The 283,325-nt window shown below is 38.8% G+C and overlaps 17 protein-coding genes, 1 long non-coding RNA gene and 1 pseudogene across 39 annotated transcripts; 11 read left to right on the forward strand and 8 right to left on the reverse strand.

Annotated features, from left to right (window-relative positions):
* Positions 1 to 11,443: 11,443 nt before the first annotated feature.
* Positions 11,444 to 15,867, reverse strand: LOC143850812 (GTP binding Elongation factor Tu family protein). The gene is made up of 3 exons (XM_077360077.1): positions 15,712 to 15,867; positions 14,215 to 14,704; positions 11,444 to 12,680 (listed from the first exon to the last, which is right to left on the reverse strand). Exons 2-3 carry the CDS (start codon positions 14,674 to 14,676, stop codon positions 11,799 to 11,801), a joined length of 1,344 nt encoding a protein of 447 aa, XP_077216192.1. The 5' UTR covers positions 14,677 to 14,704; positions 15,712 to 15,867; the 3' UTR covers positions 11,444 to 11,798.
* A 9,920-nt stretch (positions 15,868 to 25,787) lies between these two features.
* RPL9 (ribosomal protein L9) lies at positions 25,788 to 35,004 on the forward strand. Its single transcript, XM_077361235.1, has 6 exons — positions 25,788 to 26,024; positions 26,192 to 26,319; positions 29,270 to 29,315; positions 34,328 to 34,425; positions 34,508 to 34,555; positions 34,648 to 35,004. Exons 1-6 carry the CDS (start codon positions 25,887 to 25,889, stop codon positions 34,766 to 34,768), a joined length of 579 nt encoding a protein of 192 aa, XP_077217350.1. The 5' UTR covers positions 25,788 to 25,886; the 3' UTR covers positions 34,769 to 35,004.
* Positions 35,005 to 39,175: 4,171 nt separating this feature from the next.
* Positions 39,176 to 68,132, forward strand: LOC143851508 (uncharacterized). Of its 3 annotated transcripts, XM_077360966.1 has the most exons (17): positions 39,176 to 39,276; positions 39,705 to 39,930; positions 45,705 to 46,126; positions 46,242 to 46,467; positions 47,065 to 47,316; positions 47,560 to 47,675; positions 47,787 to 47,882; positions 47,980 to 48,067; positions 48,828 to 49,057; positions 51,250 to 51,434; positions 51,688 to 51,887; positions 56,312 to 56,644; positions 56,775 to 56,876; positions 61,776 to 62,073; positions 66,158 to 66,306; positions 66,384 to 66,668; positions 67,816 to 68,132. In XM_077360966.1, exons 3-17 carry the CDS (start codon positions 45,825 to 45,827, stop codon positions 68,017 to 68,019), a joined length of 3,066 nt encoding a protein of 1,021 aa, XP_077217081.1. In that variant the 5' UTR covers positions 39,176 to 39,276; positions 39,705 to 39,930; positions 45,705 to 45,824; the 3' UTR covers positions 68,020 to 68,132. The 3 variants fall into 3 exon arrangements, with proteins under 3 accessions (XP_077217081.1, XP_077217082.1, XP_077217083.1); XM_077360967.1 differs by lacking the exons at positions 39,176 to 39,276; positions 39,705 to 39,930 and adding an exon at positions 40,017 to 40,142; XM_077360968.1 differs by lacking the exons at positions 39,176 to 39,276; positions 39,705 to 39,930 and adding an exon at positions 40,133 to 40,241.
* A 1,781-nt stretch (positions 68,133 to 69,913) lies between these two features.
* Positions 69,914 to 78,378, forward strand: LOC143851509 (uncharacterized). Its single transcript, XM_077360969.1, has 3 exons — positions 69,914 to 70,157; positions 71,789 to 72,131; positions 78,139 to 78,378. Exons 1-3 carry the CDS (start codon positions 70,012 to 70,014, stop codon positions 78,202 to 78,204), a joined length of 555 nt encoding a protein of 184 aa, XP_077217084.1. The 5' UTR covers positions 69,914 to 70,011; the 3' UTR covers positions 78,205 to 78,378.
* A 6,437-nt stretch (positions 78,379 to 84,815) lies between these two features.
* Positions 84,816 to 102,134, forward strand: LOC143849728 (uncharacterized). 2 transcript variants are annotated; one of them, XM_077358891.1, is made up of 10 exons: positions 84,816 to 85,027; positions 90,398 to 90,814; positions 94,911 to 94,975; positions 98,298 to 98,346; positions 98,675 to 98,769; positions 98,867 to 98,952; positions 99,061 to 99,120; positions 99,200 to 99,281; positions 100,963 to 101,076; positions 101,690 to 102,134. In XM_077358891.1, exons 2-10 carry the CDS (start codon positions 90,628 to 90,630, stop codon positions 101,858 to 101,860), a joined length of 909 nt encoding a protein of 302 aa, XP_077215006.1. In that variant the 5' UTR covers positions 84,816 to 85,027; positions 90,398 to 90,627; the 3' UTR covers positions 101,861 to 102,134. The 2 variants fall into 2 exon arrangements, with proteins under 2 accessions (XP_077215006.1, XP_077215007.1); XM_077358892.1 differs by having other exon boundaries at positions 90,401 to 90,814.
* A 2,895-nt stretch (positions 102,135 to 105,029) lies between these two features.
* Positions 105,030 to 123,297, forward strand: LOC143851894 (dynamin-2A-like). Its single transcript, XM_077361388.1, has 22 exons — positions 105,030 to 105,616; positions 106,050 to 106,100; positions 106,217 to 106,337; positions 106,491 to 106,586; positions 106,864 to 106,925; positions 107,121 to 107,238; positions 107,398 to 107,740; positions 109,068 to 109,215; positions 110,711 to 110,812; positions 110,909 to 111,028; positions 111,643 to 111,726; positions 111,921 to 112,048; positions 114,626 to 114,710; positions 114,908 to 115,046; positions 116,113 to 116,189; positions 116,305 to 116,361; positions 120,538 to 120,682; positions 120,802 to 120,965; positions 121,136 to 121,249; positions 121,343 to 121,410; positions 121,534 to 121,706; positions 122,690 to 123,297. Exons 1-22 carry the CDS (start codon positions 105,479 to 105,481, stop codon positions 122,938 to 122,940), a joined length of 2,784 nt encoding a protein of 927 aa, XP_077217503.1. The 5' UTR covers positions 105,030 to 105,478; the 3' UTR covers positions 122,941 to 123,297.
* Positions 123,298 to 125,094: 1,797 nt separating this feature from the next.
* Positions 125,095 to 138,509, forward strand: LOC143849669 (uncharacterized). 10 transcript variants are annotated; one of them, XM_077358792.1, is made up of 17 exons: positions 125,095 to 125,592; positions 125,701 to 125,836; positions 126,117 to 126,187; positions 126,504 to 126,740; positions 127,906 to 128,013; positions 128,118 to 128,173; positions 128,439 to 128,550; positions 130,800 to 130,970; positions 131,180 to 131,446; positions 133,511 to 133,732; positions 133,824 to 134,027; positions 134,394 to 134,519; positions 134,624 to 134,947; positions 135,212 to 135,310; positions 135,402 to 135,826; positions 135,963 to 135,994; positions 138,204 to 138,509. In XM_077358792.1, the coding sequence occupies exons 2-16, from the start codon at positions 125,791 to 125,793 to the stop codon at positions 135,979 to 135,981; spliced, it is 2,487 nt and encodes an 828-aa protein (XP_077214907.1). In that variant the 5' UTR covers positions 125,095 to 125,592; positions 125,701 to 125,790; the 3' UTR covers positions 135,982 to 135,994; positions 138,204 to 138,509. The 10 variants fall into 10 exon arrangements, with proteins under 10 accessions (XP_077214907.1, XP_077214906.1, XP_077214908.1 ...); XM_077358786.1 differs by having other exon boundaries at positions 125,096 to 125,592; positions 126,137 to 126,187; XM_077358791.1 differs by having other exon boundaries at positions 125,095 to 125,836.
* Positions 138,510 to 140,511: 2,002 nt separating this feature from the next.
* On the reverse strand, positions 140,512 to 154,971 carry LOC143849357 (uncharacterized). 2 transcript variants are annotated; one of them, XM_077358364.1, is made up of 15 exons: positions 154,841 to 154,971; positions 153,869 to 153,968; positions 153,334 to 153,461; positions 153,100 to 153,253; positions 152,898 to 153,007; positions 151,162 to 151,245; positions 150,992 to 151,040; positions 150,777 to 150,868; positions 147,781 to 147,916; positions 147,473 to 147,552; positions 145,860 to 147,394; positions 144,030 to 144,143; positions 143,083 to 143,921; positions 141,661 to 141,823; positions 140,512 to 141,089 (listed from the first exon to the last, which is right to left on the reverse strand). In XM_077358364.1, coding segments are annotated over exons 1-13 (3,156 nt in total). In that variant the 5' UTR covers positions 154,843 to 154,971; the 3' UTR covers positions 140,512 to 141,089; positions 141,661 to 141,823; positions 143,083 to 143,349. The 2 variants fall into 2 exon arrangements, with proteins under 2 accessions (XP_077214479.1, XP_077214478.1); XM_077358363.1 differs by lacking the exon at positions 141,661 to 141,823.
* Positions 154,972 to 159,836: 4,865 nt separating this feature from the next.
* Positions 159,837 to 165,790, forward strand: LOC143849539 (L-ascorbate peroxidase, cytosolic). Its single transcript, XM_077358594.1, has 10 exons — positions 159,837 to 159,989; positions 160,106 to 160,241; positions 161,345 to 161,519; positions 161,935 to 162,000; positions 162,468 to 162,516; positions 163,111 to 163,196; positions 163,316 to 163,395; positions 163,898 to 164,000; positions 164,092 to 164,150; positions 165,444 to 165,790. Exons 2-10 carry the CDS (start codon positions 160,123 to 160,125, stop codon positions 165,457 to 165,459), a joined length of 753 nt encoding a protein of 250 aa, XP_077214709.1. The 5' UTR covers positions 159,837 to 159,989; positions 160,106 to 160,122; the 3' UTR covers positions 165,460 to 165,790.
* A 7,266-nt stretch (positions 165,791 to 173,056) lies between these two features.
* LOC143850705 (mitogen-activated protein kinase 3-like) lies at positions 173,057 to 181,102 on the forward strand. The gene is made up of 6 exons (XM_077359929.1): positions 173,057 to 173,417; positions 173,595 to 173,724; positions 177,411 to 177,548; positions 177,653 to 177,985; positions 179,626 to 179,809; positions 180,687 to 181,102. Exons 1-6 carry the CDS (start codon positions 173,242 to 173,244, stop codon positions 180,863 to 180,865), a joined length of 1,140 nt encoding a protein of 379 aa, XP_077216044.1. The 5' UTR covers positions 173,057 to 173,241; the 3' UTR covers positions 180,866 to 181,102.
* A 1,127-nt stretch (positions 181,103 to 182,229) lies between these two features.
* Positions 182,230 to 192,698, forward strand: MCM8 (minichromosome maintenance 8). Of its 4 annotated transcripts, none has more exons than XM_077360058.1 (18): positions 182,230 to 182,643; positions 183,851 to 183,991; positions 184,086 to 184,203; positions 184,318 to 184,540; positions 184,628 to 184,791; positions 185,603 to 185,866; positions 186,358 to 186,453; positions 186,633 to 186,785; positions 188,685 to 188,755; positions 188,864 to 188,982; positions 189,177 to 189,306; positions 189,439 to 189,490; positions 189,579 to 189,735; positions 189,824 to 189,998; positions 190,288 to 190,458; positions 190,630 to 190,743; positions 192,075 to 192,145; positions 192,330 to 192,697. In XM_077360058.1, the coding sequence occupies exons 1-17, from the start codon at positions 182,464 to 182,466 to the stop codon at positions 192,117 to 192,119; spliced, it is 2,373 nt and encodes a 790-aa protein (XP_077216173.1). In that variant the 5' UTR covers positions 182,230 to 182,463; the 3' UTR covers positions 192,120 to 192,145; positions 192,330 to 192,697. The 4 variants fall into 4 exon arrangements, with proteins under 4 accessions (XP_077216173.1, XP_077216174.1, XP_077216175.1 ...); XM_077360060.1 differs by having other exon boundaries at positions 182,508 to 182,643; positions 184,066 to 184,203; positions 192,330 to 192,698; XM_077360059.1 differs by lacking the exon at positions 185,603 to 185,866 and having other exon boundaries at positions 182,231 to 182,643.
* A 1,942-nt stretch (positions 192,699 to 194,640) lies between these two features.
* Positions 194,641 to 201,005, reverse strand: LOC143851331 (nuclear transcription factor Y subunit B-10-like). Of its 4 annotated transcripts, XM_077360720.1 has the most exons (7): positions 200,734 to 201,000; positions 200,313 to 200,543; positions 200,096 to 200,225; positions 199,936 to 199,941; positions 199,763 to 199,846; positions 199,013 to 199,063; positions 194,641 to 194,976 (listed from the first exon to the last, which is right to left on the reverse strand). In XM_077360720.1, the coding sequence occupies exons 2-7, from the start codon at positions 200,528 to 200,530 to the stop codon at positions 194,932 to 194,934; spliced, it is 534 nt and encodes a 177-aa protein (XP_077216835.1). In that variant the 5' UTR covers positions 200,531 to 200,543; positions 200,734 to 201,000; the 3' UTR covers positions 194,641 to 194,931. The 4 variants fall into 4 exon arrangements, with proteins under 4 accessions (XP_077216835.1, XP_077216834.1, XP_077216832.1 ...); XM_077360719.1 differs by lacking the exons at positions 194,641 to 194,976; positions 199,013 to 199,063; positions 199,763 to 199,846; positions 199,936 to 199,941 and having other exon boundaries at positions 200,063 to 200,225; positions 200,313 to 200,549; positions 200,734 to 201,005; XM_077360717.1 differs by lacking the exons at positions 194,641 to 194,976; positions 199,013 to 199,063; positions 199,763 to 199,846; positions 199,936 to 199,941 and having other exon boundaries at positions 200,063 to 200,225; positions 200,313 to 200,555; positions 200,734 to 201,004.
* A 1,972-nt stretch (positions 201,006 to 202,977) lies between these two features.
* LOC143849888 (UDP-URONIC ACID TRANSPORTER 1-like) lies at positions 202,978 to 207,722 on the reverse strand. 3 transcript variants are annotated; one of them, XR_013235895.1, is made up of 5 exons: positions 207,046 to 207,722; positions 206,824 to 206,956; positions 205,561 to 205,773; positions 203,902 to 204,000; positions 202,978 to 203,820 (listed from the first exon to the last, which is right to left on the reverse strand). XR_013235895.1 is itself a non-coding variant. In XM_077359176.1 (4 exons), exons 1-4 carry the CDS (start codon positions 207,096 to 207,098, stop codon positions 203,785 to 203,787), a joined length of 321 nt encoding a protein of 106 aa, XP_077215291.1. In that variant the 5' UTR covers positions 207,099 to 207,718; the 3' UTR covers positions 202,978 to 203,784. The 3 variants fall into 3 exon arrangements, 1 of the variants encoding a protein (XP_077215291.1); XR_013235896.1 differs by lacking the exon at positions 205,561 to 205,773 and having other exon boundaries at positions 207,058 to 207,719; XM_077359176.1 differs by lacking the exon at positions 205,561 to 205,773 and having other exon boundaries at positions 207,046 to 207,718.
* A 2,231-nt stretch (positions 207,723 to 209,953) lies between these two features.
* Positions 209,954 to 224,215, reverse strand: LOC143849380 (putative sugar phosphate/phosphate translocator At3g11320). Its single transcript, XM_077358390.1, has 4 exons — positions 223,273 to 224,215; positions 222,027 to 222,130; positions 221,566 to 221,794; positions 209,954 to 210,465 (listed from the first exon to the last, which is right to left on the reverse strand). Exons 1-4 carry the CDS (start codon positions 223,714 to 223,716, stop codon positions 210,319 to 210,321), a joined length of 924 nt encoding a protein of 307 aa, XP_077214505.1. The 5' UTR covers positions 223,717 to 224,215; the 3' UTR covers positions 209,954 to 210,318.
* LOC143852122 (small nucleolar RNA snoR2/U65) lies at positions 220,336 to 220,471 on the reverse strand (annotated as a pseudogene).
* A 2,999-nt stretch (positions 224,216 to 227,214) lies between the features above and the next one.
* Positions 227,215 to 228,318, reverse strand: LOC143850066 (uncharacterized). The gene has a single exon (XM_077359381.1). It carries the CDS (start codon positions 228,316 to 228,318, stop codon positions 227,215 to 227,217), a length of 1,104 nt encoding a protein of 367 aa, XP_077215496.1.
* Positions 228,319 to 231,970: 3,652 nt separating this feature from the next.
* LOC143850067 (uncharacterized) lies at positions 231,971 to 264,985 on the reverse strand. The gene is made up of 6 exons (XM_077359383.1): positions 264,539 to 264,985; positions 250,449 to 250,674; positions 249,959 to 250,363; positions 249,339 to 249,652; positions 232,825 to 232,899; positions 231,971 to 232,741 (listed from the first exon to the last, which is right to left on the reverse strand). Exons 1-6 carry the CDS (start codon positions 264,983 to 264,985, stop codon positions 232,136 to 232,138), a joined length of 2,073 nt encoding a protein of 690 aa, XP_077215498.1. The 3' UTR covers positions 231,971 to 232,135.
* Positions 264,986 to 269,015: 4,030 nt separating this feature from the next.
* LOC143849630 (uncharacterized) lies at positions 269,016 to 271,082 on the forward strand. The gene is made up of 3 exons (XR_013235737.1): positions 269,016 to 269,115; positions 270,376 to 270,907; positions 271,042 to 271,082. It is a non-coding gene; the product is annotated as an uncharacterized LOC143849630 (long non-coding RNA).
* Positions 271,083 to 271,396: 314 nt separating this feature from the next.
* On the forward strand, positions 271,397 to 281,575 carry LOC143851439 (Transducin/WD40 repeat-like superfamily protein). The gene is made up of 5 exons (XM_077360874.1): positions 271,397 to 271,765; positions 274,218 to 274,469; positions 279,960 to 280,103; positions 280,200 to 280,886; positions 280,971 to 281,575. Exons 1-5 carry the CDS (start codon positions 271,658 to 271,660, stop codon positions 281,217 to 281,219), a joined length of 1,440 nt encoding a protein of 479 aa, XP_077216989.1. The 5' UTR covers positions 271,397 to 271,657; the 3' UTR covers positions 281,220 to 281,575.
* Positions 281,576 to 283,325: the final 1,750 nt, after the last annotated feature.

Below are 283,325 nucleotides of genomic sequence, written 5' to 3' on the forward strand. Positions count from 1 at the left end.
GCTTCCCTTTAACCATTTATCACGTTTGAGGAATCAGGAATCACCTTCCAATACGACCTTATCATGATGTTGTGATCCATCAACAACCTCAATCATAGATGCACCCCTCTAATTTCCAGTTCGTTGGAGTCCGTGATACCAATTGGTTCTGAGTACGCCCATAATGTATCTCCATTTTCATTTCTTAGAAGACCTCCAATCCCAGCCGGCACGGGATTTTCCAAGCTATAACCATCAAAATTTAGCTTAAGATACCCACTGTTACGGGGCAGGGCGGGGTGGGGGTTCCAAATTTAAGAGGTCACCGGCCTCAACTCCCTGCTATTGCACACCTCCGACCATCCTTGCCATAGGTCGTGCACAGAGACAAAGCGAAAGCCAGGCAATGCTCGAGCCCAAGCCATAGTTAGAGCAAGAATCTTAATGTATAGGAAGTGAGGAGATTTCACTTGTCCTCTAAACACACTATCTCCTTCCACAGAACCCATATTGTAGCCAATAGGATTCCAAGAACCTTGAAACTTTTAATGAATCCAATTAGTATAATCCAATGTAGATTGACATTACCCACCTTATAATAATAATTAAGAGATCTTCTTGGCAATTTCGGAAAAAGCAATTTCGCCGCTTATTTTTGTAGGAGAGAACAACCGCAAAAGTTCACTTTTTAATAGATTTTGTCTTATTCATTAATTTTTTGAGGTGGTTGTTCTCTCTTGCGAAAGTAAGGCACGAAATGGATTTCCATGAAATTGCCTAGCAAATCCCATAATTAAAATAATAATAACAATTATTGGCATTCCAAATATATTTACCGATGATCATATAAAACCTCCAAATATATTTACCGATGATCATATAAAACCGCCGGTGATCGTCGATAACTACTTATATAGGTAACTTTTTATTATCATATGGTATTAGTAGTATGGTATTAGTAGCGAAACAAAGATGTTTCCTTGTATAGGTTTACGGCGGAACGAGCTCTAATCCAAGCTGGCTTTCTATTACAATCGGCATTAAGCATGCATATCTCTCCTTAGCTGTCTCGACATATGTCGTATCCTCTTAGATGTGAACGAAATCTCCTAAGATTCCAGACTTTAAACAAAACAAATAAATTCATTACTCGCCTTAAAAACTCATCCACATTTCCTTCTCTATCAATATTCTCCTTTCCGATTCCACCCTTCATTTATTCACTGTGCAAAACCATGGATCTTCTGGCTCGAGCTTAGGTTCAAACCGACCTTACTGCTTTGGACGGAACCACTTCATTCCTGAGATCCATCCAGATAGGTGGTTAACAGTAGGAACCAGACATCAACAAAGGGAAGAGTGTCTATGCATGCTCGTATTGCCCCAAAACCTTCTTAAGTTGGCAGGCCTTAGGAGGTCACCAAAATGCACTTCAATTTGAAAGAGAAGATCTAAGAAATGAATATGGAGTAGATCAACACACAGGTATAAATTTCTCCACTTTTGCTCTTTCAAATGGCCCAGATACTGTCCGAAAAAAGGTCACAACTGGGTCACGACCCATGCTTTCTTTCGACAATGGACCTGATCTTGAGCTGGGCCTTCGAGTCACCAAAATGTGCATCGATTTGAAAAATAAGATCTAAGAAATGAATATGGAGTAGATCAAAACATAGGTATAAATTTTCCCAATTTTGCTCCTTCAAATGGCCCAGATACTGTCCGAAAAAAGGTCACAACTGGATCAAGACCCATGCTTTCTTTCGACAATGGACTTGATCTTGAGCTGAGCCTTCGAGTCAGACACAACAGAGGAGAAGATAGTGTCAAAAACTCTCCTTCCAAGAACAAATCAAAGAATGGAGAGAAAATAGGTCCATTAATTATAAAAACTCTAGGAGAATCTTCATGTTCGTCTTCACAATTAGGCGACGCAATAGATCCTATTGCGTCGGAGCATGGCCCAAAAGGGTTTGATCTGAATGAACTCCCATTGTAAATCCTCCTCTCTTGTCTCCCTTTCGTATGAGCTCAAAAGGCCATCAAAAGTTAAGGAGCCATGAAAAAGAAACCATACAGTCTTCTATTAGTTTTCCGTGAAGAGGGGAAATCATTGAACCTTTTGTCATTCGAAAAAAAATATGACAAAAAGGAGAGACGTAACAAAGGAGAAGAGAGTGACAAAAAAATTTCTTCCATGATAAAATTAGAGGAGAAGAGAGAGAAGTTGGCTCCCACTCCAATAAAAGCTCTAAGGTAATCTCCCCGCTCATCTCTACAATTGGACGAATCACTGTAGATCTAAATGTGGTGCTGGAGCATGGCTAGAAAGGGTTTGATCTTAAAAAACTCCTGCCGAAGTCTGATGAGAAGCCCTAGAACTAGAATGGTTTCAGTTCTTTGGTATGTTTTGGTCTAGTCCATTTATTTTGCTGGGTTTCATGGGTTTTGTGATGTTTCTTATAGTAAAAAGTACTTCGGTTCTTTATTATAAAGTTTATGTCGAGAGGATGTTCATCTGAGCAAATTATGATCTTCTGTATTGTGTCTTGGGTTTTTGGTCTAAATCATGAGTTTGGTGTGAGCAAAATATATGCTCTGAAACCATGGTGTTGTGAAATATTGTTAAACAAATTAGATGTTGTCCAGTAGGGTCTGATATATGGCTTGATTGAATCCAGAAATTAGAAATGTAAATAAATCAGTACTTAGCTTTTGTAGAAAACGTTTCTGTAAAACAGATCGAGAAAAAGAAGGCCGAGTCGTGCCACTGGTCACTCTCCTTAAGAATCGTATCCGCCCCCTACCGGTGCAAACCGGGATCCGCGAACCGATGCTCCAAGATAAAACAGCCAAAGTTGGCTCCAGTTCACGTGCACTCGCTGACTGGTCCACCCAGAATCACAGTAGAATTGTGCTCAGATCAGAACGGAGGAAAGGAAGAAGACAAGCAGAAACTTTGATGTTTTTTTCTGTAAAAAACTATATTCTCCAATGGTGCTGTTCTCTTCTTTTTATAGATGAGAATATGACTGTTGGAGGATAATTAATCACCATTAAAAGACCAAAACGTTTCTCTTTTAATCACCATTAAAAGACAAAAAACGTTTCTCTCTTAATCACCATTAAAAGACAAAAAACGTTTCTCTTTTAATCACCATTAAAAGACAAAAAAACGTTTCTCTCTTAATCACCATTAAAAGACAAAAAACGTTTCTCTTTTAATCACCATTAAAAGACAAAAACGTTTCTCTCTTAATTACCATTAAAAGACAAAAACGTTTTTCTCTTAATTACCATTAAAAGACATAAACGTTTCTCTCTTAATTACCATTAAAAGACAAAAACGGTTTTGGTTTTGAAAACACACCACAAGCACACTCACCAAGGTCTTGGGTTCAAGTCCCCACATATGCAAGTCTTTTGCTTTAAAACAAGAGAGGGAAACATAATTTGAATCTTCCCTCCAAAATTTTTTTAAACAGAAAGAAAAAGCATCTTTGACTTTTCAAATCTTTTTATTATTTTGTTTAAAAATTCTAACAATCCCCCACAAGATTCAAAATACAGTTGAAAATTGAAAACGGAAGTATCTGAGCACATTAGAAAATAGAGTGGATTCATACCGGTGTCTTTTGGACTTCAACCGATATTTAGGATAAACAGATTACGTTACTGAGTACGGGTAGAGTTAGACTCCTTCAACCTTTCCTCGTGGGTGTAACTGACTAACCTGTTATCCACACTCTACATTCGATTCCTTGGTGATTCATTCACAGTTTTGGAACATTTTGGCCTTGTTCCCCTCTTGGTTCTCATGAATGTTCTAGAGAATTACTCGTTAAATTCTCATAGGAAGCGGCCTTACCTCCACATTCACTTAGGTCAGTCATCAAGTATGCACTGCAAGTAACATACCACTCAATACAGGTTATGATCTGATTAAGAGTCTATAACTCATCATCTCTCATTTGCAGTGAACACTATCTTTCATCATTTTGCATCTAGGAGTAGGGGGTGATAGTGTTAACAAACCATCCGGTGACTTGTTAGTACCCATTGAACCAAATTACAGGGATCTCCTTTCACATTGGTTGGGTGTCCATCACTAATGATTCATGCCACGAGCTTTAACCACATTCCTTGCGATGTCTCATAAACCACCTTGTTTATCTGTGGTTTTGTCAGAGGATCTGCCAGATTCCTCTCCGACCTTACAAAGTCGAGTGCTATTGTTCCCTCACTCAAGTATTGCTTTACCAAATTATGCCTCAGGCGTATATGCCTTCTTTTGCCATTATAGGTCTTACTTTTAGCCTTGGCTAAAGCAGCTTGACTATCACAGTGTAAAGACACTGAGGGAACCGGCCTTGGCCATAAAGGCACATCTGCCATAAAATTCCTGAGCCATTCGGCTTCAGCTCCTGCTAGGGCTAAGGCTATAAATTCTGCTTTCATAGTGGAACTTGTACTACAAGTTTGTTTAACCGATTTTTAAGAAATCGCACCACCACCAAGGGTGAATACATATCTACTGGTAGACACTGAATCTCTTGAATCAGAGATCCAATTCGCATCACTATAACCTTCTAAGACAGCAGGAAACCCCCTAAAATGCAGTCCAAAATTTATTGTACCTTTTAAGTACCTCAACAACCTAGTCAAAGCCCGCCAGTGTTCATGTCCTGGTCTATGTGTGTGTTGACTGAGTTTTCCAACTGCTAGTGCAATGTCAGGTCTAGTACAGTTCATTAAATATGACAGTGAACCTATAATACTTGAGTATTCCTTTTGGGATACCAACTCACCTTTGTTTTTCTTTAGGTGTACCTGACAATCTAAAGGTGTCTTTGCAGGTGAACTATCATATTGTCCAAATTTCCTTAGAATGCTCTTTACATAATGAGACAGACAATATTATTTCATTTTCTTTTCTGATGATCTTCATCCCTAAGATTACATCAGCTTCACCCATATCTTTGGTTTCAAAATTTGACATTAAAAATCTCTTAGTAGATTTTACTATGTCCAAATTAGTACCAATAATTAGTATATCATCTACATATACACAAAGTATTACACCTTTATCCCCATTAAACTTACTATAAACACATTTGTCGGATTCATTTATCTTATACCCATTTGTAATTAAGACACTATCAAATTTGTCATTCCACTGTTTAGGTGCTTGTTTCAAACCATACAGTGACTTAATTAGTTTACAAACTTTGTTTTCATGACCAGACACAATGAATCCTTCAGGTTGTTTAATGTAAATTTCTTCTTCTAAATCCATTTAAGAAAGCTGTTTTTAAATCCATTTGATGTATTACCAATTTATGAATAGAAGCTATAACTAATAATATCTTAATGGTGGACAACCTAGCAACAAGAGAATAGGTATCAAAATAATCTATCTCCTTTTTCTGTCTAAAGCCTTTAGCTACTAGTCTTGCTTTAAACTTGTCAATTGTCCCATCAGGTCTTAGCTTCTTTTTAAATATCCACTTGCTATCTAGTGCTTTTGTTCCAGGTGGAAGGTCCACTAGTTCCCAAGTGTGATTTTCTATTATGGAATATAATTCACTTTTAATAGCTTATTTCCAAAATACAGCATCTGGAGATGTTACAGCTTCAGAGTAAGTTACAGGATCTTTATCTATTAGATAGGTGAACATCCCATCTCCTAGATTTGTTTCTTTTCTTTGTCTTTTACTTCTTCTGAGTTCTTGAAACTCAGAATCCAATTCCTTTTCAGTTTCAGGTTGATTTCTTGAATCATTACTAGGTTCTTTAGGAATTTCTTTCTTCATAGGGAAGTGATGTTCAAATAACTCAACATCCCTAGATTCAATTATAGTGTTATATTCAAGGATATTTTCAACTGATTTCAAAACTAGAAATCTATAGGCTGTACTATTTTGAGCATATCCTATGAATACACAATCACATATTTTAGGTCCTAGTTTTCTTTTCTTAGGTTCTGGTATTCCAACCTTAGCCAAACAACCCCAAACTTTCAAATGAGATAAACTAGGCATTTTGTTATGCCATAGATCATATGGTATTTGACCATTTTTCTTTGGAGGTATCCTGTTATATATATAACAAGCTGAAAGAAGTGCTTCCCCCCACAAGTTCAAGGGTAAACCAGAACTTATCAACATAGCATTAAACATATCCTTTAATGTTCTGTTCATTCGTTCTGCTATACCATTTGATTCAGGTTGGTACGGGGCTGTGGTTTCATGGATAATACCATTATCATCACAGAACTTAGTTATAGAGTATTCTGTACCTCTATCTGTTCTAAGTCTTTTAATTCTTCTATCTAACTCTTCTATCTAACTGATTTTCCACTTCGTTTTTATATTTGATAAAGGCTTGTTCAGCCTCATCTTTAGTTCTAGAAAGATATACTTTAGTGTATCTAGAGTAATCATCCATAAAGGTCACATAGTACCTTTTACCTCCTCTAGATTCAAGATTTCTAAAATCAGCTAGATCACTATGAATTAACTCTAATAAGTCAGATTTTCTTTCAACACTAAAGTGAGGTTTCTTTGTGAATTTTGCTTCAACACATATTTCACATTTTTCTTTACTAGGTTCAATTTTTTCATTTATTAAACCTAAATTACAAAGTCTTTTAATGTAAGGTGCACTTCTATGTCCTAATCTACCATGCCAAATATCAAAGGACTCAACAATGTAAGCAGAAGAAGATGATACTTTTTCATTCAGGATTTCAAGTACATTAAGAACAAATAAACCATTTGCATTGTAGCCCTTCCCTACAAACACATTATTTTTGCTAATGATTGCCTTGTCTGCTTCAAAAGTGAGCTTTAGTCCATTCTTGTTCAAGAGCGCACCAGACACCAAGTTACGCCGTATATCAGGCACATGCAGCACCTCCTGAAGTGCAAGTACTTTCCCTGAAGTTAACTTCAGCAAGACCTTGCCCTTACCAACGACTTTTGAGGTCTGTGAGTTCCCCATGAAAACTTGATCCCCTTCCTTAACTAAGGTGTAGTTGTAGAAGGAGTTTCGGTTTCCACAAATGTGCTTGGTAGCACCAGTATCCAGAACCCACTCCTTTGGATTTTCCACCAGATTTACCTCAGTCACAACCGCTGCAATCACATCTGCCTCGGTTAAATTAACCTTGACACTGGACGAACCAGTCTTTCGGTGTCGGCAGTCCTGCTTGTAGTGTCCGGGTTTTCCACATTCAAAACAGACTCCTTTCTTTTTGGGTCCAAATTTCTTAAAGTTCTTTTCCTTCTTCGGTTTCAGATTCTTAGACCCATCATTCTTAGTCTCAACAATGTTTGCCTTAGAGGTATACTCTTTGGCATTTTGTTGCTTATCTTTTAGTTTGTTTTTCTCTTCGATTTTAATCCGAACAACTACTTGGTCTAAGGTCCATTCTTTTGTCTTGTGTTTCATTCCGATTTTAAAATCTTTCCAAGACAAATGCAGTTTCTCAATAAGAGAACCAGCCACGAATGTGTCAGGTAACTTCATACCTTAGCCAATTCTCCAATTAGGAACTGATACTCATCTATTTGAGCAGATATAGGTTTCCCATCTTCCATAGCAAAGTCTAAAAAATTCCCTATCACATATTTCCTATTTCCAGCATCCTCTAAATCATATTTAGTTACCAATGCATTCCAAAGATCAGCAGCATGTTCAAATGAATAGTATACGTTATAAAGGTCATTTGACAAATCATTCAAGAGATGGTTCTTGCAAATATAATCAGCATTATTCCAGTTTTCAAAATCAGCAGAATCTTCAGATGGTTTTGATTGTGTAAGAACAAAAGCGGCACCAATTTGTTGTAGAGCAAACAAGATCTGTTGTTTCCATCTTTTATAGTTCAATCCAGTAAGGCGTTCGATCTTGAAAAAATCTGGAATGGTGTTGAGAATTCTATTCACAACAGAGGTGCGAACAACCGTTGGATTGGAATTCTCAACAGAGATGGTATCAACAGAAGTTGGGTTCGGATTATCAGAAGCCATATGATCAGATTTGAAGGATACGATTCTTAAGATTGTTGGAAAAATTAGATGTTGTCCAGTAGGGTCTGATATATGGCTTGATTGAATCCAGAAATTAGAAATGTAAATAAATCAGTACTTAGCTTTTGTAGAAAACGTTTCTGTAAAACAGATCGAGAAAAAGAAGGCTGAGTCATGCCACTGGTCACTCTCCTTAAGAATCGTATTCGCCCCCTACCGGTGCAAACCGGGATCCGCGAACCGATGCTCCAAGATAAAACAGCCAAAGTTGGCTCCAGTTCACTCGCTGACTGGTCCACCCAGAATCACCGTAGAACTGTGCTCAGATCAGAACGGAGGAAAGGAAGAAGACAAGCAGAAACTTTGATGTTTTTTTTCTGTAAAAACTATATTCTCCAATGGTGCTGTTCTCTTCTTTTTATAGATGAGAATATGACTGTTGGAGGATAATTAATCACCATTAAAAGACCAAAACGTTTCTCTTTTAATCACCGTTAAAAGACAAAAAACGTTTCTCTCTTAATCACCATTAAAAGACAAAAAACGTTTCTCTTTTAATCACCATTAAAAGACAAAAAAAAACGTTTCTCTCTTAATCACCATTAAAAGACAAAAAACGTTTCTCTTTTAATCACCATTAAAAGACAAAAATGTTTCTCTCTTAATTACCATTAAAAGACAAAAATGTTTCTCTTTTAATCACCATTAAAAAACAAAAACGTTTCTCTTAATTACCATTAAAAGATATAAACGTTTCTCTCTTAATTACAATTAAAAGACAAAAACGGTTTTGATTTTGAAAACACACCACAAGCACACTCACCAAGGTCTTGGGTTCAAGTCCCCACATATGCAAAAGTCTTTTGCTTTAAAACAAGAGAGGGAAACATAATTTGAATCTTCCCTCCAAATTTTTTTTAAACAAAAAGAAAAAGCATCTTTGACTTTTCAAATCTTTTTATTATTTTGTTTAAAAATTCTAACAAATATTCATAAGATTTTAGAAAAATATAGCAATATTTTCATTTTTATCATTTACCACGAAAATATCATGATATTTTTATTTTAAATTTTTCTTAAATTATATATTTTAAAATAATAAATAGGGCAATGATTTTTTTTGCTCCCGGGAGGATAATGAGCCCCGCGTTTAATGTGATTTGACATCAAAAAGCGTTAGTCTGCCCACAATTCATGTTAAAGGTGGGGCGCATTATCCTGGGGTGGGCGAAAAAATCATCTCACAATAAATATTATGATTGTACAAACTAAAAAAAAAAAAAAAAAAAATGTACACTGAGATTTTCCCTCACCGAGATTGGATGCCAAAAATAGTCTGGTTGTAATTTCTTAGGTGTGTTTGTCTGCACAAAATACAAAATAGTTTTGGGGTTTTGCTTTGTTTTGGGGTTTTGCTTTGCATTTGGGTGCCACGTTAGCAAACAAAATCTCATGTTTTGTTGCAAAGGTTGCAATCGAAATCCCTGGAGACTACCAAACAAGTTTTATAGGTAATTATTTTCTGTCTGGTGATATGGCGTCCATGTCCCCTTGTACTTTCCATGCTAAATTTCTCAAAAAAAAGGTGAAATTTGGCTTGGAGAATGAGGCTCTCTCTCTCTCTCTCTCTCTCTCTCTCTCTCTCTCTCTCTCTCTCTCTCTCTCCTTTTCTATATTGGTAATGACACTCCCTCCCACTAGCCTACGAGGTCAGCAACCAAACACTACTTATCACTATTCCACAAGGTAAATCAAATATTTATCCCCTCCCTATTGAATACTTATACTACTAATCTACGAGGTAACAACTACCTGCAGCCGAGGAAATTCTTGTGGACTCTCCTCCTATGGAGTTGTATCAGCCAGTCATCATGATCAAATTAATTAAATTTAATTGTGATATATTTGATACACAGTCAGAATATATAAATAATTAAAAATTATACTGTTTTAGATAATAGTGTTCCTGCGCAGCTGCTCAGATAGCTTATCTGAGCTGCTTCAAAAACTCATGTGGCCCACATTTTTTGGGTTATCCAAAGCATTCATTTGAAAGGCCCTTCCATGGATAGGGTGTACCAAAAAACAGCCTTATAGGAACATCCTAACCCAATCAAAAGTAGAAAGAAAAATGAACAGACAGTGACCATATTTTCCCTCCACAAATGGCAGGGTTAGGATGATCCTAAAGAGCTCAATTTTTACACACCCAATCCATAAAAGGGCCTTCCAAATGAATATGATGCAGACGCCATAAGTTCATGAAAAATATGATGCGGACGCCATAAGTTCCAGCTGAGGGTATTGGGGTATCCGCTATCTAGTGTATTTATAACTACTTTTACACTAGAAGAGTGGCCTAGAAAAGGGTGCTAATGTATCATTTCCCTTAAAAATAAACCCAATGGGTTTTTTCCAGTTACGTAAGATGGGGTTGAACCTCCGACTCAAGGTTGAGGAACAAGATGGCTTATGTTTCTAGGGAGAGCTTTGCTCTCGCTGATGATCGACTGTTTCTTCGATTCTAGCATCAGTAATATAGGTAGAAAGTAAATGGGTGGGAAGTGGTATCATATTTTATTTTCTAAATTATTAAATCTCCTTTTTTCCCTTTTTAGTAAATAGACGTGAGAAAGGGTCCATGGTATAATTTAGATATATTTAATAATTAAAGTCTAATAAATAGTAGAGAAAAGTGTTCAGCTCAAGTAGCTTATCTTACCTGAGCAGCTGCTTCAAAAACTCATGTGGCCCCATATTTTTGAAGTGATCCAAAGCATTCATTTGGAAGGCCCTTTCATGGATAGGGTGTGTATAACAAATGAGCCATTTAGGATCATCCTAATCCTAACCCTGCCATTTGTGAGGGAAAATATGGTGAAAAAGACAATTATCAATGAAACTGCTTCGATAAGATGAGATGTTCTCTCAATCTGAAGACAGAACTGCAGGCCACAAATTGATGGCTTGACCAATTTGCAAGATTCATTCAAATGTGATGAGTGATGACTGTTTGCATATTATCAACTAGAAGGCTTACATAAACCCCCCGGTGGTTTGCTATCATTTGCTATCAATCGAAGAACATCCCAATCAGGTTCCTGATAATATGTTTGATCCCTGCACAGTCTGGATTCAAATATTCTATCGGTAATTGATAACAGCAGCCCCTTGTCGCTATTGTAGCATTTTCCTAACGAAAAGAACAGATGATGTTCTCTTCTGAATGCTATTCAGATTCCATTGAAGTAAAAGACTTTACCATCCAATGCCATCTTTAGAAAGAAAAACTGGAGAAGAGATTTTACCTGAGAGAAGGATGGATTAGAATCCACGTAGTGAAAGCTTGTCTCTCTTCTTGCTGTGGAAAAGAAAAGCATCCCTTGGGAAGCAAAAGGGTGCAAAATGAAATGCATAGCAGAAACTATATATAACACATTTAAATCCAACATGTAATAAATAAAACCTCAATGTGAAATTAAACATCATTACCAAGTAAACAGAGTTTCTGCACCTCAAAACTCAAACTGAAAAACATACAAATAAAGAAGAATTGTCCAAACTAAAATATAGATTTGAAAAAAAGGCACATTTTCACCATTAAACAAAACTCACCTCCACATACCAGAACTCGCCCACCGGCATTGGCCATCGTCTGTCGAGCACCCAAATCTGCGTCCGATGGCTGAGCACCATCACAGAGACCATAGCCCGAAAACTACAACAAAACCAACGACCAATACTAACAAAGAACTCTGGTACTGTGAAGCTCCTCAACTCCATGTCTCACTTCTTCTTGGCTGCAGACTTGGTGACCTTAGCACCAGAGGGATCCTTCTTCTCAACACTCTTGATAACTCCAACAGCAACAGTCTGGCGCATGTCCCTAACAGCAAATCGTCCCAGTGGGGGGTATTCGGAGAAGGTCTCCACCACCATGGGCTTGGTGGGAATCATCTTCACGAAACCCGCATCACCATTCTTCAAAAACTTGGGCTCCTTCTCAAGCTCCTTGCCAGATCGCCTGTCAATCTTGGTGAGGATCTCGGCGAACTTAACCGCAATGTGGCAGGTGTGACAGTCAAGGACTGGGGCATATCCGTTGCCGATTTGGCCAGGGTGGTTCATGATAATGACCTGAGATGTGAAGTTAGCAGCCTCCTTGGCGGGATCATCCTTTGAGTTGGAGGCAACATACCCACGCTTGAGATCCTTAACAGCAACATTCTTTACGTTGAATCCCACATTGTCACCGGGCAAAGCCTCTAAAAGGGCCTCGTGGTGCATCTCCACGGACTTAACTTCAGTGGTCAATCCAGAGGGGGCGAAGGTTACAACCATGCCGGGTTTGATCACACCAGTCTCAACACGTCCAACGGGGACAGTTCCAATGCCGCCGATCTTGTACACATCCTGAAGGGGGAGTCGCAGTGGCTTGTCTGAGGGCCTTTTAGGCTCCGAGATCAAGTCAAGAGCTTCAAGGAGGGTTGGGCCCTTGTACCACTCCAGGTTGGTGGACCTCTCAATCATGTTGTCACCTTCAAAACCAGAGATGGGGACGAAGGGGATTTTCTCAGGGTTGTAACCCACCTTCTTCAGGTAGGAAGCGACTTCCTTGATAATTTCATCGTACCTTGCCTTGGAGTACTTTGGGGTGGTGGCATCCATCTGCCAAGACAGAATGGCAAGTGACACAAAAGTAATCAGGAAAAAGAAAACCAAAGACAGACAAATAGACTCAAAAATAAAATTATAGAACAAGTTTAATAGATAAAATGATAAAATTTGAGGGCAGATAATCCACCCACCCGGAGAAACAATTCATTTTATAAAATCAGTCATTTAGTCTCCCCAACCCCTTTTTTCCCAAAACCCCAATTCGGTGCTGTGGTTTGGAGCATTAGAGGACTGATGTTCCCCCGAGAGAGAGAGAGAGAGAGAGAGAGAGAGAGAGAGAGAGAGAGAGAGTTCTTATGCCCGCAATAAATGTAAGACCAATGAGATGCCCCATGTTATACATTCAAAATGCACGCCTTGTACTGTGAGTCCCCAAGGATGGCATGGGGATGGTATAACAGAATCTACAATGAGACTTCACTGGTTGTGAGACCACTTAAGCAATTCTAATTAACATATACACACACAACCCACTAAAAGTGAGTAACTTTATTGACAGGACAGGGACAATAAAAACAAACTTCAGCAAATTAACACATCTGGTACATAATAATTAAGTTATTTTCCAAATTCCACACCTAAAAGATGGGCCATTAAATTATAAAGTTAATAGATAACACTACCACAAAAAAGAATGCCAAGAAATCTTTAGCAAATTGAAAAATCTGGGTGGGTCCAGATTAAATCAGCACCATCAAACAAGTTGTGAAACAAAGGCAGAATCAGCTAAAGGGCAGAGGCAGCTGAAAGGGAGGATCGGCTGTGAAGGGTGCCAAACTTATGACAATAGATTTCTAGATCTCATAAGCATTCGATCCTCCCTTGCAATACAAGCAAAGTTCTTCATGTACTATATAAAATGAGATCAAAATTAGAGAGCGGGGGGTCCCATCTCAAAGACCAAACTTAATCTAAATGATAAGAGGCAAAAAAAAACATTGAAAAAGATGACCAAAATAATTGGAACACTTACGGGCAGTTTGGATATGCGGATATTTGAATCTAGGTTTTTAGTTTGAAAACAGTGTAAAAGTCAACTCAACTCAACAAAGCCTTTGTCCCAAACTAGTTGGGGGTCAGCTAAAACAGTGTAAAAGTCATGATTTCTAAAACCTGGTTTTCTTACTTAAAATCCAAGAAACGCTGCCAGGAAAGCATGCAGCAGCTTGATCATGAACCATCTTTTACACTGTTTTCAAACTAAAAAACTGGATTCAAAAATCCGCGTATCCAAACGGTCCCTAAACATAAAGGATATAGCCTTAGATTAGCAGCCTATAATAGCAAAATTGTGTGTGGTACAGTGTAAAATACGGTTCATGATCAACTAAAGATGTGCAATTAAAGATGTGCAATTTATATATTAGAGATTCCACTACTAGGAAAAACAACTAAGATGTGCAAGAACAACACGAGAACTAAGTAAGAAACAAATGGGTTAACATCAAAACTGATAAGAGAAAGCAAGGATCACAGTAGTAAACTTGGCCAAAGAAACGAGTAATATAGAGAAACTAAACATTACCTTGTTGCAGCAGCAAATCATCTGCTTGACACCAAGGGTGAAAGCAAGCAAGGCATGCTCACGGGTCTGACCATCCTTTGAGATACCAGCTTCAAACCCACCAGTGGTGGAATCAATGATAAGGACGGCACAGTCGGCCTGAGAAGTTCCCGTAATCATGTTCTTGATGAAATCACGATGGCCAGGAGCATCAATAACAGTGCAGTAATACTTTGTTGTCTCAAATTTCCAGAGAGCAATATCAATTGTGATACCACGCTCACGTTCAGCCTTTAGCTTATCCAAAACCCAAGCGTACTTGAATGACCGTTTGTTCATTTCAGCAGCCTCCTTCTCAAACCTCTCAATCACACGCTTGTCGATACCACCAAGCTTGTAAATAAGATGCCCGGTGGTGGTTGACTTGCCGGAGTCGACATGGCCAATGACCACAATGTTGATATGGAACTTTTCCTTACCCATGGCTGAAAATTAAACTAGATAGCAAAATCTGCAGGAAGACAGATAATTAAATTAGAATTCTTATATAAAAAAATCACACTGATTCAGGTAGTGACGCAAGTTTCAAGGCATGTTCAGCAGCCATGAAAAATAATTCCATAGAATTGGTGGGGCCAATCGTACAAGATGGGTAGACAGAGAAATAAAATAAGACCCTAGAAAACAAGGGAAAAAAACAAGTTGAAATAGCGTATTTTATTTCACAGTTTTTAGGGATTTTTCATGCTCTCTACATTTACCGGCCTGCCAAATATTTCCACCTCACTCCTCAGCTCCTTCTCTCACAATTGGGCAGACAATTATATCATGGAATAATTTTTCATGGTTGCAAAACATCCCCTCAATCGTCTACAGAACAACGATTCAGATCCGGTATGATGGAATCCTTACTTTCTTATTAACCATGCATCTAACGACCATCAATAGAATAATTCAAATCCATGGTCATATATGTATTTTTTTTACCATGGACAATCCATGGTAGCTCCTATCAGATGGATGTGTGGATCATCAGATCTTACAGATTTATGGACAGTACTAATGTGAAGTCGAAAAGGGTCCATCGAGAACTACAAACGATCTTATCTATGAGCTTAGGCAGAGACAAAAAATAAACAGGAAATTCAGTGAGAACCACTTAGCTATGCAACAATAGTGATCTATAATCAAAACTAGAACCCTACGTTCATCAAAAACCTAGAAAATAGTATAGAGAAAAGATCATTTCCGAAAAAACTGATAGATCTACATAAGAACCACAAGAACGGAAATCCAGGTAAAAAGTTCCAGATCTGATGCAAATATCAAAAATCGTAAATTAAAACAATATTAAGCCACATCAACAACAAATTTCAGGCTAGGGTTTCAATAGAAAATCATTATACAAATTTCCATTGAAGCATCTAAGTAATAGTAGAAGTAACGTGCTCGGAATAAACGAAGAACAAAGAGGAAAAATTAAACTAAAAACCCCAGAAGAAGAGAGAGAGATCTGACCTTGGGTTGCAGAAAACCCTAGAAGGAGATCGCTCTCAGATGGAGAGCGGAGCAAATGAAATTGCGAAGAGGATTGTAAAAAGAGGACGCCTCTAGCTTTATAGGCCCAATTCTGCATTTCCAATTAGGGTTTCTCTCTCCACCGTTAGATTTTAGATCCAATGGTGGGAATCAAACACTGCCGTCCAGCCGTCTATGTTTATTATACGGTGAGGATTTCTCAAAGGCGGATTTAGCGGTCGAGATTAAGTCAGTGACATTGAAAATATCTAGAATGACGTATTTGACTCTTTTATACTATGAAACCCTAGAATGATAAATTAGGGTTTCTGTCTTTGCCATGTTGAATGCTGACCGTTCGATGGGCAATCGAAGGGTCGGGTCTTGAGTGCCTTTTAATGGATTTTTTTTAGCTAGAGTGAGAACTTGAGGTGACTCTTCCTACCTTTTTCGGTTGGTGGAGAGCTTTGGGCGGCAGGCTGTAGTTGCTAGCTACTATTTTCCTCGGTGGAAAGTGACAAAGGACATGTTTTTGCATTTTTTACCACAACACTACGCCTTTGACGAATTATTTACACTAGTAAAAATTAGGGATAATTATATTTACACCCCCTCTACTTCCTGACACATCCACTTCCACCCCTATAGTTTAAAAAGTGACAAATACACCCCTGTAGTTTCAATTTGTTTAAGGTTTGCCCCCTCAACTGAAGGTTCATCCATAGATTGAAGGGTTGGGATGATCCGATGGAGCTGATTTTTTGGGCACACCCTATCTATGTCAGGACCCATCCAATGAACGCTTTAGATCATCCAAATAATGTGGGCCCATATCCGAATCCAAACACTACCAAACGCTTTGGATTCGGGTATGGGCCTACATTATTTGGATGATCAAAAGCGTTCATTGGATGGGTCCTGACATAGACAGGGTGTGCCCAAAAAATCAGCTCCATCGGATCATCCTAACCCTTCAATCTATGGATGAACCTTCAACTGAGGGGGCAAACCTTAAACAAATTGAAACTACAGAGGTGTATTTGTCACTTTTTAAATTATAGGGGTGGAAGTGGACGTGTCAGAAACTAGAGGGGGTGTAAATGTAATTACCCCTAAAAATTATTCATATGTTTTTTGTTTTTTATATCAACACAAAGAATAAGTTGCAATTTGTAATGCTTATATCATGATTGTTTATGAAAATGTCATATATTCTTTCATTTTGTTTCAAAGGTGATCATTGATCATCTATATTAGTTAGTGAGCTTTCTTGAATATTATTGTAAATCATTCAAGTACATAAATTATCTGTTTTATTCTACAAAAATGTGGTATGGTTCACATCAATGTATGAACTTTAAGTATGCCTCTATATAGAGAGACGTATAGTAATCATGACCGTCTCCAATGGCACAAATGGCAGTGTATGCAGTCTGCATTCATTAGCAGCTCATAAAGCTCTTTTCCTCACTCAGTAACATGACCATACATACCTGATCATTGTCAAATTGTGTAAGTCCTACCTATTTGCAGAAAATCCAAACAACGAACCATGCGGGAATTTAGATTAAACAAGATTTAAACTTTAACTTCGTGAAAAAAGAGAACTTGATTAAAAAAACTCAATCCCTAGATAATTGCATGGTTATCAAACAAATTGTTATGGAACTTTAATATGCAGGATATTGTTCTCATCGATGAAACCAGAAATAAAAGATTAACATGACTCTTTAAATAGGCTTCAACTCATAATATTCCTCTTACTAAATCATGAAATACAAAATCAAAGAAGGAAATGACATCAGCACAACCATGTTTTGATAATTGCACTAACACATCTTGTCTTTTACTATTTAAGGAGCTTTTAAGGTTTGTTACAGTTCCCAAAAAGCTCTTACAAGCCAAAAATTACAAAGAAAATAGAAGCGACATTTAGTTGTGTTTTTTAAATTATTAACGCATGATTGTACTGATATCATATCAATTTTAATCATTAGCAAAACCCTGCAGATAAATTTGTGATTTAAGGTGAAGTTTTGTACAAGAGACAACGTTTATGAAGAAGAATAAGGAGATGAATGAACTAAAATTTGGTTTATGGATTGGATATAAAATTGTAGAGTACGAAATCCATAACAAAAAACAAGGAACTCGGCAAAGGCAAGCCAATCAAGGCTCTATCTGAAAGAATTTTAATTCCCCAATTATGCAGGTGGCTATATGGAAACAAAGTCGCAGTCAGCATGATTCCTATAATACCATGAAAAAATAGGTTACCTAAGGCCCATCACTTAGGCTACTGGAGCCACCTCATTAGAACTCATGTTAGGTTGATACTCAGGCTATAAAGAAGTCAAAAGAATTTGAGTCCAAAACTGATTATTGGATAAAAATTAGGCTCAATTTTAAGTCTAGTAATCAGTTTTGGACTCAAAATCGATTCTCAAATTCAAAACAAATAGGGGCTAAGCATTTATCATCAATGAAGATTAGACAGTAAAAATTATTATTATAAGTCTTTTAAAACTTAATACCCACTTAGACTAAAAAAAGTATTGAGATATTCCTCATATTATTCGATTGCAAGAAAACTTGTTTCGCACTCAATTCATGTTTGGGTCCAAAATATAAAAAAATTGTGGAAAATGAAATCCCTTCACTTTTGGTCCAAATATTGCAGGATTTTTTTGACAAATGTTTGGAAATGAAAACGTTTCCCAGAATTTCCTATTTTTATGTTGTTTGATTACTCGTGAAAAAAATCAATCAGGCCACAGCATAAAAGTTATGTTTAGAGGGCCTTGACTTTATAATGATGATACATCTCCCTAAAATTAAGCAATTATTATTGCCCAGTTCGTTTGAGATTGTGACAACCGATTGTGTGCCCCCAGCCTTCAATAGTCGGTTGGAGAGCTCACAATCAGTGGTCACAAATTCAAACCAAAAAAATTCATGGAAAAATAATCCAATGTGTAGCATGTTTGCAAAATTCCTTTAAAAAAAAGAGCTCAGTTTCTTGAGATGTCTAATGGGTATAAAACAAATTTTATTGCTATTTTTAACAGTAAAAGTGGTTCAAAATTATTCTTCACCTATTTTACGTCTAGCAATGTAGCCTGTAGCCTATAGAAAATTTTCAATTTTGACAAGAAAATGAAAAATAAGTTTTCCATACTTCCAAATAGCCTAAGAAATGCAAATATTCATAGGCAAAAAGTAGTGCCGACTTCTTGGAATTATCCAAACCGTATCTGTTGCAACCCACTAGAGGGTGCTTGAATGTGGATCGTTGCATTTTTACCCTTCTTAGAATCATCCAATGTTGGAGATTTTGTGCCATAGCCGCCTTTGTTGAGTGATAAAACATGAACGGCTGGGATTATCGAAATTGATGGGCCCACATGTACAATTTTCTACTGTTCACTGTCAAAATTTTCAATAAAAGTCAAATCTTCAAAGTTCAAAGAGTCCAAATATGGTGAATTTTAATAAGATACCCATGAAACATTTTCGGATATTTATCATAAAAGAAGTGCAAACCACTTTATGATAAACCATTAATTTGGGAAGCTTGATCTGGGCCCACCACATGACACTGAGATGATGCACTACATTCATTTTATAGGGTATTTTCACAGAGATGAGATGAGATGATCTGTTCAATCAATCTAGACGGTTGATCTTGTAAAACATCATGATCCAGTGCACACACTCTTTCTCCCTTGCCGGACAATCATCCCATTCATAAAAAAATCAACAATGATTTTGTTTTTTGGCAGAACCCTAAACTTACCTTGATAGATCAAGAGAATGTGATCATCCGATCAAAGTAATCTTAACGGCATTTTGCCCGATATGAGGCCATGAGTCAAATCAACGGATCAGATTACATGTGTGTGGCACAAGCGGGCTCCAAAATTTAGTTGTTAACAACCACTAACCTTTTAGCATCTTTCAAATTAATAAAGTAAGTCCTCATTCCCCTCTTTATAGACATTTTTTTAACTCAATTGTTAAATTTAAATGATCTGAACCGTTAACAAAGGGAAATGTTATCCGCACTACTATATTTTGATGATCACACTACTCACTTTATTAAAGTATGGTATGGCCCGCACCATAGGATTATCCAAACCGTCCATTGTGGACTGTGGAGACTATTTCAATGTAGAAAAAGAAAAACACATATACAGAACTTCTTCAGATGGAACCCAAATCGGGTTTCGGGTCGGGTCGGGCGAGACTATTTCAATGTTGAAAAAGAAAAACACATATACAGAACTTCTTCAGATGGAACCCAAATCGGGTTTCGGGTCGGGTCGGGTTGCCCGACCCGACCCGATTTCCAATTCGGGCTGATTTTCCCAACCCAACCCAACCCGATTGACGAAAAAGCTTAACCCGACCGAACCCAAATTCGGGTTGAACCCGACCCGCGTGAGAACATCTAAGTAACAACGATGGTTTGAAATTATATATAGTGCTAATGTTCTCACTACCATATTTTATGATCGCACTCCTCACTTTATTAAACTGTACGGTATGGCCCATACCATAGGATAATCCAAACCGTCCATTAGATGGGCCACTGTCTACATAGGTTGTGCCCAAAAAATAATTTTCATAGGATTATAGGTTGATCCAAGCCGTCCATGTGATGGAACACAACATCAATCGGTTGTGCCCGTAAAATCATTTCCATAGGTTGATCCTAGCCCTCCAATCGATATTGGCTGATCATAGCCCTCCAATCGATAGAGGTTTCCATAATTGTTGTTCCTCTTCAGGTGCCCGGAATCTGTCAATATTTTGCAAGTCTCCTGCATGAGTAATGTAAAGTAGTTCTTTCGTCATTATCATATGTCTTTACCTCTTCTTGGTAGTTTTTTCCGTAATTGTCAGAGACAGATACCCTGTGTCGGTACTGTTCGTATGTAGATTACGATTTTACCCTCAAATAATTTCTCATAGAGAAATATGTTAGATATCATCAAAGGGGTTAATGGTAAAAGAGTAATGCTGACGTTTGGAGTTATCTTTGAGGGCAAAATAGGGAATTACTAGGGTATTTATTGCCCACCGTGAATGCCGAGATTACCCTTAAGGAAAATCAGAAATGTCAATGCAAAAGTTATTGTGCTCGGCTGTGGGACATGAATGGAAATAACGCAAAAGTGAGGATGACTTTAACCCCTGATTCACGCTTTATATAAGTATAAGGATTTTGAGGTTGAATTTCTGGTTGGTAGTTTATCTGTTCACTAGGTTTGTTTGCCTTCAGCTAGTTATGTTACCATGTAGATTAGGGGTACAAGTAGTGAATAGGGAGGAGACAAACATTTGATTTACCTAGAATTTACTATGTAGAATAGTGATTAGTAGTGTTTGGTTGGTAACCATGTAGAGTAGTGGGAGGGGGTGTCATTGCCACTGTAGAAAGAGATGAGAGGGAGGGAGGGAGGAGATAGAAAGAGGGAGCGGGAAAAAAAACATCATTCTTCGAGCCAAATTCCACGTTTTGGGAGAAATTTGGCTTAGAGGTATGAGGAGGGGACTTGAATGCCATGTCACTAGGTATGCAATAATCACCTATGAAACTTGTATGGAAGTCTCTTAAGGATTTTCGATGCTTTGCAATCGAGCAATAGATCTTGCTCACGTGGCATCGTAATGCAAAGCAAAAACCCTAAACTATCCTAGCTTTTCTGCAAACAAACACACTTAGGGTGCTTTACAATCCAAAAGAACATTTTACCCGACGACAATGTAAAAAAAAAACATTTTACCTTGCAAAGTTTTCTAAGCGTCGTTGTTGCTGCCACTCAAAAGAGAAAATAAGAGGGAAAAAAAGAAGAGGAGGAGATGGAGAAAGAAGAAGGAAAATGAAGAGTTGGTGCCATATAAAAAAATAGAAAGAATCCGAAAAAATAGAAAGAATCAGACGTTGTTGCTGCTGCCACTCAAGAGAGGAAATAAGAGGGAAAAAATAAGAGGAGATGGAGGAAGAAGGAAAATGAAGAATTGGCGCCATATAAAAAAATAGAAAGAATCGGAAACAATGGAAATGAAGAGGAAGGAGGAGGAAGAGAGAATGATATGTCCCAGAAAGTGAAAAAAAGAAAGAAAGAATAATCAGCGTTTGATCTTTTTGGATGTCGACCCAATCTTTTTGCAAGTCAACTCGATCATTTTACAAGTCGACCAAATCTTTTTTGAAGTTCACCGTATCTTTTTTGATCGACCTAATCTTTTTGCAAGTCAACCCAAAGTTTTTAGAAGTCAACCCGATTTTTTAGCAAGTTGACATGATCTTTTTGCAAGTGGGCAAGTCTTTTATAAGTTGACCTGTTTTCGACATCAATTCTCCTTTTTTTTTCTTTTGTCGATTCCTCTTCCTCCTCTTCTTCAATTTTCGACTTGCAACAACAAACGATGATGTAGCAAATAAGTTGGAGCTGAAAAGCAGAAATTAGAGAGGCAAAAGAAGAGGAGAAATGGTCTTTTGGAATGCACAAAGCCCTTCCTTGGTGAAAAGAGTTGAAACTACCAACCATCCATAATATCAGACTTAAAATACAATTACTTCTTCTTTTCCTTCCTTTTCGCCAATCATTTTATCCTCTCACAAATCCTTATATTCTGCCTGTTTCTCTTTAACTTCTTCCATAGCTGCTGAAATTTAGGCTCATAAACTCCATGAAATTTCAATATTGAATTCTTGTAGGAACTTATTGATTGCAACTAGGTTTACAAGATTAATATCCTATCAGATTGATCCATCGAGTGATATAAAACTCATTTAGTTGCTAGATGTGATACACAAACTGAGGGAACTGATTATCATGGAGAAATTTGCTTCATTTGCCAAAGTTGTTTCCATCTGTTGTTTTTTTGTTATTCCCGCCATTAAACAATGGCTCTTGTACCACCTTGATGTCAGCAATGCATTGTGGTCAGACTCAAAATTTTCAACTGTCGTGGTATCTCTGGCAAGTTTTTTCACAATTATAATCACTTAACACTAATAGTTTTATAATAAAGGGTGTTTCAAAAAGATTATGGGGATGAATATATCAGCTCCCTAAAATATATTATAAAGCTTAGTTTTTCTCTATTTATCTAGCATATTACGTACATGGATTGAAAAACTGACATACGTTTGATTACAATAAAATTATCCAATATGAATTTTTCCAATGGAATTCTGCATAAGACAATAGAATCATTTGATTTGAAGCACACTATCAAAATTTGATGATGAATATCCCCCGATGTCGTTCTCGAATATCAGCTGATGATAGATGATACTGATTGCAGAAGAAGATGCCGCTTGCTAATGTGCCGCAAAGAGGGCTTCTAAAGCCAGTAGATCATAACATATCATAGCCTCTATCAAAGCCTACCTCCCACAGTACGGTATGACAGCGAGGACTCTGGGCCTCGAGGGGGTGGATTGTAAGATCACACATATGAAAGGGAGAGAAAGTTTCTGGGCTATATATGTGAACTCTCCTTCTTCCCTTGTAGATGCGTTTTCAGCATCCTCGCGGGTACGTTGAAACTTGGGTTGGGTTTTACCCGACCAACATCAACCCGACCTCAGATTAGCTTGGGTTAGGTTTAGAAATAAAGGTTCTTTGGTTGGGCCGGGTTTCATGTTGGAAAACCCAACCCAATCTCAGGTTGGGTAGGGTTTAAAGAAAAAAACCCAAAACCTGACCTGACTCTTATATTCATATTATAAAATTATGAAATATCTCTTGAAAATCATAACAGATTATTTTTCAAAATATTGATATAACCTTTTCATTAAGGTGGTTAAGTTTGTTATGACAAAATGTAGTTTCCTTCTTAAATTTACGCACTTAATGACCTAAAATTGAGTCATTTTTAAGCATCTTGTGTGTGAAGATTTGTTGTGTTTTACAATCTTGAAAATTAGTGAACACCCTAAGCTAAACATAAAAAACCTGACCAAACCAGGCCCAACCCAATAAACTATCTCGCGTAGGGTCGGCTTTATGAATCTTTAGTTTTCCTACACAAAAACTTGACCCGACCCGAAATAATTTTCCGATCTAGCAAACCCGAACCGACCCGCCCAATCCGAGCTGCAACCTCAGAGGGCCAAATGATACTCGAGCCTCGATGGCAAGTTTTCATAGACCAACTTTGGATATCGATCATTCTGAAAATGGGTCACCTATGGATTAATGCTACAATAGACAAGAATGTGCCTCGATAGGCAAGACATCATAGGCTGGCTTTCACTACCGATCTTCAAGGAATTGGAAACTAATATGTTAGGCACGCACCTCACGAAGACGAGGCACCTTGGTCGAGTAGAGCAACCATTTCAAGAAAAAGGGGGGCAAATGTCTTTACGTTAATTGTATACCCTTTTTGGTCCAAAAGTCATTTGTGGCTTTTTTTCCTTCCCAAAACGCAAGATTTTAGGGATTTGTTTCCAATATTTTAGCAATTCTCTCACGATTTTGGGTCTCTCTCTCTCTCTCTCTCTCTCTCTCTCCAAACCGAGGAACAAAAAGATACTAAAGGCTTGGGACACACAATCAGTTCTCAAAATCCAGAACAAACAGCCCCTCTCTTTCTCTCCACCCCAAGTCTCAGGCAAATTGCATACAAATTACTAAATCGGAATCTTAAGTTGTTTATGAGTTTTGATTTCTCTTCTTTTAAGTCTTAAGCAAGTCAACTCTCAAGGTATGTAACGCTCGTGTATTCCAGATGAACTGATAGATAGTAGACTAATTTTGCTAGTTTGCTAAATCTAATTATTTGGTGGGTTGTAATGACGCAACATTAATTCAATAACTATGGACTAAATTGGTTAGCTGAATCTATTTTGTTTAAGGTGAGGAGGTATAAGCTCTTAATAGAATCGAACCAATTAGCCATTATTTTAGTGAGTTGTTATATGATGCTTGTAAAGATTTTTCCATGGGCATGATCGAGTTTGATGATCAGATTGGCGAACACAAGTTTCTCTATTTGTTTGGCCCTACTTACTTGGATGATTGGCTCTTGATGGATTTTAAGCATTGATCAAGGGAAAAGATTAAATCTCTTAGAGCATATCAGTCGTAAAATTAGCACGATACTTGTGAATTATCAATGTAAAATAGCATTCCTTTTAGATCATGAATTTGTTCTCATGAGATTTTTTTGTGATCAATTGTTTATTTGTAAAATTTTTTTTGCACCCCCTTCCCCCCCCCCCCCCCCCGCGCCAGCTAATTCCTGGCTCCGCCCTTGGTGGTGGTCACCGGAGGTCAAAGAAGGTAATGAAGAAAATGAACATCAGATGCAGTGCCGAGCGGATGGCTACGTTGGCCGCCTGTCGGTGGTCGGCGTTACGTTGTGTTCAATGCGTGGTCCGTTCGGCATTGTCTGATACCGTGCGAAATTAGGAATTTTCTACTAATTCTATGTTGAATTACAACGAGTCTAATGAGAGTTTAAAAAGAACACTCAAAAGATAAATATATAAAGACAAGCCCTAGTTAAGGAATGAGATAAAGATAGAAAGATCATAATCTAATATAATTTCCTAATCTACCACCACAACGATCCTACACTGATATCTCAACTTAATCCAACAGTGAGATCTCTCATATTCTAACATATTCTTTTCCAAAATATATGAAGTGCTAAGGATATAATATTTCCACCTCCCTTTTAAGCATTTCCACTAGTTGTGTTTCCTTTATCTGCCAAATTCTTTTCCAAAATATATGAAGTATCATAATATCACCTCAGGGAAACAAATTCAAACAATTTCCATCTATTCTGCCCAGGGGCGCAACTTGGGCCGGATTGGGCTGAGCTTTTGAAAGAAAAAAGAAAAGAAGAGAAAAGAAAAAGCTCTACCCGATTCTGCCGCCTCATGCAAGTTTTTTATTTGAACCAAACACTGGAATCAGGCGGAATCGGAATAAGATGCCTATTCCAGCTTTGATTCCGGCAATGCTGTGTAGTATAGTACACATCCGTATAGTAAAGTGATAAATGCACTAGAAGGGGGCTGTCCCCGGTAATGAAAGGGGGAGAAAATATCATTTCCCCCGTCCTTCCACCGCTATCCATATCTTCTTAGTTCTCAGCTTAACTTAGTCGGTGAGAGAGAGAGAGAGAGAGAAAGAGAGAGTAAAATGGCAACATCCTTCTCATGGAGCCGTTGCTCGTCGTTACAGAGCATGTGTACGGACAGGAATGAAAGAGTAAAGAACTCAAATAATCGGGCGACAATGATGGTGGTAGCTGAAAAGAAAGCAAAGAAAACTCGAAAGGTGATAGAGAAATTTTATTCTTTTTTTATAATTCTTTTGTGGGTTCTCCAAATCTAGCAATTTGGGGTTTTCCCCCTTTCAAAACAGGCAATTTGGGTGTTTGGATGTTTAATGCTCAATGTATTTTGATTATTATTATTTTTTGTTTGGGTCTTTCCATTTTTCAGATAATTTTAAAGGAGGATATTTCACGACTCGGAAAGAAAGGGCAAGTGATTGATGTCAAGGCTGGGTTCTACCGAAATTTTCTTCTTCCATTGGGCAAAGCCCAAATCGTCACTCCCCTTTTACTCAAGTATGTAACTTACTCTCAATTTGTTTCTTCATTTATTTACTTTGATTACATCTTCATATTGAAAATGAGATGAAATGCTTAAAGCATTCGTGAATTCTTTGTTTGTCCAATTGGTTATTGTTTTCTTCTTTTTTTCGGTAATGTATGTAAATATTGGCAGTTTCATTGGATTTGGGTTCAAAATCATCCCCTACTATAAGCATGTCAGAGTTCATATTATTTTTGACAATTTTTTTTTTTTTGAATAATAATATTTGTGACAATTTCTTGTTTATTTCTTTTCATTGGATTTGGATTTAAAATCATCTCCTTCTTAGCCATTAAAAAAAAAAAAAACTCCTTCTCTAACAATGTCAGCATTCACAATATTACACAAAGAAAAGATACAAAACATACCAAGAATTCAGAGGGGGGGGGGGAATCAAACCATTCCAACCCCACCCTAACCACACCATCCCTAACTAGAGAGTCTGCTTCAGAATTAGCAGATCTCATTACATGCTTAAATACAATAGAGGATCCGTGAGTTAAGTCAGCAATTTCTTCAAAAAAAGAGGAAAATGTCTTGTTTACTTCTTGTTGGGAAAGTTGCTTTGTTTCCCACTCACTCGCGGTGGGAAAGCAAAATAGAAAAGTGGTTTTTTTGTAGGTTTATTGGAAAACCTAGGTATAAAGACCCCTACATACCCACGTACAGAATGTGGAGGCTAGGGCTTTTGGCCGAGAGAGATGGCGCCGGGTTGGGGGGCGGGGGGGGGAAGGGTGGGTTCTACTTCTCGGGCTATCTTTTTGGGTTAGTTCCACTCCATGTTATCACCTGAGAAGGTTTTACCCTCAATCCACATTTTTAAGGTGAGACCATCCTAAGAAGCTTAATTCAACTCCATATTGCTAAGATTTTAGCCTCCATTGTGTGAGGAATCTCACAAAAGAAATAAGAAAAAACTTCCTCTTAGAGAGAAATACTCTGAAAAATATCAATCTTCTCTTATTTCCGTAGAACCGTCCACAACAACTAAATAATCCGACTCAAACTAGAGTGGACTCAGACCCTTCTAAACATAAATGATAACATTAACTACCAATAGAACTCTACCAACTCAATAAAAGATACCCATAAAAAAATCTCAATAAAAGATAAAATAAAATAAAGAGATAAAGCAACGAAACCTAACATTCCCCCTTGCTTGAAAAGCACCTTGTCCTCAAAGAGACGAGGAAGGTCAACGTCTATTGTATGCTTTCCTTCCTTGTCGTCATCTCCATCCACTATATAAATCTGCAAACTCTTACAACGATGGCTTGGCTAAACTGTTCATCACAATATTAGCATAGGCCCTTGTCTCTGCGCTCCTTTATCTTAGCATAAGAGATACGTCATATCGGGGGCATCGATGAATCATCCACAAGTTTGAGCCCTGCACCATCTTTCCCATAAGTTGTGCTTGGTGTTGGTGGTGTAGGACTGGTTCCACTAGGCTTGTCAACTCGTTTTTGACGTGCAAGCTTTTCCTCCTGGCATCGTGCGAGTCAGGTAGCCTCCATGACAGTCACATGCTTGAACATCATAACCTCTTACCCAATTTCATCTCGCGGACCCATGATGAAACTTCCGAGCAGTGCTTATTTAGTCCACCATTCAACTCTATTAGCAAGACGCTCAAATTCCTGGTGGTAATTTGCAACGGATCCTTGCTGTCGTATTTTTGCTAGAGCCCTATTGAAGCTATAGTATTCAAGTGGTCCAAATCTGGTGCATAAGGCTTCCACAAACTCGTGCCATGAAGGGATTTTATTAGTTTGTTGGTACCATTAGAACCACTGTGACGCAGCACCATCCATGTGGGAATGAGGCCAATGGGATCCGTAGATCTTCTGGTATTTTTTTATACGAGAAAAATTGCTCCACCTTATAAACCTACTCAATAAGATCCCTTCTGCCAAAATGAAGAAAGTTGATCTTAGCAAAATGAGGTAGAAATCTGTGATCTCCATCATGCATCAATGTTCTTCCTCCATGGTTTTCCATCTCAACTCGACCCGATGTTCTACTCATTCCCTCTCTAAACACAGTAGAATGTGCGGCCAAACAATTAATGGTATGGGAGAGAGCATTGAGCGTGTCTTTGCAACCTTGAAGAAGATTACCGTGCTGCTTCAACTGTCCTCCCAATCGATCCATTCTCTCGGCCGGGTCCTTGGGTACAAATTTTTTTTCATCCTTGTTCTTCAGCTGCTTCCTAGGCTTGCCTTGGAACTGCTCTGATACCAATTGTGAGGAATCTCACAAAAGAAATCAGAAAAAGCTTCATTTTAGAGAGGAAATACTTTGAAAAAGATCAATCTTCTCTTATTTCTGCAGAACCATCCACAACAACTAAATAATCTGACTCAAACTAGAGTCCTAGAGGACTCAGACCCTTCTAAACATATCTGATAACATCAACTACCAATAGAACTCTACCAACTCAATAAAATATAAAATAGAATAAAGAGATAAACCAACAAAACCTAACCCATTGCTTGAGCATCTCTGATGGAATAGTGGGGTGCCATAAGAACATCTCCTAAAGGAGCAATCGTGATGCCAACAAAACCAGCAAGACGGGCAATATCTCCTGGCTAGAAGCTACTATATTTTTCCTTAAGTTTAAGCCAGACTTTGTAGACAAATCACAAGCCTACTGTTCTTCTTTTACTTTGGTGAAGTGAATCCATATGTCCAATGTGATCTTTATTGTTATTTTCTCAATGTTGACCGTGTTTTTTACAGTTAAAGTTGTTAGGAAATAAAAATGAGATTGTAGATCAGAATCCCTGAAGCTATATTAACATGAATAACAGGTTTACTGACAAGATTTCTCAGATGGCTGAGACAATATCTTGTGCATATAAATTCTTACCGCCCCACATTTGGACCTAAGGGTGTTATTGTGGTTCCATTTTCTAGGGAAATGCGGGTGGAGGAGGAGAGAATTGAAGCCGAGAAAAAGAGGGTATGGAAGTACTTATTTGCTTGTTCTTTCTCTTTTTAACTTCTGAATTAGTTTGGACTTGTTGATGCATCTTTTCATGATTGAAACATATAATATTGGATACCTATTATTATTAAACCAGCTTTCTTAATCAAATTAGATATAGCAGTGATTATAATAATTTGTATAGCTTGGGCCTTTGTTACTGACAATAGCCAGTCATCTTCTAGACTTCTAGTACTAAAGAATTTGTGGTATTTATGGCCTTTGCATTTCATTGTGCTGAGCCATTCCGTGTGGATGGGCCATTGTTACCGACAATAGGCAGTCATCTTCTAGTACTAAAAATATCGTGCTGAGCCATCCTCGTGCTGAGCCATTACTCGACCGTGTGAAGATAATTCATCCAAGTGTTAGGTTACAAACAAGGTTTTAAATTCTGGTTTCGTTTTTGGTTTCGGTCACCACAGAAACGGAAATGTTTCCGTTTCGGTTAGAAATTTTGGTGGAAATCCTGTAAAATCGAGGAAACATCTGGAAACATATGCAAATGATAGAATTTGGAGATGAACTTCAGGAAATGTCTGCTGTCGGCAATCCTTTTTTCTCAGAATGCCCCGTTAATTAACTATATGTTTTTCATTTTGCATGCAACTTGATTTAAGTATAAAAAAAACAGCTGGTTTTGCCCGAGTTGTTAAGGGGGAAGACCTAAGATCTTCTGCACATTAGTGCGCATGGGTTCGAAGCCCACAACCAGCATTTCGATGGCATATGATTTTTCATAGATTTATAATTTTAAGGGGATTGAACATCTAGTCGATTAGTTAAGGCTTTGGTTTTCAACCTCGAGGTCAGAGGCTCAATCCCAACTTACCAATCAAAAAAAGAAAAAAAGAAAAAAACTTCAGGAAATGCTAGAGTAAGCACACACATACTTAAAAACCATGAGATAAGCGAGACTACCATCCTTAGAAGCACGAAGCGGAGGTGGGAGCGGGAGCGGGAGCGGGGGAGCGTGGGGGTCTAGAAGAATCTAAGGTTAGGAGCGCCATGGGAGCTTGTGTAGTATTTTCTTTGTCATTCAAAATTCAAGTACATCAAAAACAGTAATTTGTAACCATATTCATAAATATGTTTCAAAGTTTAAGTACATCAAAAAGTAGCAATTTCCAAGTTTCCAACCATCATCATATATATTTTAAAATTTAAATACATCAAAAAGACAAAAAATAGTAATTTGTAACCATTGAAGATCTAAACCATTCATTTATCGGGTCCAAATGTAAATACATATTTGCCCAAAAATAATCTCCATAAGATGATCCTAACCCTTCAATTTGTAAAGGTTTAGAATGGCTGTGATAAGAAAATTGGTTTTTAAGTTAGACTAATCTCAGTCATTGACACAAAAGTGGATGGCTGAGATTATAATAATAGATGTGATTCATTTACTTTAGTAAGTCTCAATTGCCTATAATACATTATTATTAGGCATGTTTAAGAAAATAATGAGTGCCCTTATCAAATTAACGGAGTGCCAAATATCATTCTTAAAGAGGAAAGATATTGGGAAATCAAGAAGGGAAGTGACATATTCGCCCCCTTTTTTTACTAGGGACATCCCCCTCTAGTGTAAAACTGTAGTCATAAATACACTGTAGGTGGCTGTTCCAAATAAAAAAGGGGCTAATATATCATTTCCCAATCAAAGAATTAAAGAATAGTCTTTCCGTTCCAAACTTTTCCATAGATATTCCTGCATCCCAAACTTGGCGGTGTTGAATTATTTCCCTTAAATAAATTCTTTACATTTAATATTCACAACATTTATATTGATCACAACTGGCAAGTGGACGGTTCAGATCATATTTCAATGCTCTCATGCTTTGCATTTAATGTAAGGAAAGTGGTATATTCACTCCATTTTCTTACTTGGACAGCCCTCTCTAGTGTATTTATGACTGCTCTTTGACACTAGAGGGGGCTTTCCCAAGTACAACAAAAGCCTTAAGTGTGTTCATGACTACTCTTTTACACTAAAGGAGCTGTCCCAAGTACAACAAATGGGTGCCTTCCACGGGTTTCAAGCTGCTTTTCACAGTTTTCAAGCCGCCATTCGCGCATGCCAAAAAAGCCTGCCTTTCAAGTCACGCATGCAAGAAATTTTTAATAAAAAGCCAGCAATGGATGATATCCAATCACAAGGTTTAGTTCCCTCTTCGAGGAGTGCCTATATCAAATAAAAGATAGTATTTTAATATTCATTAACAAGTGGGGGTGTCTTTATCATTTAACAGTAGTGGATTTCCAGAGTACCATTTATTAGGGCTTTCACTTTGGACTAAAAGCAAAGAACGATGGAGTATTCAGTCCTTCAAGATTATACTCATCTCTTCGATCTTATCATCTCCTTTAGGGATTATGACAAGGGGTGTGTGAACTTCATCTCCTTCAATATCGTCATTTCCTAAACGCTCCAGATAAGATTCATTGCTTTTCTTTTCTTTTCTTTTTTATCATTTCTGTGTTTTTTTTTTATGAGACTTTGGGGGCACGATCCTTAGCCGATCCTTGGGGAGGAGCGCGGAATCGCGGTTCTCACATGGGAGCGGCACCCATGTGCACGATTCCTGCTTCTAAGCTACCATCCATAATGGTTTAAAAACATCGAACACTTAGTCACATGCACTATAATGCATGTCTGATAACTTAGTACATACCCGATTTCACATGCAATTCATATAAATTTTTATACATAATACATGCACTACATTTTGCATGCAATTCATATAAATATACTCATGTAACACGTACTAATATAATATGCTACTATTATACTTACGATTTTGGTTTATGCATTTCAGTCGTTTCGGTGTCTGTTTCGGTGGGGATGGAAACAAAAACATTTCGATCGTTTCATGTCGGTTTCGGTGGAAATTTAAACCCATGGTTATAGAAAGCCTTGGTGATATATTATAGCTTATCAAACTGTGAGAAGCTGATTGGAGTGATGGGAAGCTATCTTGTCGTTGCATTTTGGTTCATAAAAAGGTAATTTACCCCGAACATTTCAGGTATTGGGGAGGCTTCTCAATAACTCCTCTTGTTGTTATTTTAAGTTAATTCACTCAGTTGGATGGAGATGAGAAGCCTTCCATGGAGGTCCATCGATTATGGGGGCAGAATTTGGACAATAGTGATCACCATGGATTGGTGTTGGACACTCGAATCTGCTAAAATGGGGCCACATCCATAGGGGCTGTCACGGTATAACTTATGATGGCTATAAAGATTAATCACCATTAGGGGGTGATTGATAATTTATCCATGTAGTCATAGATTAGGATGATGAGTCAACTGATACTTAGGCCCCTCGAGGATCCAGCTAAAAGTATTTATCCATGCGATGATGATCCCAACGCCTTCAACTTTAGGCAGTTTTTCCATTGCTACCCTGGTATGTAGATCCATAAGGTGATGGTAGTGTACCTACTTCAAGTTCTGAATTTACTTGGAGATCTGATTGGTCGCTATGATTTGGGTACCACACGGCGCACATGAGACAAACCATAGCCATTTTAGATGATCCAAAGTCCTTGAATTCCTCATAAAATCCAACATGTAAAGAACAGGGGTTATCTTGATTTGAACCAATGTGAGCCATATGTTGACGACAACTAGTGATATGTTAGTGTCATGCTGACTTCAGATTTCAGAAATATGCCTCTACTTGGTCCTCTTATTTCCTTGTCTTTGTTTGTTCCTCTTCCGAAATAGGAATGAACTGATTTCGGTGGTCGCTGATGATTATTTTCTGCACCAGTATGCAACTAGCTTCACTGCTTCAGAAACAAACCTACAAAAGGGTATGTGCGTGGGTGCTGAATGATCTCACGAAGAGTCCATTGGAACTCAGTTGGGACTCTGCCAACTTGGTCACTCTTGGCTGTCTCTGTCTTTTATTTTCTCATGGCGAGGTTTGAATTGATTTTACTAAATGGTGTGACCCTTGGTCCGAGCATGTTTTGAACTATGATTGCAGCCATGAAAATATGGGGCCTTATGATATGTGGTGCAGATTTTCCATGGCAGTTCATTGATATTCTCACCCAGTTTGTCGCCAGAGGCGGAATCTGTCTCCCTTTCTAATAACTTGTTTTTACTAATGAAAGGCCTCTCTCCAAATTTTGTTAAATGTAATCCCCATGAAACTTATAATTTACGATGTTTAGGTAAAACCATAGGGTTGACTGTTCTTTTCCTGTATTTGAGGCACTCCAAAGTCCAAACAAAGAAAGCACTCACAATGTCTGTATTGTGAAACTACTATGAATTTTTCTCCTGTATATGTTTGTTTCTTCTGTCTTGGAAATTGTTTTCTGGCACATTTGCAGCTGGTGCCTTTCGCCAACTGCCATTGTCCAAAATCTGATGTGATAAAAGTTATGCTTCAATACTAGTACACATTCAACGGATATTCTTTGTTCTGAAGATTCTGTTCTTTTGAAAATTTCTAATTAACGGCATCCACCATTATCACATTTCATGAGAAGGCTTAATGGCCATTCTTCTTCTTTCTACTTCACATCGTCATTTGATTCATTCAGTATTGAGTCATCTTTTCATAAAATAATCACATAATGCTTATCTTCTCTACCTGTATACAACTCACCATCATGCTATTATGTCATGAGTTCCTTAGGAAATCCTGATTACCCTTTTTGTGGGACTCAAGACATATGCAATGTGATTGGATTTATCTGGTTTACAAGGCGTCTTTAACTTCTTTCAGTGTTTTGCGAGACTCAGAAGACCTGTTGCACCCTTCTTCGTTTCGCCTTTAAAATCAGAAATATGGCCTCCTTTGTCTTTCATTTTTCTCAAGTTGCAAACCATAGGCTTTTGATCTCATCTGCGAGAAGAAATATTCTTTCATTACTGTGCACTCTTTACATTTTTTCCTGCACTGGACTTCTATGGAATTGGTAAGCATAATTCTATTGTTTTCTTAAATCTTCTTGCTCCATCAGGTAAAAGAAGAGGCGCAACAACTTGCTTTAATTTTTGAAACAGTTGGAGCTTTCAAGGTGAAGCGCAAAGGTGGAAAAGGAAAACAAATTTTCGGATCGTGAGTGCTGGGGACACAATTTATAACCACTTTACTTGATAATCATTCACATACCGCATCTAACCCAAATTTTTTTTGACAGTGTTACTGCACAAGATCTTGTTGACATAATCAAAGCGCAAATTCAGAGGTATTTTTTCCTTGCTTATTAGAATTCAGAACATATTCTTCAATACTTATTTCGAAAAAACTTATGATCCTTCTATTTCTTTCATTCTGTAGGGATGTCGACAAACGGATTGTTTCTCTTACGGAGATCCGTGAGACCGGAGAATACATTGCAGAGCTGAAGCTTCACCCCGAAGTTACCGCTCGAGTGAGGTTGAACGTGTTCGCTAATTAGGACAATTTGCAAGCTATTTCCAAGATGGAGAAATGTAACCAAATTCTCTCTAAGGTATGTATGTATTCTTACTCCATGTACCTCAAATTATCTCCAATTTCCATACCCTTGATTTTGGGACTCCTTTCCGAAAAAATATTGGGGAAAAATAGAAGTTGTTTCTGAACTTTTAACCAAGCAAGTTTTTAACATGGTTTTCCACCACGCCAGTTAAAGGATGGGGGTGCTATTTCACAGGGGATTAGCATTCCTAGCAGGAGATGATTGTGTGTGCATGAAGATGGATTATTGCTGATCATATTTTCTTAATAGGAGAGGTGTCTGTAAAAGGATGCCATAGAAAAAGCTTGGTAGGTAGAGGTTATTTTAGATTAATATATTTAAAAACGTAAAATTCATAGATATAATATTTATAAGTTAGTTAATTTCGGGTAGGTTGAGATTATTTTAGTTAACTAAAAAGTACAGTGGATTTTCAAAAGGCAGAGCATGACTTGGGAGTGAGAGATTGTACTTCCAGCACTTCTCGAGCTACAAATCTGGTCCAATCCCATTTTCTTAAGGGGGTTTAGTTGAGGGGGATTTGTGCGACCTTTGGTGAACTTGAGACCTGCGTGAATTTTTTGGGGAACTCTAAAATACCCAGTTAGTCATGTCCCACATTTTTGGAGATTTTTGAAGTAATCCGTTAGCAGAGAGTTCTTCAAATGTCCGTACAGAGTCCCTAAGGCTCTGTTTGGTTGCAAAAAGTAGGGAAGACGGCTGAGCATTTCTAGGAATATGAAATACCAAATGTTGTTTGGTTGTCATTTTTTAGCTCAAATCCCATTGGATTTCTAGACATGGAAGAGACATAATTATTAGCTTTTGGCTTAGGTGGCGCCTATGTGGCGGGATTGTCCCCTCCCCTACTTTTCCAATGCCAAACCTTGTTTTTGGTAAATTTTAGAGGGGAGAAGAGTAGAATATGAAATGCCACGTGTAATCATTACTTTTCTCTCTCTTTCTTTCTCTTCTACTATTTATTTTGTTAATGACACCCCTCCATTCTCCCACATGCTTTGACATCTAACCAAACACACTATCAAAATTCCCCAAAATTCCCTCTAATCTTCTCAGACAAGTCTACACATATCCCACCCTTGTCACCTCCTTGTTGACTACTACTTCCACTAAAATCTCATCTAACCAAACAGAGCCTAAGAGACTTCATGTTTCACTGTTTAACTAAGAAATGGTTGTCTATAAGGATTTTATAGTTAGCCTAAAAGAGGTGGAAGTCTAAAAGCTCATATTATCTCATGAAAAATATCAAAAAAATACCCATATCTCATGGAAAATGACCAAGCACCCCTCTCACATGGAAATTGCCAAAATACCATTCTTCATAATTAATAACAAAAAAACCCACATTTAATGAAAAATGTTCTAAGTACCCCCACTCAAGAAAAATGACTAAAATACCCCTATGTCATGGAAGATGACCAAAATATTCAATTCCACGGAAATGAAAAAAAAAAAAATACATCCATCTCATGAAAAATGACACAGTACCCATCTCATGAAAAGTTCCCCTATTCTAAAAATGACCAAAATAACCCTTCTCATGGAAAATGATCAATATACTCATATATAATGAAAAATAACCAAAATACCCTTGTCTAATATAAAATGATAAAAGACTCCTATTTCATGTAGAAATGACCAAAATACTCTCATCTCATGGAAAAAACCAAAATACCTTATCCCATGGAAAATGATCAAACTCCTCGTCTAAAATGAAAAAAATATTCATATCTCATGGAAGATGACAAAGTATTTCTCTTGGAAAATTATTTAAAAAAACCCTCACAAAATGACAAAAATACCCCCCCTGCTCACAAAAAATGAGAAAAATACCCTTAATAGAAATATACCCGTAGCAGATAATGATAAAATATCGCTATATCATGGATTCATGGAAAATGACCAATTGCTCTCATCTCACGGAAAATAACCAAAATACCACGATCTCATAGAAAATAACTAACATACCGCCAAGGTTTTAAATTTCGGTTTCGGTACCTATTTCGGACGTCCAAAATTTGGTACCAAGCTTCAAAATTTGGGACTGAAATTTCAGTCCGAAATTTCGGATTTCGGTCGATATTTAAAACCATGCAGACTGAAACCTCATAGAAAATGACAAAATGCCCATAGGAAAAATGACCATAATACACTTATGAAATAATTAAATACCTCTATCTCACTGTAAATGACCAAAATAACCCTATTCTCATGGAAATGAACCTAATACGCTTATCTTATAAATAATAAAACACCCCTATCTCATATTAAATGACCAAACTAACCTTATAAAATGAAAATTCATGTAATACTCATATCTCTCAAGGAAATAACCAAATTATCCCTTCCTCATAGAAAATGATAAAATACTCATATCTCATGAAAAAATGATCAAGATACACATCCTGTTTTCCATGAGATACGAAGTATTTTGGCCATATTCTATGAGATGTGGTGCATTCAAAGTGCAAGTCTTCAAAGAGTCCACCAATGTCCACATATGCAAAGTACCTGTTCCCCAAGAGTTGTCATGAGTCTGTGTGGTCTTAAGATTACCGAGTGGCATGCATCAAGCAATCCTAATCATTTGATTAAAGAACTTTTAGGAATAGTTCATTAACTTTTTAGCTATCTATTATTTCAAGAGGAAATGCTAAACTTAAGGGAGCTCTTTCAAAAACCCAGTCGTTAGGGTGCCCCATTGTATCCAAGTCATCCAACCACATTCATCACTCCTTCAATTTTGCATCTCACTGCCAATATAAATGTGATTGGGTGTCGCTTGTCCAATGGGTTGCTAACGCAGGGCGATGTGGCGGACCTGCATCAGTTGCCCTTGTAGCTGGGTTTTTACATGCCCGTGGTTCGATTTTGCATTCCTCTGATTATGGGGGCAATTTGGGTTGAGTCGGATTGAACTTTAGCTAAAAAAATGAATTAGAATCAACCTGAATCTGACCCGATTTCTTTGTAAAAGCTCAACCAAAATTCCCAGAAATCGACCTGAGTTGCACCCTACCTCCGATTAGTATGAATTTTAAGCATTGCATCTCCACAATGGGGTCCACTATAGTCATAAATACACTAGACGGGGGAGGGGGGTGGCCCGGGGCCTGAAATAATTTCAACATGGAGTTGGGTCTATTCAAAGGTCTCATATAGGAGCATTGTGGCATTCAAGTACAATTTGTACAGGATTTCAAAGTTGCCTTTAGACAAGATGTGAAAGGATTTGCTTGTGAAAGTAGGAAAAGTCAGGCGGCCAACATATGCCTGGTCCCTACAAGAGAAGGCATACATATAAATCCCTCTAAGAGTCGTATGGGTTCCGTCCATGCTAAGGGTAATTGTGTACACACCTCCACCTTTTATTTTGCGCAACTGGGTCAAACTTAGAAAAGCCTTTTCTATTGCTTTTCTTTTGCCTACTCACAAAGCAATCTTTTTTTTGTGGAAACCAACTTTACGTATTAGGGCCTCTTCCAGTGGGGGGAACACAATGGGTAAAATATTCATTTGCCCCAAAGATTTTATTTACCATGTGCGCGTGAAATCCAGTATTTTTCAAAAAGTACAGTGGGGCCCACTTCATAGCATGATCCAAACCGTTCATTTGTTGAGCCACAACAGAGATAGGTTGTACGCCGAAAGTGTGCACACCTTATAAAATCGCCCCCAAGGAATGCTTCTTCCAGTGAGGGTAAAACCTCTGCCTTGGTAACCTCCCCAAACACTAGAAGTGACTTAATACCAAAACCAGAGTAAGTACAGAGGGGGTAGGTCACTGGCCGAACAATAAGGGGGTATTGTTGCACAAGGCATGGCCCAAAAGTTGCACCCATAAGACAATCTTAAGCGTCCATTCAAAGGGCGCGGTTCATTCTCAACCGTCCAACTTGTAGACTTTCAAAGATCACAAATGAATGGTTAGGGAATATGAATAGATGGTTCACATTCAACAAGCAAAATGTCCTCAAATAAGAAAGTTATGATTGACTAGTCAGTGTAATTCTAAACCTAAATCCCATCATGGTGACTCCCCAAAGGAATGGTCTAGATACTATACATGCCTACCACATGTGTGAGGTTTAATTCATTTTAAGGAGAAAGCATGAAGCTTTTCACAATCGAATTTTAATGAATTCACCAAAATTACTATAAATGAGAGCTATTTTGGCAATATTGCATACTTGCAATTTTGCGTTGTAGTGAGTTTGAGGGCAATTTGAGAAGAAGAAAGCCTAAGAAAATGATAAAGGTCATACTAGTAACAAATTTCATTAACGGCTCAAAAAACAGACTAAACAAAAGGGGGGAGGGAGGGAGTGGTGGCAAAGGGAGTGGAAATATCATTTTACTTCATTTAAGATATCTTACGAAGGGAGTCTTGGTCGTTTGAGATGTCACCAACGAAGAAGGGCAAGAAAAGTAGAAAACGTAAGGCTCTGTTCACTTGCGTTCCCGGGAAAGCAAATCCCTGGAAACAGACTCCTTTTTTCTTGACAAGACCTTGACAAGACATAATTCTGGTGTTCACTTGGTTTCCTGAGAAAATAACAAGCCTGGGTGGAATATGTCAAATAATGATATGGAATTGTCAAAAATGACGTGAAAATGTCTCTTTTCTCACTAGTGTGGGAAACCAAATCCCATTATTTTGGTCGGATTTGCTTTTCTGGGAAAACTAGTGATAAAAGGTGGGCAATCAGTTTCTCGGGAAACATTTTCCTGCATAGATCCTGCGCACGTGAACTGGCGCGGGAAACCTTTTCCTACACTGTTTCCCTGGATTTCTTTTCCTAATGCCACGTCAGAATCCTGGGAAACCTTTTCTTTTCCTTTCCCGGGAAAACAAGTGAACAGAGCCTAGGGAAGTAAACAAACCAATGACAGAAGAGAACATATAAATATACAAAAACCACACTGAAAAGGAGAAAAAGGTCGGGAATTTCTTATTTCCAAGCCATCTCTGTCTCGATCTCGACATGGGTTCTAAAGAAGATGCCCTTTTTGCTTCCTTCACAACATTTTCAGATGCTTAGAAAATCACATTTACTTCTTTACCTTCATTTCTCTTCTTTCCTCTGCCCCCCTTGGTAAGTCTCTCTCTCTCTCTCTCTCTCTCTCTCTCTCTCTCTCTCTCTCTAATGCTTGTATTTTCTTGTTAGTAAATTCCATTTCCTGTATTTCTTTATGTGGTTTGATACAAGTAGCCAAAAGGGTCTTTGGGTCTTTGGCTGATTTTTGCTGCATCATTGTGCAAATGAACTTTTGGGTTTTGAAATTTCACCAGGAAAATATCACTTAGGTATATTCAATACTTTGTTTCCTCAATCTGGGTCCGTGTCTGGGTCTGTCTTTGATTTTTTTAGTCCATTTCACATGGCGGAGAGATGTCATATGAGTGGTTAGATATGTTCTCTTGAACTTGTTTGTTTCATTGGACTTGGGGAATTTTGTTAATTTGTTGGGTCAATGAAACAGTGCTTGAAATAGTTTCCCACACCCATTGAGAAAATTTTCTTTTCAGAAAAATACTATTTATATCTTAGTTGTAAATTTCATTTCCAGTCCAGAATTTCGTTCCATTTCATCCCTGTTTCGGCCGAAACACCCATTTTTTTTACTGTTTTACCCTTATTTTTTTAGTCTTTTTGACCGTTTTATAGATATTTGAAGGGTATTTCCCATGTTTTCCCCCTTCCCAAACATGAAAAACCCTACCTAAACTCATCTAAACCCTATATAAACACATCTAAACCCTATTATTTTTCTTTCTTTTATTAATAAATTGCAATAAGTTTATTGTTTTGAGTTCTAAAATGTGTTTTTTGTTAATTTGGTCCATATAATGACTTCTTATTTTTTTTTAGTATTTTTTGATTCTTTGGATTTTTTTTTAAATTTTAATTACTAAACAAAATTTCTCCGGTTGTAGCGTCTTTTTCAAAACGAAACGCTGAAATGTTCTATTCCACCGACCAAAACAAAATGGCGAACGGAACGAAATATACAACTTAGATTTATATACATGAGAGGCTACGATTTGACGCTTGGATGTTGAATTTGGTTTCGACATGGTTTGATTTCCTGCTTGTTACACTTTCCATGAAATTAGATCAATTGAGAAAGTGGATGCATGGGATGTTGTTAATTTTCATTCATCTGATGATCCAGACGACCTTCTTGATTGACATTGAATTAGAAATTTAACCTTTTGTTGCAAAGATAATGACAGTGAAACCCTTGACTGATGTGTCCCAAGTATCTTGTATTTTGTTTTGTCTCCAGAATTACACATTTTGTCTAGTTTGATAAATATTTATCGGACGCCAACAACTTGTTTGGTTATGATTTCTTTTATCTGTTAAGTGTCTACTGATCTACATCATCAAAAAACCTAATCGTTTGTTCTGGAGTTCTCATGTACAATCTATAAGGAATATATCTGATGCTAAAGTATAAAGTTCACCTTTATAAAGGCAGACCTTTTATCAGATCATACTTACGTGTGTCAGCTAAACATTTGAAATTACAGAGACATACCATACATATCACATGTGTTACTAGCACATTATGATACATACATAGATCTCTTACAAGCAGGTACAATATCTAAATTGCTTGTTATTTGGCTGTCATTGCCCCGCAATCAGCTGAGATAAGGGGATTATTGCATGGATGTAAACAATGCTCGATAAATGATGCAAGTAAACAATTGGGAATCCACCAATAATAGAAAACTCGCTAGAGAATGGAACATTCAACAAACAATGCTAGAGGGAGATGAAAAAAATAATAGATATGATCATAACCTAATCATAGTCGTGTAAAACCTGAATAACAAAATGCAATCTCGTAGCTATTCAGGTTTTCTAAAGCTCAACCTCAATGGATCCAGACCATTCCAAAACAAAAAAAACTTCGATGGATCCAGCTTTGGAAACCCAGTCCCGGCAGGAATTGGATGTGTTCTAAGGGATTCAAAGGTAGAAGTCATGTGGCCTTTGCAAGGCCTATTGGGGTCTCTGATGCAAGCAAATGCGGAGGTTCGAGCTATTCATCATGGGATGAAATGCTAAGAAAAGATTGCTTGGACAGGGTGGTTGTGGAGGGAGACACCCTCAACGTCATCCGTTGGCTCTAAGGTTCTCATGTCCCCCCCCCCCCCCCCCCCCCCCCCCCCCCCCGCGCACACACATACAAAAAAAAAAGAAAAAAGAAAAAGAAAAAGAAAAAAAAATGGAGATTCCCTCACTTCTTTGACGAGATCTAGGACCTAGTGGAAGGGTTGTCAATTATTTATAAGCATATAAGAAGGTTCACTAATAGTGTGGCGGATAGACTTGTGCGGGAAGGTGTATCAAAGGCGGAGTTGGAGATGTTCGATTACCTACCCCATTGATTTGTTTTTCCTTTATTTTTTTTCCTATTTGCTTTTCGCTCTTGGATTCTCTATGTTTTATTTTAGGATTGACCATCTCGGTCTTACCTTGTTTTAATGAAATTTGGCACCATTCAAAAAAAAATAATCATAACTATTCAATTAAAACTACTAATATGTAGACCAAAAACACCTTAAAATCCTACTTTATTTCTAACCATTGGTATACAATCAATTTCATCCCTTAGATCAACCTAAATATATAGAAAGTGTTCTATATAGTCCTACCCAAGAAAACCTATAACACTAACTTTTAAAATGGTAATACTTCTAAAATTAGACTCTCTACTTGCTGTTACGAGTTACTTATCCTAGCCCAAACATACCACTTTCTCAACTTGAAAACTTTTTAAGTTACAAGGACTCCAGGTCCTGCGTCCTAATCTAAAAGTACCATTTAAGTGTTCCTTTCACAGGGGCCATCAAAGTCGACTTAAAATTTGCCCAATAATTAAATAAAAAATTATAAATCAAATGACCAAGATTTCCACTTTTTATGATGAATGGAGCTCTGTAGGGCTCCACTATCAACGTTATCATGATATCTTGCCGTTGGGCCTAGTTTTGGATCGTGGTCAATCATCTTCTTTACTCAAATTATCTTTATTGAATTATGGGCTTGTTCATGAACTTGGTTCGCATTAATTCTTCCTGGATTTGGGAAAACCTGCCCTTGAATTTGCTTCCAGTACCTATAACTCACAGTAGTCTAACTTTCACAAATTCTCTTTCAAAATTAGTGGACCTTTGATTCTAGGTGTAGTCATTCATTCATTTCCGTCTTTGAAAATTTTGAGCAATGACGTTTTTAGTTGATTTTATTTGTATTTTTTGGTTCATATTCTTTTCTATTTTCTTAATTTATGATATAGATTGTCTCTTTAATAATTTAGTTACGTGAAAGGCTGTTTAGTCATAATTTCCCAGGACGTGTGGTGGTGCTCAAATATCAAGGATGTAACTTCCAACGTACTAGGGCTGTATATTTACAGTTCCCAAAAAGCTATCATTCCGTACAAATCCCTACGGTATCTTTATCCCCTCATGCAAGAGGCGGTTTCAGAAAAGGACATGTCTCGTATAGAAGACATGTGGAGGTTATTTTTTGGACTTTTTTAGAGGCAGAGCACTGGTGCAAAAAGAGCAGTATTTACTGTTTACAAACAGAGCCCTTAATATTTGATCCAGCAGTTCGGTTGGGTCAAATATCAAGGGCGTTACCGCCATTTGCGCTAGTGCTCTGCCTCTAAATAAGTCCAAAAAATAACCTCCACCTGTCTTCTATACGAGACACGTCCTTTTTCGAAACCGCCTCTTGCATGATGGGATAAAGATACCGTAGGGATTTGTACGGAATGATAGCTTTTTGGGAACTGTAAATATACAGCAATAGTACGTTGGAAGTTACATCCTTGATATTTGAGCAACACCACACGTCCTGGGAAATTATGACTAGACGGCCTTTCACGTAACTAAATTATTAAAGAGACAAAATCTATATCATAAATTAAGAAGATAGAAAAGAATATGAACCAAAAAATACAAATAATATCAGAAAAAGATATATGTATTCATTCATTTCCGTCTCTCGATTTTCTTATATTTTGTGTTTATTTGAACCACATGTGGTTGTTTACAATTTTAGTTTAGAATGAACTTTACTGTAATTAGGTGTTTGCTCTTGTTAAACCATTATGAATGGTTTTCTTGCTTTTGTAATGATTTCTATGTGTACATTTGTGCTTATTTAGAGCATTTCTTGAAATTTCATCTTAATTTTCTATCATTTGCATGCATTTCCACTTCCATGATTTTATAATATTTGCACTAAAATCTATGACCGAAAACGACATGTTTTCATTTTTGTGGTGACTGACATGCATACCCAAACCGACATTTAAACCTTTCACATTTGGTCATTTTTTGCATGATGTAGAGTAAATATGACTGGACAGGAGGTACCTAAGAGGGATATCTTTCGCTATCTTGGTTCAACTCTACATAAGGAAGGAGAGATTGAAGAGGATGTTAACCATAGAATAAGAGCAGGTTGGTTGAAGTGGAACCTCAGGAGTTATGTGCGACCGTAAAATCCCTACCATGTTGAAGGGAAAATTTTATAAGATAGCTGTGAGGCCAGCCATGCTGTACGGCTCTTGGGGGTGGCACTAATTGAGGAGAAGATGAGAGAGCACCGCTTAATATGGTTTGGACATATCCAACGTAGGCCTTTGGATTCTCCGGTGAGAAGAGGCGACTCATGCCAAATTGATAGAGTAAAAAGAGGTAGGGGCAGACCGAAAACAACTTGGGTAGAAACCGTGAGTAAAGACTTGATAGCTAGGAACATAACAGAGAACATGACCTTGGATAGGATAGAATGGAAGAAAATGATCCACTTAGAAGAACCCAACTAGAGCCGGGATTAGAGCCGGATAGATTCCTTTCACCTTCTTCATGAAATTTTTCTAAAGGATTCATTTAGCCGACCCCAACTAGTTTGGGACAAAGGCTTTGCTGAGTTGAGTTGAGTTGAGACTAGATACCAGCTATCTGTTTTCCTGTTTGGAGGTCATGGGTATCACTCTTGTATTAACAAGAGGCGGTACAGTTACGCATACTTTAGATGGAAAGGAATATCTTTTTGTGTGAGAAGCAATCTATTTCACAGGTGATATGTTTATGGAGTATTGATGCCGTTTTACATGCAAAGGAAAATATACAGTGTGGGGTTTTTCTTTGAATTTTAATTTACAATAGAGGTTTCCAATGTGGATATTTACTTGTTTTCAAGTGTATGTGTAAGGTATGTAGTATTATCCATGAATCATTAGCCTATGTATGTCTTTTGGGCATGGAGTCAAGGTGTTGACACAGCAGACAGTCTAGTTGTTAATACATGTATCTTGGTAATATTTTCCAAAGTGCATAGTCCTAATTATTTTTTATGAGGACCGTTAATAATACCATTTGTCCAAGGGGTGAAGGAGCATCCTCCACCCCCTTCATTGATGCAAGGGGTGGGCTCTTTTCAGACTTGTTGGACTAAGCATAAATGTATATACTTTTTTTTTATTGGTATATAAAATTTACCAATAAAAGAAATGAATATCAACTCAGGATTTCTCTTGATTGCTAAAATGGCATAGATATTTCTGGAATGACAGTTTCTAAGAAATTAAGTGTCATTGTTACATATCATTCAAAAAAAAAAAAGTATCATTGTGACATGTATTACTTCTAAAGAACGACTATATCTCATACTAAATGGCCATTCAAAAAAACAAAAACACTCTCTCTCATACTAAATGCATTTTTTTTCCAAGTTGCCACTTTGTTACGAGGAATTGCAATCTCAATGGTTCTCTTTTCTATGGTGTAAACGTCTGTCTCCTAACGTTTGTAGCTTGCCATTGTTCCTTGCAGATTCTTTGTGTTCATTCAAATTCAAGGTTTTGAAGCCTAAATGTGGCGCTGCACCAATGAAATATATCTAGTGACCATTTGAGGCAAATTAAATGACATGAACTGCTAGGATATAGTTCAATGGGCTCCAGTAAACAGTCAATTAGTCCATTATTGGATACCCTCAGAATGGAGAGGGTCAGGACTATTTTGACTCACACATATCCGTACCCACATGAGCATTCACGACATGCCATGACTGCAGTAGTTGTTGGGTGTCTTTTCTTTATCTCGTCCGATAACATTCATACCCTCATTCAGAAATTGGACAACAATATCAAGTGGTGGTCCATGTACGCCTGCTTACTTGGTTTTTTCTACTTTTTTTCATCCCCATTCATTGGGAAGACTATAAAACCAAGCTATTCGAACTTCAGCCGTTGGTACGTAATTCATATCCCTGAAGTTTCTAGTAATCTTTTTTACTTTTTTATTGCTGAAAAATCAACATTTTATGGAACATTTATATCTTAGAATAGTGTTTTGATTGTTCTGCAGGTATGTTGCGTGGATCTTAATAGCAGCTTTATATCATCTTCCAAGTTTTCAATCAATGGGAGTGGATATGAGGATGAACCTTTCTCTATTTTTGACAATATATTTTTCATCAGTTCTATTTCTTCTTGTTTTCCATATTATCTTTCTCGGCCTTTGGTATATTGGACTTGTTGCTCGTGTAGCAGGAAAGCAGCCAGAAATCTTGACCATCATTCAAAATTGTGCTGTGAGTACAGATTACCCATCTTGGCTTCCAACATGATATTGAGCTTGGATTGCATGTTTTTCTCTATGATTTGTGGACATGGACACGAGTGTTGCATGTCGACACTTACACGGAGTGTTGGACACGGCAAACCTCCAAAATGTAGAAACGGGGACACGGCTAAACCAAAAAAGGGAACACTGAAAAACCGATAAGGATACAATGAATTTAATATTGGAATAAGAGTTCGTTTAGGGTTTTATGCTTAGGAGAGGAACAACAAATATTAATTAAAGAAGAGCTAAAAGAAGAGTTTATAATGTAAGAAGAATTAATAATAAAAGAGGTGAGCACAATATTCAATAATAAAGCAGAATGTCACACTTTACACCGTACAAAAAATGTATCGACACGCCTACATTAAGTCTGAGATTTCTATCAGTATATTTACAAGTGTTGAAAGAAGTATTGACATATGTGGACACGGGTGTTGTGTCGGACACGGCACAACATGTGTGTCAGCAATAAATTCAAAGTGTTGGCTAAATAGTAGGTTTTCCTTCATCTGTAAGCCATAATCCTTGTTTATCATTGTGTTATGTCTTTTCTTATATGCAGGTTTTAAGCATAGCATGCTGTGTCGTTTATAGTCACTGTGGTAACCGTGCTATTTTAAGAGAGAAATCTTTTGATCGAAGAAATTCTAGTTGGTTTTCTTTTTCATTTTGGAAGAAGGACGAGAGAAACACGTGTCTATCCAAGTTCCTTCGTTTGCATGAGTTGAAAGTTCAGGTCTGCTCATCTTGGTTTGCTCCAGTTGGGTCTGCCAGTGATTACCCCCTTTTGTCTAAGTGGGTCATCTATGGGGAGGTACTGATACCCTTTCTAAGGCCTTTTTCGTTTGAGATTGTGACAACCGATTGTTAGCCCCAAACCTATTGTTGGACTCAAGTTTAAATGTAATTTTGAGTCCAATAATAGGTTTTGGACTCACAATCGGTTTTCACAATCTGAAATGAACAGGTCCTAAGTTCAGTTTCATCCGACTTATTGTAACACAGTTCTGAGGATATATCAACCTGGTTTCTTTAGTTCTAATAAGTCATGTTTCAGATAGCTGGCAGTGGAGCACATGGTGGTCCATCAGATGAAATCTCTCCTATCTATTCGTTGTGGGCGACATTCATAGGTCTTTACATTGCCAATTATGTGGTGGAACGATCTACTGGGTATATGATAACTTTAGCTTAATTTTTTGTTATTGTTGTAGTTATTATAACTTTCTCTACTTTGAAATTTACAAACCAGATATTTGCCTTAGTTTCTCTAAACATCAACAGATGGGCTCTGACTCACCCCCAGTCCATATCGGAATATGAAAAATGGGAGAAGCAGATGAAACCTGATTTCTTGGATATGGTCCCTTGGTATTCAGGGTATGTTTTTAGTAATTAGTACTTATGTAACTTATAAAATTGTAACAAGGGCAAAACTTTGAGTATGGATCTCAATAATGATGACTTCGTGTTGCAGGACTTCAGCCGATTTATTTAAAACAGCCTTCGACCTTTTGGTATCTGTAACTCTATTTGTTGGTCGTTTTGATATGCGCATGATGCAGGTATACTTACGTTTGGTATCAGTTGTTAACATGTGTTACTTTCACTTATTATTCTTCATTTTTTAATAGAAAGCATAAAATCTTATCTAAATCTCCTAGGAAAAGCATTTCTAAGTCTTTAAATGTACACAGCAACTTTTTTAGTTGTTGTAGTGACTCTTCATTCTTTTCTTTACTTCATTCATTTTGTAATTGGAACGCTCATATTTTCTCTTCTGACATACATATTTGAGCTATGTTACCTTTATTCAAGGTTCTAAATTTTGGTTTCGGCCACCACCAAAAAGTTCGGTTTTGGTGGAAATTTTGGCTGAAATCATTTTAAAATATGATAATAATTTACTTAAAAAAAAAAAATTCCACTGAAATGTCTAAAATTTTGGTGGACATTTCGGCAATTCCAGTAAAAATTTCGGCTATTTCAGGCCAAAATCTTGTACAAAACGATTTCATGTAAATTCCATTTCCATGCATTTATTTATGAACCACTTATGCAATATTCGGACCATTCAGAAAAAAAAAAAAAACTTATGCAATATTTGGATCTTGTTTTATATATTTCTTCATACGTTGATTATTTTTCAACCTTTAGCCATTTCTACCATTAAAAAAAACTTTCAGCCATTTCTAGTTGGTATCAATAGTCTACATAGGGAAGCAAAGGAAAACTGTTTTTACTCTTCATGATTCGTCACTAGCTTTGTATTTTATCAGAATCCATCTTTTAAATTTTCTCTGTTCACCTTTCTTGTGCAACCAGGCTGCAATGAGCAAGGTACATGATGAAGCTAAAAAGGGAGATCTTTTGTACGACCATTTTAGTGAAAGGGAAGATCTGTGGTTTGATTTCATGGCAGATACTGGCGATGGGGGAAACTCGTCATATGCTGTGGCTCGATTACTCGCTCAGCCTTCCATTCGGATTAAAGATGGCAGGTCCACGCATGTCCTGCCACGTGGAGACTTACTTCTTATTGGAGGAGATCTTGCGTAAGCTGGATTTTCTTTCTCCTTCATGGTTCATAAAAAAGTTGAATAAAATCAAACTCCGTAATGTTTAACTGAGTACTGTGCACCTGATAACCCACTCATTTGATTTTCACTCTTTTAGGCTTAGTATTTGAACTTCCATTCTACTTCATCCTTCTTTGTTTTTGAATCATATCACTCATAAATACTAGTTAATGCAATTGAAGGCTAAATGAATTAAGACAGGTATGGCTTCCAGAGTTTTTGGCAACTTTAGCTATGTCTTACAGTTTTTTGTTTCTTTAATAGAGGGGCCTACAAAAGTGGCAATGGTGATGCTTACACATAATTTGAATGTAAGGTGGCACTGACATAGCATAGAGCACAACGACATAAAAAGAACAGAGATAATGTTTACTAAAAGGTGTCCTGTCCGTCTGGATTACTGCTCGGGTAGACCGTAGTTGTTATTGGAGTATGAAAGAACTTTGACATGTATGGATAACCTGTTATGATTTATTATTTAACAACTATTTTGTATGCCTATCTTATTGTTTTTGGTAGTATCCAGGTCTTTTCCCTCCCCTTAAAAAACTCATAAAAGTCCTCTTCAGAATAAGCTGATTCTCATAACCTATTATTAGCATGGGCCCTGTACTATTATTCATCTGTCGAGTTCATCTGACCCACACTGAGTCTCTCTTTTATGCAGTTCCTTCTCATGGTTATGGTTTCTTCAGATTCTCTCTCCATTGTAAGGCTCTTTTAGATTGGTAGTATGGTGCTAATATTCAACTATCATGTCTCTTTTGTGATCTATCTAATGATCTAGTGGCACTTGTTGTCATTGATCTTTTTTCTGTTTAGCATTCATATCTCTTACAGATGCACTATGATCCTTCCAATATCTTGTGAAAATGCCATATGGTCTGTGGGTGTTCCTTTTTTTTTTTTTCCTTTGAACAAGCGTTAAGTATGGACATTGTTTAAAAACTTCTTGAGTCAATCACTGACTCCCCGAGTCGACTCCTTTCTACCTTGGCCAAGTTCTCGTCTGATCCGTGTTTTGCCCTACCATGTCAATCAAAAACTCTTGTGACTCACCCGTTTCTGTTTCACGATTCGTTTCCCACCCTGGTAACTATGAGGGACAGTAGGTAATATTTATGGCAATTGTATGTTCAGTCACATATAATAATTTAATAGAGGTAACACCCTCTTGGCTCTGTTGTTTTTTTCTCTTTTATGATGATCTTTATTAAGAAAGTTAAATATAACATGAAGACGAAGCTGGTCTCAAAGAAGAACTCCACATGAGAAAGCCCAAATATCTATCAGCTCTGTTGTTCAGACTGCTGCATTTATCATTCATTTCCTAGGAACATATGGTTGACTGTGAGTCTTTGGTAGAACCCTTGAATTTGCGGAAGCTTTGATCCACTTCTAACTGCTAGAAGTCCCAGAAATTGAATAAACCTGCTTAGCATAGTCTGGAATATTTTTCTTTTTTTTTATGACATAGGGTATTCCCACTCCAATTTTTAGGGTGGGGCTATTCCCTACGGATGCGTGAACCCCCCCCATAAACCACGTGCATCGGGCTTACCCGATGCGCATGGAATTAGCTTGAAAACATAATTATCTAATCCTATGATTCCATAATCCCTCTTGCTCACTTGCAAACACACATATGGACACCTTCATCTACACATGGATAGGTAGGGATAACTGATTGGTATTGTAGGTATGCTAGATGGTGCCTTTTTGCCTATGCAAGTACGTCCATAGTTGTCAAAATCTTGCGATTTTATTTTTGGAAAGGTTATGATTCTTGCGATCTGAATCACCGGTTGACAACTATGAGTACGTCTATTCCTGCTTTAGTATATTTTCAAATCTACACTGATTGCTGTGTTTCTAGTCTTGGCACTCCTTTTTTTTAAGTTGACCATAGATTATGTATGCTATATTTGTTCAACAAAATGTATGCTATAAGGAAATTGGTTTTTCTGTGCATGCTACGATATATCTATGTTCCATATGTTTGTGTTTATGCTCGCATATTGATCTTTTAGTAGATATTTCCCATTCAAATGAAATTTAAACTGCAATTATTACCGTGCATATTTATTGTTAGGAAAACATGTAGGTGCTATTGTAATGGAGTTGATGCATGATCCATTTTTAAAAAAAAAGATCAAATGTTTATGCAGGTACCCTAATCCGTCATCATTTACGTATGAGAGGCGCTTTTTTTGCCCTTTTGAATATGCTCTCCCACCTCCACCTTGTTATAAGCCTGAGCACATTGCAGTAAACAAGCCAGAGGTTCCTTGTGGGGTGTTGGATTTGAAGCAATATGACGGACCTCAGTGCTTTGTTATTCCCGGCAACCATGGTTGGTGCTTATTCATATATCAAGATACTTCAAAAAAAATAAAATAAAAAATCATGATTGTAGAAAAAGAAAGATTCTTATCTGCATCTTGTTTAGATATAAATTTTTAATAGTTACTACAAATCATTGGTCATCCAATTTATGATAATATGTATTTTGATTAGTTGCGATTGCATGAACTAGGTAATTTTCTTCTTTGGTGTTGAATGTTGACATGAGCATTATTATAGAGCTGATATTTTATCTTTGACAGATTGGTTTGATGGCCTTCACACTTTCATAAGGTATATATGTCATAAAAGTTGGCTGGGTGGATGGTTTCTACCTCAGAAGAAGAGTTATTTTGCTCTGCAACTTCCCAAAGGATGGTGGGTATTTGGGCTTGATCAGGCTCTCCATGGTGACATTGATGTGTACCAATTCAAATTTTTTGCAGAATTAATACGGAATAAGGTATTTTTTCTGACTCTTCTTATGTATCTTCTTGTTCTGTTACGAAATGGATATGCTTTGTGTAGATCTTATATAGATTGAATTACTTTGAGCAGTAAATTTGACAATAGCTAGATGAGATTGATATGAGTCATTTTTATGCCTTGCTTACTAGAGTCTATTTAGGCTACTATGGAATATGGGTGCGTGGGTGGGTAGGTGTTAAGTAGGCAGGTATTAAAGAATGCTACAAGAGAGTTGGGAGGAGGGTGGTGTGCGAATGGGTTTATAGGAAAAAAAAAGGTTGAAAATATAATGGGATTGTGTCTTCCTTTGGATGTGATGAAGAGTTTGGATTTGGTATCTCAAGACTATCTCCATGGTTGAGTCCTTTTGGTTGTACCTTATGTCCTATGTAGGCCGCAATTCTCATGATGTGATTGTTGGGGTGTCCTTTTCCCTCATGTTTAGTTATTTTTTGGGATGGATGAGGTGGACATCTTAAACTAAGTGTTCATAAACTCAGACGCGGGCGAGAAGTCTCCCAAGGCAAAATCATGTCGACTCAGACAGGTCAATGATTGACGACCTGATCCCATTTATGCTACTATGTAATGGGGTGGTGGTGGTGGTTTAAGTAACAAAGTTTTAAAGAATGCTAGAAGAGAGTTGGCAGGAAGGTAGCGTGAGTGAGTTTTAAGAGAAATATTAAAATTTTGAAGAGATTATTTCTCTTTAGTTACTTCTTAGACCAATTGTGTCTCCCTTAATTGTGATAGGATTTTAGTATCTTAAGGTTTCATTGTGACCTGGTGGTCACAGGTTCGAGTCATGGAAACAGCCTCTCTGCAAAGCAGGGTAAGTCTGTGTACATCTAGCCCTCCCCAGCCCCCGCAATGGCGGGAGCCTCGTGCACTGCACCGCCCTTTTAAGGTTCCTTTATGCTTGAAGTTGTTTTTGTTGTACCTTATATCTTGTGTAGCCTCTCTTCTTGCTATTGTTTGGGTGCCCTTGTTTGTCCTCACAGTGAGGCATTTTATCAGAGGGCTGAAGTAGATAGCTTAAAGCAATGGTTACAAACTCAAACTTTGATGAGAACCTAGCCAAGGTAAAACCAAGTAGACTTGGGAAAAATGATTGATGCGGTCAAATTTTCATTAACTCGGGTGAGTTGAAAGAAGAGTTGCATTTTATTACTAAAACGATTTTCTTCTACGTGTTTATCAAATGATTCAAATCGCTCTCTATCAGGCTTAGTATCCCACCTCAAGAGCTTATAGTGATGTAACTCTTCCCACATGCTGTGAAGAGCGGAGAAGTAAGAAGATATTGTCTTCTCCCCTTGTCTAAGCTTCCCAATCTCCTGCTAATGTTAATCGTACGGCTCGATGACATCACTAATGTCCGTGATACAGTAAAAGCCGTTGATTCTCTTTGATAAATGTGAAAAATCCCTCACTCTGGTACCAAGTTAGAGTTGTTGGAGGCTAGAGTAGTAGAGGGAAAGAGGAGGGAAGCGGAAGACTTGGAGTCATAGTTGTAAATTCCGTTTCGGTCGCCATTTCGTTTTGGCCACCGAAACAAAATTTCGGTGGGATTTCGGTCATTTCGGTGCATTTCGGTCGAAACTTTTCGTTCACACAAAAAATATATTAAAAAATATGAGAAAAATTCAAAAAAATAAAAAATCAATAGAAAAAGATGAAAAACTAATAAATAGTCCAAAATATGTGTCAGGGTGCGGGTACGACACGACACGGGTACGTGGGTACGTGATTAAGTTCCATATTTCATAACATGAGGTATCAATACATCATTCATTAGAAAAAAAAGTCTGTTACCAATGTGTTGACCAGTGCCTGACAAGATGAATAATTTTTAGAGACCAAATAATGAGATTTTTTTACCGGACTTTTGGGATTTAATAATGTTTGGACAAAATAGATTTTATGAATTTTTAAAATTTGAAAAATACCCCACCGTTTGGAAGTTAAGAAAGTTAAAATTTTGACCGGACCATTTTTCTTTGAATTTTGTACTAGAACTGGAGAGTTGACTTTTTTTCCTTTTAGATTTGGGTGTTGAAACTATTTTTAATAAATCCAAAAGGGGGGTATTCTGTTATTTACATGTAAATCTTAAGTAAATGGACAATAAAATAGTAAAGACATTTACTTAAATGGTTTACATGTAAATACCGAGTACAGGAAAGTAGAGAAGTACAGGAGAGGAAAGAGAAGCAGCAGGAATCCAGTCAAACTAGCCCTTATGCACGATTCCGGCCGGAATGGAGAATTTCGTCAATTCCGGCCGGAATGGAGAATTTCGTCCATTCCGGACGAAATTCCGGATTTCGGAAAATTTCGTCCGGAATGGCCGGAATGGAACGAAATTTCCACCGGAATTTCGTTCCGGAATTGTAACGAAACCGGTTCGTTTCGTCCATTCCGGACGAAACGAAACCGGTTCGTTTCGTCCATTCCGGACGAAACGAAACGGAATTTACAACTATGGGTGGAGTGAATTTTATAGTTCCCACTATAAGCTATTCTTGTATATTAATGATAATATCATACATGACATGGAAAATATATAAACACTTTCCAAATACAATCTAATTCTCATACAAGAAATAGCCCTAATAAAAAAATGTTAATGAAATTTAAGGTAGCATGTCCGTCTCTTTGTCCTATTTCATCCTATCAGTAAAATTTAACCATTCAAAAAAAAATAAAAAAATCATATCAATAAAATTTAAGGTGCTAGCTTGGGTTCCTAGATAAGTTATAGGTTAAAAAAAGTGTAGTTGCTCATGAAATTCTTTAATTTCCATTCCTATGTTTGGTATGTCCGTCTCTTTGTACTATTTTATCATATCAATAAAATTTAAGGTGCCAGCTCGGGTTCCTAGATAAATTTTGGCTTAAAAAAGTGTAGTTCCTCATGAAATTCTTTGATTTCCGTTCCTATGGTTGGATCATTAATCATTATTCATAGATTTTCGTCTTCGAATTCTTAGATGGAGTTGTTGAATTCAAATCGTTTCTCGATACCGAGCACCATACTCTACTTATGTGCACTTTCATTATACTTGCAGCAGCGGTCTTATTATCTCATAAAAACATTCCTTTATTTTTTCAGTTGAGCTTTTATTTCTACTTTGGATATCCATGTATACTTTGTATGTCATTACATCTTTAGCAATGTCATGACTCACTTTGCTTATTCTCCTGTTGATCTCTTCTGGCATCTTTACATTATTCTCATTTTAATATGAAACTATATTTTATCTCTCAAATTCTTTTGAACCACCTAAGTCTTTTTAAATTTGTATGGTGTCATGGTTCTTCTTCTATCATAGGATGAGACTATACCCATGATGAGATTTCAAGATCCAATTATTATAGATTTGGCTTGTCATTAATCTTTCCTGCTACAATCAATATGCTTAAATAGCATATATCTCATTCTCCCATTCCTTCACCTATTGCTCTCTTTTTTTTTTGTCTTCATTGACAATCTCTTCCAGGGAATTGTCATCCCAATTGGGAATAACTATGTACAAGAAAATCCTTTTGATATTGTAAGCTGGGCACACCTGTGATTCTCGTTAATTTTTGCTGAAGCACGAGGGTTACTTGATGCGTATGGATTTTTACATTGAATACAAGGATACATGGCTCTGTTCAAAACTCAGTTACGACTTTATATTAACATTTCTCTTTCAAGAATCTTACTAATAAGATTTCTTTTTTAACCATTTCAAAAAAAAAAATTTCTTTTTTAACATAAACTTTTCCATATAAACTCATGATTTCTCTTACCCCATTCTTTATCTGCCAAGCTCTGACTTTATTTGGCTAATATATCTAACCAAACTATTTTACCCATACAAGGTAACTTACTTTGTTACAGGTAGAAGTTTCTAGGATGTTCTTCATAAATTGGATAAATTACTCCAGAGCTTTAAATTGCCATTTCACTTGCATGTGTTTGATTTTACCTACTGATTATTGTAATGATCTATGTCATTAATATCATTCTTGGGAGTTTCTCGGCAAGGGAAAATCTCGGGATATATTATTATTTTTTGCGTTTATATTGGGAAAAATCGATAAAATAAAATAACTTAAAATATATGTAAATATATAAAATGTAAGAAAAAATATAAAATAAAAATAGCATGAAAATATCGGAATCGTGATATTTTATGATAAAAATGAAAATATCACTATATTTTTAAGTTCTTGGGATTATTTTGGGATTTTGTCGTTTTACCAAAATGTCGTGATAAAACACTATAGTTTTAAAATATCAGAGATATTTGTGAAATCCTAATGAGTTGTGTATTGCCTGAAAATGTAACTTCAGAAATTTAAAGACAGTTGATTCTGATTGGATGGATTACTCCATAGCTCTGATACTATCATTGAAGAGTTTTGCAGGTCAGAGAGAATGATTCGGTGATTGTTATGACTCACGAACCAACTTGGCTTCTTGATTGGTACTGGAATGATGTGAGTGGAAAGAATGTATCTCACTTAATATGTGATTATCTTAAAGGAAGATGTAAGCTTCGGATGGCCGGAGACTTGCACCATTACATGCGCCATTCTGCTCTTCCGTCAGATAAGCCTGTTCCCGTGCAACATTTACTTGTCAATGGTTGTGGTGGGGCATTTTTGCACCCTACCCATGTTTTTGGCAACTTCAACAAATTCTGTGGTACTCCCTATGAATGCAAGGCTGCTTATCCCTCTTATGAAGATTCAGCTAGAGTAAGTTTGAAAACTTTTTCACATCTCCATCATATGGTTTTGAAACATTTTAACATTTGATACCGTTATTTTCATATCCCTTGGTCCATCTTGGAAATATTATATCTAAGGTGACAAAATTTGGTTCCAGATTGCGTTGGGGAACATATTGAAGTTCCGAAAGAAGAACTGGCAGTTTGACTTTATTGGTGGCATCATATACTTTCTTTTGGTTTTCTCCATGTTTCCCCAGGTGATATGTTATATGGAGTTATAAATGCTTTCTCTTGTTAGACTTGAGGCAATTTTTCTGACCTTTATTCTTTTCTAAGATGAATATTACACGCACACGCTACCTTCTCAAATAGGTTTTTTTTTTTTTGGGAGCAAGTATTTATTGGACTGGAAATATTTTTGGGGGATTGGGTGGACTAGTCATAAAACCTGCATGAAATTCATAGAAATCCAGCTCAAATGCAAGCAAAAAAAAAAAAAAAACCAATGGGCTACATGTGTACCAACGACTGATCTACTAGTAGAGCCCGCATGGAGAACACAATCACATGTATACAATGAGTGATCTGAAGTGGGTCCAAATGGGGTGTAGAATTGTCATCTTGACATCAGGAACAATCAACAACCTATGATACCCTGATATAGATATGAACATGAACATGGGAGAGGTAATGACTCAGTATTTTTCTAATTGTAGGACATGGATATGTGGGTATCCCTTGCCATTAGATAAGACACAATACATCTATAAATAGAATATCATAGGACTTAACTAGATTTAACTTAGATGATAGAATCTAACTACTATATATAAAGGCAAAATGATGGGTTAAGTTCTTCCACCCTTTGCCGTTATTTCTGCTTGTGTCCCACTGCCATAATTCCAATTGTATCCCATATGTAAGGGCATTTGTGTCATTTGCCGTTATTTCCGCTTGTGTCCCACCTTTTAATCCACACGTCAGCATTACTCTTTTACCATTAACCCCTTTGCTGATATCTAACATCTGTCTCTATGAGAAATTATTTGAGGGTAAAATCGTAATCTACATACTGCAAAAAACTACCAAGAAGAGGTAAAGACATATGACAATGACGAAAGAACTACTTTATATTACTCATGCAGGGCATTTGCAAAATATTGATGGATTCCGGGCACCTGAAGAGGAACAACAATTATGGAAACCCCTATCAATTGGAGGGCTAGGATCAGCCTATATCGATTGGAGGGCTAGGATCAACCTATGGAAATTGTTTTACGGGCACAACCGATTGATGTTGTGTTCTATCACATGGACGGTTTAGATCAACTTATAACCCTCTATAGATCGGAGGGTTCGGATCAACCTATGAAAATTATTTGTGGCACAACCTATGTAGGAAGTGGCCCATCCAAAAGAAATTTCTTTTCTTTTTGTCTGGGATTTACACATCATCATTATTGTTTTACCATTAACCCCTTTGCTGATATCTAACATCTATCTCTATGAGAAATTATTTCAGGGTAAAATCGTAATCTACATACGAAAAGTACCGACCAACCGTTGTTGTTAGTTGGATGTTCCCACGCAGGTCGGGTTCAACCCGAATTTGGGTCGGGTCGGGTTAAGCTTTTTCGCAAATCGGGTTGGGTTGGGTTGGGAAAAATCAACCCCAATTGGAAATCGGGTTGAGTCGGGTTGGGCTGTCGGGCAACCCCACCCGACCCGACCCGACCCGAAACCCGAATTTGGGTTCCATATGAAGAAGTTCTGTGTATGTGTGTTTCTCTTTTTCAACATTCAAATAGTCTCCACAGTCCACAATGGACGGTTTGGATAATCCTATAGTGCGGCCCCTACCGTACTTGAATAAAGTGAGGAGTGTGATCATCAAAATATAGTAGTGCAGATAATATTTCCCTTTGTTAATTGTTAGTCCTTGTTTGGTTTGGATTTTGAGAACTGATTGTGAGTTACAAACTGATTATTGGTGACTCACTATTGGTTCTCAAAATCCAAAACAACCCGGCTTGAGTTGAGGTAGGGGTGTTCATTCGGTTTTAACCGAACCGATTGAACCGAATCGAACAAACCGAACACATTTCGGTTACCTAAATCTATCAACCAAAACCGAACCGAATTGTATAAAAACCGAATTGAACCGAAACCAAATAAAGATTTCGGTTGTTCGGTTTTAACCGAGTAACGAACACCTTGAGCCAAAAAAAATCAAAAAATTCCACAAGAAACCCCCATCTTTGAAACCCCAACTGAAATTTGAGTTCTCTATTATTTCAACCAAATGAAACCCACGTAAATAGAAAACATCAAACAAGCGGTTGAAGATGAAAAATGGCGTAGATCACCTGTAGAGACAAGAAAATCCTCTTCTTCTTTCACAGAGATGTAGAAAACATAGGATTTGTAGAGAAGAGAGGCAAAGAGATCATGTAGAAGAGAGGCCCAACTCTTCATGGTCGCCGGAGATGGAGTCACGACCGCCGGAAATGGAGTGGTGGCCGTGGCCGTGACTTCTTCCTCTTCCCCCTTCGGCAAGCAAAACCTAGCTATCTTTGCCTGAATCTTTGCTTTTTAGAAAAGAAAAGAACCCTAGGTCTAGGTGGGTACTAGCTAGGGCACTATTTTGACTGAAGGGAAGTAATGAAAAGGAAGTAATGTATTCAACCATTTTTTTACTCGGGACAGCCCCCATGGCCATGGGTCTAACTACTCTTTAATCTAGTGGGGGCTGTCTCAAGTAAGAAAAAGGAGGAATATATCATTTCCCTTTAAAAAAGTAAAGTAGTTATTATAAGTCTTTTTTACTTGGAAAATAACAAAAGACTTTGCTTCTCTCATACGCAAGTGGCAACCTCGAGAGACGCGCCGTCATTGGGCAGGGTGTAGCCGCCTAGCCAAAGCTAACCACATCCTTTTCTTATTTTCTAATTTGTCTTTGACTTTATGTCTTGTCTACTTTTCTAATAGACTGAATGAGGGGTGCTCATTATTTGGTTTTTCGGTTTAAACCGAATTTTTTTTTATGATAACCGAACCGAAACCAAAAACCGAAATATGGTCAAATAGGTAACCGAAACCGAACCGAAACACTTCAGAACCGAACCGAATAATGAACAACCCTAAGTTAAGGTGGTCAACAATTGGTACCATATCAAATCGGGTCAGCCCGACCCAACCCAACCCGAATTGGGTCGGGTTGACACCCAAGTTGCACCCCTAACGATGACGAAAAAACTACTTTTCCTTATTCACTATGTGCGGGTCAAGTTACAGAAATGTTGATAGTACGAATGCAGGACACCTGTAAAAATATTGACGAATTCTGGGCACCTTAAGAGGAACAACAATCATGGAAACCTCTATAGATTGGAGGGCTAGGATCAGCCTATGGAAATGATTTTACGGGCACAACCTATTGATGTTGTGTTCCATCACATGGACGGTTTAGATCAACCTATGATGTGGTCTGTACAATTTTAAAAGAATAATTTAAATGGATAGCACGTGCATCGCAACAACCCACCTAATAAAAATGCACGTGGATAGCACGTGCATTTTTACTAGTTAATAATAAATTCAAAATATCATATGTAAGACCCACATAATCAAAGCTGTAATTGCAAATATAAGGCACTAACAAGCAAAAAAGCATGATAGTTAATTCGAATAGGGAGGCGTATATTGGGTCTTTAGAAGTCTCTAAGTATCATTGTCAACAACCCACTTAACATATCGAAACATGGTCATCTTGACATAAAAAGCGAGGAGCAATAAGAACACATTCAAACATAAAGTCATGATTGATCGATGGGTGGAAACATAAAAAGGAAACTAAGAAGAACTTATCCAAACACCATCCTATTAAAGCAATCACGTCATCACATTAAATAAAATTATTACATGTCCAGAAGCAAACTGTATTTACTATGTCAACATCCAAAGAGAATATTCAAATAAAAAAATGTCAACATCCAAAGAGAAAAGTGTGACATTTATAGTAGAGGAGGGAGCAGCCATGCCCCTCAAAGACCAAGTGCATCCTTCAATCAACTATTCATTGTATTGTCAGGGAAGTTCAAGAACTGCAATGGCATATTTTCATCTGCCATCAAGAACTTTCGAACTCTCTCACAGAATGTACAGTTGACAATTGGAATCTTCTTAACTCATGTACCATAATAATAGATTTACAATTTAAGACTGAAGTATCTTGTACAATTTTAAGACTAAAGTATCTGTACAATAAATAGTAGCATTGTTTTTCTTAAATAAAAAATTTGGACTGGAAACAAGAAGAGAACTCCTCACTAGTAAGTAATGATGGAGAGATCATGTGCAGTTGAACCAAAGGTGAGCACTGGGCACCCAAAAGTCACTGATAAAGAAACCATTTAGATATTAAATGACAACATGAAGAGACAGGTGCCCAGAAATCTTTGATAAAGAACCATATTAGATAGTAAATGACAGGACAAATGATACATGAGTATCATTTTCTCAATAAGGGAGGGTAGAAAGTCATCATGTATTAAATCTTGAATGAGTGAATTGCTAATAAATGCCCCATTAGTTACTCTATCAAAGTTACTCTCCGCTTTTCCTTTTTAGTCTGCCACTACATAAAAAAGGGGATTCTCATATCAAACGAAATGCCAAGTACTACTAGGTGTGGCAGGTAGCTAGTGTGTTTGCCTTGGATATAGATCCACAAGCCATTACCAGACTCCTGTACAATGTCAATAGATGCTAAATCAGTTGATTGATATACCATGCATATATTGCATTGAAAGCGTTAATTTATGACTAATCTAATTGTATTAGATGGTGTCCTTCCTTTCATTAAAGATAGACCCCCACCCAATTGCTCTGAGCCGCCCTATAGCAACTCTCTATCAACCGTATGGAACTGATATGTGGTTCAATTTCAACAATGCACATGGTTTGAATTATCAGATGATACGGAAGGGTCCGTTAGGATATAGACCCTTTGTAAAGGGATCACAAGAAATTGCAAGTGTACCTATCTTTCCTTCAAAACCATACTATTTAATATCATCTCTAAATTTTAAGTAGTATAGGGGCAATGCCTATGTTTATTGGAGATAACTGACTTTTCACATCTTTATTTTTTTCAGTGTAAGCTCGACCACATCTTGCAGGATAATTCATTCTCTGGTCACCTACAGAGTTTCTTTGGTACAATGTGGAGTGCATTTATGTACATGGTGGAACACTCGTATGTGTCTTTAACAACCACTCTGGTATTGCTAATGTCATCATTTTTGTTTGTTCCTTCGAAAGCATCACGAAAGAGGAGGGCTATAATTGGTGTTCTTCACGTTTCTGCCCATATGACTGCAGCACTTGTTCTCATGTTGCTGCTGGAACTGGGAATTGAGACTTGTATCCGCCATCGACTACTCGCAACTTCAGGTGTGTGTTTTTCTTCTTGTAAGCTGCATTTCTGTCCATCACTTGTTTCAATTCATCATGCAAGACTGATCTCACTCCTCTCATATGCGAGTTACCTGTGCTTCGGTAATAGTTTCCATTGCCTAAGCGTAGTGCTAGTATGACCGATGTGGTAGATCTTCTAAACCAGCATTAGGGACAAGTCAAGAGCACACAAATCACATTATTAATTCTAATCAATGGAAATTTGAGATCTCTCTTTTGAAAGAGCATACAAACTTAAAAAAAACGTAGTTCAGAAAATTTATCATCCAAATGCTAATATATGAAGATTAGTTATAAGCAAAGGCTGTCCTGATCAAGAGGCGCAATGGAGGCTAACAATGTGATTGGCAATGCAAATTTCTGAAGTTGTAACCTCTATTGGTTTGATGCTTGTTTCCAAACCCCTTTTAAATGAAAGTTAGAAGGGAAATTTGGTTGCCTCCTCAAATTGGATATGGATAGAGGGGTCTTGGAAGCATCTTTACCAGATTATTCAGTGGCAACCAGTAGTGTAGTCAAATTAGCAAGCAGGAATGCTTAGACCCTTGGTTTAGTCTAGGATTTGAGATGCAATTGTAAAGAACTTCAAATCCGATTGCATGTCAAAACAATGGGCTAATGAAGAAAGCTCTAACGTAAGGGCCACAACCGGATTTGAAGTCAAACCAATAGGCTAATGAAGAAAGCTCTTACTTAAGGGGCAACAGCCTATAAAAACGTGATCAGTACACCTTCAAAAGGGAAATGGATTTCTTTGGCAAAAGAGTATATGCACAAATATTAATGTTGTCTGGTACATTTTCCAACTTGAGTAAAACAAATGGCATGCTCATTCCAGTCCTAATCATTGAGCTTGGATCAGACCAAGTGATAATTACATTCTTGTTTTAGTTTCAACACATTCAAGAAGGAATAATGCAGCCACATAGATCTAATGTCAACACTCGAGAGATGCATGCAAGAGAAAAAAAAGCCAGAGACATAAAATTCACTAATCTTCATATGATTCAAGCATCAACTCCGTGAACTTTTCCAACCATCAAAGAGTTGATGAGCATTAGGAGTATATCACCGATTTCTGGAACGCTATTATCGTCTCTTGCTATAGTTTATCCACTGCATTGCATTTCGTAACATCCATCCGGCTTAAAAGCGAAGTAGCTGACAGTTCCAAAAACATGTAGAAGAAGACTCTAATGTGTATTGATGAAAAATTGTTTCTAATTGCAATCCCCATAGCAACCGTACATCACTTGAGAAGCCAATCGTCCACTAAAACAAAACTAAGTTAGCATGAGCTCTTAAAGACAACAACTGAGCACTCGATGAATCCTTTGAATCATAGGAAAACAAATATTATAAGAGGGTTCTAGGCTTTAAAAAATCGAGGATAAGCTTCCCGTGCCAATCAAAGCAGAAAGTCCTGCTAACCAAGGTTTAAAATTTCGGTTTCGGTACCAGTTCGGACCTTGAAATTTCGAAATTTCGGTCGAAATTTTCGGTGAAATATTAAATTAATATTAAAAAAAAACAGATTTTTTGGGGAAAATTTAGGAAAAACCGGAATTTTTGAAATAAATGACCGTTTCGGTTTTGGGTGATTTCGGTGTCGGTCTCCACCGAAATCCGTCGAAATTTAAAACCATGCTGCTAACTTTCTCAACTTGCTAACCAAACAACAGTTCCAAGAATTAAGCTCTGGTTTTAAATTTCAAAACCTAAGCATCATACCAATGATTAGTCTTTGACTAAGAACAAAAAGGGGAAACATTTTTTAAGCCATTTTACTTTGCGTTTCATTTCATTAATGTAGAGAATGATATTTGGTAGGCAGACTGCATCATTGAACTGCACAACAAAGTAACCGTATCTTATGTATGGAATGTTAAATCAGCATGGGACCAATAATACCTCATAACTCTGTGGTATCCACATAAAGTTGGGTTCATTGGAGGGGAGAATGATTATTGTACTTTCTTGTACTTCATTACATTGTACGTCTTTATTGACTTACTGTTCCAGACATCTGCTTGTCGCACATGTCATGTGGTATTCGATGTGATTAATCCATTATGGATGGCTTTTTTGCTTATGTGAGGGTTTCTAAGTATGCATTTGTACTTATTCTAGCATCTCCCAATGTGTCATCTTAAAATTTCATCATTTGCATATGTTCCATCATTCTCTTGATTTTACTAGATTTCTGCCAAAATTTCCAACCGAAACCGAAATTTTCGCTTCCGTACTAACTGAAACCCAAATTTAAAACCTGGATGAGAGAGAGAGAGAGATGACTGGAGTCCAGCTTCAAGCGATGAGTCGGCAAAGATGGCATGGCAAGGCAAGGGGTGACGACTAGGAAGCACGGGTACTCTCCCGGGGCTCCCGCACCCGCACCCGCACCCGACACGTATGGGGTGCAGGTACGCCCCGGGTACGTCCGGGGTACGTACCCCATTTTTTTTTAAAAAAAAAAACTAGTTTTGGTGGTTGGGTGCGTGTCGGGTGCGCACCACGCGTACCCGACACGTCCTGCTGTCTTTACTATTTTATTGTCCATTTACTTAAGATTTACATGTAAATAACGGAATACCCCCCTTTTGGATTTATTAAAAATAGTTTCAACACCTAAATCTAAAAGGAAAAAAAGTCAACTCTCCAGTTCTAGTACAAAATTCAAAGAAAAAGGGTCGGGTCAAAATTTTAACTTTCTTAACTTTTTACTATTTTATTTTCCATTTACTTAAGATTTACATGTAAATAACGGAATACCCCCCTTTTGGATTTATTAAAAATAGTTTCAACACCCAAATCTAAAAGGAAAAAAAGTCAACTCTCCAGTTCTAGGACAAAATTCAAAGAAAAATGGTCGGGTCAAAATTTTAACTTTCTTAACTTCCAAACGGTGGGGTATTTTTCAAATTTTAAAAATTCATAAAATCTATTTTGTCCAAACATTATTAAATCCCAAAAGTCCAGTAAAAAAAATCTCATAATTTGGTCTCTAAAAATTATTCATCTTGTCAGGCACTGGTCAACACACTAGTCAACACACTGGTGACAGACTTTTTTTTCTAATGAATGATGTATTGATGCCTCATGTTATGAAATATGGAACTTAATCACTTATGAAATGAAGAGTAATATTAGAATTTTTCATTTTGGTGATGTTATTGTTATTTGATTGCTCTACAATTATTTTTTTAAATTTTTATAAATATATAATAAAATATTAAAATATATTATTATATTCGGCGTACCCGAACGTACCCGCACCCAGTTTTTTTGGCAAATCACGTACCCACGTACCCGTGTCGTGTCGTACCAGCACCCCGTACCCGTACCCGTGCTTCATAGGGTGACGACAATGGCAATCAAGAACTGCTATAGGCATTGCAGGATCATTAACCCGCATCAGTTGGATGAATCCATCATTTTGTAAGCTGCATTTGCTGCACCAGTAGAGAACTTCGTCCCTTTGTCATTAGAGGAGATCGAGGCTCACCTGCAGGGTCAAATCAACATACTGTAGGTTCATCAGCCTATGAGCATCAAGAATTTGTTGAACCTGACAGAGGTACTCAATGCATACCAAATCTTCACGGATGACAAGTTGTTAGCTTCGTAGTAGGTAGGAAAAGAAGAGGCCAATCAAGGAGAAGAGTAAAAGAAGAGGCCAATCAAGGAGAAGAAGAAGATAATGCAAGCGATATTGTTTTGGCTAAGCTTCTTGTTGCCTTGCTCCTTGACTATATCTATGTAATAGTACTATATCTATGTAATAGTAGACATAATTGTATAACTCTGTCATGGGCCACCTCAGCACAGGCATCATCTTTCTTACTAATAAATCTATCATTTTACTAATGATAAAAAAAACCAACTTATGCTCAATTTTACTGCATGATTCTTTCTCCACTCATTTTTGTTTCCTTCTCTTTCAATCTGTTAAAATCTTGACATTTTTCATCTCTATCTCATTTTCCAGCTTTCAGTTGCATCTATCAAATTCTCTATCAATGAACTATTCTTGATATTGGCTAAAATTGAATTTATCCAGGCTATCACACTCTATATGAATGGTACCGATCGGTGGAAAGTGAGCATTTTCCGGATCCAACTGGACTCCGGGCTCGTATAGAACAATGGACATTGGGCCTTTACCCAGCATGTATAAAATATCTCATGTCTGCCTTTGATGTCCCAGAGGTGAGAAGCTGGTCTATAATCCTGAAAGATCTCCATATATATTTTCGTTCACAATAAAATCCGTTGAATGATTTCAGGTCATGGCAGTCACAAGAAACCACATTTGCAAGAAAGGGATGGCATCGCTTCCCCGTGGGGGTGCCATTATCTACTATGCATCTGTATTCCTTTATTTCTGGGTCTTCTCAACCCCTGTTGTCTCATTGGTGTTTGGAAGCTACTTGTACATCTGCATCAATTGGTTCCACATACATTTCGATGAAGCTTTCTCTTCTCTTCGCATTGCAAACTACAAAGCATTCACTCGCTTCCACATCACCCCTAATGGTGACCTTGAAGTGTTCACCCTTGCAGTTGATAAGGTACCACTCTACTTTCCCTCACTTTGTGGTAGAAATTGGAAGAAGGATTCAAAACTTCCAATGGTCAAATCTATATAAGAAAAATAAACTGAATTTTCACTTTGAAAGTTCATTTAAGACCGTGTTTAAAACTGGGTGATTCAAAACCAGGATTCACAGCGACACTTCTAGGTCTATTTTATTTGTTTTTTTTCTGAATACTAATACCATTATTTTGCAATTACAGCATATTTGGAGTTTTATCCATCTTAGTAGTAAGTTTTGTATATAGAAATAAAACATTATATTTACTGCAACTTATTAAAAGGGATTTGCTGAACCCGTACGGGTGTGGTTCTTTCATCTTTGTCTTAAAGTCCTTGGTATGCTCCCCATTGACACGAGTTCGAATCCCCCGGCTTCCCCGATGCACGTGGTTTATGGGTGATTGTGCGCATCCGTAGGGAATAGTCCCACCCTAAAAAATTGCTGTCAGGGATACCCTATGTTACAAAAAAAAAAATCAAGGAATTTGCTAGGGACCATTACAGAAGGCATTTTGCAGGCTGGCTGTTGCATGAGAGTGCAGCCACCTCAGATGAAATAAATGAATAAGACAAAATCTGTTGAAAAGTGAGCCTATGTGGCTGCTCTCTCATGCAACATCTATCCCGCGAAATGTTCTGCGATGGTCCCTAGCAAATCCCATTTTTCAATATATTACGTATTATAATTAAAATTTCAGAACTGATTAAAACATTTTGATAAATTTGAGAAGGGGAATGATATTAGCACAACCATGTTTTGATGATTGCACCGACCCATCTTGTCTTTTATTATTTAAAGAGCTGTCAAGGGTTATTACAGTTCCCAAAAAGCTCTTACAAACCAATTAAAAAGGAAAAGACAAGCTGCGTTTGTGGAATTATTAAAGCACGATTGTGCTGATATCATTTCCCTTTGAGAATTGATTAAAACATTTTAGCAAATCCATGAATCATTCTTTTTGAGGTTTGCCGAATCTGACACTTGAACCAGTGTGAATCTGAACTTAAAACCCGTGTCAGATTCGGACGCTCGTACCTATACTAATGTATCATAGCTTGATGGGTTGTCATGTGGATTCTGAGCCTTTGAAGTATATGTCTGAACTCATCTCTTTGAGCAGGTTCCGAAGGAATGGAAGTTGGACGCTGATTGGGAGGGCGAGCCGAAAGAGCAACATCAGCTTAGCCATCACAGGAAGTTCCCAAGCAAGTGGAGTGCCGCTTCTTTTCAGCAGGACCCGCTCAGTACCGTTCGAATTGTTGATCATTTTGTCATCCAGCAAAATCAAAATACCATAGAACCCGAATCCAAGTCAACCAATTGATGGGTTAGTTATTCATTAACCCAGCTGTTTCCATTAGTGTCTGTAAATGTTTATGTAACTCTTCATTATTTAGAAAAAAAAAGGGGTAATGGAGGAAGAAATTATTAAAAGAAGCCCAGTTTCTAGACTAGTGAATTAACCTCTGGAAATCTGTATTGTTAGTCACAGGCATTTCTTTGGCTATCTCCTTGGCTGCTATAATTCCCAACCAGCTATAAACAGCCAACAAAAGTTTTTGAGAAAGTGTCATAGTGCCAATATAAAAAACAAGGGTGTCAATGTCATCTCCCTTTATAATTGCATTCGGATTGCCGGAATCAGGAATTGGCATCGGCATCTCCATTCCGATTCCTCTAGAATCAGAATCAGACCTCTTGGGTGGGAATCAGATTAGGATGCCGATTCAATGTGGTAACACCAAAGTGGAAGTTGCGGCCTGTCACCCTCTGTAGGCACGTATACCTCTTTAAGATTGCACTTACAAACCATTGTTTTGATTTTCGAATTTCCAAAACCGATTGTGGGCCTAAAAGTGATTATTGGAGTAGTTTACATTTAATTTTGACTCCAACGATCAGCGGGTTTTCAAAGTCCAAAACAATCAGGGCCTTAAATTTGAGTCCAATAATCAATTTTCTATTCAATGAATTCTCAAAATTCAAAACGAACAGGAACTAAAGGGCAAAAAATGATATCTCATTCTCTATTGCTTGGTACCTCTTTTGGAAGTTATAACGGCCACAACAGCTAAAATGTGAAGTGACGAGTGGCGTTATCCAAACATGGGAGTAGGAGAATCAATTCTCTTCACAGATTTCAATATATAAATCTCTCCGTACACCAACAAATTGAGACTCCAATAATCAATTATGGACTCACATTCTTTTCTCATAATTAAAAACAAACAGGCCTAAGAGCAATTTTTTGTCCAATAATCAGTTTTGACTCAAAATTCAAAACAAGCAGGAAGGAACCAAGGCCCTGTTTGGATTGCAGGAATTTCCTAGAAAAGTTTGGAACGGAAAAACATTCCTAAAATTTCCTAAGATTTTACATATGTAGAAAATATAACTTGAACCAAGCCTGGACCGTCGAAGATCCCTCTAAATTAACCATAATCATATTATTTCCCTGTAAATATTGGAAAGGGATGAATTTTTTTTTCCATTAGAAATGTTTTTTTTTAAACAATCCAAACAGGTCAAAGGGGGAAATGATATCTCACTCTCCATCTCTTCTTCTTTTTCTTTTTCTTTTTTATGAAATGGTGCTTTCACTCTCTATTTCTCTTGGCTTTTGGTTGAAAAAAAAAATGAGAAGTGAGGAGTGGTGTTATCAATTGTCATCACAGAATAGGGAGTGCCCCCATTGCAAACAAACCCTTGTCCCTTTTATACTTAGGTTCCATTTCCTCTTAATCTAGACCGTCCATTTCTCCTTTTCTTTGATCTCACGGTTCGTTTGGATTGCTTCTCAATGAAGTAACACAAAATGCCTGGAGTGCCCTCCAAAAGAGATAAATCCCCTCTTTTATCTGAAAGCTGCCCTTTGTTGCGGGTTAGGAAATGCGGCCGATATCTACTCGAACAACAAAGAAAAGAAAAAAAAGAAATGCGGGTATCCACGGGTTCACCCGACCCAGCCCATGTTTTGGCGGGTTGGGTGACTCGCGGGTCAATTTTGATGGGTCATTCAAATGCCAACTCATACCTGCAAATTTGCGGGTGGGTTGGGTCGAGCGGGTCGATTTTGCCAGGTTTAACCCAAATATCCCGACCAACATTCCCTTTCCGCCAACCAAATGCTGGAATCCATGGAAAAAGAATCAGATGCCGATTCTGATTCCCTATTCTGGCATACCAAACGCAGTCCAAAATTCCCCACCTCAAAGTTGAAGCCTCCCAATCTGCATAAAACCCCTCCCCAACTTAGCAAGGAACAGCAACCTCATCTTCACTTCCTCTCTTTTCTCTGAAATATTTTAACAAATAGATGGCTCGTAAGATGGTGAAGCTCAAGACCATTGAAGCCACACCTGCAAGTTTCCAAGCATTCGGACAAGTGATCGAGGTCTCTCCAGACGGACAGCAATTCGGGCCTCACGATGCCCAATTAGAGCTCCATCGAGGAACTCCAAGGTGGGTTTTCAATCCCATCTCTCCTCTTCTTCTTATCTCCCAATTTGGGCATTGAATCAGATTGTTTCCTCACTTGAACCATTTTTTTCCTCTTTCTATGAAACAAACCATACCATTTAAAGCAACCCAAAAGCTATGGAGGGTTTTTTAACTAGAGAGTCTACTTGCTGAGAGGAGAAATTGACGAAATATATTAAGCTCTTTGCTCACTTCTTATCCCGTTTTCTTCTTCTAGCCAAGATTCTAATCCTTCCAAAATTGTGTTCTAGTCTATGTCATAAAGTGAACCAAACTTCGAACACAAGCACTAAATATATTGACAAAGATCCTTTCTCGCATCTTAAAGTCTGAAATATACCATTGGCATGAGTCTTTGATGTTTGTTTGTTGGTTCCCTCAATGAATACAATGAGAATTATGTTACACATTGTAAATAGGATCTCACCGGACTGCCATTAGCTACCCCAATCTCCCTATGGAGATTGCTTTCTAAAGGTGAGAAGACACAGTTGCTCTATCACTAGCATAGAGAGAAACATGAATAATGGGCCTGTTCCAAATCTATAGTGCTCCTACCATGTTTCACCATTTACATTTGTTGAGAAATATAAGGAAGATACAGACCAGAGTGCCCACTTCCTCTTTTTTTAGACCAGTGCCTACTTTTGTGTTTGTTCACCATATGATCAACCACTCAATCTGACCATATACCTTTACGGAATGCAACTTAATGATCATACCTTCTGCGCTGGACCTACTAATAAATCAATTAGTACATTAGCCGTTGGGCGCCTATCTAAAACTTGAAAGGCTGCAAATGAACTTGCTTTGATTCAGGGCGCTAGGAGGCTGCAATTACAAGTTTAATACAGAGAATCAGAACCTTTGACAAAATCTTGTACACCTCCCCAGTGAGTCTAGTCAGTCTGAATCACAAACGTCAGAGATGTTTCTTGATTTTGGTGTTAGAGAGATGCAGGAAGTATTGAGGATCTCAGCTGGCCATGTTAGTAATAGAATTTATCAATTACTTGCATAAATTGTCATTCCATAATTGAGACTCAAGCATAACCTAAGCTACTGCTTGATTGTACTGTTAAAGTATTAAAGATTAAATAACGCCATCTCCAATGGCATAAGCTTTTGGACCAACTGGTTGTTTCACATGGTATCATAGCCAATGGGTTGTGAGAAGATACCACACACCACCTTGAAAGTCATCTTCTCTCTCATCTCTTTCCTCTTCATCTCTTTTCTCTATTCTCTCTTACTCCTTTCTTTCTATCATTCATGGAGACAACATGTACTATTGATGCTATTCTATTTTGGTTGCAGTTTTGGTCAAATTTCATGGTAAAATGTGTTTACACTAAACATACGTACTTATTTTTTATATTTTTAGTCTTTTAGCTGAAGTCTATGTGAAGGTTTTTTGTGTGATCTCAAGGTCCAAGGGCATACGTGAAAACTTTTAGGGGAGACTTTCCCCTTCAATTCTCTGCAATTTTAATTGTGATTGCAACCTGCAGTTTTTTAACTTTCCTTACACGTGTTTCTTTTCTTATTTCACTTCAATTCCATAAGTACTGCCATAACTGCAGAACTAATAGTGCATATTTTCCTATTAATAGGTTTTATATCATGCATCTGGAAGATCGAGAACTTAAGTTCTCTAAGATTACTCATCATGCAAGTGTGACACAGTGCCTTGGCTCTGTTGGTTGCCATGAATGGTATCTTGGTGTTGCCAAGGCTTCTCTTGTGGATGAGAATAAGATTAGTGGAGACACAAGCAGGAAAACTGTACAGTCATCTTGTGGTCATTATTATGTGCCTCCTGATCCTGATGAGGTGTGCGTGTTTCGGATAGTTGGTCCGAAATTTCTGAAACTTAATATTGGCACATGGCATGCCGGCCCTCTGTTCAAAACAAAGACAATGGATTTCTACAATCTAGAACTGAACGATACAAATGTTTGCATTTCTCTCCCTTTTAAATATCTGTTACTCTTTCTCTTTCTCCCTTGCAAATTTCTGTTACTCTTGGGCATATGTATTTGCTTATCATGCTACTTTGGGTATATGTATTTCATTATCATGTTCATTTCTACCTTTCCTTTTAACTCTTGTAGGACTTAGTTACACTATAGTAGAAAGTATTAGATCAGATCTTTCATTGGATCTTTAGTGTGATAGATTAGGCTACTTAAGAGTTAGTTTTTAGTTATTATCATTTTGTGTAATTTGAAATTCGAAAGTCAAGTTGGTTCGACATCTATTATGTCCTCTTTAGGTTTATTTATTGTGCCTGTCTTTTATGTTCATTTACCTGGCATGAGTCAACAAAAGTTCTTTCCCAGGGCCATCATATTCTTCTTTGCTGGATATAATGATGAACACACTGGTTATAGATGTTACTTCTTGTCCTCTCCTAAGATACAAACCTCATGCCATGTTACTTTGGATGACCTTAATTTATATGACCCCCCACCCTCCTAACCGAGAGAGAGAGAGAGAAAGAGAGAGAGAGAGAGAGAGAGAGAGAGAGAGAGAGAGAGAGAGAGATTATGTGGGAGTCTAGCGCAGTCATATTTCTACAACTGTGCCTCCCACATCTGCAACTGCCTCTTCCAGGTTCACTTCCTCTCCGGGAGATGATTTGGATATGATGATTACTTCAGAAGATTTCTATGCATTCAAGGGGACATTCGAAGTTATATTGTGACAATCAAAGTGAAATAAGACTCAAAAATTCCTGTCTTTCATGCTAGAACGAAACACATAGGGATTGATTTTCACTTTATTAGAGAAAGACTGGAAAGATGTGAGATAGTTCTTGTCGTGCCAAGTAAAGATCAAGTAGTAGACATCTATATCAACAGTCTTATGAGTGATCATCATTCATTTTTTGACATACACGTTGGACAAGTTTAGAGAAACAGCTCATCTCGAGAGGGAGTGCTAGAATTAATAACAAATAGACATACATAGCGTTATGGTTTATATTTCATTAATGATAGCTTAGTAATTTGTTTTTTTTTTTTTTTTTGCCTTTATATAAGCCGTCGTATTAGGATTGTGCTCATTATCTTATTACAGTCAAATACCTTGAACTGTTTGTCTTCCTTCTTTTTCTTCTCTTTTTCTCAATCTATTTCCAATTCACACAGGTATTTACATTATTGACATGTGCATGTTTACACTCTAAACTGTAGGTCTTCTACATTTTTCAGGAAAACAAATGTCAAAAATTGAAAAATAAATTTGAATAAATTATTGGTTGTTAACTATTCCATTTACTTTTGATGCATGAAACATTGCGGACATCTCGATATTGTTTTCCTTGTTGCAACAATAGCTTTGTCTCACCTTCATGCAAATCTGATGAGGAATCATTAAATAGGAATAAATCCTAGTTGATATTGCAAACTATTTCAGTTCGTCACGCAATGATTTTAATGATATGAAACTTTTGGCCACCATACTGCCGATGGTAGTAATCTCTTGCACATGTTCACTGAAAACCTCAGCATTGGGAATAAATAGTGCTCAAATGTCTTGAAAGTATGAGTAGTTTCTTTACAGTTCACTTTTTGGTTTAAGAATGCCATAAACATACAGTATGGGAAAATAGAATGTGGTGTTAAGGATGACTGTTTCTCTAATTCTCTTTGTTGTGTAGAAGGGGAATATTAGTCATTTACTTCTATTTTATCTATCTAACTTAAGCATGTTTATATAAATTGTTAATGATATTAAAATATGCAGTGTCTGTCAACATCCCTCATTCGCGAATTTTCTAGAAACTCGTTCATTCACAACGTATTATCTGATGCATCCATGATTTGAGTCAAAATGCCAAGAGGGGGTCTTTCATAAAGGTTTAAACCAATGTTATAAAAATCATTTCGTTTCGTCTGAAATGGACGAAATGTTTCGTTTTCGTTCCGAAAACGGAACGAAATCATCAAAATTTCGTTTCGTCCGAAATTTTCCTAAATTTTGGATTTCGTCCGAAATGGACAAAATTTGAATTTCGTCCGAAATAGCCTATGACGGCTTAGTTTGACTGTTTTTCGCAGAAATTACCTCAATGCCCCTGTAACGGTTATTTTGGGTTTTTGACCATTTTAGTCTCAAAATGTGACCGTTTATAGCTATTGGGAAGAATATTTTAGTCATTTTTACTTGCACAAACAATACAAAACTCTATAAATAGCCTTTCCCCTACCTTCTTCTCCTCCACCTTCACATAAGTGATTCTCCTTCTCTTTTCTACTTTCACTTTCACTATCTATTCTACTAAATTTCCTACAAGTCTACATTTTTCTTCATCTCAATCCAAGTCCATTTTGGAGCAAAGGGAAGGCCTACCTTCAACTTACAACTACAAAGAACTATTCCCAAAGGCTTGCAAATTACAAGTTACACTACAAATTTCAAGTGAAGGCTTACAAGTTACACTACAAATTTCAAGTGAGTGAAGGCTAATATTATCTTATTCTCTTCAACTCAAGTTCAATCTCAAGGTTCAAGGCTAAATAATCTACCACTAGTGACCCTTTGAGCATAGACCATCTGGATGTCATGATGGATTGGGTTGCGGAAGAAGAAGATGTTAGATTTTGATTTTCAAAATCTTATTTTTTGGTCAAAAGAAAGTGTTTGGAAAATGTTTTCTAAGTGTGTTTTGGAAAAGGAAAAACTTTTCTTTGGAAAGATTTGCTTTTTGCAAGAGAAAGAGAAGAGTGCAAAAGTAGTGTGAAAAAGATAGTCCCATACTGACTCATAAGAAAAAAAAAGTTGGGCTTATAAAGCCTTACTCTTTTCTCTTCTTTATTATGGTGCACAATGGGTCTTAGCCTTGGGTTAAACAGAGGGACGGCGCATCGCACACGCGTGCGCGCTCGGCGTGGACAATGGGCTATAGGGCGCATAGTGGCGCTTTATTAGCGCTTTTTTAGGCACACTTCGTACGCCGCATCGTAGCGAGGAGCGATTGGAGCCTTTCTTTTTTTTCCGATTTGATCCGGACCGTTGGATCAAGATCGACTTGGATCGGTCAAGTCGATAGACCGAATGGTTTGGTCGGGTTGGGCCTGAGTTCGGGCCCAACGGTTGGCCCAGCATGCCTAAAGGCTCCAATAAATAGTGCATGAGCGGGTGCGATCCGAACCGTCGGATCGTGGTGTAACAACTAGTGGATGCCATTGGATTGTGTCTCTTGTATACAACAGTCAAGTTCACCAAGAGTGCGATCTGCACCGTAGATGAGAGATCTAGCGGTTACGGAGTTGGAAGGGTTCTTTCATAAGCCAACGGTCACTCCAGGATTAATCTGAACCGTAGAGTCGCGATTAGACGCGATCTAACGGTTAGAATTTAAACCCGCTGAAAGGATGCCCAGAAAAGGTGTTTTCCAACCGGAAAAGCCACCAGAAGCTCTATAAAAACAGTAGAAATTGTCCATTCTAAAATAATTCGGATTTCTACTTGGGTATACCTAAAATTGCTATTTCCAGCACAATTCGCTCTCTCTAATCCCCTGCAAAGTTTCTGTTTTACTGTTTTAGAAGTTTTGTTCAAGTGTTCTGTTTTCTGCAGAAACACACTTGTGTCTCAAATACTTGCAAAATTCAAAAGTGATTCAGGGCTTGATTCCGTTCAGTGCAGAACGTCGTCAAGCAATCGGTTTGGAACCGGGCTTCATTGTATCTTGGGGGCGAGTTCGTGGTCCCCTTTGCACACTACTGGTGGGGGCGAATATCGTCTTAAGGAGAGTGTTTACGCGCCTTGAAGCATCTTCCTATCTTTTCTTAGATGGAACCAGTACACAAATTCCTCCAACAGAAGATGTCATTTTCACGCCGGAAGACATTGGGTGAGAAAATCTTGAAGCACCTACTACTGTGGTTAGGGCCAGGGACGACGACGACGACTTTGTCATGCTTCTTGAAGAAGATGTCCCTACTGGTGATTCAGGTGGTGATGGTGGTGGCGGCGGCGGCGGCGACGGCATTGAGTATGATCATCCGGGTTATGATGACTGAGAGTTGTTGCTACTAGCTATTGTCTATGTTTCGCTTTCATGTATCTCTTTTTTTTATGTTCTTCTATGTATCAGACTATCAGTTGGACTTGTGCAAGACTTTAAGTGTTTAAGTAATGAATATGCCTTTTTGGACACATGTTTCGACCGAAATGCACCGAAATCCCACCGAAATTTTGTTTCGGTGGCCAAAACGAAATGGCCAACGAAACAAAATTTACACCTATGGTTTAAACATTCCCTAGATGTGGATTATGTGAATATAGCATGTTGTGTTAAGAGATGAGTATTTCTCTAATTCTTTTTGCCGGAGCATATTTGTGATTTTCTTTTATTTTTCTATCCAACCTAAGTGGGGTGCGTATATAATTTATTAATAATAGTAAAATTTAAGGATGTGAGTGTCAACACACTTATTCACAATTTCCGTTAAAACTGCCTTCTTGTTCATGAAAACTAGAGATGCTGTTGGTCTCTTATGACGATATCATTGTGACATCGCTATGATCTCTTATGACGAATCATTGTGACATCGCTATGTTCTCTTATGACGATATCATTGTGACATCGCTATGACATTATATATCATTCAGAAAAAAATCGATATGACATTATAATATCATGATGGTGTCTGCAAACAGTCCCACATGCATTTGCTTGACTATAAAATTTGAAAGTGCGTTGCTTTAGGCAGAGTTAAATTAAGAAGATCTGTCTGGAATGTTTACTAGTGGTTAAATTTTAAAGTTTTCCAACATTTAAATTGAATATTATGAGGAAAAGATGATATTAGAAGTTGGAAGGGTGATCTTATGTGGTTCCTTTGTTTTTCTTTTATGGATTGTTTTCGGCCATGCCACGACAGTTATTGAATTTTAAACTTTTGGTGCCGTTCCACAGTTCTGAAAGTAGTAGTTTGATTTGTTACATTTCTGTTGTATGACTTGGGCAAATCAGTATAAAGATTAAGCGCCCCTTATAGTTGTTCCTGAATCTAACTCATGGATGAGTGTGAGGGGAGAGATTGAAGATCAAACCATCTTTGTTCATTTAGATAATTTATTCCAGGGAAGAAAATTTTGATGTGGATGAAAATAGCTCTATGATAATTGGTTACTTGCAAAGTGCAGGTACAAGTGTTGAAATCCAACAGACAGTGTTGAACTCAGCAAATGTTAGTCAGTTTTAAAAATTTAGTAGTCTCTATGATAATTGGTTTGCAATGGGTTGTACAATTAGAACTTTTTTGAACTTAATGACTTAAAAATTAATGTAGTGTTCTATCCTCCAATTAAAATCTTTCTATTGGGACATTAACACCCAAAATGCAAACTTATGAGAAACGAATATCTAGAAATGTCACACTCGTATCCATGGGGATTTCAGAATCAGGCACATGTCCAATATGGGTACGTCCCCTGTCTTGAGGAATCATACCACACATATTACCACCCTATAGGGGCTGTTTGGCATGGGATTAGGTATCCCTAGAGGGGTAGGGGATCCCCTTTTTATTGGCTGTGTCAAATCATTGATTCACCCAGTTCAACTTAGTTCTGCCTTATCTGAGTTCTCGTCTACGTCCGAGTTTTTAAACACTTGTTGAGACTTAGACTTGGGATGTTACGCTCCGATTAAAACAAAAGGACTATTCTCATTTTTCAGATTTTGCTTTACAAGAAAATGGGTTCTCTTGTTTGAATGCTCATCAATTTTTCTTCTTACAGGTTGCTTACTTTCTGTCTGACAATTTTTCATGTTTCTATTGTGGGTTTGTAAAATAAGGATATATTTTGCTTGTAATTTTTGAGTATCTGTTCTCTGTTAATCTGGATAGTGATCTTACAAGCAAAGAATAAGGCCATTTTCTTCCAGTTTTATTTTGTGTGTGTTTCAACTATTGTTTATGATAATCACTTTTCATGTATGCAGGTGGTGGATCACACAACCCATAATTTTGTCAAAGAAGATGGGGTAGTTTTTATAGTTGATGACTAATACTTTTTGCTAGTTTTATTTTGTGAGCACTGCTAGGAACAAATGCCTGTATATTTCAATGGAATAAAACGATTACAGAATACCATTTTCTCTATCAAAATTGCAGCTCTAATATGGTTTTGTACTGAAAAATCAGTGATCTTGTGTGCCAAGTAGAACTTGCTTTCTCTGGTTCATCCTGTTCATGTGATTACTGTATAGCTCTTACAAGTAGTGTTTTCTTAATCATCAAAAAAAAAAAATAGTGTTTTCTTATGCTGCTCATTTGACCTTCAGATCTGATCATGATCTTAATGTGCGGCCAAGATGGCATCATAGCAGAGCAATTGACAAGAGTTTGCTGGTGGTGAAAATATAAGCCCTACCCAGTTTGGAATTTGGATTGCAAGAAAAACATTTTTGACTCTAGGAAATTTTTTTCCTGTTCATGATTTGGAGGGAAATGATATGATTATGTTTAATTTAGAGGCATATCATCATACAATGAAGGTCCCTCTAAATAAAAATTGAATAGGGTGTGTTCAACTTAACTTTTTTTTGTGTAAAAAGTAGAAAAATTTAGGAATAATTCCTTTTAACAACTTTTCCAATGAAATTCCTGCAATCCAAACAGGGGCTAAATTTTGGGTTTTTATTTTATGGATGTGCATGTTTTTCCAAGGAATAATGAGTGGGTAGAAGTACAAGTGGGGCCCATTTGCTCAATGATTCAAACCATTTATCTGATAGGCCTTGCTGAGGATGGTCATGTTTCAAAAATCCACTACCATTGGACAATTCTTACCGTCCAAATTGTGACCGTGAATACAGACCTCGATTCTAACCGTCCAAATTGTGAGCGAGAATACGTACCGTTGGATGATAATTGGACTGTTAGAATGGTCTGATGGGAGTGGATTTTGATGTGACCCGTCCTTAGCCAAGCCTATTAGATAAATGTTCTGAAACTTTGAACAATGTCCCACGTGTACTTCTACACACCCATCTTATAAGAATTCCTAAATTTATACCCTTGGGCGTTTGTCAACCATGAAATTTTTTTTCTTGGTATAAGAGTTTATCAAGTGGTGAGAGAGGGGTAAGGATGATGGGAGAAGGGGAGAATTAAGAGAGAATGAGTGAGAAAAGTTGAGAACCAAATGAAAAATACGGGAAAATAAGATTACTTTTTTTAGTAACTAGTAAAAAAGGCACGTGCAAGCGACAAAAAGTCTTAGCAAACAAGATAATACTGCGTATGAATTTTAATTCATACTATGCTAACATAACAATCATTTTGGAGCCCACTTGGCAACTTCTGAAAAGCATGAAAGAAAGAAAAGCAAGATGAAGATGCTCCGAGCATGAGGTACCACAAATGCGTAGTTACATATCAATTGATTGATGAAGTGGTAGAAGAGCAATGACTAATAGCTAGGCTCCCTAAAATGGGCATAAAAATAAAATGAGCATAAAATTTGGTTTACAAACCTTAAAAATGGACATAAAATTTGTTTTACGTACAATTTTGCGTGGAAAGAAAAGGTAAAAAGATACAAGTTTTTTTATGATCAGTTTGGTTAAAAAAAGCACGATGAATAAGGAAAAGTAATTTAACCTTTTCATAAAAAAAAGTGTCTTTCGTTGTTTATTTCAATGTATTAACAAGAAGTTTGTACAAAGACTTTGGAATCCATTTTCTATTCGACGAGCACTTTGGCAATTCATTTTTTTTAAAATGGTAGTCAACTTTATTGCAAAAAAAAAGGGGACGAGATGGTCCGAATACAGAAAACAAATCACAAGGTGGAGAGCCGCATAGTCTTCAAAGCTTTCAACTATAGGGGATTGAATCTACTTGTCCAGAATAGCAGAGATGGTTGTGAATTTTAAGGTAAAACAAGAAGTTTGTACAAAAACTTCGGAATCCATTTTCTATTCGACGGGCACTTTGGCAATTCATTTTTTTGTCCTTCTAACTCCTCCATGAAAAGTAATGGAATAGAGTAGGTCATCCCTTATGAAATGTCAAGTGGTGAGTAATAATTATTTTTTTTTGGTATCGTATGCATGTGGGATTATAAATGGTTTCAGACGTTGCCTAACGTGATTGATCTTCTTAGAGGGAAGATCAATCCTCTTGGTTCCTAAGTGTCTTTCGTTGTTTCGTAAGGGCTGACTTACTCTATTCCATTACTTTTATGACCAGTTTTTTTCGTTGTTTGGAAAAAAAAAGTGTCTTTCGTAATATCAAACTTTTTTGTAATTTGACCATCACATGGTGAATAAGGAAAAGTAGTTTTTTCGTCATCGTTAGGGGTGTAACTCGGGTCGGGTTGAGGCCAACCCGACCCAACCCGAGGAACCCATTTTTCCAACCCAACCCGACCCAACCCGATGTCCAACTCGGTTGGCTTCAACCCAACCCAACCCGATTTGCAATTTCCTCAACCCGAACCAACCCGATTTCCAATTCGGACTGGGTCGGGTCGGGTTGACCCGATTTGATATGGTACCAATTGTTGACCACCTCAACTCAAGTCGAGTTGTTTTGGATTTTGGGAACCAATAGTGAGTCACCAATAATCAGTTTTTAACTCACAATCGGTTCTCAAAAATCCAAAACAAACAGGGACTAATAATTAACAAAGGAAAATGTTATTCGCACTACTATATTTTGATGATCATAGTCCTCACTTGATTAAAGTACGGTATAGCCCGCACCATAGGATTATCCAAACCGTCCATTGTGGATTGTGGAGACTATTTCAGTGTTGAAAAAGAAAAATACATATACAAAACTTCTTCAGATGGAACCCAAATTCGGGTTTCGGGTCGGGTCGGGTTGCCCGACACCCCAACCCTACCCAACCCGATTTCCAATTCGGGTTGATTTTTCCCAACCCAAATTCGGGTTGAACCCGACCCGCGTGGGAACATCCAAGTAACAGCAATGGTTTCAAATTATATATAGTGCTAATGTCCTCACTGCCATATTTTATAATGGCACTACTCACCATATTTTGATGATCGCACTCCTCACTTTATTAAAATGTACGGTATGGCCCGTACCATAGGATGATCCAAACCGTCCATTAGATGTGTCACTGCCTAAATAAGTTTTGCCCTAAAAATAATTTTCATAGGTTGATCCTAACCCTCCGATCTATAGAGGGTTATAGGTCGATCCAAATCGTCCATGCGATGGAACACAACATCAATCGGTTGTGCTTGTAAAATCATTTCCATAGGCTAATCGTAGCCCTCCAATCGATAGAGGTTTCCATAATTGTTGTTCCTCTTCAGGTGCTCGGCATCCGTCAATATTTTGTAACTTGTCTCGAATGCGTCATATAACGTAGTTTTTTCGTCATTATCATATGTCTATACCTCTTTTTCGTAGTTTTTTCCGTAATTGTCATAGACAAGTATCATATGGCGGTACTTTTTGTATGCAATTGACGATTGTACCCTCAAATCATTTCTCATTCAGACAAACTTCTAGCATCAAAATGACATAAATGCCCCCAGCTAATAGGATACAGTAGGAAGTTTTTCTAAAAGAAGGGCATGGAATTATCATATGTACATTATTTTGTGGGAACAATCAATTTATATTGTGGCCCATTAAATGGACGGTTTGGATCATCCTATGATTCAGGGCGTACGATTCTTTTGAAAAATACTTGATTGTACGGACTTACACCATAGGTTGCATGCCAAAAATCATTTCCATAGGATGATCCCAACAGTTATGGGGTTTCCAAAATATGTCATTTATCTATAGATTGTAGGGATGCGATCCTTCTTTGGGAATGATCAAATGGATGGTTTGGATCATCCTATGGTGTAGGCTGTAAAATATTCACTCCAATTTTTGATAGGTAAGTTGACGTTTTGTGAGGACCCCTACCGTCTTATTAAAAAATAGTTCACTACATGGGCTTACACCATATGCTAACAAGAATTTTGTGACAAAGCTTGCAAACCAAAAACATATTTCTTACACTCCCTATTAAAAAAAAGAACTATTTAACTTACACCATAGGATGATCCAAACCGTCCAATTGATGGGCCACATCGTAAATAGGATGTTCCGAAAAAACACATTTCGATGCGATGATCCTAGCCCTGTGGTCTATAGAGGAATGACATATTTAGGAAACATTTATTGATTGGAGGGTTGTAATTATCCTATGGAAATGAATTTTGGCACTCAACCTACTTACATTGTGGCCCATCAAATGTACGATTTGGATCGTCCTACGATGTAAGCCATACAATACTTTTTGAAAAACAATACTCACTATAAGGACTTACACTATATATAAAAACTCTCATAATCACATCATTTCCCTCTGAAATCATGGGGAAATGGGTCAAGCGGGCATGGTCAAAGTGATGCAGAAAATGTTACGGGTCATTGGGCTTGGACCCGCCCCGTGAGGGCCGAGTCGGCCCGCGGGTCAAATGGATTTTTGACCTATGGCCATACCGTACTTTTAATAAAGTGAGGAGTGCCCTGATCAAAATACAGTAGTGCGAATAACGTTTCCCTTTTTTATGTATAGGGATTTGCTAGCCACCTTCGCTAAGCGTACTTTTCTGCTTGTCGCCCATCCTTTGCTGCAAAGATCGGTAGAAGTGCGATTTGTGCAAAGGTGGCTAGCAATACATAATAGCAATAAATAATAATCGTGTGCGGGTACTAAGTTTTAAATGAAAATTTACGGGAACATGGAAGCAAAGCAGAAAAATTACGAAGAAAATACCGAACGAAGGTACTAAAATATGACAATTACGGTCAAAACTGCAAATAAAATTGAAAAAATGATGACAATTACGGAACAAAAAAGGCATAAAAAGAGAGGATGGGTTTTTTTTTTTAACTCATGTGCAAGGGCATATGAGAAGGGGAAATGACGAAAAAGAAGTAGTGAAAAAGGACATAAGTGGGAGTTTTACGGAAATTAAGGTGGGACACATAAGGCAATAGCAGGAAAGAAGCAGACGATTTTTCAGGGATTTTCCCTTTTAGTAGTAAAGGATTTTTTGACTTTTCAGCCTTTTGTCAAACTCTCTTCATATGTCCTCCGTCTCTCCCTCTCCCTACCTCCGTCATCATTGGGCAAACTAATATTTCCACGGAAAAAGAATTCATGTTTGCCAAACGTGGCCTCAGGTGTTGATTGGATTCAAGTTCAGTATTATAGTGGGCCCACTTCAGATGATTATCCAAACTGTTCATTTATTGGGCCACAAGCCCCCCCCCCCCCCCCCCCCCCCCCCCCCCCGTTATTAGTTAAGTTTGAAAGGCAAAGACGACGTTAAAGGGGGTGGCTCTATCCTCGAGCAGTGAACCATTCTCACATAAACCGTTAAGAGAGAGAGAGAGAGAGAGAGAGGGGGGGGGGGGGGGGGGGGATTTTATCCATTTAAGGGGGGAAATAGACTATACCACAGATCATCTTAATATGATGATCCTAACTCTCCGATCGGTAGAGGTTTCTATAATGAAGTCCAGTAGTTTTCAAAAAGTACAGTCGGGTCCACTCCAAAGGATGATCCAGGCCATTAATTTATTATGCCACAATGTGAATAGGATGTACACCATAGATCATCTCCATAGAATGATCCTAACCGTCCGATCCATAGAGGTTTACATATGTGCAGCTTCTCTATAGATCGGAAGGTTAGGATCATTCTACGGAGATGATTTACGGTGTATGGCCAATATAAGTTGTGGCCCAATAAATGAACGGTTTGGATCATCCTTTGGACTGGGCCCACTGTACTTTTTAAAAAATACCGTACTTCATGAGCACTCACAAAATATAATCTCTATATAAGAAAGGAAATAAGAGCCAAATTGGTTGAGGGTGGTTGAGGGGTTTGGCCTGTAGCTAAATTGGTCGAGGCTCTGTATCTCAACCCTGAGGTAACAGGTTCAATCCCATCAAGTATTACTACTAATCCATGCAAATTATCCAATACTCTTGGAACAAAGTATCGAGGGTTGTTATATACTCACCAAACAGTCTCTTTTGTTTATCCATGAATAATGTTTGTAGTTAAGACCCGACATTGGAATCTCAGCCCGGCACCGAGATTTAATTATCTAGGGTTTTTTAATTTTTTAAGATATATGTGGCCTCAGAATTTATATGATGGGTGGCCGTGAAAACACGTGAAGTCTAGAAAAAGTAGGTACGGCCCACTTTTTTTTATGATCCAAACCGTTCATCTGTTTGGGCACAACGTAACGTGCCTCAAAAATCAGTTCCATAGGATGATCCTAACCCTCCGATCTGAACTGATCTGAATATAGAGATTTCCAAAAATCATTTATGGAATCTTCTACAGATCGGAGGGTTAGGATCATCCTATGGAACTGATTTTTGGGGCACAACCTACTTATGTTGTGTCCAAACAGATGAACGGTTTGGATCATAAAAAAAAGTGGGCCATACCTACTTTTTTTTTGGACTTCACGTGTTTTCACGGCCACCCATCATATAAATTCTCGATGTGGCCTATAGCCCTATAGTAGATATGCAGTTTTGCACATGCTATTCCTACTTTGGGGAGTAACAAAACAGGGATAAGAACCGTGTCCGTGTATAAAATTATCCGCCCCTTACTATTCTCGTTCTAAACAAGCTCAAATAGGGTACGAGTCCACTCTTCTCTCTCTAAACGCGCTCGGATCCATCTCTCTCCCGTTTTGGAATTGCTCGAAGGTCCCTCATTTTCTCATTCTAGTTCTAGAAGAAGAAGTTCAGATCTTAGAAATACGACCAGGGTTCAGATCTTTCGAAACCGAAGGGATTCCAGACCTGCTCGGGTTAGGGTTTATTTTATGCTAATTTTTTGGAATCTTATCGCTTTATTGCTACTTCAAGGATAGGGTTCTCTTTCTTGCTTTTTAGGGTAGAAAAATATCTTACGGATCGTGGTTTTATGATGTAAAGCACTGATCTGATTTTAATTCTGAATTCCATCTCTTTAAAAAGTCGTTTCTCTGAAGTTTTCGTGTTTATTTGGCACACGTGTAAAGATTAAACTCCAGTATTTAAGAGGTTTATGTCCAGATCTTTCAAGGTCTATTTCATGTGTTTATTGGGCGTACAGTTGGAGCTCTAATAGTTAATATTGTTGGTGGCTGCATTTTATATAAGGTATGTGTGAGTATTAATTTTCAGATAGGTGTTGTCCATCATCACCCCCTTAAGTCCCACTTCCAAGGGAACCTCCTTTGCATAGAACCAGAAAAAAGTGTAAATACTTCATCGATATACCCTTTATCCCTCCTTCATAGGAATGCGACCTCGAATATGCCCAATCACCAAGAATTTTCAAAATGAAAACGTCCCGTGTCCCACATCAAGGGGACCTCCTATGCACAGAACCAGAAAAAGTATAAATACTTTATTGATATACGCTTTAATCCCCCTTCATATGACTGCAACATCAAATACGCCCAAATGGCGTATTTGATAGATGTCTCACTCCACCACGAATATCCTAACATTTTTCCTCAGACCTCTTCAGTAGAAAGACTGAGAAATCTGATTGATTGTCTTATGTACACCCAAATGGCCTCCAATGACCCTATTGCGGAATTCATTTAAGATGGCCCCTCTCAACGGTGACGATGGAGCGATAACTATGAGTCCTTTGTATCGTAGTTCACCCTGCTCCCATTTATATTTCAGGTGAGTCGTAGGATCATGTGTAATGCTGCCAATAGGTTCCTTTAGGACCGAATCTTCTTCCCATCCTGTTTTGATGTCCTCCTACCAAACAAAGTGAGGAGAGAAGAGAGCGAAAAATGTGGATTCATCTGGTGTCTCTCTTTGGTGGGACAAGGCATCACCACTTTGCCATTCTCCCCTTTTCAATACACTATCTCGTAGTCGTAGCCGAGTAGATTGGTCAACCATTTCTGTTGAGCCAATGTAGTGACATTTTGTTCCAACAAATAAATGAGATTGTGGTGATCAGTTCGGATTTGGAATCGTCGTCTGAGGAGTTATGGCCGACATCTTGTTATGACGTGCCATCATATCTTTTTTATATGTCAACAACCCCAAATTTTGCTCAATGAATCCTTTGCTAGCGAACCCAAATTTCACCATCATAGCTTGTTATAAGGCTTTATACTCTCATGAGAGAGGAGAGCATCGTAGACCTGATGGATTCGACTCTGGCATGATTGATGACGTAGATCGAGACTTTTTAGAAAGGCCATTTGAATGAGATGAGATTAGGACCGGTCTCTTCGCTGTGTGTAAAGACCATGCCCTAGGGACCGGATGGTTTTTGCATGGCTTTCTTCCACTGCTATTGGGATATAGTAAACATGAAATTTTTTATTTCTTCAAGGCCTTCTAAGAGACTAGTTTTAGACAAAAGAACTGGTGCGGCCTTCATTGCTCCGATCCCTAAGGTTGAAGGGGCGATCAACATCACGGATTGGGATGCTTGGATAAGGAGATGCACCTGCATCACTTCCACCTGAAGTAGAGCATGATCACTGTATTCTGCTTCTACTGAGTAGACAGCCTATTAATGTTAGATCATATCATTACCCTTACATTAAAAATGAGAGATATTATCAAAAGAAATGCTACACGCTGGCATAATTCGACCCAGTGTTAGCCCCTTTTCTTCACCTATTCTATCAGTGAAGAAAAAAGATGCCACATGGTGCACGTGCATCAGTTACAGAGCTTTGAATAAGCTAATCGTAAAAGACATACCCTATACCTGCAATTGATGATACACGGGATGAACTCCGTAGGGACTGTTTTTTTCTCCAAGTTGCATCTTCGTTCAGGCTACCATTAGAAATGGGCCCATGCTGAAGACATTCCTAAGACTGGCTTTTACACACATGCGAGGTATTTCGAGTTTTGGTGATGCCTTTTGGCTTAACCAACGCCCCATCCTTGTTCCAAAGTAGGGCTGCACAAAAAACCTCTCAAACCGATAAACCGAACTGAACCGGGCCTTTCGGTTCGGTTCGGTTTTTATGCCTATCGGTTCGATCGCGGTTAGGAAATTTACAAAACCGATCTGATCGGTTCGGTTTACGGTTCAGCAAATATTAATCCCAAAAACCGAACCGAACCGTCAAGTGATACGAAAACCGAACCGAACCGGTTCAGATAAGTTAATATATTTTTTATTTTTTTGAATTTTGACATTCGCCCATTCTCGTCTCACCCAGACACCCACAGCGGTTTAACTTTAGACTTTGACCTAACCCTAACCCTAAGTCCCTAACTCTAGTCTCTAACCTTAACCCAATAATAACACAAAAAGAAGTAAAGAACCCAAACCGTCCTTCTCTTCTCCTCTTTGGGTCTTTCACCTCTCCAGCTCTCCTACACGGATTCAAGCCCCCCTAACTTCTCCCGTTCTTCGTCTCCTCAAATCGCTGCAACCTCAAGTGCAAGCCTCAAATCGTATCATCAAACGATTCAAACCCATTAACATCTTCATCTCCTCTGCTCTAATCAAACGATTCAAACCCTAACTTCTTCTGCAAGGTTCGGCATAGATTCAACCCTAACATCTTCGTCTCCATCTATTCCTTTTGTTTCTATTTAATTTTTTTGATTTGGGTCTTGGATTTGTAGAAAGTTGTCTTTCTAGTTTCTAGGGATTTTGCTTCTTTTTTTTCTTGTTTTTGCATTAGATCTGCAAGGATCTTTATCATTTGAGTTGCTGGAGCTTGGGTTTGCAGGGTATGATTTTCTTTTGTGTTCTTGTAATTGCTGAGATAGAAGATTTTCTGCAATTAAATGCTATTTATGCCATGCTGATTTGTGTTGCAATTTGAAACTTGGGATTTTTTTTTCTTTTCCTTTTCTTTTCTTGTAATCATCGGATTTTGTCATTGGATTATGTTGAATTTATATTTTTGTTGAATGATTAAGGTATCTGTTTCATTTTTTTTATTAAATTTCCATGGTGCATTTATGCTTTCTTGCTAGTACTGTATAATTTGATTGTTGCCTGTTAAAAATAAGATTTGCAGTTAATCATATTTGCAAATGGATGAGCAGTGGCTTCTTTTTTAGGATTTGCAGTTACAGGTCAAAAAATGGATAAACCGTGAACCGAACCAAACCGAACCGGTCAAAAACGGTTTGGTTCTGTTCGGTTAGACCCACCATCGGTTCAGTTACAGTTTGATTTTTTTCCAAACCGATGGACTCGGTTCGGTTCAAGGGTGGTTCGGTTCAAGAAACACCCTTGAGCCGAACCGGACCGAACCATGTGCAACCCTATTCCAAAGTTTTATGAATGAGATATTTAGACCTTATTGACATCATTTTGTCTCGGTATTTTTCGATGATATTTTGGTGTGTGATAAAAGTTGAATTGATCATTCGCTACATGTGAAGCAAACTTTAAGTATCCTACGGTGGCACCGTCTTTTTGTCAAGTGCTCTACGTGCTAATTCATTCAAAGAGGACACAATCTCTTATCTCGCCTTCCCTTAATCTTCTCTTGATAAAGGTTCTTCACAATAGGCAGCGTCGAAGTAGCAAGTGGTTTAAGAGGAGCACTGTAATTTGGAAAACTCCGTGGCACATTAGCATTATGTCGTCAACTCAGTACCTCAAAACATGTTCTTCCTATAGTCACTCAGTACCTCAAAACATGTTCTTCCTATAGTCGAGCCAACCCGATAGCATGTCATTTTTGTGGGCTAAAATATCTGCACCCCCATGCGCAGATCTTTTTTGTAATCCGCTGATGAAGCAGCTCACAACAAACTGCTTGGAGAGATTTTCCATGTGATTAGCTAGTTGTTCGAACCAATCTTGGTACTCACGGACAGTTGTGGTTTGTCGGAGTTTGGTCAAAGTCCCCGTAGTCTTCATAAGGGTTTGATCCAAAGCTAATGCATATGGCCTCCACGAACTCCCGCCAAGACACCATCCCTCGAGTCTTTTCCAACAATTTATGCCAATGCAACACCTTGCTCTCAAGGTATCTTTAAAAAAAAAAACATCTTGTTCTCAAGGTGAAAAGAAGCAATAGTAATGGCCATATGCAACACCTTGTTCTCAACACCTTCTGTGCCTCCTCAGTGTGCTTGTGATTAAAGACGCCTTGTTCTCAACACCTTCTGTGCCTTCTCAGTGTGCTTGTGGTTAAAAAATCGCTCAATGCGAAACACCCAACGCAATGGATCGTCTCCATCAAAATGAGAGAAATTGACCTTGGCAAAACATATAGGACTCGTGTCAGGAGGGTGTTGGATGTGTGCCAGCATTTGGTGGGATGATGCATCTTGCTGATGTTGCCATCTACGTCACAAATATCTCCGTTATTTTCAAAATATAGCGTTTTTGTTGCGAAATTTTGATAAAACGACAAAATCCCGAACTAATTCCGAGATTTTAAAAATATAGCGATATTTTCGTTCTTATCATAAAATATCCCGATAATATCGCGATATTATCCTGATATTTTTACTATATTTTTATTTTATATTTTTTCTTAAATTTAATATTTTTATATATTTTTTAAATAATTTAATTTTACAGTTTATTTCCCGATATCAACCCGAAAAAATTAATAAAAAATTAATATATCTCGAGATTTTCCCTTCCCGAGAACGACAGTTGTGACATAGGTTGCCATCCATTGAATGATGAGGAAAGCGCTTCATACTTGATATGGAGGGCTGATACAAGCTGATGGAGTTGCTGCAAAACCTCTGTGTGCCGCTCATTGTTCTCTTTGATCTGCTTGATCCCAGGCTATATATGTTTTGCCTTTTGATCTCTAGTTCCTGCTGCCATGGTGCCCAACATAGGTATTAGGTCAAGTCGTGGCTCTGATACCAAGTAATAGCTTGATAGGAGCTTGACTACTTGAGAGATAAGAGAGCACCAAAAAAAAAAACGAGTCTCATTTCCAAATTAATCAAATGCATGTATGCACATAACAAATCCATGAAGTTTTATGATAATTTTCTTACAATTCTTCTTTTATGTCAAACTTTATTTTTAAGGAATTCACACCAGAATTTTCTGGATTGGTTTGATGCATTTTTTTTTTTGTGTTATTGCCCTATTGAATCCATGTTTTAGTCTCTGTTCTTCAATTCTGAACTTCATTATGGTTCTGGTGGATTTTTTATTGTTTTCTCATGCTGAAACTAATTCACTTTGATGTTCATGTTTGCAGCAGAGGAAACAACATAGTTGGGTTGGACTACACATTCATCACCGGAGAGAGAGAGAGAGAGAGAGAGAGAGAGAGAGAGAGAGAGAGAGAGAGAGAGAGAGAGAGAGAGAGAATATTTGCCTTTTCTTCTAGTTTCCTCTCATTTACAGGGTGTGAGATCCTCAGAGATTTGTCTGCGATAAGGGAGGGTTCTTAAATATCTTGTCTAGAATTCTTTTATTTGCTCAAAGATGGTTGGGGCAGCAGAGGAAACCCAATTGAACAGGCTGGAGAGCCAAGTCGATAATGGTGGGGGAGGGGCATGGGAGTATCTCTGTCTCATTAGGAAGCTCAAAGTTCGACGATCGGACAAGGTCTTGAAATATGGATTGTCGATCTTGAGTGACTCTAAGAAGCGATCAAAACTTGGTGGAGAAGGTGAGTACCATTTGTTTTATTTTACTTTTTGTTGGGTTGTAGTATTTGGTGCTTTAGAATCATTCAAGAAATTTGAATTTTTCGATTATGGATCTGGGTGTCTTTCCTTTTCTCGTTTTTTTTTTTTTGAGAGTTGGAAAGGTTTTGTTTTTATCCTTTTTTTTCTGTTTAGCTAGATTTTGAAATTTGACTAGTTGAAAATTCTTGATAGAAACTGTAAATTTGAAATTTTGCATATTTATGCTGGAATTTGCATCTTTCATTGCTTTCTTCGTTTTGTATTTTGAGAGACTACATAATTTGATTTCACCTTGTTTTTTACAATTCTTGGGAGAAGTTGGGAGATAAACTTTTTGAAATTAGGTATCGTAACTGGGAAGACGGTAAGGTAAGGTTGCTCCATTGTGACCTGGTGGTCACGGGTTTGAGTCACAGAAACAGCCTGTCTGCAAAGCAGGGGTAAAGTTGCGTACATCTAGCCCTCCCTAGACCCCGCAATGGCGGGAGCCTCATGCACTGGGACACCCCCCCCCCCCCCCCGGGGGGACGGGGGACATTAAGGCAGTGTTTGGATCTGCATGGTAGGTTTCAACTGAATGTTTAGAACAATGAAAGGATTTCCTTTGGAATAGGTTTTACATTGTTTGGAGGAGATAACATATTTTCCTGGAAATTGAATGGGTACAGTTTGACTTATAATTTCACGAACATTATCAGTTAACAAACTGTGTTGGCAATTTAATGACTTCAATTCAGGTGGGGATGTAGAGAGGAGAGGGAGGGAGGGAGTTTTTGGGAGGCTTATTTGTGGTTAAGTTTCGTTATGCCATGCTTATCAGACCTATAGGTGGTCATGGTTAAAGTTTGCCGTGTAATAGTACCCACTTCCACCTACACTTCAAACTTTTTTTGGACGAATCTTCGAGAAAATCAGCAGGCTCGACAATTTGAAGAGAGATAGCCAATAGATGCACATTATGTGCAAAAGGCAGGTACTACAACCACATCTTCCTTCATTGTAGGGTGGCATGTAGGGTCTGGACTTTGGAAAGCGAAGCTACAGTGGTTCACCCTATTTTGGATCTTTCCAAGCTACACTACCGTTTTTTTTTCCTTGAACTGATAAAATATATTAAGCAAAAAGGCTATACAAAGGGGAATAAATGGAAAAGAAAAGAAAGAAAAGAAAAATGAAAAAAAGGACCCCTAGAAAGAATCAGCAAAACCAAAGTGATGCCATTCCATACTAAAACACTAGATCATACAAGTGATTCCAATATTCTCTATTTTGTCGGCTAACGAGATCCCTCAAAGACGAATTTGAGACTATGACTCAAAATCTGGGTAATATCCTCCACATCCCTGAACCAACTAGTAAATTGCCACAAGGGAGAAAGAAACCTTCCTAATCCAATTGATAGGGTTATGTGAATAACCTCCGATCCTAGTCTTTTATGCAGCCCAAATCTGCCAAACGGCTTCAGGCCTTTCCAAACCGCCTGATTACCATATCCTCACCCCCAATGCAAAGGCCATTAGGAGCCATATTATATCACCAAAGCCGACTATCAGCCTATTAACATAGGTATTATAGATGGATTTGCCACTACCATTGAAATTACATTTCAACCATCTGGAGGGTGAGAAGGCCAAACATCCGTGTTCCTTTTCTCAAGGTCAAATCCCTGCAAATGCTACCCCAATCACAATTAATGCACTAAGCGAAATACCAGAAAAACAAGTAATTCTGGAAACATGCTCAGAAACCTTGACAAGAATTTCATACACAATCCAGCCAGTAGTCTTTCTTTCGGAGAATCAGAGGAAAACAATCTAGAATTCTTCTCTGCCAGACGTGCCGAAAGGCAAAGGGAAGGAGGGAATTCCAATAACATTCTACTCAACTCAACTAAGCCTTTATCCCAAACTAGTTGGGGTCGGCAATTCCGATAACATTCAAAACACAAATTTCTGCAAGAGGTTTGTATGACTCTAACCATGACAAACAAGAGAAATCCAGCAAAATAAGGTTTGCATGGATCTTACGAATGGAGTAAAACACAAATTTCTGCAATAACACAAGAAAACTGAAGGGAGTCTCCCCAATTTCAAAAAAAGAAGCTTGCAGACTCTCTAACAGCCCTAAAACCCTGCTTTTACAAGCTTGATTCGATCTATTCCTGGTGCTTAAGATTTACCAAAACCAAACTTTCCTAAGGACTTGAGGACACCTAGAAGAACTCAATCAGAAACAAATACAAGTTTTTGACTACTCTTATCAGGACAATTGTTCTCAGGCTTAAATTAACCTTACATTCAAACAACATTCATCATAATTCCCCAAATATTGGAGTACAAAGTACCACCCAATTTTTGTAAGAAAAAGTCCCCCAGGGCCCACTGCTGATAAGATCGCCCATACAATTCAGAAAATGGTCGGTCTCTAATGTACGTTTTGCCTTGTTTGGCTCCAAGGTTCATATACATAATTAGTAGTTCGACAGGTCAAAAGCTTTATTAGCTTCTTGAGCCACATAGTCAAAAGCTTATAGCAATTCATTAAAGAAAAGGGAAAACCGAGACAGTCAAGCCCAAAATACAAGAACGGAAGAAACAGAAAGGAAAATACAAAGACAATATACAATCACAGAGGGAGGAAATCAAACAACTCCAAACCAAGCTTGCCCACCCACTACGAGCTAATCTATCTGCCTCCTGGTTTGCCGATCTTCTAATATGATTGAAGACTATGGAAGAATCACATATCCGATCTTCGATTTCGTCAAACAAAGATGCAAACCTCCAAGGCGGCACTCGCGCACCTCTTAGCCATCTAATGACATTCATTGAGTCACCTTCCACAATTGTCGAGTTCAAGAGTTCACTTGGAATACACTTTAACCTTGATGAGCGGCTTTTATATGTTGAATACTGATTGAAAAAGAAATCAGTATACTCTAGTTCTGCTTCTGATTCCTCTTGACAATACAAGCTCTGCCATTTTAATAACAATTGCTCACTCCAATTATTTTATTTTGGGGCCGTATACACATGAAGGGTTCTGTGGATTCTTCAATTGTAGGTCTTACTGGGAAATTGGTTCGTGATGAGAAAGCAATGTTTTTGGTATACAGGGCGTGATCCTCATTATTTTAAATTGGTTCTTGATTCAAAAGCAATATTTCTCTTGTTTTTGGTAGACTGGGCGTGATCCTCATTATTTTAAAGTGGTTCTTGATTTGAATGCAATAAATCTGGTAATTATTTCTTGGGTGCTGACTGCTGGCTGCAATGAACCTTCCATCTTATTAAGTCTTTTTTAGATCCCTGAGGCCAAATGTCTGTGCAATGATACCATTTAATTTGTGGAATTATACCATTTCCCTGTGTTTTATAGGCAATGTTGTGTAGACTATTATTTGCAGATGAGGTTGAAAATTGCAGGGAGATGAGAATAATCATATATTACATTAGAGAACTTCTCTGACTTTGTGTGGAACTTTCTCAGTATTGATCCCTTTGGGCTTCTCTTTTTGCAAGTTTTTAAGTTCTCAACTAGATGTCTTTACAAGAAATTCTAGATACTTCCCATTTGCACTATTTTCCTGTAACTATTCCAAGTACCATGCCCTTGTTCATTTGTCGGTAATAGGCTAAGAGAAAGATATTTCTCTTGCTCGGTAGTGGACTACCTCAGGAATGAATGGGTATCCTTTCGTATACTAGGATTGAAGAGCTGGATAGACCTTATTGTTAACTAAGGGTCAGTAAACTGGCATAGTCACACCTGTAAGGTATTCAAATAACTTCATTTTTAAAACTTCATTGGTCTTTCATATGTTCTCCATTCAAACATTTATCCTAGACTCTACATCTTGCTTTGTAAAAAATGATATTATATGTTTCTCTCATTATTTAAAGAGCAAATGGCTTTTTTTTTAATGGCTGTTGAAACTGGTTATTGATTTACTTAATCGAATCACTAATTTCTGCTTTCTGATATGTCCCTCATAGCTGTTCGGTTATGTTTTGAAGCTTAGTATTCTTCACCTTTGTTTAGCTTGACATCTTGCTCATGCTTGTGTTCTTGATGTAGAATGGACTCTTTACGAGCAGGTGGCTATTGCAGCTATGGACTGCCAGCACCTTGATGTGGCAAAGGTGGAATCCATTTTCTTTTGATTTTCCTTTGAAATGGCTGCTTTATTTCTTTTATACTATCTTCGAATTTCCTGTCAGTTTATTGGAAAGAGAGATTTTACTCTCTGATTCAAATTCAAATATGTGTGTTCCATGTTTGTGACCAAAGAGTAAGATCTACTCATTATTGTGGGGAAAGTGCTTTAAAAGTAAAACTGAAGAGAACCTAAATATTCTAGACTGCTAATAAAGTTAAGATACTAAATAACCTTTGTCTTCTAGACATAATAGAGTAAATAAAGTAATATAACCTATATCTTCTAGACTGTTCCTTATGCAGTGAATAAGTCCTACTCATGATTGTATGAAAATTGTGCCAAAGTGAAAGTGCAACTTAGACCTTCTTAACTGATCGTAACGACCAAGGTGGAGCCGAAATTGACAACCCCACCCACCCATCAAAGTCCCACCCCTGTCAGTTATGAAGAAGTTTTTGGTACATTTTATATGAAGTTGTTGATGTGGCACAGATATGGGAGATACAAGGTTCAACTCTTCTTTTGAAATGATTATATATGAGGGTTGTTACTTTGAAATAATAAAACTAAACACTGTAATGAACATAAAATAAAATAAAATAAAACACTGTTCATTTCACCTAAATTCTTTCTACTCTTCTTTTGAAATGATGATATCTTAGGGATGTTATGTTGAAATAATAAAACTAAACACAGTACACTAACATTTACAATTCACAACAATGTTATTGTTGTATGGTACAAACAAACTTGAAATCCTATGGACTAAAATGATGCCAGGAAATTCGATGTTTTTCAGAGATTGGAAAGGAAAGAGAAGAGGGAGGGGTTTATAATTGGATGCATAAAGAGACTATCCTGACCCCGATATCTTTAGCCCACACCAACTTAATAGAAAACGCATGCAGGATAAGTAGGTGCAATTCTTGCACCATTTAAGAGGTCCAAACCCAGGAGAAGGTAATCTTGCGTCATCATTTTTTTAGCAGCAACAGAAACAAGTGAGTTTCATTAATATAAGGTGAAAAAACAATACAAAATAAAGAGATGAGATATCTGATAAGAAAAAAAGATACAAATAAAAGATTCCCTTCTACCCAAAAGAAAGCTTAACATCATGCTGTGATATTACAATAGAAGTGTCTCCATTGTCAATAACCAAGGATTCTCTTTCCACACCTTCTCTTGCTAGACCATCCCCTCTTTCATTAATCAATCGTGAAATTTGCATAAAAGGCAATGGCATAACCTAGGTAATACCAAGCCTTTATGAAATAAACCTCGCAAGCCTTCATGGGCCAGGAGATGCTCTTTAGCCCAATTTATCACGTTCTTAGAATCATGGTTTTAAACTTCTGCCGGCATATGTCAATTTCGGCTGACATGTGAGTATTGACTTCCGCAGGGACCGAAGTCCAACGTTTGATTCCTTGCATGCAACCTCTAACCAAAATACCCCATATATCCAAGGTATTAAATTTCGGTTTCGGTCGGAATGGAAATATAAACGTTTCGATTTGGGTTAGAAATTTTGGTAGAAATCTTGTAAAATTGTGGAAATGTATGGAAATTTCCATGCAATTGATAGGCATTTAAGATGAAACTTCATGGCGTGCTAAAATAAGCACAAATGCGTACTCAAAAAATGATCACATCAAGCAAAAAAAAAATCTCCCGCGATTGTTTAACAACAAAATGCTAGTGGCATGTGTTGTTGCACATGTCTGATAATTCATGACGTACCACTTTCACATGTAATTCATATAAATATTTATACACAATACATACACCACATTTCACATAAAATTCATAAAAAAAAATGTGACAAATACTGGTATAGTATACCGCCAATACACTTACGATTTTGGTTTCACTATGCGCTTGCTTTCTGCATGTGTTTTGATGAGATGGAAACAGAAACATTCCGTTCATTTTGTATCAGTTTCAGTGGAAATGTAAAACTATGCATATATCTAGCAAATATCTATGTTTTGAATGAACCTTGCTATTTAAGACGTGCACGATAGTGTGTGTCACTAGTTGCTTGATCTTCTTAAACCATTATGGATGGTTTTCTTGCTTATGCGATGGATTCTAAGTATGTATTTGTGCTGATCTAGCATTTACTGAAGTTTCATTTTAAATTTTCTTCGTTTTCATGGACTTCAATAAACTTCCATGATTTTTACAAGATTTCTATGACGACCATAAACTTACACGAAGAACTCTTCCATGAGGACCATAGTCCTTACCAAAACCGATGTTCGAATCCTTGCTTAAAATGTCATTCCACAAGTAAAGGCATGGATAGTCTTTTAGCTCCAACAGTCAATAGATGCTCCACCAAAGCTCAATCTTTCTATCAATGATCTCGACAAAGCCTGTAAAGAAATCAAGAGATTGAGCTTTGGTGGAGCATCTATTGATTGTTTTAGCTTGATTATTCTGGCTTGTTGAGGCGGAAACAAGAGTGGCATCGTTAGTGATCGGGCGACTCAAGGAGTCACATCTGTTATGGAGATTGTCCTAACATTTCAGAGAAAGGGGTTCTGCCAAATTTTCATGTAGACATTTTGAGGTTATTTAGGCAATTTTTATTACTGATCTCTAGGTTCTTTTTTTGAAATGAATCTCTAGCTATTGGTATGTTTCGGATGCACTTATTTTTGGGCTTGTTTTCTGGTTCCTTTTTTTTTTTCGGTTCGTTTGATAAAAACACTCATTGCTAAAAATTATTAAATAAATTACCATTCAAAAAAGTTATTAAATAAATAAAATTATGAAAATAAAAATTTTACACTCTTCAATTGTAGCTCTTTTTAAGCCTTTTGACTCTTCAAATATTGGTCCATATGAAGCCATCAGAAGTTTGAACTCTGAACTGCAGTAGAGAAATTTGGCAAGGAACTCTCTTTATGACCTAAAACACTATATACCAGTTATTGTTGTGGCCCTTGCAACTGAAAATTATTAAGTTAGTTGTTTTTAAAAAAAATTGTATGACTGGTTTTTGGCCCTGCTCTTATCTTACCTATTAAAAATCCTTTAATCTAGCTTGGTCCCTTCTTGCCTTTTTGACTGGTAATGCCACTAAAAAAATGCCACTAAGACCCTTCAGCATTTTTGCTACGATGTACGGAGAAATAATTTCTTGGCATAGTAGGTGGCACTGTGGCAGCTCTCCCTTTGTCAGTCTGTTGTGCTTCATTCCTGTCATCTGTGTATAGTTTTACCACTGATATATATCAATATATGAGACTCTTAAAGCTGAAATTGATGATTTTACCTGAAAATCTTTGCTTCAGGATTGCATACAAACTCTTCAGAAGAAATTTCCAGCCAGTATAAGGGTTGGTGAGTTCATCTATAAACTAGGGTCTATTTCTCCACTTTGGCTCTATTTAGAAAAAATTGTATGACAGGAGCTTCCCTGCGCTTAAGTGGCTCAAAAGGCCTCCCATGGGTTCGTATAGCGGGTCCACCTTTGCAGGTCCACAAAAAGTGACCAATGGGAGGCCTGATAAGCCACGTAAGCGCAGGGAGCTGCCTGCGCAGGAACACTTTCCTCACACACACACACACACACATATATATATATATATATATATATATATATATCATGATTTCTCCCAGATTTCTTAGTTTGGCCTATTTGGTCCCTTCTTTTGGAAATATTCTTCAGCCAGGTTGGAGGGGATGTTGTTTGAAGCAAAGGGATCATGGGCAGATGCAGAAAAAGCATACTCACTCATTCTGGAGGACACACCACTTGATCAAGTAAAATTATCAGGGCTTCCTGAAATCAGTAGGATTTTTTGACATGCTTATTTCATGAAATTTGCTGAATGGAAGTTCTAAGGCCTTTCTGTCTCAGGTAATCCACAAGAGGAAGGTTGCGATGGCAAAGGCACAGGGCAATATTTCAGGTGCCATTGAATGGCTCAATAAATATCTTGAAATGTTAGTGAGTTGGATTCAGGTCTTATAATTTTAAAATAAATGTTTTGGTTTGCTTTTAGTGTGTTGTGTACTTTACAAACATTGCTGAAATGGTTGATTTTATTTCAGATTTATGGCGGATCATGATGCATGGAGAGAACTTGCAGAAATATATGTTTCTCTACAAATGTGAGACTTGTCTCCCTTCATGCTATATGAAAGGTCCTTCATTTCACTGAACTATTCTGTTGTTTCTTGTTGTAATCAGGTATAAGCAAGCAGCTTTTTGTTATGAGGAGCTAATATTATGTCAACCAACAGTACCCCTATATCACTTAGCTTATGCTGAGGCAAGTAGCTTTTTTATTGTTATTTATGTGTTCAATTCTTCTTCTTTTTCTTTTGTGATTTTTTCACTTCAATGGTGAATGACGGGGGTTGTCCATGATAAGGAGGATTTTATGATTCTGTCCGTTGTTCCTTTGGGTGTTCAGATGGCAGGGAAAGCCGATCTATGGGTTGGTTTCTAACATTAATGACATTTGAAATGCTGACCATATTGTACTAGGGTACAAACATGGCTACTGGTGATTCAAGGACAACCTTGGGAGGCAGACAAAGGTTACTAAGACTCAAACCAAACAATACAAATTAGGTTGTGCTAGAATAGAAAAATAAGCAAAGATCTAAAGTGGAATGAGAAATAATTGATTCTTGATCAAATTTCAAGATCAAAAAATCAATGATCACTGACAAGCAAAACTATATCATAGAATTCCGGAATGTCAAACAAACTAAGACGTTTCAATATTCCTAAATTATCCCTGACGTACTTTGGATTTCCGCCATCCATCCTAGGCTAATATCATTCCTTAAACAAGACCCTAGAAAACTTTCCGAACAATTTATGACTTCCAAAATAGATATAGATGAACTAAAACAACCAAAACTCCCGTTCAAAAAGAAAAAAACCCGTCTCAGGTTTATTTTTTCATTTTTTTCTTTTCAATGAAAATATAGAATTTTATGATAGGAATGAAAGGATACAGTAGAGCAGAGCTTGCTCTACTTACCCATAATTTCCAATGGGCATCCACCTTGTCGATATCTATCCTAGGGGCATGAAAAGAATAGCATCCACATTCTCTAACAAAATGAGCTTATGTCCGAGGACCACCATTATTCCTTGCAGCCCATCTGATACCATTTTCTGAATTCCCTTGCTCCCAACTCCTTTTTTGAATAATCTAACTCCCATTAATAGCTCTTTAGCCTCAGGCATGTTTGAGTGAATTATGTCATTCGGACCCAAGGATGCCCAAAGAATATCACCTCACTCATCTCTAAAGATTCCCCCAATACCTGCCCAACCTAAATTCCTAAATGAGTATACATCGAAGTTAGCTTTATCACTTGGGGATGCAGAGGGGCAGAGGGGTCCATACCTCCGCCTTCAATCTTCTTTCCTCTGTGACTTCTTTTCAACATCTAGAGAAGCCTTGAGTAGACGCACCCAAAAAAGGGCAGCCCAGTAGACACACCCAAAGAGTCCATACCTCCTCCTCCCATAAGATTATTGAGTAATTTATAATAATTTTGATACCTTTGTCACCTTTTTATTCTTGTTTTTGGTGTATTACTTGGTCAGCAACTTGCAAATTCAAAACTTGGTAACATTGCCATGACTTAAGACCATCACTTAGACCTGACCACTTATATGAAATTACTTGATGTATAATATAAGTGAGAAGAGGTATTACAATATAAATATGCATAAAGATAGTTGGGTGTGTAAGAAATATCTTTACGAACTTAAGTTATCCGGACCACACAACAGGTTATTAATTATTAATATTCAATGGACACTTTTGATTTGGAAGTTTTTATCTGAAAAATAAATACCCTTGTTATAGCCCTGGAAGAATTTTATGGTGTACCTTCAACTGTACTTGCTATTTTAGTGTATAAGAACACCTTATGCAAAGGTTTTGGATTGTAACTATTAAGTTTTGTTGTCCTTTGATTCAATAGGTACTCTATACAATGGGTGGCTTAGAAAATCTTCAAACAGCTAAAAAGTATTATGCATCCACCATTGACTTGAGTGGAGGCAAGAACACCAGAGCCCTTTATGGCATATGTTTGGTGAGATTCCCCTTACTCATCTATTCCTTCATTATCTTTCGCTGTGTCCTTGTTTTAGTCTTGTTTTATTTCCTTCCTTCAAGAATAATTGGAAGCTTGGAGTAATCTCCTACTTGTCTATGCATGATTAGATGGTCACACCGACATAGTGTACTTTCACCTTTTATACTTACTCATTCTTTTTAGAATGAAATTATGAAAGCTCCCATTCAATGCAATGATCTGGGACCATTTATTCAGTAGCGTCCAATATTGAGTTGCCATACCTCAAATTGGGTAATCTTAACTTCCAATTGGTGGCCTAAATGGGCAAGTGAAGGAAATTAGAGCAACAGCTCAAATTAAAATAGCAAAAGCCCTCCAATTGGACACTTAAGGCTGACAATCAGAATATTAATGAAAAATGGTCTAGATCATTGTAGTGTCCATGGGTGGACCCAATCTCACTGCATCTCATTGGAACTCGCCCTAAGTGCATCAAATTTATCATTCTCCCTACTTGTACAGATTGAAACAATATTCGTATTAGTTTTCATTATCTAATATGGATGTGTTGGTATTATTACGCAATGAGATGAGTAGATTACTAAGAAAAGCTTTATATTCTCTTCAGTGTAGTGTTGCTATCGGTCAGCTTTCGAAAGGGAGAAACAAGGAAGAGAAAGAGAGCTCAGAGCTCCCATCCCTCGCCGTGAAAGCCTTAGTGAAAGACTACCAGCAGAGAGCTCCCAACAAACTCTCTCTACTTACAACCACACTGAAGAACATGAAACTCCTCTCATAACTACATTTCCCCACTCACCAGCTTGTCGTTACTTTTTTCTCCTAGAACTTGAAAGGTTCATCTATTTGTGCAGTAACAGCTGCAAAATCTTGATATTTTTATGCTTTTTTATATGTCCAGTGGGTATTTCTTTCTAAATTCAGATGTGGTTTGTATTTCCCAATAAGTACATGGTGAATTAGAGAAAATGGGAAAGTGAATTTTCTTCAAGTTCTCATGGTAATATGATGCATGGAACTTCTTATTAAGACTATATATTTGCCCTTTTATTGAATTTAGATTGAGTAATAATGTAAGTTTAAGCATATTTTCTAGCACAAATGCATGGCCTTTACCTGCATATCCGGGTTTTGTTGGAGAAGATGGGTTTAGTTGTCTATGCCACCTCCAAAGCTTCTATGAAAATCAAAATCTCTCTCATTTTGTCTTCTTGTTTCCTTTGGTAAATTGAGAATGGAAGTGATGTTCCCACCCTCTGATGGGTAAGTTCTAGTGAGGGTAAGTTGGGGGTAAAACATTCTTTTACTCCTGTCCCCAAAATGTTGGTTTTTCTAGTGGGCTATTCCCTCCTACTTTAACTAATATAATATGTTTTCCATTTTTCTATCTGTTTTTAATTTTTTTCAAGTCAAAATGTTCCTCATCTGTTCACCCAAAATAATGATTTTGTGAAAATTTTGCCATTGATTTTTTCACAACAACATATCAAAAATGAAATTCCATTCTCTCATGACCAATCATCAAGCACAACTTTAATAATTATATTTAATTATTGTACATCCATTAAGCAGTTTAAATAAGTCTAAGTTAAATATAATGAAATCTAACAATAGTTGAAAATTCATAGGTAATTCCATCAACTTCAATTAGCACATCATTAGCATCCACCATTCTGTTTCTGTACCGAGAGTGTCGGATCTCTCACATAGAGTTCATTACATCATCTTTTATAAGCTAAAATCCAGATTTTATCTTTTTCAATCCTGGTAAAGTCCAGGATTTTACAGTTTTGGGTTATAAAATCCATGCATGCAAATGCCTCCCTAGTGTCAAAGGGATCTCTTAAGTATAAATAAAGTTGAGGGAATTATATAATAATTTTACAAATTAAACATATTTTAGAGCACCGCTTAAGATGGTTTGGACATATCCTACGTAGGCCTTTGAATGCTCCAGTGAGAAGAGACAACTCGTGCCAAGTTGATGAAGTAAAAAGAGGTAGGGGCAGACCAAAAACAACTTGGGTAAAAACAGTGGGGAAAGACTTGATAGCTAGGAACATAACAGAGAACATAACCTTGGTTATGATAGAATGGAAGAAAATAATCCATATAGAAGAACCCAACTAGAGCCGGGTAGATTACTTTCACCTTCTTCTTGAATTTTTTCTAAATGATTCATTTAGCCGACCCCGACTAGTTTGGGACAAAGGCTTTGTTGAGTTGAGTGATGTCTCTATAAAAAATAAAAATTTCAAGAAATATATTTTTTACAACTTATCCAATGTCCACAAAGGTTAAGATCAAACGATTTGCAGATAAAAGAAGATTGCCAAATTTTAAAATTAACTTTTAAACAATAAAATCAACAATTTTAGTTTTGGGAGATTCGGCCTTTTTACGATTGTAAAGATTTGTCCCGTGATTTTTCAAAAAAAAAAAAAAAAACAATTGTGCGAAAACTCAATCAGACATGATGATTTTGAAATTTTAGTTGTTTGGTTTAGTCCAGCATCAACTCATAACCATTTTTCCCAATTCTGGAAAAGTTTGGAAAGGAAGAATATTTCTTAAAGTTCCTACTATTTTAACACACCAAAAAGGTAACCAGAACCGGTTCTATTTAATTTTTACGAGAACTTCAATTTATGATATTATCTCTATGAATCAACCATAATGATATGATTTCCCTCTAAATTGTGAAAAGGACAAAATTTCCTAATAAAAAAAATTTGTAGGCCCGATGGTTCAACCCTTGCCTATCTACTAATCTTGTTTTGATGATTCCTAGTGAAGAAGACACTTGAGGAACATCGCCACAATGGCCACTTCCCACATTATGTAAGGAAGTATTTCAGTTTTCAAATGCTAGACTTAGTTCTCAAATCATGTAATTTATTTTTAAAATTAGAGAAATTTTCAAATCTCAAATTATACAAATCCAGGGATTCCAGCTAGTTTCTGTACTTTAATTCCTTAGATCTATATATTAGAATTAGAATCCCCCCCCCCCCCCCCCCCTTTTTTTTTTGAATGGCTAGAATTTGAATTGTTTTCTATAATATGCCGTCCCTCTACATATTCGAGGGTCAGGATAATCTGATGGAGATGATTTTCATGGCACAATAAATGAATGGCTTGGATCTTGAAACAAGTTACCCCCACTATATATTTTTTTAAAGGTAAGTGGCATTTCGCGCCGCTTGTTTTACTTGGAACAGCCCACTCTAATATACTTATAACTACTCCTTTACGCTAGAGCTATCTGTCCTGAGTAAAAAGGGGCGAATATATCATTTCCCTTTTTAAATACACTGTGCCATTTGGATTTTCAGATTTTTGAATCTTGGATTTTTTCAAAATCTTGGATGGGAGACGAGAGAAGACGGATACCGTCCGTCCGTTTTCTGGTTTCTCGCCCTTCTTTCAATTGAGCAAGAGAGTAGGAGATCGTCCCACGTTTCCAACTTTTAAAAATTTCAAAATGGTTAAAATCCAGGATTCTAAAGAGAAGTGAGGCTAAGAGTGCAGAGGACTGCCATGGCTTTCAAACTAAAACTTGGATCCAAATAGCCCCTTACATAGTTACATGTGAACGCCATATAAAACTCAAGAAATTACATGATGTGTGCCCAAAAATCATTTCCAAATCATCCTATGGAAATGATTTTTGGGACCCATCAAATGGATGGTTTGGATCATCCTACAGTGTGGGTCCTACCATTGCAATGTTAGTGGGCCCTGGTATTTGCTTTTAGTCTGAGGGCAACACAACTGCGTCTCATATTATGCCATCTGACTGAATAATTTGTGAGGTTGGAGGTGGGGGCCGACAAACAGTTGAAAAATCAAATCAATTGGGAGGGCAAGGACAAATTTTACAACCCCAAAAAACACTACCTCCACACCTCCCCAAATTTTAAAATCCGCAAACATCGCCATTATAGTGGAGAGCGTGCAACGACAGCTTTTCTCTCTCATTCGCCCCCTTCGATCCTCTTTCCCGGACTCTCTCTCAAACGAAAAGTAGACCAGGAAAAAAAGGAAAAATAAAAAGAGATAGATAGAGAGAGAGAGAGAGAGAGAGAGAGAGAGAGGGTTTTTTTTTTCTTTTCTCATCACCACACCCTCACAAAATCTCTATTTTCTTACGTAATTCATCTGCATCTAATCTGAATCTCTTTCGCATCTAGACCTTTTTTTTTTCTCTGTTTCTCCGATCGAAAAATTCTCGAATCTCCGGCGTTATGCCGGAATTTCCGATCCGGATCTCGCCTTCCCGATCTGGTTGTTGGATAAACCCTAGGCTGATTATCTCTCTTACGGCTAGGTTTTGAAAGAATCCGAAGAGAGGGAGCATCGTGTTTGGAATTCTCTAGGGTTTGTTCTATTAGGCACCATGGAGGCGATTGAGGAGCTGATTCAGCTCTCGGATTCGATGGTGCAGGCCTCTGCTCTTCTCGCGGATGAAGATACGGACGAGCCCTCGTCGAGAAGGGCATCCACTTTCCTCAACGTTGTTGCCCTTGGCAATGTGGTAATTCAATTTTTGGATCTAATTTTACCCTAATCCTTTCTAGACTTGTTGTTTTCTTTATCTGAATTGATCATTTTGTCTTTAATACTGACCTCTTTAGGGCAATTAGAATTTCAGCACCTGATCTTGGTGCTGCAAATTTTATTGATTTTCGTTTTGGTCATTGATTGTCTTTTTGGGTCTCTTTGTGAAAATTTTGATTCAATTTCAGATCTGTAGCTTCTGAGTTAAAATTTTTTTTTCTCATTCTTGTATTGTGATAAGAAGATTAATTATGTAATGTGCTCTGTCATTTTTATGGCGTTATCGATGTCCTAGATGGCATTTTTGTTTCTTCTTTTTGGTTTTATGGAATTTTTTTAAAAAAAAAAAACTTTCTGTCTCATATTTTCTAGGCTTTGTTTCTTACTTTGCTAAGTTACTTTGATTGTAGGGTGCTGGAAAATCAGCGGTGTTGAACAGTTTGATTGGTCATCCTGTTTTGGTGAGTTTCATTCACTCAAAATTTGGCATCTGGTTGTGTATTTTGTATTTATATGACGCGATTCCATTTGGGGTTTCATTCTCTCTTCATTTATCATTGTTTTTCTTGTTGCTCAGCCAACGGGAGAAAATGGTGCCACTCGGGCTCCCATCAGTATTGATTTACACAGGGACAGTTCGCTGAGTAGCAGATCAATAGTCTTACAAATAGACAATAAATCTCAGCAGGTTTCTGCAAGTGAGACCTCTTAACATGATGTGAAATGCTCTGACATCTGGGGCTGATTGTTTTGTTTTGCATCAAGTTCTTAATATTTTCCCTTGTTTTCTCATTGGTGAGATGTGATTCTTTGATATTGATGGTACTCACACTGTCTTGGCCATGTGGTAGGTGCCCTTCGGCATTCTCTCCAGGACCGGCTAAGCAAGGGTGGCGGGGGAAGGAGCCGCTCAGATGAGATACCTTTGAAGCTACGTACGAGTACAGGTCAGTCATCAATCTCTTCTGTTATGATCATATCATTTTCAGCTTTCCCAGAAATGGTTACATTTGTCTGTGTAAAGGAAGTTCTTGTTTCATTTTATAATCGAAGTCTTTTGGCTGTTACATGGCGGTTACATGGAACCGCTTGATTTATATTTTACATCTCCCATTTCACATGTATGAGATCATCTTCCTTTGGTTCTGTGTATGCTTTTCATTTTATTAGTTGTTCATCATAATAGTATTTGCTTTTCCAGCTAAACAGTTTTTCTTTTTCCAGCTCCACCATTAAAATTGATTGATTTGCCTGGATTGGACCAGCGGGGTATGGATGATTCAATGGTGAGTAGCTGGTAATACTTTTCTTTGAAGCGTTGGGTAGACTGTATGGGTTATTGTAATTCATTTTTCATATGACGATTGCTACTATTTGTGTTCATTCCTGAACGATTCTTCTGCTCATATTTTGTTTTATGCAAACTAACTAAATTCCCGCACTGACAATACTGCTGTTTTTGTAAATGATTGTTGTTCCAGATCAGTGACTATGTCGAGCACAATGATGCAATTTTGCTGGTCATAGTTCCTGCTGCCCAAGCACCGGAAATTTCTTCATCTCGAGCCCTTAAACTGGCAAAGGAATTCGATGCTGATGGTGTTTACTTTTAACCTTGTAACCTGATGTGTACTTTGTTAGAATATTGATTCATTGAACTATTTTATTTGGGATGCACACTTTGGTCAGAAGGTTTCCTTCTTTGATTTTTTTTTTTGCCTTAAATCAGCAATTTACTCTCTATTTTGTCAATTGTAGGTACCAGAACCATTGGTGTTATTAGTAAAATAGATCAAGCATCGGCAGATCAGAAAACCCTTGCTGCCGTTCAGGCACTTCTCTTAAATCAGGGACCCCGGAACACATCTGACATTCCATGGGTTGCTTTAATTGGTCAATCTGTCTCTCTTGCTTCAGCACAATCTGGATCTGTTGGGTCCGAAAGCTCATTAGAAACTGCTTGGCGAGCCGAGAGTGAAAGTTTAAAATCTATACTGACTGGAGCACCTCAGAGCAAGCTTGGCAGATTAGCTCTGGTGGAGACCCTTGCTTCCCAGATTCGTAAACGGATGAAAGTCAGGCTTCCAAACGTCCTTTCAGGGTAAATTGTTTTCAAATAATTTCCTAACCTTTTTATGCTTGCATTTTAATCGGATGTAAATTCAAAGCACCCTGAGATGTCATTTTCATCTACTCTGAATGTTTAATATAAGTGTGTGCGCGCGCACACACACATACATATATAGACACACACATATGGAGTTTATATGTACTGCATGTAGGTGCCCTTATTTTGGCCCAGATTGCTTGGGTGAGGTGTCGCAAGTGTTAAGGAGATAATTGGCTGGAGCAGGGCAAACCGGGTTGGAACCTGGTCTGGTGATCGGCCCACTGCACTCCCTAAACAGTGAATGAATCCCTCAAACAGTCAGTGCTGAACAGAAGAAGATTGATTCTCCATCTTCTTTCAAAAAGCCTTCTCCTCTTTCTTCGACATTTCATGTCTATCTGTCTTTCAAAAAACATAGTGGGCCTCACCATGTTAGAAGATCCATACCATTTATTTGTTCAGCCCCAATGTAAATAGGATGTGCCCTGAATATCATCTCCTTAGGATGATCCTAACCAAAAGCCTTCTCCTCTTTCTAGGACATTTTATGTCTATCTGCTTTTCAAAAAACATAGTGGGCCTCACCATGTTAGAATATCCATACCATTTATTTGTTTGGCCCCAATGTAAATAGGATATGTCCTGAATATCATCAACTTAGGATGAGCCTAACCCACAGATCTATAGAACTTTCTATATTGTGCTGTCCCTCAGACTCCCTATACAGATCGGAGGGTTAGGATCATACTATGAGGATAATATTCGGTGGCAGCTTATTTCCGTTGGGGCCCAACAAATGAATGGTTTGGATCTTAGAACAAGGTGTGCCCCATGGTAATTTTTTTTTTTTTTTGAAAAATGTGTGCACCTACGTGTGGGTCCAATTATCAAAACATGGCACTTGCCCAACAAATGAATGGTTTGGATCTTAGAACAAGGTGTGCCCGACGATAATTTTTTTTTTAAAAAATGCGTGCATCTGCGTGTGGGCCCAATTATCGAAACGGGTAGTGCCAATATCAGTAGCCACATACATATACACACACATATAGAGTGATCCACTTGATCTTTCTTTAAATATGCTACGTGTTTTGTTTTGCTAAACAGATCACTTACCTATTTGGAACGGATATAATATGTTGCTCTTCATAAACATAATAATGCATACATTATAGTTATGAAATTGTATTGACCTTTGTTAATTTTCCTGGTATTCACGGAATATTTGTTGACACATACAAACAGTCCCTGTTGTTATGCATGATATTTATTCTGTTGATTTGTATTTCATATCCCTTGTTCCTTTAAAATGTTGCAGTCTGCAGGGGAAGTCTCAAGTGGTTGAGGATGAGCTAGTAAGGCTTGGTGAACAAATGGTCAGTAGTGTAGAAGGAACTAGGGCTATTGCTTTGGAGCTTTGTCGTGAATTTGAGGATAAATTTCTCCAGCATATCGCCACCGGCGAGGCAAGTAACTGCTTCTAGTACGTGTAATTCCATTTAGGCATATTTATTAGATGTCTGCCTATTTTTTTTATTTTTTTTATCATAGTTACAAATATCTCGGATATTTTAAAAAATATCTCAATATTTTTTTTTTACTTTTTTAAAAACCGATACCATCTTTTTTTTATATATATATTTTTAATATGAAAAATATCACGGAAATATTGTGATAAATTCATGATATTATTTGTTCTGATTTTGTTTTTAAATTTATATTCTTATATATGTTTAAAAAAAATTCCAGTTTTTTCCTGATATAAACCTGAAATAACAAAAAAATAAAACCCCCAAGATACACCTTTTCCGAGAAATTCTTGAGGCAATTGCGACTATTTCTTTAGTTACCCCCACTTCTGTTCTCCGTTGAAGGTGAAACTTCTGCCCTCCCTAATCTGCGGGCAGGAGTTCTTCCTCCCTCAGAGGAAAGATCTTTCCCCCTTGTCACTGTTTTTTGACAATTTACTGAATCGATTCTTCTGGGATTGGATTTTAAAACTGGTCAAAAAATTGTTTCGTTTTACCAGCAGATTTGTTGCAACTTGTAACTCCTTTCTATTCTGAAACATCATTATTTTAATTCATGGCTAAGGGGCTTCTAGGCTATGCACTGGTAGCTTGAAAAGTTATGTTCCAGTAAGTTTTTATTTCCAGTTTTATGAAACTGGAAATAATACATATTCTTTTAGTCTGGTAGGTGATCATACTAGTTTTGACTCTTGACTTATGGTAGCAAGTTGATGAGAGGCACTTACTACCACTCCTTTCCCATTATGTTTTTACTTTTTCAAGAATCAGCTGTCAGATGTTTGCACTTTGCTATAGCTTTTTTGTCTTCATTTATCAAGCAGTATTTGGCTTGCAAACTTATGCGTATGAGGCTGTGATACCAATAATGCTTTACCAGATGTTTTTAAATCTGCCTGATGCACTAGGCTGGCATCATTCTTCACCCTGAACAAAAGCCTGGAGCTGTTAAGCTGTGAGTTGAGGGAGACTCCCTCAACACGATTAATTGGCATAGGAAGGAGAGCTCCTCTCCTTGGAAATTTAGAGCTCTGTTCAGAGAGATGTTTGACTTATTGAGGTGTACAGAGTGCTCCTAAAGAAGGAAACTTGGCCTCTGACTGCTTAGCAAACTATGGTGTTTCATGAGATGCCTAGCTTGTGGCTTTTTAATTTTTCTTTCTTTTTTCTCTTTTTCCTGTTTCCTTTGTATATTGCTGCATTTTGGCTTCCTTTTATATATAGCTTCATTTGCTCCCAAAAAAAAAAAAAACCTACCTGTATTTTTGTTTGGTGTTGATTTTGCCTCTCTCTGTTCTGAAACTCAGTGAGGACCCTGTTGTTAAGCATTTAGCAGTGCTTGGAGTTCTGATGAATGATTATATTCATTTTTCTATAGTTCTAGATGGGTTGTTCTTCTAGGGGTTTAATATTTTAATGGCTATTGTTTCAGGGTGGTGGCTGGAAAGTCGTTGCCAGCTTTGAGGGGAATTTTCCCAACAGGATCAAGCAGCTTCCTTTAGACAGACATTTTGATATCAACAATGTCAAAAGGGTATTTGGTCTTTCCTCTTTCTTTCTCTTTGTTGCTGCCATGCCTTTATTATTTCCAGTTTCTTATTGTTGTCTGTGGCCATATATTTTATGCTAGATTGTGCTGGAAGCTGATGGTTATCAACCTTATCTTATATCTCCTGAGAAAGGTCTGAGATCTCTAATAAAAGGAGTGCTGGACTTGGCAAAAGAACCGTCACGCATGTGTGTTGATGAGGTAATTCTACATGAGGTTGTTTGCACGTATTTCTTCTTTATTTATATGGGTGTCAGTCTATATTACCATGTGGAGCTTTACCAACACTACAAATATACAGTAGTAAGTTGCGTTTATTACGTGAAGAAACGCTGTATTATGTAAATAGAAAAGCAAATGTGCACACTTTTGCTTTCCCCCTTTCTGGTTGTTGAGAGCCAGCTATACAACTTGACAACTATAGCATCACTTTCTTTTTATTTTATTTCTTTTCACATCAAACGACCGAAAACCGTCCTGTTTTCTTATTGATTAACTCCATAAATTCTTCTCATCTTTCTAGAAAAAAAAAGGAAGTACAAAAACACATCATTCTCTAATTGATATCTGAATGGGCTTTCAGTCTCCTTAAAAAACCATCCTTCCTAAAATATAAAATGCGAAGTCCAAAACTCTTTCCAGGGTCATATAACCCTCCAATAGATGCACATGATACATGCTTTTCATACTCGTACATAAGTTCTTGATGTAAATGTGACACGCTTTTAGGAAGTTTTAAAAAGCGTCACATTTATTCCGCTTTTGATTGTTTCTCGGTTTCTCATTTATTTATTTATTTTGGAGTGGCTAAACAGGTACACCGTGTATTGATAGATATAGTTTCTGCTTCTGCAAATGCTACGCCAGGTCTTGGAAGATACCCTCCTTTTAAGCGAGAGGTAATTATATTATATTTGCTTCACTCCATAAGCATCCTGGAGCAGATGCTTCCTATTAATCTGCAAGGCCTGATACTTACGTGTTTAAAAAATATGATTGCTTTATTCTAAGGTTCTTAAATGATTACCATTAAAAAAAAAAGGTTCCTTCATTGATTTGTCAATATCTAATACTTATTTTTTTTGTTTCCAAGGTCGTTGCAATTGCAACTACTGCTTTGGATGGGTTTAGGAATGAGGCCAAGAAGATGGTTGTTGCATTAGTTGACATGGAACGTGCTTTTGTTCCTCCTCAACACTTCATCCGTTTGGTGCAGAGGAGGTATCCTTTGTTTTGGTCTTATGCTCATACAATTATTGATATTTGGATGTAAACTGCTTAATTAGATTTATTGATTGGTAGTGAGCTCATAAAAACTACTGTCAATATTATCATTTGCTGCTATTTAACATTTCTGTTTGATGTATGTTTTGCTTTTTGTACTCATCGCATCGGTTTTTTACTATGTGGTGTAAATTTACCAATCCACCTCTTCAAATCTCAAACAATTTCTTAAACCCAGGGACTTTGAGCCACATGTTCCCAAATTTGGATGGTCAAGAATTACTACTGATAAAGGATAGAAGCATGGCGATCTAGGAAGCGCTGATTGTCAGAACCCCCCAAAAATCCTCTACCACTCTTGAAATAAATCATCTCGGAGTTACGCCCCCCCCCCCCCCCCCCCCCCCAAATCCCAGAAGGACTGGGATTACCAGGACTAGAACCATCAAAGTTAAGCAACTTGATTCTCTGCCTCTCTGATGAATGGCTCGAACTTCCGCTTCATTTGCATCTGCTACACCAATCGGACCCGAGAATGCCCATTCTCTCTCTTATGTCTTTTTTTCTTCATTCTCATCTTTCCTCAGCAGTCTTCTTCCTCTTTGTCAAAACCTTAGTGCCGTTTTCATTAGTCATGGGACATGGATGACATGTAACTACGAGGCAGAGAGATGTGCACTGGACGAATGACATAGTGCATCTTGATTCTTGAGTCGGAGTATTGGTCAGCAGCAATAAGCCTGGTGGCGGAGACGCTGAGGTGGCTGACGTGCAGATCCAGACTAGTCTGAGCTCAGGCTCAGGTGATGGTTGGCAACAGTTTTGGGGTGATGGCTCGGTCGTTTGGTGTGGTGGGCCAGATGCTTGTAAAAAACTGTTTTGTGAGCTATTATAGATAATTTTTTATCCATTTTTTAATTGATTTATAGGCATTATACATGACAAACGTGGAAAGGCGGAACAACAACACAAAGGTTACTTCCTCAGTGAAGGGTGGGAGACGGTCAAGTTCTGCCACCAACGGCAACCAGGATGTTCTGTTTCATACGTCGAAGAGGAAAAAGTTGCACTATGGCAGTCTTTCATAGAGCTCACTGCTCTTTAATCGTGTTAAGAGATTCAAGCCAACAATGGATCCATTTGGAGCATGATGTTCGGCTTGGATGGTTGGCATCTTGCGACCACAGGGGAGAACCGTGCAATTCACATTTGGGGCAGGTCTTGGAATCTGTGGGGAACAGGAACTTGCTGACAAAGAAAAAGATGGAAACTAGAACTCTTTCTTTTCGGTCAATGGGTCACCAGAAGTAACATTTCTGTCATCAAACATGGACAATTATGTGGACTGAGAAAAGAGGGAAATCCTCTTTTAATAGGAAAATTATGAACTCGGACCATTTTGTGATACCGAAGTATGTTTACACTTATAGAGAAGCCCACTTGCTCTTTCCAAGGGAACCTGGCCGATGTGCTTGACCTCTCATAGTGCTGATCTCAGTATTTCATGTCATCTTCATTGGACAAAACAGCTAGGTTATTGCACATGTCTAGCAATTCATCCAATATTTTTGTTACATCTGCAGATTCACGAATATGTGTCGTTGATGGTGTTGATCTGGTTCACAAATTGAAAGGGTTTCTCGACACAAACAGCCAGATTTCTGCTCCATTCACTACGAATGGGACATATGTGGTCTGCGTTAGCGAATAGCGAGGACTCGTACTTATGGAGATATGATGGTGATTCCTGACCGAGAGCGACATTTAGGCTGAGGCTTGCAACTGCATAATCTTTATTTTTCTAGGTTAAGAAACAAGGATTCATGCAATAGATAGGGGTGTTCGGATTCTCATTTTTTTTTGTCCGGATTCTTATTAGAGTCCAGTCAAGCTGTGGTAGTTGGAAGCAAGGGTTGAGGTTTGGAACAATGGAGAGTTTTGCTCGACATTCAATAAAAAACAATGGAGAGTTTTGGATGACAAGTTTTGTGTGTCCGAGTTGGGTGCTGATGGGTTGGGATGGCTTCATTCTAGTGGGGGGTCTAGAATGGTGGTGGGTGTAAAAGGAGGGAAGCATGGGAAGAGGGGAAAAAGAAGAGAGAGAAGTAGGGGTGGTAATATACACTACACTGGCGGTGATATGCACAAAATGAGAAGCTTTTTTGGAAATGAGGAAAAAGGGGTTGGAATGGAGAAAAATGGTGGTGGAAATATCATTTATCTTATCTATGTTTATAATGCAACACGTCAATTAAACTGTTAATGTTTTGTTTCTTCTGTAATCTCGTGTTCCTTGAAAGAATTTAAAGATCTATTTTGATCATCTTCAAGCTTCGATTTCCCTCTGTAGTTCTACAGAGCAAATTTGTATGGTGATGTGCTTGTATTTTTAATCAGTTCTCGTACAATTTCTGAACGTCTTGTTGGTGGATTCCTTCTAGCAGTTTGAAATTGCCTGCAAGTTAGTTCTTTTGGTGGCTTTGTAGATTTATACCACCCTCCAATTGTCATCTTTACCATTTCCCACTTTGAAATATTCTATTATTATTTATCTCATTTACTTATTTTTCCCAGGATGGATAGACAACGTCGGGAGGAAGAGCTGAAGAACAGATCCTCAAAGAAAGGGCATGAGGCAGAGCAAACCATACTAAACAGAGTGAGGGTTTTTTCTCTGTATTCGAGATAAATGCTGCTGCAAAATTTTGAAATTAATTCAAATGCAATGTTTTAGAGAGTTTGTAACTCGTGTTTCCGACATGCCATCCACTTTTTTTTTTTTTTTTGAACAATGTGTTGCCCTCCATGGTTATTCTCTTTTTTGTGTTATCTCTCTGGTATTTTTTTCTCTTTTAGGCAACAAGCCCCCAAACTGGAGCCCAGCAAACTGGTGGAAGCTTGAAATCTATGAAAGAGAAATCCAGTCAACCCGAAAAGGATTCAAAAGAGGGATCAGCATTGCAAACTGCTGGGACCGAGGGAGAGATAACAGCAGGTTTGTCAGCTAACCTTTTAAATGTTGTTTTCATGTATTGTTAGTCACATTCATTAATCTTAGAGTGTATATCATGTTAAACATAGGTTGGCATTGGTTTTATGTCATGTTAATTTTGGATATTAGGCAACATATAGGCAACGGCCAAACCACTTAAGAATATTATTTTGTTCACTTCAAACTTTCCAAAAAATATTGTAGCTTTGGGAATCAACAACAATTTTTTTGCTTTACTTCCGATAATTTTTGGAACTTCTCTATAGCTTGACTGGTTCTGGCTTCTGACCTTTAAATTCATTTTAGTTGCTATTAGTTACCGAGTGTTTATATGTTGAACTTGCAGACATGCAAGTTGTGGCAAAAAGGATACATCAGAGCCCACATATTTGGGCGATCTGAACCATTCATTTGTTGGGCCCAGCATAGATAGGCCATACCCCACAAATCTTCTCTGTAAGATGATCCTAGCCTTCCAGTTTGAGGAGGTTTGAAATGGAAGGCATATATAGAAACCTTCACATATCGGAGGCGTAGTACCACCTTATGGAAATATTTTCAGGGCACAATCTTCTCCATAAGATGATCCTATGCCTCCAATATGTGGAGGTTTGAAATGGAAGGCACAGTATAGAAACCTTCACACATCGGCGGTTTGGGATCATCTTATGGAAAATATTTCCAGGGCACAGGGGCCCAACAAATGAATGCTTTAGATCACCCAAATATGTGGTCCCCACCCCTTTTATTTGCTGTTACATGCCATTTGTGTGTACTTGTGTTGCATTTTTTATTGAATAGTTGGGTTCTTTGTTTGAATTTTTTGGCATAAATGTGGAGCAGTTGGACATCTTCTCATGTGTGTCGCTGTCGACTCTTGGCACTTGAATTCCTGCCAACAGATCATAACTTTATGATACTATCACATGGAAAATTGATTATGGATACTTTCAGTTAGAATAAATCTGGGGCAGTTAGACATCTTCCCAAGTTCTACAATGAGCTTTAAGCCACATTGATGTATTTACTTGTAAGTTGTAATTGATTTTTAAGTCCCTTCTCCTTTCAGGATTTATACTGAAAAAAAGTGCAAAAACTAATGGATGGAGCAGACGATGGTTTGTTTTAAATGCGAAAACTGGGAAGGTCAGTAATATAATGTTGCGACCTATTTCACCAAACATTTACATCTTAGTATGCTACTGCTATTATTATGTTGACCTAAATGAAATCTACTTTCATTTTCACCTTTTTTTTCCAGCTTGGATACACAAAAAAGCAGGAGGAAAGACATTTTCGCGGTGTTGTCACTTTGGAGGTTTGATGCTGCTATCGATTTTTGTGATTTTGTCTTGCGTATTCTATTGCTTATCTTTTTGTAGTAACATTCGTTGTATAATTTTCCATACAAAGCTTGAAACCTCTGCATTTCTACTGAGAGTCCTTAGTGCCAGCATGTCAATCACCAAGGGACCCATGCTTGTTTATCTTTTCACTGTACTCGTTTTTTAAACATTTACTGGAAATATGTTCACTTACCCTTTGAAATGCTAGATTTCAAGTTTAATAAAACTTATTTACTTCACGTAAATATGATTGCTAGCGGTAGCAGCACATCTTTTATTAATTTCTGGTTCGTGCCATCCTTTCAAATTTTGTATGTCAAAGTACTCTACATTGCATCATTGTTTCTATCATGTCGTTGATGGTCTTCAAATCTATTGCCAACCTGTGTCAGTGTAGTGATTCTAGTGAAATTATTATCACGAGAGTGCAATTAGATTGTGTGTAATCCATTGTATACTGTCTACTATGTAGTCACTAACGTAAATTAATGGAAGAAAAAGAGAGAAAATTGATGCCCTCTGAAAGGAAATCTGCACAGAATGTTTACTGGTTATCATGTTGGAAGAGATGAGGAGGCATATCCAGTCATTTATAGAATCAACTGCAAATGGCCTCTGTGCAAATCCACTTAGGCCTACTAAGGATGTTTAGTTACCATTTAAGTATAAGGAAAAGTTATGCAACCTTTGTCAGAGGAATAATGATGGAGGGCCAAAAGGGATGAAACTAGAAAGAGAGTTCTTGAATCTTCTTATTGCTAAGGTTTGAGATAAAATTGATGGGTGCAATAGAATATGTAGGAACAGGGTTCATAATAACAGATCTAAATATAGGGTTACATATGTGGTTCAAATGCAATTAAAACAAGTGAATGGTTCAGCCCTAATCTAATCATGCCATCATGGGGTTGGAGATAGCTAAAATCCTAAACAAATCGATGTTAGAATTTTGGAAAGAGAATAGCTAGAACACTGATAGTAGAACTATCAAGAACCAAGTAGAAGAACAAGGAGAGAAAGAAATTGACTGGTGAGTAGAAAAACACAAAATTAAAGATCTGAAAGGTAGAAATATGAAGTGGAAGAACTTGACGATTGATAACAAGGACAAAAAAAACTAATTGGAAAAAGTAGATCTAAGCATGGTTTTAAATTTCGGTCTTGAAATCGAAATCGGTAATACCCAAAACCTTACATTATTTCGACCGAAATTTCGGTTGAAAATTCGTTTTCCCAAAATTTCGGTCCAAAATTTAAGGAATTTCACTAAAAAAATCTGGCTTTTATTCATTATTCAATATTTAAATTTCCGAATTTCAGTAATTTCGGCCAAAATTTTGTACGAGATAAAATATTAGTTTTTTTATTCCTTTGGATTTCGGCCCAAATTTCGAAATTTCGGTTTCGGTGAGGACCGAAACCGAAATTTGAACCATGGATCTAAGTACTCGTGAAAAGATAGATGAATAGGGATAGATTTGTTAGCACCACACCAGCGAGACCCAAGGCATCACTTCAAAGGATATCAAGGCATCACACTTGAACTTGTAGATATCACACCCACAAATTGCATATAGTTGCAAAAACTATATTTTTATTTTCCATATCATCATCAAGCCGATTGCCCTATATATCTTGTAATATGTGTGCCTTATGTGACTTGAAACAAATAAAAACCCAAATTTCTATTAGCAAAACTCACAAAAATAAACTAGTTACTTAATGGTCAACGAAAATAAAAACTAGCCACAAAAGCTGATATAGGCTAGGAAGAGAAGAAGTAGAAGAATACAAGAAAATGAGAGCGGAAGGAGAACTCAAAGGTTGTGCTCATAATTAATCAATTAATCATAAAAAAACTAATCAAGAAGTCATACATATAGGCAACTGACAATCATAAAAGACTAAAACTCCCTTAAAATCCCCAAAAGACCAAAATAACCCTAAGAATCCCAATTAAATCCCCATAATATCCCTACAAACAATAAAATACTAAAAAATATCCCTATGGCGGGCCCCTGAGTGTGGCCCCACGTAGAATAAGTCCACAACGGATGTCTATGATCCCCATCAACTCCCCCTGCTGAAAAGAACTCTCCTCCGAGGAGTGAAGAGTGTGATACTACTCCAAGATATCAGGGTCCAAACAACAAAGCTCCTTCTCTGCAAGACAAGTGGCGTCTGAATCTGGTTGATGACACCACTTGACAAGATAGCGCCGAAATCCACCTGGAGTGACGTAACGATGTCATCAACAAGTATAGCATTGAGTATGGCATTGATCTGCGTTAGAACTGGCAGAACCAGAGACACTAGGTCTAAAACAAGAGAACTGGCGGACTGTAGAAGCATCTGTCGGCATAATAGGTGGCTTGAAGGTTACCTCGATGTGGAATAAGATCTTCCACATTTAAGACGGGACTTATATGCATATCAGTAGGTAAGTCAATTAAATAAGTATTAGAGCCATACTTACAAATGAAACAGAAAGATCCAATGGCTCGGGCGTGCAACTTTTTAAAGAAATGATGGGGGTAAGGCTCAGTTGCACACGAACCATAACCTAGTTCCCTTCATTAAATTCAAGGTTTCTACGATGTACATTAGCGGCCAATTTATAGTCTATATTACTCGTGGTAATTTTACAACGTATATCAGCATGTAGGTCACGAATGTGCTGGGCGAAATTATCAGTAGACTTAGATGGACGAGCATTAGGTGGTAGTGGTATGAGGTCAATGGGCTGGCGAGGGATGACTCCATGAACACTTTCAAAGGGACTCTTACTAGTAGTCTTATTAACTGAACTATTGTAAGCAAACTCTGCATTGGGTGATAAGATATCCCATGTACCTTGACGTTCACCTACTAGACATCGCAACAAGGCACTTAGACTACTGTTAACGACCTCAGTCAAACCATCGGTCCGTGGATGAATGTTGAGGAAAACTTCAATTGGGTGCCAAGGAGTTTCCACAGTATCCAAAAATAACTGACAAATTTGACATATCCATCAGACATAATGGAAGTGGGTAACCCATGAAGTCTAACTACCTCCTTAAATAATAATTTAGCCACCTGTGAGGGGTCGGCTGTTTTAATGCAAGGAATGAAGTGAGCCATTGTGAGAATCTTTCTTTCTTTTTTTGAATGGTACCATGCGTGAGAATTTATCGACAACAACTAACTGGAAAAAAATATAACCTAACTAAACATTGATATTGAGATTGGATATTACGCTACCACTAGTTCTTATTGTTCTACTGTACTCGAGAAGAAGGTGTACATATCCGACAGCTACAAGCACTTTTACCAGGTTGCACATGGAACTGCATATAACTTTTTATGTATAATATGGGATTTGATAGCGTCCATCGCAGAAGGCATTTCGCATATGGCCTGTTGCATCTGACTGCAGCCACATCACAAATGAAGACAAAATCTGCTGAAAAGTGAGCTGGTGTGGCTGCGGTCAGATGCAACAGGCCATCTACGAAATGCCTTCTGCGATGGATGCTAGCAATTCCCGTATAATATTTATTGGGTATTGATATTGACACTACCATGTTTTAATAATGGCACAAACAGATTGTCTTTTCTTTTTTAAATGACTTCTGAGCATGGTTTTAAATTTCGACCGAAACCAAAATTTCCCGAAATCCCATTTTTCACCAAATACCAATCGGAAATTTCAGTTCGAAATTTCGTTTTTGGGACATTTAAAAAAAAAGAAAAATTTGTTACAAAATTTCGGTCCGAAATTTCGAAATTAATTAAATACTCTTTTTAATTTCTTACCAAATTTCAACCAAAATTTCAGTTTTCCCAGGGACCAAAACCTGTATTTTAAACCATGCTTCTGAGAGCTTTTTGGGAATTGTATTAACCTTTGACGGCTGTTTTAATAATAAAAAACAATATGGGTTAATACAATTATGACAACAGGTAGTGCCAATATCAGTAGCCTATTTATTTTATACCATTTTTGTGTAATATTTACTTCTGGCACTCATGGATTAGACTAGACACTGAACTCATGCATATCTGAGTGAAAAACTTGTGTAGTTATTGGTTTGGAGTATGGTTTCCTTTTCCATGTTCAAAAGGCAAAATGTTAGTTCCCCCCATTTAATATAGGAGGTGTGCAGGAATGTAACATAGAAGAGGTCTCTGATGAAGATGATCCTCCAGCAAAAAGTTCCAAGGATTCCAAAAAGGCAAATGGACCAGAGAAAGCTCCCAGTCTTGTGTTCAAGATAACTAGCAAAGTTCCATATAAAACTGTTTTGAAAGGTGAGTTCCTCACTTGTACTTTAATTTAGTATTTATTGTGTTTCTTTTTCTTTTTAATCTTATGAGCATCAATATTATCTGCACAATGGGGTAGTTGAACTTTTCTGTTGACCTTGCAGCCCACAGCGCTCTTGTTTTGAAGGCTGAGAATATGGCAGACAAGGTTGAGTGGGTGAACAAGATTAGAAATGTTATCCAACCTACTAAGGGAGCTTCTTCCAAGGGGGCGTCTACTTCTGAATCTGGTCTGCCCATTCGACAAAGCCTTTCAGATGGTTCTCTGGTAAGTTCAAAACCGATGTGTGTGTATGTGTGTAGGGTATATATATGTATGTGTGTGTGTGTGTGTGTGTGTGTGTGTGTGTGTGTATATATATGCATGTTACGCAGGGCATGCACCTGTTTGTGCTCTCATGTGCGTATGACTGTTACTAATCTGCATTTTCTTTTCAGGATACGATGGCTAGAAGACCCGCAGATCCTGAAGAAGAGCTCAGGTGGATGTCTCAAGAAGTACGCGGTTATGTAGAGGCGGTTTTGAACAGTCTCGCGGCTAATGTTCCCAAAGTAAGCGTCGAATTTCTAATTTTCATGCATTTTCATTCTTTATCTACTTTATAAGATCTCTATATCCTTTATGGCTGTGTTCTGGTTGAGCAGGCTGTCGTGCTCTGCCAAGTCGAGAAAGCAAAGGAGGACATGCTTAATCAGCTCTACAGCTCTGTCAGGTTAATACTGTGTGATATTGTTGTATGAATTATGATATAGTATAATCACTCATCATGCTTTTCAACAGTTTCACCAATTAAACAAAATTAGTAAGATTTTTTTTTCTGTTTGCCCATGGCTAGTGCCCAAAACAATGCAAGAATTGAGGAACTGCTCCAAGAAGACCAGAATGTCAAGCGGAGGCGAGAGCGTTTCCAGAAACAGTCATCTCTTCTCTCAAAGCTTACACGCCAACTAAGCATCCACGACAACCGAGCAGCTGCTGCCAGCTGGGCTAATGGTAGCAGTGGAGCTGGTATGTCCACTGCAAAGTACTAGTAGCCACACATTGTTAAAGACTAATAATATAAACGTTCCTTTTCAGCACTTGCTAATGCGTCTGTGCCCTTTGAAATGCTTATACTGTCCGTAAATTAAGCTTTTTTTTTTTAGAAGGGGCATATTATCATTCAACGATTTCTCATTCAGCTTTCAGGGGATCAGCCTCATCTAAAGGTGTCTTGAAAGGCTAGAAAATAGCAACATAATCTCATCTTCAACTTACAGAAAAATTAACTTCAGGGGGATCAGCCTCATTTTTACACTAAATTTTCAAGTTCCCAGATACCAGCTAGAGCCAACCATTTTACTAAAATATTGTTTAGTTTTCCGTTTTGTTTCTTAAATGGTTAAAATTCCCTTTGACACCTGACTATGACCTCACTATTGGATCATGCACACGCATTGCATCTTCTGCTCTGGAGTGCAATTTGAACATATGATTTATGTTTCAGGATTTGAAATATGCTCAAACTTTTACTGGTCCATTGCAGTATAATCTCTTTTTAGATTTTCTATGCTGGAAATGTGCAAGAATTGCCAATGATAAGCTTTTGCAATAAGGCTTTTCCATCTGTGCTGAGAAATTTGACTTGGATGTGTGAGTTCTATGCAAGGTTGCTGAGCTGCTGTCCTAGCCAGGGTCAAACTAAACCTAAAACTAAGGTCACTTAGAGTGTCCTCTTGCCGAAAGGGGCTCATCCACAATTTTACATTGAAAACACCAGGGGAAGAAGAGGAGGTGGAACCTCTGAATTCTTTCTTTGGTCTTTTCTGAGTCCATTTGCACTTATGATCCTTGTATTTCCATTCTGTCATTTGCATTAAAACTTTACATTCAATTCCAGAGTAGCTATGTTATTTCTAAATGCAGGTACATTTTTTATTGAATTCCTTTTTCCAGTAATAAATTCTCAAACTTAAGCTAACCTTAAAATTGAAATGTTGGGTGTTTTTCAGAGAGCAGTCCTAGAACCAGTGCACCGCCCGGCGATGATTGGAGATCTGCCTTTGATGCTGCGGCTAATGGACCAGTGGACCACTCCAACTCCTTTGGTGAGTCATCAAGGTACGGCTCGAATGGTCATAGCCGACGATACAGTGACCCCGCACAGAATGGCGATGCAGGCTCAGGTTCCAACTCTGGCAGCCGCCGCACCCCAAACCGTTTGCCACCTGCACCCCCCGGTTCGTCAGTATATAAATACTAGACTGCTAACTCTTTCAATTGGCAGTTGATCTTTCTTATATTCTTGTGGGGCGCTCATCCCCTTTGTGCTTGAGCATTTTGATGAGCAGATTCTGGTATGATATGGAAGCTGTAGAAGAAAGGGTAGTAGGGCCTGTATCTGTCTTTTTTCCCACTTTTTTCCCTTTTTTGTTCAAGGTGTACTTGAAACTGTGATAAGGGAGTTGTCAAGCCCTGGTTAGTATATTCCATGTTTTTCCTTTTCCTCTATATCTATCCCTTTTCGGGAGTCTTTCTCAGTATTCTTTTTTCCTTTGCTACAGATAACATTTGTTTGTATTTGAAATTTATTATTGGGAGTAGATTTTGTTGTTCCGGATTTTGGTTGCTTTGTAGTATCATCCTCGGAGCTGATATTCACTGTGGTTTCGAATAATACGTGCACTCGTTTATTGTTCGTTAGCTGTTGAACAGCTAGTTTGGAATTTGTATAGCCAACGAGAGTTTAAATATACAAGAGTAGGGTTATATCTCTCAAAACAATTGGGAGTGAATTTCAACTTCTTTTTTCTATTTTTATCTGGTCATTCTGAATATCATCTAATCTTCTTCAACTATCTAACCATTGGAGTGAGTATCATTTCCCTAGTAGAGTAATGGTGAATTTGTTGCATGTAGTTGCTTTGTAGAGTAGTGGTGAATTAGAACTGTAGTTAACAGGCGTAATAGCCATGTAGTAGTCTCCTCATAGAGTAGTGGTAAGTAGTTTTTGGTTGTCAACTGAAGTATTTCTTGGTGCGTGGTGTCATTAACAAAAGAAGGGATAGTAGGGGTGTCATTACCAATACAAAGAGTGCATGTCCTAAAGTCCAAGACTTTGCTAGCAAAAAAACGGCAAGTAGTCTCCTAGTATGAATCACAACATGCAACCAAACCCAACTATTAGAAGAAGTGGCACCCCAAAACGGTCAGAACACCTATTAAACCTCAGAAATTGTGCTGCCAAACAGACCAATATTAAGTGTCCTAGTTTGGTCAGTCAGACTCAGACCCTTGTGTGTGACCTAGCATGTGGTGCACAGGGAGTGGGGGTCTCGTCCAGGGTCCTGTGCTCTCCATGTACATCCTTTTATTAATGGCCTCCCCAGAGAAGTCTTCTTATTTATTTGTTTTGAATCTTATATTTTGGAAAGAATTTTTCTCCGTCTGCTTGTTTCTAGAGTTGCTTCTGTTGCTAGCGATATTCCACACTTTGGCATTGTTTCTTTCTTTCTCCGTAAAATGAGTGTAAAACAAAATTTATGCCCAGTTTTCAGTGGAAAAATGGGTGTAAATTTTACGTCACTCATTTTCCCTGGCCCTTTTTTTCTGGATGTCCGAGAAATTATATGATGAAGGGACACGTATAAACACGTACCCGTCATCCCATCTTGATAACTTGGTTTATGCATTTCGGTCGTTACGGTTTTAAGTTTGGGGTGGAAAGGGAAATATTTCAGCCATTTAGTGTTGGTTTCAATGGAAATTTAAAACCACGGTTAGAGTCATAATTCTCATAAAGTGCAAGATACGGCCGAATCTCTTGCCCGATTAGTGCATCCAATAAGTTCGTGATTAAATTCTAATGCTCTCCACTTAAACTATCATTTAGCTCCTCCTGATTTTTGTGGTCATGTAGCCTGCATGCATACTATCACTTACATCCCTACCATAAGTGATCACACAATCAACCTCTTCACTACGCACAAACACATGTGGACCCACTTAAAGAACATTCTCCATGGAAGAAGACACTAAGGCATGTCCAGCAAGTATATGGAATATTGTGTTTACCCACCCAACATATGAAGGAGTAAAGAGGACTAAAGAGGGAGAGACCTGTGAGAGCGAGACTGATAGGGGACGGATTTTCAAGAAAGAAAATACTTTCAAAGTAAGAATTCTTTTTTCCCCTGAAAATCAGCCCCCCGCGTTCACCCTACCTTCTCAAGTCTTCTCTCTCCCCTACCCTTCATGTTATCTAACATAAAATTCAATGTTTTTTTTTTCAAGGTTTCCGTACATACCCTAAGGACATGTTTGGCTACCATGAATTGTTTTTCCATCACTTCATTTGTCACGGTGTTGAATAAATCTCTACTCACATCTCAACCAAGCTCAAACTCCAACTTCCTAAATTTCCATCAACTATAGGGCAAATAAGAAAAGACCCATACCAAACCCCAACAACAAAGTAAGTCTTGTTGAGTCCCCTCTATAGCCATGGCTCGTATAATAACATCACGAGAGATGATAAATTCGCACCCCTGTAGGATAATTCACACCTCTGTAACGAGAATTATAACAGACTTTAACACTAAAAGGGGTGCGAATTATCCTACAGTGGGTGCAAATTTACCATCACCCTAACATCCCCGTCTTAACTCGTCTCCTCCTAGCCCTATAAATGGCGGGAGCCTTTTTGTTTTATCTTTTTACTCGGAACCCAAAATCTCTCTCTCTCTCTCTCTCTGGAATCCCCAAATCCCTAACCGAGAAGACGATAAAACCCTCTCAAAACCTTCGAATCCGCAATTTTTCACATCTAGAACTGAAATTAGGGTTCCTCATTCCTTGCATTTCCTAAATCGGTTCGGTTGAAAGCTGTTCGTAGATTGAATCTTCACCCTGCTGCGTATGTATCCTGCCTAGGGTTTTGTTTAAATTAGGGTTTTTGTTCCTTTTTCCCCCAGGGAGAATACCTACTTCCTCCTCTTGGATTTTTCTACATTTTCTGTTATAGGGTTTTGATTGTTCGAGAAAGCAGTGCGAGGGTTAGAGCCTTCGTTATGGAGGCTTCGGCCTTGTCAATGCCGATTCCGCCTAGAAAGGAATGGAGAGCCGTTTCCGAACATACTATTCGGAATGCCGGAATGGAGGTGATTTGGTTTTACTCTCGGTTGTATTGGTTTAGAGTCTACTGTTTGGAAACATAGATTTTATAATCTAGGGTTACAAAATCCTGGATTTTAAGAGTAAAAACCTATATTTTATAAGCTAAATTCTGGATTTCGCAATCCTGAAACTGTACAATCCAGGTTTTAGCTTATGAAATCTAGGTTTTAGCTTCTAAAATCTGGGTTTTCACAATCCTGGATCATAAAATCCATGTATCCAAATGGTTCATTAGGGTTTTTGATTTTTTTTCTTGGTGTTTAGGAAGATTGATTGTTGTGCAGGATTTGGAGCGTGTGAAATCAGGGCATTCTGATGAGAGAACAATATATGAGGTAATGATTATTGTCTAAGAATCGAGTTTCCTGTTTAGGAGCTTAGGATAATTAATGACCTAAGGCCTTGTTTGGACTGCAAGAATAACATTTCTAATGGAAAATCTTTCCTTTCCAAGATTTAGAGGGATATAGTATGGTTATGGTTAATTTAGTGGGGTACTAAGTAAAAATTGATTAGGTTTGGTTCGAGTTATCTTTTTTAGTAAGTAAAAAAAAGTAAGAAATTATAGAAATATTTTCCTTCCCAAACTTTTCCAGAAAATTCCTGCAATCCAAACAGAGTCTAAATGGGCAGTTATATATGTTATGCAAGGTGAAGCAGGGAATGGGATCGCTCAGTGTCGACTTCTGTTCGATCACCATTGACGGCGGCCTGAGCAATGAGCTACTGCAGCAGCGCCTTCACAGTGTTTCAAATCAGAGAGAGGAGTTGCAACATATGGAGATTGAACTCAGAGCTCAGGTCATTGCCAGTTCAGAGATATTGGAAATGCAGAAGAGCTTTGATTCACAGATCAAAGAACAAGTGAATGCTGCCACTAAGCTGAAGGTTTTGCTTCCTTTGTTTGTTTTCTACTCATTGTGGCATTTCTTAGGAATAGTAAATATCCTTTTATGCTGTAAATCCATCTTCTTCAAATAAGTTTTCTTTTAGTTTTGGCATGTATCGATTGTTGACTTGGGGAAACAACTATTTGGTTCTTTAATTTGCAAATGACTTTTTTGTATCAATGTACTATGGTTTAATGGAGTGGACCAGTTCAGTGAAGAGTTTTTGAGCTATTTTTGTGTCAGATAATCTTTTGGTATCCCGTGTTGGGAAAGATGGCAACATTCCCGTTACAGTGTACTTTAATATGTGGGGTCCATGTTTTGTGGGGCTTTGCCTATGTGCGAGCATCAGGGTTTGCCTTTTCATTAAAAAAAAGTTATGCAATCTGGTAGACATTGCGCCCATGGCAGCAATGATGTTGGATTGTGGTGGCACCTTGCACCCTTGCTAATATCCAGGACCCTTGGGCATAAAGAGTATTATACCATGGAGCAGTAAGGTGGGAAAAGACCACGGCCACAAGGCCATGTCAGAGAAAAGGCCATGGAATCACAGATGTTGGCTTGTGTTGGCACCTTGCACCGTATGGGCATGGATTGGTTCGGAGAGCACACCTTGCCTGTTCCAGCAGTTGTCCCCTACAGTCAGCTTTAGTACTGGCGGTTCTTGGTAGTGTTTTGTTTCTTTACTTGCGTTTGGAAGAAAGTTTAGGTCACATCTACCTTAACTATTGAAGAGGTCGATTTGTCTCATTTGAGTGCTAGTTTCACCCTGCTTGATTTGTACTAATGATTTTAGAGATATTTTACGCATTACCACACTGCATGAAATGGAAATATTGCTTGATTAAACTATCACTTCCACGAAACATAATCCACTAATTTATGGATTCTTGCTGCTCACTATTCCCGATCTTTGCTCATGGGAGACTAAGCTTGTTGGCTTATACACAACCATCAATACTTGATTCTACTAAATCTTTCATTTTCAATGTGTTAATATGCGTTCATACAGCAGTTGGGATGGTGTTTACTTCCATTTTCATTATTTTGTGTTTATGTTCCGCATAAGTAATCATCCATTCAAATCAAAAGAAGATTCAGGTTAAAACTGTTTTGCATGTTCAGTTTTTCATTCTGGTATGAAATCTTTGGTTGTGCAGGAGCAACTACAAGAAAGAGAACAATGCATACGCGAGCTGGAGATAAAGATGGAAGAGAAAGATATGGAGCTGCGTGCAATTAAAATTGATAGTGAAGCGGTTTGTTGGGTCTTATTACTTATCTTATTCCACTTCTCTCTTTACCTCCATTATACTCTTTGTCTGTTTTATATGATTTGTTGTTTTCTGCTTTTCATCTTTTTTTATGCCAGGCGTGGGCTAAAGAGGACCTTCTTAGGGAACAAAATAAAGAGTTGGCCACCTTTCGGTATGTGCGAGTGTTTGTTCTTAATCCCACAAGTGGTTACTTAGTATTAAGGACGTAAATCCAATAGGGCATTCAATAAACAAAAAGGAACTTCCTCCATTAGTAATATTGCCGGTAATGCTGTTTTCCCACTATCAGAGTCGGCTCAAGTGGGAAGTTTCTAATCAACCCGCATCTGTGTGGATGGCGTGACCATTAAATTAGATTCTAATTGCAGTATATTTTTTCTTCCTTCTTTCTTTTTTTTTTTTTTTTTTTTTTGCAGAAGAGAGCGTGATAACACTGAAGCTGAGAGATCCCAACATCTTAAACAAATACATGACCTCCAAGAACACATTCATGAGAAAGAGAGTCAATATCTTGAATTGGAGGAGCAGGTATTTTCTTTACATTTCTATGGTACATAATGATACTTCTGCTTTGCAAGTTAAACTAGAAATGTCTTAACCTCATTTATACTCAAGCTAAGATCACCAGACATCGCTTTCACCACTATTTTCTTGTAGCCATAGTTTGTCGTATGAGTATCGGAGTGTGATGCCATTAAAAACAAAAAGAAAAAAAAGAGGTATCGGAGGGTGATGCTTTATGTGAGTATAACGAAAATGCAGTGCTTGAAATTGGAACCAAAAAGGCCATTCAATCCTTCGGTTCAGGTCACTCGTGGGATGGAAGAGTTTTAACTTAGATGTAAGGTTTGTATTTGACGCGGGCGAAAGAGTCTGGTTTTGGGAGGATCCATGGTAGGGGACCATAGTTTTAAATTCCGTCTGAAATCCGAAAATGAAATGATTAAATAATTATTTTTTTACTGGATTTCAGTTGAAATTTCGGGATTTTGGCCGGGGCCAAAATTGGTACCGAAACCGAAATTTAAATCCATGGTGGTGACATCCCTTTTGATGTCTCTCAAAGTGCCTTGGATAGAGTGGCTAGGTGTAAAGGAGTGGGGTTGTTTTCAAACTACCATTTCATCGGGTTGGACCATGAATTAGTAGGTTTTTTGTGTTTGTAGAAGTGACTTGCATTGTGATAGTTAGGGTGATTTGGAAGAAAAGTTCTCAAATTAGTGCAAGTGATCTATAGGATAAACCATGGAGCAAAAGTTGTCAATTAACATAATAAATATTAAAAAATCCAATATTCTATTGAAAAGCCCCACATAGATCCTACTTTAGATCGTTTATTCATCTTAGTCTAATCTCAGCCCCTAATTGGAGCTAAATAACCCTATCAAATGACTCAATGAGAGTTAGAACAAAAGATAGAAACTAAGCTACACTTTGGAAGTTAATACTATTCACACTTTTTTTCACGTGTAAGGAAAAGGACAGAACCCGTTTTATCCTTTTTTTCTTTTTTGAATGACAAATAAGTTCTTAAAAACAAGAGAAATGTATTTCGAATAAAGCATCCACAATCGTATGGGAGGTTGGCTTGACATAGATTACACATTGCATCATGAAGTCTTTGAAAAGGGCTGATCCACCCTTTTTGTGGAAGTGAGAGGCTAGTATCACAAAAGTCCCAAAACCGAACATGAGGTGCCCTAGACCTTAATACATGAACAAACTTTTATTCCAATACTATATTCATTGTATCATATTGGTCTGTTATTGTAAATTCATTTTTTTATTACTCTTCTTTTAGCCTTCTTTAACTAATATTTGTTGTTATATCCCCTCCCCTAAACCTAAATGGCTAAATCCCTAAACAAACTCATTCCAATACTAAATGTGGTATTCATTTGACAAACTTATAAATCTTAGAATTAATCAACTATAATCTAAAAAAAGTATGAGATAATAAATAAATAAATAACAACACATTCATCAATTTAATCTAGCCGTGGCAGTAGCAGTAGCACGTGGACCCAAGAAGGGCAACCACATTTTGATGCCAGTTTTCAGCAAATTTTTTATGATGTCACCAGGACAAATCATCCTTTAATATTCTAAAACGTCATGTGCTACTGGATTGAGGTGTCCTTGCTGTGGCAATACAATGGTTTAAGTTGGTTGTTTGAGTCATGGATTCTATGTATCTGCCATTTTATGTTATCATTTTTCTTTTGCAGTTGGTTTTTGCTTGGTTTGATTACTTTGTCTTTTACCTTGTGAACTTACCATTCAATTTGTCAATTGAAAACATCGGTTGCCCAAATACCTCCTGGTTAACAGTAAGAATATTCATAAAGGACACAATGAAGTGACTAATCTAATCTTAGTAAGACATAATCAGGCTGCATCTCTCTGAGGCCCTGTTTGTTTAAGATTATGGCAACCGATTGTCGGTCCCAAACCAATTAGTGGACCCAAAACTATGTATATTTTTGGTCCAATAATCGGTTTGGGCCCCGATTAGCATAATCTTAAACGAACAGGGCTTGAATTTTGGGAATATTCATGGAATAACTTGTGTTGAAAGCATCAAATATTAGACTGTCCTTTTTTATCCTGTCCATATCATCATTCCATAATGTCTTTGCTCGGCTTGTATAGTTCTTCTGTTATAGAGCTTGTGCTGCCATTCTCTAGTGTTCAACAGTCAGCACGATAACTTTTTAGAAGTCAATTATTCGTGTACCTCAGCAAGGCAACATATCTAACAGTGACCTGCCTTTCAGCATAGGGTTGCACGGGAAACTGTTCTATACAGGGATGAACAATTAAGGGAGACACAAGCTTGGGCTGCACGTGTTCAGGAGATGCAATCCACTGCCTATCAGTCATTTGATGCTGAATTACGAGAACGTACTGAACACTTCAACCAAATTTGGCTTGGTTGGCAAAGACAGGTTGCTATAGTTTTTCCCCTTGCATTACTGGACTCTGTTTTTTGCGCCCCCCCCTCTCTTTTTTTGCCTGAATTCTTGGAATTTTGGTTTTTAATGTTTCCTTTGATATGTTTTTTCTGCTACATCAAATTGGACTTCTATAGTTTGCATTCTCCATTATAGACACATCGTTTCTTCTGAAATACTTCTTTTTATGTTGTTAATTTTAGTTTGCAGAAATGGAGAGGCATCATATGCAAGCTATACAACAACTGCAGCTAGAGTTGGCTGAGGCTAGAGAACGGAATGGGATGTATACCGACAATTCTCAGTCAGTCCATGCAAGTTCAAAGGATGTATCCCCGTATGTTGAGAACAAGGGAAACCAGTTCAATGGGAATGAGGGTGACGCCTTGAGTGGTAACTCTGGAATCCTGCCAAACGGTAACTTAGACAGGGTGCCAGTGTTTGTTTCGGATTGCAATGCATCAACCAAGGTCAGAACACAGGCCAAAGCCTTTTGAGGGATAGATTCCACTTGTTGTCCGTCTTTCTTCATTGCTAGTATTAGCATATGCCTTTTTTGAGAAAATTTCTGGACCACGATAGTCATACCTCTTATAGCTGTGCTCGATAGGCAAATTGAATACACTCCCTTTTTTGTCAGTTGGAGCAACCCAACCCGATTATTTGAAGACTTGGGTGTTCTTTTTTTGTTTGATGTGATTCAGATTCTTGTTACTTGGGTATTGTACTAGTGATTTTCCTTTATGATTTATGTGCAGAAAGCCCTAGGTGCAAACTTCCATGGTTTTGGCTTGCCAATTTGTTTGGAACTACATTTGTATTCCCTCTTGAGTTGCCATGACCCACATCATGATAATCTAGAAATTTTGGGGCTCTTAAATTGGACGTTGTTGACCTCCACCCATTATTGTTTCCATCAACTAAATTCTGCTGCTTGCCATTTTCTATTATTCATTGCCCCATACTTGACTGAGTTTACTTGAAAGCTAGGATACATAAACTTGGTACCCAAGAACTGCTACGGTAAGTTACAATTGTTTGGGAGTTTGCTGCAACCTCTAGGAAACTTGGACAATTTTTCCCTGTTGTGTCCATTTTGTTAGTATATCGTTTCTTCTATCTACAACACTATTGCAATGCCAAATGGTTTTATTAATTGAATCTAGACCTTGTCTTTATAAAACTTCCCACTGTAGGGTAGCTGCGAGGTATGCAGTTTTTGCTCATTGCGTCTCATTATTGGCCAGACTATGTTAGACAATTGAAGCATGTACTTAGTATTGGTCGAGATTTGAGACTTAGTTATATGTGAATCTAGCTATTATCTTTTTATCAGAGTTCTTAAAGTTACTGAAGAAAGAGGCAAAAAAAATTATAAGGTTGGATCCCAATTAATAATTCTGGGTAACTCACACCCTAATTAGGTTGTGAGGGAAATCGATACACGTCCGTTTCTAATGGAAAATTCGCTAGAAATCTTATTAAATCACAGAAACATATGGATACATATGCAAATGATGGACATTTAATATGAAACTTCAGAAGTGCCAGAATTAGTACAAATAGACACTAAAAATGATCACATGTGCAAAAAAAAAAAAACTACTCATACTGGATTAACATCAAACACCTAGCAACATGAGCTGTTGCGCATGTCTAATAATTCAGTACTGTTTAGCCTAACCTTTTCTTAATTCTTCTGAGAATAAATGTACATCATTTTGGTTCCATGGAGAGAACTGAAATGGTGTTGATCATCACTGTTGGGGAAAAATCTGTCATCATTTTTGCATGAGGAATTCCCTTGCGGTTTGCTTGCACAGGAAGGATCCACCGACTCCGTCAACTGGAAGTGATGTTGTCGAAAATATATTGGGGTGTGCAAGTGGGCGCTGTTCTATTTATTTCCTTTTAGTTGCTCTTAAAAAGCATTCATATTGATTTTATAATGAACCGATTTGCTGAAGAAACTCACAGTTACAAATACTGATCAATTTGTGTTCTTGGAGCTATCTTTGGCCCCTTCTCTCTTTTTTCTGCATCTTTGTTCGTTGGTGTTCTAAATTGGTTGCATTATTGTAAATGTGGGAATAGAGTTTTGTTGCTCGAAGCATGTTGGAGAGTATACTCGAAATGCCTCTTCATTCTTTGCTACTATGCATCCATTCCGTATTATGTTATTGTTGTTGGTCTCTCAATTTGATAACTTGACTTTGGATGCTTTAAACTGGAGCATCCATGCATATCCAAGTGGTTCCATATATGTGCTGAGATCGTTTTCTTCGGAATGGTGTTTTTCATATGGTTAACTAAATTACTGATTTGGTGCACAGTAAAGTTAGCCTATTCATGTATATTGGTGTGTTGTTGATTTGTAGTTTTTGTTTTTGAAATGTGATAGAATTTTTTATTTATACATCCCTTTGTCATGATTTGCTTTCAAAGCTTGCAGATATTCATTCTGCTCTAAATAGTGGCAATTGCTTAAAAATCAGGTCTTTTAGAATTCTGATCATTCAATTTTGTCCTTTTAGAATTCCGATCGTGTCCCTGGAGTTCAAGTTGGGCCGCCTTCCATCCTTGGTTTGCCCTTCATTCCACCTGGACAAGTGACTGCACTGCATCCTTTTGTTATGCACCCACAAGGTGTTCCACAATCCCTAACATCAGCAAATTTGCATGTTCCTCAAACTCATGTAGGCCATTTTCAGCCACTTCCTCCAATTTCATCCCATCAACATTGGCAGAACCAGCAGGTAATAATAGTAGCCATCTGAATTTCTACAGAGTTACTTTGTTGAGCACTGTGGCTTCTTACTACTAAGTCTATTTCTTTTCTTCCTTTAGGGAGTAACAGAGAGTTCCCAGATACCAAATCAGACCCAATATCAGCATTCCCAGATTGAGCAGAGCCTTCTTAAATTGGATGCTCCTTATGACTATGAGCTTTCTGCAGACGGACAAGTTGTCCATTCAGAATATCAAGAGAGCCACATTAGCCCCCAGCAGACATCTGTGCCTACAACCACCACATCCAGTGAGGAACTAGAGGTTATAACAGAAAATGATTTTGTTTCCACACCATGTCTTGATCAAGGTTTTAAATTTCGGTTTCGGTTTCGGGCATAGCTGAAACCAAAATTTCGGCCAGAAATCGAGTAATTTCGACCAAAATTTTGGAAATTTTTTTGAAAAAAAATTACAGTTTCCCGAAATTCCAGCCAAAATTACTGAAATTTCCGAAATTTCGGTATTCGGTTGGGAACATTTCCGAAATTTCGGTTTCCTGTGGTTTGTCCCCAACCGAATACTGAAATTTCGGTATTTCGGCCGAAATTTAAAGCCATGGCCTTGATGTCCTTCAGTTATGCTTTTGTTAGACAGTATCATCACGTTTTCACTAATTCTTTGACACAGGTACTTGAATCAAATGATAAGAGGCACTTACTATCTCGCGAATCACATCATAACTTACAAGAAAGTTCCTCCCAGTTTCACAATACATCAAGACTGGGTACACCTGAACAAAAGAGTGAGCCTAAGGTCTGTTTTAAAGTGGTGGTGATTTTCTTTGTTATTTCTACTTGAATTTTGGCTAATCGGCTGAAAAGTCTGGGAGACTTGATTTGCCTAATCTTTCATATCAGCAGGGAGATGATGAAAACATGGTGGGTATGGTTACCAAACTGCAAGAGGACCAGCTGATTTTGACAAGGGAAAAACAATTGTCAGATGCACGTGTGCCATCATCTACGGCTCAAAATCATCAAGCAAGTTCCACCGATGCCAGAGATTGCATTGGTTTTGCTTTGAATTTGCCTGAAGTGGCACTCTCTGCCGGACGGACATCAAGTTCAGTGACTCCCGCAAAAACTCAAGAGCTTACAGTTCTAGATGAAAGCTCATTATTGGCTTGCATTGTTCGTGCAATTCCGGCTGGGTCTGGTGGTCGAATCAGAATTAGCACAACTGTGAGTGTAGTCTGTAAAACTTCTGCTAGGCATGGTTTTAAATTTCGACCAAAACCGAAACTACCTGAAACCGATATTTCGGCCAGAGTACCAAATTTCGGCCGAAATTTCGGAACGGGAATATGTAATTTTTAAATATTTTTTCTGAAATTTACCTTGTTTTCCAAAATTTTGGTCGAAATTACCAAAATTTTGGCAAAATATTGAAATTTTCATTCTATAAATTAATCTAGTTAATATCTGCATTTATTCATTTACATACAGCTACCAAATAGACTTGGTAAAATGCTTGCACCTCTTCATTGGCATGATTACAAGAAACAATATGGAAAGCTTGATGACTTTGTGTCTCGTCATCCTGAAGTAAGTTTTGAGTTTTCGCATACCATCATTTTTTACCATTTGGTGATATGTATTTGTACTATTGTTCAAGGATCTCACTTTGCAAATCCAGTTATTTGTAATTGAAGGAGACTATATTCATCTTCGCGAAGGAGCGCAAGCAATTATATCGGCAACTACAGCTGTTGCAAAAGTTGCCGCTGCAGCCGCAGTTTCCGCTCCTTATTCATCATCGTTGCCTACTGTTGCTGTCACTCCCGTGGCCCACGCTCATCGCCCAAAGAAGATCCCACCCATTGATTCAAATGGTGTCTCTTTCAACATTGTTCAAGGTCTCTCAAATGTAAAAATTTTAAGCAAATCAAAAGATCACCAGGAGCAAAATGGGGTATCCAAAATGAGAACTGGTCAGTCATCTGTACATGTAACGTTTGGTAATGGAGTGAATCTTGTTAGAACAGGCTTGACCAGTCCTCAAAACAATGGATCAACTGATGGGAGACATGACATGAATTTAGGAGGGAAACCACAGGGAAGGTAGTGGATCTTTTGTACTTAAATTGCTTAAAATTGCTTTAGAATTTACATATATATACACACGCCCTGCAGTTTATAGTATTCATTTGTTTAACTTGAGTTGAAGCTTATTGAACTGTGTGTCTTCCTATCCCAGGGGCACGGGGCTGGGTTAACCGCCAGGAGATAGTATGTATACTTTACTGCCCATTTTATTTAATAGTAATTTCATCATATTCTGCTTATTTATACTGTTTCTATTGTACCCTTTGCTTGATCAATTTTCAGCATGTCATTACTCTATGCATGTACCGTATTTTGATATGCTGTTGTTTTTCATAATTGAATCATGCTTTTCATTTTGTTCAGTTTTATGTTTCCATGATGTATGACTTTATGCCATGTTTTGAAACCACAATTTTTTTTAATGGAATATTAGCTTGCAAGTGTTGAGATTGGCGTAGGTTGAGTGGGAGAGGGAGAGAATTGAGTGGGCACCGGTGAGGAGATTGTGTGAAGTGGCTGAAAAAAGGGGAAAACAAAACGTCTATTTTGAGTATAGTTTTTCTTTTCCCTGTTTTCAGCCACATCTCACCCTCTCCTCACTCATGCCCTCTCAGTTCTCTCCCTCACCTACCCTCCTTGCCCCTCTCCCACCACTGGATAAACTAATAATTTATGGGAAAAAAACATATGTTGCATCAGTACAGTTACCTGTGTTGGAATCTGAAACGGATATCGACCTATGATATGTGGACACGGACACGAGTGTCGCATGTCGTCACGGACACGGAGTGTCCGACATGGCAAACCCAAATAATTTAGAAACGGGGACACGGCTAAATCAGAAAATATATATAATGTAATAGCAAATATTAATTAAAGAATAGCTAAAAAAGAGTTTATAATAAAAGAGGTAAACACAAAATGAAATAATAAAACATTTTGTCACACTTGACACGTCACAAAAACATGTCCACATACCCACAGTTAGCAGTACATTTAAAAGTGTCCAAAGGAGTGCCGACACGGGTGGACACGTGTCGTCTGTTGTGTCGGACACAGCAGGACACGTGTGTCAGCAATAAATTCAAAGTGTCGGCTAAATTATAGATATCGACTATTGAGTGTCTGATTCAGCTAACCTCAAAAAGAAAGATTCATGGATTGGCCAAATATTTTAATCAGTTCTCAAATTTATGATAGCAGTATTCAGAAAGATCTAGAAGTGTTGTAAAGAATCATGAAGCATTGGAATTTGACACGAGCCCGACATGGGTACTTAGCCCATTCAAAAGAATGTGTAACATGGAAAAAAAAAACTTTATGGCTGGCGGACATGTCCTTATGAGAAGTTTGAAATTGTAAAATAGGATCGAGCATTCATCTGTTTTTTCTAGATTAAGCATAAGCAGGAATCTATATCCTGGGAATTTATTAACTTTGTTTTTGGTTATTCACACCCTGAGTTAAGCTTAAATTATCTCAGAATCATACTATGTAGCATGGAATTCTATGTACAACGACTGATTCACTCCTGGGAGATCCAGATTTAAATTAAACCCCCTTGCTTTTCTGTTAGACATAAATGAAAAACAGCTGCGTGGTTTTCAGAGAACCAAACTGATTGAGTGCCATGGTTAGAAACCATCTTTTGAGGGGATTTTTTATGTTGATAAACTTATGTAATTGATGGAATATCAATTGGGTTGAGCATTGCTCCCATTTTCTTCTCCTACTCTTTGATGTGAACTTGTGTTCTAATTTCTCTTCTTCTTCCCTCGTGAGCACCCGCATTACAAACCCTCCAAACTTCACCCGTGCATGAATAATATGCCAACATTCCCAATAAATGAAGTGTCACCCTTTCCTTTGCTTTTGCTGTTCTAAATGGTGCGGGCCACCTGCTGATTCCAGCATTACATCAAGATGACATGTCTGATATGACATATTTAACCCTTCTTCCTCTTTTCTTCTCTAGCTCCCATCCTGTTTTGGCCTTGAATTCTGTAGACACTGTGGGGACAAATTAAGTGGTGAATTTTGCATGGATTATGGGCCCATCCAACTTTGAGTCTACGACTTCACATCGGCTACATCATTAGCAGGAGCAAGTAATGTGATTCGTTTTGGAGGTTCCTAACTTAAATAAAATTCCATTCATTAATAAAATAAATAATCAAAGCAATTTTTGATATTGCATACAGTTTTTTTCTTATTGGTAAAAAAACAGGTTTTTTCATTTTGGTTTATAGATTTTGCTGTGATTCATTCTGTTTACAGGACCACTTGTTTTGCTTCCAACCCTCCATTATACTGTAACTCATTTTGTTATGGATCTTTCTCGTACCATCTTATTTTACTTTCGAGAATCTAATATCAATTTCTCAATCTGTAGGTATAGCCAGAATTGATTCACATTTTGGATGCAAATTTACCAAATATTTGCTGCAATGACTTGCCGGTTTTTTTTGGTCGGCATTAAACTGGTTGTTGCTCTGGGAGACGACAGGCTGAAGGGGGTAGGTTCTCAGGTCGGAATCTCCCATGATACCTTTTCCTTTTTTTTCTTGTTTCTTTTTTTTGCATTGAATCTTCAGCTTGAGCTTTCCATTTTGTTTGTGAGATGTTTCTGTTAAAACTCGGATTGTAGTTCGAGGGGTAAAAACATATTACTATCAATTGATTATCTTCAGTTCCTCAACGTAAATGCATTAGAAATCATTTTAGCTGGGGATTGAGCCCCTAGCTCACTGGTAAAGCCTCTGGCCTTCCACCCTGTCTTGATAGATACACCACCCCCCCCCCCCCCCCCCCCCTCCCCACTGAATTATTTCATTAGCTAGAAATGTCTTGTTAGAGATAAGGAGAATGTCACTCTGAGAAGGCTTTCCAGCGAGAAACGCACAAGAAGCCTAGATGATCTGGACCCTTCTTTTTGGGTTGCCACATGATTTTTTTGGTGAGCTCAGATTAATCTCATGCTGTTCACATGGAACCTCACTTCCAAGTTCTTCAAGGTTCTCCTGACGATCCAAACCCTTTGTTGTGTAGATGATAATCTTGTGATCAATTGAATAATCTTTTTAACCCCATTCGAATCAAGGACCATTAGTAATGTTTTGTTGATTCTTTATCTCAATGGTCAGGATTGTTCAGTTTGAGTGCATTTCAAGGAATATCATCTGATTGGTGGGTTCGCTCAGATGGACCTTCTTCTCTTGTGAATTTGTGATTAGGGGCGTCAATGGACCGGTGGATCCTAATGTTAATGGGCAGGCTTTGGGCAGACAATAGCTGGATCCAAATTGTCCAATTGATCTATATCCTAAATTATGAAATTGTTTCGGATCATGACCCAGACAGCCACAAAATCCAATGGAGGGTGTCGTTCATTTATGTCTGCTCATGATCGATATTTTCATAACATTTAGGGGCCGTTTGGATACATGGATTTTAGAATCCATGTTTTGGTTTGAAAATGTGTAAAAGAGGGTTCATGATCAATGTTGTATGCTGTCCTAACAGCATATCTTGGATTGTAATAAGAAATCCAGGTTTTAGAAATCTCTTCCCCATCCTGAGATTTCTATAACCTGGAAACATGGGAGGTCGGCTGCTCTAGCTGTTGGAAAGAAGGGCGAGAAATTAGAAAATGACGGCTGGTCTTTTTCTCTTCTCGTCTCCCACCTACAATTTTGAGGAAATCCATAATTCTAAAATCCGTGTTTCCAAATGGCTCCTTTTGGATTTCTTCAAAATTGTACATGGGAGACGAGAAGGAGACCGTCTGCTTTGCTTATCTCCAGAATCTTAGATTTAAAGTAAGAAAACCAGGTTTTAGAAATCTCTCCCCTTGAGATTTCTAAATCTGGATGCATTGGATGATCTCATCTGTGGCTGATGGAAGAAGGGCGAGAAATCAGAAGATGATGATGATGGCTTGTCTCCCATGTATAATTTTGAAGAAATCCAAGATTTTAAAATCCACGTATCCAAACGGCCACTTAAGAACCCTTCAAAATGACAAACATCATTTCATTTTCCCTCCTCTGTTTAGATGACGTGCTTAAATTTCTTCTCACTTGAGTACTGATCGGTCCAAATTGAAATCAATCATGAACCAGACTCAGGAAGTAGGATTTCAAAAAAAAAAAAAAAAGAAGGATTCGAGTGATAAGGGTTCTAAACGGATCGTGAGGACCCAATCCGTAATGGAACAGTTGACATCGTATTTGTGATGAAGGAAGCAAGATTTCAATTGATTACTATTGGGAGCTTCTCATGGTACCATTTCCTTCATATTTTTGACAGTCCTCAAATTATAATGGGGAATGATAGCAGAAGACCTTAACAGTCCACCCACATGATGTCACAACGATTTGGATCCTTTATTGACTACTCTTTTGTGAAGATGACATAGCTTGGGAGTATTAATCAATTCAGTTATTTCAACTGTTTGGGTATGGCATGCAGATGGATAGTTAAGAGAGAGAGAGAGAGAGAGAGAGAGAGAGAGAGAGAGAGAGTTTATGATGCAATGGTTGGGCATGCAGACCTCAATATAAAAAAGTACGGTGGTTGCATTCTTCAAAGTTTCTCTGCAGTGGGCTGGGTTGCCAACGCAATCCTTCACATTTTCTTGCTTTTTTCATTCTCTGAAGAGAGAAGAACTGCCCAGAAGTGCTCATAAAGTCATAAGAAGGTTTAAGGAAAATGCCCTAAACATCTATCACATCTTTTTTTTGAAATAGAACATCTATAACATCTTAACTTTGGAAATACTAATAAGCACAAAGGCTACATGTTTAGGCTTTCAGTGGACAACAATTTATCCTATGTTGCAGCAAGCTATGGCAAGCGGCATAATCTTCTAAAACCATCAAACAGTAGTATTTTAACCAAAACTTGCTCCCCATCATCCTGTGTAAAGTAACGAGGAGCTTTTATCGGACATGACAATGCATTGCATACACAAGCCTAATACAGTTTCGAGCGAGAAATGCCTCACGCATTCTTTCTGACTGCAAAATTAGCTAAGGCTGCAGTTTCTTTACCGAGAATCACATGCAATATTAACCCCATAACTCAAATAATGTCAGTCTCCCCAACATCAGCACTTCAAAACCTTGTAGAACTTTCAACGGCATGTTAACAGAGTTTGCACTCGCACTGGTAGTAGGGAATCAACAGCGTCACCATCAGCCCAGTCCTCAGCTCAAAAGCACCCTCGCCATGCCTTGTCCTTTAACCAAACATGGAGCGCAACATGGTTCATAGATTCCTGTCCACAAATGCAATAAAAATATAAGTTAAGGCCCTTGGTAGAGTGGCTACAAAATTTAGCTGCTTGGTCCTTGATCATCAGTTTGCCAACTAATAAGTTAGACTGACTAGAAAGTTATGAAGAATCAACACCTGGTAAGGTTTTAATTCTTCAGCTAGAATGATTAAAGAAGCCATGTAACTAAAATAAGGGATGTCAACCTCTAAGAATCCTAATCCGGACTAGGAATTTCACTTCTGGGAGACTCCACTGGTATTTCGTAAACCAGAATGTAAATACATGAATGATGCCTTCCATTAACAACAAAACTGACTCAATATTTCATGAAATCCAAGAACAAATAATCCAAGTGAACAAATAAAAATTCTAAGCCCCATTTTTTCCGACCCAGATTTCCCACGCCACATGAAAAAAAACAAGAAAATATAGAACGATTTTTTTTTAATCGTTCAGATAAAAACATGCAATAAAAACTACGAAGACACTTAAATATGCAAATGAGAAGAACTGACGTAAACTTGAAAAATTCAATTGAAATTCTTCACAATTGATCACAGGGACAGCCTACCTAGAAGAAATCAATTTAGTCACTGCACAGCCACCATCTTCATCTACAGTTGCAACTTGTATTTCTTTTAAACATTCAGTAAGGTCCTAAAACTTAAACAATGCACTCAAGCCATATGTTCACATATCCCCAATTTATGTCTGGGCAACATAATCGTGGGTCACTGGAAGGGGAAAAAAGCAAGAACAAATATCAAGGAACACTTAGTACAATATGTTTGAAATTCATCCACTCAAATCCAATAGTAATCCTAATTCTATACACATCAGAAAATCATAACTTCTTAAAACAATAGCAGCTAGTTATATTTTCCAGATACTTATCTTTTCCAAACTGAAAAATTGTAAAATTACGCTCCCGTATATATGCGTCTTAGCTAGCATGGTTTTGAGTTTCCCCGAACGACCGAAATGTACAAGATTTTCTTTCACGTTATTATTTCTCCGAAATTCAACCGAAATGGTCGGAACGACAAAAAAGTGAAAAGATGTCACGATTGCACTTCATTTCATTAATGTAGAGAATGATATTTGGTAGGCAACATCATGGAACTGCACAGCAAAATAACCGTATCTTATGCATGGTATGTCAGATTGGCATGGGACCAAAAATATCTTGCATGCCCATGTGGTATTGACATACAGTTGGGATCCTTAGAGGGGAAACTGGTCATTGTACTTTCTTATACTTCATTACATTGTACTTCTTTAATGACTTTACTGATCTAGACATGTGTGACATCGCATGTTACTAGGTGTTCGGTGTGTTTAAGCCATTATGGATTGTTTTGTTGCTTCTGAAATGGTTTCAAAGTATGTATTTGTGCTTATTCTAGCATTTCTCAAAGTTTGATCTTCAAATTTCATCATTCGCATAAGTTTTTTTTTTTTTAAGATTAAAAAATTTCATCATTTGCATATGTTTATGTACGTTTCCGTGATTTTACAAAATTTTCACCAAAAACAAAATGTTTCCATTTCCATGCCGACCGAAACCAAAACTTAAAACCTTGTTAGAGACAGAACCAAATTAGACAGCTTAACTACACAGATTAATTTCATTAAAAAAAAACTACATAGATTAAATAATGCCACAGTTCTGCAAGCAACTTCTAGTTTCGAGTGTCACTAAATAGCCAAGTTCCAAAGAAATGACAGAAATGCTTATGTTCGGTAAGGAAAATGATTTTGAAATTCTTCTTGAAGTGTGACAAAAAGGTTTGACGAAATCAACCAGTGCATGTTCTCAGCCAATTGGTAGCATTATCAAATTCTGAAAAAGATTTGGAAGCAAAATTCTTACATCGCAGATATTCACAATTTGTAAATTCGAATATACATATTCAATTCATATAACTGCAGAAATTTGTTATCCAGCAGACCTCACCAATTTTCTACCACTCAGACAGGGTTTATATCATACCTGTGTGAATGTAGTATTAGAAGTCCAAATGATGAAACCTTCCATCAGTCCAGCATACAGCTAGAGGAATACAAATTAGTCATGTGTGACATCTACCATATAGATCACCGGGTAGAGTAATATCCTCCTCCAGGGCAAAGGCAGTTAAGCATATGGCCACATCTTCTCAACTCAACTAAGCCTTTGTCCCAAACTAGTTGGGGTCGGCTATATGGCCACATTTGTGCTCCAAACAATAATTTCGGAGAAAACAGATTAGTTTTCAAATCACATCCCAAATGCTCTTTTATATAGATCACCTGAAGTGGGCATACCGTATTTTTGTTCATCATAACCAGGAAAATACTTATTGAATCCGAGGTTTTCATTTCTGACAAACTCTGCCACACCCAAGTCATTGCCACCAGGAACCTCATTCCAACCACCCCACTGGCCATTTGACAAGTATGAATTTCGAGACTGTTGGAGCGACATCTGAGCAAAAGGAGGGAAACTGCTGCCTTGGGTTTGATCTACGAGCCTAGAAGGAATGTACGCATCGTTTGAAGGGGGAAACCGATCTGCCACATGGTCAGGAAATCTGAAATTTTGATGCGTAGAGATGGTTTGCTGCATCAACAGCCGAAGTCTTGGGTCACTTTCAGAGGTGCAAAGATGTGGAGAAAGACTTGACATCAAATCCAAGCCTGAGTTGCTCAGTCCAAGCGGCAGTCTTCCTTTACCAACGGCCAAAATTGCAGGATCAATAAATTCCACATCACCAATGCTGCTGCCATTTCCGGTTAGAGGAACCTGATACTGTTTCCTCAGTACGGATGAACTTTCATGGAGTTGATTTGCTGAAAAGAAACAGAATAAGATCAAGTTTTCTTTTAAAAGGAAAAGGAAAAAGAAAGAAAGGCAGAACACATATAACTACAACATAGCAGATTAAGAAGTGAAGAGACCAGAATACGTAGGGTCAAAGGTTCGATCTGTCCTCTCTTGAGGGGAAAAGCCAGGCGGTGTTGCTCTGCTTGGAACCGAAAATCCAGGTGGGGCCGAAATTAGTGTCCTTGAAACTGTTTTGGAAAAGCAAGAAAGAGTTAATTGAGAGAGAGAGAGATTACAAAACTAACAAGTCGCATTCAGAAAAATTCAAACTAAGCACCCCAACCATAAAACGAACTTCAGATGTCCCAAAGGGTCACTAAGAGTCTAGATACAAAACTAACAAGTTGGATTCAGAAAATTTCAAACTAAGCACCCAACCATAATATGAACTTCAGATTTCACAAAGGGTCACTACTAAAAGTCTAGAAACAGACACAAACACGTTGATCTCAACTATAATTACATATCATAACAAAATTGAAAAGGAACATACATGCCAAAAACTCTATAAATAAAAACTGTCATCAAGTTTACAATACACTAAAGAGTTTCACATTTCCTACTAATCTTGGATTCATTTCATTAATCATAATGTGCTTATATAAGCACTTACAGATAATCACGATAGGGATAATGATAAGAAGATCATCCTAATCCTAATCAAGCTATCTAATCCAACTCAACTGCCTAATCTACCACCACACAATCCAACGATCAGATCTATATTCTCTAACTGCCCCCTCAAGCTATTCTGGAGCGCAATTTGGAGATAGTGCAAACTATTCTGAAATAAGTGCTGTATAAGCACATTAAACAGTAAGAAAACAACAAAAAACAAAGGGAAAGACGAAACGAGAAAGTAAAATATAAATATGAATTTAGCATGCAGATAAAAATTATAAAAAAGGGCGGCCCAGCGTACGAGGCTCCCGCCATTGCGGGGTCTAGGGAGGGCTAGATGCAACGCAGCCTTACCCCTGCTTTGCAGAGAGGCTGTTTCCGTGGCTCGCCCCTCTTATATAGATGAAAAAAGTAGGAAACAAGGGAGCAGAATCCACACTGTTTTTTTTTTTCCTGAATGGTTCTATATGTTTTCTTCATTCATGTAAAACCGGATTTACAGCTTAAGCATCCACACTTTTTTTGAGATTTGCCAAGGAATTTCGTGGCTGGCTATTGCCTGAGAGAGCAGCCACTTGGGATGAACAAAATGAATAAGGCAAAATCTGCTGAAAAATCAGCCAGTGTGGCTGCTCTCTCATGCAAGAGCCAGCCGCGAAATGCTTTTCTGTAAAAGTCCCTGGCAAATCTCCTTTTTTTATGTTCTTATTTTTTTTCAAAATAATAAAAAAGCAGATTCAAAGCGAAAAACCTGGCCATGTCTACACCTTCCACTTCAAGCCTAAATGCCTAACTACAACCAACTTCGATCAGTATACAGTTTTTTCACCCCTTTACCTTTTGTGCCCCTGGAGCCAAAATCCAGACTTTGTTTTCCTCCTTCCTCTTCAACATTATGCCCTTTTTAAAATGTGAGTAAGACAGGTTTTTCAACCCACATTGCAAAATATAGACAGAAAATGTACAGCAAAACAATGATTGACATCCAGGTTTGAAATACATGATGATGTAATTCAAGATAAAACATTCACTGTTATAAAACGAAAAGCGAGTGATATTTCAACAGTACATGTCTAGAAAGAAATATGAGGAGGGGACTGAAGTCATTACAAAGGAAAAAATGGACAACAAAAGAACAGTTAACATATATCTGAAATCATGAAACAAAACGTATGAGCGAAAAACTAAATACACGCAATATAATATGAGCATGCTGAATAATCATTACGGAAAATAGAAACCAAAATAAATAGAATACAAACTAAAACCCACTTTGTACTCACCAGACACCTTACTAGATGGAAGCACAAAATGGCCATTGACAGGAGTTTTAGAGTCTGTAAAACCATTCTGAAGTCCATCTCCATTAGAATCCCCCCAGTTTTCCATGGAGCCCTGCAGGTCAAAACATTTCTTTTCCACATACCCAGTTTCCCCAGTTTGGCAGGGAGAAGATTCCAAATGGGTTGCTTGATTCACAAAATCTTCCTGTCTTGCAAATGAGAACCTGGACTGATTACTGTTTTGTGGCTTCCTCGAATTTGATAATCTAAGTGAACCATTTTGTTTATCACTTTCACTAAACAATTTAGCTAAGCTGTGAGGAGAGGTCAATGAGTTACCCCATGCATCTGAGTCCATTGACAAGATATTTGAGATGATGATGCTCTCCCCCATATCGACAATAGCAGTTTTTTCAACTTCAGATGCATCACCATTTAACCTTTCTAAATATCTAACCTGCTCTACATTGGAGAACATTTCAGAACATTCAGAAACATTCCCCAATTCAGAAGTAGAACTACCGAATTTGTTTTCTTTGTACCCATTAGATAATACTGAACCGCCAGTTGTAAAAAGAGGCAAGGCTTCAACAACTTTTGTAGCCACAGTTCTAGAGTTTTCACTACTTTGATGACTTCTGCCACCAGTATCACCATGTGGTGAAGAATCGCCATGGGAACGATTTAATAATTTAAATGCACTGGACAAATACGGTAAATATGATGTATGAGTAACAACTTCTGACATCTTAAGCCGTCGATCATGACCAGATGATAAAGCCTCATCCATATCATTGCTTGGAGCTGGCAAAACTTGTGTTTGCAATTCTGAACTCCATTTTGATAGTTCTCTTGAAACAAATGCATCTTTAGACACCACATCAGCTCTTCTCAGTGGTTGTGAGGTCAAAACTTCATTGTCATCAAAACCATTCTCAGTGTAAAATTGCCTCACGCCTACAACTGAATTTCCAGGCAGTAAATCTGAAAAATGATTGGAAGCTGAACTTTGATGTATCCCCGTGTCAGTATGTTCAATCCCAAGATGGCTATCAATGTTAAATGAAGACAACCCAGAGCATAAACTCTGTATGCCTGCATCAACAGCAACAGACCCATGTGCAACTTTATCAGGACTGCAGCTACGAGATTGTCGCCTATCAAGGTCATCATCAGGGTCTGTAATTTTTTGTGGCATTGTGATGCCTCTGTCCCTTTCAAGGAAAGGAGAACTATATGAGTGATGGGTAGAAATTATGGTAACACAATCTGAAAAGGCATCTGTAGTTGTCGGGCACTCTATTTCTATACATTGCTTGGAAGTTTCCAACGGCCCAGATCTACTATTCACATGCCTTAGCTGATTTTCATTTACTATAGATGTTTTTGCTACACCAGTATGCAGTTCGGATGCCAGAGTTGGGCTAGCAGCCCCTGAGGAAAAGACATGTAATGTAGTAAATGTGTCGGATTTTTGTTTTGCTACTTCTTGGAGACATGGTGCACTTGCAGATGGTGGTCGACAATTGGAACCCCTGTAGAATTAAATCGGGATTTTAGAAACAATAATATTTCACTGAAATGAAGAAGCTGAACGATGGTAAGCAGCATACCATGAAGCTGCTGCTGGAAGAACGCTAGATCTTCCATAGCTACCATTAGGAGGAGAACCTTTGATATTATTTGAAGGATTCTGGAAGCAAAGAAAATCCAGTTATGATCAAAATGGAAGCCGATATTACACCTTAATAGAATATCCACTCGGAAAAAAAAAATCGACTATCTACACTTGATCTAAAAACTTGCAGGTCATCCTACTTATCAGTAGTTAGAGAACCTTAGAATCAATTGTCTCCAAAATCCTAGTTAGGCAAAGAATTTAGCCATTCAAAAGAAGTGAACATTAGCAATGGCGTCTTACACTTGAGGCACTTTTGACCATAAGTTTTCCTGAAGAATCTGCACCACTATTGCAGAATTCATCCGCTGGGGGAGGCAACACAGTCCCTGAACGTTGCAAATTGATTGTAGCACCAGTAATTTGTAGAACCCTACTCCTTTAAATACAGTTCACGTGTGTAAGTGAATAGCAATGGACAATTAAACTAACCCTAAAACATATTAGATTAGCATGACAAGCATGGAGTAAATAAGTAGAAATGCAAGGACGCAATTACACACTAAAAACTGAAAGGGAGCATAATTTCCCATGAGAACTATAGCTCCTACATAGTGAAGTAAATCTCAAATGCAAAACACCATTTACATAATGACAGTAAACAAGTGATGCAAAATGACAAGTAGAAGCATTTAATATCAAAATTTCATCAGTAGAAAGACTTTTACAAACTTTGGGAGCACAACAGTATGCAGGTTGTAGACAGCTTCAAAGGACTTGTGGTTGGGTAAAATTCTGTTGGCGGTACATTAGTCAAGTCAGAGTAGTGTTTGTGTCAAGGTTAGGTTTAGGGTTTGTAGAAGAATGAAGAAACTTTGGGAGGACTTGTAGTTAGGTAACTTTCCAAGGTGCCATGCTTATTCAGCCCTCTACGAGTTGGTCATTATTGAAGCATGTCCTATAAAGATTGTTCAGAGAATGGGGAGAGGATGTAGTGTAGAGTTGGATCCTTAGAAGGAACTTAAAGGATCGGGAAATTTGGGAGCTTCTCGGAGTTATTGGCTTTATAAGCAAGTTCATCACCGGCTTAATTACAAAGTTGGGAGCAGTGTTTAAAAATTCGGACAAGGACGAGAAATTGACCAAGGTGAACAGGAGGTAATGACTGATGCGGTCAACTTCTCATAAACTCAGGGGAATCACTTTGTAGTGCAAAACTCGGACTCAAATGGGAACTCGGTCATTGCAAGACAGAGTCAACTTGGGAAGCCAATGATTGACTCAGTGAGTCTTTAAACGGTGTTAGAGGGTCTTCTTTTTTCTTTTTTTAGGGAACGGGGGGGGGCATATGGTATATTGATGGTTTCAGTGGTGTTTATGATACTTTGGAGAGGACGATCCCAACTCTCAAATTGCTATAGTTTGGAAGACCTAATCTCCCTAGAGGTGAAGCTTTTTTGTTGGATAGAACTTTTGGAGAAGATCAACAAGCGTGGCAAGTTGAAGAAAAAATCGTGTTTGGCCAACAAAACAATGAAGAGTACAGTAACAATATTTTCATGCATTGTAGGGTAGCATTTTCATTTGAATGTGAGTCTCCATTGGTTCAATCTAAATATAGTCTCACCACGGAACACCATCAATCTTCTTATAGCTGAGGACCCATTCATCTTGAGGAAAAAAGGAAATCATTTTGGGAATTGGCACTCTTTAGGGTAATTTGGGAGATTGGAAACGAAATGAGAGAGAGAGAGAGAGAGAATTATTGTGAACAACCTTTCAAAAAAAAAAAAGATATTTATTGTGAACATCATTAGGAATGTTAAAAGGTAATTTTATTAATTGGGTTTTTGTGAAGAAGGAACTTTGGGGAATTTCTTACCAAGATGTCTATAAAAGGTGGAGCATCATTACGAAAAGTCGTATAGTTGGTCATCAAGTAACGATGATAGGATCAGCCTCCAACTACTGTTATTAAACTCAAATTTGATGGTATCACTTCGGGTATTTGAAGCTGTTTTGAAACGAGAATGGAGAAATTTTGGAAGTTTTTCCCAATCAGACAAAAAAATGGAAGAGATGGGTGAACATTAATAATTGGAGCCCCATTAGCTCTAAGAAAAACCCAATGAAGCCAAGCCAAATGCATTATTGCAAGAGATTCATGTGATTGCTTTTTCAATAAGGTTGTGGTGGAAATGCAAATACAGGTGATTGATACCCATGGAAACTTGCAAATACAAAGTAAAAGGCAGTAGGATGTTTGAGTCCCTAGAGATGACACTCCATTTTCATTTGGTAGGTTCCTCTCTCAAGATTTTGACAGGAACCATCCTAGGGCCCATATTCTAATTTTTAAGTGTCATTTAGGTCTTTGACATTTGTCTTGTTACTATTGGTAGAAAATAGAAGCCCTTAGAGTTAAGAATTTTATTAAGAATTTTATTTTAAGAAGGACAATACATGAAAAAAGAGTCTTAAGTTGATAGGAGTCCTAGTAGGGACAGAAGTAGGGGTTTACAATATGATATGGATGAGGTTTAGGAGTCATAATCCTCCCATAATCATGAATTTCGTGAGGCTTGAAGCATCTATAAATTGTAAAGGCCTATGGCGTTAGCTATGATGATATAATTGAATAAAATTGAATTTATACTCACAAGCTTGGTCGTCAACCATTGCACACTCTCTGTCCGTCTCTCTTTTCTCTCCCCTCTATAAGAGAGCATCAGCCCCCTCCCCCCACCCTTCCCCTTTCCTTCTGTTCTCTTTCTTTCTATTGCCAAAAAATTAATCTAAGGCCCCAAATTCGAGTAGAGATGAATAGTGACAAAACACCAGTTTTGTCAATCAGGACTAGACTTCGCAGTTTGCATCTTCTTGTTCATTTTATTATCTAGACTTTGTAATCTTCCCCTCCTTTATAAAATGCAATTATTGAACCAAAAAGGAAAAGGAAAAAGATTCCAAATGAGAAAAGATGAAAATGGCCATATGCCTAAGAGCACAATGATAGCATGAGTAGTGCAAATGGAGTGCACTCGTTGGTCGGTGTATGGCAGGTTTCCATAGCAAAACCAATGCAATTTCCAAGGACTAGGTATTTAAAGATAAAGAAATGGCAATCCCTGAACCACTTTAGTTATGTATACCTGTGTAGTAACAACACAAAAGAGGCCATAAGAAGTTAACGGCTCAATGCGTGTCAATTGCAAGCATAAATTGAGACCAAGCATAAATTAAGACGAAAGAAAGGGAAGATATTCAGGCATATGTAAGCGTTGTATAAATGGACATACCTCGTAAAAGCTGAAAGTATCTCATCTTTGGTGAAACTATCTTCTTGGGCACCAATGTCATGCAAATATAAACAATCTGGATTGTTGCAAGGCTGGATCATCAAACAAAGTGTTCTCAGTGAAATTACAATAAACAAATTTCAAGCCTACTAAATGTAGAAGTCTCTTCAGCAAGTAAATGCACCTATTTCTATTGTTTAATAACATAGTCATACCATATTTCTCAACCATGTGTGGCAATACTTAGTAGTACCAAAGCATGCTCTGCAAGTGCAAACAAAAATTCCATATAGTCATCATGAGGATGATTGAGATGTGGATTGTTTAGTCAGCACACTGAAAAGAAAAAAAAGACTGCACACTGAAAAGTGAACTGCATGCCTACCTCAAGGATCGACCTTCCAACACAAAACCGTGCACTGATTGAATACATCGAACCGCTTCCTCCTCTTTTGAATAGGTAACATATCTAAGCCAAAAGCAAGAACAAGGAACCAAAACTAAATATAATAGGATGCCAGAAAGACAATTGAAGGTACACTACAAAGCTGAAAGCACCACACTTTAGTTCATACGGAAACTTGAAAATAGAAAGTAGAGAAGTGCAACTCGTAGTAAAAATAAAAATCCAGTACAGGAAGAATTTGTAAGATGAAGCATTGTTACACTCTACAAAAACTTGCCAAGGTAAAATGAATTCAATGTGGGCAAGTCAATAATTGGAGCAACAACATTTTAATTGACTAGGACAAGTCAAAGAAGCTTTTGATTGACTTAGTAGAATAAAAACCAAGTCAAACCAAGCAAGTCAATGTTTGCCTCAATGAGTTTTAAACGGTGCATTGAATCATGGATTAACCAGAATGATTGATGAAAAACTAGTGCAGTGCCATATGTTTCTACAAGCTGAACCACTAAAAAAAAAAGGATTCAACAAGTGTTTTCAGAGGAAAATGTCTAAGCCGACGAATCATATGTTTATACTAGAATCTTAAGTGAATATTCAAGCTATTTATAAATTAATGCAAAAGATTGTGGCTGGAGGTGCTATTGCATAAAATTCCATAGAATCTCTTTGACAGTTTGGGATGAAATAATCTTGGCTGTTTGGGTATTTACTTCAGTTAAGGTATTTTCCCCTTTTGTTCTGCTAATATAAATCTTATTTGTGAGATTAGTTATATTGTCTCTTCTTTGTTCCCTTTCTTATTCCTCTACTATTTTGTTGTTCTATTTTATATGGAATGTTACTTGTCCAATTGAATTTTGTCAATCAAATTAAATTAAAATGCTTACTTCAAATCAGTAGTTTTGTTTGCAAATTTGAGTTCTTATGAGCCATTTGTCCTTTATTTGATTAGGCGTGGTGCAGCGTTTCAAAATGCGGATGATGGCCAAAAGTACACGGCCAAAAAAAACCCGGTCAACTCAATGCAGTGCAATCAAGTACAGGATTGATGCGGTCATAACTCAGGAGAGTTAAAAGGAGTTTTGATTCACTTTTTAGGGCAAAATGTAGACACAGCCACACAGGTAAGAACACGGGCAAGGTAAGAGCTATTCGAATCGGGCAAGTTGTCGATAGCAAGGGAGAGTATTGAAATTATGGCGTAGAGGGATAAAAGGCGAGACGTGAGGCATAAGCCTCTCGAATTTTCTGAATTTTAAAATTAAAAAAATTAGAAATAAGGAATATTTTTATGAAAATATCAAAAAAAAAAAAAAACTACGGAAAAATATTTTTTTCATTTCCAACAAAATATCATCATCCAATCATCAATATACTAACAAAATAAAGTATCTAACTAGCATTGCCAAGTTACCAATCAAATATACAATCACCAATGTCCTATATCAAAACAACAAATTCATTCATAACTCATCAAATACAATAATATAGATTCAGCATCAAAAGCACTCCATGCTTTTTCCATGATAACTTAACGCATTTTTTAATGCCTCGCCTTGAGCCGCGCATCGAGGCATGCACCTCTGGTGCATTTGAAAATAGAGGATTCAAACCTATACTATCACAAGGAGATGCCAATAAACAAAGTCTAGAATATTCTACGCAGATCCAAAAAAAAAAAAAAAAAAGTTACAAACAGCGTAAAAACTTACACACTACAAGCATTGTTGTTAGAAGAATGTTGGCCACCACCTGTCGCCCGAGTAACAGACACCTTTAGAACCTTTCCATACTGACCAAAATATTCCTTCCGTGCGAGAATCTGTAAATAAACACTCAAGATCTTAAAACCCACACATCCAAAAGCAATTTGGTCATGTGAATACAAGGAAAAATCATAGAAAAGGCACCCACTCCTTCATCCGCTAGAGTAGTAGGTATTCCCATTATGTATGCCAGGTTCCGTTGTATCACCCGAACATCGCTAAGATGCTTCCTACCTTCTGACGTTTTCAGCTTTGCCTTCTGTGACTTCAGTCTTCTCTCAGAATTTATTTCAGCCACCATCCTGTAGCAAGGTGAGCATACAATGAACATTCCATATCCCAGTAAAATAAAATGCAAATTACAAGGATAAATTGAACCGACCTTTCGCAGTTAGCAGCCATTCCTACAATCTTTTCCTTGTTGTATGGTGCACGGCATGCTGGACACCGCCCGTCAGTGTCATCTTTCTCAGCCATGTCAATTATATGATGCCAACACCAAACACATATCTACATATAGAAAGAAGTTTTAAAAAAAACAAAAAACAGGTCCTGAGAAAGCCTCTGTGAAAACTAAGTACCATTATAGGCATACATCACTACTAAATGTAAAATGAAAGCAAAAGGAGGAGGATAGAGCCAAAAAAATCGTGAGTTTGGAACTTCTAATTCCTATCAACAAATCTCAAATAAGAGAACACATAAACAACCCCAAAACAACAAGTAAACTACTGCAATTTGCAATTCTTCCCATCCAACCAATAGATTCAGAATCAAAATCATTTGTGCATGTGCTTCCCACTGTGCAAATTACAACTACCTTCAGAGTACATGATAGGTTAAGGAAACAAGAACAGCATGTAAAATTCAATGCCAGTAGCCCTTATGTACAAGGGAAGAGGAATTGATAGACAAACCTCATAACCGCAATTGCATGGCTTCAATTGTTGATCAGTTAAGTCCATCTCTTCAGCGCATAGAGGGCAAGTTCTTTCCCCATCCTCACTCATGGTTGTCCTACGAAAGAAAAAAAGAAACACAATAAAATTCATGCAAGACTAACATACACTCATAGACATCGACATACATGAATAAGAAACATGAGACTTCCCTCCTTCCACAGCATTTTCCAAAATAACTATTAAAAAGGCATTTTTTCCCTAATAATAAGAAAATGGCTTATAGGGTTTCATTACCGAAGTTGGTTTTGCAACTATCATTTCACGAATAATAAAAGAAAAAGAAAAGAAAAGCTCCAAACACAACTATCATATCATTTCACTCAGGGGTCGAAATCAAAACCTATCTTTTCATCTCCCAAACCAAACCCTAGAAACCCTAATTCAACTGGTAAACTAAAACCTCACATGGACTACATTATACAAGAAATGCTAATCAAAACCTAACTTCTCATCTCCCAAACCAAACCCTAGAAACCCTAATTCAATTTCCTATTTAAAACCTCAACTGGTAAACTAAAACCTCATAGGTTCGATATTATACAAAAAAATGCTAATCAAAACCTATCTTCTCATCTCCCAAACCAAACCCTATAAACCCTAATTCAACTGGTAAACTAAAACCCCATATGTTCGACATTAAATCAAACCCAAAAAATCAGAAACTTGCCACACAGAATCAGAGATCGAGATCCCTAAGATTAGAGATCCGATTTTACAGGTCGAAATCTCAAAACCTAATCGAGAAAATCTCATGCATGCCGCGAGAACATTCAAATATAGGAGAAAAGAAAAACGAGAAAGATCGAAAGAGAGAATTAAAAAATAGGGTTGGAAGAAAGAGCGGGCGATCTATAAGAGGAATCAAAATAAAGAAAGGAAAATGAAAGGGGAAAAAGATGGGTTTAAGATTCGAGCTTAGAAACTTACATTGAGGGATCAAGAAGAAGGAATCCAAGCCGAGGGAAACAGAGAGGAAAACGCAGAGAAAATGGAAAACCAAACGCAGATTCGGAAACCTTCTCTCGCTCTGGATAGATTTGTCGAAGATGCTCCCTGTTTCTGCGTCTGTCATTTAAATAGTCGCTGGGTTCTGAAATGCCCTTATACTTGTATCAAATTACGAAATTGAACGGAATTGCCAAAATAGCCTCGAATAGTTGTAGGATTTGCTAGGGACTTTCGGGGAAAGGGATTTCTCGGATGACTGTTGAATATGAGAGCAGTCACGCAGGCATGCTTTTCAGAATATTTTGTCTTATTCGTTTATCCAAACGCGAAATGCCTTTCTGAGATGGTCCTTAGTAAACACTTTTATTTTTTATTTTATTCTTTTTCTTTTTGGCTACTGCACTGCCATGTTTTTGATAATGACAACAACTCACTTTTTGCCCTTTTTTAATTTCAATTGGCTGGTGAGAGCATTTTAGGAATTGTAGTATGTTTTGAGTCCGGTCAAACAATAAAAGACAAGGCAAACTTGTGTCGTTTTCAAAACATGTAGTGTAGATACCAGTATCCTTCTTTTTTAGTGTGGCACGCATGACGTGCGTCTAACTACGATCTGTATGTTTTTGGATCAGATGATCATAACCGTTCAACCAATGGACAGATGGCCGGTTAGAGAAAAGCACACTTGTGGTTGTTTGGTTGTTGGATAGCATGATCTGGAATATGGGAAAAAGTGCTCACTCAGCTCTTATCTTAAATGTGCAGTTATCATTTAGGCTGTGTTTAACAACCATGAAAATGTATTCCATGGAATGATTGTTGGCCCAACGGCCCAAGGGGTGTGTTTGGATTTCAAAATTAAGAATTGAAATTGTGGGGACATTCCATCCTATTCCTATTCACCTGTTAAGCGGAATCTCAATTGCGATTCCAGTGTCGGGTAAGCATTAGGAATTGAAATTGCCGTTGGTGCCCAGAATTGTTTCTGTTCGGTGCCACACCCAGCCTTCGCATCCCTATCCATCTTGAGTTGGGCAAACTCCTTAATAGGGCCAACTCAATTGGGCCCAGCCTTATGCATAACCTGCACCCCTTATTTATAAATCTTGGCTCCGCCGCTGGAAAGAGAGGTTGTGTTTTTCGGCGTACTGAAGTTTACTTACAATGATTCGGTGCTAGCTTATAGAACATTTAATAGGAAGACCCTGAGGTCTCAACAGTTTGACGGGAGAATGAGAGGTGATATAGGCACTGTCTTGCAACAGCTTGAATATCCCTATGATGATTACTCTCCATCTCTTGCAAACGCAGGTGAAGTCGACGATGTTCTTGCGAAGCAACCGCCTCTCGTTGGTTGATTTGACGATTTTGATGATCTCTGTGAGGAGCTCCAAGACCATTTTCAACCCGCAATGAAGCATTTTCTACGGAATCCCAAAACCACCAGCCACCCCGACCTAATTCATGATGAGCCCCCCAACTTCCTAGCAGAGATCATTCAGGCTCTAGGAAAATACTTAGATTGAACGTAGCTTTTCCATGGACAAATGGTTTATCAAGTGGTGGGAGAGTGGGAGAGGAAGAGAACTGAGAGGACATGAGTGAGAAGAGGAAGTGGCTGAAAACCATGGAAAAGATAAGCACGGAAAATGTAAAAGTCAAAAGCCATTAAATGCACTTTGGTGGGTTTCAACTCAAGGTGGCAAATGGGCCGTGCACGGTACTTCTCTGCCCAATGTGGCCAGCGGGCCAGGCACAGCAAGGCATGATTTGGCCGTGGACCGTGCCATTCTGGCACGAATAAGGTTGAGGTTAAGCACGACACGGCCCACAGCCCGCGGCCCGTGTTGTGTCGGGTTGTGCCTGCCCGGGACAACAACCACATAGGCTCACTTGCAAGGTTTTAAATTTCGGTTTCGGAATGCGTTTCGGTCCTCACCGAAACCAAAATTTCAGCCGAAATTTCGTTCGAAATCTATCGAAGTCAATTTGGCTAGTATTTTATCCCGTACAAAATTTCTAGAAAATATTAAATAATAAATAAAAAACTGATTTTTTGGAGTTATCCCTTAATTTCAGCCCGAAACGAAATTCCGTTTGAAATTTTGTAACGTTTCGATTTCACCCAATTTAGATGTTGGATTTTGGTCGAAATTTAAAACCTTGCTCACTTGTTAATTGATTTTGTCGTGCTCGGCCGTGACGGCTGCTTGTCGTGCCGTGTCTTTTCGTGCCGCGTGCTTAAACCCATAGTCCGGCATGGCCATGTCTTCGTGCCGTGCTGGCCTGGCCGCTGGCCGGCACGACCCAATTGCCACCTTGAGTTTCAACCAATGGGAACGCCCTTTCATCTTATTTATGCAAGGGCGCCCTTCAGTTTAGACTTCCTTTTGATATATTATAATCCATATTTTACAATAATCACGAATACACAAATATGGGCTCACTCACATAAATCATCCTTGGCTGACAAGCATAAGACCCGTATGCACGTACTTTCATTAAGTTAACAACCTGAAGATACAATGGAGCACAATGTGTATTTTGGTCCTTTTAAAAGGTAAACCAGTTGCAGTCCCATGCGATGCACGGGGCGACGAAAAATTATGTTCTTGAAATATTTTTTATTATAACTTAAGAGCAAAACAACCCAAAATAGAATACCAAACGTTAAAGTGTAGAATTCCATTTTTACAGGTGTAGAATGCGAAAAATTAGTATAGAATTCCATTTATAGATAGAGATGAGAGATTTTAGCATTTATTTTCTCTTTAATAGAAATTGAGTACAATAAAGAGTGGTTTTTCTAGAAAGAATTTTTGGAATTCAAAAGTGTAAACGGTGTAAAACATCCCATTCAAGTGTTTTTAAATTTCGGAATGCAGTGGGGGTGCCACGTGACGCCACCCCACTTACCGCATTAAGCTTTATATATATATATATATATATATATATAGAGAGAGAGAGAGAGAGAGAGAGAGAGAGAGAGAGAGAGAGAGAGAGAGAGAGAGAGAGAGAGAGAGAGAGAGAGATTTCAACTTTTCACATATAAGGGTATTTTGGTCTTTTATGAATAAGAAATGGGGAAATTATATGGTGTAAGGCCTAACAACGAAAAGGCTCTTGTAAGGTAGAGGTACCACCGTTGATATCTGATCCATCTCCTGTAACGTGACTCGCGAAAATGCAAATAAAGCAAAGTCGAAGACTTCAGTCATTCGTGGTAATGTTTTGATAATTGCACCGACTACTAGCATTCATGGCCATAACATGAATGGTGGCCCTACCCATCAAGACATGAGGTGCAAAATGATGGGCCCTATCTTATGCATGCATCTGGGTGGAGATGATGGCCAGGGGCGGAGCCGGGAATTTGCACTTGTGGGGGCTGACTAATTTACACTTGCCTGAATTGGTCATTGGGGCCATGGCCACTAAGCATGCATGTAAAGCCACTAAACAGGCTAAGCATGCATGTAAGGCCATAAACCATAAAAAGATGATTGATGGGCTACAACCTATCTATGTTGTGGCCCATTAGATGGACGATTTGGATCATCTTAGTGAAGTGGCCCCACAATACTTGTTAAAAATATCAGACTTAATGTATCATGCATCATGCATGAATCAATAATGTGTCTACGGGGGACATGTATCATGCATGTGTAAACGACATTGTTGAGGAGGCCCACATGATTTGATTCATCCTGAAGGGACATCTCATCCTTAAGCTAAAGGCATAAAACAATCAACGGGTCCGGGTCTATGCTCGCTGTTCAGATCAACGGACCTGATTGAATCCACGTGGTACAAGTTAGGCTTAGATAGTGACTGGGTAAGAAAGAGTCTAACAGCCACTGTCAGAAAGCGTCTCTGACTGGCATTTTTTCTGGTAATTAAAGAGCCAACGTGGAACTTTTAATGGGCAACGGAGATTCGTCCACGTGGCGATCTTCATTGTTTCTTACGCTTATTAATCTGATGGAATCATTACCACATGAGTCGCGTTCACACGAGATAGCGCAATCGAGATAATTTGTGCGCAGGCGGCTGAAATTTTACGCAAGCGACTTGGCGGGATATGCCCTGCTGATTTTGTTTAAGACAGATATGTCCCATAGTGGTTTGTACTTTGTATCCGACCTTACTGATCTTCTCGCGATATTTTTATCCTAAGATAAGCTATTATTGCCATTGTCTTCCCTACTCGGATACTTTCATCTTTGACTAAACAAACCTTGGAGAATGGCCACCTTCTTGTATAACATGCTGCATGCCCTACCCATTGGGTTGTTCTCAGCTTGAAGCGATGATAGTGAGCCTATCCAAGGATAAAATAAACCCTAACTTGCTATCCTCGAACAATGATGAAAATAAAAAAAACTTAGATATAAGTTGTCTTATGAATTGGCTATCTTTATATTGGTTGGATGAATTGATCTTGAAATTATCTTCTCTGCTCACCAATTTTGCTGCGAGAATATCTTATCCAAGAACAAAGGTTTAAGTGAAGATAAAATAAGAGAAATGCTATATTCAACCCCTTTTCTTCTCCTCGTGACCCTCTTGTATTGTAAAAAGTGTAGTCATAAAAACACTAGTAGAGGTGGCCCAAGGAAGAAAAAGGGGGTGAATGTGTCACTTCGATGGGATGTTCCTAGCCCCTTGATTCATTTAAGCCTAGTTAGGGAGTTAATTGAAGGCCTAGTTAGGGATGTCCGTCACATATGAGACCAAGACAACAAAATCAACCGTCTCTATTACACATTCACATCCTGGCGTGGGTCCCACAAGAGAATGGTTCTTCAGTCATAAGGGCATTTTTGTCATTTCAACAAAAGTTTCCATTTTTTTTCCTACAAACAAAGTCACGCAGTTAAATGCGCTATATTTTCTTCCCTCCATTACACCTACCACCGAATGCGCTTGCTGGGAAAGATCTAAGCCGTCAAAAGACCAAATAAATGTAGACGTTAGAAAAAATCTGAATCGAACGGTTGACAGAGAGTTACTAGAATCTTCTTCTCTTATATTAATGCTCTGGCCTTCTGCTGGGAGTGTGTCCAGCTCGTGCCATTTTAGGGTTTTTAAATCTCGACTCTCTTTCTTCTCTACGTTTTTTCTCAAGGTAAGTGTAAGACATTTTTCCGTCGATCGATCCATCTCGCGATCTCGATTTTGAAATCTCCGACTAAAAGTTTCATCAATTTGTTGTGTAGTAATTTTGGCCTCCGAAACCTGCAGGAATTTTTTTTTTCGCCATGGGAAAATCTTATCCTACTGTGAGTGAGGAATACAAGAAGGCCGTTGATAAATGCAAGAGGAAGCTCAGAGGATTTATCGCCGAGAAGAATTGTGCTCCCTTGATGCTCCGATTGGCGTAACTCTCTCCAATTCCATTACTCTCTCTCTCTCTCTCTCTCTCTCTCTCTCTATGGATTGCTAGAAAACATTTTCAGAGATTACTGTACGGACAACACTATTGGATGATCCAAACCGTTCATGTGATGGAACACTACGTAAATAGGTTGTGTCAAAAAAAAAAAATCATTTCTATACGATCATCCCCAACCCTCCGATCTATAGATGAACTTCATATTATGGAAACCTCTATAGATCGTAGGGCTAGGATCATCATACTGTGGAAATGATTTTTGGAGAACAACCTGTTTAGGTAGTTTTCCCTCCCATGGACCGTTTGGATCATCCGATGATGTGTACTGTACTTTTTGATAGATTATATACTGTGTGTGGCCGTACAGTCCAGTATCTTTCAAAATGTACTGTACGGCCCACTCCATAGGCTGATCCAAGCCGTCAATTTGTTGGGCCACAGCGTAAATAGGTTGTGCGCCAAAGATCATTTCCATAGGATGATCCTAACCCTCCGATGATCCTAACCGTTCGATCCATTGGGGGCAGCAATAGATCGGAGGGTTAGGATCATCCTGTGGAAATGATCTTTGGGGCACAACCTATTTACTTTGTGTCCCAACAAATCGACGGCTTCGATCAGCCTGTGTAAATGGGACGTACAGTACTTTTTAAAAAATACGGGACTATACGGCCACACCATATAAAAATTCAAAAATAGAGGGTTGGTTCACGATTTTAGAAATATTCATCATTTCCATACTTTTCCAGAAAAATCCTGCAATCTAAACAGGGCTTTGTTAATGTTTTGTTAGGAAATGATATCAACACAACCATGTTTTAATAGTTGCACGGTCCGAGGCAGCTTGTCATTTGTTTTTTAATTGGACTGTGAGAGCTTGTCATTTATTTTTTAATTGGACTGTGAGAGCTTTTTGGGAACTGTAATAAACTATTTACAGCTCTTTAAATAATAGACAAGATGCTTTAATGGAAATATCAAGACATGATAGTGTTGATACTATTTCCCTTTTGTTTATACCTTTTATTCTCTTATGAGGAAAAGGAGGAGAAGAGGAACTTGATAACTGTTCATGGGCTATGTTACAGATGGCATTCGGCTGGAACTTTTGAAGTTGGCACGAAGACTGGCGGTCCGTTCGGGACGATGAAGCTCTCTGCCGAGCTTGCTCACGGAGCGAACAATGGTCTCGACATCGCTGTCAGGCTCCTTGAACCCATCAAGCAGCAGTTCCCTATCTTGTCCTACGCAGATTTCTATCAGGTAGATAAGAAAAGATGAGATATAAAGAGTTTAGGCGCTTTTTTTTAACTACATTGGAATTGGGCCGACCCTATTTGTTTTCTGTGTTTAAGCATTTCGCCTCAATTTTGTTGGAATTGGGTCTTATGTGTTTCTTGAGTTTAAGCACTTTGCTTCAAGTACATTGGAATCGTGTACTATTTGTTTCTTGAGTTTAAGCACTTTGCTTCTACTGCAATGGAATTGGGCCCTATTTGTTTCTTGAGTTTAAGCACTTTGCGTCAACTACATTGGAATTGGGTCCTATTTGTTTATTGAGTTTAAGTACTTCGCTTCAATTATGTTGGAATTGGGTCTTATTTGTTTCTTGTTGATAAATTTATGTTGTAGTTTTATCCTTCAAAAAAAGATTTATGTTGTGGTTTTGTTGTTGCAGTTGGCCGGAGTTGTTGCCGTTGAAGTTACAGGTGGGCCTGACATTCCGTTCCATCCTGGGAGGGAGGTAATTTAAGCTCTATTAATAATCTTCTTGAAAGTATTTGTTTAAATCTAAAACCTTCTGCAAATTAGAAATACGCACTTGCTAAACCTCTGTTTTCTGTTTCCCTGAGGACAGTAGTCTATTATTTATGATTAGACGAACCTGTTCTCAAAAACTAATATACTGTCTTTAAAAAGTATTATAGTTCCAAGTTCCTAAATTGTTTTACCTTTTTTACAAGGACCCATCTGCCTAATTGCCTGGATTTTTTAGGCATTGAATTCCCTATCAAGCCAAAGGAAATAGAAAATTGATTTAAAAGGTCAGGCGGAGCTGATGAGATATATAAATGTGTGTGTGTGTGTGGACATTATATACAATGTTAAGATGGAAAACATGATCATCCATGTCTTTGTATCTTTCCCAACCAGAGAGATGCTTATTTCTTTTCCAATTCTTATGAGACATTTATCATCTGCTTATTTCAGGACAAGCCTGAGCCACCTCCAGAAGGGCGCCTGCCGGATGCCACCAAAGGTACTTGTTTTTGAGTAACATGAATTATTGCACCCTTTGATCATTTTTAGCTTTCATGGCTTGGCTATTGTCATTGGAAATCTCACAATTCGAACCACAAGTTTTATAGTTTTATTTAGTCAGATCAGCGCTCCAGGATAAATGAAAATTTGTTAAATAAGGAATGAAATTTGCAGTTGCCGAGCACCCAAATTCTGGTGATACGTTTAGGATTAGGGGGCCATATAGGTGCCCTGAAAAAAAATTCAAATTGGATGATAGGAGAATTGTCTCATCCAGATCTTTTCATAACATGTCTGTGGTCTTTTGTTGAAAGGTTACTCTACTTTTATTCTTGATGTGTGCGGTCTTTTGGTGAAAGGCTGCTTGACTTTTATTTTTGTCCCAAAGTGAATATGTGATGATGTAGCTTGGAGCTTACATCATTGCAATTATAAATTGATGCCAATGCTTATAATTGATTGCCTTAAAATATGATACTATTTCCAATGTGAAAAAGGAAAAGGAACAAAAGCAATGAACATCAGTAACTTTTGAACCTTTTTTCAATGGTTGCTTTTGAAACGTTTTATTTATCCTTTTAATCCGTTTCAGGTTCTGACCACTTGAGGCAAGTGTTTGGCAAACAGATGGGTCTGAGTGACAAGGACATCGTTGCCCTCTCTGGTGGGCACACCTTGGTTAGTCTAATCATTTCTTTTCTCCTTTCTCTTCATTAACTTGATTTGGATGACTTAACCTTACTCTCTCTCTCTCTCCCTCTCTTATACTCGTTGGATTTTGGGTGGAATTTTTGTAGGGAAGGTGCCACAAGGAGCGATCTGGATTTGAGGGACCATGGACTGCCAATCCCCTCATCTTTGATAATTCATACTTCACGTAAGAATTAAGATGAAATGCTCAAAATAAGCTGGCTTTTTTTATTTCCTTTCTTGTATTTACCTTATTTTTTTCTTGAACAAATAAAAATTATTAAATAAGTGAAAGAAAGGATTTATAAAGGACTGGAAAATTGGCAAAAGAGAAGGAAAAAGAACAAGAGGAAATAAGGCTACAACTTAGGCACTGGTGCCATACCATAATATATATATGTACAGTTTTCGCCAAAGTGATTAAGCGGTCTGTGAGTTTGTTTGAGTTTCCCAGTAGATTGATATGGGAGAATTCCTTAAATGGAAACATACAAGATCTTTCATCCCTCAAAAATATCCTTTCCTCATCTAGGGGGTACAGAGTTCATCTTCAAGCACCTAATGTTGTTGAGGGAATCACTTTCAATTCGTAGAACATTTACTTGTGGTCATGTTTTATGTCTGGTAAATATGGTTAATTGTACTTGCTTTTACCATAAGAAAGAATTAAGATGAGTTGCTCTTGACAGGGAGCTTCTGAGTGGAGAGAAGGAAGGACTTCTCCAGCTTCCATCTGACAAGGCCCTTCTTAGTGATCCAGTCTTCCGCCCCCTTGTTGAAAAATATGCAGCGGTTTGTATTTCTCACTATATACCCTTACTGTAATATGTAGGTCTCATGTCCCGATCAAGGGTTATTTTGTTGATATCTGTATTGTGTGTAGGACGAGGATGCCTTCTTTGCCGACTATGCTGAAGCTCATTTGAAGCTGTCGGAATTGGGGTAAGACTAATATAACTGACATCCCATTTCCTTGTTTTTCTATTTCACACGTGTATCATTGGCTGTTGCACTTCACATCTACCGCCACTATATATGTTTAAAATTGAGATATTAAAATAAGGGAGTGTGGGTATCATCTCCCTTCTATTGGAAAGTGATAGGCGTAGGCATCACTAGGACGTCCTCCCGGATATCACCAATGAGAAGAGGCCATATTTCACAGCAGGTTTCTCGCGGGTAAACTGTCTTTTGTTGCTTATTAAAGCATCTGGGAGCCAGGAATTTACGTGTGTGTGTGTGGGGGGGGGGGGGGGGGGGGGGGGGAGACACTAAGGTAGCTAAGCGTGCATATACATCCATGCAATATAAAAGAGATTTTGCAAGTCATTGGGGCCATGGCCCCCCTCATGCTATATGTTCCTCCGCCCCTGATCTGGGATATGTGACATCTTCTCATTGGCTGGGATATGTGACATCTTCTCATTGGCCTCCCCGAGGTTTCTCCTGGTTGCACTCTTCCCTATTATAAACCATATTTAAGTTCTTAATGATGATGACATTTGTTATCTTGTTTCGGTATCTCCACTTGTCTATTTTAAATTTTTAGTGGATTTTGCCTCATAGGCCCTACTTTATAGAATATTATTCAATTCGTCACTTAAAACTACTCATTATTAAAAAAAAAGTTGCACATAGATAATTCTGCCCAATTCATCACTCGAAACCCTTTTACTTGTCATATCCTTGAACTGCCCTACGCCACCTTGTCCCATCGCTTTGATTTGGCCCTGCTGTTCCAATACAGACCAACCCACTGCACCATCACCTCGTTGAGTTTGGGTCCAACCAACAGTGAAGTAGGGTTCAGGCACATCCCATCCATTGAGGAATATGCTCTCCCTGATCTTGCATTCTTGAATTTGAGCTCCCTTGGGGTCTCCGATAAGATAACCAAAACACGCTTGGAGACCTGTCATCACTCCAAAACGTGTCATTAGCCAGTTTGATACTGGACTTCCAGTCCCCACTCCTTTCTTTGGTTCACTTCCATCTGAGATTGAATTATGTCAATGGGATTGCTCCGAAGTTCCCTTCTAGTGAATGGTTGCTGTTAACGGGTTCTTTGTAAAGAGACTGGTTTTCCTTATGTTATCTGACAAATTAACACAAGATATTTTAGGTATGATTTGGAAATTGTCTTCCTAAATGGTTACTGTTTGTATAATTGGCAGCCTTTTCTCCTCATCATGTGGTAACCCATTTCTCTATGTTTTGTTTTGCCAATATTTGCAGCTTTGCTGACTGCTGAATCTGGAGTGGTGGATAGTAGAGGAGGGATGGAATCATCTATTCAGTTGTTTTGGGGGTACCCTCTACATAGGAAAATCATATCATCATCTTTGTCTTTGGCCAGTTGAATTAAAGATGCAAGGAAGACCAACTATGCTCTCTTCTGGGCTAGTCTTTTACTGATTTTTTGTGTGTGCTAGTCTTGTAGCAATTGCTAATGCAATTGGGGTTTAAAGTACTTTCATCATATTAGTAGCTTCATCATATGATATTGAATATATCAGAACAGTTTCAATTTGCAGTAGGAAGCAAATGATAATATAGTGTGTTTGGGTGTGGGGTCATTTCTACTTTTGTGTCTATTTGGCTTGGCTGCATGAACATGTGCCCATCAACTCATCAAGGTTGTGTTCTTCAACTCTTCTCATTCTCTGAATATCGGAGTGGCTGAAACCTGTGAAACAGATGGGTTGGATTTGCAGAATGTCATCCTCTCTTCTTCTTTTCAAGTGCTGTTCATTCTCCTTGCAGAAAACATTCAAAGCTACACAACCTGGTCATCCCGGAAACTTATTTTTATGCTCATCAGATCACACTTTTGGAGGAATCAAAATGTCATGTACTAGCAATATTCTTGCCCCATTTCTATGCATGGGTGTAAAATAATATGGCCTACCACATCAGAACATGAGGGTAAGTGATATTCGCCCCTTTTTCTTCCCTTGGCCACCTCTCTAGTAGGACAGATGAACAAGCCCTTCGTCAGAGGAGAGAATTATTTATTAGTAGGACTAATGAAAAAAAGCTATTGCACCCTTATTGGTATGCTATGTGATAGCACACAGACACAAGAGGGAAATGAAGCACGTGCACAGGAAGGGAAATTGAATGAGGAAAGTCAGCAGAAACAGGGGCAACCAGTGAGAGAAAAGAGGATTACGAATAAACCCAAGTGGTTGAAGGATTACATGCGTAATTAAGATTAGTCCAGTCTTAGTTAGTTAATTTTCCATCTTTTGTCTTTACATATGAAAAGAGAAGGATTGTAGTTGTTATAAGAAATAGCCACTGTACTTAAACGATTTGTGACAGCCCTTTTAAAGGTGGGATCACAGCCAATGAGGGCAGATAATGAAAAACAATATTCTTTCTCTGACTTCTTCTTCCTTTTTCTTTCCTCTCTTCTCTCCATTTCTCTTTTCCGATACTCTGTTTTGGGTGTGAGCTTCAGATCTCTAAACAAAGTTCATATCATTGGCGCTCTCATTGAGCCTTCGAACCTTCGTTTGCATCAATGGCCGACAATACGCGGTCTCAAGCGAAGATCGACGAGCACTTCCAACAATACCAACAACAAATCAATGAGTTCCGACTCCTCCAATCGCAACAACATGGCGAACTGGTTGCTATGCTCAAACAACTTCAATCCAATCACCGGCAACCCTGCTTCATCGTTCAACCAGTGAGGAGACTTCTTCAGGTAATTCATCGGAGGAAACTGTTCCAAATCAGACAAACTTTACCAAATTTATTCGGATGGATGTTCCGAAATTTGACGGCACCGATCCCGTTGGGTGGATTTTCAAAATCACACAGTTTTTTTTACTATTACGAGACACCAGAGGATCAGCGTGTGGCCATCACTTCCTTTCATTTGGAAGGACCGGCCCTTCCTTGGTTTCAATGGGCGCGCTCTAACAACCTCATTCATTCATGGAAGGGCTTCTTGGATGCAATTCGTCTCCGTTTTGGACCATCTCTATCCCAAAACCCTAAAGGAGCCTTGGCGAAGATTCATCAAAAAACCTCTGTTGAAGAATATCAAAGCCGTTTTGAAGATCTTTCTAACACGGTTAGTGGTCTCCCTGAATCATTTCTTGTGAGTTTCTTTATTTCCGGTTTGAAACCCGAGCTGAGAAGAGAACTCCAAGTCTTACAACCTACCTCTTTATTACAAACGATTTCCTTCGCTCGAATTTACGAACAAAAATTTGCTGACCTACGGAAATCATGGAAACCTGGGTGGATCAATCTAGTTGGGGGCCAAGGTCTCTACATTCACCACCTATTCCCTCTGTTAAACCTCTTGCCCTTCCCGCACCACCCTTGAGACAACTACCCATTCGAACAAGGCAGTTATCAAAGGAGGACATGAAACAAAAACTAGAGAAAGGATTATGCTATTTTTGTGATGATCGGTACACTCCGGGTCATGATTGTCGACGGAGATTATACCATTTGTATATGCTAGAGGAGGACCCGATGGATGACCAGTTAGTCTCTACGGATGCGCTTGCCAACGACAACTCAGCTGAAATTTGTTTTCATGCTATGGTTGGACAGCTGAATCCTCGAACTATTCGCGTCATAGGCGTGAGTACTCATACCTCTCTCCACATTTTAATCGATAGTGGTTCCACACACAACTTCGTTCAGGAGAAGGTTGCTCAATCACTCCATTGGCCCATTATGCCCACAACCCCTTTCAAAGTTCTTATTGGCAATGGTGATTCTCTTCTTTGCACACACCTCTGTTCTAATGCCCATATTTCAATTCCGAACCATGACTTCTCATTACAACCTTTTGTATTACCCATTAAGGGGGCAGATATTGTATTAGGAGTTCAATGGTTAGAGGAGTTAGGACCAATCCTCGCAGACTATAAGCTTTCCGCCATGGACTTTACCTGGCCAGGAAAACCAGTGAAGATTGTGGGCGCATCGGAATTAAATCCATGTCCTTTACAGGCCTCCCATTTGAAATGTCTTTCCAAAACAGATTCCATAGCTACTTGTTTTCAATTAATTTGTATGGATCACCACACAAACCAACCATCTCTGATAGACAGTGGCAATAACTACATTCCGGCTGACTTACCGCTGCCAATTCCTAATGTTTTGCATCATTTCTCCAAACTATTTCAAGAACCAAAAGGACTGCCACCACAGCGAGACAGCGACCATCAAATTCACTTACTACCTGGGTCGACTCCGGTGAACGTTCAATCTTATCGCTATCCTCATTTCCAGATGAATGAAATTGCAAAATTGGTTCAGGAAATGCTCAACAATGGGATCATTGTCCCCAGCCATAGCCCTTATTCTTCCCCTGTTCTTTTCATAACAAAGAAGGACAATACATGGTGCTTTTGTGTGGATTACAGGGCCCTAAATTCCATTACAATCAAGGATCCATTCCCCATTCCCCCCATTGATGAATTAATGAATGAGTTACATGGTGCTATGGTTTTCTGCCAACCTCAAATTGAATATCTGGGTCATTTGGTTTCGGGCGAGGGCATTCAACCTGATCCCGATAAAATTCAGGCAATGCAAACTTGGCCACATCCCACGAATTTGAAACAATTACGGGGTTTCCTAGGGCTTACTGGTTATTACAGGAGGTTCGTCCACCATTCTGCTACTCTTGCTGCTCCTCTCACCAACCTTCTCAAGAAAGACGCATTCAGTTGGTCTTCGGAAGCTCAGTTTGCTTTTGATAACATAAAGGATTTAATGACGAAACTTCTTGTGTTGACTTTGCCCAATTTTTCACAAGAACCTTCCTCCGATATCACATGCATCCTTCCTTGTCAAATGCAATTCACAGTTTCAAGCCCAATTTCTGATATCACACCTCAACTACAGCAAGAGAATATCAGTGATCCTCAATTGAGGGAAATTCATGACAACATCAGCAGAGGTATTGCTCCCCCTAAATTCACAAGACGGAATGGCCTTCTTTTTCATAATCAACGATTATTCATCACTTCCCATTCGCCATTACAATCCAAAATCATCTTTGAGTTTCATAATACCCCTCCGGGAGGACACACAGGGGTCTTGATACACACAAGCGAATTTATGCAAGTTTCTACTGGGAACAAAATGAGAGATGACATCAAACAGTTTGTGCAAGCATGTCTTATCTGCCAACATACCAAATATTGCGCCACGCCTTCCCTGGGATTACTGGAACCCTTACCCATCCCTAAAAACATCTGGGAAGCTTTTGCTATGGATTTCATAACAGGTCTTCCGCCTTCTAATGGATACACAACCATTTTCGTTGTAATGGACCGCCTCTCAAAATATGCTCACTTGGGCACCTTACCAACCAGTTTCAATGCTGTCAAGGCAGCAAAACTCTTCACGGAGATGATAGTTAAACTTCATGGCATGCCAAAATCCATTGTCTACGATCGGGACCATATTTTCATCAGCAAGTTTTGGTCAGAGCTATTTAAATTCAGACACAAAATGAACCAGTTTCTACAACCAAATGAACCGGTTCTGATTCAGTGGAATGGATTGCTACCAGCGGATACCTCTTGGGAAAATGTTTCCGACTTACAGAAGGAATATCCCCACCTAAACCTTGAGGACAAGGTTCCATTTCAAGGGGTGGGCAATGATAGCACACAGACACAAGAGGGAAATGAAGCACGTGCACAGGAAGGGAAATTGAATGAGGAAAGTCAGCAGAAACAGGGGCAACCAGTGAGAGAAAGGAGGATTACGAATAAACCCAAGTGGTTGAAGGATTACATGCGTAATTAAGATTAGTCCAGTCTTAGTTAGTTAATTTTCCATCTTTTGTCTTTACATATGAAAAGAGAAGGATTGTAGTTGTTATAAGAAATAGCCACTGTACTTAAACGATTTGTGACAGCCCTTTTAAAGGTGGGATCACAGCCAATGAGGGCAGATAATGAAAAACAATATTCTTTCTCTGACTTCTTCTTCTTCTTCCTTTTTATTTCCTCTCTTCTCTCCATTTCTCTTTTCCGATACTCTGTTTTGGGTGTGAGCTTCAGATCTCTAAACAAAGTTCATATCACTATGCCTAGATATTTTCGGTTTCTTTCCAGTTTCCATGGAAAACATTTCTCGGTGTATGGTAAACTCATTTTCCTCGGATCTTTTTTGTTGGCAATTTCACCAGTATAGTTTTAAAATTCCAAATCTGCCATTTGGCCTTTTGTCTTTTAGTGTTCGGGCGGGGCGGGGATGGGGATTAGATATTCCCCACCGGGGGACGGGATTACCCGCCATCCCCGGAGCGGGGGCTGGACGGGTGCCAGCCCTATTTGTGAAGTCAATTTTTTTTCTTTTAAAAGAAAAAATTGCAAACCAACAAGACCTTAGAAATTAAATTTTTGATGAATTATTTTTCCATGGAAAATAAAATTCCCAAGGCCCAGTTGATTTGCTATTTTTGTTGAAAAGAAGGAATTTGTTTTTGAAAAATGAGTTCACGAAACACAGATATTCATTTTTTACGGAAAAATCAATAAAAAATTTCCTTGCATCTGAGCAGCCCCTTAGGTCATGTTTGGCAAGCATGAAAAAGAATTCCATGGAATATTTGATTACCTATGTAAGAGAGGGGCAAAGAGGTGAGAGAGAACACCCACACTGTACTTAAAAAAATCCACAGCTACAGGCCAACACCATATAAGAACTCATGTTAAGCTAATCTTATTTGCAATTGTTACATTAAGGCCCTATTGGGATTGCATGAATTTTCTAAAAAAGTTTGTATAGAAGAAACAATTATAAAATGAGAAAGAGGAAAATGATTGTGAGCTTGAAGCTCATATAGCTTATATGAGCTTGAGGGCCCAAACACATGGGTCCCACATTTTTTGTGGTGATCCAAACCGTTCATTTGCAAGGCCCCATCATAGATAGAGTGTGTACCAAAAATCAGCTCCATTGGATCATCCTAACCCCTCCAAAAGCGGAGGGCAAAAATGGGCAGATTTGTGGCAAACAGTGTCTGTCCATTTTGCCCTCCGCTTTTGGATGGGTTAGGATGATCTTATGGAGCTGATTTTTTGTACACACTCTATCTATGTAAGGGCCTTTCAAATGAATGCTTTGGATCATCCTAACAATGTGGGCCCACATGTGTTTGGGCCCTCAAGCTCATATAAGCTATATGAGCTTCAAGCTCACAATCATTTATCTTCCTCAATGAGAAAACAGTTCCTACACATATGTGTAGATAAGTTATCTACACACTAGCTTAAAATACAGTGGGGGCCACATTATTTGGGTGATCCAAACCATTCATTTTTAAGGCCCTCACATAGATAGGGTGTCCATAAAAAAACAGATCCATAGGATCATCATGACCATTCGAACTGTGGAGGCAAAAAATGGACTAATTTGTGAAGGTTTAAAGACATCCATTTTACCTCCACAAATCGTAGGGTTGGGATGATCCTATGGATCTGATTTTTTGTAGACACCCTATCTATGTGAGGGCCTTTAAAATGGATGGCTTGGATCACCCAAACAATGTGGGCCCCCACTGTATTTTAAGCTAGTGTGTAGAAAACTCTCTACACATATGTGTAGGAACCGTTTTCTCTTCTTAAAAAATGCAGGGAATTTTATAAAGAGAAAACAGTTCCTACACATATGTGATTTTTTGTGGTTAGGATGATCCTATAGAAGGAACTTTATAACCACAGTTCGAATGGTTAGGATGATCCTATGGATTTGATTTTTTGTGGACACCTTATCTGTGTGAGGGCCTTAAAAATGAATGGTTTGGATCACCCAAATAATATGGCCCCCACTGTATTTTAAGCTAGTGTGTAGATAACTCATTTACACATATGTGTAGAACCGTTTTCTCCTTTTAAGAATCTTTAATTTGAGTTTTTATAATGTTATCCATGTGAAGTAATCATAATCATATTAGGGAATATTCCTCTGAATCTAGGAAAGAAAAATTCTTTATTGAGAAATTTTTTTCTGGCCTAAGGTCACTTTCGAAGCCAGCTTGATTAGCATAAGATAATATAATATAAAATTTGTGCGCCACCTTAGGCGACATAGTTTTTGACTTCTTGTACATATCAAAATTGAGAGAGAGAGTATTATATTAATTAGGAATGGTAGATTCACGTGCGCCCTTCGAAAAAAAGGGGAAAAGGGCGCCCCCATTGGTCAAATTGTTTTCTTGATAGAAGCTCTCTTGATATTTTGCCCCTGGATTAATGCCCCTTGATATTATGCCCCTAAAAGGGGCGCCCCTTGATATTATGCCCCTTGATAGAAGGATCTTCCTCCAATGTATTTTCAAGGGAGTGTGTTCCCTTCATTCTGGCTGTTTTGTAGCCCTCTCATTGTAATCCTTTTGTGTTTTATATGATATCTGGTTGGGGTCTTACCTAACCCCATTTACCTACCAAAAAAAGAAAAAAATTGCGTTAAAAATCGTTATGACTTTAATCTTCTGTGCCATCTTAAATGGTATTTGGGTGCAACTCGGGTCGGGTTCAACCTAGAAAAAAGTCTGGTCTGGTCCAGTTGAGTTTTTCCAACCTCAGTTGAGTTCGTGTTTAGGGCCTGGGCAACCCGACCTGAGTGAGGCCCTACTTTTTTTTATCAATTTTTTGTTTTGTAAGGTTAAAAACTTGGGCATGGTCGGGGTCGGGGTCGGGTTGGCCTCAACCCGGCTCAACCGGACCCGAGTTGCACCCCTAGTATTTTACCAATTGGGGGCCCTTGCCGCCTTTTTTAACAAGGGCGCCTGTGAGTTTAGCATTCGTCAATATATCGTTGACCTTTCCCTTGGTATTTATATATAGAGTTTTTAGTGGCGGCGATACTGTTCAATGTTCATCATGTCCGAACGAGTTCTCGAGCGTTTTCCCTTCTCCTTCTTCCTACCATTCTTCACACGGTAAACTTTTACACGGGAAAATCATTTCTCTTTTATAAATACCACCTTCTCAGAGATACATAGATAGATAGAAACAAAGAGAGACATAGAGGTCGAAAAATGGCTAATGTTCGTCCACCAAACACGAGTTCTACTCATCAAACCGACCCCCCATCTGTTCCCACGCACGGTGGCCGATTTGTCAAGTACACCATATTCGGGAATCTGTTTGAGATCACCTCTAAGTATCGCCCTCCGATCACGCCCATTGGTCGAGGCGCTTACGGAATCGTATGGTAATAATTTCTCAGAATTCTTGTTCCCATACTCAGTTTTTCCATTAGAATTTTGTTTTCTTTGCTCCAAAATCGATTTTTCTTTTCTTCTTTGGTAAAATTTACAACCCTTTATTCTGTATCAACTATGTGAATAATTTGTTTTTTTTGTTGTTTACTGAATTTTTTCACCTTCAGCTCTGTGTTGAATTCTGAGACAAACGAGATGGTTGCGATTAAGAAGATAGCGAATGCGTTTGATAATCACATGGATGCGAAGAGAACGCTTCGAGAAATTAAACTCCTTCAGCATTTGGATCATGAAAATGTATGTAATCACTTGAGTCTTCTTATCTCTCTATACCCAAATTTTATTATGTTTCTTTTACTAGATATGTGCGACCAAAAGCTTTTTTCAGCTTAGGCCCAGTTTGTTTTGGATTTTGAGAACCGATTATGAGTCCAAAATTGATTATTGGACTCAAATTTATGTTTGATTTTGAGTCCGGTAATCAGTCTTGAAATTACAATCTGTTCTCAAAATCCAAAATAAACAGGACTTTAGCTACATGGCTTGTTATGTTGTTGTTTAGATTTTTTCATGAGGGTCTTAACTTGTTTTCTTTGACTTAGATCTGGGGTCCATAGGTGAGCTAATTTGGTAAAGAAGTCTGAATTATCACTCACTAATTTAGCTAAGTATTAGGTTTTGCTGTTTTTATCTTGGACATTCTCTAAATGATATTATTTCCAATATTTTTCTTTTTTCTTTTTTCTTTTATTGTATGTGAAACAACCTATTACTCCAAAAGCTTAAGCTGTTAGAGTTGGTGTTATTTAATCATTTATACTCCAACACTCCCCCTCACGTGCAGCCCCTCTTTTGGGTTGGCCATACACGTGAGTTTTTTAATATCAGGGAGTTGTTGGGATTTGAACCCATAACCTACCGTGAGCAGGGGCGGAACGAGGAATTGCGGAACGAGGAATTCACACTTGGTGGGGTGGGGTGGGTGGGTGGGGGGGCGGCGCCGCCGGCTGTGGCCACCCCACGCTATATGTGCCGACTGTGGGGCAATAGCTCTCATACCATGTGAAACAACCAATTACTCCAAAAAAGTTTAAGCTGTTAGAGCTGGTGTTATTTAATCATTTATACTTCAAAATTGTATAACAACTACCGGGTGTATTAGAATTACGGTAGGATAGAAATAATAAAAGTGCAAATATTATCTAAATTCATGAATAGACGTGGGATAAAGAAGAAAAAACAAGTATTGCCTCAAGGAAAATCCGTATAAAATTTTTAAATCTAATCATGCTACCGTTAACCCACTGCCACCACACACATACTCTTCAATCTGTTGCATAAAGTTGATGAAAGGATAGCTTCCCAACAAGGAAAATATGGCATGTTACGTCAATTTTTTTTTTGGTTGGTAAGCTGGGGTTTGGCAGGGACCCCTGCCAGTTTATTAGATAACTCAGAACACATGAGAGAGGGAGATCAAAAACTCGAGATAGACAAAAAACAGAACACTAAACCTAAGAGCATGGTTTTAAATTTTGTCAGAAATCCAAAATTTCGGATTTCGGTGGGTATTTCCCAAATTTCATTTCGGCTGAAATTTCAGAAATTTCAGAGAAATTTAAATTTGTTTTATAAAAAAAATAAAAATAAATTCCGTGGGAGCATCTAGCTTGATGGCAGCATGTTGGGATCTGTGGGAGCATCTTAGGCAATTCTTCTTTGGGACCTTCTGCCTTGGTTCACATCCGGAGTCATTGTAGTTCGTCAATAATTTGTCTTCTTAGGCTCTTAGGCTTCTCTCCCCTTAGTTCCCCCCTCAAGACCTGTTTGGGAGCGTGACTCCACTCCTCCTATCATTTCCTTGCCCTTTTCATGTAATTCTACGTGCGATACATTGGAATCCTCCAGTTCTTGGCCCTTCCTTCACTCTCCTTTAATATCGAATAGCAATTTTTTGGATTAATATCTTGAGGGGTGATACTTTCAGCACCTCTAATTGCGGTGTCTGTGACGGGGGCTTTTTCTTCTTCTAAAGTCCCAAGGGCTGAAAATCTGTTTATGCAGATTGTATTTAATGGGAAAGGTTTAGGGAAGTGAATAACGGGTGTGTTCAATTTTAGTTGAGTGTTTGTACTCACAAAGTACCATGTTTCACACGCAATATAGCTCGTGGAGAGAGAAGGTGTTCACCAAGCTCATTTTATATGGCGATAACTGCAATTGAGTTGTGATAAAACCAGTACATCAGGTTGGGACTAGTTCACCCTAGCAGACTGAAGAAACAAGCAGAAAAAATAGCAGAAACTCCACTTAAAACAGAGGAAAACAGAGAGCAGAAAATATATAAAACAGAAAAAAGCAATCACCAAGCAGACCCTTCCACCCTCTCCCTGTCTAAACCATCCGCTAGCAGAAGAATCCTTGAGATAAAATAGATGAGCAAAAACTATACAGCTTCATTGCAAGTAGGAGACAATGTGGGTCTGCAATAGATTAGGCACAATTGATTTCTTCTTGCTTTTTCTGGCAATGAAAGAAGGTCTAAGAGATGTAAAGAAGCCAAAAAAGGGTGTAGAGAATTAAACCGATATACCCAATAAGCTAAAGAATGAAGTGAGTGGGAGTGAAGTAGAGGAGGAGAACATCAAGATGCAATGGGTAATTGATTAGTGAATCCATCGTGTGATGTCGTGAAGGGCCACTGAGGTGAGGCCATTTAGGCCAGACCTGATCTGACGGACAACAAAAAGTTATGGAAATGCCTTCTCTAGTGTTCTTCCTTTGCTTATAGTTTGTCAGACATGGAAGGAGTTTACAAGTACACTTGGAATGCTTCACATAAAGTTCCAGTAGAGTCGAAGTACGTTTAGACCGTGCAACTAAAATGCCATGTACTTAAGGTGTTTAGATTTTCATGTGAAGTTAGTCGTGCAAGTACTACTGGAGATATAGTAAGTTTGTTGCTTGTCAATATTCCAATATTGGATGCGCATACAAGGACTGAAGTAACACAAAGACCATCAGAATTAATAAATAATGATGCGCGTTTACATGATCAAAATTCAAGTGGAGATTTTTTTTTTGTGGTAAAGACTTCTCCAAAACCATGACTTGGTGCTTTCTTAAGACCAAAGAAAGATTTCCTCATGTGGATGACCTTTAATGAATTGAGAAATATGAACCTATAAACATAAGGAATGGATTGTAGTCATGGCAACAAGTGTCCGATTAGAAATCTTCTTTGCCTTTGGGGCAAAGGTCTCATGATAGCCAACTCAATAATCTAAAGGGGATCCTTAGTCACAAGATGTCGGACCATTCAACTTGCCTCTTGATCTTACTTATCTACCAGCGACCTGGGAGATTTTCCTGGAGAATGGGGGATGAGCTCCCAAATGGGAGGAGGAAATGATACGGGGAAAAAAATTATTATGACATAAGATGAATACTTCTACTGACATGATTGGATTTTAATGAAGGGTTACCTTAATAACCTTTTAATGAACACATGTGGACTTCCAAGACACTCAAAACTCTAATTTTTGTCACTGCTAATGTCTCTGAAATTTGAGCTATTTTTTGAGGATGAAATGCTGGAATCATGAATAAAGCGTAACGATGCCGATTGTTGGTCTTGATAAGATCTTCAGAACAACATATATATCACTTAGAACAGACACTTAGGCAAAATGGTTATATCTTCTAGGAGGACATGATGTCTGAACTTTCTTTTCATATAATCTTAAGCATGAGTACTATTGAAATCCTTTCCATCGGAATATGTAATTGAATAAAGATCCAACCTAATTTTCATGGATTTTCTTCTCAGTAGGATCTTTCGGATTTTTGAGACTTATCGAATTAGAAAGCATATCTTTGACATAGCTAAAACAGCTTCTATGTCTTCATCAAGTCTAATTTTTATAAATGAATAGTTTGATTTATCGAGTCTAATTTTGGTTGAAATCTTCTGTGTAAAACAGGTCTTAGCAATAAGAGATGTAATCCCTGCACCTGACCCACAAGCATTTAATGATGTCTATATTGTTACTGAGCTCATGGACACTGATCTACATCACATAATTCGCTCCAATCAAGATTTATCCGAAGAGCACAGTCAGGTAATTGCTTCACTTGCAGATAAATAAATTAATCGTCACATGTACTGGCTTTTACCTTGCATAACAACTGATAAATATGCCTTTGTGATTCGCCTACTGTGCAGTATTTTCTGTATCAGATCCTTCGAGGACTGAAATATATACATTCTGCAAATATTCTTCATCGAGACTTGAAGCCCAGCAACCTTTTGTTAAATGCAAACTGTGATCTGAAGATCGGTGATTTTGGTCTTGCTCGTCCAGGTTCGGAAAATGAGTTTATGACAGAATATGTCGTTACAAGATGGTACAGGGCACCGGAATTGCTGCTTAACTCTGCAGATTATACTGCTGCTATTGATGTCTGGTCTGTGGGTTGCATTTACATGGAGTTAATGATCAAGAAACCATTATTTCCTGGTAGAGATCATGTGCATCAGATGCGCTTACTGATAGAGGTAGGATTAATATATATCCTTTAAAATTGTATAATATTGTTTTTTTATATATTAAACCTACGACCTCGAGGTTGAAATACGAAGCCCTATAGGCTCACTGATGCAGGGAGCGTGGACAGCAAAACCAAGATGGAGACCAACACAAGCAGCCACTAAAATAATCTCATGGGGGTTTGAAAACACGTGCCACGGTTTGGAGAAAAACTCCAATATAACACGTGAAAGGAGCGAAGCTCCTTCACCCATGTGAAAGATCCAATGCTCACTTCAAGTGATGTCCCAGAAATAAACTTTATTCAATCTCTTTCTTTCCTCATGCCATTACATTATATAGAGAGCCAAAACCCAAGAATAGCAACCCTAAATACTTGCCTAACCATTATTCTCAATCTTCTAACTAAACCAACATAAATAAAAAGTAGAAACATAACTAAAATATTTCTAAAATAGTAATCCCATAATATACCTATACCATATCCGTAAAATGCCCATAACTTAGCCAAATTAAGTCTAAATCACGTAATCTTGGGCTCTTTAGATAGGTAATCGAAAAACCTTTCTAAAAATACCAAAATCAAGCTAAACGGACAAGTTTTGACGGCAAAAAAAATACTACAAATAAAATGACGAAAATAGAAAATAAAAAGTAAAAAACTTGTTCAACGCCCCGCGTTTTGCATCATTGCATGGACAACAACACCAAGATGGAGATCAACACAAGCAACAACTAAAATAATCTCGTGGGGGTTTGAAAACCCATGCCACGGTTTGGGGAAAAACTCCAATATTACACGTGAAAGGAGCGAAGCTCCTTCACCCACGTGAAAGAGCCAATGCTCTCTTCACAAGTGATGCCCCAAAAATAAACTTTATTCAATCTCTTTCTTTCCTCATGCCATTACATTATATAGAGAGCCAAAACCCAATAATAGCAACCCTAAATACTAGTCTAAGCATTATTCTCAATCTTCTAATTAAATCAACATAATAAAAAGTAGAAACATGACTAAAATATTCCTAAAATAGTAATCCCATAATATACCTATATAATATCCGTTAAATGCCTATAACTTAGCCAAATCAAGTTCGTGTAATTTTGGGCCCTTTAGATAGATAATCGAAAAACCTTTCTAAAAATACCAAAATCAAGCTAAACGGACAAGTTTTGACGCCCCAAAAAAATACTACAAATAAAATGATGAAAATAGAAAATAAAAAGTAAAACACTTATTCAACGCCACGCGTTCTGCATCACTCACCTCCGGTATCATATTAAAATTGTATCATATTGCTTACTAAACAACAACCCTTCTTTTTGGAATCCTGATCACTTGAAAAGCATTTAGCACTGGTAATGGTCGAAAAGAATAAGCATTTTATATGTATAGTCACCAGGGAAGCATTTTATGCCCACATTCAGTACTTTTTGTTGTAGTGTCAATTCAGAAATCACTACTACACCTTTAGCCAAGGACGACCCAGTAAAATCAATAATAATATCAATAATTGTTATTGAAAGTGTTTAGAAAACATCATTTTTAATGTTGAGACTTTTGTAATTTTTCCTTTTAAGATAAATTTTGTTATGCTGAATGGTATTTAACTAAGGATGCTTACTCATGGGTTTCAACCTTTTGTAGCTTATTGGCACGCCAAGTGAAGCTGAACTTGGATTTGTTCGGAGTGAAGAAGCAAAAAGGTATATCCAGCAACTTCCCCATCATCCTCGACGGGCATTCACAGAGGTTTTTCCCCATGTTCATCCAGTTGCCATTGATCTTATGGAGAGAATGTTGACATTTGATCCCACTCGAAGAATTACAGGTGATTTTCTTTCTACTTTTGTAGGTGATAAAACATTTAGCCTTTTAACTTCGAAAGAAATTTATGTCGTGTTTGCAAAATAAAATAAAAATAGGTTCATTCTTGGGTTAACATTTCTGCTTTCCAGACTTCAGTCAGAATTCCACACTAAATCTTTCGCTAGCAGCCTAGAACATCTGTATCTTCTTGAAAAATAATAAACTGATCCATGAAGTTCAACAAAGAGATATTAGCCCTTCACCATTTTCATGTTTCCTCACTTGCTACTCAAATATCAAGCATGTATCTCTGGATATTTATTTTTTTTTATTTTTTTTGTGGAAATATGGAAAAAATATAAAATTTAATACCAAATTAGGACAGCAAATAATATCGTGTAATTATTACAATATTTTCGTGATATTTTTCTGGTAAAAGTAAAATATGAATATATCTAGATGATTTTTCAGAATCTCGGGATTTTTTTTTTTGGATTTTGTTGTTTTTTGTCAAAAACACGATGTTTTTTTAAACATATTGGTGATATTTGTGATTATGTTTGTGGGTAGTAACAGAACAAGCAATTTTTCAAATCAAAACAATAGTTCCTATCACAATTAGATTTAGATCTAATCCTGATCCCATGTGAGAGAGGAGAAAAATTCTGTTCTTCCTGATCCCATCAGTGTCGATTACACTTTCATCTCTACAGAAACCTGAAAATAAACCATAAATTTTTTACTGTGATCAAATGTAAGCTACCTATGTCGACCCTGCTCTGATCAAAGATTATATTACTATGAGATTCTAGGCAATTTCAGGACATTTGTTCTGGAAAAAAAATATGATATTTTGAATTTTTGCATTTCACCTGTGTTGGAAAACTACATTGTTACAGTTGAAGAAGCTCTAGCTCATCCTTTCCTTGCAAGATTACATAACATAGACGATGAACCCGTTTGCGCGGAGACCTTCGACTTCGACTTTGAGAGACATTACATGGGGGAAGAACAGATGAAGGAACTCATATACAAGGAAGCTCTTGCATTTAATCCAGACTATGATCCATTTGCTTGATATAATTCTCTCAAGATGAACTGCTCAGACAAATTATTATCTTTTGTTCACCTAAAAACTGAAATATACTGGAGCTCCCAGTTTACATTGTTTGAGTTTTATGTGTATATTAGGTGATTTTTTTTTATTTTTTATGGAAAATGCAGGGTTTTTTTAGCCATTGCATTCTGTTTATGTAAGTGCTCTTCCTCAGTTTAAAAAATATATGGAAATTAATTACACTCCCAGTTTACATTACGAGGTAATTTTTTTAGGGCTCTGCTAGGCAATTTTGCGGAAAGCCACGTCGCAGTGGCTGTTCTCTCATGCAAAAGTTAGCCGCGAAATTGCTTTCCATGAAATGCTAGGATTTTTAGCCTCTACATCTTGTTTATGTAGGTGTTCTTTTATGTTCTTCCTCAGTTTAAAAATGTATAGAAATTAATTATGGCTACTGATATTTGGACTAGCTTGTTTTGATATTGACACAAACTCACCCTGTCTTTTATTTATATAACCAGCTGTCAAAAGCTATTACAATTCCCAGAAAGCTATCTATTGCCAATTAAAAAGGAAAAGACATGGTGAGCTTGTCTCATTAATAAAATATGGTTGTGCAGATATTAGCAGTCATATCATTTTTTGTTGGGAAAAGATAAAAAAAAGTCCCTTGCACTCTTCCTAAAAGGCATAAATTGGGCCTCATTTCTGTCCCATTTATGTTACGCAAATACAAGTGGGGCCAGATGTTATTGAGAACACATGATCGGCCATAACTATGTTGAAATCGTGTCCAAATTGCATGATCTTAGGCTCGTTAGACGGGTAATTGAAAAACCTTTCTAATGATACAAAATTAATAAAAAAGACAAGATTTGATGCCTAAAAATTAGGCTACAAATAGGATGACGGAAATAGAAGCTGAAAGGAAGGAATAGTTCCATGTTGCACGTTCTTGGTAGCTTAACTAGCCTCATTCGCTCTTACTTGAAGAAAACTCGATCTCATATTTAGGCCATTGTCTTCCAAATCTTGTTTCTAAATGAAGACATCATAATAAAGATATTGCATCTACCTTCTCTTCTTTCTTCATTTTCTCATCTTACGCGACCTCTGTCCACTAATTTTATCTTGATTTTCTTTGTATTATTGTATTTTTCTGTTTGGCCCAAGGTGAACCCGACTCAACCCAACCCGATTTCGGATTAAATGGGTTGGGTTAGGGTTGAGAGATTTAAAGGCAGGTTGGGTTAGGGTTGAGGGAATACTATCTCGGGTTGGTTAGAGTTGGCCTCAACCTGACCTAGTGTCAGCTAAAGGCATCGTCTTTCTCTGTATAAACCCGTAGGGTCCCAGCCTAACCCTAGCTTACCCATCAAAAAAATTGTTTGTTAATCCTTACCATATACAGGCCATGTACTAAAAATCTTTCCCAAGTGAGGATCGTAGCCGTCCATATTAATTGTAGAGTGTGAAAGGACGGACTAAAATCCCACTCCCCATTCGAACTTATATCCATACTCTCTCCCTTTCTTCCCGCCCAAAAGCAAAAAAGAAAAAAAGAAAAAAGAGAAGGATTTCGAGAAGGCGCAAAAGCCATTTTAACGAACCAGATTGCAATGCACGGCACAGGAAGGGAAAAAATGCAGGAACGCATGGTGGAATCCACTTATGTATCCAAAATCTGGCCCAATTATTTCCCTGAAATCGAATTCTCGGCTGAAGATCGAAGGTTCAAGCTCATCTCCGACCTCGCAGATTTTTTCTCCACTCCACAAGCACAAAATCTTCTTTCTGAGGTATGCAGGATTATCATCTTTTCACATTTCCCTCTTTTTTTCTTTTTTTTTCTCAATAGTTTTTGGGGATTTGAGATTCAATTATAATCGCATGATGAATTTATTGGTTAATTGTTGCTATAATTGTCATTCTGAGTGTTTTTACTTGTGAGATCATCGCGATTTTATGTTTTATATCGGTAATAGTCTTGATTATTGGCTTTTTTTTTTTTTGGTGGTTTATCTCTAGAGATTGTGAGAGAAATCTAGAGTCAAGACGAAAGACTTAGGCCATGTCTGGTTGCCAGGAATTTTGGCGTCTCAGAGAGGGTTAGGGCATTTGAAGAAGGAGAGATTTGAGAGGGCACCATTGAGATGAGCAATGAGAAGTGACTAAAAATCAGGAAAAAATCGATCTGATTTTGAATAGAGTTTTTTGTTTCCTGATTTTTTTCCACTTCTCATAGACACTAGTTTCCTTGAGGGCTAGGAACATAACAGAGAACATGACCTTTGATAGGATAGAATGGAAGAAAATTATCCATGTAGACGAACCCAACTAGTTTCAGGATTAGACTTAGTCAATTTGAGCCGGGTAGATCCTTTCACCTTCTTCATGAAATTTTTTTGAAGGATTCATTAGCTGACCCCAACTAGTTTGGGACAAAGGCTTAGTTGAGTTTAGTTTAGACACTAGTTTCCGGGTTTTTGTTGCCTGAATTTTAGCTACTTCACCCTCATCTCCACTTGGAGACACCGATGAAAAAAAAAAATTCATAGTAGCCAAATGTGCCCTTAGAGAATCTTAGATTAGCCTGTCTCATGAACATCCAGCCAGAACTTCAAAATTGTCAGAGCATTCATTGTTCAAGATTTTGAATCAGATCTTCATCAACTAGCTGGCATTCAACATCCTCTTCAGTAGAAATTCAATTCCTCTTCTGGAGAAATTAAGGCCCTCCACATACTTGGAGGATTTGGTAATGGATATTGGAAGTTTATCACATCGATCCTTTATGTTGTGCTTTTTAAAATTAATTTATCAGTTTTTAAGCTTTCATTACCAATCTACATTTTATCTTTTATCTCAATTTGTGCGCTCTCGTGAAATATGTCCAACATTTTATCTTTTCAATAATTAGTTTGGTTATTGCTATCTTTCTAATGGTTGAGTTGCTATGATATCTGTAGTTTGAGGGACTTGTCACAATTTTTTAACATGGATTAGGTAAAGAATGATGATGGCCTCTTCTTTTTTCCGGTGGATTTCCAACAACTGAAAAAAATATGTGAATTCGAGGAGTTTTATGCAGCTCTAGAGGTAGCACCTAAGGAAGCCCTCTTATGCATGGGGGCAGCAGTTCACATGGTACTAAGATGTGTGTAGCACTTCTTTTAATTTCCCTTATTTCTAGCATAGTATTTACTGTTTAAGAATGTCAGCCATTTTAAATTGTAAGCAGGCCCTGTTGCCAAAGTTGAAGAGCTTCCAGTTGGAGAGTGAAGAAAAGATAAATGTTCGGCTGCATAACCACCCTGAATCAATGATTGCTTTGAAGAACTTAAAAGCTGCTTATATTGGTACATTCTACACTTGAATTAAATACCATTCCACTGTTTCTCTAGAATCCAGTAACAACCTAGACTAATAGATACCAAGGTAACACAAAAAGTGATACCCGAAAGACATCGCAGGAAGGCTTGGTTCAGTGCGAGGTACTGTTGTCAAAGTTAGCACTGTAAGACCCCTAGTGGTACAAATGAATTTTGCATGTGCGAAGTGTGGAGCTGTTATTACCCGAATATTTCCTGATGGAAAATACTCACCACCAACGATTTGCAATCTTTATGGATGCAAAAGCAGAACTTTTACTGCAATCAGATCTACCGCTCGACCCATCGATTTTCAAAAAATAAGGTATGAACGTCGCATACCATCTCTGAATCCAATGTTTTTGCATCTCCCACTTGGAAACTTACTGGTATTCTCATTTTCTTTGTGTAGAATTCAGGAACTGCTAAGGTCTGAAAACCATGAAGAAGGCCGGGTGCCTCGAACTGTAGAATGTGAACTGACTGAAGATCTTGTTGATGCATGCATCCCTGGTGATATGGTGACGGTTACCGGGATTATAAAAGTAATTAACAATTACATGGATGTTGGAGGAGGTATGCTGAATGAATTGCTTAGGTTCAATTCTTAGTGATGGTCTGACAGATATTGTTCTCGGGACTTGTCCGGAACTTGATTTGTCTGGATAGTTTTAAAATTTTATGTTTTTAACGGGAAACTGTAGGAAAATAAAAATAATTTAAAAACACATAAAATTCAAACATTAAATGAAAAGTATAAAAGCAAAAATAATTTAAAACAAATAAAATTCAAAGACTAAATGAAAAGTACAAAAACAATTTTTTTTTTTGGAAAATATCGTAAAATTATACATATATTATCGTGATAATAAAACTGATTCGTAGTTTTTGAACACCGATTTGAATGTGATTTTTTTTTGCCTGAAAACATATCTTTCTATTTTATAGAGTTTCTTTACTGGTAAAAATGTACAAATTTCTTTTTTATTTTATTGCATGCTACTTGATGATGCTAATTGCTTTTGCCTTACCTTGATTCTCTAGCCAATGCCACATTTACTGCGATGCTATTATTGACTTGTCTATGGTTGGAATCATAATCTTCATAGATTCTTGATGGGAAACATCGCGCTATCAATGATTTGATATGAATTTTAAGGCGTTTTCCATATGATGGGGTTCTAATATAGGCTTTCATCCTTTAATGAACGTGTGATAATGCGTTTTCCTCTAAGAACAGTTTCTTTTTTTCTTTGATGGATTTGAATCCTATTTTAGGAGTAATAAAAAAGTGAATTATAATTGTAAATAGTTTGCAACACTGCCAATATTCCCATGAAATCTCTTCCCATAGAAGGGCATGCTCAACAAAATGTGATTTTTTCAGGGAAGTCAAAAAACAAGAATCAAGGATTATACTATCTGTATTTGGAAGCGATTTCAATTCGAAACTCAAAGTATCAATCTGTACTTGAAGATTCACAAGTTTCTGATGCCGAAAGTAGAGCTACAGAGCTGTTTGACTTGTATGCATTTTCTCCAAGGGATTTGGAATTTATTGTTAAGTTTTCAAAGGAGCATGGTCCAGATATCTTCCGTCAAATACTACAATCTATTTGTCCCTCCATTTATGGACATGAGCTTGTCAAAGGTGCTATTTATTTGCATTATCTTTTCTTAGATTAAACCACCTGTTTCATTTGAAGTGATTTGAGAATGGAAAATGTTTAAGCATTTACTTTTGCATCTTTTCATTTACTTTGCGCACGCTTTGATGATAAAGCAGTCTAGTGTCTTTCCTTCTTCCAGTGGTTCCATTTAGTTTTATAGGGATATTCAGTGAAAAATTTGATATGTTTCAGTAGTTTTCCTTTTGCTTAAATGTTAACTGATACCCAAATTTAAACTTGGTTATCGACAGAAACATATATTTATTTTACAAGATGCGCAATCATATCAACTTAACAATTAGATGTCCAATATTAGCACAATCCATCAGTTCTATTTTTTCCTTTTCTTATTTACTATCTGCACAATTTAACAAGTTCCACGGCTTGGCTATTTGGCTCTCTTTTGGCCAACCCGGTTGTTTGACCATAGAATGATGTTACTGTATTAATTCCGTTGCTATCTTTTCAACAGCGGGTATAACACTATCACTGTTTGGAGGTGTTCAAAAGCATTCGATGGATCAGAACAAGGTTCCTGTACGGGGAGATATCCACATCATTGTTGTTGGTAGAATCAACTATTATCTTAATTCTTATAAAACTGTTACAATTTCTTAGTTTTTGTTTTTTAATTTATTGGTATCATTATTTTTTCAAATGTTGACATTCGGTTTTTAGTTATGAATTATGATTGTCATAAAATTGTTCAGCACATACACTGATTAATTCTTTATGTTATTCTTCCAGGTGATCCTGGATTAGGTAAGAGCCAACTACTACAAGCGGCAGCTTCTGTTTCTCCCCGAGGCATCTATGTGTGTGGCAATGGAACAACAAATGCTGGCCTCACAGTAGCCGTGGTGAAGGATTCTATGACAAGTGATTATGCTTTTGAAGCGGGTACTTATAAAGCTTACCTAAGTCAATTCATTATACCCCCTCCTTCCTCCCTACCGACAATTCTATGACATTTTAGCTATAACAGATAGTTTACAAGTAGCTCAAATAGGCTGACTAGCAAATATTTTGATTAATATTGAAAAGGGACATTCAAGTTTTTACCAAACTCATTAGGGAACCTTCCATCATACCCTGTTGGCCAAATGCTCCATGAAGTTCAATATTATGCTGCTGCTGTACTGTAGGCACCACATGAAGTAGGGTAGGGCTTGCATGTTTGCTCGGAATAATAACAGACCTGGAACCAGTTCTAGGACAGCTGGAAGATGGACATCCCCTTAGAGCGAGGGACGTTGTTCACTCTTTCAGCTATTGTGTAATGTACTGCTAATCACCTTGGGGATCATCCAATGCAACGTTGCCAATGACCCCTTGGTCATAGGGTTATGGCCTGTAGCTCAATGATTGAGGCTTTGTTTCTCCACCTTGGGGTCGCCGGTTCGATCCCAGCTTACCTACCAAAAAAAAAAAAAATGATCCCTTGGTCATGTTTTCACCAGAAGTCTTTACTGTGTTGCAAATACTGTGTGCGCGCGCGCGCGAGCGTGTATGTGTTTCCCATTTCAATGCCACAGTAGAGCGTTCATTGTGTGCACACACAAATTTGGCACTGATTCTCGCATCTTTCAGTGCTTGCTGCAGAAAGAAAGAAATTTGGTGCTTCATGTGCGAAGGTTCGTTAGATCAATAGATGACTGTTTCCTCCCATGATTCTTACAATTGAGCTGGACTGGTTATTCTATTCAGATAATGTGGAAGAAGCCGTATGCTAGAATAACTTCTAGTACAATCATGGATCAAAACTGCTTTGCATAAATTTCCTACTTTCAGGTTTTCACCTCTTATCAAATTCGTAAAAGATCATCAAGAATTAATGACAAATCCCGATAAATTGAGATCTACCAAGAACTAGCAGTGGCACCTCGAATGGTTAATGTCATCTCTAATGCTACTGTTGTCAGTAGTATGGCCCACCCATGTCATCTAGGGACTCAGAAGAGAAAAACGACTGCCATTCAGTCCAAAAAAACAAATTTATTGATTAGGCTTCCATCTCATTTAGAATCCTCAATTGTTGTGGTTGTCAAAAGAAATACTAGATTCAAGGAAGTCGCCTTTTCGGGCTTTGATATTTGTGTTACCTATAATAAGTTTGGACAGGACAATCATATGTGTTTTTCTCAGAACCCAATTGATTAAGTAGTAATTAGTAACTACCAAGGAAAATGAATGGTTAAATTCCCTTAGACAATACCATACTGCATACAGTATATAGAAACCATATACGCATACAGATCTAACACACAAATCGACCAAATCCCTCTAACGCAGGCAGTTTAGTCATTATACTTGGTTGGTCTGTACTTGGTATTATGTGAATCATCGACCTATCCTCACTTGTATGTGCATTACACGGAGTCCACTGCTTTCTGAACATGATCAGATACATCATGCTATATTATAGATCTGGAGCCTGCATTTATGCTGCATTTTCTGGATCACCCTCGCTGTGCTCTAATTCTTCATGTTTTTCCAAACATGAAGCTGTCTATAAGGCCCTTAATTGGCTAGTCCTGAGCAAAAAATTCGCAAATATAGGCTTCTAGTCATATTCATTCTATTACATAAAACACCATTCAACCATGTCACATACAACAAACAAGAAATTTATTTAAGAAAGAGTGGAAAATGGAGTCCAATTGCCCATGTTGGGAATGTCTGGAGGTACTACGTCATTTGACCCCCATAGAATTGGGTCTGTATTACTTCTCTCCATCTGCACATGAATGTTTAATGTTTATATATAGGCATAGGTAACAATATCTAAATTTGCAACAGGCGCTATGGTACTTGCTGACCGTGGATTATGCTGCATCGATGAATTTGATAAAATGTCTGCGGAACATCAGGTTCATAAATCTTGACTACCAGCAAAATGGCCTATCTTTGAGATTTATGCCGAGGGTATGACTGTGAGGGTTTGTTATCAATCAAATTTTCGTTTTTTATTATCTTAGGCTCTACTAGAAGCCATGGAGCAACAATGCGTATCTGTTGCAAAGGCTGGACTAGTAGCAAGCTTATCAGCACGGACTTCTGTGTTGGCAGCTGCAAATCCTGTTGGTGGTCATTATAAGTAATCTTCTTCAAATATTTTCTCTTTCACTTCTGATAATCTCTGTTAATGATCTAAGATACTTTCATAATTTTTTTTAATGATCTTGACATTTGGAATTTAACTTTGTCAACTTCTTATAAAGTATTTTCACATATATTTTTTTTTCATTATATTGAGCAATTGGAATTTAACTTTGTGAACTTCTGTTGCAGCCGTGCAAAGACTGTGAATGAAAATTTAAAAATGAGTGCCGCTCTCCTCTCACGATTTGATTTGGTTTTCATTTTATTGGATAGGCCCGATGAGCTACTAGACAAGCGAGTGTCTGACCACATAATGGCAGTAAGTTACTAGATTTGGCTACTGTGTGCATCATGCCAGATATATTGTATTTTTGCCTGCACTTCTGGGCATTTATGTAATGCTAATTTTACCTAAAGCTTTGATGGCATGAGTTGAGTTTTTGTAATACAGCTCCATGCAGGATGCGGAGGGCATTTTCCACCCCAAAAAAAGCTATGCAAAGGTGCCTTATTGTACTTGTTTGTACTTGGATTACTAATCAATATGTCTTTTTTTAATACAGTACTCATGTTATTTCAAAAATTATGCAGCACTGCAAAATGATGGAAACATGGAGCTAGGTGAAAAAAGTGGTTCCTTAGTGTCAAGGTTAAGGCTTGACTCAAAGAAAGATAGAGACTTTATTCCCTTGCCTGGTCCACTTATTCGCAAATATATTTCTTATGCAAGAAACTTTGTCTTCCCAAGGTGATTTGTAGTAACTTATGCCTTGCAAAATCTCATTTTAGTAAGTTTGATAAGACATTATCTGAAATCTTAATTTTTGTTGGATTAGGATGTCAAGATCTGCAGCAGAAATTTTACAGAAGTTCTACCTGCGCTTGAGAGACCATAATACTTCAGCTGATGGTACACCAATAACTGCAAGACAGCTAGAAAGTCTAGTGAGGCTCGCAGAAGCTCGTGCTCGGTTGGATCTGAGGGAAGAAATAACATCTCAAGATGCTTTGGTGAGTTCAAATACGTGAATAACACGCCGGTCTTCAACCTTTATGATGACTTTTTACATGTTTATAACCTAAATTTTCTAGAAAAACCATTCTCAATAGCTATAACACTTGGAGTGACAGGATATTGGTATCTAGTGGAAACTGGAGAACTAGGTCTTACATTTATAATTTTCTTAAATTATTCATTCATAAAATTGATGATAAACATTTTACAGTTTTTTTTATACAATATAAAGGATAGTGTACTTTTTGTGGGTTATTTCATATGTAATTTGATCTGGTTTTGCAGGATGTGGTTGAGATAATGAAAGAATCCCTATATGATAAATATGTTGACGAGCATGGATTTGTGGATTTTGCTCGTAGTGGTGGAATGAGTCAACAGAAGGAGGCAAAACGATTTCTAAGTGCTCTAAATAAACAATCAGAGTTACAGCAGAAAGACTGCTTTTCAATTTCTGTAAGCAGCATTTTGCTTTATGATATCCAGCGATATTTGTTTTCTTAAAATTAAGAAAGCGGAATTATATTTGAATCATATTCCTCATCTTGCGCAATGTGGTTACATATATTCTGTCTGTTTCTATCTTTCAGGCCGAGACTCACATTATATTTTAATGTTGTATATCAGGAAATATATAGTTTGGCAGATAGAATCAGCCTCAGAGTTCCGGACATCGACACATTCATAGATAATTTGAACAGCGTCGGCTATCTACTTAAGAAGGGACCTAAAACATATCAGGTACTCCAATACTTGCACATGGAGAATCTTCTTACCCAACTGTTAAACTTAGAAATACTCATGCCTATTCCACTCTATAAGAACTACTTTATCGAAGTTTAGTATTTTACATCTCAAAGAAGGAACATCACCAAGCATTCTGGAAACAATGAGAACCGTCGTTTAAGACCAAAAATGTGATTTCAAAATGCCCTAGTCCCGTTAAGAACTGTCAACAACAAATAGTATGGCAGGTTTGGTTTTGGCAATCATGGGTGGGATTTATGTGTGGATGGATAGATATGTTTCAGTAATAGGAAGAAATAGGATGCATGCCTATTATACTGACCATGTAACCAAGCTAGGGGTGTATGGCTTAGGGGCCTCTCTGGAAATCCGGACACAAACTAGAAACAAGTTTGGAAAATTTTAAAAATTGTGGAAAACTCTTAATAATACAAGGGAAAATGGTATACAAAAAAGGCAAAAGAATATATCTTTATATATTATACAGTAAAAGAGTTAATTAAAAGTTGTCATAAGTTTTGGGATTTCTGCAGACCTTGTTCTGAGGGGTTTCCAGGGGACAACTCTTCATGGCTGAAGTTTTCAGTTGTATCCTCATTCCTGTCTTGTCGAAGCACCCAACCTTCGAGTCACAACTTTGAGATTGGTACTACAGAGAGAGGAATAAGAGACAAAAGAGGTACTTCAAAATACCTCAATTTAGAAAAGAAAATCCAAAACAAAAGAAAAAGGAACCAATAACTGTTGTCGGTTGCTTTTGTGAAACTAGATTTGACAGGGGCTTCTTTTTCGTTTTCAAAATGTCAAACCTTGATTATATTATGTTATAAATGGTTAAAACTGTTATAGGATTATTGAAAACTGTCATGGCTTTCAGTTGAGAAGGCTCAAAAATCAAACCAGAGAATGAGTATCTTAGAAAAACAGCTCAGAGGTCAGAGCTCTTGCCACTACTTCGAGTGGCCTGGTGAAATTCCTCATTTTCAAGCAAAGTATAAAAAAAAAAATGCTCCTTATATTTCTCATGCTAGATGGAAAATGTCCTTGTTTTCGGAATGTTCAGTATTACTTCATCGTTGTCATGCAAAATTACAATTCCGTAGTCGTCCTGCGTGGGCTCTTCCAGATATTTTTCAATAGTAACCATGAGCATCATACCTTCACTTACCAAAAATATGATATAGAATGATTCAGTTGGAAAACACAACTTGTCTAATAATCACATTGGCTGCAGCATTTTGGTTATTTCTTAACTGTTGGGATTCCATAATACCTTTTGGCTCTTGCCACCTTATTTCTGTGAATCTGAAATCTGTCCCATACAGGTGCTGTCATCATCTTATTCTCGGAGTCAATCGTCAAGGTGCTGATTTCTATAGCATGGTCACAGGGACAGGTAAGTCCTTGAAATTTGTGTTCTTCCATTTGTATGTTCCCTTGTTTTTATCTTGGCTACAAGATTTATCATCCCTTCAGTTTGTCCATTCTTTAATGATAGCTATTGATAATTTTTTCATTATTGAGAAATTATGCTTTTTATAATAGTCTGAGAAGGATTAAAATTCATACAATTCTTGCAGATTGGGAGGAGTGGAACATTATCATCACTGTATCATGTGTATAGAAAACTAGATTCCCTGGATTTTAACTGATTGGTGGGGTTTTTGGAGAAGCAGGGGGGTGGTGGTGGTGGTGGATTTGATGTAGAAGATGCAATTCATTTGGTGAGAAATGGGTATTCTGGATTTTCACGATTGATCTATGGAAAGAAATTGTTATTGGTTTTGCAGAAGTGATGGAGATATTGAGTGTGGGTAGAGATAGAATGTGGCATTATGCTTTTCAAGTCAGATTAGTAGAAGAAAACCCCACTTTCCTGATGCTAAATTCTATCCTACAAATGATTTTTCCACCTCCAGCCTGTGTGTTTGTTTCACGGTCCCATTAAGAATAAAAAACATTCATCGTTGTCTCAGGTATTAATAATAATATTTTTCATAATTAAAATGAGAGACTGATATCTACACGGCCTTCTTTTGATAATGGGAGGAATCACCTTCTTTTTTGGGAATTATATTAGCTTTTGACACCTGGTTAGAAAAGTGTAAAACAAAGTGATTCTTCTCATTATCAAAACATGGCTTTAAAAAATTAAGTTACAAGTTTGCTAAGTTCCATCGCAAAAGGCTTTTCGCTGCTGGTCTGTTGCACGTCAGACCAGCCACCTCGTGAATGGAGACAAAAGCCGGACGTGGCTGATGTGCGACAGACCAGCTGCAAAAACCCTTTTGCAATGGACGCTAGCAATTCCCAACTAATAATTTTCTGTGTATTTGTAGTACCTTAAAAAAAAAGAATATAGTGTATGCTTGACTATTGCTCGACATGCGAAAACTTGAATCGTCTTATTTGTAACCAATCAGTTGAAAAGCAGGAAATTTTTAAAAGGTGTTTCTTTCCAAACTTTTCCAAGAGATTCCTGCAATCCAAGTAGGTCCTTGGTACTTTCAAGGTATATATTATCAATAGTTGAATCGTTTCTCAAGTTGGTCCCAACAAATGAATTATTGGATCATCGAATATTGCCAGCCCAGCTATATTTTTAAAAAGGGAAGTGATACATTCACCTTTTTTTTACTTGGTGCAGCCCCCACGAGTTCATTTATGACTACTTTTAAACTGGCAGGGGGCTGTCGTAAGTTAAAAAAGAAAAGAAAAAAGGAGGAATATATCATTATCATTTTAAAAATACTTCACCACCAGCATGTGGGCCCCATATAAACACATGTAAAAATCAACATTTTTTAAAATAAAAAGGCAATGGCCCACATTCGACAAAGATATCCCCATAAATTGATGTGCTAGGATTGTCGAATTCCTGCTAACATCTTCACAAGGACAAATATGCTCGTGTCAATATTCAATAATATGCACCCTAATCACCGTTGGGCCCACGTGCCTCGCGTGGAGGTGATCGGCTCCGTTGATTAGGACATCAAACATTAGTCTAGTTCATTGTGTTAGCCCCCACCTTGGGCAGATGATCCTAGTCATTCGACCTCATTTAGGGTTCTACTAGTATAAGCAGAACAGTTAAAAACTTTTGTAGGTATCATTGATCTTACAGCTCGTGTCAAATGAATCTGTAATCCAGCCCGTTGATCTTTTAGAACATCATGAAGCAATCAACATGGTCTTCCTCCTATGCCAAAATCCATGTGTACTACAACAACAATCATCCGCTTAGATTTATTTTTTGGTGAAACCTTAACAAGGTGTTATGGATCAAGGGCTAGGATCATCCAATCAAGGTGGTCAGATCAACAGACCCGATCACTTCCACATGGCACGTGTAGGGCTACAAAAAAGTGACAGGAAAGAGCCTAACAGTCTGCGTCTGTGACTGTATAGTACTTTTCTTTACAATGACATTGAACTTGAAACATGACTCTCACCATTGAGAACCGTTGGTCTCATTCTACTCGACTCAACTAAGCCTTTGTCCCGAACTAGTTGGGATCGCATTCTACAAATTTTCTCATTGTAGTGAAAATATTCTTCTTAACATACAAAATAGGATGATTCAAACCATTCATTTGTCGGGCCACAACTTAATAGGCTATACCCTGTAAATCATCTACATAAGAATGATCCTAACCCTCCGATCTGTAGAGGGACTGTAGGAACCTGTACATAAGGGGGCTTTAAGATCATGTGGAGACAATTTGAGGCGTACACCCTATTTACGTTGTGGCCCAACAAATGTACAGTTTGGAACATCCTATGAAGTGTGCCCTGCTGTACTTTCTGAAAAATACTGGACTTCACGCTCACACACCATATAAAATCTCCCAATTACAGATGTCAAGTTAGATTTAAAAGAATTTCGTATGCAAAAAATACTCATACGCATTAATTAACGCTGCTCTAATTAGTTTCAGAACATAAAATAAGATCAAATTTGATCTTGTCTAGTATATACAGATAAAAATAAGAACATATAAGTAAATGCATAATCCTTGGTTCTTCAAGCTCCTGAGAGGATATTAAGCAGGAAAAAAAAACTAAATATAAAGACCTCAAGAAACCAGGAACTCACTCACCTAATGATGAAAGCAAGAACACCAAAAGAAAGGACTACTTCGTCACGGATTTCAATGGCAGGGAGTCTTGGAACACCGACTATTCTGTTCCTTGCATGGGCACCATAAGATGCTGTGCCTGTGACTGTAACATTTCAAGAGTCAAAGATAAGTGATAAAAACGCGTCAAAGGAAAAGGTAAATGGCAATGAATTCATAAAAACACGTCAAAAGAACAGGTAAATGGCAATGAAGAACATGTAGAGATCAATTTGAGGAGCCAGCAAAGATGATGCATAAACAATTCTCTAAGATCGATGGGTTGAGACAGTTTTATCGTGCTCTGATGTAACAGTTTTACAAACAGAATCAATGTGAAGCTCTTATGAAAGATACAGAACCCAAATAAGCTTTGTGATGGTGGATATCATAGCATCATAAACTAGGTCAAAGCGAGAACTTGCAAGTGTCTGTCACTTTTTGCAGTGCCATGAAACTGAACAGTTATTCACCGTGATACAGACCCATTCATTGACCTCCTCGTATTTGGGTCACCAGCCTAGTCAACATCTCTAAAGTACCTCATGATCGTCTTGAAAGTTTTTTGATGTTCATCTCTAGGCATGTAGATGTAGGAATTGACAAACCTGATTTGCTGCATCGGTAATGTTAGGTCTCTTACATGTGAGGTATTGTAGTGATCCAACCATACTCCGATACACAAGGGGATCCTTAATTCCTTTTATACCACACATTCTTGTTGTAAACCACTGCGGCTTCCAGAAGTTTACAATTCATCACGTGAAATTTGTCGAGAAGATTAATAGCATATTTCTTTTGCACCAAAACATTCCTTCCTTGGTTCTATTTATCTCTACATCTAGAAAATATTATAGCTCTATGAGATTTTTCATAATTCATATCAAAGTTTTTGTTTAGACCAACTTTCTTCTGAATTTCAAAATTGTCATTCCAATGACTAATATCATCTACATATACCAAAGCCAGTCATATAAGAGTACATGCGTGCATGTCAATGAAATGCAAATTATCTGACATTCTTCTTTTGTATCACCTTGCTGTAAGAGCTTGATTAATCCTATTGAGCCATGCTCGTTGCGCTCGTTTTAGTCCAAAGATATAGCCTCTTGAGTTTGCAGAAATAATCATCTATATTTGCCACTTCGAATCCCTCAAGTTAACCTCAAGCACCACATCGATGACAAATACTTCAACATCTAGTCTCTCTGCTTTTTACTGAATCTTATTCTTCTCATCATAAAACAAGAATCATGGCTGCCTCCCAAAACCAAGGAATGAGACAAAAATGGGAGAGTGTTGATGAAGAACAAAAGAGGGTAGAAAGGATCAGAAAACTAGGGAGATTGGAGATTAACAAAGTGTAAGTACTAAGTTCAGAAACTTTGGCTTTCGCAACAGATGTAAGATTTACTCTTAGCTCTGGTCAAGAGCTGACAAGGGGGTGCAGACAAACCTAAAGACCCAAGCTCAATTGAAGAAGTAAATTAAAGGAGGAAAGTGATCTGGGAACACAGTGTCAAGATCGGGGTCGGAAGAGATGCTAGGTCTGTCTCTGAGAGGTGGCAGTGGGGAATCAAGAGAAAAGAATATCCATTTTGCAAGAGTTATGTATCGGGGGAAGGAACCTATGATTGTTACAAATCATACAACAAAGGGGAAAAGAGAAAAACAATTTGACTTTTTTGGACCCCAACATTATTGCTGGAATGGGCGGTACGAGGATGGGTGATGCAGAAGCAAGTAAAGGTATAATGTCTAGGCTTCAGAGCCTTTCTGTTTGAGTTTGAAGATGAAAAAGAAGACTCGCGGGTTTCTAGGATCGGCGGGGATGCTACATGTGGAGTTTTGGAGCCATTGTTTTAAATTTCCACCGAAACCTACACAAAACGACAGAAATGTTTCTGTTTTCACCCCCACCAAAACGATACAGAAATCAAAATTGTAACTACATTAGTGGTATACTATATCACTATGTGTTACATAATTACATTTATATGAATTGCATGTAAAATGTGGCACATATAGCATGGATTAATATTTATGTGAATTACATGTGAAATGTCGTATGTACTAATTATCAGACACACATGAGAACGTATGTCACTAAGTGTTCAATGTTATTACACCATTATGGATGCCTGTATTGCTTATGCTATAGTTTCTAAGTAAGCATTTATACTTATTTTAAAACCTTCTTGGCGACCGAAATCGAAATTTAAAACCTTCTCTAAAGCATCTTTGCCTGTGGTACCCGATGTGTAGATCAGGCACGGCATCCATATAGATCATGATACTAGGTGCACCTCTCCATGCATGGATAGAGGCCGCGTTCAGAAGGTGATAGCGTCGATGAAGTTGCTATCGCTAGTGGAATCCTAGATAATCCTAGGGATAGGGTTATGAATAGAGATTGGCAATTTCACCACTTGGTGGTGAGGCTCCTATTCAGCGATATGTGGTATCCTATCGTTGTTGGAAACAAAGCGAAAGGTCCTGAGGAGGTCGTCAAATCCTTTTCGGTGAAGGTTCCATATGATTGGGGGGAAATTGACGATCATAGAGTCGATCACTTCAGTGTAGGTGATGTTCTGTCTGTTGGCTCCCTGGGAGAAGGCAGTTGAGAGGACGTCAACGTGGCATGCCCTAATCATGATCGAACGGATGAGACAATACTTACAGTGCCATCAATTGATCTCTTGAGCGGTGTGTGAGTTTGAATTTTGAACTCGGGGTCTTGGTGGAAGTTACAGGAAGAAGGAAGAATAAATCAAGACCATGGTCTTACTTATCATACTATCGATTAGGTGAGTTCCAGATTTTTATCAAGGCTAGATTGATAGGTCGGTGTTCGACACATGGCGCGAGAAGAACCCGCCACGAAGTAAAGCGACATTAGTGCCTTCAAGGAGGAAAATAAATAGGAAAAGGCATGTACCGTCACAGTTGACTGAGGAGAGGGACACGTGTTGCTTTTACGTGCTGAACAAACTAAAAATGGAGAGTCCAATTCACTCTCTTGCACCATGTTTAGAATTTGAGAAGAGGGAGAGAGGATATTTGGGGGGGGGGGGGTGTTCAATCCTGTGGATCGGTAAACAAGCCCAAGGGTAAAGCGACTCCTTGGTCCGTGTCTAGTGTTTCATCCTGAGGATGTGAATTAGATCTTCTGTGTTCAAAGAATAACAGTTTGCTCCCCTCTGAGACTAAGGATCGGTTTTCTTCAGAAGATTTGTCAGCCTTCCTGGCTCAACCAGTCAAAGCTTTCCTCCCTCGCATTAGGAATGTGGGGGGATCCAAGGATTATGGAGTATGGGTTACGAGAAAAAACACTCATTGTGAATTATCATATGTATCCCCCTTTAGAGCGGGAAAGTCAAGATGAGAGGATTGACGGATCACATGTGTGTGGCTTATATAGTATAGCCCAGTTTATGCCCAATGGGAGTGGACTGAGGGCTTTTGTTAATCTGCGGTTGAGTGACCTTTGTCGAGGGATGTTGAGCTTGAGGTGGTTGAAGGTGATCAGTGGATCTCCCTCAGCAGTTGTGGTTCCTTCACCTTTCCAGCCCATGTCGTGTCTAAGAACCCTTCTAGGTCAAGACAGCTGAGTAAATTGGGTTCTCCCTAATAATTTGAAGCATTATCGTTAGACCGATTAAGAGAGTATGACATATGATGTCATTATATAAATAGAAATCGGTTTATAATAGTCTTCGAGTGAATACATTGCCTCCCTACAAAATATCAACAATGCATTAATTTAGCTAAGCAAATTTCAACACCATTGTTTCTTTGCAACTCATAAATGCAAATGAAATCAATGATGTGTATTCTTAGGTCATCAGAAGTTGTGTATAAAACTAATAGAGAAAAAACTTTATATAAACCTCTCATAATCAAAGCTATAGATTCCATTAAAACCTCCTTCACTTTTTATCCCAAATATGGCCTCAAATGAACGAGAAATGTGGAAACTTGAGACCCAAACATTCCCCAAAGTCTAGATATTAAATTAAATTTCAGGCATTAAAAATATAAATTTTTCAGTATGCACATGATAATACATCTTTATGGGTCCTGTCTTACGTGTCTATATAAAGTTGAGAGAGAGAGAGAGAGAGAGAGAGAGAGCACTTCACCTGAGGATGCATGTAGTTCATGCCTTGTGTAAAAGAGCCCTGGTGAGCCATCTAACAAATGCATATACCACAAAGACAGTAAGAGCATTTTTCCATGCGTGCGAGAATAAAACAGATCAAAATTAAAAAAATCTTATAAAAGCACTATAATTAAAACTGAAAAATCCAATGTATGATCTAGAGGCCATCTAGAATGGGTCCTGATTAATCACTTATCACCAATGTGCCCATGGTTGTCCTGTTGGAATCTCTAGAACAGCCATGTGCAGGGCCCTGTAACGGATGGGTCACGATACAAAAATTGAATTGATAGTACAATCTCACCATCTGATTAATTGGCTTCGCACATATGGGTCAAAACAAATTTGATAATATACATCAAGGTTTGAAGGTTGCGATATAGAGGCCATATTAGACACCGTCCAATGTTGATATAACAGCTTATCTATCAGGAATATTCCGCAATATTACCAAATATTTCTGATATATCGGCATATAGGAGGGGTGCTGATATCGCTATAAATCAATAAATAGGCTGATATATATTGACAATTATATTCATGGTCTACATTCAACAGACAAAAGTCTAATAATCAGATTGGTCAGGATCGTCCAGTCAATTGAATTTTACCATAGGGCTCATCCAGCACAGGGTATAAACATATAAATGATCAAGCTAATGAGCAGTTAACCAACATGGGTAATTGCAAATGACCCAAGGCCACCTCAAAAGATCAAATTAAAAACCACCTGATTGCTAAGTTCCGGTTGAGCTCCAACTGTGTCTTTTTTACCAGACCCTTCTCCAGCCTTGGCAGTGCCTTTATTGTCACCCTGTCCAAAGTTTCATTTACAAAAGAAATCAGTAACTAAACATACAAAAAAACAAAACACAAAATGTAAACAGAAAGAAACTACGCTACCTCCATCTGCAACGCCATGTTCGTCCCCCAAAATCAACCAATAGAAAAAACAACAAACCATAAGCTTAATACCCAAAATGCTCGAAAATTATAAAAGGAACTGACACGTAGAAATCAAAACCCTAGATAAAACCTAACCAGATCAAAATTCCAAATTTACCTCTCGAAACTTATGCAAATAAACCCTAAGCGGTTCAATATAATCCTCAAACCCTAAAGTCGCCATCGCCCAAAGCAAATCATCGCCATTTATCGTCTTCCTCTTCTCCTTCTGGCATTTATCACTCGCCCTACCCCAAACAATACAAAAAAAATAAATATAATTTCCAAAAAAAAGAAGAAGGAATTTATCAAACAAGGGCATTAAGATTTCTCACTCGCTAGTAATGAAACTGATGAATTCGGAAACACATTCCTGAACAGTTTCCTTTGCGTCCTTTGCAATCTTCCCATTAGCAGGCACAGCTTTCTTCATGATCCGGCTAATGTTTGCGATCGGAAGGTATCGATCTTGTTCCCGGACGTTCGAGTTTCTAGGGCTCTGATCCCCGCTCTCATGACTTCCTCCCGTAGGGCTTCCTGGACCATCCGCCATTTTCTCTGAAACCCTAACCCTAACCCTAGGTTAATAAAATCCACGCACAGAACCAAAAGCATAAGAAGAAGAAAAAGAAGAAGAAGAAGAAGATCAATGGAATTTGAAACCCTAGCTCCCTCATCTCGTCCGTTTTTCTCGGAAAGCACAGAAACCCTAGCTCAGCCATAGAGAGAGAGAGAGAGAGAGAGAGAGAGAGTTACCAGAGAGTATTGAAAGGTTTTGTATTTGGCGCGCGGAGAGAGAGGAGGGATTGATGGGAATTTTTTTTTTTTTTTTTTTGTTGGAAGAGAGAGATCGGACGTTGGAGAAGAGAGGAAAGAGGAGACGACTGTGATGAAAAGAGTGTTGGAGACTTTTTCTTATCTACACCGTCAAACCCTCTCTCTCTCTCTCTCTACTGCATAGACCTATTTCTCTCTCTTCTTCTTGGAGTCTTTTGACGGAGATTATGTGCATCTCTGCCGTACAGCTACGGTAGATTGGACAGCTAGGGTCATCCTATAGAAATGATTTTTGGGCACAACCTATTTATGTTATGGCCATCACATGGACGGTTTAGATCATCCTATAGTGTGGTCCTTATAATACTTTTTTGAAAAATAAGAGACTATAAGGCCTTGGGAGATGATACTTTCACGCCCTATGCAGTACGCGTTCGCCCCCTTTATGACGTGAACAGTTGCCACTTATCTCCAAGTAACAACTAAACATCTAGAGGCCTTGCAACCTCCTTTTTGACACTCGTATTCATGTGAGGGATTTGCTAGGGACCATTGCAGAAGGCATGTCGCAGAACAGCTGCTGCATGAGAGAGCAGCCACCTCAGATGACTTAATGAATAAGACAAACTCTATTTAATGTTGCCTTTTTCAATCGAAAGCATGTTAGAGAAATAATGCCAATGACGCCAGTCAAAAAAGAAGAAGAGGAAGAAATGCCAGCGACATTTTCATACAATTTGCTTTTAACAATGGGAAACGATATCCACACTCCTTGTTTTAATAAGGGAAATGATTTCAACACAACCATGTTTTGCTGCAAGACGCTCATCTTTCTTGTCCTTTTAAAAGGGTTTTTACTGTTCCCAAAAAGCACTTACGTGTAGGGGTGTAAATGGATCGAATTCGAATCGGATATGGCTATATCCGAATTCGATTCCAGTATAGACTATCCGAATTCGGATTTGGATTCGAATTTGACAGATATTTAATATCTATTACCGAATTCGTATCCGCCAGATATTATTCGAATTCGGATATTATCTGTATCCGTTTATCCGGTAAATTCAAACATTTTATTCCAGCACTTTATCTTTCTTCTCCTTCTTACCCCTCAAATGAATTTTTCAAACCCTAAAACCTGACATCTACTTTCTCTTTACAAAATTAACTCTCAATCTAAAATATATGAGATCCTCTTCTTCCTTTTAACACAAAGGCAGAGAGAGAGGCGATGGGGATGGATCTCTTTGGGGTTTTTTTTTTTTTTTTTGTATATGATGGAATGGGTTTGGACTATTTTGAACAGGGGAAGTGAGAATGCTGATTGTGGAAGATGAAGAAAAATGGAGATGGAGATGGGGATTGGGTTAAAGATGAAGGTGACTGGCAGTGATGGAGGTGGAGAGAGGCGGCGGTAGATTTTAGTGGGTTGGAGGCACCAAGGAATGCCGAAGATGGTGTCTCAACCTCCTCCTTTCTCCTCTCTCTTGCTTCTCTTTGTAAACCTTAGAAGTCCCCTCTTTTAATTGCATTTTGGGTTTTTATATAATCACAAGTTGAAAAATTGATCTGAGCCATCCATTTACCATCAATGACCTAGATAGCCTTTTTGCTTTAGAATTCTCTAGAAACTATGACATCTTCTTTCAATCACCACCACCCATTTGTCTCTTTAATCCTACAGCCCACATTTGTTGCTTCATAAAGACGCCATGTCAAACTCCAAGAATGCCCTTCAAATGAGAGATTACTTCATTTCCTACCTAAAACACTTTTTGTTTTTTTTTTCTAAAAAGAAAATTCACTTTTCTTTTAGAAACAAAAGATAGTGTGTCATTACTAAAAATAAATATTAATGATATTATTAATAATAAATAAAAAGAATTTACTTCTCGGATTCGGATGTTAAACGGATCGGATATACCATTTACCAGATTCGCATCCGCTTAGAGCCTGATATCTCATAAACGGATTCGGATAATATCCGCTTGAAACGGATCCGGATAATATTCGCTTTAAAGGATTCGAATGCGGACGGTAATCGAATTTTCGAATATCCATTTACACCAGTTACGTGACAATTAAATGCTAAAAGACAAGATACATGAGCGCATGTATCGAAACATCGTCGTGCTGAAATCATTTCCCTTTAATAATGGCATTCCTCTTTGTTATAGACATTTCTAAAGGCTCTTAACATTTTCCCAAATATGCATCAATCAATAACCAATTAAAGAAGTGTCATTATCAAAACAAAGGAGTGCGAATATCATCTCCTTTGGTAAGAGACTCAAGGTGCTAGGTTACATGTAGGAAAAAGCCTAGTGCAAAAGCAAAAAACATCTACCTGTATTCATGTCTCAAATACATACATCAAAACAGCAATGAGATTTGAAAGCAGATTAAATTCATCAACTCAGAGAACGAACCACATGCACACACAGCTTAATAAGCCCATTCTACAGAAAATGTACTATCATTTAACTTGAATATGGATACCTGAGCTATATATGGTGGAAACACAATTATCTGGAGGAGCATCTTCCATTAACTAATCAAAAGAGATGACACAAAAATTAGAATAGTCTGATTGTGAGGACCCAATTCTCTCCAAAGAATTACAGGCATTCCTCCATTACCACCAAGATTACAGAAAAAGGGAAAAGAAATTGCAAGGCCAATCAGGTTTATTCGAATTTCCACACTAGTTAAGCTGTCTCTGTTGATACAGGCACAAAGCCCATTTCCTGTCTCCCGCAAAAGAATAGGGCAATTCATGTTATGGTCCTAAGTGGGGGCCCGCCTGGGTATGGGATTGGGTGGGACCCAGCCCGGTATGACGTCGGGTGTGGAAGCATGGTTGTATGTTATGGTCCTAAGTGGGGGCTGGCCTAGGTATGGGACTGGGTGGGACCCAGCCCGGTATGGGACAGGTTTAAAGGGCCTTGCCTAACGCGTTCCATCAGCTCTGGAGCTTTTGGCGTATCGGTAAGGTACCTAACCCATCACATGGATTAGTTGTAAGCAGATTCAAACACCGCCTCTAGCACGTAGTTTTGATGCCACCTACATAAGCAAAAAAGAACGTTTTCAGAGGCCTCATTTGCTTTGCTTTTTTGCTTCACTGTAAAGAATGACTCCAAATACCAAGAGCGCGTAACCAAGCATTCCGGTCACAGAGACAGGATTCCTGAAGATTAAAATCGATACAACTACAGCTACAGCACCTTTTGCATTCCCCAACACCTGAAAATTTGACAAAAATTCGTCAATCGATTCGGGGTTCTTGGTCCCACATGATTTCTTGAAGAAAATAGTATCTTTGCACCAAAACTTAATCCGAACTATTTGAGAACATGGAGTAAGCAATTTCTTTTCATTACTATGTTGTTATATGAAGCAATAGACATAGGCTGATCATATATATAGATACTGTGTGTACCAAAAATCAGGTCCATAGGATCATCCTAACCCATCCAAAAGTGGAGGGAAAAATGGACACACACTGTTTGTTGACAAGTCTGCACATTTTTTACCTCCACTTTTGAAGGGGTTAGGACAATGGACCTGATTTAGTACACACCCTATCTATGATGAGGCCTTGCAAATGAAAGATTCGGATCACCACAAAAAATGTGAGACACATGTGTTTGGGAACTCGAGCTCATATAAGTTTATATGAGGTCGAGCTCACGAACAATGAGTATATATACTAGTTGCAGACCCGTGTGTTGCACGGGGCAACTAAAAAGGGAAATGATTCATAAAAAAATGTGGAAGCATGTTGAAAAGTTATTTTACAAATCCTAATACCACAAAGAATATCTTAACTACCAAAGGGATGTCCAAGCAAGCATTAAGAAATTACAGAAAACCGAAGACAGAAGCTCTAAATGATTCTTTTACTTCCTCTTGATTTGTAAAAAGTCCTAAACAAAAGTCAATTACATGGCATTAAACAAACAGGATCAACGCCCTCCAATATTCAGGGGAGTGCAAAAACATACATACAATGTGCAAATAAGAATATTTATAAGATAGGGGCATATTGTTAAGGAATCCAAAATAAATTCCATGTTTATATGGAGTACCTTGAGAAGAAGGCCTTGGATAATGTAATATTCGTTCTCAGAAGAAAGAAAACCATGGATAGGTTATTTACATGTAATAACATCCAAAAGCACCAATATCTTTAAATGAAATAACAACCTTTTTTTACATCACCACAATCAGATAAAAGAGAGAACTAATAGAAATCGTAAAATGTTTTGTAAGAACTCTCCTTTCTCTTTTTTCTAAAAAAAATCTAGTTTCTCTTGATTTGTTGAAGTTCTCAATATTGTTCAAAGGGGTGCATATTCAAATGGAGAATTTGAAGAGTGAACAATAGAAACATGCTGATCGTATTTCAGGGGAGGTGGAAGGAAGGGTAGGTTGTTGAGAGGTCTGTGACCGCCTTTCTTGAAAATGATAAAGGAAGAAATAAGGAAAGCTAATCCTGGAGAAAGGAAGAAAGGTCATTCTCTTGAATTTGATTCCATTTGGTATTTGGAAATGACAAATCGTCAAAGAAAATAGTAAAGAGAGTTTCACAAAACAAAATACTAATTACAATAAAATGGTTACAGTCATGGCAATCCCAGAAAACAGCATGAAGAAAAATTAAACTAGTCAAAAATCTTGACTGAATTTTGGAACAAAATGCAACCGAAATGAACTTCGAAGTACAAATAAGAGACAGTTTCATGGACATAAAATGTATTGCAAAAGACTGGATACAGAAATGAGCAAGAAGAAGAATTAAACATGAGAAAAATCTGGAGAAGAGCTAGGGTTTGTCTTTGCTTCTTCGTCTTAGGTAGAGGGGTGTGCTGTTGCAAGGAGGGAAAAAAATCTTCCTTTCACATCTGGGTAGGTGAGAAACTCTGCAAAAATCATGCCAAATTCAATCCGATTTGCATCTTTCTTTTTATAAGACACCGTGCGACTGGTGGATTGCGAAAAGATGCCCGAGAAAATCTGCAAAAATCGTGCCGAATTCAATCCGATTTGCATCTTCTTTTTATAAGACACTAGTACCATTCAAAAAAAAAAAAAAGACACGCGTGTGACTGGTGGAATGCCAAAAGGCACCCGAGAAAATCTGCAAAAATCGTGCCAAATTCAAGATTTGCATCCTTCTTTTTACAAGAAACCTGTGTGACTGGTGGAATGCCAAAAGGCACCCAATAGTAAGACACCAGTGCAATTACTTATACATAGTGTCTGTGCAAGATACAGAGGGGGGTTGATGGAGATCGACGTCCCTTGCGAGTTTATTATCGGCGGGGCCGCCCTAGGGGAGCTCCGTAGAGATCTTTTTTTGTGTTATTTTATTGTCTTAGGTATATTTTTGAGATTATTTGATGTTATTAGGGTTATTTTAGTATTTATTGTTTTTAGGGTAGTTTAGCCTATTAGGGATTCTTAATTTAGCAAGTTTCTTTATTTTAAGATTGTTAATTGCCTATTTATAGGCAAAGCTACATCACTTTTGTTACCTTTGATGATTAATTGAATTGAGTTAAGCTTTGAGTGCTTCTTCCTCCCGAATTTCTTATTCTTCTCTTCTTCTTCTTCTTCTTCTTCTATTTTTCTTCCCAGCCTACATCAGGGGTGCCACATGGCACAACCCCAGAGTGCAAACATTCCGTTTTACTATTAGAACTTGCCTTTGTGATTGAAAATGAGAGAAAAGCTAGCACTTGTAGGAAATAAAACTAAAAGAATTCATAGAGACCAAATTCTAGCTACAATTCATAGAGACCAAATGTCAAACATGTGGTGGGTTATTTTAAATATAAAAAGGAGAACATAAAAAATGACCAGAAAACGGAATTCCAATTGTGATAGGAGAAGAAAACTACATGTAGACGAATCCGTCAAATCCTATGTTTGGTAATCTGAAATGGAATAGCGTATGAATTTTGGTTTGAAAAAAAAAAAACACTTAAAAGTACAGCAAGATATATTGCTATAAAAGTGGATAAAAATGTAAAAATTAAGAAATAAATAGAGAAAATGGTGTACCTCGGACGAAGATAGATCTAATCTGAGAGGCGAGACAGAGAGGTGCTCGGGAAGGAATTCAGATGGTCTGATTACATTCCATTTATAATGTTTTTTGGACAATGAGCTTCTACGCAAAAAATCTATATCCAAGCTGAAAACCCAATAAAAGGGGGAAATCAGAAAACCCATTAAAGAAACTGTGAGAGGAGATGAATCAGATATGTGAGTTCGGAAACTGACATATCACCACACCGTAAATGAAGAAGTTCCGAGTACACATCACATATCCGCATAAGATTGTTGACGCCAGAGTAAATAGTCACGGCGCAGTTCCAAACCAGCTTTGGAAGTATGGAGATACATCATTGGTCCAGCAATCTTGGGCTCCATACTACTACAGAGAAGCATCTGAATAAGCGCTTCCTCCACCATGAGATTAACAATGACAAGCAATCAAATCCCAACCAACAACAACCAAGAGAAAAAACACTCAACAATCGAAAAAAAAAAATCGCTAATGGCAGTAGGAATCAAAACAGCGGATTAAGATTTCTGACTCGCTCGTGATGAAGCTGAACAGTTTCCATTACGTCCTTAGCAATCTTCAAAAGGGTCATCATAGAAAGCAAGCTGAAAAGAACTCCAAAGCCGGAGACCGCAAGCAGACTAGTGAGAAAGAAGATACCCAAGCGGAAGAGTGAGTACTGGCACTACGTATTGCACATATTTCCTCTTCACAGATTTTTTTTTCTTTCTCACTTGTCTGCTTGGGTCTCTAGTTCGAGTTCTTCTCGGATTGCTTTAGTTCGAGTTTTCTGGGCTCTCATCGCTTTCTTCCTCAAAATATCCAAAATCTCATTATCTTTGTAAGTATTTTTCCTTTTCTGGCTGTAGCCAAAATCAGTTGTTGCCCAGAGAGCTTTCACTAGGCAAAATTATAGTGGAAGCCAAAATGGTACTCAAAGCAAAATGTAAGTTAGGCAAAAATGATAGTCGAAGCCCAAAAAATGCTAATTGAAGCCAAAAAAAAGTTACTCCAAGCCAAAAATGATAGTCGAAGCCAACAAATATTTCTCGAAGCTAAAATATATTAGTTAAAGACGAAAAAAGTTCCAAATGTTACTGGAATTTAAAAGTTTTAGTCGCAGCAAAAAACATGTTAGTCGAAGCAAAAAAACCAGTTATTCGAAGCCTAAAAAACTTTAGTCGAAGCGAAAAACACAACGGGGAATGTTACAGGAAACACATTTTTGACTTCGACCAAGTAAATTTTGGCTTCGATTATCCTGTTTTGGCTTCGAGTACCTGTTTTTGCGTTGAGAAGAAGATGGGGAGATCTCTGAAAATAACTAATCATTTGATGTCCATTGGATAGCACGAAAATGTTGAACATATGACTTTGCCATAGCATCTCTTTTACAAGTTTAGAAGTTAAGAGAGGTAGTGGAGTTTTCCATTAGCCACAGTAACACAACAAAAAATTATCAAATGGGGTTTCTCAACATGTCCATAATCCAATTTCTCTTTCTCATCTTCCCATTCTATTTTATTCTTCTGCTTACATGACGATATAAACACTAATAGATCGGTGCTCTTGGCTTTCAAGAAAGGCATAGTTGTTAATCTTCAGAATCCCTCAGGACAAAGGAACATCAGCTGCTAGAGAAATGAGATGTTTCGCCGGAGAAGAAGGCTTCTATCGTCGGAAAATCTTGTCGTTTCAAACAAAATGCGTCGGAGTGAAACCTAGAAATGAAAGAGTGTAAAACCTGCAAGTAAAAGAGTAAAATGGTAAAACCAATAAGAGAAAAATTAAAGTAAGTTGAGGGGTATTTTCGTCCCTAGCAACCTTTCTTTTAATAAAGTAGCATTTCTTAGTGTTTTTTCAAAACTCAACATTTTCTCGTCATTTTTTCAACTCTCTAGCATGCAACAGTAATTGATCCTAAAATCAATGTACAGTAGCAGCAGGAGAATTTGGAAACCCTAGATGCTCAAGACTGGATTTGCACAAATTTGGAGACTCCATGTGTAAATTGACAAATTAGGAGAGTGCTTTTGCAAATAAGGCTGGGTAGGAGGCTGACGAGGGAACCTCACCGCCCTGGCTACGGTGCACCCTTGATTGATCTCAAACGTCATCAGATGGTCTTTTCTTTGGATCTCCTATCACCCAAAAAATGATGGCAATCATGCAATTCTAATGTCCATTATTTAATATTACAAGGGTTGCACGATTGACTTAATTTCTTGACCATTCAAAGATCCTAAGTAAGCCCTAAAAGATGAACGGTCCAGATCAGTCATTAAAATTGATCCTACAATAGTTCTATTTCTATTTCCACTAGATAAAAAGTTTAAAAGCAAATGAGACCTAGTTGGAAGGCACCCCTAGCAACCCTCCATATGGATCATATTGTGTCACACAACGTTACATTTATGTTTATCTTTTTGATAAAATGATAAGCACACCCATTGTGTATGTACGGAATAACTCCTACTGGGGACGAACAATGCACTCTCTTCTACCAGCTTTTACCAAAATTCAACATGTTAAAAGTGTCCACACTCTCCTCTGTTGCAGGTAACACAGCTAAATATCTAGAGGCCTTGCACCCTCCTTTTGTAGACTCATATGAGGGGCTTTTTTTAGGTTAATGTTGGTTCTGTCAATCAAAAGCAAGTTAAAGAAGTGCCACCAACATTTTGGTACAATTTGCTTCTAACAATGGGAAATGATATCCACACTCCTTGTTTTAATAAAGGCATTCCTCTTTGTTATCTACATTTCCAAAGGCTCTTACATTTTCCCAAAAAGCCATCTACAACCAATTAGATAAGTGTTTAATAAAGCGAGAGTGCCATTATCAAACAAAGGAGTGCAGGAGTGAAGGTATCAACTCCCATGGTGAGAACTGACTTGAGGTGCTAGGTTGCCTGCAGCAAGATGACTAGTGTGAAAGCAAAAAGGCAATAAAATCTACCTGTATTCAGGTCTCAAATACAAACATCAAAACAAAAATAAGAATTGAAAGCAGATAGAATTCATCAACTCAGCACATGCATACACAGCTTAATAGGCCCATTCTATAGAAAATGTACTATTATTTAACCTGATTATGGATACCTGAGCTATATAAATGAGGGAAACACAATTATCTGGAGGAGCATTTTCCATTAATTAATCAAAAGATTTGACACAAAAATTAAAATAGACCGATTGAGGGGACCCAATTCTCTCCAAAGAATTACAGATATTCCTCCACTGCCACCAAGATATAGAGGAAAATGCTCCAAAAAAAGAAAAAGAAAATTGCAAGGGCAATCAGGTTTATTCAAATTTCCATACTAGTTAAGCTGTCTCTGTTGATACAAGCGGAAACCCATTGCCAGTCTCCGATCAAAAGAATAGGGCGCAACACATGCACTAGTTGTAAGCACGTTCAAACCTCGTCTCTGGCACGTAGTTTTGATGCCCACCCACATAAGCAAAACAAAATGTTTTCGGAGGCCTCATTTGCTTCGCTTTTTTGCTTCACTGTAAAGAATGACCCCAAATACCGTGAGTGAGTAACCAAGCATCCCGGTCACAGAGACGGGATTCCTGAAGATTAAAATCGATACAACAACGGCCACAGCGCCTTTCGCATTCCCCAATACCTGAAAATTTCATAAAACTTTGTCATATGATCACGAGTTCCTGGTCCCACATGATTTCTTGAAGAAAATGGTATCTTTGCACCAAAATCCAAACTTTTTGAGAACATTGAGGAAGCAATTTCTTTTCATTACTGCGGTGCTAAATGAAACAACGAACATAGGCTAAGTTGATATATATCTCTCACAGGGTAGAATATACAACTTTCATCAAATCAGCCACAAAAAAGGGCATTTTAGACAATTGTCCATCGATGTTTTCTATTCTGGGATTTTCTTTTTCTTTTTTCTCTCTCTGTTTTTTTTTTGGTATTACAAGTGGGGAAAGGAGATGGATATGTCCCAATGTATACTGTTGGAAATTGTTCTCTTCCGCTCTACTAGAGTGTTCTCTTTTGGGATGCGGTGTTATGGGAAAAGAAAAGAGAAGAGAAGATATCTCCAAAGTGGAAGGCTCCTCGGGTTGGGTCAAATTGAATTCTAATGGAAGCTCGATCGGTAACCCTGTGATGCAGATAATAGGCTAATAAGTGGCATATTTGCCCATTAGGATTTATATTTCCATGTTATTTAGTTTAGGAATTTATTTTCATGTTATTTAGATTCTAGGATATTTATCTCCATGTTTTTAGTTGTTAGGACTTTTATTTTCCATGGAATTTTATTTCCATCACATTGCCTATATATATAGGCCTCATTGATTGTAGAAATTTTAACTTTGATGATTAATTGAATTGATTGAGATTCTCCCCTCTAATTTCCTCTTTTCTTCTCCCCCAAGTCTTCTTCTATTATTCTCTTCTTCTCCTCTTCTTCTCCCCTTTCTTCTATTTCTCTTCCCAGTCCAACATCAAATTTGGTATTATAGCGAGACTATCTCTCGAGCTAGAGATACTGTACTACGACAAGCCCAGTTACTCTGGCTAGAGATAGTGAGGGTGCGTCGTATTGCAAGTGCACCTCCATTCAGTTGATGGGAGGAGATCCGTTCTGAGATTATGAGAAATTATGCATATCAATATGTAGAGAGATTGAAACGCGAGCAAGCAGCATATAAACAAAGATTGATGCGTGAAGAAGCTGCTCAACTTGAACAAGAAGCTAAGTTTCAGGCAATCTTGGAAAGGATAGTGCGTGACTCGGATAAAAGGAAATTGGTACGTGAGGAGGCAGCTCGCCACGAACGTGAAGTTGCCGCCTGCCGTGAACGGAACATCACAGCCTGTCGTGCACGAGAGGCCGAAATTGAAGCAGTGAAGGAATTTGCTAACACTATTGACAAGCCAGACACAGATGATGCTATTGGTCCGACAGATGATATTGTGGATGAGATCATTATAGAGGTTGAGCCCATGATTATGTCAGATACTGAGTCCATGATGACAGGTACTAAGTCAGAGAGGTCTAATATAGAGCCAGAAAGTCCAGTGATTGTTGAGGCATTGCCAGATCATACAGAGCACGAGCAGTTAATTGAGGACACCGATTCTATATCTTTACATGAGCACAGTGACATCATTGCTTCTCCAGTAGATGTCCCGATCGATATGTTTGTGGGGATTGAGATCGAGGATTTCAGTTCACATGATGATCTTCAAAAGGATTGTCAACCTGACATTACTGAGCCAGATACGATTCTAGCAGTTGGCTCTGTTCCTGATTTCATTGATTTAGATTTGATACCAGCAGGTGATATCTTTATTGAGGCTGGTCATGGATTGGTACTGTCCATAGCTGTTATGCCGGTCCCACCGATCCAGGAGGAGTACATTGTCATTTTCCCAGCTTCATTGATTCTCAGGAGAGGTTCTCGTATTTATGATTCTACATAGGCGATTTCTTCCATATTGCTCCGCCAGCATATCAGGCTACTCTCACGATTATCGCGATCATTAGACATCACGAGTTCTTCCCACGGATTACGACTACTACTACTTGAGTGGGTCGTCTACGTAGCGGGGGAGAATGATGCAGATAAATAGGCCAATAAGTGCCATATTTGCCCATTGGGATTTATATTTCCATATTATTTAGTTTAGGAATTTATTTTCATGCTATTTAGATTCTAGGATATTTATTTCCATGATTTTAGTTGTTAGGATTTTTATTTTCCATGGAATTTTATTCCCATCACGTTGCCTATATACAAGCCTCATTGATATTAGGAATTTTAACTGTGATGATTAATTGAATTGATTGAGATTCTCCCCTCTAATTTCCTCTTTTCTTCTCCCCCAAGTCTTCTCCTCCTCTTTCTCCTCTATTCTTCTCCTATTCTCTTCTTCCCCTATTCTTCTTCTCTTCTTCTCTTCTTCTCCCCTTCTATTTCTTTTCCCCGTCTTCTATTTGTCTTCCCAGTCCTACATCACCCTGTCCAAGCGGGTATTAGAGGTTTGATTCGTGACGCTAATGGAGATGTTTGATGTCATTCTCGGGGCCTGCTGGCTTCTGTGATGCCACTGAAGCCGAAGCTAAAGCTTTGCTATTTGGTCTTAGATGGTATGCCAAAGCACAACTTAGGCCCTCTTATTATTGAAGGTGACTCGTCGAATGCGTTAGCTTGGGAGTCCAATGAGAGTGGTGGCCCTTGGAAGCTTGATAACACCATTGCGGAGATACGGGACCTGGTACGTCTTATTGGCCCTCAAATCCAACACATGAGAAGGTCTGCCAATGAGATGGCTGATCGTTTGGCAAAGGATGGTGTGGTTTAGGATTCGGTTGGGGTACTACATCCACCCCAAGAAGGTGTCAGATAACCTTATTGGATGTACCGTTACTCTTGGATTTTGCGGACCATTTATTTAACTGGGATTGTATGTTTTTGTTTTTCTGTAGTGCCTGATGCAGGTTGTATTGTATGGCTTGTATCTTTCTTTCTTCTTTTTTTGTCTGGCTTATATCTTGATTTTGGGGACAGCTTGTCCCCTAGTTTGAACTTTTCGATTCTCTTGAAATGAAATCTGCTTTAAAAAAAAATGTCCCTGAGTTTGTACTTTTTGATTCTCTTGAAATGAAATCTGTTATCTTTAAAAAAAGAAGAAGATTATTTAACAGATTCCTCGACAGGAGTTCTGAAACGGGAAAAAAGACATCACACAAATCCATGCAGCCATGACAATCTTACAGTATGCTTCTATTCAAATTGCTTGGCTCCAAATACTCTCTCCTATATGTGAAGATGCATCTAACATGGTTAAGTAAATAAACTAAGAAACAAACAAAGGATGTACTAAAAGTATTGGAACCAAAGGGTACGTGATTGTGCTACTCTACCTCTACTTGGGAACCATATGTATGAAACCACCCTGTAATTTTGCAGTTACACTCCGTAAATGACAGTACTTTCTTACGTATCTGCCTCGAGTGAGCAGATCTAAAGCGATTTTTGCCCATTTACATGGGGGCATTTCAGCTAACTGAGAATTATGGGCCGTTCCAGTAAATTCGTAAGAGGCTGTTCATACCCAGCACGGAGGAAGTTTCCCATCCTTCGCATCATAAATCAGTAGGGCCCCACCAAGATGGACCATCACCCAAAAACTCACATGATGGATAATCCAAACTGTTTAGTGAACTGTAAACCGACAGTTACAAACAGGAAAAAGTTTGTCAAATAGATGGCATCAAATCAGCGTGACTTTAGACCCACCAATCCATGGTGGAGCCCACCAACTGGGCATGCTGTGGCCACGTGTGGTGGATACTGGATGAAAGATCGAAAACTATCCTTCACATTGGATATAAAATCACCTCTGGGTACCTTTCAAAAAAAAAAATCACATCGTGGTGAAAAATAAGGGGGACTCCAAAGGCTTTTGGTAGTGGGTGTTCCCACAGACGTTCTTAAAATCCAGAGACACGGCATGAGGTGGGGATGTCCATGCCCACCAGGAGACCAGGCGTGAACTGTCCATGCCTCCCAACACATTTCACAAACTTTGCTTTTCTAAAATAAAATAAACCTAAAAAATAAGGAAATTTTTATGTGAAAATTATAGACAAATTGTGAACAATAACTCATGCCCAAACCACCAATAAACGTTAATATTTAATCAATTAAATATAATAAAATTAAATTTAAAAATCAAGAAAACGTAATTAACAATAGTGAATTATTTCTAACCGGTAAACACTACAAAAGTAGCAATCATTAAAAAAAAAATACTACAAAAGTTGCATACACAAAGTACTAACAAGATAGGAACAGAACACCAAATATTTTCCATCACATTGAAAATGAAATAGAAAATTGGCATAACTAATTCACACGTAGCCAAGAAATTTAGAACTCAATAGCCTCCTTTTTAAAAATTAGATTATCAGTCACCCAAAGTTTTTTTTTTTAAAAAGGACAATAAATGCAGAGATCCTAAATTTTTCGATTCCATTCAAAAAATTGCAGAAACTGAAACACAGAATCGGACCATGAAATGGAGGAAAACATGAAATCTCTCAGAAGGGGTTGTATAAATCCCTCAAATGGGTATTATTCAACTTGCCTAACCATAACTCATCAAAGAGGTAAGGAGACAATTAAAAAGGAAAAAAAAAACAATTACAATTACACCTTCATGAAATCCTGTCAAGAGTCGAGATGCATATGCCTCTTTCATGCCTCAACCTCCAATGTGTATGCCCACAGGCATTCTGACGGGTGTACATCTCTGATGGTTGACTCTGGAAGCCAAAGGACTCTCTCTCTCTCTCTCTCTCTCTCTCACACACACACACACACACACACACACACATGCACTTTTTCATGGTATCAAAGTCGAGGGTTCTTAAGTTCTCATCCTTTTTTTCTTCTTTTCTCCCACTATCCCTTTCATTTCTTCAAAACTTTCAAAAAAAATTACTGTTCACGTGAACAATACTGCATGAATGATATCATTGCATTGTCCACGTGAACAATACCGCATGAATATAACCCTAGTTTCTAGGGGTGTCAGAGGGCATTAAATGGTGAGTCTATTATAGTTGATCGTCGTCGTCTTCGTAGATTGAGGATCCGATGCAGGGTTTGGCCAATATCCTCTTCTTCCTCAGTTGCTTTTTGGTAAAGGTTTTCTCCAAATCAATTCATGTTTTCATTTGGCTCTGTCTTCGTTAATTAGGCTTGCGATCTGCTCTAGTAGGATCGGTTTAGTGGTATGCGGATCCTTTATCAGTTGTGGAGACTTCTAATTTGGTTTAGATGGTTTCTACCCATTCTTGTAGATTCAGCCCGGCCTAATAGCCTTGTCCTCTATTTTGATTGTTGTTTAATTCCCTCTATTCGGTCAGTGAAGATTGGAAAAGGAAGGTCATAGGTTGATTGTTGCTCCCATGCCTTTGTATTGTGGCTAGGTGTGCTTCTTAAGGGGTTGGGGCTTATTCTACTGATGCTGGTTGGTTTCGATTGGCAACCAACGTTTTGTATGCTTGTTTCTCTTACTGGCCGGTACTATAGTTATGGTATTTTGGTAGGATTACCTGTTGGCTGTTGGTTGTTGTTTGATTGTTGTTGGCTGATTGTGGGATTGTTTGTAGACTGATTGTTAGTTGGTAGTGGCTGCAAGAGGGAGCAATCTTCTCTTGATATTGGTGTTGATATGGCCGCCCTGTCTGTTCAGGGTTTTTCTCGTGGTCGTGGTAGTGGCGGCTCAGGTCCTGGTCGTGGTCGGAGCACCGGTCAGAGTCTTGGTGGTGGTAGAGAGTTTTCTGGTGGTCATAGATATAGGGGTGGCCGTGGCCAGAAATTTTGTTCTCACTTTGGCTTAGATAGTCGCACCATGGATTATTGCTGGGATCTATATGGGAGACCTTCATGGTATGCAAATTATTCTGCATCAGGGGAAGAGGCCTCAATATCTTCAGTGTCATCAGGGCATGATCCCTCATCTGAGTCTGTGATGATTTATAAATCAGATTAAGCCCAGTTTCTTAAGGCCAAGTCATCAGCTCAGAAGCCTTCCTCCTCTCAGCAGCATTTGCCTACTGCCACCATGGCTAAGCAATGTGGCTCCTCTGCATGTTTAGTTTCTTCCTCAGGAACCTCGATTATTGACTCGGGTGCCTTGGACCAAATGACCGGTAACCCTACTTTAGTGTCTTCTTTCAAGTCTTGTTTATCTTCACTATGTAATATAACAGATGGGTCCACATCTCAGGTATCTGAGATTGGACAAGCCCAACTCACTTCTAATCTCACTATATCGTTTGTTTTATGTGTTCAAATTTTTTGTTTAATTTGTTTTCTGTAAGCGAGATAACCAAATTTCTTGGACTGCTATGTGTCTTTCTTTCCTTCTTATTGTATTGTACAGGATCTCAAGACATAGAGGAAGATTGGTGTCAGGCATGAATCTGGGGTCTCCACTATCTAAGTGTGGATAGTGTATCTCTTCATAGTACTTCTTCATCCTATTTGTGACACTGTGGCTTGGTCATCCATCAGCAAAGAAGTTGAAGCTCTCCATTACTGGTTTTGTTCCTCCTACAGAGTGTCAGTTTTGAGAACACCATAGGGTGTCCTTCCGGTCTAGGGTTTTGATTTGAGATTCTGGTCCTTTTCATGTAGTTTATTCGGATATTTGGGGTCCTTGTTGAACAAAATATTTATTTGGTTTTCAGTATTTTGTGACTTTTGCGGATGATTATTCTCGTATGACTATCATTCAAAAAAAAGAAGAAGAAGAAGATTATTCTCGCATGACTTGGTTATTTATGGTGAAAGATAGAACTGAGTTATTTTCTATGTTTAAGTCTTTATGCTGAGATCTTAACTCAATTAGATACTCATATTCATATGCTGAGAACAGATAATGCCAACGAATATTTTTCTGTTAGTTTTGGCTTAGCACCTTTTCTGGACCAACATGGTATCTTACATCAGACCTCTTGTATGTCTACCCCACAACAAAAAGGGGTTACGGAGCGTAAAAATAGACATTTCCTTGAAATGGTTAGGTTCCTAATGTTTCATATGAAGGTCTCTAAGCATTTCTGGGCTGATGTGGTTCATATGTCCCGCTACCTCATTAACAGACTACTCTCTGCGAACCTTTCTAAGTATCTATGTTGTTTTGTTGATTCTAATTCTTCTGTTGTTCTTAACTATATTGCAGAGACTCTTGCCCATCCTGGGTGGCGGGCAGCCATGGCTGATGAGATGGAGGCTCTTCGGTCTAATGGCACTTGAGATCTTCTTTTTCCTCCTTAAGGAGTGCGACCACTTTCCTGTCGATGGGTGTTTGCTGTCAAATTTTTGCTCGATGGGTCTATGGAGCAATTGAAAGCACGGTTTGTGTTCTTATGATTCTACATGGGCGATTTCTTCTCTATCACTTTGCCGACATTTTCGACTATTCTTACAGTTGTCAAGAGCATTAGACATCAGGAGTGCCTACGATGGCTTACGACTCCTACTGCTTCTGTGGATCGTCTACATATTTCATCCAGGCAGACTAGACCTTGAGGGCAGGTTCTTTTCAAGCGGGGGAGAAGGATGCAGATTGTAGGCCCAATAAGAGGCATATTTGCCCGTTAGGATTTTAGAGATTTATTTTCTATGCTATTTAGTTTCTAGAATTTTTATTTTTATATTTTAGTTTTAAGGCTTTTATTTTCCATAGAATTTTATTTCCATTGCATATATATAGGCCTCATGTATGGAACTTTAATAAGTTTTGGATGATTAATTGATTGATTGAAATTTCTCCCTTCTAATTCTCTTCTACTTCTAGTTCTCCTTATCTTCTAATTTCCTCTCTTCTCATATTCTTCTTCTTCCTCTATTCTTCTCCTCTTTCTCTTCTCTTCTTCTTTTCTCTTCCCTTTCTTCTATTTCTTTTCCGGTCCTACATCAAATTTGATATCAGAGCAAAAGATCCAAGCATCTACGGTGAAAGTCCGAGTGTCGCCGCAAAAATCAAAGCAAAGGATCCAAGTTTCAAGAATTGTTTCACACAAAAGATCCAAAGATACATCGAAAAAAGCACAATATGTGCAAGAAATCCTGCAGCAAAGAAAACCCCAACCTTTCCCTTACCCCCACACCCATCATCCCTAACCTTGTACCCTCAAACCCATCACCCTTCTCTGTTAATTGCAAATAACCACCACCTTTTTTCCATGCGATTTCACCCCTAAAACTTTGTTGTTCATGCACGAAAATCTATTTATGCAACAGCCCATACCCCCTCTGCATCTCCTCACCTTGAAACCCTAACCGAGGGACCCTAATCTTTTTCCCAAACCCTTACCCTAACCTCTTCCCAAGCCCTAACTAACTGATAAAAACTACTATCTGGATTTTCAGCCCCTTTTTCCCTTGAACTTAGGTGCCGCAACCCTTTCAAAACCCCATTCAAGTTCTCCTCTTTAACCACCCAAATCTCTAAAACCCTAACAGGCAAATATGCCTCTTATTGACCATTTGCATCAGGAGGCTTGGCAGCTACTTTACACGAGCAAAGACCATAGCTCCGATGGAGCAACAATATTTTGGCCACATTTAAAATGTGATCTTATTCGTTATGTGCTCAGTGCAAGACATGCTACTCATTCAAAGGCCAAGCCCAATATACTGTTACCCAATCCTACTCATTCAAAGGCCGAGCCCAATATACTGTTACCCGATCCTAGTAGACCTTGGGATGATGTTAATATGGATTTTGTCACAGGTTTACCATGGACTCCTATGAAGTTTGATTCTGTCTTTGTTGCTATTGATAGGTTCTCCAAAATGTCTCAAATCCTGTAAAATCATAGAAACATATGAAAACATATGCAAATGATAGAATTTAAAGACGAACCTTCAGGAAATGCTAGAATAGGCACAAATACACACTTAGAAACCATCACATAAGCTAGACAATCACATAAGCCAGACAACCATCCATAATGGTATAAAAACAACACTTAGTGACATCCAATGTCGCGCTGTGCATGTCTAGTAATTTAGTACGTACAAAATTTCACATGTAAATTATATAAATATTTATACATAATACATGCATTACATTTCACATGCAATTCTTATAAATATAATTATGTAACACATATTGATATAGTATACCACTATTACACTTATGATTTTGGCTTATGCATTTCAATCGTTTCGGTGTAGATCGAAATAGAAACATTTCGATTGTTTGGGTCGGTCTCGGTGGAAATTTAAAACCATTTGCAACTCAAGCTCGAAGAAAATTTGAGTTTAACCAATAAAGGGATCTTTCCATTTTTCTCAAATATTGTATTTCAACATTCACCATCTTTGTTGACCAATCTCCAGTTCTAATCAAACCCTTCAAAAAACAAAAAAAAAAATCTTCAGTTCTAATCAAAGCCTTGCACATAACACTTCATGATTCCTTTAATTCTTTCTAATCAATCCCAATGTATCACATGATCTTTTATTTTCTCCGTTATCTATAAAATGGAGTAATTTCACTCCAAAATTCCATCATCATCTGCTTCAAAACGCCCATAGAACGGCAAGAGGGACTATCCATAACACACGTCATCTAGCTCCGAAAAATTAGAAAAATCCACCAAACTAATTTTTTATCAAGTTCACCACCTTTATTGGGAACATGCAGCTAACACCAAAAAAGTTCCACACCCATCTCACCACAAAGAAATGGATGAAAGATGGTTGATTGTTTCTTCTGCCTGTCAATCCATTATGCACACGTTCACTAGCCAAATTTCTCCACTTAATAAATAATCATTCTTTGTAATAGTCATCAGCAAATAGTTCCAAACCTCATAGATTTGAGTGTATCCCATTCTAGGAACACAGGGACATTATTCCTCTCCAAGGAACTTTTTTTTATCAACAAGATTTTTTATTTTTTTTTTGAAAATTAAACACAGGAAGAATAAAACAAATGTAAACGCCAGAATCGGCTCTGTGGATCCATGGTGAAAGATTCACAGATTCCTATCAGAATGCGAAACAACAAGAATTCATTAGTATCAAAAGAGAATTAAAGAGCCCAATGATGGTATTACTTCTTAATATTATCATTGTTGTTACCATTCAAAAAAATATATTAACATTGTTGTTCAAAAGAAAATAATAGTGCACTTAAAAGAGGAAACTAAGTGAAATACAATTGACAACTACAGCTCCTGTGCAATTGTCAAACTTGGTGTCCACCTCCTCGATGAACAAGGTAGGAAATCATGAAGTATCAAAAATATGTAAAATATACTCTAATGGGTTTGCGAGCCTCTAAGGATGTTTCTCTCCCGAATTCATCAAATGAATTTTAAATGAAAAAATAAGTATCAGATGCATATATTTCAATTATACAAAAAAAGAGAGAGTTGCCAACCACAGCGATAAGTTCAGAACAGAACACAATGCCTCATAGTAAGCAAGTGACCAAGCCAACATCCTAGAGCATAAACACGAAATGGCCCCGGTGCCAATAAAGTGTGCACGAACCGTGTAATATAGGATTCAGACCCCTACTCCCCTTAACAAAATTTCCAGGCCCACCAACGACTACTCACTTATGAAATAGGCCTCGAGTTTGGCCATATGTAGGATTGACTAACTGGACCAAGATTCAAAGAGTCTTGTCCTTGGATTCAGCACTTGCCCGACTACCCGTATGCCGAAACAAAATAAAATGGCGGCGTAGTACTATGCCATATCCTCTCTAAGGAGTGGCATAGTACAATACCGCGATTTAAACCACAAACATGTGTACGAACTTCGTGCGAACAATGAACTTCGTACGTCTGAACATGTGTACAAACTTCGTACGTGCAAATGTGTGTACGAACTTCGTACGTACGAATATGTGTACGAACTTCGTATGAACGTGTATGAACTTTGTATGAGCGAACGTGTGTACGAACTTCGTGTGTACAAACTTCGTATGAACGTGAGCATAAACTTCGTACGTATGAACGTGTGAATAAGCTTCGTACGTACGAGCGTGTGTAGAACTTCGTACGTGTTTTGAGATTGTTAAGACATTTCAAGTAATCTAGTTGAGAGTTTTTTTTATTCCCTTCTGAGAATTAAAGAATCTTAATTGATGATTCATAAATATAAATGAAGAAGATTTGAAAGACAACTTGCAATCAATCATGAAAGCATACCTGGAGAGTCAAAGCACTGGTGTGTTTAGTAACCAAGAAATTGGTCAAATTGACAAAATACGCCAGGGCAGAATTGAAGAGTAGGTACCAAACTATTCTGATATCTTCTCTTGCAAGAGCCAATGTGATGCCAATCACATTTTCCTCCATAACAAGTGTCGCAGGAAGAAGGAAGACTACGGCTATTGGAGCCATGTATAGAAGGAGATTCATGGAATTCAGCTTTTCCCTGAAAAACAGTAACACTGTTTCGATATAAAATAATTCAATTGTAAACCTAGAAACATAAGCCCTTAAAGCAACCATAATCGAACAAAACTGATTCTAAAAGAAAGTGAACATGCTGAGGATCTGGGAAATGTACCTCGGATGGACCAAACGGGTGTTTTCAATAAATACAAATACTATAAAGTATAAACTAAAAATACAACCAGAGAGAGGCAGGGGGGTAGATTTCTTACCCCTCAGAAGACAGCAAAATCCCTTGAAGTACTGACTTGAGCGCTCTTGCAGCAGTTGCACCAACACACATTATAAACCCAAACAGATGGAAGCTCGGTTCACCCTATATATAAGGCATGAAGAAACGGGAATAATTAACGAAAGTCCAACAACAAATAAACCTTACCATGATGTCAAAATCATTTTTTTAATGGCAAAAGTTCAAAATCATTAAACCTTACCACCAAATGGAAATCCACCGACTACAATGGAACAGATAAAGCCCAGACAAATTCAACCGCATAGGTAGTTCTAATCTAACACCTATTTTCTGCCGATGAAGAGCAAATTCCAAAAGTTAAAAAAAAAACGAGAAAAGAGCAATTGAGTTGCCCTCGACTCATATATGGAGACCAACCATGTTCGCAAGCCCATCCACAACCTTCCAATTGAATTGGTAGGCACCTTCATAATTCTAACCCAACCTCGTCTCACAAGATTTTTTTTTTTTTGAATGGTTACCTCTTCTCACTAGATAAACCAACAAGAAATAAGATAGGATCTAGGAGCTGCCTAATTAAACCCATTTCAACAACAAAGAAGCAGATCCAATCCAACGGTGGCACAGTTTAAACTTAGCAGGAAGACAGTGCAGCTCCCTACATTCATAGGTAAAGTTTGAGTAGGGTTGCCTGTTTTCCTTTAGTTTGATCAAGTACATTTATGCTTTTTTCCGTCTGAAACAACCAACTAAATCGTGACAATGGTTAGCAAATAGGGATTCGGCAAATATCGGATGGGAAAATTTTGAGTTTAATATGACATTGGTTCAAGAAAAATCTAAGTAAAAAATGGCCTCATCATTTATAATGGGATAAAGTTGGAAAGTTTAAACATTTTCCTTTGCTGTAAAAGTTTTAAACAGAGTATTAAATGACGAACCTACAAAAGTTGTTTTTTCAATAAAAAAAAAGAGGCTGTTTCAGAACATCCTTAGATGGGTTAAGAGTTTAGATCATAGGTAACAGTTGCATAAACTAAACAGCTTCCATTCTTAATCAATCAACACTACAGCCCTGTTTGTCTAAGATCATTACAACCGATTGTGACTGCTAAACCGATTATTAACTCAAATTTAAACACAATTTTGAATCAAATAATCAGTTTGGACTCACAATCGATTGGCAAAATCTTAAACAAACAGGGCCTAAACAAAATCAAGGACTAAATCACATCCAACCAAATTAAAAAAAAACAAGTTCTCACCCCACTGGCAATGACGACCCCTGTAACAACAGGAACTAGCGCAAAGTACGTGAGCCAAGCCTCCCTTTTCATAGTCATAACATAAGCAAACACAGCAGTGAAAAACGGCGTGGTAGCCCCAATCGCCTGATTGAACGAGACCGGAAGGAATCTAAGGGAGACATTCCCACTAACAACAGACCCACAAAAAACAAGGCTGAGAGCCGCGATTTTGAAGAATTGAACCCGCGATCGGATGGCCTGCATTGGGACGATCTTCATCCACGCAATGGCAACGTAACTTAGCAAAGAACAAGCGGTCATGTGGCACATGGTGAGGAAAATCGGGTACTTGAATCCGTAATTGCTGAGCAAGTACTTGTTTAGAAGAAGAACACCTATGTTTGATAAGTACCACGATGCCACGAGCCCGATCGTGAAAAAACGGTTCGAGCCCTTCATCATTCGATGATGATGATTGTGGTTTATAAATTCCTAGGGTTTTGAGTAGTAGGAGGTGTGTTGGATTGGATTACTAGACCATGGTTTTCTCTTCTTTTTTGTGTAGGAGGATCTGGATCACTAGGGTTTTCTCTTATTTTTGTGTAGGAGGATCTGAATTACTAGGGTTTTCTCTTCTCTTTGTGTATTGGATTGGATTACTAGAACATGGATCTGAAGAAGCTAGGGTTAGGGTTTCTGAGAGAGAGAGAGAGAGAGAGAGAGAGAGAGAGAGAGAGATCATGAATTGCATAAAATTGGGGAATTTGATGAGAGATTGAGATCTAAAAGAGAGAAATAACAAGAAGCCATGGATCTGAGGAGAATTTCATGAGATTTTGCCTGGTCTAAAGCTAGGGTTTGGATAGAAAAAAAATGAAATCTGTCGGTAGAGGGAGCTGGGAAGAGAGCGAAGACTTCATGTATCAGAGGGAAATAAATGTCCGTTGTTTCGTAGCAAAATCACGGAGCAAAAAGAGAGAGTTTCACGTTACAAGGGGTGTGAATCATCCTACAGTAGGTGCGAATTTATATCGCTCTTCTTATTTCTCTAATTGCGTTTTGCACTTGTGTTCCTTATGAGGCATTTTTTTTAAATACCCTTATTTTGAACTAATATTTGCGATTTTGCCATTCGTGTCGTCACGCGTTTCGGCTGCTACGCCATTATAATCGCTCTTGCTTTCTGTGCTTGCGTTTTATGTATGACGTTTTTTCATAAGGGAGATGATATTTTCACCGCTCTGCAGCACTCATTCGCCCCTTGGTAGACCTGGCAAAAGCGGCCTGTGCCCGCGGGTCGACCCGACCCACCCGCAAATTTGCGGGCACGTGTCTGAGTTTTAGTGACCCGTCAAAACTAACCCGCGGGTGATCCAACCCGCAAAAACATGGGTCAGGTCGGGCCAACCCGCGGGCACCCGCAAGTCACTTGGCTTTTTTAAGGGTGATGATTTTGTCATGCTAATCTAGTTAGATGGCTTTTTTTTTTCTAACGCAAAGGATGGTGATTTTGTCATGCCAATCTATTTTTTAAGGGTTTGATGCTTGAATAAGTTATGGCTAGCACCATAGGTTGATCCCAACCCTCCGATTTGAATGTTAGAGGGTTGATCACTTGATCCTAACGATCAACCTATTGAAATGATTTTTGGGGCACAACCTATTTAGGCTGTGAGCCATCTAATGGACGGTTTGGACCATCCCACGGTGCGGGCCATACCCTACTTTTAAGTTTTAACATTTTCCTAAATTAAAAAAAATCGTTTGAATTTAACCACTGTTTGAATTTGCGGGTGACCCGTGGGTTGACCCGGGCCCACCCGCGGGCAGCGCGGGTCACGTAAATTCTGACCCGCAAAAATACGGGTCATTTCCTGACCCGCACCCGCATCACCCGCGGCCCGGCTCACCCGTTTGCCTGCAAGGGCGTGAAAATATCATCACCCTTTTAAAATATTGACAATTTTGCCATTCTCCTACGTTCCCTCTCTATTTCGTCTTGTGCCTGCGTTTTCTGCACGAAGCTTCCGCTAGCACTTTTTAACGAAAAATTCTTTCATGCCACGCGTTTTAAGGACACTAGCACTTTGTAGGTTTCTCTTTTTGACTGTACTATTTTATAGAGGAATGCTAAAACAAGGGGCGCCCTTGCAAAAACAGAGTGAAAGGGCACACCCAGTGGTTGTACATCACCAAAGTGCATTTATTAATATGCAAAGTCAAAGAAAATTTGTACCTTGGTGACAGGCATTAATTGCACTTTGGTGAAAGGCAACCAATGGGGGCAGTGGGGCACCCTTTCATTCCGTTTTTTAAAGGGTGCCCCTCGGTTTAGCATTCCCTTATTTTATAAAATCAATAGAAATCTTATTTATAAGAAAGAGAAACCATAAAAACTAACTTAAAACCTATACAATTAATCTCAACAATAGTCCATTTAAACTAATTGGCACAAAAGTTAATGGCAATACTAATATAATCCTAAAATAGAAATCTCGTAATAAACATATACCTTGTGCTTGCCATAACTTCCTCAGATCATGCCTAGATCACGTGATCTCCAATTCATTAGATAGGTAATTGAAAAACCTTTCTAATTATACCAAAATCAAGCCAAAAAACAAAAAAAACAAAATTTGATACAGACTACAAGAAAAATAATGGAAAAAAGTTGAAAGATGAAAATTGGCATGCAACCTACAGCTATAATGAATTGATAACGAACATGTAATCTACAACTATAATTCATAAGAAATGGAAAAACAATCTAAGGCTATGTGGATGGAAATGTCGCCTAAGCACGCGGACCCACTTGGGCCCCCTTGGCTTTGAGCCTCTCTGACCTTCATATGACTTTGAGATGGGTCCACCTCTTATCAAATTTGTGCTATATGATCTAGGATGCATCATTAATGGCGGAGTACTTCTGCATAATGTGAAATACTATAGGAAATAATCCTAAAAGCCTAATTTAGAAACCTCTAAAAAAGGTTCAAGAAAATCAACATCATATTAGAGAGAATGGATCGAGGCTGGAGGAGTGGGATCCGATCTCTTCCAGGCCTTTTTCGGATTGAGTTGATTTCTAAGATGGGTTTTGATTGGTTTCAGTTGTAGAGATTGACATGAGATGGAGAGCTTAAAATGATTCATTTTATAGGTTTATAAGAGGAGGGTATGCTAAAGCACAGCTAAGTAGAAAAACAGAGAGAGAGAGAGAGAGAGAGAGAGAGAGAGAGAGAGAGAGAGAGAGAGAGAGAGAGAGAGAGAGAGAGAGAGAGAGAGCCTGCTTCTTTCTATTATCATTCGTCTTCTTTCCGAGAAAAAAATTCTATTGACTACCTTTTCCAAAATTCAGTTCTGTCTAATCAGATTTTGCCGCTAACCTCTATTTTCACACAACTACTTACAGTTCGGTTTTGAGTGAGAGAGGAATAGGAAGGAGACGTAGGAGATTAAGATTTGGGTATGGGTTACATGAGAGAAAAGTGTAATAGGGGTTACGGTTACCAAGAGTGGGTGGTTTAGGGAGAGAGGGTGTGAGACGTGAGTGTTGAGAAGTTAGATTTTATGAGACAAGGGGAGACGTAAACGTGAGAGAATAGCGTGGGGGTGGAGTCCACCGTTTATACATGGCACGGGGTGCAACCCTCCATTTTACACCATGTTGTGATGGGGTGGGTCCCACCAACTTCACTTAAACTTGTGCATCATGTGGGGTTCATTTTTACCTCTGGTTTTGATGGGTGGATCTCACTATCTCCACAAGCCCATGGAGAGAGTAGTGCCCACCGTTTTATTGCTCGTGTTTTGATGAGATGGGGCCCATTATTTTACACCCATGCATTGCATGGGCAAAGATACTAGTTAAGTTATAATCTCTCATATCTTTTTTTTTTTTTTGCTCGGTAAATTGGGGTTAGGCAGACCACGACCAGCATATATTAAACAGAAAAAGAGTTACAATCTAGGGTAGAGAGTCCCAGAGGAATCCTCTAAGGCAATTACAAAGAGATCATATGGAATACAAGATAGAGGAATGGGATCCCCTTTACAAATGCAATTGCTTTTAGATAAGAGATCAGCAGCCTTGTTACCATCTCTCCAAATGTGGCTGATTCTCCGAGAATTTAGGGAGATTAGATCTCGATGGAGCTTTTCAAGGGCAGGGAATTTTCTCCATGGGCAAGGCCATTGCTTTCTGATAATATGAACTGCATTGAGAGAATCTGACTCTATCCATAAATTTTTCACCTGGCTGTTTCTGGCTAGCTGAACAGCCCTGATGATTGCTTCTAATTTGGCCTCTTGAAAGGGGACTGAGTCATAGGCAACAGAGAAGAAAGAAATGATCTGGCCTTTGCTGTCTCTGAGGATACCTCCCAAAGAAACTATATCAGAACTGATCGAAGCATCTGTGTTTATCTTTAACTTAGTTTGAGAAGGTAGCACCCACTGGCAAAATCTAGATTCCGATTGAGAATGAAAGAGGGGGAGATTCCAAATCTGGGCTATACGACTGTTTACTTCATTCAGTTTAAGGAAGAGAACACGGCGGCTTGCAACACGACATATTCTATCTAAGATAATGCTCTTGTGAGTTTTTATCTTATCATGAAGTCTGCAATTTCTTTCTAACCAGGTGTAGTAAATAGAAGAAGTGAAGAGGATTCTTGAAAGACAACCACTCTGGCCTTTGAATTTGAATTTTTTCCGGATCCAACTCTCCTCTTCGCCAAACGATTTTCTCTGATTTTTCCGGAGGGATATTTTCCTGAGAATTGTTCGCCAGATCCAGGCAGAATAGGAACAAGAAAAAAATAAGTGATAAACTGATTCTGTTTCACTATTACAAAGCAGGCATCTCTTATCAGAATTGATAGGAAAGAAGGTGAGTCTATCTTTGGTTGGAAGATGATCTTGTATTGCTTGCCAGGTAGTGAAGCTGAACTTCGGAATATGACCAGGGAACCACAAAGATGAAACCCAATCTGGAGGATGGTGAGAGGACCGAATCGAGTTCCATGCGCTTTTGGTGGAGAAGGTTCCATCAGCTTCAGGCATCCAGACTGGACATGATGGAGTGGAAGAAGAGAAGAGGCTAGTGACAATGATGGCTTTCAAATCCGATAATAAGGATGTTGATGGATCAAGCTCCACAAACCATTAGATATCGTATCTGAGATGGTGGCTGATTTAGGGATGGAAATGGAACTCATAGAGGATTGATTTTCCAGTGGGCCGTTAGGATGCCAAGGGTCTTTACAAAAGAGAAGGTTGGAATTTGGCCCAACAATATAGGAAATATGTTTTCTTGCTATGTCTCTGACCCTGAAAACGCCTCTAACCGCCCAAGAGGGGTTTTCAGGCATAGAGATATTCCAGAAGCTTCTATTTCTGATATATTTCTGTGGAACCATAGAACCCATGGAGATTTCTCTCCAGAAACGACATTCCAAAGTTGCTTGATTTGTCCAGCGATGTTAAGATCCTTAAGACATCGAATCCCAAGGCCTCCTTCCTTTTTTGGCCTGCAGATGATATCCCAAGAGATAGGATGATATTTCTTTTCAAGAGAGGGGCCTGACCAAATAAAATTCTGGAAAATCTTTTCAATGTCTAAAAGCACTTCTGCAGGAATATGGAATGATGCTGACCAATAAATCTGATAAGAGCTAAGGATAGATCTTACCAGCTCAATTCTTCCTGATCTAGATAAATGCCGGTTGGTCCAGTTTGAAATTTTTTTCCTCACCTTATGTATGATTGGTTGGCAGTCCCTCGAATTTAGTCTTGATGTTACCAGAGGTAATCCCAAATATTTAATCGGCAAATTACCTTATCTAATATGAAGAATGTTGCAGATTGCTCTTTTGGTACAATTCTCCACACCAGCAAAAAAAATTTCACTCTTGGTGGGATTAAATTCCAGGCCCGAGCAAAGCTTGAAGGTGCGAAGGCAATGTAAGATTCCTTAAGCATTTGGAGGATTCGGGTCTGCATAGATCATTACATCATCTACAAAAAAAGTATGAGAAATAGTAAGATCTCGTTTAGAGAACGGAGAGGAGATGGTTCCTTGGACAAGATTTGTATGAAGGATACAAGATAATCTCTTATATCTTATTGTACATACTTTCTTATTTTCTAATACTTAATTTAAAAATCCAACAATATAAGATATAAGAAATTATCTTCATAGAAAACGTTGTTCGTAGCATATAATGGTGAACTATAATGTTGTTCGGAGTACAATTCGAGTTCTAGTGGCCATGATTTATGTAAGGTATTAGAGGTTATTAATTTCGAGGTAGATGTTGGTTCTCCTTACGCCTAGCCACATGGCACTTCCGTCGTCCAAACTCTTTCTTTGCCTGGCCCACGTTTATGTTGTACCATGTTTCATACCTACCTATCCGATAAGAAAAAAAATCCTGGCACCCTCATACAACCACTGTCAGGAGGGAATCTAGTGCTTTGAGTCTGCAAATGGTATGCTTCCACCCCTCTCTCTCTCTCTCTCTCTCTCTCTCTCTCTCTCCAATCACATAACACTTTTTTTTATATTTTTTATTGTTTTCTTTTATTTTCCTTTTTGCCACATCATTTCATAGGGGACCTGACCCGATGAACTGAGCCCTAGGCTCTGTTCACTTGTTTTCCCGGGAAAGGAAAAGAAAAGGTTTCCAGGGAATCTGATGTGGCATTAGGAAAAGAAATCCAGGGAAACTGTGTAGGAAAAGGTTTCCCGCGCCTGTTCACGTGCGCAGGATCTGTGCAGGAAAAGGTTTCCCGAGAAACTGCTTGCCCACCTTTTTTCATTAGTTTTTCTGGGAAAGCAAATCCGACCAAAATAGTGGGATTTGGTTTCCCACACTTGTGAGACAAGAGACATTTCTACATCATTTTTGGCAATTTCCATGTCATTATTACATTATTTGACATTTTCCACCTAGGCTTGTTACTTTCTCAGGAAAGCAAGTGAACACCCGAATTTTGTCTTGTCAAGGAAAAAAGAGGCTATTTTCAGGGATTTGCTTTCCCGGGAATGGAAGTGAACAGAGCCTAAGTGTATTTACGAATAATCTTTTTACAGCCTCTTGCTTCCCTGGGCCACCCACCTGTAGTGAACATCTAGCATATAAGTGTGGCCCAGGGAAGAAAATGGGGTAAATATCTCATTTCCATACAGAGACACTAACATGTCCTGCCCATGCTATGCATGTTTGTAAAATACAGAGCCCCACCCAATCAAAACATGATGCATACCATGGTGGGCCCACTCGAATCAAAACGTGAGGTGTGAAATGGTGGGCCCCACCCCATTAGAGCATGTGGGGGAAAATGGTGGGCTCCACCCTATGCTGGGTTTGGGTGGAGATGGTTCGCGTCGCCCACCAATATGTGAAATGGTGGGCCCTACCCTATGCATGGATTGGATGCAGATAGTGGCCCCACCCCATCAAAACATGAGGTGCTAAATGGTGGGCCCCATCCATGCTATGCATGAGCTGTAAAAAAATCTATGGAAAATAAAATAATGTTCCACTGTGAAAAAGTAGCTAATATATACTTGAAATTTGAAGGACCTAAATGTGAAGGTGACTGTGTTTTTGGTAGTGTTTGGATTCGGGTATGGGCCCACATTGTTTGGATGATCCAAAGCGTTCATTTGATGGGCCATGACATAGATAGGGTGTGCCCAAAAAATCAGCTCCATCGGATCATCTAACCCTTCAATCTGTGGACGAACTGTCAACTGACGGGGCCTACCTTATACAAATTGAACAACATGGGTTCTACTTGTAGGGTCCGTTCACTTGTTTTCTCGGGAAAGGAAAGGAAAGGAATCTGACGTGGCAGAAAGGAAAGGAAAGGAAACTGTGCAGGAAAAGGAATCCTGTGCCTGTTCACTTGCGCAGGAAAATCTGAGAAATCCAGAGAAAAGGTTTCTTAAGCCTGTTCACTTGCCAAGTAAACTGTATTGGGAAAACTAAACAGAAAAGTCACATTAAGGGTGGGTCTAGAATCTAATATTGATCAAATTAAGTGATACAACTAATATTGATTTCAAGCAATCAATCACACATTACGTAAGTACTTAATAAGCTCCACCACCCAATTCCATTCAGTCATAGGGAATTAAAAGCAAAAGAAAAAAAAACGTTGAATACAATGGTAACTGCTAACCATATGAAAAAAAATACACATTAGAATTAAAAGCAAAAGATAGTATTGAAACAAGTTTAAACATTAGAATATGGTAATGTCAATATTAAAACAAAGGGAGTGAGAATATCAATTTACTAAGACAATACTTCTAGACTAAATATAAGCCAGCTAACACGTCACAGAAGAGCTTGTTGAAGCTTGGGGCGTAGGAATGTTGGTCTCTTCTTTCCTATCTTTGTTGGGCCCACTAATGGCATGTAAAAACACAGTAAGTTCAGCTTCTGCCTCCTCCCTACTCCCATACGAACGGAAACACCCTCCACTAAACCCGTTAACTTGAAGATGACAGTATTGCCAACTGTCATATACGCCCACCTGCCTTCCCTTAAAAACTACATAAAACTTGTTTTTTGCCATTAACCTACAGAAATGCAAATAAAAAAGTAACAACATAAAGTATTAAAAAGTAACAACATATACAAGTCCAAGAAAATAATTCCAAGACCCAAGAACTATAAACCAAGAACAATAAGCGGTCCAACAAAGTAAACAACATTACAATAAAGCCGAAGAAAAAAACCACATCAAAACAAGTCCAACAATAACATAACAAGTCCAAAATAAAGATGCAGAAAACTAGCAGACTCATACTACGATCATATAATACGATCGTATGATTCCCAAAAAAAGGTCCCCAAACCATAGCAACCTACGCCAAACGCGCCACAATATCGCCCATCACAGCCACTCGCTCTTCCTTAGAAAGGGAAAGGAAGACTTCAGCATCCTTGTGATTTTTGTGCAGGTACGTATAGGCCCTAAGCAGCTCCAACATGGTGAAACCAGAGGTGCTCATCACAGCGGCTTTCAATTCAGCAAGGCTATGGACCTCACCAGTCGTAATGATGGCCTCAGCAACCATCCTAACACTATCTAACAAGTAAGTCATATCAGATGAAAGTTGTCCACCACTTGTTCGCCTCTTCCTCTTCCCCTTACTACCTGATGCTGGGGTTTTCAGTGGCGATGAGTCACTAAAGCCCATGCTGGTGTCTCTAACTGGGGATGAATGACGTGATCTGGAAGCACGAGGAGCTGGGGGAGGAGTAAAAGCAGGGGTCGTACCGTCGAACATATCATCGAGCCCTATTGCCTGGCTCGATGAGAAAAGCCCCTCAACATCCTGTGTGTCCTGAGAAGGGGCATGTCTGTCCCTAGCGAACTCTCCAGTGGCATAATCTTCCCCGAACACTACTTTCATCTCCTCATATAGCTCCCAACGGTTATTAAAGAAGCGTAAATGCTCAGGATTCCTCTGAAAACAAAACGAGGCATTGTAAGGATTATGACGAAATTGTGTCTTCAAGTAATGAAGGAATTATGACGACTTATACTTACCGCCAAATAGTCATTCTTCTGTGGACCCCGATCCGAGGACGATGCCGAGGGACGCGAGGTCCCCACAGCAATCCTCTAAGATCTCCACAAAGTGAAGGAGAGCTCTACCAGGGAACTCTCGAAACGGATGCCACCCTCACACAATAGCATGAGTGGCGACATAAAAAGAAAGATACATCCTGATCCGGAGCCAGAGCTCGAAACCAAGATATATCTGAAAATATAACTCAGAGTCGCCATCCATGGACATGCCATGGAACCAAAACAAATGCTCTGTTTGCAATGGATAACCAGAGATATAAAAGGTCCGTGCCTGATGACGAATGGGGAAGGGGTTAGGCGCCCCCAATTCGCCCAAGTGCAAGCACCTGGTCTCTTATGCCATTTATTATTAACTCCAAAGAAGTTTGGGTAAAAATCATGTGAAATGGGAACAATCCTCAGGATTCGTCTACCTAAGCATGCATTTCCTGAGGATAAAATAATAAGCACACATAAAATAAAATGAAAGATGTGGCACCTAAGCATAGCTAGGTTATGAGTGACATGCCTAATGGGTGTCTAAGTTCTGATGTGCAAACACATGCAAGCTATAGCTAAAAGGTATAGGATCAGTACTAGAAAATAAGAAAAACACATCAAAATACACAATAACAATACAACAAATCCTAAGACTCTAAATTATTAGCCCGAGTCCTCGGATGGTCTGGTATTCATCCAAAGAAGCCTACGTATCCCCGCCTCCACGAGAATCAAGGCAACGTAGTTCTTCGCGCCTATTCTAAGCTAGGATGCCTAAGACACCTAGACCTCTATCCTAGACTCGATCTAAAAGACCGGACTAGTTATTAAAGTTTATTGTACGATTATTTAAATTCCAGTGAATTGTGAATTTTAGGACACCCTATATGCCCTAACTAAATGCAGATTAGCCCTAGGCTAATGCAGGTGGTTCCTACAACCTACGTGTAACTAGGCTGTATGCCCTAAGGAAAACAATAGGATTGCTAACGTATCCAAGACCTAGTCATCGGTCGGCGATGTGAATCGCCAACTGACCGGACGGAGGCGTTCCTATAACTCTAGGACAGACCCCTAACTCTAAAACAAGCACACAGCAAACAAACAATCAAACAACCTATCAAAAGAAAAACCCTAACTCTAAAACTCTCTATCTAGGAGAAAATCCTAACTCTAGAGGAAGATCTTTGTTAAAAACAAGGTTTTAAAGTTGAAGGGTTAAAGCATTTTTATTTACAAAGTTTGGCTGGACTTGGGATATGTATCCCAAGCTGCACTACGTACCTCGTGGAAGAGGATCAAGCCAACGTAGTTCGAAACGAACTCTCAAACTACGCTTCTAAAAGAAACACTCAACACTTTAGATTTTTTTTAAGGTTTTTTATATTTTCAAATGTTTTTTGATATTTTTAAAGTTTTCAAATGTTTTTTTGGATTTTAAAGCTTTTCCAATGCTCAGAATCTTTAAATGTTTTCAATCTTAAAGGGAACACGCAAGAACAACCATAAACTAGGGCAAAGCCCTAAATCCAAAAGGGGAAACCCCGAATAAGCAACTAACGCCTCAAAGAGACGAACCACAACAAGAAAGATAGTGTCCCAAAAAGAGAGAAAACGATCCAAGATCCCAAGCAAGCAAAGCTCTAATAAGACTGAGTTAGTCTCCAATAAGAGCGAAGTAATCAACAACTCTAAAGGAGAAACTCCGAACTAACAACACTAAAGGGGGGGAACAAATGAGTCAGAGACTCTCTAATAACACTACCGAGTTAAAGACTCAACTCTAAAAGGGGAGGCCACTCTAACATGAGGCTAGGTAAGCCTCCTAAAGGGGAAACTCTCTATATGAGACGAGGCTTGTCTCCGAGACACAAATGACGTAAAAAGGAATAAGAGACCCTGTGCATATTTGGCAAAGGTAAAACACCCAGCCGGGCCGGACAGCTACCTAGCCCTAGGGTGCAACAAATGTGCAACCCAATACCCATAAGGGTAGGGGTATGAAGCCAAGCCGAGTAGGATGTTCTCCCAAAACCAAACGGCGCACAAAGAGGAGGTTTAACAAGAGAATGAGACCGGGCGGGTCTAAAAGGAATAAGAGACCTTGTGCATATTTAGCAAAGGTGAAACACCCAGCCGGGCCGGACAGCTACCTAGCCGTAGGGTGCAACAAATGTGCAACCCAATACCCATAAGGGTAGGGGTATGAAGCCAAGCCGAGTAGGGTGTTCCCCAAAACCAAACGGCACACAAAGAGGACTAACGAGAGAATGAGACCGGGCGGGTCTCCCAAACACACACAAAAATGGGCTCCAAGTAACCTTATCATTGCCCTTGCAAAGGGGGAAGCAAGGCTAAGACTCACCCTTATTTTAAATAAAATACCACTCTTCACTCAAATTTTTGAAAACCTTTGATCCAATGTCCGATCCGATCTGACAGTTATTTTACTCTATTCAAGTAGAACATCGTATTAAATTTTGGGACGAAACGGATTTGAAACACTCATGCAGATCGTGATTTTAAGCATACACATTTAATAATGAATTAAAATCATTTAAATGCTTAAAAATCATGCAAAAATCTAAAAAAAATGATGATGTTCTTTTTATCTCTTTGAATACAAGCGGGCTCCACATTAGCGGGTCCCACACCAGCGGGTCCCACACCAGCGGACCCCACACAAATGGGTCCCACATCAGCGGGCCCCACGCAAGCGGGTCCCACATAAACGGGTCCCACACACAGCGGGTCCCACATCAGCGGGCCCTACATAAACAGGTCCCACACAAACGGGTCCCACACAAACGGGTCCCACATCAGCGGACCCCACATCAGCGGGCCCCACACAAGCGGGTCCTGTATAAACAGGTCCCACACAAAACAGGTCCCACATCAGCAGGCCCCACACAAGCGGGTCCTACATAAACGGGTCCCACACAAAACAGGTCCCACATCAGCAGGCCCCACACAAGCGGGTCCCACACAAGCGGGTCCCACATCAGCGGGCCCCACACCAGCGGGCCCCACACAAGCGGGCCCCACACCAGCGGGCCCCACACCAGCGGGTCCTATATAAACGGGTCCCACACACAGCGGGTCCCACATCAGCGGGCCCCACACCAGCGGGTCCCACACAAACGGGCCCCACACAAACGGGCCCCCACACAAACGGGCCCCCATAACTAGGATTATTACAATCAAAATCTCAGAAAATCCAGCAAAGACTTCCTTTCACAGTAGTTTTTCTCTTATTATTATTTTTAACCAAATTGTTAGGAACATCCATTAAAACAACGAAAGCAGATTCCTATTCAAATCTACTCAAATACAATCAACTGAAACATAAACTTTGTATATAAAAAAAAAAATAAAAAAATAAAAAAATCACACAGGAAAAGCTAACATCCAGAGAAAACATGATTTAAATTTCCAGTTCTAAGCATAAGCATTGAAAGTATATAAAAATAAAATGAGAAGAATTATGAAGGGAAATACCTTCTTTTACAAAGATCGGAGAAGACGATCGGAGCTAAGGTTTGGATCGGAAATGAATCGGAGATGGATCGGAGAAGTATCAGAGAAGGATCTCAGATCGGAGCTTAGATCGGAAAAAATGAATCTCAGATTTGCAGAAAAGGCCGGAGGAAAATGGGGGAAGACGATCAGAACACGGCCGGAGAAAATGGAAGCCGTAGGATTGGAGGTGTAGAGGTTGCCGGAGAAGGCGGTGGTGGCGGCCGTTGAGGGAAGAGGAGATGAAGGTTGGATCTCCGGCGGATTTGCCGGAGATGATGAGCTCTCTCCCTCTGCAATTCTCTCTTTCTCTCCCTCTTTCTTTTTTTTTCTTTTTTTTCTTTTTTTTCTTTTCCTTGGTCTTTCTCTGGTTTTTTTCACTGTCCTCTCTCTCGTTCTCCCTTCTTTTTTTTTCTTTTTTTTGGTTTCTCCTGCCTCTTTTTTTTTCTGGTTTTTCTTCTTCGCGAGAGAAGACCCATCATGAGTCATCATGAGGGGAGAAATGAGAATTTTTTTGTCCCCCTCTTGTCTCCCCAAATTCCCTTAAATTTTGCAAAAAAAATAAATAAAAAAATAAAAAACAATTTTCAAATGGCATCGGATGCCATACGAAAACCAAAATTACTCATTACGCCCATTTTTAAAACCAAGAAAATGATGACTGTCCTTATTCTCTCTTTGACCACATAAGCGGGTCCCAAAACAGCGGGCCCCACACAAGCGGGCCCCACGCAAGCGGGCCCCACACAAGCGGGTCCCACACGAGCGGGCCCCACACGAGCGGATCCCACATCAGCGGGCCCCACACAAGCGGGTTCCACACAAGCGGGCCCCACACAATCGGGTCCCATATCAGCGGGCCCCACATTCATTCATTTTCCGCCTGACCTCGGGATTTCATTCGAATACGCGGGTTTAGGGTCCTGTCAAAATGGGGTGTCTACACTTAGCTCGTTCGCTAGGCAAACGTGGTCGGATCTTGACGAAATTTCACAGGGACCTTGGTGGGACCCTAAGCTAGCTCAGGGTGCAATTTGGGACCCTAACGCACTGATTTGGGAAAGTTAAGCACAAAACATGGAGGTGCAGGGCACGGTCAAAATGGGGTGTCTACAGATGCCCCTCTTTGACAGAGTGTGCTTGTCACACGATTGGCAAAGCTGACAAGACAACACATTTTGGCCGACCCGATTGTCAAAACAAAATAATTTTTTTGGGTTTTGATTCTAAAATGGTATTCACAAAGGTAAAATATCAAAGTAACACTATGAAACTCAAAGACTAAAAGCAAAGGGGAGATAACTTCTCACTGACTCTTAACTCGGTGCTTGCATTGAAGAATGAAGATTTTGATTGACAATTTAAACCAAGAATCACTTGGCTAATTATCGGGTGCTAAAACGGGTAAAAAATATTTGAGAAGACTCAAATTATCAATACCGGAATACAAGACGGGTAGAGAATGTTTGAGAAGACTCAAACTTTCAATACCGGATTACAAGACGGGTAGAGAATATTTGAGAAGACTCACATTTTCAATACCGGATACATCGAGTTTTTATCCTGGAATCGAGAGCCAGATCATTCAAAACGGGTAAAGAAATATTTGAGAAGATTCAAACTTTCGATACCGGAATACAAAACGGGTAGAGAACGTTTGAGAAGACTCAAACTTTCAATACCGGAAGGATGATGATATATCGAGTTTTTATCCTGGAATCGAGAGCCAGATCATTCAAAACGGGTAAAGAATGTTTGAGAAGACTCAAACTTTCAATACCGGAATACAAGACGGGTAGAGAATATTTGAGAAGACTCAAATTTTCAATACCGGATTTCAAAACGGGTAAAGAATGTTTGAGAAGACTCAAACCTTCAATACCGAAATACAAGACGGGTAGAGAATATTTGAGAAGACTCAAATTTTCAATACCGGATTTCAAAACGGGTAAAGAATGTTTGAGAAGACTCAAACTTTCAATACCGGAATACAAGACGGGTAGAGAATATTTGAGAAGACCCAAATTTTCAATACCGGATTTCAAAACGGGTAACGAATGTTTGAGAAGACTCAAACTTTCAATACCGGAATACAAGACGGGTAGAGAATATTTGAGAAGACCCAAATTTTCAATACCGGATTTCAAAACGGGTAAAGAATGTTTGAGAAGACTCAAACCTTCAATACCGAAATACAAGACGGGTAGAGAATATTTGAGAAGACTCAAATTTTCAATACCGGATTTCAAAACGGGTAAAGAATGTTTGAGAAGACTCAAACCTTCAATACCGAAATACAAGACGGGTAGAGAATATTTGAGAAGACTCAAATTTTCAATACCGGATTTCAAAACGGGTAAAGAATGTTTGAGAAGACTCAAACTTTCAATACCGGAATACAAGACGGGTAGAGAATATTTGAGAAGACCCAAATTTTCAATACCGGATTTCAAAACGGGTAAAGAATGTTTGAGAAGACTCAAACTTTCTTTACCGGATTACAAAACGGGTAAAGAATGTTTGAGGAGACTCAAACTTTCGATACCGGATGGGGTGATGATATCTCGAATTTTTTTATTCTGAAAATGACGGTCAGATCACTCCTAACATAACCTCCTAGAGGTCAGAGAGGATGAAAAATAGTTAAAACATAGCATAGCTAGAAGCGATTAGGAAAACATGACTTTTACCCAAAGTACAACTCAAAGAAATTTGATGAAATCTTGCGGGCACTGGCCCCTTTAAACAAGTAAACCAAAAACTCTGCCTATATTTTGAAAATTGCAAATCTGAATTCCAAATTCCAATGAGGATTTTATATTTTTTTTATTTTTTTATAATTGAAAAGAAACTGGAAATCGAGGGCCCAGAGTAATAACCATGAAAAGCCGCACAGGGAATATCAAAAGTCCGTGGCATTATGCCACGAAGAGCCAAGATGACAAAAATCGAGGGTCCACGGTAATAAACCATGAAGAGCCTAGCAATAAATCTGAGGTCCATGGTAATCAACCACAAAGAGCCCAGCTGGAAAGGAATCGGGGGTTCCCAACAATAAACCGTGGAGAGCCAAGCATTAAACCCGGGGTCCGCAGCGATGAGCGACAAAGAGCCCAATAGGAACAAAGATAAGCAATGGGAATGAATGGAATGATCATGGATAGTGGGTCCATGATATACCTTAAAGGATATATAACAAAGAGCCACTCATAGAGCAAGGGTCCATGGTGTACCTGACCGGTAGACCATGAAGAGCCAAGAATGAACAAGGATAATGACAAGCACTGGAGATGGATAGAATGAGCATGGATAGTGGGTCCATGATACAACTTGAAGGGCAGATCACGAAGAGCCACTCGGGAAGCAAGGGTCCATGGTATACTTGAATGGTAGACCACGAAGAGCCAAGAATGCATAAGACCTACACAGAAGACTTACTGATTGGAGAATTGATTTTTCTGGGATTAAACGTCTCTTGCTAAGAAAAATGGGAGTACGAGTTCCTTGCTGAGGATCGGACTTAAGTACTTGACGGGGCTTTCAGGTGTTTACCCTTCTTTAACAAGTGAAAAGCATTCTGCTAAGGTTTGAAGGTTGCGGGAGCAAATTCTAAACTCCGGTGGGAAAATTGATTTTCTTTGGGAATTGACTCTTTTAAGAAAGAGGGCTCATTTGAAGAGCTCGGAGATTTGGCTCAAGACGTGCTCGCATCTCTCTTACTTCAACTTGTTGTAAATACTGGCACTGATTGCCTTTGTATGCTTGATATCTTTTATGACGTAAGTCATAAAAGATGCCCCTAGTGCATTGTACTCCCATGACAAGAGTCCCAAGGAGAGTAGAACAAAGATAGATAAAGAAATTTTGGATTTGCATGGGTTCTTTCTTTGGAATAAAGATGGGATAATGGCTAAGCTCAAAGACTTCTCCTTTCATTGACCACTATTGGAGGTTCGCTCTTTCCACCACCAACTGCATGAAACTTGACATATTCAGCCTGTCCGAGTAGGATACCTAAACCAGGATCTTTCATTTTGGAAGGTATACACCCCTTCCTTCCAGTGCCATACAACTTTTTAACCTTGAAAGAAAACAAATATGAATGAGGAATAGACTCCCAAGGACTCTATCAAAGAAGGTATAGATTATTTAAGGGACTCGACTACATTTTGATTCACCTTTAGATAAAATATGTTATTTTTTTATGGTAAGGCTAGCCACTCCTACAGTAATCTCGAAAACTATGTCAAGAGGCACTTCCTTCCGTCATCGGGATTTTCGTCATGGTTATTACCCCCTTCGGATTGCTCAGTCTTAATGCCCCTAGTTTAGAAAAGTATCAAAGCAAGTCTTGCCGACACTACTCGGATTTTGGGATCCTGCCTTGTGTAGTGGTTGCTTCTCCATCTCCTTGATTTCTCTCTTCAAAAAAAGTCACAACTCAAACTTTGAAAATTCTGCACAACTGAAGAACTCCTTCGGTATCTCATCAATTTTCAATCCAACAGACCGCTACCCTTGCCTTTGCATAAGCCAACTTCTTTGGTTAATGACTTAGCAAGCACATGATTTCATTTAGGCCGCCATTTTGGGTTTTCAACCTAGTGGGTCTTCAGACTCTCGTTCTTTTTTCTGTTTTTGCTTTCATTTGCCTTGAATCTTTGCTTGTTTCACCAGAAGGACTTTCTAGGTGGGCTTGGGTTCAAAAGGGGTGGGATATTTAAAGTTCAAACGATTTGGACCGAATCTGGTCTTGCCAGACTACCTACGTACCCCAAAAATGGAGGATCAGATCCGCGTAGTTCGCTGTGGGATTTTTCAAAGAATGGTTTAGCATTTAGCTTCAAAATTTTGAAAGGGATTTTATCCCAAGGTTTGACCGAACCTGAATTAATCAAGTTGCCTACGTACCCCTGAAGAGATGGGGATCAGGTCCGACGTAGTTCGGGCGCATAAATGCCCCGGGTTTATAATGTGTTTGAAAAGAAGTATTGGCTTTAAATTGTTGGCCCAAAGGGTTCTCAAAAGGCTTTTAAAACGTTAAGATTTTGGCTATTAAGGCTCAAACGTCCAATGATGGCCTCCTGATATATTTGATGTACAAGCTCTTTTGCTTAAGGTTCAAAGACTTTGATTTTTTTTTTTTTATTTTTTATTTTTTTCGAGGAGTCTGGCGGTTTTCTGGCAAAACTTCAACCACTGTGCTCCACTCCCTCTGAAAATCTTCTCTCAATATTTCATCAGCTCCACAGGATGTCTGACGCTTCACTTTCTAAAATTTTCACTTTCAACTTGATGTCTAAAGATGGTGGAGCCCTGTCTTGGATCACACCAGAGCATTCACCTGGTTTATCCTTGTAGGATCAAACAAGACTTCCTTGAACCCCTCTAAATAGGTTTATCAATTCCTCACGCTCCTCGGGAGATAACGTTTTGCCAATCCATCTTTCCCGAGTTTCGGATTTCGATACCACTATCGATAACTTCGATTTCTTCTTCAAGTGGCTATGCTAGACGCTCTTCCTCTCGTTTGACCTTTTCAGATCTCGAGGGGAATTTCGTCTGCAATCTCATCCAAGAGGGCGTCTTTAGTTGTTTAAACATTAGATCTAAAGAGTGAATCACAGAACATCGAAGACTTGAAACCAAACCAAAAACTTTATTGAATCGAAGACTCTTAAGTACATCAGTAACTCTCCTTTTTTTTTCGACGCGCCTCAATGGGCTCTACATTGAACTTGACAAAGGATGAAAACAACAGACTATGAATGAACACGACTGACAAACATGACACACTTTTTTTTTTTTTTGACATTAACATAGTAAGACTTACCAACTCTGAGAGACGAAAGTTGGTACAAACTTAATGAAAGACAAACCTTAACAACACATGACATTTTTTATTTTTTTTTCGATACAGATGAACTGGCACTGAAAATATGAGTAGTACACCTTCTTCCATGATGTCAATGACTTGGGGTTCAACCTTGGTATAAGTCCTGTTGACTTGCTTAGGTGAAGTGAAAGGAGACTGGTTCAACAAATGGGTGGGGTCAATTAGGTCAGACTCCTGTCATGGAATTGACAAAAACTGACTTTAGTATGAGGCAATCTCATGAAAATGATATACACAAGTTGAAACAAGAGATAATACAAACACATCTTTCCCTTGAATAAAACTAACAGCAGAACTGTAAGAAGGATCATTGTAGGGTAAGCACATGACTTATCAATAATCCTAAAGGATAGCGATCACACTGAAAATGAGTTGAGTAAAATCCGGCAGCATGACGGCTATAAAAGGATTGTGGTAGAGTAAACTCATGGCTTATCGATAACTTTGAAAAGATAGCGATCACGCTCAAGGTGTTTATACAAAATTCGGCAGCATGACGGCTATATAGGGTGATCCCCACAACTCAACATAAGGGTAAATGAATAGAAACTCAGTAATGTAGGACTCTCAGCAAGGATACTTGCACTCAAATAATGATGGCAAGATAAGCACACAATCAGCAAGCAGAGTATGGTCACCACGGAGATATAATCACATGAGGGATTGACCATGAATGACGACGCTTGGTCATGGGTTGGATTTGCGACCAAAAGATATATCATGGCTATAGAGACACCGAACAAGCCATCGACCAGATCTAAGACACAACAAAGAATGGATATACAATCAAAAGGGCAGCAAGTAGACTGTGGCCATAAGAGTGACAAGTACAGGTCACCCGTCAGGTGAATTTGAAAGAATGCACATATAATTGATTAAACCAGGAATCCCCACTAGAAATGGGTCCTAATCTAATCAACCGACAGAATCATATACACACAAGAGATATGTACAATCTGAGGACGAGATGACAGATTATGGTTTCAACAATGGCAAGGGAAATGCCACCAACCAAATCAAGAGAATATAGATAGGATGAATTAGACCAGGAATACCCACTGAAAATGGGTCCTAATCTAGACAATCAACTTAACAAATGGTGTAGGTACAAGAAGGTAACTAGAAATCGACTCATCAAATAAGTTATGTACAAAGGAACGACACAATTATACACTCGAGAGACAAAAGGCAGACCATGGTCAGAATAATGATAGAGGAAAATTATTGACCAGGTCCGAAGGCTGGGGAATGAAACAATGTGGCTAATGGATAGACCAGAAAACTTCATTGATAGACAGGCCCTGGTCTAACAGCTAGCAAGAAGAATGGATAACAAAGAATCAAGAAATGAACACAGGCCATAAAAGGTGGTGAACAAGAATCATCAGCCTGATCCAAGAAAGAAATAGTGAACAAACTCTAATCGGTGATAATAGACCAGAAAACCTCAGTGGAAAGTAGGCCCTGATCAGACAGCCGACAAAACGGATATAAATCCGAGATACAGGAATAATCATATGATAAAGATGACAGGGTAGACAGCGATCTGGATGATGACCAAGCAAGAGCAAGAGTCATTGACCGGGTCTGAAAGAATGGTATGACTGAAATAGATAAAGAAACCTTATTCGAAAGGATAAGCCCTAATCTAAGAATAATACAATATACATACATATATATACATATATATACACCCTAACCAGGGGCACCAGCCCTAATCTATCTAACGGAGTCGAGAAAGTCTCGACTCGCGACAGACCAGTGAGTGTACTAGAACCGCGCTGTAGCCACATAAAGTGAGCTACCCTAGTCTACAAATGGGACAAGGCTCCTAACTCTAAGCTTCACATGTGTGAGCAACACATGTTCGACCCTTATATGAATGCAATATACTTATATAAACACAGGTACTTCCTAGTTGGGTTTCACTAAGTCAGTACGTATATACATAATATATAAAACAAAATAGGGCTCCGGACTCAATCTAATGGGTACTATGCGTATGAAACATACTTAATATGTATAACAAAAGTACGCCCAATGTTATACATAGTATGCTTCATTGCTCATCGGCTGCTGTAAACACAAGTACGCCCAGTGTTTACGGCTGCAGCACCGGCGCATAGCTTGGAAATAGATTCAACAGTACCATCAGGGTGTAATGACATCCCAGTCGGGCACGCATTCAATCTATCCCGTGGAGCCAATAATAATGAAAAACAATGAAATAAGTAAAGAATAAACAATATGATAACATATGATGTGCAGTGTGTGAATCCCTTGTTTTAATTACGCACCTATCTGGTGCCCCTGGATTCTAACGATAGAATTCCCATTTAAAAGGATTTTAGCTCAAATTTCTCCGAAGTTAGCAAAAATGGCATTTATATAGAGTTAGGCAATATTTCAAGAACTCCCCAGCAGAGTCGCCAGCCTGTGGACCCCGATCCTGAGAGGACTGGTGCGGCGAGGGACGCGAGGTCCCCACAGCAATCCTCAAAGATCTCCACAATGTGAAGGAGAGCTCTGCCAAGGAACTCTCGAAACGGATGCCACCCTCACAGCATAGCACGAGTGGCGATACAAAACGAATGAGATACATCCTGATCAGGAGCCAGGGCTCGAAACCGAGATGTACCTAAAAAGAACTCAGAGTCGCCATCCATGGACATGCCATGGAACCAAAACAAATGCTCTGTTTGCAATGGATAACCAGAGATATAAAAGGTCCGTGCCTGATGACGAATGGGGAAGGGGTTAGGCGCCCCCAATTCGCCCAAGTGCAAGCACCTGGTCTCTTATGCCATTTATTATTAACTCCAAAGAAGTTTGGGTAAAAATCATGTGAAATGGGAACAATCCTCAGGATTCGTCTACCTAAGCATGCATTTCCTGAGGATAAAATAATAAGCACACATAAAATAAAATGAAAGATGTGGCACCTAAGCATAGCTAGGTTATGAGTGACATGCCTAATGGGTGTCTAAGTTCTGATGTGCAAACACATGCAAGCTATAGCTAAAAGGTATAGGATCAGTACTAGAAAATAAGAAAAACACATCAAAATACACAATAACAATACAACAAATCCTAAGACTCTAAATTATTAGCCCGAGTCCTCGGATGGTCTGGTATTCATCCAAAGAAGCCTACGTATCCCCGCCTCCACGAGAATCAAGGCAACGTAGTTCTTCGCGCCTATTCTAAGCTAGGATGCCTAAGACACCTAGACCTCTATCCTAGACTCGATCTAAAAGACCGGACTAGTTATTAAAGTTTATTGTACGATTATTTAAATTCCAGTGAATTGTGAATTTTAGGACACCCTATATGCCCTAACTAAATGCAGATTAGCCCTAGGCTAATGCAGGTGGTTCCTACAACCTACGTGTAACTAGGCTGTATGCCCTAAGGAAAACAATAGGATTGCTAACGTATCCAAGACCTAGTCATCGGTCGGCGATGTGAATCGCCAACTGACCGGACGGAGGCGTTCCTATAACTCTAGGACAGACCCCTAACTCTAAAACAAGCACACAGCAAACAAACAATCAAACAACCTATCAAAAGAAAAACCCTAACTCTAAAACTCTCTATCTAGGAGAAAATCCTAACTCTAGAGGAAGATCTTTGTTAAAAACAAGGTTTTAAAGTTGAAGGGTTAAAGCATTTTTATTTACAAAGTTTGGCTGGACTTGGGATATGTATCCCAAGCTGCACTACGTACCTCGTGGAAGAGGATCAAGCCAACGTAGTTCGAAACGAACTCTCAAACTACGCTTCTAAAAGAAACACTCAACACTTTAGATTTTTTTTAAGGTTTTTTATATTTTCAAATGTTTTTTGATATTTTTAAAGTTTTCAAATGTTTTTTTGGATTTTAAAGCTTTTCCAATGCTCAGAATCTTTAAATGTTTTCAATCTTAAAGGGAACACGCAAGAACAACCATAAACTAGGGCAAAGCCCTAAATCCAAAAGGGGAAACCCCGAATAAGCAACTAACGCCTCAAAGAGACGAACCACAACAAGAAAGATAGTGTCCCAAAAAGAGAGAAAACGATCCAAGATCCCAAGCAAGCAAAGCTCTAATAAGACTGAGTTAGTCTCCAATAAGAGCGAAGTAATCAACAACTCTAAAGGAGAAACTCCGAACTAACAACACTAAAGGGGGGGAACAAATGAGTCAGAGACTCTCTAATAACACTACCGAGTTAAAGACTCAACTCTAAAAGGGGAGGCCACTCTAACATGAGGCTAGGTAAGCCTCCTAAAGGGGAAACTCTCTATATGAGACGAGGCTTGTCTCCGAGACACAAATGACGTAAAAAGGAATAAGAGACCCTGTGCATATTTGGCAAAGGTAAAACACCCAGCCGGGCCGGACAGCTACCTAGCCCTAGGGTGCAACAAATGTGCAACCCAATACCCATAAGGGTAGGGGTATGAAGCCAAGCCGAGTAGGATGTTCTCCCAAAACCAAACGGCGCACAAAGAGGAGGTTTAACAAGAGAATGAGACCGGGCGGGTCTAAAAGGAATAAGAGACCTTGTGCATATTTAGCAAAGGTGAAACACCCAGCCGGGCCGGACAGCTACCTAGCCGTAGGGTGCAACAAATGTGCAACCCAATACCCATAAGGGTAGGGGTATGAAGCCAAGCCGAGTAGGGTGTTCCCCAAAACCAAACGGCACACAAAGAGGACTAACGAGAGAATGAGACCGGGCGGGTCTCCCAAACACACACAAAAATGGGCTCCAAGTAACCTTATCATTGCCCTTGCAAAGGGGGAAGCAAGGCTAAGACTCACCCTTATTTTAAATAAAATACCACTCTTCACTCAAATTTTTGAAAACCTTTGATCCAATGTCCGATCCGATCTGACAGTTATTTTACTCTATTCAAGTAGAACATCGTATTAAATTTTGGGACGAAACGGATTTGAAACACTCATGCAGATCGTGATTTTAAGCATACACATTTAATAATGAATTAAAATCATTTAAATGCTTAAAAATCATGCAAAAATCTAAAAAAAATGATGATGTTCTTTTTATCTCTTTGAATACAAGCGGGCTCCACATTAGCGGGTCCCACACCAGCGGGTCCCACACCAGCGGACCCCACACAAATGGGTCCCACATCAGCGGGCCCCACGCAAGCGGGTCCCACATAAACGGGTCCCACACACAGCGGGTCCCACATCAGCGGGCCCTACATAAACAGGTCCCACACAAACGGGTCCCACACAAACGGGTCCCACATCAGCGGACCCCACATCAGCGGGCCCCACACAAGCGGGTCCTGTATAAACAGGTCCCACACAAAACAGGTCCCACATCAGCAGGCCCCACACAAGCGGGTCCTACATAAACGGGTCCCACACAAAACAGGTCCCACATCAGCAGGCCCCACACAAGCGGGTCCCACACAAGCGGGTCCCACATCAGCGGGCCCCACACCAGCGGGCCCCACACAAGCGGGCCCCACACCAGCGGGCCCCACACCAGCGGGTCCTATATAAACGGGTCCCACACACAGCGGGTCCCACATCAGCGGGCCCCACACCAGCGGGTCCCACACAAACGGGCCCCACACAAACGGGCCCCCACACAAACGGGCCCCCATAACTAGGATTATTACAATCAAAATCTCAGAAAATCCAGCAAAGACTTCCTTTCACAGTAGTTTTTCTCTTATTATTATTTTTAACCAAATTGTTAGGAACATCCATTAAAACAACGAAAGCAGATTCCTATTCAAATCTACTCAAATACAATCAACTGAAACATAAACTTTGTATATAAAAAAAAAAATAAAAAAATAAAAAAATCACACAGGAAAAGCTAACATCCAGAGAAAACATGATTTAAATTTCCAGTTCTAAGCATAAGCATTGAAAGTATATAAAAATAAAATGAGAAGAATTATGAAGGGAAATACCTTCTTTTACAAAGATCGGAGAAGACGATCGGAGCTAAGGTTTGGATCGGAAATGAATCGGAGATGGATCGGAGAAGTATCAGAGAAGGATCTCAGATCGGAGCTTAGATCGGAAAAAATGAATCTCAGATTTGCAGAAAAGGCCGGAGGAAAATGGGGGAAGACGATCAGAACACGGCCGGAGAAAATGGAAGCCGTAGGATTGGAGGTGTAGAGGTTGCCGGAGAAGGCGGTGGTGGCGGCCGTTGAGGGAAGAGGAGATGAAGGTTGGATCTCCGGCGGATTTGCCGGAGATGATGAGCTCTCTCCCTCTGCAATTCTCTCTTTCTCTCCCTCTTTCTTTTTTTTTCTTTTTTTTCTTTTTTTTCTTTTCCTTGGTCTTTCTCTGGTTTTTTTCACTGTCCTCTCTCTCGTTCTCCCTTCTTTTTTTTTCTTTTTTTTGGTTTCTCCTGCCTCTTTTTTTTTCTGGTTTTTCTTCTTCGCGAGAGAAGACCCATCATGAGTCATCATGAGGGGAGAAATGAGAATTTTTTTGTCCCCCTCTTGTCTCCCCAAATTCCCTTAAATTTTGCAAAAAAAATAAATAAAAAAATAAAAAACAATTTTCAAATGGCATCGGATGCCATACGAAAACCAAAATTACTCATTACGCCCATTTTTAAAACCAAGAAAATGATGACTGTCCTTATTCTCTCTTTGACCACATAAGCGGGTCCCAAAACAGCGGGCCCCACACAAGCGGGCCCCACGCAAGCGGGCCCCACACAAGCGGGTCCCACACGAGCGGGCCCCACACGAGCGGATCCCACATCAGCGGGCCCCACACAAGCGGGTTCCACACAAGCGGGCCCCACACAATCGGGTCCCATATCAGCGGGCCCCACATTCATTCATTTTCCGCCTGACCTCGGGATTTCATTCGAATACGCGGGTTTAGGGTCCTGTCAAAATGGGGTGTCTACACTTAGCTCGTTCGCTAGGCAAACGTGGTCGGATCTTGACGAAATTTCACAGGGACCTTGGTGGGACCCTAAGCTAGCTCAGGGTGCAATTTGGGACCCTAACGCACTGATTTGGGAAAGTTAAGCACAAAACATGGAGGTGCAGGGCACGGTCAAAATGGGGTGTCTACATCTTCACTTGCTCTTCAACGGATATTTTCTTCAGCTGTGGATCCCAACCAAATCCGCTCAGGTTGACGATAGTGTTAAGAAACCTATAGTTGGTTTTCATCGTCTTCAAACGGTTCTTAACGTGGTCCTTTGAGATCTGCTTTTGAAGGACAGTAGTAAGCTCCTGCGCTGCGCCACTGTACGCAGCATTTTTAAAACCATTGGGGGCTTTCTGGCCCTCGGCAATCTGATGCTGTATGGCTACTATGAGATGCCTATCCATATCGTCGTTCCAGGAGTTATTTTTCTTCCTCCTCTCTACTGAAGTTGATTCCATTATATCTACAACATTGTGAAACAATATATCATCAAATAGAGTACCATTGAACATAGTAGAAAAATATCCAAATAATCACTCACAACAATATATCATTAAATAGAGTACGATGAAACAGATTACTATTACAACCCAAAAAATTCCAAATCCTAATACAATCAAACAACATATGATGAAACACAGTTGCAGAAGTCTAATCGAAATAGTCATAAAATTATTACAACCCAAAAACATGTCATCCTAATGACGACCACGTCGTTGTGCTTGAAAATCATTCCACATATGATTCATTATTCTTGTTCGAAGTAGACCGCCCGCTCTCACATCTTCAGCCCTAGTAAGAAAACGATCTTCTTCTTCTTCGTCCTCCTCCTCCACTACAGTTATACCCAACTCATTGTCTACAATTGGAATGTATGTATCGTTCGGCATCTCCCTCCTTATGTGATTGTGGACGCAACAACAGGCTAACACTATGTCGACCTGTCGTTCGAATGGGTACATGGGTGGCGTATTAATTATGTTGAATCGCTTCTTCAAGACACCGAAAGTCCGCTCGATTACATTCCTTGCTGATGAATGCCTTTGATTGTACAACTCATCTGCAGTTTGAGGTCTGCGCCCTCTAATGTCGTTTAGGTGGTAACCAATGCCTCGGATAGGAGTTATAAAATTTCTCAGGCATGGGTACCCACCATCAGCAAGGTAAAACTTTCCTACAGACACACGAAGGGATATATATAAGTTTCATAACCGAGAACAACAACAGTGGTACGGAGTAAAAGACAAACTCAGTAGTACCTGGTAAACAAGGAATCCCATTCGGCTTTGATAAAGCAAATGCTAGGACCCTAGAGTCTGATGCCGACCCTTCCCACCCAGCTAACACGTAAGTAAACTTCAGGTCGAAGTCACATACAGCTAGCACATTTTGAGAGGGCCATCCCTTACGACAAATAAATCTAGGTTTCAGATCCTCGGCTACTGTTGCTTGAATGTGTGTCCCGTCAATTGCACCAATGCAATCCTACAATATGGACATTTAAAATGTCACCCGTCAGTGCTGACATATGAGTAACTTGTTATGCAACTTACATGCTACTGCAAGGTAATAAACGATACCTTAAAGTACGGCATAAAATTCGGGTTGTCAGCAATGTGATGTTGTGGACCCAGATCCGGGACGGGCGTGAGGGGACGGGCCCCCGCGCGAGTCTCTCTAGATCGTCCACGTGAAGGAGAGCCCCACCAAGGAACTCTCGAAAGAGTGCCCCTCACAGCATGAGCGGCGATGTAAAGTGAGATACCTCTCGATTCGGGGACTAGCCCAGATTCGAGGCGTACCTTAAACAAAGAAGAGTCGCCATCCAAGGAAGTGGGCCCTGGATCCCATGCTGTGCTCTGTTGCAACGGATAACCAGAGATATAAAATAGGGTTCGTGCCTGATGACGAATGGGGAAGGGATTAGGCGCCCCCAATTCGCCCAAGTGCTAGCACCTGGTCTCTCATGCCATTTATTATTAATTTTGAAGAGTTTTGGGAGAAAATCATGCGAAATGGGAACGGATATCCCCGAGATAACGTCTAGCTAATCATGCATGTCTCAGAGATGAATAAGAAGCACACACAAAAGAAATGAAAGATATGTCGCCTAAGAATAGCTAGGTTATGAGTGCCATGCCTAATTGGTGTCTAAGTTCTGGTGGACAAGCACATGCATGCTACAGCTAAAGGTATAGGATCTGTACATGAAAATAAGAAAACACAGCAAAATACGCAACACACGACTCAACAAGACAAATCCTAAAATTCTAATGCAGGACTTGACTCGGACCAGGATGGCCATCCATCCTAGCTGCACTACGTATCCCGGCCTCGGGAAGAATCAGAGCCAACGTAGTTCAGTGTCCTATGCTAAACTACAATGCCTAAACCTCTAGGACCGCTATCCTAGACTCGATCAACTAGACTCGACTAGTTTTTAAAGCTTTTTCTGCGATTGCTTAAATTCAAGTGGATTGTGATTTTTAGGACTCTCTATATGTCCTAACTAATGCAGGTTGTTTAGCCTTAAGCTAATGCAGGTGGGCCCTACATCCTATGTGTATCTAGGCTGTGCAACATAAAGAAAACCATGGGCTGACTATATGCTTCCTAGTCTAGCCATCGGTTCGACTAAGTGTCTGACCGATCGACTCGAGGCCTCCTAACTCTAGGGACACTCACACGACAGGACACACCACATCAATACAAATCAAGACCGACTCCTAACTCTAAAACACCCTAAATATCTAGGACAGACTCCTAACTCTAGGGGAAGATCTTTTTGAAAAGGTTTTGAAGTTTTTTGTATTTTTTGGAGGTTTTGAAGTTATGAAAAATGGTGAAAGTTATGAGAAATATTTACAAAAAATGGTGACTGAAAATGGTGAAAGGGTGTAAAAATGGTGTCTAAAAATGGTGACTGAACTCAGGGTGCCAGCAGCACGCCTGAGCTGCCTACGTACCCCTCAGCTAGGGATCAAGCCATCCGTAGTTCGGACGGAAAGATGTGTAAAAATAAAGAGTGAAAATGGTGAGAAGTATAAAAAATGGTGACTGAACTCAGGGTGCCAGCAGCACGCCTGAGCTGCCTACGTACCCCTCAGCTAGGGATCAAGCCATCCGTAGTTCGGACAGAATTCCTAACTACTCTGCACATGACTCAAGATTTTTTGAGATTTTTGATTTTTCAGATGTTTTTGAATTTTTAAGTGTTTTTGAAATGTTTTTGTTGTTTTCAAGTATTTTTGAAATGTTTTTGTTGTTTTCAAGTATTTTTGAAATGTTTTTGTTGTTTTTTTGACACCAGAGAATAAAATCCTATCATCATAAGGGTAGGGAGACTTCTGGAATCCCGCAAAGGTTGGACATCATCCTATACTTTGCGGGGGAACGAACAGGAAAATAACTCGGCAAGGGTTGGACAGCATCCTATACCTTGCCGGAGCGGGTAAAGATCACGACTTGATGAGAGGATGGACAGAATCCTAACCCCTATGATGATAGGAAAAATTCCTGGACTGACTGAAGGACTGACTCCTGTGCTGAAGACTGTTATAATTACTATTTATAATTACTATACAAGATTACTATTCAAAAATACTATTCATAATTACTATTTATAGGTACTATTCAAAACTACTATTCATAATTACTATTTATAAGTACTATTCAAAACTACTATTCATAATTACTATTTATAAGTACTATTCAAAACTACTATTCATAGTAGGACCCGCTGATGTGGGACCCGCTGTTGTGGGACCCGCTGATGTGGGACCCGCTGATGTGGGACCCGCTGATGTGTGACCTGCTGTGGGACCCGCCGATGTGGGACCCATTGATGTGGGACCCGCTGTGGGACCCACTGATGTGGGACCCGCTGTGGGACCCGCTGTTGTGGGACCCTCTGTGGGACCTACTGATGTGGGACCCGCTGTGGGACCCGCTTGGGACCCGCTGATGTGGGACCCGCTTGGGACCCGCTGATGTGGGACCCGCTGTGGGACCCGCTTGATGTGGGACCCGCTGTTGTGGGACCCGCTGCGGGACCCGCTGTTGTGGGACCCGCTGATGTGGGACCCACTGCTGTGGGACCCACTGCTGTGGGACCCACTGCTGTGGGACCCACTGTTGTGGGACCCGTTGTGGGACCCGCTGGGACCCGCTGTGGGACCTACTGATGTGGGACCCGCTGTAGGACCCGTTGTGGGACCCACTGTGGGACTCGTGTAGTGCAAAGAATGAATAATTAAAAAAAAAAAAAAAATGAACTTACGCCACAAGAGATCCAAGAAGGTGTTGACAGAGTCGTGCTTGTGTGGGGCCCGCTGATGTGGGACCCGCTGATGTGGGACCCGCTGATGTGGGACCCGCTGGAGGTGGGGCCCGCTGGAGGTGGGGTGGAGGAGATGTGGATGCCGGTGGAGCTCCGGTGGTTGGTTGGGAGGATGTCGGAGAAGGTGGTGGTGATCGGTGGATGGCCGGTCGGAAATGGGTTTGGCCTCGCCGGATTCCGGCTGGGTTGCCGGAGGAGAAGACTCTCTCTCTCTCTCTCTCTCTCTCTCTCTCTACAGATCTCTCCTCTCTCTCTCTCTCCCCTCTGCAGATCTCTCTCTCTCTCTCTCTCCTCTTTCTCTTTTTTTTCCTCTCTGGTTCCCTCCTCTGGTTCTCCTGTGCGAGAGATCAAGCTCTCCTCTTGAGTGGGGAGACTCATCATGAGGAGAGCAATCATCATTTATTTTTTGTCCCCCTCTTGTCCCCCCCCATTTCCCATTTCTTTGCAAAATAATAAATAACAAAATAAAAAAAAATTTTCAAATGGCATTGGATGCCATGCGAAAACCAAAACCACTCATTACGCCCACTTTAAAAACAAAGAAAATGATGACTGTCCTTATTCTCTCTTTGACCACATAAGCGGGTCCCACAACAGCGGGCCCCACACAAGCGGGCCCCACGCAAGCAGGTCCCACATCAGCGGGCCCCACATCAGCAGGTCCCACACAAACGGGCCCCACAAAAGCGGGCCCCACAAAAGCGGGTCCCACACAGGCGGGTCCCACACAAACGGGTCCCACACAAGCGGGCCCCACATTCTCTTTTGCTCGGATTAATTTCATTCATTTTCCGTCTGACCTCGGGATTTTATTCGAATATGCGGGTTTAGGGCCTTGTCAAAATGGGGTGTCTACAGATGCCCCTCTTTGGCAGAGTGTGCTTGTCGCGCGAATGTCAAAGCTGAACAGACAACACATTTTGACTGGCCCAAAATTTATTTTACAAAGATTGAACTCGTGGAGGGAATAGATGTCTCAGGGGTCTCACTCGAATTGGAGGGAAGGGATGCCTCAGGGGTTTTGAATGAAAAGGATTTTGATTATTGGCTTGATGCTCTCAAAGATGCTCTCAGAGAGACTTTCGTTTTAAAATTTCACATTCAACATGACTTAATATTAATTTGGTGAAATGCTGGACACATAACTCAGCATTCAAAACATATTGGTGAGATAGCCTCCCACCAGAGAAATAACTCGAGTAACACATCGGTCACACTCGAGTAACACATCGGTCACACAGGTATTCCTGACTCCGCACTTGGGTGACAGCACACTGTGGAACGACGGACCATGACTTGACAACAAAATAACTAGAGAGAGTTGTTGTCCAGCTTTTCACCAAATTAGACAAGGAAGAACAACAGTTGAATGAAAATTTTGATCAGGGGTCCATGGTAATAAGCCATGAAGAGCCTTGCAGAAAACGAGGGTCCACGGTGGTGAACCGTGAAGAGCCAAGCAAACGGGAATCGAGGGTCCATGGTAGTAAGCCACGAAGAGCCTCGCGGAACGAAATTTATTTATATTTTTTTATTTTTAGGAAACTAGAAATCGAGGGTCCACGGCAACAAACCGCGAAGAGCCAAGCCATAATCCGGGGTCCGTGGTAATAAGCCACGAAGAACCTTGCAAGAAAGATATTGAGTGATTAATGGATTAGAAAAACTGAGAATCAAGGGTTCATAGCCATAAGCTATGAAGAGCCAAGAAGTAATCGAGGGTCCACGGTGACCAGCCGTGAAGAGCCACGCAATGAATCTAGGGTCCATGGCAAGAAACCATGAAGAGCCCAGCAGAAAGGAATTTAGGGTCCACGGCAATACTCCGTGAAGAGCCAAACATTGAATTTGGGGTCCATGACAATAAGCCATGAAGAGCCCAACATGCAGAAACAAATGATATGTAAAAGATATGAATGGAATGACTATGAATAGTGGGTCCATGATATTTCTGGAAGGACATATCACGAAGAGCCAATCGGGGAGCATGGGTCCATAGTATACCTGAATGGTAGACCATGAAGAGCCAAGAAGTAATCGAGGGTCCACGGCAACAAACCGTGAAGAGCCACGCAATGAATCTAAGGTCCATGGTAAGAAACCATGAAGAGCCCAGCAGAAAGGAATCAAGGGTCCACGGCAATACTCCGTGAAGAGCCAAACATTGAATTTGGGGTCCATGACAATAAGCCATGAAGAGCCCAACATGCAGAAACAAATGACATGTAAAAGATATGAATGGAATGACTATGAATAGTGGGTCCATGATATTTCTGGAAGGACATATCACGAAGAGCCAATCGGGGAGCATGGGTCCATAGTATACCTGAATGGTAGACCATGAAGAGCCAAGAAGTAATCGAGGGTCCACGGCAACAAACCGTGAAGAGCCACGCAATGAATCTAAGGTCCATGGCAAGAAACCATGAAGAGCCTAGAATGAAATTTGGGGTCCATGACAATAAGCCACGAAGAGCCCAACAAGAATAACAAGTAATGGAGATGAATGAAATGAGCATGGAGAGCGGGTCCATGATATATCCTAAAGGACAGATCACGAAGAGCCATTCAGGGAGCAAGGGTCCATGATGTGCCTGCCTGACAAACCACGAAGAGCCTTGGAAGGACAGTGATATTGCTGAGAATTGATTGATTTCGAATGATGATTTTTTTTTTTTAGACTGATTGCCTCTTGCCGAGGAAATTGGGAGTATGAGTTCCTTGCTGAGAATTGGACTCAGATAACTTGCAGGGATTTGGATATTGACCATTTCTTCTGAGAGAACTGAATTCTGCTGGAGATTGAAGGCTGCGCGAGCAAATTCTAGACTCCGCTTGGGAAACTGATTTTCTTAGAGAATTGACTCTTCTGAAGAGAGGACTCAACTGAGGAGTTTAGAGGTTAGGCTTGAGATGTGCTTGTACCCCTCTTATCCTTACTTGCTTGAGACATTGTTACTGATTGCCTTTGTGCGCTTGACATCTTTTATGACGCAAGTCATAAAAGATGCCCCTAGTATATTGTGTTTCCATGACAGGAGTTTTAAGAAGGCAAGACAATGATGGTTGAAGAAAAGATGTTTCGTTTCATGAAGGCTTGAGGATGCAAAGTTTTTTTTTTTTTTTTTTTTTTTTTTTTGTATGGAGAGAATAGGACAATAACCATGATGGCTGAGTCTGAAAATCTCTTCTTTCGCATGGCTCACTTTTGGAGGCTTAAGGTCTCGGGTAGGTTTGAACAAGATGTCTCCCGCCCCTTCTAATACCTAAACCAGGATTTACTCTGAATTTTCTTCGCATTTTGGAGGACACACTCCCATTCTTCCAGCACCTGACAGTTTGGACTTTGCAAGGAAAGGGAACACAAATATGAAGGAGGAACAGATTTCCAAGGACTCAATCAAAGAAGACTCTTATTGCTCGAAGGACTCGACTCGCTTTCGACTTCGCTCTTGGATCTGATGTGTCATTTTTTAAGGGTATGGCTTAGTCACTCTTAGAGTATTTCGAAGACCGTGTCAAGAGGCACTACTCTCCTTTTTCGGTGTTTAGGTCATGGTTATTATCCCTTTTGGATTGCTCGGTTTCAATGCCCCAGTTTAGAGGAATGTTAAAGTAAGCTTGCTGGCACTACTTGGACCCCGAGATTTTACGCTGGTTGAAGGCTGTTTCTCCATCTCAATGATTCGCTTTTTTGTTGGAAGTCATTGCCATTGATCAGATTGCCTTTTCAGGTTTTCAATCTGACGGACCGCTTGCCCTAACTTTTGCCTGGTTCGCCCTTTCGGGTTTTCAATCCAGCGGGCCTGCTACCCTAACTTTTGCCTAAGCCGACTTTTCAGTTGTCAACTTAGCGGGTGAATGACCCTAAATTTTGCCTAGACCGCCCTCTCGGGTTTTCAGCCTAGCGGGTCTTCAGACTCCATCGTTTTTTTTTTTTTTTGACTTTGAACCTCTGCTTGTTCATCAGAAGGACCTTCTAGGCGGGATTGGGTTCAAAAGGGTTGGATATTTCCTTTGGATTTCAAAGTTTCAACCGAACCTGGATTGGTCAGGTTGCCTAAGTACCCCAAAAATGGAGGATCAGGTCCGCGTAGTTTGCTGGGGTTTGGCACAGAATGATTTGGTTTTTAGCTCAAAGGTTGAAAGGGAATAATTTGACTTTTATTCCAAAGGTGGACCGAACCTGGATGGATCAGGTTGCCTACGTACCCTGTAGAAAGGGATCAGGTCAGACGTAGTTCGGGTCGAAATGCCCCTGGTTTGCGGGTGTTTGAAAAGAATGTTTGATTTTGTTGAGGCTCGAAGGTGTTCGCAAAAGGATTTTTTTAAACTTGGGATTTGTGGCGTTTAAGGCTCTGGCGTCCAAGGATGACCTTCTGATGTTTTGGCATACAAGCTTCTTGAATGGCTAAGGTTCAATGGCTTTGAACTTTTTTTTTTTTTAGGAGTCTGGCGGCATTTCCTGGCAAGACTTCATCTGCACTGTGCAAGCTAGACTGATTGAATTCCCACTTTGTCTTTGAGATCTTGCACTGATATTTGGGATTCTACGACTCTGGGTCCTCTCTGAATGCTGGATCCTCTCTGAATGCTGAAGATTTTGAAATCTTTCAATCTATTTATCAGCTCTGCTTTTTGAGATTCTGACGCTCTCGAGAAGTTGACGTGGGGCATGCTCCCTTCTTCTTTCTTCTCTGGATTCTATCCTTTTTTTCTTATTGGATGTCGGGGAGGCCCCTACTCCTTGAATGCTCTAACTTGAAATTCCATCGGAATGTATAGCCCAAGTATTCTTTTTGGGGTTCATGTTCTATGCTCATGACTTTGTTGTCCGAAAGTCTTCTCTCAATTTTTCATTAACTTCACTTGATATCTAGTATTCTTCGTTTGAAATTTTCGCTTTTTCGACCCGATGTCTGAAGCTGAGGGTGACTCACGTTGAACAGTGTCAAGACACGCTTCCGGTTTATCCTCATAGGACCAAGCAACACTTATTTGAACCCTCTAAATAGATTTATCGATTCTTTGCGCTCTTCGGGAGATTTTGCCAATCCTTATTTCCCGAGTTTCGGATTTGGATACCACTATCCACGGTATCGATTTCATCTTCGAGTGGCTTTGCTCGACGCTCTTCCCCTCGTTTGATCAGCTTTCAAATCTCGAGGAGAATTTCATCGGCATCCTCGTCTGAGGAGGGTGTCTTAATTTGTTTATTAACATTAGATCCAAGAGTGAACATATACAAGAATACTGACGACACGGGAATCAAATGTTCGTTGCATTGAATGTTTGAAGTACATACATTGATTTTTGACGTGCCACGATAGGCTCTCCATCAAATTCAACAAAAGATGGGACATTGGCTCACAATGAGAGAGACCACAAAACACGACATACTTGGAATTGATATTGACATGGTTAGACTTACCAACTTTGACAGGAGGGTCGGTATACACACTTCAAAGCAAATTTCAAAGATGGGACACTTCATCGGAGGCAACGGATTGGCGCTGAAAGTTCAAGGGCAACGTGCCTTCATTAATGAGGATAATGATTTGAGAGAGCAATCCTGGAGTTAGAATCTCAGAAGGGAGGGCCTCTCAAGTTTCTGTTGACCCAGCTCAAATTGTTCTTTAGCACCTGACAATGGCAAGGCTTTCTCTGGTATGATATTTTCAAGGAGTTCAAGCTCTGACATTTTTCTTTTTCCTTCCCAATTATTTTCCAGCCCAGAGGTGGTACAGGTAAAGGTGGTAAGATATATGAAGGGTTGAATGGGTGAAATGGTTCCCATGGTGGGTGTAGGAGGTGCAACACGGTTAGGTGTAGGGTTCTTGGAAGCACTTGAGTTCAAGAAGAATGAGGGGATCCCTGTCTATCAGGTCTTGAATGTCATCATCGTCTCTCTCATTTCTGTCAAGATGAGATTTTCAGTGTACTCGGCCATCTGGGCAATGTGAGAGGAAAAAGGTACAGCAGACTGGCTAGACCAAGCGAGTTTAGAAATGAAAGCTCTTTTGGGGTTGATGGCAGACGAGTGACTAAGACTCCTTTCATGGACACCACAAACACTAAGCTCAATGAGAATTAATCACATGGTAATGCAATGCGCAAGTTGAGACAAAAGGTAGCACCAATACATCCTTCCTTTGGGTAAAATCCGACAGCATAACAATTGTACATAAAGATGTGGTACGGCAAGTACATGGTTTGTCAACAAGCCAAAAAGGATGATGATCACACTCAAGGTATTTGGAGAAAATTCGACAGCATAACGGCTATACCAGGAGATGTGGTAAGGTAAGCACATAGTTTGTCAATGAACCCAAAAGGATAATGATTACGTTCAAGGGTTCTGAAAAGAATCAGCAGCATGACGGCTATACTAGGAGGGTCTCAGCAACTAAACATGAAGAGTATGCCGTCATGATCAAGATAAAGCAGGGCTCTCAGCAAGAACACACACTCCGATAATGATAATGGCAAGATAGACTCACAATCGACATGTGGAACACGGTCTGATCAGGATCAATCAAATGATCAAGCTCACGGAAGACAGATCATGACTAAAAGAGCCAAGAATCTGATGATAATCCACAGAATGGATAGATGGGGAAAAATTGATTAGATTAGAAGGAAACCTAACTAAGAAGCAAGCCCTAATCTAATAATAAATATATACATATATATATATATATATATACATCCTAACCAGGGGCACCAACCCTAGTCTAACTAGCGGAGTCAAGGAAGTCTCGACTCAAGACAGACTGATGAGTGTACTAGGACCGTTGTAGCCATGTCAAAATGAACTACCCTAGTCTACAAAGGGGACAAAGCTCCTAACTCTAGGCTCCACACGTGTGAGCAACACATGTTCGTCCTATATGAGTACATATATATAGTGTCCTAGCAAGGGTTCCCTAATTTTGGTTCTAAAGGGAGCAACTAATATATATACATAATATAATGAAATGAAAGTAGGGCCCAGGCATTTCTGCAGGGTACTATGCCTATGACCATACCCTTGATGTATAACGCCAGCACACCCGGCATTATACAGAGTATGTTCATTGCTCATCGGCTGCTGTAGAACACCAGCACACCCAGTGTCTACGGCTGCAGCTCCGGCGCATAGCTAGGAAATAGATACAACGGCTCCCATCTGGTGCGCGTCATATCTATTCCCTGAGGCCAATAAGGAAAATAATGAAAGAAATAAAGAATATGACAATGCATGATGTGCAGTGTGTGAATCCCTTGTTTTATTTACGCACCTACTTGGTGCCCCTGGATTTCTAACGATAAAGTTCCCATTTAACTCGATTTTGGCCCAAATTTCCTCAAAATTAGTAACAATGGCATTTTTACAGAGTTAGGCAATGTTTCAAGAAATCCCCAGCAGAGTCGCCAGCCTGTGGACCCAGATCCGGGACGGGCGTGAGGGGACGGGCCCCCGCGCGAGTCTCTCTAGATCGTCCACGTGAAGGAGAGCCCCACCAAGGAACTCTCGAAAGAGTGCCCCTCACAGCATGAGCGGCGATGTAAAGTGAGATACCTCTCGATTCGGGGACTAGCCCAGATTCGAGGCGTACCTTAAACAAAGAAGAGTCGCCATCCAAGGAAGTGGGCCCTGGATCCCATGCTGTGCTCTGTTGCAACGGATAACCAGAGATATAAAATAGGGTTCGTGCCTGATGACGAATGGGGAAGGGATTAGGCGCCCCCAATTCGCCCAAGTGCTAGCACCTGGTCTCTCATGCCATTTATTATTAATTTTGAAGAGTTTTGGGAGAAAATCATGCGAAATGGGAACGGATATCCCCGAGATAACGTCTAGCTAATCATGCATGTCTCAGAGATGAATAAGAAGCACACACAAAAGAAATGAAAGATATGTCGCCTAAGAATAGCTAGGTTATGAGTGCCATGCCTAATTGGTGTCTAAGTTCTGGTGGACAAGCACATGCATGCTACAGCTAAAGGTATAGGATCTGTACATGAAAATAAGAAAACACAGCAAAATACGCAACACACGACTCAACAAGACAAATCCTAAAATTCTAATGCAGGACTTGACTCGGACCAGGATGGCCATCCATCCTAGCTGCACTACGTATCCCGGCCTCGGGAAGAATCAGAGCCAACGTAGTTCAGTGTCCTATGCTAAACTACAATGCCTAAACCTCTAGGACCGCTATCCTAGACTCGATCAACTAGACTCGACTAGTTTTTAAAGCTTTTTCTGCGATTGCTTAAATTCAAGTGGATTGTGATTTTTAGGACTCTCTATATGTCCTAACTAATGCAGGTTGTTTAGCCTTAAGCTAATGCAGGTGGGCCCTACATCCTATGTGTATCTAGGCTGTGCAACATAAAGAAAACCATGGGCTGACTATATGCTTCCTAGTCTAGCCATCGGTTCGACTAAGTGTCTGACCGATCGACTCGAGGCCTCCTAACTCTAGGGACACTCACACGACAGGACACACCACATCAATACAAATCAAGACCGACTCCTAACTCTAAAATACCCTAAATATCTAGGACAGACTCCTAACTCTAGGGGAAGATCTTTTTGAAAAGGTTTTGAAGTTTTTTGTATTTTTTGGAGGTTTTGAAGTTATGAAAAATGGTGAAAGTTATGAGAAATATTTACAAAAAATGGTGACTGAAAATGGTGAAAGGGTGTAAAAATGGTGTCTAAAAATGGTGACTGAACTCAGGGTGCCAGCAGCACGCCTGAGCTGCCTACGTACCCCTCAGCTAGGGATCAAGCCATCCGTAGTTCGGACGGAAAGATGTGTAAAAATAAAGAGTGAAAATGGTGAGAAGTATAAAAAATGGTGACTGAACTCAGGGTGCCAGCAGCACGCCTGAGCTGCCTACGTACCCCTCAGCTAGGGATCAAGCCATCCGTAGTTCGGACAGAATTCCTAACTACTCTGCACATGACTCAAGATTTTTTGAGATTTTTGATTTTTCAGATGTTTTTGAATTTTTAAGTGTTTTTGAAATGTTTTTGTTGTTTTCAAGTATTTTTGAAATGTTTTTGTTGTTTTCAAGTATTTTTGAAATGTTTTTGTTGTTTTTTTGACACCAGAGAATAAAATCCTATCATCATAAGGGTAGGGAGACTTCTGGAATCCCGCAAAGGTTGGACATCATCCTATACTTTGCGGGGGAACGAACAGGAAAATAACTCGGCAAGGGTTGGACAGCATCCTATACCTTGCCGGAGCGGGTAAAGATCACGACTTGATGAGAGGATGGACAGAATCCTAACCCCTATGATGATAGGAAAAATTCCTGGACTGACTGAAGGACTGACTCCTGTGCTGAAGACTGTTATAATTACTATTTATAATTACTATACAAGATTACTATTCAAAAATACTATTCATAATTACTATTTATAGGTACTATTCAAAACTACTATTCATAATTACTATTTATAAGTACTATTCAAAACTACTATTCATAATTACTATTTATAAGTACTATTCAAAACTACTATTCATAGTAGGACCCGCTGATGTGGGACCCGCTGTTGTGGGACCCGCTGATGTGGGACCCGCTGATGTGGGACCCGCTGATGTGTGACCTGCTGTGGGACCCGCCGATGTGGGACCCATTGATGTGGGACCCGCTGTGGGACCCACTGATGTGGGACCCGCTGTGGGACCCGCTGTTGTGGGACCCTCTGTGGGACCTACTGATGTGGGACCCGCTGTGGGACCCGCTTGATGTGGGACCCGCTGTTGTGGGACCCGCTGCGGGACCCGCTGTTGTGGGACCCGCTGATGTGGGACCCACTGCTGTGGGACCCACTGCTGTGGGACCCACTGCTGTGGGACCCACTGCTGTGGGACCCACTGTTGTGGGACCCGTTGTGGGACCCGCTGGGACCCGCTGTGGGACCTACTGATGTGGGACCCGCTGTAGGACCCGTTGTGGGACCCACTGTGGGACTCGTGTAGTGCAAAGAATGAATAATTAAAAAAAAAAAAAAAATGAACTTACGCCACAAGAGATCCAAGAAGGTGTTGACAGAGTCGTGCTTGTGTGGGGCCCGCTGATGTGGGACCCGCTGATGTGGGACCCGCTGATGTGGGACCCGCTGGAGGTGGGGCCCGCTGGAGGTGGGGTGGAGGAGATGTGGATGCCGGTGGAGCTCCGGTGGTTGGTTGGGAGGATGTCGGAGAAGGTGGTGGTGATCGGTGGATGGCCGGTCGGAAATGGGTTTGGCCTCGCCGGATTCCGGCTGGGTTGCCGGAGGAGAAGACTCTCTCTCTCTCTCTCTCTCTCTCTCTCTCTACAGATCTCTCCTCTCTCTCTCTCTCCCCTCTGCAGATCTCTCTCTCTCTCTCTCTCCTCTTTCTCTTTTTTTTCCTCTCTGGTTCCCTCCTCTGGTTCTCCTGTGCGAGAGATCAAGCTCTCCTCTTGAGTGGGGAGACTCATCATGAGGAGAGCAATCATCATTTATTTTTTGTCCCCCTCTTGTCCCCCCCCATTTCCCATTTCTTTGCAAAATAATAAATAACAAAATAAAAAAAAAATTTCAAATGGCATTGGATGCCATGCGAAAACCAAAACCACTCATTACGCCCACTTTAAAAACAAAGAAAATGATGACTGTCCTTATTCTCTCTTTGACCACATAAGCGGGTCCCACAACAGCGGGCCCCACACAAGCGGGCCCCACGCAAGCAGGTCCCACATCAGCGGGCCCCACATCAGCAGGTCCCACACAAACGGGCCCCACAAAAGCGGGCCCCACAAAAGCGGGTCCCACACAGGCGGGTCCCACACAAACGGGTCCCACACAAGCGGGCCCCACATTCTCTTTTGCTCGGATTAATTTCATTCATTTTCCGTCTGACCTCGGGATTTTATTCGAATATGCGGGTTTAGGGCCTTGTCAAAATGGGGTGTCTACAGATGTGGTGTGTCCCTTGATGGAGGTAATATGAACAACTCTTGCAGTTTGAGCACAGCACATAGAACCTTGTTAAAATACTTCGAAACAGTGGCCCCTGACCGTCTAATGGATGCTCTAATAGTACGGTTCCTTTGGCTGTGGGCAATTACTTGTAAGAAAATCGCCACTTGTTCCTCAACACAACAGTGTATTGTGTCTTCAAGTAGGACCGTGTTTCTAAATATCGATACGAAGCTGCGGAAGCACCGAACATCCATTCGCAGAAGCACAATACAATGATTCTCTGCATTCGTAACACGTGTAACAAATGTCCTACGAGTTTCGTACTCACTTTCATAAGGGCCCCTTGTCATATTTTCCTCAACGTAAAGTCTAACCCTAACCGTCGCTGTAGCTACCGCAGCCATTACTAGAGCTACAGCTCGAATAATCAGTGTCCTCCTATTTGGTAGTTCTCGAGGCATGATAATCGATGGTAGTCCTATATGACCAACACCAAACCACCAAGACATTATAACCGACCACACAAGAAAAGCACAAAAAAACTAAAAAGCTCTACAAACAAGCTGTAAAACATCAAATTAGTACCTTAAACCAACAAAACAAGCTCGGGTTTTTAATGAAAACCAAAACAAAATGTACAACACCCATCCACCCACATATCACCAACACCCATCCACCCACAACCAAGCCATTATATCATAATCCAACAACGAAGCCACCCATAGAAATGTACAACACCCATCCACCCACATATCACCAACACCCATCCACCCACAACCAAGTCATTATATCAGAACCCAACAACGAAGCCACCCATAGAAATGAACAACACCCATTCACCCACATATCACCAACACCCATCCACCCACAACCAAGCCATTATATCATAACCCAACAACCAAGCCACCCACAAAAATGTACAACACCTATCCAAGAACTGAAACCAAAATCAGAGAATTAACCCCAAAATCTGCAACCCCATTGCAAATACCCCAAAAAATCCGAACCAAAATGTAGAAAAAGACCAAAAAAAACTTCAAATCAGTTAAATAAGATCAACACCCACAAGTACCAATGAAACAAAACACCCACACCCACAACCACCTCAAAGAGGGTTTTTGCAAACAAGATCGAAGAGGGTTTTTGCAAAAAAAAAATCCGAAGATGGAGACCCATTTCAACAGTAATGGAGGCCCAACCACATATCATCAACACCTCCAAAACACCTACATATCATAAACACCCACAACCACATAGAAAAGATGAAATAGAAACCCAAAAACACGAAAAAATGGAAAACCCACAGTCTCTTCAAATCCGACAAAATGAAAGGGAAAAACCCAAATCCGATTTCGAGATGAGATCTGAACCAAAAATGGTTCAAAACCAAACCCAAAACCCTACAGATCTGCTAATTTTGAGATGAAAAACAGTAAAAAAAAATACAACCCTAAAGAGAGAGAGACAGAGAGAGGGAGAGAGGGAGAAGGGAGAGAGGGTTACCTAGCCGGAAAATGACACCTTTCCGCTCACAGAGTTCGTCGGAGGCGAGACACAGATGGATCTAAAACCGAAAAAAAGCTACGAGTGAGAGAGAGAGAGAGAGAGAGAGAGAGAGAGAGAGAGAGAGAGCGAGATAGGAGGGAGAGAGAGGTACCTTGCCGGACGGGAAGGAGGTTGCCGGAGTCTCTCTTCTCACCGGAGAAGATGAGAATGGCAGAGGGTTGGGTTTGGGTTTCTGCTTGTGAAGAAGTTGTGCCCGATGTATTTTCCTCCGCGGGAAAGGAAAATGAAATCGCGCCTATTTGGGAGGAAACGAAGTCTCGTGTTAGCGAGAAAATAGAAATTCCACGTATTTCTTTTCACATTACCACCTAGATAAATATGCTTTCTTGAGAGAGCAAGTGAACATCCAATTGTACGTTTCTCGGGAAAAAAAACGCTATATTCCTTTCTTTTCTCACCGCAGGAGCGCAAGTGAACAGGCCCGTAACTTTTTAAACATTAGGGGTTAAGTTGAATGTGTCAGAAACCACAGGGGGTCTAAGTGTATTTTTCCCTAATAAATATGATGTACCATATGTGAATAAAACCTATGTGGAATGCTAAGAACAAGCGGTTCTTAGCCGCTTAAATAGAAGCGGATGCTCATTGGACCACGTGTAATATGAAAAAGTAAAGTTACGTACGTAATAAATAACCTCTCCCTCGCCCCTCCCTCGCTAATTGTGAAAAAAGGGAGAATACGAGGCTTAGACTTTACATAGTAGAAATCTGTTCCATGTTCTCTTGGATTGAAGAACCTATTGGGCTATTTTTATGGGCTCTGTAAGTCATTCAGAGGCTGATCCAAGTGGTTGTGACGACAGAGGAAAAGATCTGGAATGAAGTCCCGAGACCAAGAATCGGATACTTCCCCCAAAATCATTTGAAGTTTTCTCAGTGGGCTCATTGCATTTTGCCACAAAATGCAATAAACCCATTGAAAATTCAAAGCCTTTGCATAAATCAATAACTTAATTTGATGACATACAAGGAACTAAGGAAGCATGATAGGTTTTCTGCATAATGGGCAAGGAAAACCCAAAAGCATGAAAATGGGCAATTCTCAAACTAATTTCAAATTAACCCACCTACAAGATTTTGTATAAATCTTCATTTAATTTTGAAAATTGTTTTCATGATAACCCCATGATGTTAGAATACAAAGCTCTTTCCCCATTTGTTCTTCCTTTTTATAATCCAGCTCTTCTTTCGTGGGAGGTCCATTTTTCCTTATATCCATCACTTTTGGTGGAAAGATGATGCAACGACGATGAAAACCCATTGCACGGCTGATCAAAGAGTCCTCGAAATGGCCGGACATGGTTGCAACTTGCAAGAAGGGGCCTGAGGGGCGGGGGAGAGAGAGAGAGAGATGGTCATTTACTACTTTCCTTTTTTACTACGTAACTTACTTTACTTTTACTTATTTTACGTTACACATGCTCCAATGAGCATTCACTTCTATTCAAGCGGCTATGAACAAGCATTCCTCAACCACTATTTATATTATTTGAAGACAATGAACAAAATAAATGGTTGGTTCATCTTTAACACACTTGACACACTGCATCTTTCCTTACAGCGAATACATATCCACTTCTAAACTTGGTTTCTAAAACGTAAACCCAATTTATGTCACTATATCATTCCAATAGTTGATATTCAACAAAATGTAAGCCATGATTCACAATACTCTTAAGGTATCTCTATACCATCACTAATGCTTTGTAGTGAGCATTTTTGAACTACCGATGTAGCTACTTAGCCTGCCTACTGCATGGAATATATCATGTCTCGTATAGTTCACTAGGTACATCAAGGTACCTATATTCCAATTGATTCAATCTTCCCCTTTATATTCACATTGCAGAGTTTGCTGTAAATGGAGAACCCTATTTCTCATCCTCTCCCTAGGGTACATACTAGAAATTCTCCTATATTGTGTTCTGAGTTCAATCTTCTGACATTCTTTTCTTCTATTTGTCCAAAATTTTATTTGCGATTTTTGTAATCGTTTGGATTCCTTTCTAATTAAATTGTTTCTATATATGGCTATTATTGTAAACGACCGCCTTCCACATGAATTAGAAGGCCTTTAATGATGAAAAGTAAAATGGTATTTTCGCCGAGTGTAATAAGCTTTCGATAGGGCTGTTTATGGAAAAAATGCAAAAAAATAGCTAAGGAGGGAACCGTTTTGGAAATGTGGATATCAAGAAATTGTTATAGTATGAAAGATTAAATAACGCCACCTCTAATAGCTTAAGCTTTTGGAGTAGCTAGTTGTTTCGCATGGTATAGAGCAAAAGGTCCTGAGTTCAAACCTCCTGGATAGCAAAAATCCACATGCAATGGCTAAACCCAAAAGAGGGGCCGCATGTGCCACGTGTAGGCCAACCCTAAAAAGAGGGGCCACACATGAGGGGGAGTGTTAAAGTATAAAAGATTAAATAATGCCATCTTCAACAGCTTAAGCTTTTGGAGAAGTTGGTAAGTTAACAGAAATCGACCTATTTCCATATGAAATCTGAATTAGTGCTTATATTGTTTATATTGATGTTATAGAAGTCCTCATTTGCCTTTATTTCAAGTACATTTTCGATGGACAATAATGATATTTTTTTTTCAAGATTATAGAGGTCATGTCATCCAATACTCGTATACGAATAATATGAAAAACAAAAAAGATCCTTTGATCTATTCCTTCTATTAATCTTTCTTCTCATTGTGCCAATTTTCTTATTAATTTGTCTTGGGTTTTTATATTTAACATCATAAATGATCTATTCATGATAGATGTAGATGGCCCATGAAATGAAATAAGAGAAACTCTGAAACACCCAACTCTTTGGGTTGTTTTCGTCCACTAGACCTAGCAGAGGGCAATATTGGAAAATTGAGATTATTTATGGGTAAACTAGTAAAATCACCCACAATCTGTATTTTTAGGTATATATACACTTTAGGTCTCCCAATCGATCACTTTTTCTCCAGAGAAAACCCTAGAGAGAGAGAGAAAGATTTGGAGAGGAAACCCTAGAGGGAAGAGAAGATGCCGCACAAGATTTCAAGCAAAGAAGTTCAAGTTTTTAAGGTAAAAAGATTACTTTTAACCATTAACAATGATTATTGACGGTAGATTTGTTAAAGATTTTCGGAAACCACTGAGGTATTGATGAATCTTTAATAAAAGGTCTTTCCCTCATCGTCGAATCCAATTCAGATTGATTTTCGACGATGATCTTGATTCGTGGGGATCTTGGATCACAAAGACTTCTATGAACAGATGTTTAAGGGTCGTTTAAATTAAGAAATACGATCAGTATAGATGTGTGGGAGGTAATATGAATTATCACGGAGGAAGATTAGGGTTTTGGGGAGGAAAACCATCCAAACTGCGAAAACCTGTCAATCTGGAAATTTTTAGAACGCGCTAACGGTCAACCGTGACAGGTTCTGTTCGTTTTTTTAGACTTGGTTTAGGGTCGATTTTGGGGTTTCGATTAACCCTATTAGACATAATAAATATTGATTTAAGATTAATATCATTGATAGATGTCGGATCGACACAGAGTTACGGATCACACGTTCGTAGGGAAGATTAACCGAAATTCTGTGTGTAAGTACCTTATCTCTATACCAGGGTTACTAAAATCTATGTTGTTTCAGTTTATAAACCATGTTAGATTATGTCGCATATCATATTGTTGTGTTTTCGTGATTACGTTTGATGTTGTATTTGATATGTAATCGTGAAAGCATGTTTTGTGATAAAGTCATGATTTGGCATGTTGTTTTATGAAAATTTGGATCAAACATGTGTTCATGTTCTACATTGGGAAGTTGTTGCTTTGGTTACACAAGATTATACTGTTAGATTCTTAGAATTGGTTTGGCATTTGGGTCATAGTTGACTATGCATATTATTTGGCTAGCTACGTGCTTGGGAAAGCTCCCGTGGTACCTTTGGTATTGTCACCTGCCAGTGGGGTTGGACTAGTTCTTGTGGTGCCCTGAGCATCGTTACCTGCCAGTTGGGGCTGTGGCACTGGCCGTGACCATGTTAGATCGATCGAGATCTGTTAATTGGTGTTGTGGCATCGTTCGTAGTGAAGCTTGGGAGATACAATTGGTTGATGCGTCGTTTGGTGTTTACTACACCGTGGTTGACTTGCCACTGGAAAAGTTGTTGTTTATCAAGTCTATCTTGATAAATGTTCTCGAACATGTTATGCTGATAATATCCTGCTTTTGTTTATGCTTGTGTTTACTTGCATGCTTTTGATCCACCCATTGTAGTGGTTTGGTTACTTGCCGAGCGTTCGCTCAAACCAATCTTTCTATGTTTTTTCAGATGACAAGGAGATAGATTGTGACGAATAGCGTGGGATTGGGATGAGCGTGGCACAGTTAAAGGATTAGAGCATATTTATTTTATTTGGAGACTTTGGTTGAACAGTTCATTAGTTATTTCATTTACAGTTGGAACTAGTTAATTGGGATTTATTTACGATGGATGGTTGTTATTTATTTTAACTCAACTCAACTCAACTAAGCCTTTGTCCCAAACTAGTTGGGGTCGGCTAATGAATCATTTTAGAAAATTTTCATGAAGAAGGTGAAAGGATCTACCTGGCTAAAATTGACCAAGTCTAATCCTGACACTAGTTGGGTTCTTTACATGGATCATTTTCTTCCATTCTCTCATATCCAAGGTCATGTTCTCTGTTATGTTCCTAGCCCTCAAGTCTTTCCTCACTGTTTCTACCCAAGTTGTTTTCGGTCTGCCGCTTGCCTCAGATTACTCCATCAACTTGGCACGAGTCACTTCTTCTCATTGGAGCATCCAAAGGCCTACGTTGGATATGCCCAAACCATCTTAAGCGGTGCTCTCTCATCTTCTCCTCAATTGGTTATTTATTTTATGACATTTAATTGAATAAAAGTACTTTAGTTGCTCTGTATATCTGTTTTGTGATACAAGTGATTGTGGAACTACTTAACCTTGTGTCCCGTGCAGGTGAGCCATGGGTGCACGATGCTGTCATTGGGACCTCGGATCCGGTGCGTGACAAACTTGTTACTCTTTTCATTTGTATTTTACTTTTTGTTAATCTTTCTTGATGGTAGATGAGCAACTTGGGTCACAATGGTGCATTACCGACGAATATATACCTAACTATGTTCTTCAACAAGTTTCTGGACTGGACAAAACGATTTCTCAGCTAATGAAAGATTGAACAAACAACAGACAGAAATAATTCTAGGTTAGAAAACAATGTCAACAAACAAAAGATAAAACCAACCCATGATAAGCTATTTGTGGCAACAATAGTTCGAGACAAGAGCTTATTCCTGACTATTATTATTTGCTTGTGATATGTTCGCTCTTTATTTTGGAACTTCGACATAAAAAGAAGAAAAAATCATTTATGTGGGTCCTACCGAACCTCAATGATCCTACTCATAGTGACGTCGGTGGGACTGAATCGTGCATCTGAGATGTTTACAAAGGATTCTGGACATGCAATAAAATCCCCAAAAGATTTTTTTCACACACTGCATTGATTTTGATCCAGTGGTAAACTCTTTTATATGCTACCCTGTAGAGCGACTGCTAGGGAAATTCTTATCAAATGGAGGGTCGTTTGATGGTTTTGGGAAGTGGTTTTTCTGAAATCTTGAGGAGGGAGATGGGTTTATCTCAACCTCGAAGATTCACCCACCGAATCGGTGGTTCTGAGGTTTGGATTTGATTTGTAATTTAATCTTATTGTCTGGGTCTTCCTTTGATTTTTCTGAGAATGTTATCTGTTTGATTTTTCTTTTCCCCTTTCTATGATTTTATGTTTGTTCTCTGATTGTATTCAGTAACTTGGTCCTGGTAATAACTTTCTGTTAGGATATAGTTTGTGGAAATAAGATTTGGGAGTTAGTGTTCTGGAATGTATGGTTACAGTTTCTTAATGCTTTGGCTAAGCCTTGATTAGTTCTTCTTGATGGGGAAAAGAGAAGGAGTTTGGTAGTTTCTACATTTTCGTATGCAAAATTCAGACCCACATTATAAAATCAATCTGGTTCATGCTTCATGTGTTAAATTTTGGATCATGGGATTCAATCAATACGCCGGGATCACAAACACAATACGAGAATCTAACCATGGAAATACTAGGATGCAAAAGAAAATTGTGAAACTTACCTCGATCTACCATGGCGGTGATCGATCAGGCTGTGTCTTCTACTGCCTATCTGGTCTGCCTGATCTCTGGAGGGGGGATCTCTTTTGGTTAGGTTAGACGGCAGCAGAGACCAAATCCTTTATCTATAGAAAAAGACCTCATAGAGTTTTGCCCACGTTGTAGTTGAATCTAGGGCTACACTAATCATCCATGTCTCAATAGAGACGAGATGCACTGATTACCCTTATACCCTTTATTGATCACCGTGGAAACGGGTAATTCCAGTAATTTCACACTTGATCTCATTCTTCAATCTAGACCATCGATCTTAGATCAGTGATTGCCCACATAAGATCTTACATCATGATTGTAATATGCCTGTTGAAACGTTGGAAAGATCTTTTCTCAATTCTACTCCATTAATTTTTTTTTTTTGAAAATGTTCTATTCCATTAATATTTAGTTTTGTTATGTGAAATTCACTGGGTTTCCAGGCTTTGGGTCGATTCCATTTCCACTGAGCATCATCTCATCTGTTGACAATTTGGAGAAATAATCCTTCATATAGATTTTGAGTTTTCTTTGCCTGTTAAGACCAAAGACCAAACGAGAAAGCTCATGGGAGGAGAAGAGAAAAACTTCATCCCAGTAAGAAACAATCCCCAAACTGAAATTTCTTTGATACTGGCTGAATTTAAAATCATCTGCAACCAATACCAAGGTTTTAAATTTCGGTCGCCACGGAAATAAAAACTTTTTCAGTTTCAGTTTGAAATTTCGGAGGAAATTCTGTAAAATCACTGAAACATATGGAAACATATTGCAAAGGATATAACTTAAAGATGAAACTTCAAGAAATGGTAGAATAAGCACAATATAGACTTAGAAATCATCACATAAGCAAGACAACCATCCACAATTGTTTAAAAACATCGAACACCCAGTGACATGCACAGTCACACATGTTTGATCATTTAGTACATCAAAGTTTACATCTAGTTCATATAAATATTTATACATAATACTTGCACCACATTGTGCATGCAATTCATGTAAATATAATTATGTAGTACATATTGATGTAGTGTACCACTATTACACTTACGATTTTGGTTTATGCATTTCTGTCATTCTGGTTCCAGTTTTGATGAGGATGGAAACGGAAACGCTTTGGTTGTTTCGTTTCGGTTTTAGTTGAAATTTAAAACCATGGCCAATACATTCTTGAACAATAAACTTCAAACACTCCTTCAAAGTAGGATGTGAGCTTGTAATGAAACATTACATGAAATGAGGGGAAGAAACTTTGTTAGATTTACTCAATTTCCTTGCTTTCAAAATCTCCCACGACAGGGGAGTTTGTGCCATACTTTGATAAGAAATCGAAGAAACCCAACTAAAGTGTAATTTCTGGGTTCTAACTCAGAAAAAATATAATTTAAGTGTTTAGATGGTTTTGGAACTTTATTTCCAAGGAGTTACAAGTCTAAAAGAGAGTCCATGGGCTGTTTGTCTGTAGTAGCCAAGAGTGGTGAATTTCTTTGGATTTATTTTATATTTTACTGGAATTTCCAGTTTGTCTGCTGCTTGTTCCTCTTCAGTTCATGTGCTCTTACTTTGCTGTCTTCCTCTTCATTTGCTGCTGCTCCGACGGTACTTATCCGGCGTGATTGTCGAAGGGCCAAGATTCTATTTCATGGAGGTGTCCAACACCTGAATTTATGACTACAAGTCTACAAAAATCCAGCGTGGTATTCAGTTCCTGGGTTGTTTACAGTAGGGAGGTCACTGTAAATTATATTTACAGCCCTACTTGCGTAAAAATTCGGGAATGGTTATTTTATCTTAACAAGAACTGAGATGTTTTTGTTTCTTCTTAATAAAGTTTATTGTCTTTGTGAAATTAAAGCGATTGAAATTGGTCTGCATCTAAAGAATAGTTGCTTGGATGATGGATCTTGTATGGATTATTGGAAGTGCCCAATTTGCTTATTTGGCCTTCATTTTTTTGAAATAGGTCCTCGTGAAGCGGTTAGATCTGTATGTGAAACTACAGGGTCATGATGGTTGCGTTAATACTGTACATTTTAACCCGACTGGCGACCTTCTTATCTCAGGGTCTGATGACAAGCAAGTCATAGTTTGGAACTGGAATGGTAAAAGCAAAAAATACGCATATCCTTCTGGCCATTTAGATAACATCTTCCAGGCAAGGATTATGCCATTCACTGATGATCGGATTATAGTAACTTCCGCTGCTGATGGTCAGGTTTGTTCCAGGCTACTTTTCTCACTTAGCTCTTGGTTACTATTTGACAAGTTTGTTTAAGGGGATCCTTGTATGAAAGTTATTTTTGCAGTGTTAAAATTTTTTCATGTGTCACTATCAGTAATTATAAATACAATTTCGTCACTAGTCTTATGTTATGTAGACTCATTGAGATGACTATCATTGTGGCAACAGTTGTTTAAATTCACTTTCTTTCACTTTTATCTCAAGGTTTTTTGTCCATAATTTTATATGATAATTGTTTTTTGGATATGCTGTAAATGATCAAATCATTGGATGATCTCCATAAGATACACTTATGTTTTGCAAACAAAAAACTCATACAAAAAATCATTATAATTTGAAATAAGATTTTTTTATAAATTCATGTGACTTAGTGAACTTTTAGAAGAAAGCAGAACGTTTGATAGGAGATAGACATTTGATCATTGCCAAGGTCTGATGGCGACATCTGACCATTCTCTAGTCCCTTCTCTTTGTTTTATTCCTTTTCTCTTCTTTCTCGTCATTCTTCCACTGTTTTTTCGGCTGTTTTCTCTCCATTTTACTCCCTTTTCTCCAATTTACGTTTGTTTCTCGTTGGTCCGATGTAGTGCCATTCATTGTGAATAAACCTCTTGTGCAGTTGCACAAAACCAAGATCCATTCGGTCGAATCAAAGCAAGGGTTGATGCTCCCCCCTCCCCAACTCTCTTCTCGGGTAGTTGATTTGGGTTGTCCTCACCCCAAATCAAATGTATTTTGTGTCGCTTTCTTCCTTTTTCTTTGTTTTTTCTGTGATTTCTTCCTTGCTCATTCTTCATGTCATCCTCACCTCATTGCAAACTTACTTTCGAGTCGCTACTCTCATTTATGCCAAATTGGATGGATCCAATTATCTCCTGTGGTGCAATCTACTAGAGTCGATCCTCATTGATCGGTTAAATATATAGATCAGTTTCTCAATAAAAAACATTCGAAGTACCTAAAGACTCCGGTAAATTCTCCATGAATCCTGTTTACACTCGATGGAGATATCACGATTACTTTGTTAAAAAGTTGCATCTATTAACTTAGTGAGATGAAGAGGGAGAATATGAGAGAAGAGGAGAAAAAATGCAGGAGAACTTTCTATCATGGGGGTGCTCTCTTTTATTAACATTAACTAACTTATAATTGAAATTACAGGTATACCCATATTGAAGGGAAAAAAAGTGGACTGATGTACACATTTCTTTTTCTTTTATTACCCTTTTTTTTAACTTTAAAAAAAAGGGGGAACAAAGTTCATAAAAGAAAAAGAAAAGTGTACATCAGTCCACTACATTTCACATATGCAATAGCTTGAATACTCCTCAAGTTGGAGAGTAGATGTTAATCATTCCTATCTTGGAAGTAAGAGACTGCTGTTGATTCCTCATGAAGAACTTTAGTGAACACATTTGTCAATTGATCTACTGATCAAACATAGGAAGTACTAATCAAACCAGATTCCCTCCTCTCGTATGAAGTGAAAATCAACCTCTATGTGTTGGGTTCTAGATTTGAGAAAATGGTTGGTTGTCACAGAAAATAGGCATCGAACTATTGACTACCATAGCCTTATATTTTACCTATGCACTTGACCTTGGTACCACATTCTACTTCTTGCTTTTCGAATTTACGTAATTAGCTCCAACAAAGGTACAATATCGTTAGGCTTTTCTCCTATCATCAGGGTAACCAAACCAATTGGCATATGTGAATGTTGAGATGTCAAGATGGCCATTATTCTTATACAAGAAACCCCAACCTATATATGATTTGAGATATTTTAAAGTGTGATGCCCAACTTCCGTGTGAGTTGTCCTTGGTGCATTCATAAACCTACTGACAATACTCACTGAATATGTAAAGTTAGGTCTAGTGATGATTAAATTCCATCATCAAGAGGTCTGCCAGCTTTTACAGATAAACAATGATTAAATTCCATAGGTGTGTCAGTTGGTTTCACCCCAAGGTTTCCGGTCTCGGTTAAAAGATCTAACACTTATTTCCTCTGAGTCAATCTTTCTGCTCCATCAATTTTTGTAATAAGATCAATAAAAGTGCTCTCATACTTTTTAACTTTATCTTCTGAGAAAGTCTCACAATATTCACGCTGGATCTCTCTTCGAGTGCACATTCTCTAGATTGAGTCGCCACTCGCCAATTATCTGAAGAATACATCTTATCAAAATTTCTGAGGTATTAGAATCCCTATCCTCTATTCTAGTGTCATTTATTAACAGGGAATGAATCCTATTACTTCTCCTTCTGGCACTAGCAACACTTTGAATGTAAGTTGTAATTTTATCTCACCTTTTTAACCATTTCAACCAGGGATTTTGTCTCCACATTAGTTCTTCATCGATAATCAGATGATGATTACCTTCCTATAGACGAATTCATTCAGAGGATTCCTCCATAGAGAGTGATCTCACATCGCTGATTCCAATAAGTCTGTTAATATTTTGTAATAATGAAGCCTTTCTAAGTTTCAATTCGCCAAGTGCCTCCTTAGCCCAAAATTTAAGTTGAGATTTAATGAACATCAGCTTCTGGCTTAATCTAACAACAGCTGACCCCGAACCCCCATCTTTAACCCACAAGATTTGAGATTCCAACGAAGGCTCCTCTAGCCAGGCTAATTCAAAACGAAAGGGGATGGGTCCCGCGAACCCATAACAGGATTGAGAAGTAGCGGTCTGATCTGAGACTATATTGGGAAGAGCAAATTGAATGATTCCAGGGAATCCCTCACTCCAAAGCGAACAAATGAGAAATTGATCTATCCAACTTTTGCTTTTATTCCTTTCCCATATGTTTCCTGCCCTCGTCTAATGGAGATTAATCAGGGCGTTCCTACCCAAAGATTCTCGAACACCTAGCTCTATCTCCTATTAGACGAGTGGCCTTAAAATCCCCACCAATACTCCAAGGAGAGTCCCAACTCTCCCTAATCAAATTAAGCAGGTCTGGAGACGGTTGAGAACTTCCAAAGAGAATTATCTTCTATCCTTCTCAATTTGAAATATAGAAGTAGCTGATGATTTCTCCCTCTAGAGACAACTTGGCCCCATTCCACGTAACCACGAATCCTCCTGCAGAACCCCCAGTGTCGAGAGAAGATAACTGAAAATTTGATGAGCACCCAAAGCTTCTAAGATCAAATATCGAGGAGCCTTCGATCTTAGTATCTTGGATTGAGACAATGAGTGGTTTTAACAACTTTCAAATTGGCTCTTTTGGTTGCGGAGCTTAACCATCGGACATTCTACACTAGGATCTTCATGGATAACAGAACTCCCCTCGAACCAAAGTAGTATAATTTCTAGCTCTGCTGACTGACCAGCTACTTTCAAAAAGAGGTTGTTTTGTTCACTTGACACTCAAGCTTAAAACTCGTGATTACATCTGAGAGTGCACAGTAATTCCCAGTACAGATTGGTTACATACATCTTGTGCATTCGCATATAAGGGTATGCGCACTGCTTTTCTGTTTGACGTAAAACCATTCCACATGTCTCATATTTTCACTGCATTTTTTTCCTTCAGCCTGCCGTCAACTTCTTTGAGATAATCGTATAAATATTTTCTAAGCTTCATTGCAACCATTGGCATCATATTTTGTTGATTGCAGTCCTTATAGGTTTCCTTATGATTTTCCATTATTCAATTCTCCCAACATTTGAGTGTGTTAGGGTGATGCCAAAGTCAGTGAAGTCTCTGTTGGCTGGTGGGATTTCTCTCCTTGGTAGTTCAGAGGTAGAGCTCTACGGAACCTTGGACTTTTGGCCATGTTTTGGTCTATATTCGGAACAGGCAAATCTTTTAAGTCAGTGTAAAAATTTGGTGGCCTTTGAGAGGTTATTTTCATCAGAATAGTTTGGTAGGCAGTGGCTAATGGCATTCTAGGGCCTTGCTAAGTCAGTGGTGCAGAGATTGTGGGATTTCTTTATCTTCAGCAGGGTGCATATTCATAGGGTTATTCTTAGATGGGTGCTGCCTTCCTTGAAAGAAATCGAGCTGAATTTTGTCGGACCTAGCATTGGCACCCCGAAGAACAGATATTGGAGGCATCATTAGAGACCATGCAGGTAGGGTGAGGTTGGCTTGCTCGGGTCCTACTGTAGTTAAGGACTTGACTGAGACTGAGGTATTAACCTTAAGGGGACGTTTGGATACACGGATTTTAGAATCCGGGATTTCTTCAAAATTGTAGCTAAGAGACAAGAGAAGAAGCGGACCAGCCGTCGTTTTTGACTCATTTTTGACTTCTCTCCCTTCTTTCCATCAGCAAGAGAGTAGCAGATCCTCCCATATTTCCAGGTTTTAGAGATCTTAGGATGCAGGAGAGATTTTTAAAACCTGATTTTCTTGCTTCAAATCCAAGAAACGCTGCCAGGACAGCACACAGCAGCTTGATCATGAACCCTCTTTTACACTGTTTTCAAACTAAAAACCTGGATTCTAAAATTCGCGTATCCAAACGGCCCCTAAGTGAATGGGATTAAGATCCTTTACCCATTCGGTGGCCACTTAATTATTGTGGGTGACTCCCTTAATATGATTAGGTGGATGCAAATTGGGAAAGAGTACCCTTAGAGGTTGGCACATCCCACTGAGGGGTCGCTTGATTTAGCTGCTCATGTTTAGGGTGCTTTTCAACATGTGGTTAGATATGCTAACACGGAGCAGAATAGCAGATTGACTTGTGGATGTGTGTGTGGGCAGACATGGTGTAGATTTCTGCTCGCTAGTGAAAGATTGTTGTTCATACTGTTATCGTTTGTGCCTTCCTTTTTTTTTGAGTCCTTGGTTATTTTCCTACCTCAGTCATCTACTTGTATTTTCTTTTTTCTCATTCTTTGTCTAAGACTCTAAGATCTCTTACAGTTCTAGAGAAAAAGAAAAAGTAAGAAGTCTCCCAGCATTAGAATAAAATTATGTACAAAATCACATTACTGTATACTCTTACCTCAGCTCAAAAGATAAAAAATAAAGGGGGAGTGGGTTCTCTGTCCTGCAATCTCTGAAAATTTTAGATTGATCAAAGTACAGTGTAATCTTCCTGTGATCCAGGAAAATTCTAGCATGACGAAAGTACTGAGCTATCTTCCTTTGTTCCTGCACTACTACACGATATTTTCAAAATTTATATTTTTTTTACTAAGCATTTTCAGTCATAGTTATTCCAGTTATTGACAAATTATCAAAGGAGCTGTTTGGATGCAAGGAAAATTTTTCTTGGATTATTTTTCCTGGAAAATGTGTTTTTCCTATGTTTGGCTAACTCTTTTTCCATGGAAAATAATTCCAAAATAATTTTTTTTCCTAATTTTCTAAGAAATTTAAATCCTAGACCTGGAATTTTTTTCTCGAAATTTATTCCATAATTAGTACTTCTTCTCTAGATCCAAATGGCTCCTAAAGTATATTTATGTTGTAACCATATTTCTTTCCTTGCAGGTCAGGCTTGGCCAGGTGTTGGAGAATGGTCAAGTAGACACCAAAAGGCTCGCAGAGCATCATGGTCGTGTACACAAGCTTGCTATAGAGCCAGGAAGTCCACACATATTTTACAGTTGCGGTGAGGATGGTGCCGTACAACATGTGGGTCATCTCCTATAGAATCTCAATTTTTTTCATTCCTTTTGAAGGTGTTTCATTATTATTACAATTTCAGAGATGAAAAATTCGTTTTTGCAGTTTGATTTGCGGAGTCATTCTGCTACCAAACTGTTCTCTTGCTCTTCATTCACACCGAACAAGCAGCCTCGAAGAAGCATACAGTTGAATGCGATTGTAATAGACCCACGCAACCCTAATTATTTTTCTGTGGGAGGCTTTGATGAATATGCACGTGTCTACGACATAAGGAATTATCAGTGGGATGCGTCTAGTGATTCCGACCGACCAGTGAATACTTTCTCTCCCCGTCACCTGTTTGGTACTGACAATGTTCACATCACTGGGCTGGCGTATTCTAACAAGAGCGAGTTACTTGTCTCGTACAATGATGAACTTGTCTATCTCTTTCAGAAGAACATGGGAATTGGTCCAAATCCACTGTCTGCCTCTTCTGAGGATTTGCAGAAATTGGACCAGCCACAAGTATATATGGGCCACAGAAATTCACAAACAGTTAAAGGCGTGAGTTTCTTTGGCCCCAACGATGAGTATGTTGTGAGTGGGTCCGATTGTGGTCGTATATTCATCTGGAAAAAGAAGGGGGGAGAACTATTGCGTTTAATGATTGGGGACAGACACATTGTAAACTGTCTGGAGCCCCATCCGCATGTGCCTGTTCTCGCTACGAGTGGCATAGAAAAAAATGTTAAGCTTTGGGCTCCCATAGCTAAGGATCCAATCTCACTGCCTGGTAATGTAGAAGAGGTATGTTTTTTTGCCTCGTATTTCAGACCTTTTTCCAGCATTTTTTTCATGAAATGTTTCTAACTTTTGTCGATTTTTGGGCAGATAATGGAGGCTAACAGGCAGGGCAGAGAAGACCGTTCACGGATAACACTTACGCCTGATGTTATCATGCATGTGTTGAGGCTGCAGAGAAGGCAAACTTTGGCTTACATTGAAAGGAGATATGCAATGGAAGACCTCGACACTGATGATGAAGATGGAGGAGATGCATTTGTTTTAGGGTTTGCGGATGGTGATGCCGCACCTGAAGAGGGTTTTACCTCAAATTCCAGAGATTGCAACATTAGCTGAAAATGAAAAAAATGTTTCTTTCTATAGAGTCAAAATTTACATGGAACATTTTGAGTTTCTGGAATTAGTGGGAGAAAGTACAATGCAGAATGCCCAGAGGGAAATCGGCCCCAATACCAAAATCCTCAAGGAAGGTATGTTATCTCACAGTAAATACTATAGAATTTACACCAGGTTCCGTGGGGTGGTAGTGTAAAAATGCATATATTGTAGCTTTCATATTATGACCATGTATATGGTGTATAACTTCATATACTCTGCAAGTTTACATGGCATTTGCATGCACAATCAAAATAAATTGCTCATCGTTTTTGCAATCAGATTCTTATATATTACTATTATATTTTACTGCGGTATATGTCTGTTTGGCTCCTCTACACAGATTGCAATTTCAAAAGTGATTGAAATATGTATCATCAATTCTTCCCATACACCTTGCATAATTGTTTGAGCACTTATGCCCTGTTTGTTTTGGATTTTGAGAACCCGATTGTGACTCAAAAACAGATTATTGGGCTCAAAATTATACGTAAATCTGAGTATAATAATCAGCTGGTTTTCCTATCGAATTTTAATAAACCCATAAAGCAAAACATCAAATTCCTTCACTTCTTTTTCCCATCTCATGATTATCGCATACTTTCTTCATCAATAGACTGAAAGAAAACTGACCCCACCACTAGAAACTGAAAATATACCTGCAATGGGTTTGTGGGTGCAACTCAGTTGGAGGGGAGGGATTTTGCCACATTTCACTTTTCTTAGCAAGCTCCACATTTTCTGATATCCTTCGTGACTAAAACCTTTCTAGTGAGTTATACAATGGTCATGATCCTCACTTTTACTCCACATTTTCTGATATCCTTCATGAGTAAAAAACCTTTCTACTGAGTTATACAATTGTCATGATCCTCCATTGAGAAACACCTTACTTGTGATCTCCACAAGTGCTAAGCCACCCTCTCCATTGGGGAAAACCTTCCTAGCAAGCCTGTGATTGCCAATATCCTCCAAGGAAAGGAGAGGATGAGAACCTAACTGCCTTTCACTAAGAAAACAAAATGAACTCATTTCAGAAGCTCATACTGCAATTCCCATGAGGCTGGGTTAAAAAATCCAAAAAAAATGATTATGGGTTTCACTAGTTTTGAAACAGATACTGAATTAAGGATACCATCTTGTCTTAACAAAAGGTGACGAAAAAGGAGGGTTTTACTTCAATTTCAGGGGGTGGAAACCTTAACCACCTTTTTTTAATAAAATACAGCTTAACAAGAAAAGAAACAGAAAAGGCTCATTTCATCTTATGCCCTTGTCCTAAAACCTTTTTCAAAATATTCACCTTCTCTCACAACTTACACTCAACTGCTATCAGAAGAGCTCAAGGAAAATATTCTACAATTAGTGATATCAAGTGGGCTTGGAATTGTCTGGTTCTACAAAGTGTAAGCCTCTTCTTGATTCCACTTTCACATCTGCAAACTACTCATGAAATGACTGAAAATTTCCTTATTTTCTAGTAGAAGAGCTTAAGGAAGATGGTATTGCCACTCCTAAAATTTGGCATTTGCCAATCAATATCATTTGCGTTCTCATACTTGATTCTTCTTTCTAGTCATAGGAATGTGACATGGCAGCATCCCTAATTTTAAGAGTGGCAATAACATGAGAAAGGTGGAACCACCCACCCCTTGTATGATGATCGTGTCCATGAATATTGTTGGCTACGCAAGTCTGACCTATTTCCCTTGGTCTCACCCTCATCGGATGTTTCTAGACCTTTGATCAATCATGATGTAAAAGATGTCTTTAAGCCACTGATTTCTTCCGGGGCCGGCATATTATCCCTTATTAGTATAGTACAAATGTTGCTGTTGCTCCCCTATTAGTGAACGTAAAACGAAATTTATACTCATTTTTAGTGTAAAATTTGTTTTTACGCCCATTTTACGTCGAAAGAAACAGAGCCTCATTGAAGAAAAAAAACTAATCCCATCTCATGTTGAAATTGTTCAGTGATGGCCTGAGTCACGGTAGACCAGAGTGAATGATAAATGCTAGATTAGACTAGACCACATGTACCAATGAATCAGAGATTTCCAAGTC

This window comes from Tasmannia lanceolata, unplaced genomic scaffold (genome assembly GCF_043159265.1).
Source record: "Tasmannia lanceolata isolate RefF3 unplaced genomic scaffold, GAP_Taslan_0.1 ptg000018l, whole genome shotgun sequence".
Taxonomy (NCBI): Eukaryota; Viridiplantae; Streptophyta; class Magnoliopsida; order Canellales; family Winteraceae; genus Tasmannia; species Tasmannia lanceolata.

Coding starts and splice junctions, on each gene's coding strand:
- LOC143850812 (XM_077360077.1), bottom strand. CDS start 14,676: ATGGGTAAGGAAAAGTTCCATATCAACATTGTGGTCATTGGCCATGTC. Junction 12,681..14,214: donor TGATTTGCTGCTGCAACAAG/GTAATGTTTAGT, acceptor CTGTCTTGGCAG/ATGGATGCCACCACCCCAAA.
- RPL9 (XM_077361235.1), top strand. CDS start 25,887: ATGGCAACATCCTTCTCATGGAGCCGTTGCTCGTCGTTACAGAGCATG. Junction 26,025..26,191: donor AAGCAAAGAAAACTCGAAAG/GTGATAGAGAAA, acceptor TCCATTTTTCAG/ATAATTTTAAAGGAGGATAT. Junction 34,556..34,647: donor ATCAAAGCGCAAATTCAGAG/GTATTTTTTCCT, acceptor TTCATTCTGTAG/GGATGTCGACAAACGGATTG.
- LOC143851508 (XM_077360966.1), top strand. CDS start 45,825: ATGGGCTCCAGTAAACAGTCAATTAGTCCATTATTGGATACCCTCAGA. Junction 47,676..47,786: donor GTGGTGGAACGATCTACTGG/GTATATGATAAC, acceptor AAACATCAACAG/ATGGGCTCTGACTCACCCCC. Junction 62,074..66,157: donor TCGACTACTCGCAACTTCAG/GTGTGTGTTTTT, acceptor GAATTTATCCAG/GCTATCACACTCTATATGAA.
- LOC143851509 (XM_077360969.1), top strand. CDS start 70,012: ATGGCTCGTAAGATGGTGAAGCTCAAGACCATTGAAGCCACACCTGCA. Junction 70,158..71,788: donor CTCCATCGAGGAACTCCAAG/GTGGGTTTTCAA, acceptor TCCTATTAATAG/GTTTTATATCATGCATCTGG. Junction 72,132..78,138: donor TAGAACTGAACGATACAAAT/GTTTGCATTTCT, acceptor TCATGTATGCAG/GTGGTGGATCACACAACCCA.
- LOC143849728 (XM_077358891.1), top strand. CDS start 90,628: ATGGTTGGGGCAGCAGAGGAAACCCAATTGAACAGGCTGGAGAGCCAA. Junction 94,976..98,297: donor AGCACCTTGATGTGGCAAAG/GTGGAATCCATT, acceptor TCTTTGCTTCAG/GATTGCATACAAACTCTTCA. Junction 99,282..100,962: donor ATCACTTAGCTTATGCTGAG/GCAAGTAGCTTT, acceptor TTGATTCAATAG/GTACTCTATACAATGGGTGG.
- LOC143851894 (XM_077361388.1), top strand. CDS start 105,479: ATGGAGGCGATTGAGGAGCTGATTCAGCTCTCGGATTCGATGGTGCAG. Junction 112,049..114,625: donor ATCCGTTTGGTGCAGAGGAG/GTATCCTTTGTT, acceptor TATTTTTCCCAG/GATGGATAGACAACGTCGGG. Junction 114,711..114,907: donor AGCAAACCATACTAAACAGA/GTGAGGGTTTTT, acceptor TTTCTCTTTTAG/GCAACAAGCCCCCAAACTGG.
- LOC143849669 (XM_077358785.1), top strand. CDS start 125,747: ATGGAGGCTTCGGCCTTGTCAATGCCGATTCCGCCTAGAAAGGAATGG. Junction 133,733..133,823: donor AACATTGGCAGAACCAGCAG/GTAATAATAGTA, acceptor TTCTTCCTTTAG/GGAGTAACAGAGAGTTCCCA. Junction 134,520..134,623: donor AACAAAAGAGTGAGCCTAAG/GTCTGTTTTAAA, acceptor CTTTCATATCAG/CAGGGAGATGATGAAAACAT.
- LOC143849357 (XM_077358363.1), bottom strand. Junction 151,041..151,161: donor TTGGAAGGTCGATCCTTGAG/GTAGGCATGCAG, acceptor TTGCACTTGCAG/AGCATGCTTTGGTACTACTA. Junction 147,917..150,776: donor ATACTTTCAGCTTTTACGAG/GTATGTCCATTT, acceptor CTGTATTTAAAG/GAGTAGGGTTCTACAAATTA.
- LOC143849539 (XM_077358594.1), top strand. CDS start 160,123: ATGGGAAAATCTTATCCTACTGTGAGTGAGGAATACAAGAAGGCCGTT. Junction 160,242..161,344: donor CCCTTGATGCTCCGATTGGC/GTAACTCTCTCC, acceptor GCTATGTTACAG/ATGGCATTCGGCTGGAACTT. Junction 164,001..164,091: donor TTGTTGAAAAATATGCAGCG/GTTTGTATTTCT, acceptor TATTGTGTGTAG/GACGAGGATGCCTTCTTTGC.
- LOC143850705 (XM_077359929.1), top strand. CDS start 173,242: ATGGCTAATGTTCGTCCACCAAACACGAGTTCTACTCATCAAACCGAC. Junction 173,725..177,410: donor AGCATTTGGATCATGAAAAT/GTATGTAATCAC, acceptor TGTGTAAAACAG/GTCTTAGCAATAAGAGATGT. Junction 177,986..179,625: donor AGATGCGCTTACTGATAGAG/GTAGGATTAATA, acceptor AACCTTTTGTAG/CTTATTGGCACGCCAAGTGA.
- MCM8 (XM_077360058.1), top strand. CDS start 182,464: ATGCACGGCACAGGAAGGGAAAAAATGCAGGAACGCATGGTGGAATCC. Junction 182,644..183,850: donor CACAAAATCTTCTTTCTGAG/GTATGCAGGATT, acceptor AACATGGATTAG/GTAAAGAATGATGATGGCCT. Junction 189,491..189,578: donor CCAAAAAAAGCTATGCAAAG/GTGCCTTATTGT, acceptor AAAATTATGCAG/CACTGCAAAATGATGGAAAC.
- LOC143851331 (XM_077360720.1), bottom strand. CDS start 200,530: ATGGCGGATGGTCCAGGAAGCCCTACGGGAGGAAGTCATGAGAGCGGG. Junction 199,064..199,762: donor AACCGGAACTTAGCAATCAG/GTGGTTTTTAAT, acceptor TGCATTTGTTAG/ATGGCTCACCAGGGCTCTTT. Junction 194,977..199,012: donor TGAACTACATGCATCCTCAG/GTGAAGTGCTCT, acceptor GAAATGTTACAG/TCACAGGCACAGCATCTTAT.
- LOC143849888 (XM_077359176.1), bottom strand. CDS start 207,098: ATGCGGATATGTGATGTGTACTCGGAACTTCTTCATTTACGGTGTGGT. Junction 206,957..207,045: donor CATTTACGGTGTGGTGATAT/GTCAGTTTCCGA, acceptor TTGGGTTTTCAG/CTTGGATATAGATTTTTTGC. Junction 204,001..206,823: donor TAGATCTATCTTCGTCCGAG/GTACACCATTTT, acceptor TCAAATTTTCAG/GTGTTGGGGAATGCAAAAGG.
- LOC143849380 (XM_077358390.1), bottom strand. CDS start 223,716: ATGATGAAGGGCTCGAACCGTTTTTTCACGATCGGGCTCGTGGCATCG. Junction 222,131..223,272: donor GGGTCGTCATTGCCAGTGGG/GTGAGAACTTGT, acceptor CCTTATATATAG/GGTGAACCGAGCTTCCATCT. Junction 221,795..222,026: donor ATTTTGCTGTCTTCTGAGGG/GTAAGAAATCTA, acceptor ACTGTTTTTCAG/GGAAAAGCTGAATTCCATGA.
- LOC143850066 (XM_077359381.1), bottom strand. CDS start 228,318: ATGCCTGAAGCTGATGGAACCTTCTCCACCAAAAGCGCATGGAACTCG.
- LOC143850067 (XM_077359383.1), bottom strand. CDS start 264,985: ATGTCTTGGTGGTTTGGTGTTGGTCATATAGGACTACCATCGATTATC. Junction 249,653..249,958: donor TGAAGATGTGAGAGCGGGCG/GTCTACTTCGAA, acceptor ACAATGTTGTAG/ATATAATGGAATCAACTTCA. Junction 232,900..249,338: donor AAATATCCGTTGAAGAGCAA/GTGAAGATGTAG, acceptor TGGAGATCTTAG/AGGATTGCTGTGGGGACCTC.
- LOC143851439 (XM_077360874.1), top strand. CDS start 271,658: ATGGAGGGTCGTTTGATGGTTTTGGGAAGTGGTTTTTCTGAAATCTTG. Junction 280,104..280,199: donor AGGATGGTGCCGTACAACAT/GTGGGTCATCTC, acceptor TCGTTTTTGCAG/TTTGATTTGCGGAGTCATTC. Junction 280,887..280,970: donor TGCCTGGTAATGTAGAAGAG/GTATGTTTTTTT, acceptor ATTTTTGGGCAG/ATAATGGAGGCTAACAGGCA.